Source organism: Mustela lutreola, chromosome 14 (assembly GCF_030435805.1).
Source record: "Mustela lutreola isolate mMusLut2 chromosome 14, mMusLut2.pri, whole genome shotgun sequence".
NCBI lineage: Eukaryota > Metazoa > Chordata > Mammalia > Carnivora > Mustelidae > Mustela > Mustela lutreola.
Genome location: NC_081303.1, coordinates 40013273 through 40301630, shown reverse-complemented (window position 1 = coordinate 40301630; position 288358 = coordinate 40013273). Strand labels below are relative to the sequence as shown.

Genomic DNA, 288358 nt, shown 5'->3' with positions numbered 1-288358 from the left:
TATCTTACTTTTTTCTGGGTGTAAGATCTTTAGAAATTTGCTTACATTTGTCTGACCTCAGTTTCTTTATTTGCAGGGTGCAGATAAGGATGTCTTTTTGGGGGAGTGATATTGTTAAGGATGAAATGAAACCACATGCATATTTGTGGAGCTTATAGAAGTTCCCCTCTCCCTTTCACATGGACTGCCCGTGGATCCTGTCATTCAACTGCTATGCACGAGCATGCACGCTGTGCCAGGAATGCTTCTGGGCACTTAGGACACAACAATAAATGGGATAGACATGCTTCTTGCACTGAGAGATTCATGGCAAAGACAGGAAGTAAACAATCAGAAGCTACATAAAAATGCAGATGGTGCTAAATGCTGGAAGAAAATGAAGCAAAGATAGAGATTTTGGCCACCCCATTTCCTTTGCCTGGAATGCCCAGTCCCCACTTCTACCCCTGCTCAGTCCCCAGTTCTACCGCTGCTGAACTCTTGCTCCTTTTTCAAGCCACCCTTTAAATGATCATCTTTGTGAAATCACAGTTTGCTATCACACTTAATCCTGTAGACTTCCCTAAAGTTGTCCAAATCCGTCTGTGAGGCTGAGGGCAATACTTTATCTTGTTCGTTGTTGCATTTTTCAAACCACTGTCCATCAAGAAAGCTACTCAGATATTCTGAAGAGGAACACTGACACCATCACGCCAAGCAACTACCTTATGTGCCAGTTCCCAAGTGGCAAATCCTCAGAGTGAGCACTGGGGGAGGGACCAGACTGGGCAGGCATCCTGGAACTCTGTAGGGCCAAATGAACAAACTTTCAAACAAATAACAGAATGAAACATCACACTGTGTGTGTTTGTGTTTGTGTGTGTGTGTGTGTGTGTGTGTGTGTGTGTGTGTGTTTGTATGTGTGCGTGTTAGAGGTAGCAACGAAAGGCAGTGGTTAGGAGGGGAAAACCTACATTTTCTAGCAGGCCCAAGAAGGCTTCTTGCAGGCGGTTGTATTTCTAAGAGCCACTGGAATGAAGGCCTTGTCCATCAAAGGCAGGCGGGGGCTGAGTGAGGCTGCTGGGAATCCTGCTCCAGGCCAGCCCTACCGCCGCCCACATCACTCACTGCTTGGACACCATGATGGCAAGTTCATGCTTTTTAATTATTCAGACTCTGAATGCAGCTTCTCCCCGGGATCCTCATCATTTCCCAGAAAGTAGCCACTCTGCGCCTGGAACTAGAGTTTCTGACTTTTTCCCCTGTGCATCGCCACACGAGGTGCAAAGAGGTCGGCAGGAGGAGGGCTGGGTGTGTAGAAGCTGTCACCGGGTTCGCCCCAGCCACAGCGAGTGGGCAGGGAGAGATCTCAGTTTTGTTCTATCTGTTATGAAACCTGAGGCAAAGACTAAATCTGGTTGTGCTGACTTAGCTCCCCTCGTTGGAAAAGCAGCTTGAGGCTCTTGGGTGTGGAAGGGAAGGTCGCCCAGCAGCCATCATCGGTACCTGCCTTTGTCCGCCACAGGAATCTGAACTTAGAGGAAATGCTGGCTGAATCCTGTCCTAGCTCCTTCCATGACAGAATTCCAGCTGTACCATGATAAAAATACGGCTCTGTGAGTGAAAGGAGTGTGGTAGTTTCCTTATGCTCATCAAAACAAAGCCGGGTGATGCTAATTTAGGTTCTGTTTTTATTGCTATAGATGTTCCTGCAGACTCCCACCAAGTCAACCAGTCCTTGATGTTCCCCTTCTGTGGGGAGCTTGTAGGGGAAGGTGAAGCAGCATTTTCCAGGAAGAGAATTTCGATGACTTATCCTGGAGGTGAAGGATATTGAGTCCAGGGTTGGAGGAGAAGAGGCAGAAGCAGCCAAAGAGGAAGAATTCTGAGGTCTTGTTTCTTCCAGACTGGGAAGGGTATTGCAAAGACCCCCTCCCACCCCCGCCCCCCACCAGGCCAAGCACAGTATCAAAGCAAGAGAACTGCCCTCCTTAAGCAGTTCATTCACACAAGTCTGGGAAATGAGCAGGTCAACAGACCAGAGTAACTGAAGACTAGATCAGACGGCCTCCCCCTAAATATCATAACTCTATAAGACCCCCAGTTTCTTTGCACAAATCTGGAAAGGAGACCCCTACCTGTGACTGAGATTGAGTTTCTGGACAACTAGAGAAGGATGAGGTTCAGAACAGATTAAATCTGTTGTAGAGAAATTAAATGAAATGTGATGTTGGGGATCCTTCTAGATTTTAGGGAACAGGATGTATATTGGAATCAGAATATTGGTACAACCACCCACACACTCATCCCAGGAGTAACATAGGTCAGAACTGGGAAGTAAAACCCCAAGTAGGACTCGAGTAGCTTTTTTTTCTCAACTTTCTAAAGGGAAGAAGGGCATGGGTTGGAGGAGAAAGTGGGACAACATTCTGGAATGGGGAGTGTATTAATTTGCTTAGGGCTGCCATAATAAAGCATCATAAACTAGGTCACTTAAACAGAATTTATTTTCAATTCCAGAAGCTAAAAGTCCAAGATGACTGCGTCAGCAGAGTTGGTTTCTTCTGAGACCTCTCTCTCTGGCTTGCAGAAGGCTCACTTCCTCTGTGTCTACATGGTCGCTCCTCTGTGTCTGTGTCCTCATCTCTCACAAAGACATAAATCATAATGAGTTAGGGCCCACCCTCATGACCTCATTTTGCTTTAATTACTTCTTTAAAGGCCTTATCTCCAAATTAATTACATTCTGGAGTCCTGGGGGTTAAGACTTCACCATATGATTTGGGGGCAGGGAAGCCAGCATTCGGCCCATAGCAGGTAGCCATACTCCCTTTCTGCTCAGACCTTAATCCAAATAAGGATTTACCAGTTTATCGAGAGGGAGCCACACCTGCAGGAGGAACTAACTTCTGGAGGAATGAATTCAGGCTGCTGCAGGTATGGTTACTAGAGAGGAAACAGAATAATCCATCTCTATTGAACATGCACTGTTGTTACTTCCAGCGGCCGGCTAGAAGACAAGGTGTCGTCCCACAAGTCAGCTCTGTGTGTCTCCACCCGCCCATTCCTACTAGCCTGGGAGAAACATTCTGATGTTTTAGTTCTCCTTCTCCATCTACCTTAAGGAAATGTTTGTGGGGTGTCTTTGCCAAAGGCTGCAAATGTTTTGCAACATAAAAACACCCAAATCTTTGAATAAGCAAATGATCTTTAAGAAAATACCTTGTTAGACCATTTAGTAGGAAAAGCTGGCCCTAGTAGATAGGGTGGGCTTGCTGGCCCACAGAATAATAATCGCCTCTGCCCAGTGGGCTGACTTGTATGGACTACATCTATGCTTCCTCAGTGGGCGGCTCAGGCTTTCCAGTTTCTCATGATGGGGCGTCTTGGTAGATGAGGAGTGATCGCCAGGAGGCATTCATTCTGATTCCTCCCTCTCGGTGTGGGTAGGCCGTGGCTGCTTTCTCTCATGCCCCCCTTCTCCTGCACCCCATTCCTTGGATTCCCTCCCCTTGCCCTTGGGGCATTCCACCTTGTTAGTTCTCCCCAACCCTGCCTACACCTTTGTGAATAGACACCTTTAATTAATCTATCCTTAACAACTCATTTAAATATGCCATCTGTTCCCCTCAGGACCCTGAACTTTCCTATGTGCTAGGCATTGTTATAAATCTTCTGTTTTGTTTTGTTTTTTAAACACAGCTCTACTAAGATACAATGTATCTATCATACAATTCACTAATTTAAAGTATACAATTTAATTTTTAAAAAAGATTTTATTTATTTACTTGACAGAGAGAGAGAGCACTAGCAGGGGCAGTGGCAGGCAGAGGGAGAGGGAGAAGCAGGCTGCTCGGGGAGCAGGGAGTCTGATCTGGGGCTCCATGCTACGACCCTCAGATTGTAATCCGAATGGAAGGCAGACGCTAAACTGACTGAGCCACCCAAGTGCTGGAATTCGGTTGTTTTTAGAATATTCACAGATATGTGCAAATGTCACCACAGTCAATTTTAGAACATTTTCATCACTTCAAAAAGAAATTCCATTTCCTTTGGCTGCCCCTCAGCCCTAACCACCACTAATGTACTTTCTATAGGTTGCCTCATCCTGGACATTGCGCACAGCCCAATTCGTGTAGCATGCGGTCTTTCACACCTGGCTTCTGTCATGCATAATGTTTACAGGATTCTCCCCCAGGATAGCAGTCATCAGTACTCCATTCCTTTTGGTGGCTGAGTAGTGCTCTGTGCCATGGGAGGGCGGCCTTTCACGTACCCATTCGGCAGGTGACCCCTTCTACCTCCTGGCTTCCCCCAGTAGTGCTGCTGTGACTATTCAGGTAGGAGTTTTCATGTGGACATATGTTTTCCTGTCTCCGGGACTGGAACTGCTGAGTCATAGGGAAACTATATTTAGCCATTTGAGGACCTGCCAGACTGTTTTCCAAAACAGCTGCACCATTTTACATTTCTGCTGTAATGTAATCGGAGGGTTCTGATTTCTTGACATCCTCACCAACACTTGTTATTATCTTAATTTTTTATGCTCGCCAACCTAGCGGGTGGGAAGGGGCCTCTCCTCGTGGTTCTGATTTGCATCTCCTCCATGACTAATGGTGCTGAACAGCTTTCAGTGTGCCTCTTGGCTTGGGTATTTAAGCTCACAGCTACTTCGTGACCTACATGGGTTATTACCTCCGTTTTACAGATGAGAAGAATAAGACACAGAGAGGTGAAGTGGCTTACCTTAGGTTTACAGCTGAGGAGGGTTACTGAGAACACGCACCCTGGGGTTGGCTTCCACGCTCCTAAGTGCTGTTCCACCTGCCTTTGTATAAAACAACGAGAGGATATCGGGAGCAGAGCCAGGAGGCAGAGTGGTCAAAGGACTTTTGTTTTATTTTGTTTTGCTTTGTTAAAGGTTTATTTATTTATTTGACAGAGAGAGAGACAGCAAGAGATGGAACACAAGTGGGGGGAGTGGGAGAGAGAGAAGCAGGCTTCCTGATGAGCAGGGAGCCCAATGTGGGGCTCGATCCCAGGACCCTAGGATCAGGACCTGAGCTGAAGGCAGGGGCTTAATGACACTCAGGTGTCCCAAGAGTGGTCAAAGGACCTTTTTTTTTTAAGAGTTTATTTATTTATTTGACAGTCAGAGATCACAAGTAGGCAGAGAGGCAGGCAGAGAGAGAGAGGGAAGCAGGCTCCCTGCCCAGCAGGGAGCCCGATGCGGGGCTCGATCCCAGGACCCTGGGACCATGACCTGAGCCGAAGGCAGAGGCTTTAACCCATTCAGCCACCCAGGCACTCCTGATGTTTCTTTTGTTGTTGGTTTTAGCCATTCTGATAGGTGTGAAGTGATATCTCAGTGTAGTTTTGTTTGTTTGTTTGTTTGTTTTTGTTTTTTAAAGATTTTATTTATTTATTTGACAGAGTGAGATCACAAGTAGGCAGAGAGGCTGGCAGAGAGAGAGGAGGAAGCAGGCTCCCCACTGAACAGAGAGCCTGATGTGGGGCTCAATCCCAGGACCCTGAGATCATGACCTGAGCCGAAGGCAGAGGCTTTAACCCACTGAACCACCCAGGTGCCTCTCAGTGTAGTTTTGATTTGCATTTTCCTGATGAAAAGTGATCTTTTCATGTGTCTGTTTGCCATCTATATGTCTTCTTTGGAAAAATGTCTGTTCATGTCTTCTGCCTATTGTTTAATTAGACTATTCGTTTTTGGGGTGTTGAGTTTTAAAAGTTCTTTATATATTTTGGATACTAATCCCTTATTGGCTATGTCATTTGCAAATATCTTCTTCCATTCTGTAGGTTGTCTTTCAATTTTGTTGATTGCTTTCTTTACTGTGCAGAAGCTTTTTATTTTGATGTAGGCCCAATAGTTTCTTTTTGCTTTTGTTTCCCTTGCCTCAGGAGACCTATCTAGAAAGAAGTTGCTATGGCTGATGTCAAAGAAGTTACTGCCTGTGCTCTCCTCTAGGAATTTTATGATTTTAGGTCTTAAATTTAGGTCTTTAGTCCATTTTGAGTTTATTTTTATGTATGGTGTAAGATAGTGGTCCAGGTTCATTCTTTTGCATGTAGCTTTCCAGTTTTCCCAGCATCATTTCTACTATTCGATTCTAAATTGTTTCTATTGCTTCATATAAATCTCCTCCATCTCCATGTGTGAATGGTTATTTTGTGGAAAGGGGATCAAGATCTCCCATGCTTGCGTTAAAGCCAGGGTGGAAAGAAAGGAACAGACATAAGATACAGCGCAGAGAGCAAGAACTCAGGAGGGGCAGAACGTTGGTGCCAGAGCGGAACAAGATCATGTTGATCCCTTAATAATTCACAGAAATTTGGAAGAGGGCTCTAGCTTTTGAATCATCCAGACAGTTCAAACAAACCTTATCTGGATATGAAGGGGCTGGGAGACCCCAATTGGGTTTCATCTGTGAAATAGTTTCACAGAAGTGTGGTGGACTTCTCTGACCCTCCTCTCCACTTTAGCCCACTCAGTTCTTAGTCTCTTATCCAAACAAACATGTAGGTGCCAAACCCCTGGCATTCCCCCTTGTCTCTTTCTATTAACACTGTATCCCCTGGCCTTTTCCTCTGACCTTGAAGAGGCCGTAAAATCAGCATTATTCTCCCAAATATTCCTCAAAGATGGGCCTGTTTAGGAGCTTTCTCCCCTCAAACTCATCCCAGGAATCTTCTTCCTTTTACTCTGGGTGCTCCCCCCACACACACAGGCACACACGGACACACGTGTGTGTGCACACACGCACACACACACCCATGCACACACACACACACACACACACACTCCTCCTGGTTCACAGCCATACTGCCCGATGCTTCTCTCTTATATGAGAAAAAAGGTAACAAGAAGAAAGGAACAAGTCTGTGTATCGGGTATATTTTCTGAATTTCCATTCTGCATCCCCAACATCTGTCTGCTAATTTATCAAGAGGGGCGGTGAGAGTTTAGGAATGATGGACAGTCTGAGGGAGCGATGCCAGAAGCATGATGAGCAGAAATGCTGAACAAGATGCTGGCTGGAGGGGAAATCAATCTCCCAGGCCGATTAGTTTGGGTGAGCGCCAAGAGAGGCAGAAACTTGTTCCAGCCACAGTCATCTTTCTTGCTACCTTTTCTTCTAGATCCTAGAATAAAATCAGGTACGCTAACCGGTCTGAGCATACCATGGCAGTGTCTCAACACAGATGACTATTATTAAAAAATGCATGTGATTCATCTCCCCAGGTGGCCTGGAAGATATGTTAGGACACGGGCTGTGACCTTTCTTCTGTTATTCATGGACTAACCAGCACAATGCTGGGCCCCAAAGGTCATCAGCCAACTTGCTCAAGTGAATTGGCTTCGAAGTAGAAATGAAAGGACCTTTCATTTTTTAAAACGGAGACTTTGTCTAATCTGTCAGCCGAGAAATGAAAGCCAGATGAGTCCGGTTTATTATGGTGCATGGAAAATAAGATAGCTAACTACAGACAGGGAAGCCCACAGCGAATTTTAGAAGAGGGGTTTCTGTAAAACATTAGAAATATGATTCTCACACAGACGCGGAGTCAAAGATTTATTCAATTCATTAGTGAGGGAACCAGCAGGATGCCAAGGCCAAATCAAGGGAGAATAGGAGAGATTCTTTTCTATGATCACTGAAAGAAAGAATGTTAGGTAAAACTAGTTAACATCCTAGCAGGGATAAGATCAGACCCTTTGGGGGTTATGTTTGCTATTGGATGGATTTCATCTGCATTTCTACTGAATAAACGTCATCTGCAACTCTGGGTGTTCTCCAGGTAACATCTAAGTTCCCAGAGTCCTGGCTTTCAGCATTAGCAATTAGTAAATCCCAGTTCCTCCCTGGCACAGTGGGTGATACTCAGGTGGGCTTGTGAGACAATGGGTTGGCATGACATCAAAGGGCACACACAGTAATTCGGGTCTTATTTCCAAGTTTTGAATGTTTTTCTCTTTTTTTTCTTTTCTTTCTTTCTTTCTTTCTTTTTTTTTTTTTTTTTTAAGATTTTGTTTATTTATTTGACAGGAAGAAAGAACATAAGCAAGGGAAGTGGCAGGGAGAGACACAGACTCCCCGCTGAGCAGGGAGCCCGACTCGGGGCTCAATCCTAGGACAAGGTGCCCCTTGGATGATTTTTCTTAAGACATGGCTTCACTCTTTTTGAGCCACTATTTGCGGGTAACCAAGTTGCCATGCAGGATGATGTGTAAGACCAGCAGAGGGCTGTCAGAAGTTCTCTCATCCAAACCACACACCCTGCTTGCTTTTCCTCCCTGCTCTACTTCGCCATCTTGAACCTTCCTCCATGTACTTGAGTTGCGGGGCAACAACCACCTGCATGGAATGGACGGATTTACCTTTCTGACTTATTTTAAGCCCTAGATTTACAAGCCAGTATTTCCTAGCATGAACGCAAATCATAGTTGTTAAGCAAGCATTTGTTTTCTTTTTGTGTTGTCCCTCAGAAACCAAAAGCTATTTCTCTGGACCCCACTCAAGTTCAGGTTGGCTGTGCCAAAGCCATCCACGATGGCGGCTGTATTTATGGGCTGGCGATGTCTGACAGGGAGGGAATTGCTTGCTGAATGACTTGGAGCACATCCCTGCCCTACTGAACCAGGGTTAATAAACTCAGCAATAGAGCTTTGGAGGCTTAACTGTCCACCTTTGGGGGTATGGCTGGGGACGAGCCCAGACTCGCCTTGGTGGCACTCTCAAACTGGCAGAGGCGGGGAGAAGATTGGCACTTGTCAATGCTACCTGCTGTTCCAGCTGGGGATAAAAAACAAACAAACAAGCAAACAACATTTCTGTTGTTGAGCCCCATTTGCTACTGGGAGCCCTCCAGCCCCCTCGGAGTCCTCTCTGCTGGTTCCAGGGGACCCCAACGAGCATTTCGGGTGGGTGTGTAGCATAGTCTTCTGACTTTTCACTCGCATCTGCTGTTTATCTCCAGTCCTGCCCCAGCTTGCTGGGCTGGGTTCATTAGAAAGGTCCCACATGCCCGAGCAGTCCTCTGGAGCAACCACAGAACACCATGCATTGTGCCAAAGCCACCAGCACCAGGGCCACAAGTCCCCCGTGCTGTCTTAGACCGTGGATGCCCCTGCTGCACTCACTGAGTCTTCACTCTTTCCTGATTGCAGCCCTCCCTCTCTAGGACTCAGGCACTTACTGCCTGGAGGGAGGACCACCTGCATTTCTCGGCTCCTCTCCCGTGACCCCAGATCTATGCCACTCTACCCTTTGCTCCTTAAGTGAACTCTTTCCTGAAGGCCCACAGGAACAGCCCCTTAGGAGGCCCATGTTGTGATTCTCCAAACGTGCCCCAGGATGCCTGAATGCAAGAGGAACAAAGCTTAGGTCCCAGCTGAGACCCTGCCCCTCCTTCAAAGGGACATACATGGAAAAACAGGACGTTGCCTATCATCTCTGACAGGGAGCTCACGAAGATGGATCTGGCAAAGCAGAGGATCCCAGGAGATGGTTTCCTGGCTCTTCTGAATCAAATCTTCAGACTGAGCTTTTGTTATTCAGGTGAAGAAAGGATGGTATTCAAGAAGAGTAGCAGGACAGTGAGGACTTACTGTACCATCTCAGCTGTATCATTCATGAGCCTGGGCAAGTCACTTCCTCTTCCTGGCCTCACTTACCTTACATATAAAATCAGAGTGGTGCTCTCTCTAGATCAGAGGTCAGCAAACCTCTTCTGTCAAGGGCCAGAGAGTGAATATTTTAGGCTCTGTGGGGTCATATGGTCTGTGTCACAACTACTCAGCTCTACCGTCGTAGCATGGAAGCAGCTATAGAAAATACATTGCTGTGTTTCTGTAAAGCTTGATTTATAAAAATAGGCAGTGGACTGAATTTGGCCCATAAACCATAGTTTGTGATCCCAGGTCTAGATTATCTCCAAAGTCCCATAAAGTCTCAATAATTTCTTTAGGTTAGAAGTGAATTTCTTTGATAGTACACATACAGTACCTTTAAATAGAAAATCCCAAATATTATAACACTGGTAGTTAAGTCATTATTTTAGATGATACACTTCTTCTCTCTTCTCCAGTGATATATTTAGCTTCAGCATCTACGGAGGGCCTAGAATATGCCAGGTGGTACCCATACCACTGGGGAATCTGACAATACTCATGACTAAATCATATACCTCAGGTCATTCACGGTGTAGTGAAAGAGGCATGCAAATAATTACATAATTACAAAAACATTACAATAACTGCTATGATCGTGCCATAATCAATTATTAAGATTTAAGTCCCATTACATCCCCATTTCAAGTGCAAGAGAGCACCAGGGTCAAGGACATTGCGGGGTAACATGTGTAGGCTATACAGAACACTGGGCGAGCCATCGGAAAGTGCATTTCTATGAGGAGTGATGGCTGTGACCCCTCAGCGAAGTTCTGACTCAGACCGGGGCTGGTCCACGGAGCAATGCTGTGACAGAGTGCACTTGAGGATGGAGGGGTGGCCATTTTTTATAAAGTCAGATTTTTGTTCCCATGCAAAGAAGTGAGGAGTAGCTTGTGGAGCAGAACCGGTGAAGAGAGCGTTGGTTCTGGAACGTGGCACAGGACATTCCATGTGAACGGGAAAGGCCAGGGAGAGCCGTGTTGTAACATTCACACGCATGGCCCCAAGCTCCACAAAGCTTTGTATTTCTTGTTAGATTACTTTTTTCAGGAGGATGAGGAGATTGGTAGAGGAGATACTTTACCACCAGCAAGTCCTTGTGCCTAGCTTCTGGTCTTTGACATATTTATTTCTAAAATGTCATCATGTCTTGATATACCCTTTCCATAAAACCTACAGTAAACACGAAGTCCTTTTGACCATATGGCTAGTGGATGGAGAGGATTTTCTCAGTCAAATTTCGAATAGCTACATGGATGCAGTTAATTCAAAACACTCTCAACCCATTTCTAGTTGATTTGGGACATAGTACAGTTTTGCAAGAGTAAATTTTTATTTTTCTTATTTTGTGGAATCACAGAAGCTTGGGATTTTACCAGGCCCCTTCATTTTACAGATGCTATGAAAGGAAAGTTTAGAAAAGAGACATTAAGAACTTACTTAAGGTTACATAGTTCATGGGAGAACGCAAATTAGAACCGAGGTCTTCTGATGCCGAAGTTAGAGCTCTATGAGCCGCAGTAAGGACTACCTTTTACATTGTGGTTCAGTGTGTGTGCAAAAGCACACCTACAATCACAAACTGGTGTTTTCTGCTCTTTACTCTTCTATTGAATTATAGCCGTTTGAAGTGCTGGTCATGGCCCATTCAATTGACTTCACAACCCACTACAGATTCCAGCCCATCTCAGTTTGTGTTAAACACTGCTTTTAAGGGGACAGTGTTACTCATCTGCCTTCATAACCATACACCAAATGGACAGAAATGCTTTCTTACAACAGTGTGAACAAATATTTCCCTTTGAAAGATTACATTTCTGTGCCACTTTTCATGAAAGAATTTGTAGCTATTTATTTGGTTTTCTTGGGCAAAAGAAAAAATTTAAATATGCATTAGGGGAGTTACAGATCTGTCAAATATTTTCAAACCATGTTCAGAACTCACTTTCTCCATGAATTCTTTCTAGTCTCAACTCATCGAGCTCTGAGCCTCTCAATGCTGATATGCATTTTTGCAATATATTCCATTGCTAATCATAAATCTCATCCTTACCCCTTTCCTTCTCGGAAAATAGGGAAAACATTCTTTTTTTTTTTTTTTTTAAGATTTTACTTATTTATTTGACAGATGGAGATCACAAGTAGGCAGAGAAGCAGGCAGAGAGAGAGGATGAAGCAGACTCCCCATGGAGCAGAGAGCCAGATGTGGGGCTCCATCCCAGGACCCTGGGATCATGACCTGAGCCGAAGGCAGAGGCTTTAACCCACTGAGCCACCCAGGCACCCCAGGAAAAAAATTCTTATTGGTACCTGGGGGACTCTTGCCATGATAGTCCCAAATCTAGGAGTGGGGATGGAAGCTCCTATGTATGGTGTAGAATGACATGTTACCCATACAGATCAAAATTCTGTTTATCTGAATGCTAAAAATAGGATTGCAACCAAAATGTCAAAATCAAGCTGCTCCAGAATGGGACCCAGGCTTTTAAAAATATATACATAATTAGATTTCCAGTGCAATTTTAGAAACTCTTCAGCCCTGAACAGCACAGCCCCAGCTGGATTCAGCCTCCTGCTAGCCCTCCACCACAAAACACCCTTCAGAGTCCTTCACTCCCAGCAAGGATACCTTTGAAATTCATTTTGTGTTCTTAGCCACTGGGGCTGCAAGAGGTCATAGCTAGGGGCAAGGAGCAGAAGGAAGAAGCACAAGAAGCAAAAGGTTTTTTTTTAAAAAAATCCTTGTACTGGAGACTCAGGCTACAAATTGAGGAATCACAGCCCGAGACTGAGACCGTGGGTGGACTCACTGAAGATCTTAAAAAATGGCCCTCGGGCCTGATCTGTCTCCTTTCCCTGCTTCAACGGCTCCTTCCTAGCGGGGTTTCCATTTCCTCCTCTTCCAAATGGCAGCAGCAAGATAGAAGGGAGCCAGGAAGGCAGAGGCCAAACGCTCTTCTCAGGGGCTGCCCCAGCCTTGCTCTGACAACTGAGCTGATGGGAAAATGGCTCCTAATTAAATCACTTCATAAAAAAGAGACCGTTTTCCATCTGAATGCTCACCGCAGTTCTCATGTTGGGTAATTTGTTGTTCTAATAAGCCAGAGAGGTTGAATTCCAAGGCTGCAGCGGCTGATAGTCCAGGACCATGTTTTGTCAATGCCTTCACCCTGGGGAGGGTACTGAGCGAGGCAAACTGATAAATGACAGTTCCTTATACGAAAGCTGCTCACTCGAGACCTGGGGGCTGAGATTTGTGTTTCCCAGTCTGTAGGTTCAGGATCATTCGATACCACTAAGGCAGAAAAAAACAAAAACAAAAACAAGGAAATCTCCTTTGCCATTTGGTAACTGAAAAATAAGCAAGAGAAGGAAGGGAGGAAGAGAGAGCTTCCTTTTTGCAGATCTGGTTGTGATGGGGAAGGAGGGTGCTCTTTCCATCCCGTTGGGACAGAAGGGTGGAGTTTCTCCACCTTCATTCAGCTCCATGATTTAGAACAGTTGGAGGGGCAAAGCCGCCCATTTTGAGACTGTGGGCTCTTGAAGGTACACCGAGTGTCTGTTCCAGTTCTAACACTTCCCAGCTAAGTGACCTTGGACAAATTGTGGCAACATGTTTAAGCCTCATTTTTCTCACCTGTCAAAAGACAGTAAGAATACCTACTTCTTGGGGTGCTGGTGAAGAGTAAAGATCTTCTATGTAGAGTGCGTAGTGTCTGGCAATAGAAAACACTCACGAAACAGTAAAGAGAGAGAGAGGAAGAGAGAAAGTATTTTCCACTTTACAGATGAGGAAACAGAGGATTGAAGAGATTAAGTAGCTTGACCAAGGTCATCAAACCAGTGAATGGTAAGGTCAGGAGTCTGTTTGACCCTAAATCCAGCAAAGCAGTTCCATTGTTGGTACAGATGGAAGCAAGTATTTAAATGCATACAATTTTGTGGCCCTTAGCTGGCTAAGTTGGTTAAGTGTCCCACTCTTGATTTCAGCATGGGTCATGGTCTCAGGGCCTTGGAGTTGAGCCCCATTTTAGTCTCCGTGCTCAGTGGGGAGTCTGCTTGAGATCCCATGTGCATTCTTTCTTTCTCAAATATATAAATAAATCTTTAAAGAAAAAAAATGCAGGGGCGCATCTGCCTTTGGCTCAGATCATGATCCCACAGTCCTGGGATCGAGCCCCACTTCGGGCTCTCTGCCCAGCAGGGAGCCTGCTTCTCCAACTCCCTCTGCCTGTCTCTCTGCCTACTTGTGATCTCTGTCTGTCAAATAAATAAAATCTTCCAAAAAAAAAAAAAAAAAAGAATGCATACAATTTTATTGGCCCTGGACTGAGCAGAACCATTTCTGATATACTTATCTAGGGCATTCTAATCACAGAGTATACAGATTATACTAAGGTATATCTTGGCAAAAATGATGTCAATTTCCATTGGTTCTTGGGCCAATCTTGCCCAAGGATTCCATTGCTCAGAATGCCCGAGTCCCTTTCTCTCTAAATTCTGGAGCATTTGGTCTCTTGTGTTTCCTGTAGCCAGCCTCTGCTACTTTAGTATCTAAAAAAGTTTCTTCTCTTATTTCCTGAGACCCAGAAGAAAATTGGTGGTCCTGGCTCCCTGCCTTCTGACCTCCACTTCTCTCTCAAGTTTCCATTTTAGTTTGGTTTCAGTGGAAAATTCCACTGCAGCCTTCTATGGATGAACGCAGCCTTGTTAATTATATTGATTCTACAGAGATCAATTTTTATAACTCTAACAGGGTTAGTCCGATTTCCTGTGACTGTTAGACGATCATGGCCCCATTCCTCTGGGCCAGGGGTCCCTCAGGGAGGCTAACTGATGGAGGCCAGTCATCTGTCATGAATCATTTCTGTCGTGCTGGAAAATAGAAACTTATGGTTTTGATCAATAACATTCCTCAGGGCTCAGCATCTCCTGGCTCCATTCTCTTGTTGGCACTCGGAAGCAGCAACGTTTTCCCCCTTTCTACTGGAACAAATTCCTCCTTGCTACTGTTTCTGTGAGGGCCTCGACTGCAAGAGAATCAGAAACTGTGCCACAGTCTGGGCTCTGTTTATTTATTTATTTATTTATTTTTTTAAAGATTTTATTTATTTATTTGACACAGAGAGATCACAAGTAGATGGAGAGGCAGGCAGAGAGGGAGAGAGGGAAGCAGGCTCCCTGCTGAGCAGAGAGCCCGATGCGGGGCTCGACCCCAGGACCCCGAGATCATGACCTGAGTCGAAGGCAGCGGCTTAACCCAATGGGCCACCCAGGCGCCCCTGGGCTCTGTTTAGTTCTCTTTCTCTCTCACTGTGATTTCCTTGCTCTCTTCTTCCCTTCTCTCTTTCCTTCTTTCCCTCTTACCTTTTCTCTCCCTTCACTTCCCCTGCTCTCCCATTTCTCCCTCCCACCTCTCTCCTCCTAGCCTTCCTCCACCTGTCCCCCCTCCTCCTTTCCTCTCTCTGTACGTTGAATTCTTCTCAATTCAATACGTGTTGATTAGGTACCCAACTGATCAGGCTAGTTAACTGAGTACCCAGAAATGAGCCGGTCTCTATCCTCGAGGAACCAACAGTTCACAACCTAATAGAAACTTCTTGTCTTGCCTTTTTTTCCAATTTATATTGAGGACTGAAAAGTCTAAATATTATTTAGGGTTAGTAAAGAGTCTCTTACAAGAAGCAAAAAACACAGTGAAGATTGTGTGTGGATTAATTGTTCACACTTAGTATGAATTAACTGAATAGAAATGCTTTCCTTCCTCGCAGCTGTTGAGCAACTGCTCTATAAGAATGAAGATGCTGGTTGGAGAAGTAGAAGTAGGGAATTGGGGATCATACAACAAGTTTGGAGGTGGGCAACTTCAGGAAAGCACTTTGAAAAGCGTAAGGATACTGTTCATCAGGATAGAGATTCTTTCCACCTTAGGTTTGCCGGTCGTTTCTGTGACCCATACTTATAATTTAAGCCAGGCTGAATCAGAGAATCTGGAGGGATTCTAAGTTTTATTTCTTCAGCTGTAAAAATCTTGGAGCCTGCTCTGAGCAACAGTAGTGGAACTTGTTTACTGGCTCGCTTCTCCTGCTAGACTGTAAGCTCCACGCGGTTAGGACACTACCTGTCTTGTCCTTAACTGTCATCCTTGCCCAAAATGATGCCTAGTCTACATACAGTAGGTGCTCAATAGATACTAACTGAATGAATGAAAGAATGAATGGAATGATAATAGGATACAAATGCTCTAAGAGTACAAAAGAGGAGAAAACTACATTAAGTTGAAAGATTTGGTCTAGAAAGAGCTTGTGGAGAAGGTTTCAACAAAGAGTGGACTGTTTGCTTGGAGCTCAAGGACAACTGGGGAGGAAAGTAACTTTGCTGAAAACATAGGGCACGTAACCAGCTGGAGCAACAACACGTGGTAAGAATGAGCACTGTCACAATGAACCCTCAGATGTGCACATATGTGGGTAGGTAGGATGATTTTACCCTCTTTCTGACCAGTCTGGGAATTGTCAGGAAAATGGAGGTAGCTTCAGGGCAAGAAGGGATTGCCAGGGTCCCGCCCTGATAGGTCCCATCATGCTCCACAGGACAAAGCCACTCAGCAAAATCTCCACTGGTCACTGGAACTCTCACAGGGGATGACAGGTACTATCTTTCTGAAAGCTTGTCATTCCTTGAACCCAGGAACCCTCCCGAAATTTGTCCTATGGGGTTGTACCTACCCAGAAGGAGGGACAGGAGTAACCATGCAGTTCTTCCAAGAAAGTCTTCCCAACCCAGAAGGGTGTGGGTGTGGGTGGGAATGATTCAGCCCCAAGGCAAGGAGGACACCAAATGTCCTTCCCGGGAGCCCATTTAGCCTGAGAATCCTGGATTGTCAAGGGCAAGTGGCTGCCTAACGATGACCTATTTTTCAGCTCCCTGAGTGATGGCAGGTGTGGGTAAGGCAGCAGTCTTTCATCTTCTGCTGTGTATTGCCATCCCCCCGCCCCCCACACCTAGAGATTATTCCTTCCTTCCTGGTGTCCTTTCTTTTTCTTTGTCTCAGAAATAACGAGATGTCATGAGTCTACCATGCATCACCCTATCAGCAGCAAGTGGTGACTTCTGATTAGTGGGTTACCACGGGAGCAGCAGGAGGAACCACAGCAACACTGGCCGCTCTGCCTGGCAGCCCTGTCGTCCCTCAGAGACCGGCGTTCTGTCTGTGTCAACAAGAATTTGTCTGGGGATTATTCATGTAGCTGGACATAATGAATTCAGCTGTTTGCTAGAGCAGCAAATGGGTTTTTTGCCAGTGATATTGGGATCAAGCTGAGTAATAGGATGTGTCCATACCAGAGTAATGTCCATTTATTAGCTTCTGTGGGAACACACACATTAAGGAAATCACATTTTGCATGGCTCTGTGGCTGAGGGAGCTGCTTGTTAAAAATTTCCACTCAAGCAACCTCGAGCTAAGGATTTGTATTCCAAAGAGCTGGACCTATTTCACCAAACGTATTTACTTGAGAAGTAGAAAAATCCCACAAGCACAATGAGCACAAATGACTCTGCCTTATATAAAAAATCTCTATGGGTAAGTTAACCTTAGTCGAGGGGATAGCTATAGGTCTGCAGAGAGAGCAACCCAGAGCAAATGGCTGACATGCTGTCTTTCAAAATAAGGCCAATTTTTTTTTTTTTTTTTAAACGGTGGCCAAGGGTCGACTTTAATGGCCTGTAAGGTTACACTGGGAGCAAGAGAGCCATCTAGGCCACTGGGAGATGCTGCTGCCTATTGGATTGCAGGGACTGGGTGAAGGTACCTTCAGTCCTGCTCAGACATCTTTCTTTTGCTTCCCTAATGACCCAAATCCTGCCATTTCAGGGTCATTCCTTGACTTGAGCTGTGTCCTCAGACAGTCAAAGATCTCACTAGGCAATGCCATACAATTCTTCTTGGAATCATACAGTGCAAAACTGGTAGGCTTTAGGAGGACCTGGTAGAGAGGAAAGCAATTATAGGCAAGGTAGATCGTAAGTAGTAGTTCCAGAAAGGTAAGAAAAAGTGGATTTGAAGGGAAGTTTTGCCTATTTCAAGGCTTGCAAAAGAAAATTTAGTAAGTAGAGGTTCCAATCTCTGTCATTAGGGAGCTTACAAATCTAGGACACTTTGTAAAGTACATCTCACGCAGCCTAGACATCCAATGTGAAGCCAAAGCGCCAGGCTTCGAAGTGTCTTCATGGTATATTTTTCTCCAGCTGGGAAGGAAGTAGGAGAAATGAAGGGAAGATTCTCAGGTGAGACAAACCCACCCCTTCTTTCCCAAGACAGAGGTCCTGAGGCAGTCCTGGGGGAGGTGATACTGAATGAGTCCCTGTTCCTCCATGAGCCTATCAAGCCATAGCCTGTCTACCACAGGAAGAAGACCCCCTTAACAGCAACTGGGCTTTTATAGCACTCAGTTTTGTGTGATCTCATGAAATATTCAAATTCCCTGGAAGATGATAAGGCAATTCCTTCAGCTCAGAAAACACAGAGGTCTGTTGCCAGGCAAGCACTTCCCTCAGCCCAGCTCCGGTGGCCCTGGTTCCCCTTCTGGCATTTCCCAGATGCTCCTTCAGGGATCAGCTCGCCCTCCTTCACCTTCACAGTTTTCCCTCGTGCCTATTCAACTTCTCATGCCTCTTTTCTCCTCAAGACTAGGTTCTGATTAGCTTAGTAGCTCATCAGCTACCCTCTCCTTTGCTATCCTCAAAGATAAACCCAGAGGCCACCCCCGCTTTTTTTAACCAGTTGCCACCTGGAAGAAACAGCCAGGTTGCAAAGATGTTACAAACATGGGGTAAACACCAAGGCCCCAGAATTTTACTCATGCTTCTGGTCCCTGTCCCATACCACAGTCTCCAGCTTATCCTTCCCGTTACTGCTCAGGCCTGGGCCCTCTTTTCTTTCTAGATCTGGACAATCACACCATATCATTTCATCAGCCGTCTTTTTTTTTGTTTTGTTTTGTTTTTAAGATTTTATTTATTTATTTGAGAGAGAGAGTGAGAGAGAACATGAGACAGGAGAAGGTCAGAGGGAGAAGCCGACTCCCTATGGAGTTGGGACTCGATCCCAGGACTCCAGGACCATGACCTGAGCTGAAGGCAGTCACTTAACCAACTGAGCCACACAGGTGCCCTTCATCAGCCATCTTTAGCTGGACCTTCCAAGTTTCTGTCTCTGGAATCAACTCTTTCTCTGAGCATGAAATCCCCACATCCATCTGCCAGATCAGCAGTCTCACGGCAGTGTTCTCCATCCAGGACCCACTCAGCGTGTCCCAAACAGGATTCATTAAGACTTCCCCCAGAGTCTGCTCTTCTGCCCGAGTTACTTTGAACTGGCTTCAGCAGCCACCTAATCCCTTAAACCCCAAACCTGAGAAACTTCTCAGACAGCTTCTTCTCCTTCTGCTGTGTGCCCCCATATCTACCCACAAAATCTTACACCTTCTTACCATCTCTGTGCCTGACCCCTCCCTTCTTCTCTACTACTGCTCCCCCTTCCCACCCTAGTTAGGCCTTCATCATTTTTCTCTTGCATTGCGCCAACAGTAAGAGTTGCCCTTGATCCGGTATTTTTTTGGCAATGTTACCACTGATGTGATCACGTTACCCTCCTGATTAAAATCCTCACCATACAGGGGTGCCTGGCTGTCTCAGTCAGAAGAGCACGCAACTCTTAATCTCTAGGTTATGAGTTCAAGACCCACGTCGGGTGTAGAGATTACTAAACTAACTAAATAATTAAATAAAGAAAGAAACTTAAAAAATAAAAATAAAATCCTCAGCACACAATCCAAGCTTCTTCGGATGGCCTGTGAGGTAGCTCCCAAAGTTTCTCTGCTTAACACGCCAACTTTATCTCCGCTAAAGACCCCTCCTTGCCTCATCCCAAGTCCCCCTTGCCATGTTCCAGGCCAACCACACTTCTTCATGCTCCTGTGCCTTATTCATGATGTACCCTCTGCCACTCACTGACCCCAGTGTTACTAAGTCATTTTTTTTTTTTTTTTTTTACAAGAGGGCCTCCCTCTCCAGCAGGTACGTCTGAAATTAGGCAGAGCAGTCATTGTGATATAGCTGGCCAAGAACTGAGAACAATTCAACTACTTTCTCCAGCTAAGGTCCATTATGGTGGCTTGAGATCATGAAGGTGGACTGACCCTGGATTTCTAGTATAAATGGAAATACACTTTAACTGAGCTAATATGAAGAGCTTATATAGATAGGGAGGTGGTCTCTGGAGTCAGAATGCTTGAGTTCTAATGCTCACCACTTAACCCTTAACTTCCTCATCTTCAAAGGAGAATAGTAACAACACTTTATCTCAGAAGGTTATTGTCAGAGTAAAGAAATTAATACAAGTAAAAATCTTAGATCTTAGAACAGTGCCTGGCGGAGAGTAGGCACTTGCTGAATCTTAGCTGTTGATGTTGTTATTAGCAGCAGCAGTAGTAGTAATATTTATAGCATTCCGTGGATTTTAGGACCATCACCGTTGGAAAGAGTATGGGAAGCCTGTGTGACTCAGCAGTTGTGTTTGTTTTCCGACTGGTGGCAGAAAACAACTGACAGTTACCACAGTGCCAAGGAAAACACACAATCCATTCCTCCTCACCCCACCCTGCTTTCTGTCTGATGAAGGGAAATCATGGCCTCCTAAACCTGACACTGGGTAAAAGCACTTCTTGCCTCTGCTTGGGCTTAAGCCACCAGAACCTTCCACAGTTCAGCCAGAATCCATGGTACTGCCAATCACTCCATGGCCCTCCATCCCTGTGGGCTACAGTTTCTTTTCTTTCCCAAGTTTTATTTATTTGGTTTGGGGGGGGGGGCAGAGGAGGAAGGGGAAGAGGAAGACAGAACCTCAAGGAGACTCCACACTTAGCGCAGAGCCCCACAAGGGGCCTGATCTTATTACCCTTAGATCACAACTTGAGCCAAAACCAAGAGTTGAATGCTCTACTGACAGGGCCACCCAGGCGCCCCTGGGGGCTACAGTTTCTAAAGCTCCCCCCTCCCCGACACTATCTTGTGTGCTTCTCACAGTGACCCGTCCCCACCCACACACAGACTCTGTCACACGCATCTGGAGAGGCATTTTGTGACCATCTGGACAGACACTCATTAAACAGCTTTTTTAATTGAAAATAATTGCTTTGGTGATTTTGTGTAGATGCAGCTGGAGAGAGAGACCGTGGGCAGAGAGGCTTAACTCAAACCAGTAGCAAGGACCACACCTGGGAATTTGACCTGACTTTATAAGAAAAGCCATCATTTTTAGCTGAATAGAAAGAATTGTAAAAAGTAGAAAAAGGAAGGAAAGGAACTAATGAGACATCTCTGCTCACGGATACTGTGGGCTGCTCGCCGAGTGGTGTGCAGTGGCTACACAGCGACTCTCACACTTCAGTGACAACCAAATGCCTTGAAGATCAGGCAACAGTGACGAGACCCGAGAAGAAATGAACAAAAACCCAACAGCAGCCAAAGAGTACTGCCATCTTTTAACAAATTATTATCGGCTGAGGCAGTCTTTAATGAGATTTTAACAAAAGAAATCTAGCCGCATTCCTCCGGGGCAAAGAGATTTTTATTATGATGTGAATGATGAAGCAGGTAAGCCGCCCTCCCTCGGCGCTTCGAGAAAATATGTGTGAGCCCTGTGTCCTAGCACTCTGAGGGCTCCTGTTCCAGATGAAAAACTCTTGGAGAAAAGGACCCACAGCGCATACTGTTCCACGGGAAGTTTCAGTTTGGTCCCCGGCCTGGTGAGCCAAGCAAGACTTTTTAGGAAATATGCCCTGGGCCTGTGTGTTGTGATTCCAATACTTCGTTGTGGCTTTGGTTAGCCTCAAGGGCATCCTGACATCCTCCAGAGCTTCGTGAGTCAGAAGGCAAAGAGCACTCATTCGGAAGAACAAGCAGGCGGGCTAGAGTCGGACCCTGTGGAAACAAGGGGGTTTCAGAAACCAAGGCGCCGTGAGTCTCGGGGTTCAAGAGAGGAAGGAGAAGAGGCTGCACAGAGTAGGTTAGAAGGAGGGAGGAAACAGGCAGTTCTGGGAAGGCAGCGGGCTCTGCTCAGATGTGCGGGACCACTTGCATGGAGTGAATTTTTCTTTTTACTTGTTAATTTCTTCTTACTTCATGTAGCCACTATATGCAAACTTACAGGCCGTCCGAAATGTCAGGGAGGGGGTCGCAGATCCTGAAGGAGAGTGATGGAATGATGTCTGGACTATGAAACAGCGCCATTCCTTAGGAAAGGGCCATGGGCACCTAGAAGGATGGTGAAGGAAGGGTGAGGAGGTGGTCTCCCTCTCACAAGGGTTCTTTTCTGATCAAATTTAGTCAGGCTCCTGGACCTTCTCCAAGGCCCATCTGTGCACTTCCTGGTAACATTCAGTTTTAGCAAGAACCCCTGACCCTTGTTATCTGATCAGGTTCCTCATCCTCTAGCATCCCCCAGGCGAAGTCCGATCGCTGGGAGCTTTCTTCAGCAGGAAACCTGTAAGGTCATTGGGTCAGAATCCCCCAGCCCCTGATGTTTCTGTTAGTAATTTTCCATCCACCCACTCTGACCCTGATCCTAAATTGCCCACTTGCCTCTGCTGTATTTGGAATTGAGCCTGGTCCTGTATGGAGGTCCCTTTCTCTTTTTGTAACAATCCTGAATAAACTCTGTCTGGACCACTTGAACTGGACCACTGTTCAGCTCTGGTTTTCCTCACGGCCTGACGATGAGTCAGGGGGACTGGTCCCTCAGCAGCTGGGGCCTGATGTAAGACTGTGTCACCTTTTGTGGCAGAATTACAACCAGAATGGCTGTGGACGTTGCTAGTCATACTCCCATTGGGACCAATGGCAGACACTGGCTGTTAAACTATTCAGTGTCGGATATATATGATGAATGAACAAGAAGTACAGTAGCACTTCCCTTAATGGCTCCCACTGTAGGAAAGAAATTTAACAGAATTGAGGATGAACTTTAAAATGACATGGAAGATAAATCTCAGGAACATATGTCTTTGGGATAGATAGCTCATTTTGTTAGGCTACAGCACTCACTATTATTGCTATTAGCTGACATTTATTAAGCATTTACTAAGTGCCAGGTGCTTTTTTAAGTTCTTCCCATATTGTCTGTGATGACGTGTTGGTATGTTTTTAAATTTCCTATCTGTCATGGACAAATGCTTTTGTAAAAATCAATAAAAATTAATTACTAGGAAAGTTAAATTTCAAAAATAAAAGCAAAATTCAAGGTCAGGTGTTTGATTTTTTTTTTTAAACTTTTGGTTTGCTTTTTGTTTTGTTTTGTTTTTCCTGTTAGGGTTAACAGATTTAAAATGACTCTAGGAAATGGCCATAAAGCTTCTAAATGATTTTTCTTAATTGCTCTACTTGTCTCCCCATGGACCAGTAACAAACTTTCACAGCCTGACATTTACGAACCATATACTGAGGAGTTGTATTACTTCATTTAGCCCTCATAAAAATCCTAGGATGCAGTTAATGCCTCCATTCTGCAGATAAAGAAACTGAGGCACAGAGCAGTTATCTTACTAATGAGGCCAAATGAGATCCTTTAGCAGTCCATTAGCTTTGCAACAGAAGCATCTCTATTTTAGGACCATGGAAGTATAGCCCATCTATCTAGTCCTGGTAAAATCATTAGTAGCTTAAGAAAAGCCAGCCCTGATGAGAAAGTATGGAGACCTCTGTTGGGAAAACTATTAAAGAAATGGGTGAAACAGGAGTGTCATCTTTGCTATAGTGAGGTATTTAAGAGTGGGGTTAGGGGTGAGACTGCCTGTGTTGTTTGCTGTGTATTGCCTGCGTTTTTGCTCTGTAAACTTCTTAGTTCCTACCTAAAAGGATGGTTGGGAGGAATAACTATGTTAATATATATAAAGTACTTAGAGAACTATTTAGCACCTAGTATGTGCTCAGTAAATATTAGCTATTATTTTTTGCTTTTGAAAACCAATCTACTGAAAAAACTTTGGGCTCTCTAAATGGCTTCATCTATAACGGCCTGACTTCAGACTGTCAGTCCTCCCTGCCTTAAACTAAACCTCCTGGTAGAACCCGAAAGTGCTATGGTGGTCACTGCCCTGACTCTCTTGCTACTTCTCCATTCCTGGCCAGCCCTCAGCACTGCCCACCTAGGACACCGGGAGAGGCTTCTCCTTGGACCAGCAGGCTCCAGGCTCTCCCGAGGCCCATCATTGTACACATTAATGTCACATTCTTGTCCTCAAACAGCACTCGACCCAGGGCTCAAGTCACTCTTGAATCCCTCACTATTCCCCATCACAAAATCTAAACTAAGTGTCATCCTCTCTCCCTGCTCCCCACTACGCAGCCCCCCTCTTCCCCTGTCTATCTTCCTAATCTTCATTCTACATGTTGCTTCTTGTCCCTTTTTAAACTAAAATGCAATTTCTTGTGCACATCCTGTGCTTTTCTGTCTCCGCCCTTGGCTCCAGCTCTTCATCTCCCTGGGACTCCCTTCCTAAATCCGCATAAATCTTACTTCGACCCGTCCTTCAAGACATGCTTCACTTCCTTCATGAAGTCAAATCTCATCCTCCTGGTTAATGTGTGTTCAATCTCTCTCTGTCTCATCTCTGAACTCCTATAACACTGTATTTATATCTATGTAGGCATTTATATCTTTCTACCTTGCATCATAAATATCTGTGTACTTAATTTATTTCCCTCAGCAGACTGGAGTCTCCTTAAAGGCCCAATATGCACAGGTTGATTTATCTTTGTGTTTTCCATGGGGCCTAGTACAATAGATATTTATCTGGCATATATAGGCCACATAAATGACATTAACTGTCTACTTATTTATCCTTTGTAGGACTTCTATCTACTTATTTATCAAATTAAATTTGACAGTGGTTAAAAAAAAACAAAACCTAGCATACCATAGCAGCACAAAGAGAGTCCCTATGACAACACAGATTCATAAAAGAAGCACATGTACATCAGGAGTGGGTGTCACATGAACAGCTTCACATGTGCGTGTGCACGTGCGTGTGTGCACAGTAGGGTTTTGAAATCATACAGGACTGGTTTCCTACCCTAGCTCTCACCCTTGATAGCTATGGACCTTGGATGACTTATTTTGCATATCTTCTTTTCTTCACTTGCAAAATAGAGATAAACCATACTTTATCATGTTCCTAAGAGCATCATTTATTCATTTCATGAATAAACATTTTACTGAGTCTTCACTATTTGCCAGGTTCTTAGGAGAAAGAAAGTAATATCCATATATTTACCGAGGGCCTGGCACATTAAATATTTGGTATGTTTGGTATGTAGCCTTAGAACAATTAGAGGACTATTAGAGCAGCTACACTCCTGCACATACCTGTGCATATGGCTAGAGAAAGCTATAGGTTCCAACTAAGAATCTTCATTTTTCTGGACAGAGGGTGTACAGTTTCATTCTTTAGCCAGAATTTTTTCTTCCCCTGTTAGTTTGAATATGTTTTTTTCTCTTAGTATCCATACCTACAGAAAAATCAAGAGACATTAGTAATGCCCTTTGTCAAGGGCCTACTATTTGCTATCGTCTTTTTTTTTTTAAGTAGGCGCCACACCCAACTTGGAACGCAACCCGTTATAAGTGAACTCACGATCCTGAGTTGTGACCTGAGACCTCAAGCGGACATCAAGAGTCATGTGTTTAACTAACTAAGCCCCTCTGGTGCCTCTGTTTGCCATCACTCTCCGAATAGCTCTCTAAGGAAGACAGCTGATTTGCATTATATCAGTGAAGAAACAGAGAAGGTAGTAGCTTCCAAGGGGAACACAACCTGTGAATAGTGGAGTCCTCCTCCAAATACCACCCTCTCCACCTGCTCAGGGTTCTGCTGGGGAGGCGTCCTAAATACTAGGCCAGGCTGAGGAACCATGACTGGGACTATCAATTTCCCAGAAGTTCTATCATTACTTCTGGGTTCGGAGTTCTCAGAAATTTTGAAACCAACATTGTTTCAAATTCTGTCTAAAGAGAAAACAACCTTTTCTGTTGGAGGGGAAGTTCATTTGACTCTCCCTACGTTCTCATCTGCTCCTAGAGGAGGACATCCACCACCTGTTCGAGTCTCTTCTTTCTGCTAATTCCTTCCCAGTGAGGGAAAAATGATTAATTCCTGACTTTTCGTGGGGAGCAGGGTTACGGGCTTCAAAAAGAGGAATAGGCGCACTAGGTCATCTGGCGTCGGTTCCACATCTTTCTTCCTTCTGGGTGAGGGAGAGCCCATTGCATTTCCCTTGTCTGCATGGTGAGGAGAACCGGGTTTACCCTGGTCATGATGGTGTGTGTGATCACCAGTGTTCAACCCTGTAGCAGTTTGTTGAGTGAGCGCCCTTCAACCCAAGTCCCTATCCTATCCCTGGGATGGCTCGTCCTGAGGCCCAGATTCCAGCGTGGAGGTGAGAGGCCCCACTCTGACATCAGGTCTCAACAGATTTCTCTTTTCTAAGTTGTACCATAGATCTTCACTCTTGACAAGCCACTAATAAAGTTGGTATTTTTGTTTCCTTTTGCCTAGAGGTTCTTATAAGTATATATTATTTAACGGTCAGAATCCAGAAGGAGAAAAAAGGTCATTTTAGGGCCAGAACACTGGCTCCATTACTAGGTCAGGGGCTTTCTGCATCACTTTCTGCTTCTTTGTTCTCCATCAAAGCTAACCTTATTTTCAAAGATCAGCTAACCTGCAGGACTCCTCAGGGCTTTTAAGCTATGTACACAAATACCGTTTTACAACCTACAGAAGATGGCCTGTCACTGGAAGCTTATTCATTTTACAGTTGACAAGGAGTAAGACATGGTGATATTTGCTTAAGAGTCCAGAATTCAAAACTGAAACTGCTTATTCTAATTTTGTCAGAAATAGCTCATACACGTTAACCAAGTTAATTCTGACAAAAGTCAATCTAGGCATTTTTCCTTACATCTCTATTCACCTTCTTAAATATAAAGTTTTAGCCCCAACCCCACCACCGAAGTCCTGCAACTTGGACAATGTCTTCTTCTGGGCCTCAATTTCCTCATCTGAATAGTGGGTGTTCTAATCCAGACCATTTTCTGATGCCCTTCCTTCTCCCACATTCTACATATAGTTAGTATTTGGGCCTGGGTTGCCTTCAGGGTGTATTGTGGGTTCTGAGAGGTTTGGGGGGAATGAGTGAGTTTAGAGGAAAAATGTAATAAATAAAAAGGGAGAAACTTGCCAGATGCAAAATGGGAGTTTATTCCAGGCATATTAAATTATCATGAAACACATCCATCTACACTTATTAAGAACAGAAAACTCATCTCTGCTTGCCTAAAGCCCTCATTTCCAAAGCATTAACAAATTATTCATTTCCTTCATAAGTTTGTTAGTCCTTGGGGTATTTAACACTAGGAGTTTGACCATATTATCACTTATCCTCATAACACGTGATAAAGATGATACTAAATATTTTACACAAATGAGAGTGGATATGGCTTATGGATCCTCATTAATTTCTTTTGCTTTTAGCATTAATAGCTTAATACTTTACCATAGACCTTTTTTCACCCAAACAGAACAGATATGTCTCAGATTTGCAGTATTTTTCATAGATAGGTACCACTGACCACATAACAAAAAAATTCTTTCATCCAAATATGTGTCAAGGACAATTGAAATGAGAAAGTTTTACTGTCTCAGCTCCTTAAAAAACAAGAGCTGAAATCAGGCCATATCACTATTTAACTGTATTCTCTGTCTTAGTCTTCTAACGTTGCTGTGTAACATACTACCACAAAAATCACTCAAAGCAACGATCCTGTTATTAGCTCCTACTTCTGTAGGTGAGGGTCTGTGTGATCTCTACAGATTTTTCCACACAACAAGGCCCAAAATCAAGGGACCTGGGCAAGAATCTGCTTCTAAGCTCTTTAGGTTGTTGGCAGGATTTGGTTCTCATTGTTGCAAGACTTGGGTCCAATTTCGTTGCTGTCTGTTGGTAAGGAGAAGCTCTTAGTTCCCTAATGTTGTCCACATCCTTGACAGATGGACCTTTCCTTCTTCAAGCCAGCAATGGTATGTCAAATCCTCTTTATGTTCTGAATCTCTGGTATCTTCTTTTGCAGCTAGCTAGAGAAAACTCTTGGCTTCATCTTTTGGGTCAGACCCACCTGGATAACTTTCATATGTCAAGGTCAACTGACTTGGGGATTTTAATTACATCTGCAAAATTCTTTCTTAGCACTACCAAAATTAGTATTTGAATGAATAACCAGGAGGCAAGAATCTTGAGGAGCCCTTTTTAGAATTTTGTCTACCACATATTCTAACACAATTAAGCAAGTTACTTAACCTCCAGAGGCCTGAGGTTTTTTAGAATCCTACTCTGAGAGCTTTTATGACTAGACCTACCAAGGAATTATACTTACTATAACTTTATAGAACCAGCCAATTAAAAACAAAACAAAACAAAACTACAATCAAAAAAACCCTCTCTTGGGGTGCCTGGGTGGCTCAGTGGGTTAAAGCCTCTGCCTTCGGCTCAGGTCATGATCCCAGGGTCCTGGGATCGAGCCCCGCATCGGGCTCTCTGCTCAACGAGTAGCCTGCTTCCCTTCCTCTCTCTCTGCCTGCCTCTCTGCCTGCTTGTGATCTCTGTCTGTCAAAATAAATAAATAAAATCTTTATAAAAAAAAAACCCTCTCTTGTAACTGGGTCTACAAGATAGCTAAACATACACATGAAAAAGAGTCAGATTTGATTATTATTGGTTAGCTCATTGGTATTTCCCCAGCCCTTACAATAGCAGCCGGCACAAAGTAGGTCCTCATTAAATATAGAGTTTGCTGAATGAATGCATATAAAGCACTAATCAGAGCCCTTTAGTTAATTCTTTATCAGATGCTTTACTGCACACAATACATTTGTGCTAAGTTCAGTGAAGAATACAAAGACTCATAAAACTCCATCTTCTATGATTGATATTATGTGCCAACTTAGCCAAGCTTCGGTGCCTAGTTGTTAGTCAAACACCGTTCTAAAAGGTTGCTGAAAGTGAAAGTATTTTTTAGATGTGACGAGCATTTGAATCAAAAAAGACTGAGAAAAGCAGATTACTCTGCATGACATGCGTGGGTCTCATCTAATCAGCTGGAGGCCTTAGGAGAAAAGACAGGAGTCCCCAAAGGAAGAAAAAGTTCTGTTGCCAGGCTGCCTTCAGACTCAACACTACAACATAAAGAGACAGAAAGAGCGAGACTATAATATCAACTCTGCAGAGTTGGCCCTGAAGAACTGAGACTTGCTAGCCCCACAAATTCCGTGAGCCAGTTCTTTAAAATAAATCTCTTTCCATGTATCTATATTTATATATCCGTAACTATATGTATATCTGTATCTACACACACATATCCTATTGCTTCTCTTTCTCTGGAGATCCCTGACTAATAATACCACCTTTAAGAGGTTAGAATGGGAATGGGAAGATTAAACTGTGTACAAAGGGAAACAATGAATAGCAGGTGATTACTCATAAACGGAGAGGAATAAACTGTTTTGGACTTAATGAAGATGCAGATCAAAGGAGGCTTTATGAGCAAAGCGGGGTTTAATCTGGAGCTTAAAGAATAGACGAGCACAGGCAGAAAACAGAAAACATAAGCAGACATTGGGAGGTAGGCAGAGAATGTTATGTTGTGTTTACAGTGGGGAGAACAGCCCAGCTGAAGAGCCCTAAGGGCAAGCTCTCGGCTCTCCATCTTCATTCCCATCTCAGAGCCACTGCACTCGTCCCCTCTGCCCAGAAGGACCTTGCCTCGGGTCTTCATATGCTGGAGCCTCTTGTCCCAGACACTGGCTCAGTTCTAGTTTCTCTGAGAGGCCTTCCCTGACCACCAGCTCAAACAGTGCCTCCTCCAAACCTATCCTATTGCCTTGATTTATTTTCTCCAGAGCACTAAGTAACCAGTAGAATGATTCTATTGTTCTTCCTCCTCAGTTGCTTGTCCCCGCCAAGAGAATGTGGTCTAAGTTCCATTCGGGATTCATTCACTCACGGGACTCATTCACTCTTTGTCTCTGGCCCCTTGAACAGTGAGGAGTACATACCAGGCACTGTCTCTGTAAACACGAACTGAATGAATAAAGGTTGACTTTAAGACTTGTTCTGTCCTTGCTGAGTCACCGAAAGCAGAAAAGAGACCGAGAAAAACAAAGAGGCCATTCAAGAAGTACAGCAGAGATGCCTACAGCTGTCCTGTCCCGTCCCAGAGACTTGCTCGTTGTCTTCTTTCCCTTTCTCTCCAAAGCAGCGGCCTCTCCGGTGCGCTAGTGAGGTACCAGTCTTGCAGGAAAAAGAGCCCCTCACTCAGATTCCCCACCACATCAGTTTCCAACCAAACTCCTCCCCCAAAGACGAACCCTTGGGCTCCTCTCCTCAGATTTCCCTCTTACCAGAGAAACGGCAGGCCGTCTAAGATGAGCTGCTTCCCTGGCCTCGCTTTAGTTGGCTGTCCTTGCTCATCAATGGTGTTTGGTTTTTATTTTTTGTCAATAGAGTTTTATTGGAACATCGCTATGCCCACTCATTACCAGTCGTCACGGCCGCTTTCACGATGCAATAACAGAGTTGAGAAGTTTTGACAGACCGTATCACCTGCAAAGCCTCAAGGGTTTACTGCATTTACAGAAGATTGTGAGAAAAAAAGTTGGCAGAAAACTTTGCAGAACAAGTTGGCAAAACTCAGAAGGTTCATCCACAAAGAAGTTAAAGTTGAGGGGGTTTTTACTGCATTTATTTACCACCAACTCTTCATTTTTCCCTTCCTGCTTTAATAGAAGATGCGTTCTACCTCCATTCAGAGATTTCCTTCTTCATTTGTTCTGCTCACCCCTTCCCCGGTGGCCTTTCCCTGCTTCCCACGTCCTTCACATGGCTGTCCAAGGATCCTCACGGAGCCACATCTTGTGTGGCTTTCTTGCTCTAACCCCATCCCTGGCTCCTCGAGCTCAGATTCCTGAATGTGGCATTCAAGATCGTCCTGGTAAGCAAGGTCAGCTTTCTTCTTCCCTCTGCTTTCTTCTGCCTCCCAGGCTTACACCGATCTCAAGGCGTGGAAGGTATAAGTCATCGCCCGAAGTTTTAATGGAGTGAAGCAGCTGGCCTGCAGCTGTGACCATGAGACAGGTGACCACAGGGAATGTGATGTAAAGGCATCTGGCTGAGCGAGGTCCACCACGCCAGTGCTCTTATGTTCTGGGTATGTGACTGCATTACTGAGAATATAAAGCCTTTTGAATCAGGGACTTGGAATTTCAGAACTGTCAGTTATTCTGTTTCAGCCTGAGCCCCTGTCCCTGCATTAGCATGGGTAACTGGAAGCCAGATAAGTGTTAGAGGGGCACAAGGTGAGAAATTCATTCAACAAACGTTGAACAAATACTTAAGTATGTAATGTATGCTCCAGAGAGTAGCAGAGAATGCCACTTTTGTGTATTGATTATATTGAGCCAGAGAGTTTTTTTTAAAAAAAACCAATAGACACGGAGCACCGGGGTGGCTCAGTTGGTTAAGCAGCTGCCTTCAGCTCAGGTCATGATTCCAGGATCCTGGGATAAAGTCCTACATGGTGTCAGGCTTTCTGCTTAGCGGGGAGCCTGCCTCTCCCTGTCCTCCAGCCTGTGCTCTCTCTTCCTCTCTCTCTCAAATAAATAAAATCTTTAAAACAACAACAACAACAACCGACACAGGAAGAGAGCACTCTGACTTCCCCTTCCCTTTCTGAAAGCAGGAAATCAAGTGTGCATGTGGAAGCTGCGTCCCCTATAGGAGAAGGAAAAGAACATTCTTATCACCAGAGATGGGGAGTTGAAGCCAAGAGAAATCTGTGCAACAGAACTTTTCAAAACCTTATCTTCCTGTACCCTTCCCATATATTTTTGTTACTTTGCCACAATTACTACTCTTAGTTTAATCTAGTACATAAACACTTAGACCTAACTGCTTTTTGGGTCTTCATTTTCCTGTGAAGTCTCATGTATGTAAAAATAATACAAGTTGTATGCCTTTCTCCTCTTCGTCTGTCCTATATCAACTTAATTCTTGGGTCTAGCCAGAGACCCTAAGAGGATATAGGTAACATTCTGCCTCTTCTACCCTATGTTGAGACACTCATAAGAAGGGAGTGAAAACATGTACATGCTATTATATCAGAAGAAGAGCTGCTATAAAGGCTTCTGCCGTATCATCCACAGGGAGGGAACAGAGAGATGATGCCTCTTTCAGAGTGTAAAGAGGACAGGGAAGGCCAGGTGGTGCCAGGACACAGAGGGTGTGAATCTGAAGCAAGGCTAGAAAGGGAAGTAGGTTTTCCAGATTTCAACTGTATTAGCAATATAGTTTGGGTAGTGTTTTAAAACTTCACAGCAGAACACAGTTTTTAGTGCATTAGTTTGGTCGTTCCAAAGGATCATTGCATGCTTTTCTCTTCCTTTGATCTAAGTGTCAACAGAAGTTTGCAAGCAGGGGCGCCTGGGTGGCTCAGTCGGTTAAGCCTCTGCCTTTGCCTCAGGTCATGATGTCAGGGTCCTGGAATCGAGCCCCACATTGGGCTTTCTGCTCAGCGGGGAGCCTGCTCGCCTCCCCACCCCGCCTCTCTGCCTACTTGTGATCTCTCTCTGTGTCAAATAAATAAAAAATAAATAAATAAATAAATAAATAAGTAATCTTCAAAAAACAAAAGGAAGTTCGCAAGCAGCAGCTGAAGAACGAGCTGCAGGGTATTAGGGTATGAGGATGGAGTTTTGACTTTGAGGCTTCCAAGCTGTGCTGAACATGGCAGTCTTGGAAGGCGGTAGCTGCACTTTTGCTAAAGCTGCGAGACAAAGAGAAGGAATCATGGCAGGGCGAACGGAAGGGAAGGGCCCAGAACACACCTCATGCTAGAGAGTTGTAGGACTGATGCCAGAGCCCTTCAGGGGATTTTTAAATAGCAGATCCATCATGATATTTCTGGAAAAGCACATAATTCAACTGAGAGAGCCCAGACACTTATTATAAGGCTAAGTGATTAGCCACATAGACAAGGAGCTAGAGGAAAGGTACGTCCTGTTAGAGGTTGGCTGCATAACTCCCGTGCAGCAAAATGCCTCCTGGTTCATTTGCAGGACTCAGGGCAAAGAGTGAGAACAACAACACACCAGGCATGGCATTCTGGGTCAGACAATTTTGTTGCCAAAGGACAACATCAGGAGTAACTGCCCCGAAGATTAGCGTCTCGGGTGGTAGAGGTATCCTGTACATTCCTAACGTCTGGCTGTACATTTCAAGTTTAAAGTATTGAACCAAAAGAAGTAAGCATTTAACCCATTTTTGATAGCCTTCCCATATTGCTTTTCAGAAGGGCTGACTGTATCGGTTCACCAGGCCACCGGCAGCAGGCAGACTGACCGCAGCCTCAACTGCACTTAGCAGAAGTAAGTTACTGAGTGAATAATTGATGGTCAAGCATATTTAAACATTGGCTTAAAACACACTTCTTTGATTACTGGAGTTCTCTCCTTAGGCTGGCACAAAGCCACTAACAGGTTTTCAAGAGGAGACAAGGGCATTTCCATTTGAATGGGGTGTCTGTTTAATGATTTCTGCCTTTACTTCATCCTCCAGAGGAATCAACACATGAAGTCACTGAGTTGTTTTTTTTTTTTTTCCAAATTCCAATTAGTTAATGTAGAGTGTAATATCAATGTCAGGTGTACAATTTAGTGATCAGTGTTTCCATACAACTCCTGGTGCTCATCCCAACCAGTGCCCTCCTTAATCCCCATCACCTGTTTAACCCATTCCCACCCTCTCCCCCAATCCATCCCCTCTGGTAGCCATCCATTTATTCTGTAGGGTTAAGAGTCTGTTTCTTGGTTCTCCACTCACTTTTTTCCCTATGAGAGTTTGTTTTATTGCTTAAATTCCACATACGAGTGAAATCTTATCCTATTTGGTTTTTCTCAGACAGACTTATTTTGCTTAGCAAAATTCTCTCTAGCTCCATCCATGTCATTACAAATGGCAAGATTTCATTGTTTTTAGGGCTGAGTAATATTCCATTGTGATATATATATATATATATATATATATATATATATAATCAATCGATCTCACATCTTTCTCCATTCATCCGTTGATGGACACTTGGGCTGTTTCCAGAATTTGGCTATTGTACATAATGCCGCTGTAAACTTTGGGGTGCATGTATCCCTTTGAATTAATATTTTCATATTCTTTCATAAATACCTAGTAGTGCAATTACTGGATCATAGGGTAGTTCTATTTTTAACTTTTTGAGGAACTGCCATACCGTTTTCCACAGTGGCTCATTGAGTTCTTTTTATTCTTTATTTCAAAGGACTTTTAACACCTGTTCATCCCATCTCTCTTTTATTCCTGCTAATACCATCAGTACAGTTCAGGTCTTTAAAACTTAAATTCCATGCTACCACAAGTGTCTCCCATGGGTCTCCCGTCTTTCCTATGGTAATAATCATAACCCATCATGGAACAGCTATTATGAGTTAGACTGCTAGGAGTTTTATAGACTTTATCCCCAAGGCAACCCCATAAGGTGGATATGATTAACTCCATTGTACAGACAAGGAAACTGAGACATAGAAAATTAAGATAATCAGCACACTTCAGAACCACTAAGCAGAAGAGCATACATTTTTTTTTTTTTAAAGATTTAGGTATTTACTTGAGATAGCAAGATCAAGAGAGCAAGAGCACGGAGGAAGAGTGAGAGCACAGAGAGAGAGGGAAGCTGACTCCCCGCTGAGCGGAGAGCCCCAAGCAGGGCTCCATCCCAGAACCCCGAGATCATGACCTGAGCCAAAGACAGTTGCTTAGCCAACTAAGCTACCCAGGTGCCCCCCAAAAGCCAAAGCTTTAACCTGAACCTGATTCCAGAACCAATGTCCACATTGGGACACTTTTCTCAGAAGTCTTTTTGTATACATTTCTGTACTTGTTACCGAGTCATTATTTCTGAGTTCCAGACCTACCCTTTTATGCTCTGCTGCGTGGTGCTGGGGCTGGGAATTCTGCAAACCGTATTCTGCTTGGCCCGCTGGCCCTGCGTTGGGCTTCGTCAAACGGGCAGTAGGGGGTTCAGAACCCCAGGCTGGATGAGGGAGGAGCGACTGTCCCCCTCCCACAGCAAGTCCTTACGTGCACCAGCCTCATGGCGCTTCTCCACCCCAGCAGCGGATCCTTCTCACAACAGCAGCTAAATTCATTTGGCAGTTTTCCCAGCACTTAGAGAAACAAGTTTATCATATCCCCCCTCAAAGACTCCAGCATCAGCAAGCAAGCTCCCCTTTTGTGAGGTTTGGGTCCCAGCCCCACAGAAGCCCTCTTCCCAACTCAGAGGCCCAAAGCAGTGTCCCCTTCTCACAGTCCGAGCTTTAGATGCTCAGAGTGGCTCCTCTTCAGCTTCTAAGATTTAATGACCCTGACCTCTGGCATTTGCTCCTTTAGCCCTCGGGCAATGCCGATTCGGGCTGTGGCTAACTCCGTGATACCGCAGAGTTCTCTTTCACTCCTTTAGGTACCTACCTAGCAAACAATTTTACACCTTTTAGCTCGGGAGAGGCTCTGGCCGGGGAGAGCTTACTGTAGGAAGCAAGTGAGCCTGAGTGACCCAAGGAGGAAACATGAGCGTTGGTTCTCCCAGATCGCCTCTTTGGGGCCAAAGCTAGGATCTAGCAGAGGCCAGGAATATCCGCAGCTGACCTCGCAGACCTGTGTGCCCCAGGGAAAGAGCCTTCAGCTGCAGGGAACGGGCATGCCCAAGTCTCCATCACTTGCTAGAGCTGGCTCATGCCCATGACTGGCTGAATGAGGGCATGTAAAGGCCAGCCCTCCTTGCCTCCCTGGAGGATCAGCTGAATCTTCTGGAGCTACCTCATCGTGGGAAGCTTTCTCCCTCCGCTCCATCCTGCTTTCCTCAGTTTCTTCAAGGTATGTCTCTCTAATACTTTGAATAAACATCCTGGAGGCAACTGTCCATCTCAGTTTTTCTATAAGGTATTCCCCATATGCCAACCTAAATTAATGATGCCTGGCTCTAGGGTCTACAGGAGCTCAGGTGGGCACCACCATTGAGCTTGGAGTGGTGGAGTGCAAATACTGAGAAGAAACTATAGCTCGAGGGTCCTCTCTGACCTGCACTGCCATAAACCCAAAGTAAAACAAAAACAGAGTATAGGATTACAATGCATAAGAAACACCCAGTGTGCATGGAGTGTGTGGAGGTTTCACACTCCAGCCCTGAGGGGCTCCTTTTTCGGCTTTAAGAAGTCAAATTGTGGGGGCCCCTGGGTGCCTTGGGCTGGGTAAGCAACTGCCTTCGGCTCAGGTCATGATCCTGGAGCCCTGGGATTGAGTCCCACATTGGGAGTCTGCTTCTCTGTCTGACCTCTCCTCTCTCATTCTCTCTCTCTCAAATAAATAAATAAAATCTTAAAAAAAAAAATAAAAAAAGGAAGAAGTCAAATTGCCTCCCTTCCCTGAGGCCTGCCCAGAACACAAATGCCAAATTGGCCCCCCCAAACGGCACATCTTATTTTTCTTTTCCACTGCTGATATTTCCATAAAAGAGAAAACAATGCATGAAATCGCAATTTATTTTCAATTTACATTATATAGAAAAACATTAACTTCTGGTGAGAAGGAATCATTTTAAATTATTAAAGCCCTAAAAATGCTAATGAACAAAATAGTCATCTCAATAACATTGAGTATTTTGGGAAGTTGCTACTTGAGTTTTTCAAAGCCTTGTTCATGGATTGATTTTCTTAGTCTGCAAATAAATGTAAGTGTTCATAAATGACATTAAAATTATATCCTCTGGTTTTGAAATGCTATCCAATTAGTTTTTAATGAAAGGAAATTTATACAAAGAGGATAAAAAAATTCTCCAATTAATAGTATGAACGATAGTTCAACGATGAATAAAGCCTCCTTGGGACACTTCGACCAAGAGAATGCACATATTAATTTTATTTCATTTTTTATAAGGATTTATTTATTTATTTATTTGAGAGACAGGAGTGGGGCGGGGGGGCGGCAGAGGGAGAGACCCCTCAAGCAGATTCTCCGCTCAGCACAGAACCTGATGCGGGGCTCAATTTCATGACCCATGAGACCATGACCCAAGCCAAAACCAAGAGACACTCAACTGACTGAGCCACTCAGGTGCCCCTAGTTTATTTTAAATATCATTATAAGTTATAACTACATTTTGTTTCAGAGAGATAAAAGCTTATAGCAACTAAGTGTCTGGTTGAAAGAAGTGTGGTTATCTGACCAAATTAAGGATGAGGAATATCTAAAAATATCACTTAAAATGAAGAACTTATTGGGACAAAGTCTCAACTAAATCCCAGATATAATGACAAATTCCATGTGTTAACCCAAGGTACTATGACTAGAGCCTTCCTTAAGGCTTTAAAATAGTGCCAGGAAACAGTCTAATCTGGGGGGCCTGGCTGGCCCAGTCAGTAGAGCATGCGACTTTGGAGCTTGGGATTGTAAGTTTGAGCCCCATGTTGAGTGTAGCGATTACTTAAAAATAAAATCTTAAAAAAAGAATCTAGTCTAGTCTGCATTTTTTTTTTTTTAATAAAATATGGCTCCGTTGGTTAAATATCCGGCTCTTGATTTTGGCTCAGGTCATGATCTCAGGGTGGTGGGATCAAACCCCAACATGGGCTCCACACTGAATGTGGAGCCTACTTAAGATTCTCTCTCTCCCTCGCCCTCTGCCCTCCCACCCCCAACACATACATGTGTGCACACATGTGTCTGCTTACTCTCAAAGAAAATCTGCATTTTATTGGAATGTATTTTATGTGTGCTTATTTATACCAATGCTCTGGAACTTTCCATTTCAAATTTGATTGTAAGTGTCCTCCCAGTCATACTTTCTTGATTTTCTTCTTTTCCATTGTTTTCCATTTTCTCTTCGCGATAACCGCTCACTCCCTTGCCTTTGTGGACCGTACAGACAGGAGGACTATAAAGTGTGGGGGGAGGAAGGAGTCCAGGCAGAGGCACAGTGGCCAGTGGAGTATATTTCCTGCCATTTAGTGTCTTCACCACCTTTGAGAAAGGTGTGGGAAGGCAGCTACTCTTTCAGAGAAGGTTGACTCCATATTAGCACAGTTTCATATTTTAACCCCACGAACCGAAGCTTCATATTTTAACTATAGTTTCATATTTTAGCCCAGTGAAAACTGAATATATATGCATACACAAGATTAATATGATTACTTGTTAATAGGCCCCATGGCAATTTAATTAAAGTAGTATGATTACTTGTTAAAATGCTACATAGCAACTAGGCCTCCTTAGCAACCTGCTAAGAAGTACATGCAAGTAACTTGTTTGAACGGTGTTGATTCCTTGAACTATGCTTAAGGTATATTGCATGTGTCTGTATTTTTACTGCCTCAGTCTACAGTAGATTTGAGGACCTTTTCCAGAATCATATATACAATGGCAGGACGAGGTTGAATTAAACAAACAGTATGCTGGCGTTTGCGGGCTGATAGCACCCAGTCCCCTCTAAATGGCTATATGGGTATAACACATGGGTATAATAATATCTATGTGGTTTTGGGTGTTGAATGATGCAGTACATGCTAGGTGTTCAATAAATGATAACTATTATTATACTCAACTAAAAAATAAGCGTATCACAGCGTATCGCAACCCCCCTTCCCCAGGCCCCAGGAAGGACTATGACCAACAGGAGGGATAAGGTCTCATGGTTACTCTGGTTGTCATTAGTAAGTCTCTTGCCGTGGAATTTGGGGACGAGCACTATAGGGCCAATGAGTATGATGTGAAGCTTTTCTAATATTTTATCCATGTCTCACAGAATACAGCTGCACACATTTGGAAGACAGATTGTCAAAATCCCCTGTGACTACACAGTAGGGTAGTTTTGGTTCATTATTTCCATGGCAAAACATCTTATTTGTAGATCTTTTATTTATATGCATATTTGCTGGAGAGCTGTGGATGTTAGCAGAATGAGGAGGAGAGGGGATTATCAGCACTGATGCACTTTTGTTTGTTCCTCCTGCTGTCATAGTATAAATCGCTAAGGAAGAAAGACAAAGGCGCACTTCCAAGAAGAGTCTCTTAATTTTCAGTTGTGTGGTGTGATAACAACAGGTTGCAGAATATTCAGGTAATTAGAAAAATCTTTGTCCACAGGAAGCATCCCTTTATGATGTATGTTGCAATGACGATTAGCCCCCAAGTATTCGCTCCCCTCTCCTCATCATGGGATTTTTCAAGAATTTCTTTTGTAAAATGTATAGGGTGATTAAGTTCATGAGAAGAACTTTAAAAAATATCAATATTTTAGGGTGCCTGGGTGGCTCAGTGGGTTAAGCCGCTGCCTTCGGCTCAGGTCATGATCTCAGGGTCCTGGGATCGAGTCCCGCATCGGGCTCTCTGCTCAGCAGGGAACCTGCTTCCTCCTCTCTCTCTCTGCCTACTTGTAATCTCTCTCTGTCAAATAAATAAATAAAATCTTTAAAAAAAATCAATATTTTAGAGAAAATCCCCAGAAAAAGAAAACTCATAAAGAGAACTGAGAAGTGGCAAGCCTGCTGAAGCAGCCCATTCCAGTGTTTAGGAACTAGCCCAGTTGCCACCCACAAGGAGTTATTCCCTCTTCCTCTCCTGCCTGCTAGGGAATCATTAGACTTCACGTTTGGTATGCTCATTTATAGATATATTATACCTGGAAAGGGAAGAACGAGATTTAACCTTGAAAAAGCTGCAAGAACTCACTGGTATATACTGGCAGGTGCCAGGGTGCTTGATTAAAGAAGCCAGGAGCGCCTGGGTGACTCAGTTGGTTGAGCAATTGTCTTCAGCTCAGGTCATAGTCCCGGAGTCCCAGGATCAAGTCCCTTATCGGGCTCCCAGCTCCATGGGAAGTCTGCTTCTTCCTCTGACCTTCTCACCTCTCATGTTCTCTCTCACTGTCTCTCTCTCAAATAAATAAATAAAATCTTAAAAAAAAAATAAAGAAGCCAGAAAACAAGACTGGGCAAGCAAGAATTCATTGGCTTGGGGACATTTCTCAGTGGCAGAAAGTTGGTTCTTAGACACCTGGAGAAAGAGGTAGTTCATACATAGAGAAGTTGAAATGTCCGAGTGGCCATGGCAGAAAGTGACAAGAGGGATTTAAAGGCTCAGGAAGGTGAGCATGTTGGCAAATACATATTATTGAAGCCAGAAGACCCACCAGAGAATTATGTTCTAGAGGAGGGCCAAGAAGCCACATCATTTACCAAACTATCAGGAATGTGCTAATGAGACAGGCACCAGACTCACCAAGATGAGTCCTGGCTCTTCTCTGTAGGCCAGGGCTGATGGTGGGCAATGCAGTCATAGGACAGAGCTCATCAGTAGCAGTGGGGCTGATGGGGTTCTGAAACAGCTGAAGCCAGTTGGTGGCCCTTTGCAGCCAGAAGCCAGAGAAAACAATTATGGTAATGACCAGTAAATATGGAGACAAAGCTGAGGAGACTCAAACAACAAAGGAGCTGTGGAGATGATTAAGTGAACAGGGCATCCTTAGAGACAGGGTAAATGGGAAACCAACAAGGATGTTGCTCCATACAATCAGAAGAAGGCAAGAATGGGTGAGCTGAAGGCTGAGGGCAGTTGCCCCAATAAAAAGTTGTGACCCCTTGCTCAATTCCTAAGCCAACTGAGCCTATGTCAATTTTCAGACCCCAAATCTTTTGATAGAAAATGTGAATAGGTCCCCAGGAAAAATATATAGTAAAGATTCTTCTAGTCCATCACCAAAGGGCCTTTAGGCATTTACTCAGAGGAAGGAGAATGCCCAGACATTTTGGGGGATTACTGGAGATAGGAAGTTAACCTGGGAACCTAAAGTGTCTTTGTGGCCCTCCACTGTGGCATAGCCAGACTCATCAACATGCATTCAACATGGAAGGGACACTGAACAACCTAGTAGACAAAATGACTTGGCCAGTTGACCTTAGCCAGCCTCTATTGTCAGGAACCTCAGAACTGGCACAATGGACACATGAACAGAGTGATAATGGTTTAAGATAGAGTTTATGCATGAAGTCAAGAACATGCAGTCCTACTTACCAAAGCCTATCTAACAGCTACTGCTTCTGAATGTCCAACCTGCCAGCAACAGAGAGTGGTATTGAGCTTACAGTATGGCACCATTTTTTGAGAGACCAATTTGCCACTCAGTTTAATATGTACCATACTGGGCCAGTAATTCATTCTTACAGGAAAAGAAATTTATTACAGTTATGAATTTGCCTTTTCTGCCTACAGAGCTTCAGCCAGCACCATTATGACATTCCTTATGGAGTCCCCAATTCACAAGCATGGAATTGCTCAGGTTATCCATGTGACTGGGAGTCAACTACATTATCTGACCAGGGGATTCACAGCAAAAGAGCTGCAGGAGGATGGGGGAGCCATGACTTTGGATCTACTGGTCACTTCGCTTATTGCACCATCCAGAAGTAGCAGGTTTGAGAGAGCACTGAATGACCTGCTAAAGTCAAACTGAGTGCCAGTTTGGAAAAATATTTTAGAAGGATGAAGTATACGTACTATAAGGCATAATATATGTCCTCACTTACACTGAATCAGGTTTCCATATATGGCTTGGGAACCATGAAGTGGAAGTGTGAGTGGCTCCATTTACCACCATTTCTAAAGACCCACTGGGGAGCTTTGTGATTCCTGTCCCCACAGTTCTGGGTTCTGCAGGGTTATAGGTTTTGGTCCTGAAAGAGGAAGCATTCCTGCTAATTTGAACCACAACCTAAAACTGCTACTGGCTACTGTGGACTCCAGTGTTCAGGGATAAGCAAGAGAAAAGAGAGTCACCATCTTGTGAGGGGTTTCAAATGGACACACCAATGGTGAGGCTTTCCCGGCTTGTGTGTTTTTATGACTCAAGTTAATAAATCTTCTTTTAAAAAAAGTTCTTTTACCTTTTTTCTTTTAAAAAGAATCAAGTTTATGTGTACATATTTAAAAAGTGGAACAGTCCTACAAGTTTTGTAATAAAAAGCAGCACCCTTTGAATTCTCTCCCACGATTTCTTCCTTCTAATAGTCATTTATTTCCCCTTGTTTACCTGATTATTTTGGTGTCTCTCTCCACGTCTCCAAATAACATGGTTGTATTGTTGTTACTTACTTAATTTTTCCATTTTAGTCATGATCTATTCCACAATAGATGATTAGGACTTCCATCCCCAACTCTTACCACTCATACGCACATTTTCCATAGTTTTTATACAAAAGTGTTAAATTATACTCTGGTTAGATCAATATTCAGTGTTTACTTGTGATGAATATGTGATTGCTCTTCAGAGTTAAGCATTGTAGTGACTATGATTCCATTTATTTCCCTACAAATTGAAATTAATCATTGCTTTTTTAAAAAAGATTTTTTTTAACTTATTTATTTGACAGAGAGATCACAAGTAGGCAGAGAGCAGGTAGAGATAGAGGGGAAAGCAGGCTCCCTGCTGAGAAGAGAGTCTGATGAGGGGCTCGATCCCAGGACCCTGAGACCATGACCTGAGTCTAAGGCAGAGGCTTTAACCCACTGAGCCACCCTGGAGCCCCTGTTTTTTTTTTTTTTTTTTTTTTTTTTTAATCTTTTTAGTTCTCTATATACCCATCACTAATTCAAGCCCATGTATCTAATTACCCTCTTAGGTGCCTGGGTCGCTCAGTCAGTTGAGCGTCTGACTCTTGGTTTCAGTTCAGGTCATGATATCAGAGTTGTGAGATCAAACCCTGAATCAGGCTCCACACTCAGCATGGAGTCTGCTTAAGATTCTCTCTCTTTCTTGCCCGTCTAGCACGTCTTGCTAATGTGCTCTCATGCGCATGCTCGCTCTCAAAAAAAAAAAAAAAGATACTCTCTTAAGATGCTGAGGCACATTATGTGTTCTATCACATTCATCTTCATGAAGAAGTCTTTCTCTTGGAGCCTTCTGACTTGGCTTATTAGAACTCATCGCCTTCTAAGCATGGGGGTCCAGATGTTCCCCGGCTCTTCCCTTAACATCTTCCTGGGACTCCAAGAATTTCTCTTACATGTTCAAGCTCCTATTTCCTATAACCTGTTGTCTTTCCCTTTTTTGGTTTCTACAGTTAGTGCATTGGAAAACGTTTTCAAATAACTTTTTGAAAAAGGGTGCATAGGAAGTGAGATGTTTCTGAGACCATAGATGTCTGAAATTGTCTTTATTCTATCTTTTCGTTTTACTTTTAACTTGGTTGGATATAGAAGTTTGAAATTAATTTTCCTACAGAATTCTGAAGGCATTGCCTTATTGCCTTCTAGTTTATAGTTTATGGAGCAACTGTTATGTATCAGATTGTGCCATATTTATCCTTGTGATATATTTGATATCTGATCTTCTTGCCATCAGGTATTCTAAAAAGTCATGAACTGTATTTTGGTGTACAGGGCATTCAATTATACTAGGGCATTTGAGTACTCCTTCAATCTGGAAAGTCTTGGCCTTCAAATATGGGAAATTTTCTAGATTTTTAAAATGATTTCTACTCTTCTTCTATTTTTATGCAACTCTGTTTATTTGTATGCTGGAACTTTTGTGTTACCTTATCTTCTTCCCTATTTTCTACGTCTTGGTCATTTTACCCAGTTTTCTGGGAGATGTCTTCAACTGTATCAGCCCTTATATTGAATCTTAAACTTATATTCTTTTTAATTTCAAAAATCTTTTTTTGTATACTCTAAATGTTCCTTTTCATCTTGTTCTTGTTTCACCGTTGAAATATCTTCTTTTATCTCAGGACTAAGTTAAGACTGGGACTAGGGCAGCTCTGGAGATGTTGGTGTCAAGTGCTCTACCCTAAGATGATTGGTTCCAACTCTGGTGGTCTTTTGTTTTCTCAGTTCAAATGACAGAAAGTGGTTGTCTAGGATTGATTGGTCCATCAATTAGACCCAATCATTAAGTATACTACACTTGACTATACCATACTTGACTATACCAAACATAACTCCCAGGTTCTCACTACTGATAGTTGGTAAAACTGTCTTCAGGGGAGATGTATCATAAGCAGGAAGATTTGTTTCTCTGGTGTTTCTTTTCTCTTTCTTTCTTTAAATATTTAATTTATTTATTTGATAGAGAAAGATCACAAGTAGGCAAAGAGGCAGGCAGAGAGAGAGGAGGAAGCAGGCTCCCTGCTGAGCAGAAAGCCTGATGCGGAGCTCCATCCCAGGACCCTGAGACCATGAGCTGAGTCAAAGGCAGAGGCCTAACCCACTGAGCCACCCAGGTGCCCCATTCTCTGGTGTTTCTTCTTGAGATACTTTTTATACTTGAAACACTTAGTATGTGTGGGACTACTGAACTTAAAATCATCTATAGAGGGGGAAATACTCTACATTTAAGATGGTCTTTGTGGGGTAAAGCTTTGTTCTACGTGAAAGTCCCTTGGAGGGGTTGCTTTTTAAAGATGGGTATCTTCAGGCCTCCAAAGGTTCTTATTCATTTGGTATGAGATGGAGCATATTTGTATATTTAACAACTCCTGGATGTTACTGACGTAGTATTAAGAACCACACTTGGAGAAACACCTGAAGAGAAGGCCTTCTTTATGCTTGTTCCAAAAAAAATCTGATTTATTTCAAGAGTCAAGAAAACACATGAATTCATTAAGGCATATATATAAAAAGAAAGACTTAAGTATTTAATACCTTATTGGGGGATACTTTGCTTAAGTCACTAGTTTGGATGGCTACCAGAATAAATTCTTCTTGGCAAGAGTTATGAGGTTGCTGCCAAAAGTTCTTAGTGAAAAATTCAAATTCAGAATTCAGATCAATGAGGGCATCGCACAATATCATAATTATTACATCCACCTCATCACCTACTGTCCTAATCAATTTTCTGGGAAAAAGGTTTCTTATCTCTTAAAGAGAAGTCACATATTTTTTAATTCTCTGTGTCCTCAAATGTATCAATGTTATAGCAATGACACTGGACTTAAAGTTTATGAGCCAAGTGCTCTATACGCTATCATGTAACTCAGAAATGGGATCTGTGGAGGAAATTTTTAAAAAGTTAATCCACGTTGACTTAGCTTTAGAATGAGTTAGGATTCAGTTTCTTCCTTTTCCTAGGTTTTCATAATTGTAATGATACATCACTAGGATTTTTTTCCTGCTATCCAGTCACACCCATTTAGATATATGAAATGACTACCTACTTATGATTTTGCTGTGCCCCACATAGGTACACACAAAAATATTTATAGTACATGGTAGTTTCTGTGTTCTTTAATCATTATTTTGGCTTTAACCTGGTTTAACCTTTGTTATAACAAAGAAAAATAAAGTTAATTTGAACTAATTACCAAATTACATTAATAAAGGATATGTGTGTTAGTAACAATTTCACATAGGTTATGTACAAAATAAAAATAGAGGAAATGATAATCTCATTACAGTGTAAAAGCCTTGGTATTCTTGGTAAAGAACCTCTGGAACTAGAAACAGCAAACTGGTGCTGCTAGAATGTGCTTTCTGTCTGGATGATAACTACACTTTCTGGGTATTTTCTACAAGGCTGAGGATAAGCAAAAGTCTGGATGTCACACAACTATAGCTCAATGTGTATAGAGAAAAACTGAGTTTGGCCTCCAGTTTAAATTCAGCCACTCTCAAGGAGGCATTCTTATTGGTCCAGCTGGGGTAATATGCCTATTCTTTGGACCAATCACTGTGGCTCTTGGAATGCTGTACTCTGGGACTGGCAGTCGTATTAGTCCATGTCCTCTAAGAAGCAGATGCCCAAATGGGATTAAATGTATCAGGATTTTTAAAACCTTTTTAAAAATTTAAATTCAATTAATTAACATTTAATGTATTCCTAGTTTCAGAGGTACAGGCCTGTGACATATCAGTCTTATATAATACATGGTGCTCACCACATCACATGCCCTCTTCAATGTCCATTACCCAGTTACCCCATCCTTCTCACCCCCTCCCCTCCAGCAACCCTCAGTTTGTTTCCTGAGATTAAGAGTCTCTTATGGTTTGTCTTCTTTTCTGGTTCTGTCTTGTTTTACTTTTTCCTCTCTTCCCCTGTGATCCTCTGTTTTGTTTCTTGAATTCCCCGTATCAGTGAGATCATATAATTGTCTTTCTCTGATTGACTTATTTTGCTTAGCACAATACCCTCTAGTTCCATCCATATCGCTGCAAATGGCAAGATTTCATTTTTTTAAAGATTTTATTTATTTATTTATTTGACATACAGAGGCCATAAGCAGGCAGAGAGGCAGGCAGAAGTGGGATGGGGGAGGGGGAAGCAGGCTCCCGGCTGAGCCAGAGAGGCCAATGTGGGGCTTGATCCCAGGATCCTGGGATCATGACCTGAGCCGAAGGCAGAGGCTTTCACCCACTGAGCCACTCAGGTGCCCTCAAGATTTCATTTTTGATGGCTGTTTAATATTCCATTGTGTGTGTTTTTTAAAATATAAATATATATGTATGTATGTATGTATGTATGTATGTATGTATATATATATCTCACACATGTATCAGGATTTTATTCAGGGAAATGCCTGTATGTAAGGGAAGGAGCTATATATGGCTGAGAAACCATTAGACCATGATGCAGCCTGACCCTGAGTGAAGGAGAGAGAGAGAGAGAGAGAGTGAGTTGGGCCCAAGATTGCTGTGCAGTCTGTGGAATGTTCAGTAAACCCCTCGGGTATTTCGCAAGCCAAAGTTGGCTGAAAAAGGAGTCTCTTTTCTCCTTGTCACCCAGGAACAGATCTGCCTTGGTATTTCAGTCATAGTCAGTGGCAAGAAAATCCTGTAGGAATCGTGACCTCCTTGCGAACGTGGAGTTGAATTCAGAAACACAGCTGCTGGGGTCCTTAGTCAGTTGTGCTCCTTGCAATAGGAGGTTGATGAGGATTATTATCATGGATGCACCTCAGTCTTTTCCAGGATCATGTGGTTGGAGTGGGAGATGGGCAGCTCCTTAGAAGAGAGAGAGAGAGAGATGTTCTTATGGACTGATAAAACAACAACATCTAATTCAATAAATATTGTCAAAATTCTTCTAACATGCCTCTACAACCCAACTGTTCCTGTTTATTCCCAAACCTGCTACCATTGCCCATACTTCCATTATCCTGTTCTTGGATTACCAGAGCATCTTCTAATTAGTTTCTGTCTTTCTTCTTAACCCTCTTCAAATAACCCATACTCCACCTTATAATTTTCTGACTAGAACATCACTTTAAACATATCACTTTCTTACTAAAGGCCCTGTGAGATTTCACGAGAGTCTCAAATTCTCAGTCTGGCATTCAGAACCTTCTAATATGACTCTTACTATTCCCTAATATAACTCCAGTATCTTGCAAATATCACCACCCTTCAAGCACATCACTTCCCTTTCCACCCCAGATGTGTCTTAGAATTACAGCATCTCAGAGAAGAAAAATCTCTAGATGATTATCAGTCGGTCTACATTCTAGCTTTTTGACCTCCACAAGACTAGAGGTGAATCTTTGGGGATTAAATCAGAAGTATAAAAGAAGAGAGGGGAAGTGAGAGAGCGAGAAAGAGAGACAAAGTGAGAGATAAAGGGGGAGGGATAGTACAAGGTCTAAGGTCTGGACCTTGTGACAAAACCAGCATGTGGTCCTTAGGATTTTGGAAAGCAGGTGTCTGGGATGAAATGAAGACTACTGGGGATCTGGGGTGTGTGAGGAGGAGGAATGGAGAGCATGGAGTGGGTTTCAGGAAGGAACCCCTTGTAGCAAAAGGAAAACCCACCTAAGAAAACCTCATCATTTCCAACTATCTCAAGGGCCTCCACTAACATAGAGTGAAGAAAGAAAAGAAAAGAAAAAGAAAAGCCAAATAAGTATGAGGGGAAAGGGATGGAAGAAAGGCGGGATGACAGCTTCCCAAATCTTCCATCCATCTAATGTTTTTGTTGACTATGCCTGTTAGCATATTTTTGTTCCAGTAGAGCTTGTATGAAGGGTATGATTACAATCTGGTTTACTGAGGTAAGAAATCCAATTATTTTATATACTAAACCAAGAGGGATTATTTGTAACAATAATGATCTGGGCATCAGGGCTTATTAACAAGCCAAGATCTGTTTCTGTGCAGCTGCCACCCACTGACTTTGGCTCTAACTCTTATGACCATACAGAACAAGCCTGATTCTTTTTCATCTGGCAACCATTCAAATATTTGAAAACAATTATCATGGAGTCCCTGAGTCATTTCTTTTTCAGACTAAACATTATCAGCTTTTTAACCTTTTCTTGTAGAATGTAATTAGAAATATCTTGCTGCTGAATTCACTCCAGATATTTTCTTACTAGGGCAGAGGAAAGTGGGATTATGGCTCTCTTTGTGCTAGATAATAGATATCTAAAATTACAGCTTAATGGGACGCCTGGGTGGCTCAGTTGGTTGAGCAGCTGCCTTCGGCTCAGGTCATGATCCCAGCGTCCTAGGATAAAGTCCCACATCGGGCTCCTTGCTCGGCAGGGAGCCTGCTTCTCCCTCTGCCTCTGCCTGCCATTCTGTCTGCCTGTGCTCGCTCTCTCCCCCTCTCTTTGATAAATAAATAAAATCTTAAAAAAAAATAAATAAAATTACAGCTTAAAATTACCTTAATAATTTTAGTAGGCTCCTATATATGAAAGTCAAACTTACTGTCAATGAAGGCTCCAATCCTTTCCATTTGTGCTGCTCCTGACGTAGGTCTTCTCTCTGCTCTGTTTTCTCTCATTTACTGGAGGACTTTATTGATGACCTCTTATTAATTATGTTTTCACTAATGAGGGATGACCATGGGCTTGGCACTGGGGGTGGGAAAAATGGATTACTACTGATTGCTGTGACCCAGGGAAACTAGAGATGGCAGGATCCTGAGTCAGGACTAAAAATGAGGGAAGCAAAAGGTCTAGGATGCAACATTTAAGGAGACGCTCTCAGGTTTGTACAAGCATGGTGGTACAGGTGGTGTAGCATGCTGGACAGAGTTCTTATCCAGTCTCCTTTCTAGTTTATTGCTTTGGATAATCTGAGAACATAGATCAAATATGTTAGTTCAAGTGTCGGCCGTTTTAACTACAAAACGAAGTTTTAGAGTTAGTACTTTTATAGTCTACATAAACAACCATGCAAATATATACCCTTTTTTAATACACCCAAGGGAAAATGATAGTCATTATGTGGAATATGGTCAGAGCAAGGGAATTTAGAGTATAAGATAGGGATTTTTCCTAGATCTTCCCATGACAGTAAGGAGAGAGAGGAGAAACATACAAATTCAACCTTTGTCTCCAATTTGGACAGTTGGAGGTGTTTATACTCAAGTGTTTCCTTTGGGCTGTGAATCCTTCCTATCACTGTCCAAATTTTTCTTTAAAATTATTGCTTGGATCTAGAATTTCCCATTCTAGAGAAATATAGCTCAGAACATTAAGTGACTTCCCAATGGCCAGCACCAAAAGTAAAACTCTCCACAGGAAATTTGGAGAAAATGAAAGAATTTCAGCTGTGATTATATAACAAACCCTCAGACATAAAAGGAGGTGAAATCAAAAAGGTTCCTGACAGCAGTAAAACCCTTTCCAGAAAACAAAGCAAAGGAAAGCACAAGCAAAGATGGATTGAATGCGTATCTCCTCCCTCAGGTTAGCTTCCCCTGTCCAGCTTGAACCAAATCTATTTGAGGAATTCCCCATTTTAGCTTTATCAGTGAAAAGGGACCAAGAAGATGAATGAAACAGGGTGAGTATTAAGGACTTAGTTAGGCCCTATTCAATGATGAACGGATACTCTAAATTTTCCAATGTATGTCAAGGCAAAATGTCAGGAGAATTCTTACCTCTGATTGGGGGAGAGGGGGTTGGAAGGAATCACAGAGAGGGGAAGGAGCCATTTGAAGGTATATTTTCAGAGAATCATTATACACTTTTAATCTTAAATGTTATTCTTGCTAGTTGTGCAAAATTCCAAGACCATGGAATGATAAAATATAAAGTAGAAGTCTATTCCATGCTTTTGGCTCTCGAGAGGAAACAACTGTTAATAGTTTGATATAGATCCATTCAATACTCCTGTGCCTTAAAAATATATTATTACTTATGTATTAATCTGGGTTCTCCAGATTAATAATATAGTATAATAATATAGTATAACTATATCTATATCTATTCTCTTTATATGTATGGAGAGAGTGAGGGATTATAAGGAACTGGCCCACATGATTATAAATTCCCAGTCCCCAGATTATAGCCTTTTTTTTTTTTTTTATGTCTTACAGCTGGCTATCTGGAGACCCAGGAGAGCTGATAATGAAAGTTCCCATCCAAAAGCTGGCAAGCTGGAGATCCAAGGGGAGCTGATGTTTCAGTTTACATTCAAAGGCAAGAAAAGACAGATGTCCCAGCTTGAGGCTGTCAGGCAAGAAGCGTTCCCTCTCACTCAGCCTTTTTGTTCTATTCAGGTCTCAGACTATTTGGATAAAGCTTTACTCAGTCTACCAATACAGATACGAATCTCATCCAAAAACACCCTTGTAGACACATCCACAATAACGTTAGACCAAATATCTGGCACCCCAAGGCCCCATCAAGTCACATCACACGTTTATCATATATAATAAGTGGGATCATAGAATATAAACTGGCTTGTAATCTATGTGCATTACGGCATTGACATTAAGAACATGGGCTTCTGAGTCAGTGGGTCTAGGTTTGAGTTGTGACCTCGATGAGTCACCAAATGGCTTTGAATTTGCTTCCTTATTTATAATACTGCTCTAATAACATGATATAACTTACAGAGTTGTGAGGAGAATTGAATGAAAGGTGGCAAATAAAATTGTCTACTGGAGAACAAGCCCTAATATACTGTGGATATTGCTGAATGTCAAAATGTGGCTCCACTTTATCTGGTTTGGGTAAATGCATAGTATTCTGTTACAGGGATAAATCCTAAATTATTTAACTGACTCTTATTGGTGGACATTTAGGTTATTTCTAATTTTTTCTGTTATAAACAAAAAAAGATATTCTTACCAACCTATTTATTCAGGAGAGATTCATAAAATTAGAATGGTTGAGTAAAAAATATACTACATATCTTTAATTTTGATTGAGATTGCCACATTGTTCTCCAGAACTGTTGTACCAATCTATCCCTGCCACTCTCCACCCCCACCCCCACATCTGGGGGCACGTCCAGTTGTCCATACCCTTGCCAAACGGAGCACTATCAATCATGTACATCTTTGCTGATCTGATAATTACAAGATGTCTCATTTGTTGTAATTTCCATTGTCTTTATAAATTGAACTTGAACAAATTCATATATTTAATACCATTAGTATTTCTTCTTTGACCTTTCTTAGCTATAACCCCTTTCCTACTAAATGCTAACATATTGTATTCTTATTTTAAGTGCTCTTTAAAATTTTCAACAATATACTAATACCTAAAACTTATATGCTACTAAATATATGTCAGGTGCTGTTCTAAATGGTTTACATGTACTAATTCATTTATTCTTCAAAAGCATCCTATAAAGTTGGTACTATCATTATTCCCATTTTACAGAGGAAAAAACTGTGAGGCACATGCAAGATACATAACTTGCCCAAGATGTTGCTGCCGGTGAGTGGGAAAGTCAGTGGTTAGTAGGAGTTGTTGGAGTCCATGCTATACCTATTTCCTCTACTGCTTTCCAATCCTTTGTCATATATGTTGCAAATCTTTCTTTTCCCAATTTGTATTCATCTTTAAACTTTGTTCACAGTATCTTTCTCCCATGTAGAGGTTTTAAATTTTTATGTAGTTGAATTTCTTTTTTTTATGATTTCTTGTTGATCTTATTCTTCAATATTGATTAGAAATTTCCCCAGCAAAGTAGATCCCTATCTTCCATTTTAAGACAGAAATGTCTTAAACAAACAAACAAAATAAGAGACCAGGGCCAGACAACATCCCAGAGAATCCCAGCAAACATTTAAAGAATGAAGAAGAATTAATACCTATTCTCCTGAAACTCCCAAAAAATAGAAATGGAAGAAAAACTTCCAAACTCATCTTATGAGGCCAGCATTACCTTGATCCCAAGACCAGACAAAGACCCCATAAAAAAAGGAGAATTATAGACCAATATCCCTAATGAACATAGGTGCAGAAATTTTCACCCAAATACTAGCTAATAGGATCCAACAGTACATTAAAAGGATTACTCACCACAAACAAGTGGGAGATTTTTGATGACTGTTTCAATCTCCTTACTGGCTATGAGTCTGTTCAGGTTTTCTATTTCTTCCTGGTTCAGTTTTGGTAGTTTATATGTCTCTAGGAATGCATTTATTTCTTCCAGATTATCAAATTTGCTGGCGTATAGTTGCTCATAGTATGTTCTTGTAATTGTATTTCTTTGGTGTTGGTTGTGATCTTTCCTCTTTCATTCATGATTTTATTAATTTGGATCCTTCTCTTTTCTTTTTGTAAGTCTGGCCAGGAGTTTATTAATCTTATCAATTCTTTCAAAGAACCAGCTCCTGGTTTCATTGATCTGTTCTACCATTCTTTTGGTTTCCATTTCATTGATTTCTGCTCTGATCTTTATTATTTCTCTTCTCCTGCTGGGCTTGGGCTTTATTTGCTGTTCTTTCTCCAGCTCCTTTAAATGTAGGGTTAGGTTGTATATTTGAGACTTTTTTGTTTCTTGAGAAAGGCTTGTATTTTTACATACTTTCCTCTTAGGACTGCCTTTGCTGCATCCCAAAGATTTTGAACAGTTGTGTTTTCATTTTCATTTGTTTCCATGAATTTTTAAAATTCTTCTTTAATTTCCTGGTTGACTCATTCATTCTTTAGTAGGATACTCTTTAGCCTCCATGTATTTGAGTTCTTTCCAATTTTCCTTTTGTGATTGAATTTGAGTTTCGAAGCATTGTGGTCTGAAAATATGCAGGGAATAATCCCAATCTTTTGCTACCGGTTAAGACCTGATTTGTGACCCAGGATGTGATCTATTCTGGAGTGTTCCATGTGTACTAGAGAAGAATGTGTATTCGGTTGCTTTGGGATGGGATGTTCTGAATATATCTGTGAAGTCCATCTAGTCCATTATGTCATTTAAAGCCCTTATTTCCTTCAATAAGCATTTTTTAAAATGTCAATTAATTTTCCTTGTTCTTGGATTTTCCTCTACTTATTCTTTCAATAAGTAGATGGCTTGTAATATCTTTCTGAAACTCTCTGAGTTTCCCTTGGGATCATTATTCACTTAGGTTCTTTCCAAATGTCTAGAGATCCTTGACTCTATTCATATTTTTAAATAAAGGACCAGATTGAATATATACGTCGATAGTGTACCGAAATATTGAGAGTTTATCTTAGGGTATCAACATTAGGAGCCTTACCTCTTCCTAGACAGATGTTAAATTTCTTTAAAGTTTTCTGATTTTATCCTAGATACAAATTCTACCTCTGGGGTTTAATTGGATGAATACTTAGCAATACGGTAATAAACTCAACCAAGTATATTTTGGTTGGGGGAGGAGTCAGAGTGGAGGAGAAAAAAGACAGGGCTTAACATCTGTAAAAGTACACTTTTTCCTATGTAGATTGATCACAATAAAATGCAGTGGACAGGAAGCTGTAGAGGTAGCAAATAACCCTAATAGATATATTTACCATTTTTACATAACCTTTTTAAAAAATGTATTATTTATTTATTTATTTATTTATTTGACAGAGAGAGAGAGAGAGAGAGATCACAAGTAGGCAGAGAGGCAGGCAGAGAGAGAGGGGGAAGCAGGCTCCCATTGAGCAGAGAGTCTGATGCGGGGCTCAATCCCAGGACCCCAGGATTATGACCTGAGCTGAAGTCAGAGGCTTTAACCCACTGAGCCACCCAGGTGCCCCCATAACCTTTTCTACTGAAAGTTAAAAACTATATGTACATGTTTTTTAGGAGAGAAATTGGGTTACTTAGGGAGTTACTAGCAAGTGTTTTTTAAATTAGGTGTTTTGGGGCACCTAATTGGGGCTAACTCAGAAATTGTACTCCTACAAATCATTGCTCTAGAATTAATTGTTGCAGCCCTTCTTTTTGGATCCTCAAAAGATGTCCCATAATTTCTTTAATAAATTGTTCCACCATAAAATAAAAAACACCTATAAACTTTTTTTTTTTTTTAATGTCAGAGCATGACATGTTATATCATGTTAAACTCTGTGGAAATTTCCCCTTTCTTTCATAATGGTATATATATTTAAGCAAAGAGAAAGTCTATATCAGGGAAAAATAATTGGGAAGATGGTAAGTAGAAACACTATGCTAAATAAAAAGTTCTTTGGGTTTCTTAAAGAGTTCTTTTAAGTTTCTCTTTGTCATAACCATCCATGGCTATTTTATCAGATTGTTATGCAGCTGTATATATTAAAGTTTAAAAGTTACCGATATAAAGGATCCATGATACCTAAGCCTGTTACCATTTATTCATTCACATAGCAAAAATTATCTACTTTTATACCAAAAATTGTATTTGGCATTCTTGTATTTGGTATATTTAAACAGTAAAAGTTCTTAATGACCTTTTCTGAATTGGGCCCCCCATTTATAGTTATATAAACTAAGGAGATTTAAATGACTGTTTCCAGTCAAAGATGATTTTCTCATCTAACTCAGATTATTAATTGATTTTTCTTAAGTGTAGTATTGTTTCCTTCCTACATTTGTACATTCTTGAGGCCTTCTATAAGTTGCCTCTTTCTATGTGAGAGGTGGCTGTATTTATTGGTGTGTGACACATTTATGACATTTAAAAGATTTGTGGCATTTATTCTTCTACCCACTTAAGCCTCCATGTTGCAAGAATAAATGAAACAAGATGGGATTGGGAGGGAGACAAACCATAAGTGACTCTTAATCTCACAAAACAAACTGAGGGTTGCCGGGGGGAGGGGGTTGGGGAGAAGGGGGTGGGATTATGGACATTGGGGAGGGTATGTGATTTGGTGAGTGCTGTGAAGTGTGTAAACCTGGTGATTCACAGACCTGGGGATAAAAATATATGTATATAAAAAATATATGTTTATAAAAAATAAAAAATTAAAAAAAAAAAATAAAAGATTTGTGGCATACTTTTTGACCTTTGAATGAAAATTGTTATATAACTGTCACTTGTCATAATGGGAACATCCAGCTGTGAAACAAGGTTTTAAATATAATCAAGTACTCCTACTTAGAACAGAATCATGTATTTCTTTGTTGTGAATAAGAAGGTTTAGCGATTGCAGCTTGTATCCTATTAAGCATGTACTTGTTGGACGTTTTGTGTTAAATTAGTCTCTATGATTGGAAATTCTGTGTACTCTTCCACTCTGACAGGTCAGCGTTGTGCTATGTTATAGTTGTCTCAACAGACCACAGGGTTTGTTCCATGCATTTAGTCAACAGCAATACCTTCACTGATCAATAGGAAATTATAACAGAGATTATACAGGAACATATCATATTTAGAGAGGAAAAGGAAGAGAGTGTAGGTGGACCTTCAGTCTGCATGAAAGTCTTCAAAGATGATAATAATGGCAGGAAAATATAGGGTAACAATTAGTCTATGCTATTTACTCTCTCCTTTCTTTTCTCTGGTCGAGCTTCTGCTCTCTTTAAAGCTTTAGGTGGCATGAAGGAAAAATACCATTTGACCTAAGTGAATAAAAACAATTCTAGAATGTTCCATGTTTCGTTTTTTCTTGCAGCTCTTGCTGTTCTGCCTATAGTGGGGTAGGGGACAAATCTTGAAGAAAATAATTTCTGGAGGAAATGAAAGAGCCAAAAGAATTATCCAGATTTCTGTTTATTTTTATATTTTTCTTCCCATCTCAATCTTATTTACCTCCACACATTTCTTACTGTACCAGGTCATAAGGTAGAGTATCCACACAGGGGAAATTCCTACTGTCCTCCTCCCAACATAGACATTACAATTAATCCCACAAAGTACCTATTAAATGATGTTCTTTGGCAGTCCCTCCCTGCACAGCACCATGACATTTCTGTCGCTTTAAGGCTGTGTGGTCCAATACAGTTAGCACTAACCACCATGCGGCTAGTGGTTGCTGTATTGGACAGCACAAATATAGAAAGTTTTCATTTTCACAGACAATTCTTCTGAACACCTCTTCTCTAAGGGAGCCTAAGGGAAATATGTTGAGATAGAGTACCCTTGTAGTCATCTCTCACTATTTCTCGGTATGGGAATCCTCTCCTGGGAACTATCTCCCCCAACCCTATCATCCATATAGGTCCCATGGGGACTGCTTTATTCTTCCATGATCCTGTCATTGTAGCCACAAAGGATCTTTTTTTTTTTTTTTTTTTTTTTTTTGCACCTGACCCAAGCTGGGTCAATTTTAGCACCTGGCCTCCTGGTTGGTTTGGGGCAAGATACTTTATTTAAATAATGCTAATGACACCCCACCTTTTTTGGAATTTATGGACTTGGGCTCCAGAAAGTTGGCAGAATCTGTGAGCCATAGAGGCTGGAATTTCTCAGGGGTCATATTTTCCACCACAGGTATAAATGAAGCCAACATGCAGAGACGGGTAGAGAAAAGAGGCAGATTCAGGTATGCAAGTCGTGATGATACTGAGGCCCAGCTTTATTTCTATACTTATATCTTTATAATTAACTTTCCATTTTCCTTAAGCTAGTTTAAGTTGACTTGCTCTCATTGGCAAAGTTACCAGAGCAAATAACGAATATTATAACTGTTTCCATGACATTATAATTCATGAAAGAAATACAATATTAATGGTTTTAACTAGATTTTTCATTAAATTCTTATATTCAGCTACATCTCAGATAATTGCAGCTGCTAACAAAACTTAAAGTTTAAAAATGTCTCTCTTGCTCAAAGACTCAAAATCCCTGAGTAACATAATTTAATGCCTACTGAATTTTCCAAAACATATTGTTATATAGGTAATTGTTAAGTTGTCTCCACTTCTATATATGCAACTGTATATTGCTAGACAGTATTTTGTTTTCATTCTTTTAGTGACTTTGGTTTTTTCAATTGAATGGCTTAAGTTAAATTTAAAAAGGTTCCAACTTTAAAATAATTTGTTTCTGAAGAGTGAATTGGGAAATAGGAATACACTTCTCCATCAAGATATTATTGCTGTTAATAGTGGTAGGTAATTTTGGTTGGGACATGAATGGTACTTAACTAATGCGGGTGAAGTTACTTTTCACTTTCCCTTTGAGTTGGCCTCTCCACATAATTCACTCTCAGTACTTTCTTTCCTAATGTTTTAGCCACACCACTGGAATACATAAGCTTTGTTGCCCTCCTAAAAGTCGACTATCATTTTAAATAATATTTCTGTGAAATATTAAGCTGAACCTTAAAATACCAAGAACATATTTATATTTCTGAATCCCAATAAAGGGAATTATTCTGACTTCTTATATTTTTCTTTTCCCATCTAAACCCCTATCTCCACAACACATGGTAGGGAAATTGGGTAGTTGCTTGAACCACATGTTTGGAAACTATTTGGTAAATAATTTATTAATAAAGAAGAATGAAGAATTTAAAATGCAGTTCTTAAATATCCCCTAGTGCATAAAGATATATAAATTAAACATAGTCTAGAGGTATAAGGTCAAAATTAGAAAAAATGTCAATAGGCAGGATGGGTAATTAATAAAATATAAAACATTTAAATTAAAATTGACACCCCCCAAATTAAAAGTATCAAACCCATAGTATACTTTAGAAATAAGAGAATATATGTATAAGAAGATAAATCTCAATTCCAAGTGGCCACTAAGCAAACTTAGCAGCTATATGAAATGTTGGGAATTTAAGGTAAAGCTATGTATTATTGTTTATGACTACTTTCATAGAAAACTTCCAATTAGAAATGTGGAGAACACTGTTTTTTTTTTTTTTTTAAAGATTTATTTATTTATTTATTTGACAGAGAGAAATCACAAGTAGATGGAGAGGCAGGCAGCGAGAGAGAGAGAGGGAAGCAGGCTCCCTGCTGAGCAGAGAGCCCGACGCGGGACTCGATCCCAGGACCCTGAGATCATGACCTGAGCCGAAGGCAGCGGCTTAACCCACTGAGCCACCCACGCGCCCCTGTTTTGTTTTGTTTTTTAAAGGTAATGTTGTCAGGGAGAATTCTGTATTCTAATCTGAGGGAAAATGTCATCAGTACTGAGAAGCTTTCATCTAAATTCCTGGATCTGACAAGTTTGAAACTCAAATTCACTACACATACACAAATTAATTTTCTGAGCAAACTGTGGTGATTTTAACCTGGGTATGGAAGCTCATATAACTTCATCATATAAACAGTAACTTGTGTGTTGGTGATGAAATAACAATTAAGTTTTCCTAGCTTCATATATGAAATTCTTAAAGAGATTGAAAATTAGATTACTCAGAGCCAGCCAGAAACCATGAACTCAGAACTGTCAGTTTCAAGTTCAAAGTCATGCTTTGGACTTCAAGACTTTTTAAAAGACAGTTACCTGGAGAACACATCTTTGGTACTATACATATTTTACCTGTATCTCACAGAAATCTATGGGAAACACACACACAGAGCTTTCATGAAATATAGACATTTAAATATTTTCTGGGTCAAATTCATTTATTCCTTCAATAACAACTCTTGCTTGTAACCAGCTTTTAGCACAGTGCCTGGTTCAATAGATATTCACTGAACTAATGAAAATGATAAAGAATGAATGTCTATTGAGCATAAGCTGTGACTGAGGGAGAGATTATATAAAAGCAATGGAAGACAGTTTCTGCTCTAGATTTACAGTCCAACCTCACTTACATAAGCGCAAAATCTTGTCTTCTTTGTGTCATCCCCAACATAGCTAGGGGACCTAGCATGCACTAGGAGTTAGCATTTTATCTGCATGGTAGAATCATTAACTCCCGTTCCTCAGTGTTGGTGATTATCCGGATCCTCAGAGTTACCAAAGAAGTTGTGAGTTGCATAAATGGTTGAGTGTTTCAGGTACCTCAGGCAAAAATTAAGGGGCCAATTGTTGCTGTGTTCCAAGTTGGCCTGTGACTATTCATGACACCCACAGGTTTAAAAATTTAAAATCTGTCAAAACATGTCTGGTCCCTACTTTTGTATAGCCTCAAATGTGTGTTCATAATGTGTAGATAAATGTCAACTCACATTTCCAAGGGGAAAACTAAGCTCAGGGTGGTGACAAGTTTTGTCAGGAATTTGTGTGAATGCGTGCACACACATTTATGTGTTTACCATAGATATCTAGGAGATGCAGGTAAAATATGTATAGTGCCAAAGATATGCCCCCCCCCCCCTAGAGAGAGAAAGTGAGAGTGAGTGAGGGAGAGCGAGACAGAAACTAAGAGAAACGGAAGCTGCTGTCCTTAGGATGCCTTTCTCCTGTTTGGTTTTTGCCAACTAGCTATCTCTTCACCACACAGAGAGATTTGAGGCGAATACTTGGCTGACTCAGGCAAAGCAAAACAAAACCAAAACAGACCTTCAGATCACTGAAATAAGGAGTCACTGGGTGGGAATCCCTGAACCCCGTCTTCGAGTGAGGAGACCTGTCCATGGTCCTGACCACATCTTTTTCCCTACTCGCCTCGTTCGTCGACTACGGATGCTGCCAGCACCCGAAGAGCGGACGCCTCCGCCGTGGTCCAGGGCCCCGGGAAGCCCCGGGCCGAGCAGGTCAGAGCCGCCCGCACATGCTCAGTGCGCCCGCTCTCAGGCGCCGGTGCCCCGGCTCCCCGGACTGGGCACCTGTTTTGAATCCCGGCGCGAGGCTCTGTGGGGGTGGCGAGGTGGGGGCGGGGCGGCGTCACGTGCTGGCGACAGCGGCGGCGGCCGGGGAAGGTTCCATTTCTTCGGCGGCCAGCAGTCGGGCGCACGGGGAGCCCCTCCTCCTCCCGGCCCCAGCCCGCCCCGCCCGCGGCTCCCCTCCGGGCCGCGCAGCCGGGCGTTTGCGGGGCCGGCCCCGCCCCTCTGGCTGGCGGACTCGGCGCGTCCTCCGCCCGCACGCCCGCTCGCCGCCCCCGCCATCCAGTTGGTGCGGTCCATGGCGAGCACATCATGGCGATTGAAGGTAAGTGGAGGCCGGCCGCGGTGTGGGAGGAGGGAGAACGCCCAGAGAGCCGGGTTCCCAGGCGCCCCGGAGGCCGTGGCGCGGGTGGGGCACTTGCCTGCGGGCGGGGAGCGGGCGGCGGAGGCACAGGGGTCCCGACCGCGTCTCGGTAGACGGGTGGGCGGAGCGGCGCCGCGGCTCCGCCGGCTCGCTCGCTCCCGCCCCGGCGGTACTGTCGGCCTCAGCCCGTGCCCCAGCGCGGGGAGGAGCCGGTCCGCCTGACAGGTGCCGTGCCTGGCGGCGCCGAGTGCAGCTCCGGTGCGGCCCTGCGGAGCCCGCGGGACGGGTCGGGGGACTTGGGGACTGCGGGGCGTTCCCTCTCTTCTGAGCTCCCTTCCCCGCACCCCTGCTCCCGCGGTGCCCCCCCTTGCTACCAAACTGGGAGTCCAGTTTTGCTGTCCCAGTCGTAACCCTTCTTAGTCCCTTCTCTGGAGCTGACGCTGGGTTGCACTCTCCGTCCATACCCTTCTGTTTGCTGTTGTAGGGGGCCAGGAAATTTGGGATGAGGTTAATTTCCTCAAGCGTCCCTGCCCCCCCCCCCCTCAGCACTCAAAACTGCCTTTTCCCCCCCTAAGAAAGAGAAGTGGATACATCTGAAATAATAAACGCACACTTAGAATCCTGCATGTATAGCAGTCCACTAAGTGTTATAGTGTCAACAATACTCATATTTTCAAAAAGTAGCTTAGTTTTTACTGCCCAGCCAGAGAAGGTAGTTGGTTGGCATCAGAGTGTATTTTCCTTTTGTGCCAAAAACATCTATCTGGTCTGAAGTATCTATATTTTGCTTTGTTTTTAAGGAGGATATTGTGAAAATTAACATCACATGTCTAGGATGTTTATGTGAAAGACTGCAGCATCTTCCAGCCCCTGTGAGACTCTTAGCTTAACTCAGTGAAAGTAGTTTGTAATATTTACCTGTACGGGCGCACGTGTGTACAGATTCACATCATCTCGTACCTCTGGTATATCATCATTAGCTTAAATTTTATGTGTCTTCCTCCTAAGTAAAACTTTAAAGAGGACTTCCCATCTTGATGACTGGCTAATCACCAATAGCTTGTATCTCTGGGGATTCCTTTTTGTCAGATGGTTTAGTCTTCAAAATAACTTGAGCTGTGTGCTTATTTTTATTTTGTTACCTTAAGGGATTGATTATCTGTTATATGCAAGACACACATTCAGACACATTTCAGATAACTACTTTAGCTAACCTGGTGGAAAGCACTTGGGAGAAGATCTACTTATAATCTTTGATATTCCTGTTATCCAGAGTGGTACTTTCAAACTCTTCCTTACTGTGCTTTTAACTAGAGGAAACCACATCCACTGATTAATGTTTTGTTCTTTATTTCTACAACTGATTTGTTGTAGTATTTCTTTTTTTTTTTTTTTTTTTTTTTTTAAAGATTTTATTTATTTATTTGTAAGAGAGAGAGAGAGTGAGAGCAAGCACAGGCAGACAGAGTGGAAGGCAGAGTCAGAGGGAGAAGCAGGCTCCCTGCGGAGCAAGGAGCCCGATGTGGGACTCGATCCCAGGACGCTGGGATCATGACCTGAGCCGAAGGCAGTGTTGTAGTATTTCTTAATGATGTGGTAAAGCTAAAAAGTTTATGCAGACAGTGAGGAAGAATTAGCCAGATAGCATCTGGATCTAACCCTGTAACTTTTAATTTCTTGAAATATTTTACATTTTTTTCTCTTTTTCTCAGTCCTCTCCTCCCTCCCTGCCCTGCACAGTTAAATGTGATCATTTATGTCATTATGTCAGCCCGTGGCCCGGCTGATGATATGTGATCATTTGTTTATGTCAACTGATGGCTTTTTGCTCTGCCTACTACTACTTACACGTTTAAAGAACAAGATTTTTGAAATTTTCTTATATTCTAGAGATTCTTCTGTGTTTCAGATATTCACATCAGTAACGCAAGCGTTCGTTAAAGTTTTCATTAATATAAAGAAGTTGAATTTTATGTTTTCTAGTTTGGTAAAGAGACTAAAGTTAATATTAGCATTTCAGATAAAGATATTGGGTCAGGTTAATCTAACTGTGCTGTTTTCACATATCAGAGCCCATTCTTTTTTTTGTTATTATTTATTATTATTTTTTAAAGATTTTTAATTAATTTATTTATTTGACAGAGAGAGATCACAAGTAGGCAGAGAGGCAGGCAGAGAGAGAGAGAGGAGGAAGCAGGCTCCCCGCTGAGCAGAGAGCCCGATGCGGGACTCGATCCCAGGACCCTGAGATCAGAGCCCATTCTTTATACATACCATTCCCTTGCTGTGTTATGAAGTGAAATGAGCTCTGGATGAGGACTTTGTACTAGGCACATCTTAGAATTTTAGGGGCCCAAGGGGGCATCGCATTCAAACTTCTTCCCAGTGAAGTGGCTCATAAAGCATTCAGCCCCTTTTACCTGTTAGTTCAGCAGCCTTATTGAGCACTAGCTGTACTTGGTGTTCTGTGCGATTCTGTGGGGCCATAAAGATGCCTAAGACCATACTCCTTCCCTCAAGGCGCACATGTTCTAGTAGGGGAGACTGATAATTTTAGCCATGCAATTATAATGTAGTGTGAACAACAAAAGATGAATCACCTTTTGTATAAAAACATTCAATGGCATATAAATTCAATGAAAATCTGCCATTCAGTAACTTCTATCTACTTATCCTGGGTCTGCCTTCTGGAGCAATAAATTAGAAGTCCACTCTTCCCTGTATGTATGACATCCCTTCTACCATTTGAAGACTGTGATTGAACATTTTCTGTTGTAGACAAAATATCCAATTCTTCCTCTGGATGGTGTGTAGTTGTATGTTTTAAAGTTTGAAATATGGTAGTGAGCCATTTCATTCCAAATGTATTGTCGAGTAACATAGCCTTTTTGGAACTGCATGTTGGCTCAAGATGAGGTTGAAATCAACTAAAACCATGGGATCTCTTCCAGCTGGACTACTTTAAAATCAGGTGTCTTCAATCCCTTGCATAGCAGATCAATCAGAACAAATCATTTGGATCTGTTAGGCATGTTCTCATTAGCTGTAGCAACATTTTACCCCCTGAGTTTAGATTTTTTAGTAGTAAGGGTTACTTTTATTTCCTCCTCTATGTAAAACCCGTATTTTACATAAAAGTAATCATTCATTTCTTCCTTTAATCAGACAGGTAACTGCTGATCAGGACTTCAGACAAAAATAAAATGGTCGTGTTATCACATTGATCTAACGTAATTCCAGTTAGAGCTGAAGAAGTTAGCCTATCTTAGTTTAAGTTAGGATTTTGAGAAAACATTTTGGAATATTGAGTAGTTTACAGAACCGTATTGTTACCCTAGAGGTCCAATGATAACCAGGTTGAGAATCATTGCTCTACCCAAGCCTGTCAAGACCTATAGTTGACATCCAGTGTATTAACTCTTTTAATGTTGGCCTCCATCAATCAGACATTGTTAACCATTTCTTGTTTTGTTTTGGGTTTTTTTTGAAATTTTCTCCTCCTCTTTTGATTACCTACTTCTTAGTCTTCTTTTCATCTACATTGCCTAATGTTCTTTGTGCTTCCATTCTTAACCCTGTTCTCATCCTCTTTACATACTTTTTATACATACTTTACATACTCTTTACATACATGCTGCTGTAATCGCACACGTTGAGTAATTTTATAATCGTTTGTTTGTAATTTGTCCTCCCTGTCAATTCCTGGAGAGTAATGTTTTATTTTTTTACTCCTTATATTTTGTGCAGTATCTAAATATAGTATGTACCCAACAAATATATTTTGAATTGTTATAATGGAATTCTCTACCTTAGCTACATTGATTGCATCCATTCCCCAGGTATATTTGACCCAAAACCTGCCATTCAGTAACTTCTATCTATCTGCTCACCTCAGTTCTGCTTTCTGGAGCCAATAAATTAAAAATGCAGTATTTTTAAAAAAAAGATTTATTATTTTAGAGAGAGGGAAAGAGTGTGCGCACACATGGGGGGTGGTGGTCAGAGGGAGAGAGAAGATCTCAAGTGGAATCCCTGCCAAGCACAGAGCCTGACTCAGGGGTTCAGTCTCACAACCCTGAGACCATGGCCTGAGCCAAAATCAAGAGTCAGACACTCAACTGACTGAGCCACCCTAGACCCCCAAATGTGCGCTATTAACACTTATAATGAGAACCAACTGTTGTATGGAAGTGTTGAATCGCTGTATTATATACCCAAAACTAATATTACACTGTATGTTAACAAACTGAAATTTAAATAAAAACTGGAAAAAATAAAAGTGCACTATGAATAAAAGTACACAGAATTTTCATAATTTTCAGACAGTAGCTAGATATCTTGCATGTTCCACAGAAATCCAAAATATTTAGTTTGGGACATTCAGAATGTCCCCAACTGAAGTTGTCACCTCTGTACTCCCCACTCCACGCAGATTTAGTGAGTGGTATTTTTAAATAAGCAGGTATCTGAGCTAGAAATCTGGAAATCAGCCCTGTCTTAAACGCACTCCCCCTTGTTGATCAGTAAGGCCTGCCAAGTCTGCATCTCCGTGATGCTTACGGCTTCCACTTAAGTTTTTTCCCTCCCATTAATAGGCTTGTATCAGTTTTCTAAGCTAGTCTTGTTTTGTTAGCACTAGTTTTAGGGTTCCTTCCAACCCATTTTCTGAATTCTTGCTAGTTTTCTTTGTAAAATGCAAAACTAGCATTTAAACCCTCAGGATAGAGATCTTTAAGGATCTGCTCTGTGCTCGTCCTTGGTTCTGTACGCGTCTTTCTGACCCTCCGTAAGAACATCAGAACACTCTTTGTGAAACTTATTTGCTGAAGTAAAAAGAATCCACCTTTATTGTTATTGTGCTGTATATTTGACTATTTAATCTCTCTGAGTAGTATTTTTTAAAAGCTGTAAAAGAAGACTGTATTAGAAGGAATTTGTGTGTGTGTAAACATGTGTATGTACATATTTTTATTCATAAAGGCACTCTGTAGTTTACCACATACTTCCACATATGTATTTTTTAAATCATCAGTACAGTTCTGAGGTGCTCTTGAAGACTTGGAACTCTAAGATCTCCAAGGCAGAATTTGGACTTTTGAAATATTGAATTAAAAGCTCAGTACAAACCTATCCCATTCCTAGTGCTGAGGGAGAACATCACACTCCTTTCCTGCTTTCCCTGTTACTGTTGGAAAGAGATCATTGGGATATAAGGGAGGATTATAGGATGAGAAAGGCCAGCCTGTGCGCAGTCTGTGGCAGAGGGAGGCGATTTACTGAATACTTTTTTTTTTTTTTTGAAGATTTACAGTTCAGTTCAAGCCATAATATCCCCAAAAAGGATATTTTGACTTTCATCAGGAATAAAATTTCTAACACTTTGCAGAGATTTTGCACAAAGTTAGATAAGCAGTATATTTGTTCAGAGACCTCTCTGTAAGTACTTTGGAGGGCTTTATCTACTTACGGGTTGTCTCCTAATTCGCTAAACAAAATTAGGAAAAAGGAGAGATCAGTAGAGAAACATTTGAACTAAGAAACATTTCGGGTTTTGTTGTTTTAGGTAATTTTAGAATGCGACAATGCCTGCCATTGTAGAAAGCAAGAGAACCGCATGTTGACTTATTTCTTTGTTGAGTAATGCTGTTTGCATTATTGCTTTCTTTAAAAGTGATTATAATGTTTGTCCATAGCATATGTGTAGGAGCGTCGTAGAATGTCTTCCTGGATTTGATTTCCGTTTAGCTGACTTCATTCTTTCCCCCCTTCCCCAATCCTGCCTCGTTTATACCTAACAAGAAAGGGCCTATACAGGGAAAACCTTGGATCGAACCAACTGCTATCAGTAAAACATTCGAAACTTTTGAGTAAGGTAATTATGTGTATATTTGGTATGTCTGTGCAGTAAAATCCTAACTGAAACCCAACAATTTGGAACCCTTGATTTACCTTTTTTAAGGAGGAAATAGTGACAATACAGTAAACTTTCATCTGGAATTTATTTAAAAACCAACTTCTAGGATTCATATGTGCATTCAGAACATTTTCTTTCATATTTTAGAGCTGTAGTAGAATTGATATTCACAGTAATATTCTGAATCATCAGGAGAAAGTATTTTAATGAAAAATTATCTTCAGTATTCTGAACTTACTAATGTAATAATGCATATTAATAGCTTTAACAAATTATCTGGTGCAGCAGTCAAAACAAAAGGTGTTCTCATTTAACTAGAAAATTAAATTAAGTAGAATACCTTTTTATGAGCCTATATTTATTCAGAGTTTTAGGGTATTATCTTAACGAGCTTCTAAACAGTCCAAAACATAATTAACTCAAAAACCAAATTAAAAGTTGCTCAGAAGTAGGGAAATGGATTATGTTTATGAACAGTAAGTTTACTTTTATAGGATAAAATTTGCACCTCTTGGAAAAAGTTGTTGCATAAATTCATAGGAATTTATATGGATCAAAAGCTAATACTGTATTTAGCACATGGTTTGAAGATTATAAAGTACTCTAAGATATTGTTATGAAAACAGATATAATTGGTTATTCTGTGAGATGCCAGAGGGTGGCAAGTATGTTTCTCAAAATTCAGGCTATTGTATAGGCATATTATACATAAAATGAGCTTGTAAGAGTAAGTACAGAAAGCACTTACTCAGATTAACTCTAGTAATTACACAGCAACAACTAAAAAGTAAAGGAATTCTGATTTGGAAAATTAACTCCCAGGTGACTGGAGGCCTAAAAGATTATTATTATTATTTTTTTTTTTTTTAAGAAAAATTCTCAGAAGGGGCACCTTGGTGGCTCAGTCAGTTAAGTGTTGGCCTTTCAGCTCAGGTCATGTCTCAGAGTCCTGGGATCAAGCCCCACATTGGGATTCCTGCTCAACAGGGAGTCTACTTCTCCTTCTCCTTCTGCCCCTCTGCTCATGCTCTCTCTCCCTCTCAAATACATTAAAAACAAACAAACAAACAAAAAACAGAAAAAAATCCCAAAAAACCTTAGAAAAAGAAAAATTCAAAAAGAGCACAAATTGAGGACTATAAGAAGATTGACTTTTATTTAGGAATATTTTCATAGGAGAGTGTTTGAAATTAACTGACAAGTAATACTGTAGAAGAGAAGAAAACACACACAATCTTTTCTGTCTCTAGGCGTAAGTCCAAGTTTTCTTTGAATTTCATGTTCTACTTGTGAGGAATGCAAAGGGAATTAACATTTTTTGGGTGCTCGTCATGGGCCAGGTATCATCTATCCATCATCTTAGTCATGGAGAGCAGATGCATGGCGAAGCTTCTTCTCTTGACTACAGCAGACATCTGTTTTGTTAAAGTATCTTTTCCATATCTCTGCCCTACCCCATGTGGACTTAGTTTTAGCATTCCTCTCGACATTGCCTTCCACCCCCATTCCAGCAGCTACTTTTCTTTTCTTTTTTAAATTTTTATTATTTTTTAATTTCTTTTCAGTGTTCCAGAATTCATTGTTTATGCACCATACCCAGTTCTCCATGCAGTATGTGCCCTCCTTAATACCCACTACGAGGCTCACCCAAGCTCCCACCCCCCTCCCCTCCAAAACCCTCAGTTTGTTTCTCAGAGTCCACAGTCTCTCATGGTTCACCTCCCCCTCCGATTTCCCCCAACTCACTTCTCTCCATCTCCCATGTTATTCCTTATGCTCCACAATTAAGTGAAACCATATGATAATTGACTCTGCTTGACTTATTTCACTCAGCATAATCTCTTCCAGTCCTGTTCATGTTGATACAAAAGTTGGGTATTCATCCTTTCTGATGGAAGCATAATACTCCATAGTTAATATGGACATATCTTCCTTATCCATTTGTCTGTTGAAGGACATCTTGGCTCTTTCCACAGTTTGGCAACTGTGGCCATTGCTGCTATGAACATTGGGGTCCAGATGGTCCTTCTTTTAACTACATCTGTATCTTTGGGGTAAATACCCAGTAATGCAATTGCAGGGTCATAGGAATTTAATTCTTAAGGAATTTTAATTTCTTAAGGAATCTCCACATTGTTTTCCAAAGTGGCTGGCTACTTTTAATCCCTGAAACTGGTATACTAAAATGAAAGCCATTTTCCATCTGGGGTTACTATTATTATTACTCAAGTGAATTTAGTTACTTTTCTTTTTTCTTCTAAGTACAAGGTTCACAAAGAAAATACTAGGTGATACTGTCTTTAAAATTGAAGCTTGGGGGCGCCTGGGTGGCTCAGTTGGTTAACCATTTGATTTCAGCTCAGGTTATGATCTCAAGGTCCTGCTCAGCAGGAAGTTTGCTTGTCCCTCTTCCTATATATGTCTGTACCCTTACCCACTGATGCACTTGCTCGCTCGCTCTCAAATAAGTAAATAAAATCCTAAAAAAAATTGAAGACTGGCTCAGTTCAGAAATCATGATCTTTCCATAACACTCTGCTTTCAGTGATTATTCCAGGGCATCTGGGTGGCTCAGTGGGTTAAAGCCTCTGCATTCTGCTGAAGTCATGATCCCAGAGCCCTGGGATCAATCCCCACGTTGGGCTCCCTGCTGAGCTGGGAGACTGCTTCCCTTCCTCTCTCTCTGCCTGACTCTCTGCTTACCTTTGATCTCTGTCAAGTAAATAAATAAAAATCTTTTTAAAAAATTGAGATTATTCCTTGAATGACTTAATTAGGATCAAAACTGAAAGGTATCTAGAGATTAGTGACTTTGGTCTAACTGGGTTAAATTGATTGTGGGAGGAGAGTTGGCAACATTAATAGGAAACATTTACTATTTCATGCCTATTATAGCATAGATGTCTGCTTAAGAATTAACTATAACAGAGTTATAAGTGACACAATTTATTTTTTGAACCACTTTAATGCATATGTTTCAGTGACATCTTTAGATAAGGTAGAATTTAAGGTTTTTTTTAAAAAAAAGATTTATTTATTTTTTTAGAGAGATGGAGTATGAGTCGGGGGGGAGGGGAAGAGAGAGAGACAGACAGACAAGACTGAGGGAAACAGACTCCCCACTGAGCTAGGAGCCTGAAGCAGAGCTTGATCCCACAGCCCTGAGATTATGACCTGAGCCGAAATCATGTGTTGGGCGCTTAACCCACTGAGCCACCCATGTGCCCCAAATTTAAGGTATTTCTAAAGTAGCCTTGTGGTGTTTGAGAAGAAATTAATAGAGCCTGTAAATTGTAGTGACTTCATTTATTGGTCAAAATTTACATGGTAGAAAAAATAAAGTCAATTTTAAAAAGGACTCCTAGTTCCATTTTAAATAAACTGTAAGTCTTTAGGTTTAATTCCATTTTTGTATAACTGGGCATATTTTGATGGGACTGTAACATCACTGCCCATGGCATATGGAAAAGTACATACATTATAAATCCCTATGGCCACTCCCCCTCAATCCCTGCTTAAAAAGAAAGTCCTGTTTCCCAAGTACACTCCTGGTCATGTGCATCTGTACACACTCGTAGCATGTCTGCGTGTGCCCACACACATTTATTTCCTCTTAAACTGTGTACTTAACGCCAATTGTAGAGGATTCTGCTGGTTTACATTATGCTCCTACATGGGTTTGCCTGAGGGAAAAGATGGTAACTGTGACTAAGCTTGTCATTTTCTATTTCTCATTTCCATGTTACTGAGATGATTATTTCAAGAGCAAGGCTGGTATTATCTCTAAGAATAGTTTTGAGAAACTGACTTTTATTTAAATTACCTTAAAGGATTAGAAAACTATTTCATAATTTTTATTTTTTTTCATAAAATGAAGAAAAGTCTATTTTTAAATTCCTTACTATAACAGCCCTAGGGTCCTAATTATTTTTTCTGACAATAAACTAGTGATCCTGAGCAACTTAATGTTTAGTGCCTCAGTTTGTTTATTCTAATGAGCTAGACAACTTTATTTCCAACTTCTGATCGCTTTTTATATTCTGTCATTCTCTTAAGGTCTCCCATGTTTTCATTAGTGTTAATATGTTTGCAGTAAATTTGATGTGTGAAAAATTGTATTTATATAAGTGTTCATTTGAGGATGATTATTCATTTTAGTAGAAGACTTCGCTCTTTCTAAAAAGACTGACTAATTTATTACTTTAAATAATCATTCCCCCAAATTGGTTCAGCTACTGTGGAAACCAGTATGGTGGTTTCTTAAAAAAATTAAAAATAGAACACCATAAGATGCAGCAATCCCCCAGCTGGGCACATAGCTAAAAGACATGAAAAAAATATATTGAAGAGATATCTGTGCTTCCATGTTGATTTCAGTGTTATTCACAACAGTCAAGACACAGCCCAATTGTCCGTCAGTGGAGGAATGGGTAGAAAGGTGGTATATGTATATACAACGGAATATTATTCAGCCCTAAAAAGATGGAAGTCCTGCCATTTGTGACAACATGGATGCTAAGTGAAATAAGTCAGACACGAGTGACAGTATATGGTATCTCTTAAATGTGGAATCTAAAAAAGCTGAACTTGTAAAAACAGAGAGTGGAATGGTGATTACCAGGGTCTGGGGGAGCTGGGGGAATTGGGAAAATGTGAAGGGTGAAAACTTGCAACCCGTAGATAATTAAGTCCTGGCAAGCTAATGCGCAGTACAGTGGTTCTAGACAACGATACTATGTTATAAACTTAGAAGTTGCTAAGAGACTGGATCTTAATTGTGACTACCACACACAAGAAATGATAATTATGTGATGCCATAGAGGTGTTAGCTAAGGCTATGGTGGTAATCGTATCGAGATATATAAATATCAAATCAACATGTATACCTTAAACTTCACAGTGTTCTATGTCAATTCTAACTCAATAAAAATGATCAATAATCATTTTTCTATGCATTTGACTTGCATATTTGTTATATACTTATATCAAACTATCACAATGTGTGCTTTAAATATCTTACAACTTTATATGTTCAGCTATACCTCAATAAAGCTGAAATTTTAAAAAATAATCATTCCCTTGTACATTATACTCTTAAATTCAGTAAGCCATTTTCTGAATTGCCACCATATCTAAGTCAGGATATGCCTACTGTGACTTGCCTTTTGTTTACAAATTTGACTCATTTGGAAACTTTTCAGACTTATTTTTAGAGGTTTTAGAACAAGGCATGAAGTTTGTACAAAGTTCACTGTATCTCTGATTGAAAAATTATTTAAGCCTTTTGACTCCCAAACCTATTCATTAAAACCTATACTTTTAACATATAGAATGCATATTTTTTCCTTAACACTCTTAACTGGTCTCTGAAAGGATTGGGGGGAAAAGAAATATTGATTTCAATGTCCAGTAATAAAGTTTATTTAACTTTCTGTGTTTCTTTTATACTTTTAAAAGGAAGGTTTTTTCCCTAAATTTCATTTTACTGCCTGGCATTTATTTTTTTAAGATTTTATTTATTTATTTATTTGACAGAGAGTGGGCACAAGCAGGCAGAGTGGGAAGCAGAGGGAGAGGGAGAAGCAGGCTCCCCACTGAGCAGGGAGCCCAATGTGGGACTTGATCTCAGGACCCTGGGATCATGACCTGAGCCAACGGCAGACTTTTAACCAACTGAGCCCCCCAGATGTCACTGCCTGGCATTTATTTATCCTTAATATTCCTTTTCATTTCAGTAATGATAGTGATTATTCTTGATTTCCACATGTACATCATCAGAATCTCACTTGGTTAGAATTTTGGTAACAGATGCTAGGAAGAGTAGAGCTCGATCTCTTTTTTTCTAGTTATGTGATTTTTGTGCATACTTGGACAAATTTGACAATTATAAATTGATTCTATAAATTTAAAAATATAGCAATTCCTTGACTTAGCTTTTTATTTATGAAGTTCTTTCATTTGATATAGATAAATTGAATACTTTTAAAAGTGGGAGTTAGCTTTCATGGTCATTTTGTAGTTTTGAGAAAAATCTTATATAATATTTTTATTGTTACTATTAATACTAAGCCTGCAAAAAACCATACACTTATATTTAAGATTAGTAGTGTATGCCAAGACCTAACCAATTTACATTAAATATAGGGAAAGTCCAGATTTAATTACAGGCTTTAAAAAGTACAGTCTTACTAACATGAATTAAGTACATGAGGCAAACTGCGTTATACTACAAGTGTTATCTTCTGGAGAATAGGCCTTAATGACCATATAAGAAATATTTTTATGTGGCCTCTGAAAACATCAGTGATGGCATTAGTGTGTGTTATAGTTATGTTATTGTTAATTTTATGATTCTTCCAAATTTCTTGAAAATAGTTTCTTCTGTAATTTGGTAAATTTCCTCTTTCTGGTTTTTTATTAGATTCTTCTCAGTATTAAAGCTATGTGGTGTGTAGTTGTAGCTCATTCTTGCCCTTCAGCAAGTGATCAGTGGTTGCCCATTGGTAATATTCCAGTTAGTAACGTCTCAGTACATTTACACGGAGGTTTGCTGAATGATGGTTGTTTCATAATCATCGTTTTAGGTTAGGTATTTCTTCTTGCTAAGTCTGTCTTCCTGATAACCAGTGATTAGTTTGTTGTGTTGATAATAATAACAAACCTGGCGTTGTTACAACCAAGTTGGAATACAGATCTAACCTACTTTAGCGATAGAAATACTGTTTTGTATTTTTTTAGCTTGCTTCTCAGATGACCTACTTTTTTTAGTGGATATCATGGCTTTTACCTCTCATGTTACTGCTGTAAGCTATTTCTATTTTTTATAAGTGTTATAAGATACACACTTAACTGTTCATAACTGTTCATAATCTTCTGTAATGAGTTAAGATTAAATTATTTAATATTTCTATTATGCAAAGTTTAAACATAATTCACAGTGTAATTATAATGTCATGCATATATAGAATACAACAGAGTTTCATTTAGTTTGCATTCATATAAAACAGTGGCATTATGTTTCAGAGTGAAGGAAATGCCTATTTGTATAGAGACTATCTTATTTTTATTTACTTTTTTATTTTATGATAGAGTGATTTTAGTCATTGTGGTTAAATTTGTTTTTATCATTCTATTTATAAATTTTTTTTTACAGATTTAGAAGAGTGGATATTCTTTTTTTCTTTTTAAAAGATTTTATAATTTGACAGAGAAAGAGACATTGAGAGAGAGAACACAAGCAGGGGGTGTGGAAGAGGGAGAAGCAGGGTTCCCCCTAAACAGAGAACCCAGTGTGGGGCTCAGTCCCAGGACCCTGGAATCATGACCTGAGCCAAAGGCAGACGCTTAACAACTGAGCCACCCAGGCGCCCCAAGAGTGGGTATTCTTTAGCTACCCAGGGAAAAGATTACATTTCATTTTATACCATATGAGTATATATGTGATAATATATAAATAGGGCCTTTACAGGGTTGACCTTTCCATATTAACTTACCTGTGTATATTAAACCTCAGATACGAAAGTGGCTTTTCTCCTACAGTGGTTCTTTCTAGATGATGTGAAGAGGTCCTTAGGAAATGGTGATATGATATCTGCTCTTGAGAAGATTGCTATTAAAATAACAGGCTTGGCTTGGATGAAGTCTTTATTACAAGACTTTATAAGATCTTAGTTTATGGGTTCAAGGAAATTCTGGACAGCAAGTTATCATATAATTGAATTTAAGGAAGATTAGGAAACTCTTTCTCCCGAGGTCATTGGTAAAAGCTAATTTAAAACAGTTTTTTATAATAGTCAAACTCACATTATTTCCTCTTTTTAACTTCTAACAAATTTTTTTTAACAGGTGGAGAAAGAACCTGTGGAGTACATGAACTTATCTGTATTCGAAAAGGTAAGTCAATGCTCTGCATGGATATTTCGATACAAAACGAATACTTCACAGCATATATTAAGATGGCAGGTAATTTGCACTTAGAATAAAATGTAATAAGTACTAATATTTCTTATTTGTATTATAGACTTAAGTATCCATAAAGTGTGTATTGTTTATTATGTGGTTATTGAGAGTTGTTACTTTATATTTAGTTTTTTTGGGCTGATAAAGCCTGGTTTCTAGCATATTGGTTATTGGACATGGTGAAGAGGCACAGAATAGAGGGTTTGATTTTTGTTCCCTTTCAGAATCTGGAATCTGAGTGCATGCTGATCTCCCATTGACTTCTGTTCTATTACTGTACCCCATCAGAGAGATGTGAGGAGTTGGTTGAAATTCAGATCGGGACCATGTCCAAAGACCACAGCATCCTTTGACACCAACAACTGTCTATGCTTCCTTAGAAGGAGCCACCTGGCAACTGGGTGGTTCAACAAGGTGGCCCCAGGAAAGGTAATTCAGTTATTAGGTGGGAGGCAAGGAATCAGATCTTCTCTAGATTTGCAAGAATCAGGAGATCCTTGGGAGTTCCCACATTCACGAGTAATGAGAAATCCGTTAAATGGTGTGAAGAAAGGAAAAGATGCATCTGGGGAGGTCAGGGGAGGAAATCCTCATAAATTTAGTACTCTTTTCTCTTTTTAAACTTGGGAGACTTTGTTTTTCTTGCATCTCTTTTGAAAACTGACTTGGCCCTCCTGAGTCTGGCCAGCGAGCAGCAATTGTCCCCACTATTTCACCCTAAGGAGGTTTGAGGCGGCATCTGTATTTGTGATACCTGTTCGGTGTGCCAGGGAAATGTCAACATATATTCAGTAAGTCTTCAGCAGGTCTGAAAAGCCTCAGCTGCTTTAGAGTTGAAAAAATTTCTAATCCTTCTAAGGTGAATTTGTGTGACCATTATTAACATGGTCATACTACAGTTTATGTGTCACTACGGGTGACGGCTGTACATTTAAAAATACCCTGCCTCCTTGATTAAAGTGTTGTTTATATACCTTTCCTCTGGCAACATAGAGGAGAAAATTGAGGTCCATTTCCCCAAATCTCAAATTTTTTATTATGATTTTCATGCTATAATCATTGTCAATTGATACTTCTTATCTAATATGGGGGGGGGACAGATGTATACATTGTTTTTTTCCTTGATGTAAACATTTTTAAAACCTTTATAATATATTAATCTGGAATTACTAAAAATGTTTTAAATAATTTTACAGTTATTAGCCTTTCCCACCAAAACTTTTTGAAACACAGAATTTATTTGGTGGGATAGAAGACACTGTACAAATCACTTGGAATCAAAAGTTGTGAAAGCTGTGGGTAGGCGAATGAAAAGACCAGAGCAGAGACCGCTAGAATGGAAGACAGTAAATGCGCAGAGGCTCTTTTGTGGCTATGATGGGAACATAAAGCTACAGCAGAGAAAATAGTATACACAGAGATCGGTGATGATCTGAACACACCTTTTTAGTACGGGTTGTCTTCTTGTTCTGTATTGCTGTTTTAATTCCAGTCCAGGTAGTTCACAGACAATGCCTTGCCCAGATTTCTACTAGTCCAGCTTTTTCACTTCTTTCTGCTTTTCTGTAGAATTTTAAATGTGTGATTAAAAGTTTAAAAAATGATCACACTGTAGCCACCTCGTGGAAAATTTCTGAATCTTTGTGTGTGCTGTCGGCACTTAGTTCAGTGTCCTCTTCTAGGGGATTGATGTTCCATAAGTTTTTAAATATTTCAAATTAATGCTCAGAGCTAAAGCCTTTGCATGCTAAGCTGGACTTCGATAGCCGAGAGCATTGAAGGTTATATGAAGCCAAATAATTGTAATTAGTATCAGGGATTCTGGTAAAATGGCATCTCTGATGACATATCCGGCTTCTTTTTACCTGTTTGGCTGTTCCTTCTCTTTCTCCTTTCCTGGCTTCTCGCTTCTGTCAGAACTCAAATACTGGAATGTATCAGAGTTTGGTGCTAGACTTGCTTCACTTTTCCATCTTTTCCCTCTGTTTGGTTTTATTCAGTTCTCTCTTAAATGCCACACATATTTGTAAATCCAGCTCTGAGCTGTCCTCGAGCTCCCTGTTCTTCTATCCTGTATTTACTTGATCTTTTTATCTGGATGTCTCCTACAAACAACTTGGCATGTCTAAAGAGCAAGTCTTAGTTTTCTCACATGAGCCTGTACCTTCCTCAGTCTTCCCCGTCTCCACTAATAAAAAGCCCAGTCTATCCAGTTGCTCAAGTCGACCTTAAGAATAACTGTTATTTCTCTCCTTCTGTCTTTCCATTTATTTTTTTTTTATTTTTTTATTTTTTTAAAGATTTTATTTATTTATTTGACAGAGAGAAATTACAAGTAGATGGAGAGGCAGGCAGAGAGAGAGAGAGAGGGAAGCAGGCTCCCTGCTGAGCAGAGAACCTGATGCGGGCCTCGATCCCAGGACCCTGAGATCATGACCTGAGCCGAAGGCAGCGGCTTAACCCGCTGAGCCACCCAGGTGCCCTGTCTTTCCATTTAATATACTAACTGGTTCTGTCACTTCTACCTTCAAAATAGATTTTGAAGGCATCGTCTTTCTTCCATCCTGCTGTTATCCTTGTAGCCTGCATTCCTGTCTTCTCTTGCCTACACAACTCCACAACTCTAATCATTTTCTAACTAGTTTCCCTACTTCCACAATTCTCTCCTTTAGTATGTACCAGTGAGCCTTTTTTTTTTTTTTTTTAGATCCAGTGGTCTTTCAAAATATGAATCAGGTTTACATGCATTAAATGTAGATCAGATTTTAAATATAATGTCCACTCCTGTGGATTCCCATTATACCTGGAATAAAATCAAAAAGCCTTACCTGGGGCGCCTGGGTGGCTTAGTGGTTTAAGCCTCTGCCTTCAGCTCAGGTCATGATCTCAGGGTCCTGGGATCGAGCCCCACATCGGGCTCTCTGCTCAGCGGGGAGCCTGCTTCCCCCTCTCTCTCTGCCTGCCTCTCTGCCTACTTTGATCTCTGTCTATCAAGTAAATAAATAAAAATCTTTAAAAAAAAAAAATCCTTACCCTGCTCTACAAAGCCTTACATTGTAGCATCAACTCCAAGTCCAAAACATCACCTAAATATCATCAACTCCTCATCTAAAATCATTTGTATTAGGTGTGGGTGAAACTCTGGGTATGACCCATCATGGGTCAAAATTCCTTTCCTATCTGTAGACCTGTGAAACTAGAAAACAAATTACCTGCTCTCCACATACAGTGATGGAGGAGGCATGGGATAACAGAGACATTTCCACCCGAAAAGGGAGGAAATGGAAGGAAGAAAGGAGTCACTGGTACTTAGCAATTTTAAAACTTGAAACTGGGGAAAAGCTCTAGGTTTCAAGATCTGGGAATCACATTGTCTAGCTCTTGACCCTGAGGTCTGAAGCTCCAACCCTCTGGGTTTAAGATTCTACCATTGGAGTCCTCTTTCCTTTTTCATGGAAGGTAGTGTGTGTTTGCACCAGTTTTCTGCCTCTAGAATTTTGGTAGTCCCTCAGTCTTCTTGTATTTCGTCTTCTTGACCCTTTCGGTTCCGACTGGCAGGGTTTATATATAATATTCTCCGAAACCCCGTGAGTCTTTTCTGTCTGTCATCGGGATTCATTCTGGTAGACAAGGTGCTTCTCCACAGGTCTTTCCTGGGTTATTCCATCCCTTTCTTTGGCTTTTGCTCAGATGAGGGTAGGAGAGACCCAAGAGTGGTAGGTTTAATCCCTTCAGAGAACTCTGTGTCACTGAGTTGTGTTCAGTTTGAGACACTGACAAAAGGTTGTCTAGCTCTACCCTTGGCTCCAGAGCCTGCTTTCTTGACGTTGAATCCCTAATTTTAGCGTAATTCACAATCTGGATATGCTGAGGATTTTCCAAATCATGAAGTCCTCCTGCCTTTTTACTTAAAAGTTTTTCCCTTGATTTATCTGTTTCCTCCCAAGGTTTGCTAAAAACAGCATGAATAAACCCAGCCACCCTTTCAGCAGATTGCTTGGAAATCTCCTTAGCTAAATATCCAAGTTCATGGTAATTTCCATATAACTGTAAGACATGGTTTAGCCAGGCCCCCTGCCACTGGGTCACAAGGATCTCCTTTCTCCAGTTTCCAGTTTCCTGCTCTTCCTTTCTTTCTGACTTCTCACCAGCAGCACTTTTAAGTTTATGTTTCCACAGTGATCCCTTTGCCTGTTTAGGTCTTCTAGATCTAAGACCTGTATAAGGTTTTTTTCCTACCACGTGCCTCATTTTTTTCCCTCAGTCCTGACTAGCAGAATCATTAAGACCTATGTGTCTCCTAAAAGGCAATAAATATTTCTCAAGGCACTTTAGGCTTCTTCTGTCATGCTCCCCAGAATTCTTCAGATTTCTCCCCAGTACCTAATTGCAAAGCCACTTCCCTATGTTAGGTATGTGTTACAGCAGCTCCCCACTTTCAGTTACTAAACTCTGTATTTCGTTTACTACGGCTGTGGTAACAAATGACCACAGCTTTGCTGGTTTAAAACAACACAAGCTTATTCTCTTCTAGTTCTGGAGACCAAAAGTCCAAAGTCAGTTTCACTGGGTTTAAGGTCAAGCTCTTCTTCACGACATTGGAGGGGAGGCTCTGCTTCCTTATCTTTTCCATCTAGAGACCAACTGTGTTCTGTGGCTTGTGGTCCTTCAAAGCCTGTCACTCCACAAACTCTGCTTCTGATGTTCTGTTTTTTCTCCTACTCATTCTGACTGCCTCCCTCCCTCTTCTAAGAACTCTGGGGATTACATCAGGCCTACTAGTAGGATAATCTGCTGTAATCTTGCCATCTCAAGATTCTTTTTTTTTTTTTTTTTAAAGATTTTATTTATTTACTTGTCAGAGATAGAGGGAGAGAGTGCAAGTGAGCACAAGCAGACAGAGAGGCAGGCAGAGGCAGAGGGAGAAGCAGGCTCCCTGCTGAGCAAGGAGCCCGATGTGGGACTCGATCCCAGGATGCTGGGATCATGACCTGAGCCGAAGGCAGCTGCCCAACCAATGAGCCACCCAGGCGTCCCGCCATCTCAAGATTCTTAACACAACAAAATATGCAAAATCCTTTTTGCCATTTCGGATGATACATACTGGCTCTGGGGATTGGGACATTGACGTCTTTGAGAGGCCATTACTGAGCCTGACACACTGTTTGAGCCCTGCCCACTTCATGCTTTTTGTTTTATGCTTACTGTCTTTTACTCACTATGCCTCAGCCACATTGGTTTTATTTTTCTTCATTAAATGTCCAGGCTTGTTTCTGGCCCAAGATTTTATTACAGGCTATTTTCTCTGCCTGTAATACTCTCCCCTAGCAGCTCTTGGAATGACTGACTCCTCTAATCCTTTAGGACTCATTCCAAGTGTTACTTTCTCAATCACACATTTCCTACTGACCATAGATAAAGTAGCTCCTTCTATTCTTTAATCTTAATGCTATCATCCTATCCATTTAGTAACATCTATCTTAATTGGCATTTATCACTTATATTGTTAATTATGTTTTGCAGAAGAACTCTATGCCCCTCCATCATATAAGCTCTAATTGGGTCAGAGCTTTGATGGATTTGTTTACTGCAGTATTGCCAGTGCTGAGAATTACATAGGACATATGGTAGATATTTAATAAATGTTTGAATTAATGAATGAATGATTGAATTGGATTTAGCTGAGTTGATCTTGAATAATTGTATTCACTGTTTACCACATAGGAGGCATTTATAATACTTTCTCTATGCAAATACAATTCTAAATGTAATGATGGTGAAGATTTCTTTTTTCAGTAATGATTTAAACTAGATAATATAAAATTTTCTGCACTAAAACACCTAACAACACTGGAGAAAATATTAGCACATATACCTTTCAATGTATTTTTAAGCCCAGAGAAAAGTTAGGGAATCTCCAGAGTTAAAAATATGGAGGCTCATCAGGGAAGGACAAATCTAAACCATGTTGAGATACCATCCCACTCCCACTAGGATGGCTAAAATAAAAGGGACAATAACCAGTGTTGATGACAATGTGGAGAAACTGGAACCTTACACACTACCGGTGGGGTCATAAAGTGCTGCAGCCACTTTGCAAAACAGCTTGCCATTTCCTCAGCAAGTGAAACATAGCGTTACCGTATGACCCAGAAGTTTTATTCCTAGGTATATAACCAAGAAAATTGAAAACTTATGTTCACACAAAAGCCTGTAATGTAATAGTCATAGAATTATTATTTATAATATCCAAAGTAGAGAAAACCTAAATGCCCATGAAGTGATAGCTGAATAAACAAAATGTGGTCTATCCACACAATGGAGTATTAGTCAACAATAAAAAGGAATGAGGTATTGATACGAGATAAAATTATGGAGAAACTGTGAAAATGTTGCCCTTAGTGAAAGAAGGAAGACCTAAAAGGCCACGTAGTGTATGGTTCTATTTATATGAAATGTCCAGAACCAGCAAATCTGTAGATTAGTGGTTTTCAGGAGCTGGGGGATAGAGGGAACGGAGAGTGACTGCTATGGTACAGAGTTTCTTTTTGGGATGATGAAAATGCTTTGAAATGAGACAGTGGTAATGGTCACACATCTCTGTGAATATACTAAAAACCACTGAATTATACTTTAAAGGATGGAATTTTTGGTGAATGGTATGTCAATAAAACTGTTTTTTTTTTTTTTTTAAACCCGGAAGTGAAAACTTGAGCTGTAGATTCATAGCCGTAGACTTCTCATATGGTGGCCAATGTTCTAACATAAGGTAGATACTGTGTGACTTATTAATCCACCCTTAGAAGGAGGCACATGGTATCACTTCTGCTCTGCTGTATTGGCACAAGCACTGGCAAGCCTGCTTAGGTTCAAAAGGTGGAGGTTCTTAATGGGAGTGGTACAAAGAATTTGTAACCATTAAAAAAAAAGTCAGTGTCCTATATGCTTATGTTAGAAGAGAATGAAATTTATGACACAGGCATTCAGAGTAAGAAGTTAGAACTATCTTCTCATAAGCTCAGAGTAAGTAGAAAGAAGGAGAGACTAAAGATAACAAAAAATTAATCAAATAGAAGCAAAGATACAATAAAGATAAACAATCAAAATGCCACTGCTTTGCAAAGTCTTATGAAATAGTTAGATCTCTAGTGTCACTAATTAAAGACATAATATAGAAGCCACAAGTAAATAATGTTAGCCTTGTAAAAGGGGTATAATTGCACTTGTAAGTGAGCTTTCAAAAAACCTAAAAGCTTTAATAACTTCTTATTTATTTATTTTTTTTGCTTTAATGACTTCTTGATAGTAAATTTGAAGTTGTAGATGAAATGGACAATTTCAGAGAAAAATAGAATTTAAACTGATAGTAAATTTTAATTAATTAATTAATTGCAAGTGGGTTTTTTTTTTTTTTAGGCAACTTGTCATTCAGTCTTCAAAGAAAAAAATGACCCAACCTTATGAAAACTGTCCCAGAGACTAAAAGAAATGGAACATTATCCCAAATTACTTCATAAGACTGGAATATAACCTTGATAGTAATCCAGAGTAATACAGTCTGAGAGAGGGAAATATATGCTGGTCTAACTTAGGAACATGGATATAAGAATTAGCAAAACAAATCCTTCAATGGTTTGAGGAAAACATACAAATGTATGACAAACTGAATAATTACAAGAATGTTGCATTGGAGTCTATTCAAAAGGTGTACTATGTTGATCATGTAAGCATCTCAACAGAAGCATTTGATAAAATTTATCATTCATTTATAATAATAATGGCTCTTTTTAAAAAAAATGTTTTATTTATTTTTTTAAAGATTTTATGTATTTACTTATTTGAGAGAGAGAGAGAGAGTTAGAGAGAGCATGAAGAGGGGAAAAGGTCAGAGGGAGAAGCAGACTCCCTGCAGAGCTAGGAGCCTGATGCAAGACTCGATCCCAGGACTCTGGGATCATGACCTGAGCTGAAGGCAGTCGCTTAACCAACTGAGCCACCCAGGCGCCCTATAATAACAGCTCTTACACTAAGAATACAAAGAAACTTCTTGAACCTAAAAAGGGTATCTGTCAAAAGTAAGTTAGAAACTATTAAATGGTGAAATATTAGAAGCATGAATGTTGCTATTCAGCATCATATTGGACAGTTTAGCCAGTAGTAAGCCATGGCAGAGAAATAGAAAGTTATCAGTTCAAAAATAAATGGATAATGCTAATATTATTTATAGGTGATGTTGATTATCTACATAGAAAATCCAAGAGACTTTATAAACAATAGAACAAGAGAGTTCATTAAATTTGACTAATGCAAGATCACTATATAAAAATAAGGTACATTTTTTTTTTTGCTATAAATAATTCCCAAAAAATAAGGTACATTTTTATATGTAATAGGCAACAAACAATTAGAAAATGCAATAAAAATCTCTTTTAGAGTATTGTGATATCCATAATATACCCAGGAACAAATTGAACAAAAGATGTGTATGACTTTTATGGAGAAAATGAAAAATCTTTATATACAGACATAAAAGAAAACATGTAAATGAAGAGATAAATAATTTTTATGAGTAGAGATATGCAGTATGTTTAAATTGGCAGTACTCCCCTAAATTAATCTATAAATTTAATAGAATTCTAATCTAAATACCAGCAAGAATTTTCAGGGAATGTGCAAGTTATTTCTTAAATGTATATGGCAGAGCAAACAGCAAAAAATAAGATAGCTTTTGGGGCACCTGGGTGGCTCAGTGGGTTAGAGCCTCTGCCTTCCGCTCAGGTCATGATCCCAGAGTCCTGGGATCGGGCCTCGCATCGGGCTCTCCCCTCTGCAGGGAGCCTGCTTCCTCCTCTCTCTCTGCCTGCCTCTCTGCCTTCTTGTGATCTCTGTCTGTCAAATACATAAATAAAATCTTAAAAAAAAAAAGAATAAGATAGCTTTTAAGTAAAGGAATGTAGTAGGGGGGTGGGTATGTATTAATTAAAATATTCATTTAGTTGCTTTATCAGAGATTCAGTGACTGAACAAGAAAGGTTTATTTCTCTCTTAAGGTAGAAGTCTAAGCTGATAGGCAGGATGGAGTTTGCTGATTCCACTTAATGAGTTTCTTCTGTCTTGCTCTGATACGCCTAGGATGTTGTCTTCCTTGGCAACCACGTCCACATTCCAGCTGCCAGAAAGGGAAAGGGAGAAAGCAGCTCTTTTTAAGGCTGTGATCCAGAATTGCAAGCATGTGACTTCTACTTGCATGTCATTGGCCAGAATTTAGTTACATGGTCATATATGGCCAAGGGAAGCAGAGACCAGTTCTGCCAGGTGGCCATTCATACTGAATCCGGGACGTTGAGTCCGTAACTAAACAACAGAAAGAATTGACATTGGGCAGCAGTCATCTCTGCTTCAGGGATTTGCCCTGTTGATATCCAGAGCCTCTTGTAAAGTTACAGTAATTAAAATAGAATGGAATTGGGCCAGATACAGGGAAATAGTCTAATGAGACACGTTAAGGAGAAGAGAAGCAGTCTCTTACACAGGGAAGCTTAGTTTACATCAAAGGCGGCACCACAATTCAGTGGAATAAAGATGGACTACTTAGTAAATGATGCTGAGAAAATTGGTTATCCATGTGAAAAAAAGTAAAAGTAGGTCTGTGTTTCATGCTGTGAACTGAAATACTGTTTGGATTAACTTTAAAACTTTTAAGAGAATATTTAAAATCACTCTGATGTCAGTGTGGGAAATAAGTTTTCGAGTCACAGAAAGCACAGCCTCTGAAGGAAAAGATTGATAAATTTCAGCATTTTTGAATTTAAAACTTTTGTACAAGAAAAGCTACTAGAAGCAGGGTACACAGGACAAGTCACAAAATGGCAAGTGCTGTTTGCGTTGTGTACAGTCAGTGAAAGTTAGGGTCACAGTACATAATGACCCCCGTTATATTCTTTTTTTTTTTTAATATTTTATTTATTTGACAGAGAGAGAGAGATCACAAGCAGGCAGAGAAGTAGGCGGGGAGGGGGGGGAAGCAGCTCCCTGTTGAGCAGAGAGCCCGATGGGGGGCTGGATCCCAGGACCCTGAGATCTTGACCTGAGCCGAAGGCAGAGGCTTTAACTCACTGAGCCACCCAGGCCCGCTCCCCGCCCCCTACCCCCGTGTATTCTTAAAGTCTCCTGACGTGTATGTGCACAGCCCCGTTCAAGGTGCTGGGAGTAGAATAGGCAGAAATGGCCGCCTGCATGGAGCTTACCTTCTGGAGGAGGGAGACTGATGATAAATAAGGAGAGTGTTTGTGAGTAAAACATATACTGTACTAGAAGGTGATAAGTGATATGGAGAAAGATGAATCATGGAAAAGGAAATAGGACTTGCAGCTTACCTCTTCAGCAGTTTAGGGTGGCGAGGGAAGACGTGTTTGAGAAAATGAAAATGAATAGTGATTGGCGTGAAGGGAGTAAGCCAGGCCAATCTACGAGGGAAGAACATTCCAGGCAGAAGGAACGAGTATGAAGACCCTGAGGAGGGAATGATCTTGGCTGGCCTGAAGAACAGAAAGAAGGTCAGTGGGTGGCTGGAGCAGAGTGACTAAGAAAGGAATAAAGGCAGACAAGTAATAGAGGACTAGATTGTAGAGGGTCTTGCGAGGCCTGAAAGTGTTTTGACACTTTGTAAGTGAAATGGAAGCCATTGAAGGGTATTAATATGTCTTAAATTATATTTCTCTTTCATTAAGTATGACAAATATCCAATATATAGAAAAGAGGTTACAGTAGTTAACCCACATGGACTCCCCACCTAAATTCAAAAATTACATTCATTTTCTGTGTTTGCTTCAGTTATGTATACTTTTTGTCTTAACCTAGATTCTAGAATGTTTCAGTTAGTATTTGTTTATGTATAATATAGAAAGATATATAACATATATATTAAAAGGTATATGTAAACATATATAAAAAGTATATATAAGAAATATATGGTGTATAAATAATTATGCATATTTCTCCTTTCTACAAAAGGTTCAGTACTATATATGTTTTGTGTTTGCCTTTTTTTTTCTTTAAACTAATTATGTGCGTCAGAGTGAAATTCAAATTAGAATGTGGGGATCTCTCGGTCTTTTTTTTCTAGCTGCATTGTACTTCATTATGTGACCATACCATAATTCATTCAACTGATTGCTTGAAAATGGAAATAGCTTGTTTAAAATTTTTTGCTATTAAAATAGTGTTACGTGAATAACTTGGTGCATGTGTTACTGCTTATTAGTGGTCTGTTTTTAGGTTTAGATGTAGATTTTAGATTCTAAAAAGTGGGATTTCTGAGTCAAAGAATAATTCTTACTTAATTGTACTACAAATTGCAGAAATCCTATCCTTATGCATTGTATTTGTTGACTTTGAGATACCTGTTTATTACAGATATCAGGAAGGCAGTTTGTTGGTTACCTAAATTTGGAATTCAGAGGCAAGGTCAGGTTAGGAGACATAAATCTAGTGGTATGTAGTATTTACAGCCATGAGATTATTTGAGATTACCCATGATGTGAGCTTAGGTAGAAAACAGAAGATGATTGACCAAGTATAACATTAATAGGAATATAGACTTACATGTAAAAATTAAAGGATATTTATGTTGTACTTGTTGAACATGATTAGTAATTTATCTTAATGTATTATCTTTGGAATTAATTTAAAAAGATAATAGTTTTCTTGCATTCTAGTAGGGATAATTGTTTGATTTTTGGATAATTGTTTGATTTTCTCACTTTCTCACTTAAAAGCATCTTGCAGGAATAAATGAATGTTCTCAGTTAATCTTAACATAGTGGTTCTTTTAGAGATTTTGACATCTGAGTAGGCAAAGTAAGAAGCTATATTCTATATAGGAAGAGAATAGAAGAATAGTATAGTTGAATGCACCTTAAAGTATTCTATTACACAAGGAACTTGTGTTAGTTTGCATTTGATCCACTTTTAAAATCTGGATTCATGCAAAATTATGATGTATGTAATATGTGTCTTAATTATTTATTTTCTTTAAAAGTGAAAGCCCTGATTTTTAAATCAAAGTAATACTTTTCACACAGTTACTAAGCTTTCTCCTAGCCCTTCTGTCCTTCATACTAGTCCCACTCCACAGAGGCAAAAGACTTTCAACCCTTTAGCTGTCTTTTTTTCCTGCTTACCTTGATATTCTAAATAACATTTCTCTATTGTTTCTTGATTTTGAAAATATTTGGACATCTGTTGTTTTTCTGCTATGGTAGGTAAAGAGTTAGTTTTAGTAGATCAGTGTAATGGTTAGGTATGTGGTTCTTGACTCAAGACTCCTGGGTCCTATTACTATCTTTCTACCACTGATTAACTTTGTGACCTTGGGCCAGTTACTGAACCCTTGTGTATGTCCCTGTTCTCATCTATAAAACAGGATAATGGTGTTTTTTTTTTATTTAACATATAATGTATTATTTGCCCCAGGGGTATAGGTCTGTGAATCATCGAGCTTACACATTTCACAGCACTCACCAAAGCACATACCCTCCCCGAGGTCCATCACCCAGCCACCTTATCTCCCCTCCCACCACCCCCCAGCAACCCTCAGTTTGTTTCCTGAGATTAAGAGTCTCTTATGGTTTGTCTCCCTCCCCAGTCCCACCTTGTTTCATTTTTCCCTCCCCTCCCCCGCCTCTCACATTCCTCATACAGGATAACAATATTGACTTGGTCAGAGAGAATGTGTACATTTGTTGACTAAAACTAAATTATAATAAAATTTAATCGTTGTAATCATAACAAAAGTAATACAATATTACTTCATCTTCCTCATTTGTCTACATCGCCCACCTCCCTTTTCTCTAGTATAATTGTATTTCAGTTTTAAATCAGTTTTCAGAATTTACATTTTTATGATCAGTGTTGTTCGCAGTAAAGCCTTGTTATATACCAATTATATTTTCTTCTTTGTACAATTTTCACGTTTCTTCTTAAAATACCCTCTCTCTTGTCCACTTTCAGGCACCCACTTCATTAACCCATTTCTCATTAACCAATTTCAAATCCATAGGGATTTCTCTGTCATTCAGATTTGATTTCTGTTATCACCCTTCCTCCCATGTTGACCTATACCTCTTCTCTGTCATTGGTCATTGAAGTTTTTCTGCTACCCTAGGAGCTAATTAGCCAGTGTATTACTTCGACTGCTCTTAGCTGCTATACCAAGCAAACTCCAAACAAATAATGACTTGAACAGGATAAAGGTTCATTTTTTCACTTGTGTGAAGTCTAAATCAGGTATATCAAATGGCCACTCGGCACTCCTTTGAACTTCTTTGAACCAGGGATCCAGGTTCCTTCTCTCTTGGGGCTGTGGCACCTTCATAGTGTGGTTTCAGAGGTTGCTGGATTCATCTGTGTCGGCGGAGGGTGGAGGAGAGGGACTGGGAAATGAGAATTGTGCCGCAGAGGTTGTTATGGGCTAAGCCTGGAAGCAGTGCACATTCCCTAGGACTCATATCCCATGTCAGTAATTCAGTCATGGGGCTGCATCTGACCTCAGAACAGCCTGGGAGGTAGTAATGAGCCAGCGAAACGGAGAAGTACAGAAAGTACATGCTCTCATTTATCACTTAATCTACCTTAATGTATATTATATGTTCTAGGCTTACATGTTCTGTTCATGTTAATGATAACCATCTGGAAAAATTCCCTGTAGATGTAGTTGTATAACTGCAAGATGTGACTTCAGTGGAAGAATTTCAGGCTAGGTAAAAGAGGCTGATGTGGAAAGATAAGAGTAAAGCTTTTGCTGTATTTTGTTTTGGCCTGGAGGGATTGCGAATCCTCTGATTTTGTGATTCTCTGTTTTCTTTTCCCCTTCGCTACCCAGTTGCCTGAAAGCCTTCTCTCTCTGCATTTTTTTCTCCTCCAGGAAGTATAAGATACAAAGACTGTCCCTTTAAATCATGCTTGCCCCTTTAACTCACATGCACTTCGAAGTTCTTTCCCTGTGCTATAATCTACTCAATTACTTATGTTTTAATGTTTTCAGATTTAGGATGAACTTATCTTTCTGTCAGTAGTTCTAGATCAAGCTTTGTTCTCCTTGCTGTCTTCTGTTTTCTGTCTTCTCAGCAGTTTTTCTGTCTTCCTTGTGCTCACAACAAGACCTTTCAGTGGGGTTGGAGTGGGTGGGAGCACGAGAGATTATGCACTACAGTTTGGTTAAGTTTTGTATTTTTGCTATCAGTTATTTTGAAGTTTCAGTGTTCTTTGTTTTCAGGTTATTCTGAGGACATAGGGGTTTTTTTGTCTTTGTTTTTTTAAATTCTGTTACATTAGTCACCATACAGTACATCATTAGTTTTTGATGTAGTGTTCCATGATTCATTGTTTGCATATAACACCAGTGCTCCATGTGATCTGTGCCCTCCCTAATACCCATCACCAGGCTCACCCATACCTTCACCCCCTTCCCTTCTAAAACTCTCCATTTGTTTCCCCAGAAACAAATGTCTCTCATGGCTCCAAAATAGGTTATTACGTAGATTACTTTTCCCTTCTTTTGCATAGTTTAGGGAGGAGAAATTAGGAGATATGGAGCCAGGTGGCTTCCATTTTCTTTGGATACTCAGAAGTATCTATGGTGTTTTGATGAATAAAAGTGTAAATTTAGTCTGACTTCTAAATACATTCTTTGGTTTCTTTTCATTATTTTCTTCCTCTCTTTTCTTTTCTCCTGTCTCTTTCTCTCTAACACTTTTTGAGACTTTTTGAAGGAAATTCTATATTATTTTTAAAAGTTTAAAATCTTGCCTTAAGGCTTAAAGTTCTTATTTAAATTATTGATCTATCTGGGATTAATTTTTTATGTGGTTGAAATAAGAACCCAGTTTCACTTTTTCTTTATGGATAACCAGTAGTTCCAATACAATTTACTAAATATTCCAAATATTTCTCACTGATTGGCAGTGCTACCTTTGTTATGTGTCAGGTTTCTATTTATGTATGGGTTTATTTCTCTGCTCCTTCTTTTTGTTCCATTAATCAACACTTACCTATTCATTAACTGTACCTCCCTATTCTAATTAATGGAGCTTTTTTGATTCTGACTGTCTATTAGGGCAGATTCTCCTTCTTTTTCTTCTTCAGAGGTGTCATGATTTTTTCTGGGCCTTTGTTTTTCTGTATAAATTTTAGAATTAGTTTGGTTTCTTAAAAAGATCTTTTGAAATTTTAATGGGATTTACGTTGAGTCTTTACATTAGTGTAGAGTTAATATTGCTATAGTACCAAAACTTCTTGTTCTTGAACATGGTGTATCTTTGTACTTGTTTAATGCTTTTCAATAGAATTTAACGATTTTTCTCTATAAAGATATTGCATGTCTTTTATTAGATTTCTATATAAGATATCTTATATATTTTTTGCTATTGTAAATGAAATTCTATAGAGATCCAATTAATTTTTGTATATTGATTTATATCTAGCCATATTGCTGAATTATTTAAATATTTCTATAGATATGCTGGGTTTTCTTTGTAGACAGTCATGTCATCTGCAAATAATGATGTATTTACTCCTTTCCAGTTATACTTTTTATTTCTTTGGCAGCTTCTAGGGAAAAACATAATAGAACTCAAAGGATACACTATAGTCCTCTTCCAAATGCTTGATTAAAGATGTTGTAAAAATTGATAAGTGTTGGTGAGGATATAGGAAAATATAAATTCTTATGTATTGTTGATGGAAATGTAGAATGGTGCAGTCCCTTTACAAAACAGTTTGACAGTTCTTAAAAAAGTTAAAAGTATAGTTACCAAATGACCCAGCAATTGTACTCCTAGGCATATGTATATACAAGAGAATTGAAAACTTACGTTCATATAAAACTTTCATATGAATGTCCATAGCATCATTTTTCATAGGAGCTAAAAAGCAGAAACAATGCACATATCAGTCAGCTGATGATTGGATTTAACAAAATGTGGTATATCTATATAATAGAATATTATCCATCCATAAAAAGGATTGAAATATTTATATAGGCTATAACATGGACAGATCTCAAAAACATTATGCCAAGTGAAAGAAGCCAGACACAAAAGGCCATGTATTGTATGACTTGTTCCATATGAAATGTCCAGACTGGACAAATTCATAGAGACAAGGTAGGTTAGTGCTTGCCAGGGCTGGGAGCTGAAAAGAGCAGGGAGGTACTGCTCACAGATTTGGGGTTTTCTTGAGGAATGGTTAAAATGTTCTGTAATTAGGTAGTGGTAATGTTTGCACAATTCTGTTAATATACAAAATCCAATAATTGTGTACTTTAAAATGGTAAGTTTTATGGTATATGTATTTTATCTCAATTTTAAAAATACAGTGTAATTTTAGTCTTGGAAGCTACTCTTCTTATGCAAAAATTTTTATCATCTGAAATTCTGGTTCTTTGATGTGTATTACTTCAGATATTTTATGTCTTTATGATCCCCTAATTAAAATAATGACATGCCTGTCATAGGTGAATATATATGTTAATATGTGTTAATATGTCCAAGTCCTATTAACCTGGAAGGTGGTGTCTAGTTTTATGATGCAGAACTCTCTGGGTGGTCCCATATGTAGTATTTTCTATATATTGAAGATGTCTTTATGGCATTACTGAATTAAATGTACAAAATCAACATAATATCCTTGTAAAAATTACAGTCTGTTTGGGAAATTATAGGAAAAAGTTATTGTAGTGGCTAGAGAATAGGAGATCAGTGGTAAACCTTTTTTTCCCTTAACCTTTAAAAATGAAAATGCATTTATTGAGTCCATGGAGAAGATGTGTAGATATGTGAATTTATTACCTGCATATTTTTTTTGACTAGATGAAAATCATTTATTTAAACCAGTAAATTATGAGTACCTGGTCATACTTGAAAAATTGTAGCAGAGATAGCTTACTAATCTTTTATCTCGTTTGAACCAGACTGTCTTGAAGCTAAGTGGTCACCTGTCGTTTTTTGTGTCACGCTCATTACTGCTCTAGGTGGCCTTCATGATTTCTTACAAGTACAACCGTAAATAATAATTTAAACTTAATCAATTAGCATCTTAAGGGGAGGAGTCATCACCTATCTTATATGTTCTTTGACAGAAGATTGTGCTTATTAGTGCTAGGTTTACAAATTATGGGCCTGGCTTACAAAGCATCTTGAATCTGTTCAATTCTGATAGTTTCTTATCCTAATACAATCTTAAAGAGAGTGAGAGCCATAAGAAATTAGAATTTGGAGATAGCTAGAATACTTATAGTTTAATAGAGCTAGCTGGCGAAGCTGAGCCTGGTGCTACTTTCCCCAGTTTATGACAATTAAAGGAGGGTTTCTGAATGTGTTACTTTTCTTCCTCTGAGGTGGGTAGCTGCTCTTGCTTTGTGTGCATTGAATGATCATTCACTTGTTTACATCTTTTTTTTTTTTTTTTTTTTTTTGCCTGTGGCCTCAGATTCTCTCTTTCAGCCGGGAAGACAGATTTATTCTCTTTCTTTCTCTTCCTCCTTCAGTTCATCTGTGGGATTTCCCATCTTTTGGTGGTGTTTTTTGCATCTCTTTTTAGGGAGGGGAACATGAGATAAGTATCTGATAATGTAAATGATAATTTTGTATATGTGCTACCGAAGCGAGCACTAAATGATAATTTTGAATATAGAATTTGCATTCTCCCAAACTATGATATATATAAATACAGGGAGTGAACTGTATTTTGCCGTTTGCGGGGCAGGTATAGGGTAGGAATTTTTTGGTTAGTGACCAGACTTGACTTTCAGATCTTTTCTGGCTCTAACGATCTACAGTAGAAAAATAATAAAGTACTTCTTATTTCTGTTATTTGGTGGCACTAGTATTTAGTAGAAAGATGACAGGATTTGAATCAGGAAATTTGGCCTAAGTTTCACAGTTTGCTCCATCTAGGTGGGGCAACTGAGTGAGTCACTAAATTCTTGGAGTCTCAATTTCCTTATATATAAAGTGGAGATAGAATTAATGCTATCTATACTAATCTCACAAGAATTATGAAGACTGATGAAATCAAAGTATATGAAAGCGTTTGTAGCAAGTAAACTAGGATTTTGGGTTTTTTATTTTTATTTTTTTTAGGATTTTGAACATGCAAGAATTATTAGTGAGTTGTAACATGAGTCTTCCAAAGTGTTCCAATAATTCATGTTTGATGTTAATGAATTGATGTTAATTCATATTAATGAATGTTGGCATGTAAGCAGACCTCTATATTCAATTTCTAAGCAAATCCAATAAAATTATTATTTTATTGTTAGATCAACACTCAAATGTGAAATAACTAGAAATCATGTAAAAACCATAAATTCTTCCCTCAAATTTACTTTTGTTGTAATTACATAGTATGTTATAAATAATGTGCTCTTTTTCTAAGTATATAATTTAGTTTGAATTTGTTTTTTTTTAAATGCCTAGAGTTGTAATAGTTCGTCCCATTTATTCTGTGTGAGTTGAACTGAGGAGACCCTGGGCCCTAGGGCCACAATCCAACCCATCCCAAAGATGTCACCGAAGGCCCCTGGTCTAGTCATGAGAAGAATTCAAGGGCAGACACAGCATAGCAAAGGAGAGACACAAGTGGGGAAAGTTTATTAAGGTGAAAGTACATTCTTGAGATGTGAGAATGGTGAACTAGAGAGAGAGAGAGAGAGAGAGAGAGAGAGAACACATGGTGTGTACCCTGGGGTTGGGGTTTCTATCTTTTAGTGACAGTTTTTAATTAAGGCGTGAAATATTCATTACTTGAGGTGGGATTTTCTTAGAAGCAGGGTTTCCTTGCCTTTTCTTCCTTATTTGGTGAGGGGTTTCCTGTCATGGCACCCACCATCTTGGACATGTCTGGTTTGATATGGCTTCTTGTGGAGTGCTGCCTCTCAGACTTTCCTAAGAGCTGGCCATGACTTCCTCTTTGCTAGCTGGCTTCCAGGTATCCTGTTAAACCTAACTTAACTGCCTGCTCTAATAATAACTATTTTCAGTTCTCCTTCTTAGGATAGCTATCTTTCCCTTTGACATATAGCTCAGTGACTTCTAGAAAGTGCTAATAAGAGATAGTCTTGAACTGAGGGGACCAGATTTTTGTAGCTGCTCTGTTAGAATACATTTTAAGTGTTTTTTTTTTTTTTTTTTTGTCTCTGGCTCAAGAATTTTCAATTAGGTTGTGAATTTATAGAGCCTTGCTGGTAACAAAGAATAGGGCGTTTGCTACTATAATTACAATGACACTTTCATTTACAATTTAATAGAAGGTGGAAATCATGGCACTATATTTTCTTTGATTCATTCTCAGCTTCCTTGAACTTCTTAATGAGAGGTTTATGTGTACCCAGAGGGAAAAGAGCCTACCGCATTGACTGCATTGACTCATACTTGGTATTTTTAGTTTTGTATCCAAATTGAGGCTGCTGCACGTTAGTATCAGCATTTAAGTAAGTAAGGCAGACCCTCACTGTTGGAAGCGGGGGTGTCTGAATTTCAGAAGACAAAGGGAGAGAATACATTGTGAAGGTCATAGGAGTACAGGAATCTGGAGTAATCATCATAAAAATGGAGAGCAAAGTCCTGATGAAGACCATGTGAGAGCCAGTCCTGTACCTCACCAAGTCCTACCTTCCTCGAAATACTTCTGTCTACATTTTCTCTCTTCTCCCCTCATATCTTTTTCTAAAGCCCATATTAGTTGGAGTCCTGTGAGTGTAAAACTGAAGTATTTGAAGAATGATATCTGTGGACCAACTTCTGAAAGCCAAAGCCTATTTTAGTTCTTCCTAGCCCATAAGCATGATTCAGCTGTGTTCTATGCTCTTTAATAACTGACACTGGGGAGGGAAAATAAATTCATTTATTTGGTGCCAGAACAGAAGGACCAGAATGTTTTTTGCTGCCCATTCCTTGGTGCAAGGGAAGTGGTCTGTTCATACTTTTGCTCAGAGTAGATGACTCACTGATCTGAAACAGAGATGTCTAGATAGAGTCTCTGTACCTAGGCTTTTTTTTAACCTTTGAGAGAAGAGGATTAGGGATGGATTCCTGATGTCATCCTGACAGAATTGATGTCTTACATGGCGGAGATTGGATATGTACTAATTAATTTAATTTTGGTTTAAGTACTTGTTTTACTTAGTGAATTTCATGCATAAAATTTATGCGTATGTTTTCATGAATAACATAATATGTTATTATGGGGCGCCTGGGTGGCTCAGTGGGTTAAGCCGCTGCTTTCGGCTCAGGTCATGATCTCAGGGTCCTGGGATTGAGTCCCGCATCGGGCTCTCTGCTCAGCAGGGAGCCTGCTTCCCTCTCTCTCTCTCTCTGCCTGCCTCTCTGTCTACTTGTAATCTCTCTCTGTCAAATAAATAAATAAAATCTTAAAAAAAAATATGTTATGGCTGGGTTCTTTTGATCAATAGATTAAATTTTCTTGCTATTTATGCTGGCCTACAACCATTTTCAAGAGGAGGGAAAATATCCGCAGAGGACAGTTTCCATACATGGGCTAAAATACGCTTCATCTTTTCTACCTTTCAATCCCAGAAGATAGATAACCATAGAGGAACTAAAGTAATGTTATCTGGTGATACGGCTTTGGTTTGGAGGTGATTTCCTTAAAGAATCCATTGTTTAGCTCAATTGTTCAGCTTAGTGTAAAATGTGAGTGGGCATCTTTGGTCCACTTAGAATTTATTTCAGTCTAAGGTATGGGGAAAGGCTCTAGCTTTACATTTATCTATAACTGATTAATCAGTTATGCAAATACCAGTTATTGAATAATTCATCCTTTCCTTGCTAATTTGAAGTACCACTGTTATCGTATACTATACTGTACATATGTGGGTCAGTTTCTGTATTTAGATTTTTTTCTTTCACTGATCTGTCTTTTTTGGAACAACTAGAACAGTGCTTTTGTTATTGTGGCTTTTGTTACCTGGTAGAAAAGGGCTTCTTGCATTAATGTTTATTTAAAACTCTTCCTGATTATTCTCCTATGCTTATTTTTCCAGATGAACTTTGGAATCACCTTGTCAAGTTTCCCTCCTATAACTTATGTCCCACTCCCTTCCCCTAAATTAATCCTAATGGGATTGGGTTAATTCTTATATACATCTATCTTACTATATGTTGGCTAATTGAATTTAGATAAATGAAAAACATACATTTATCTTTCTGTTCTCTTGTATCTTCCAGTTCAGTTTTATAGGCATGCACATTTCTTATTAAGTTCTACTTAACTGCATTTTTATATATATATAATTTTGTAAATGGGGCCTTTTATTTCTATCTAGTCATTTTTTGCATATAAAAAAGTTAATGTTGGGGAGGATATGTGCTATGGTGAATGCTGTGAAGTATGTAAACCTGACAATTCAAAGACCTGTACCGCTGGGGATAAAAATACATTATCTGTTTATAAAAAATAAAAAATAATAATTTTTTTAAAAAGTAAATGATTTTTTAAGAGATTTTTTATTTCTTTATTTAACAGAGAGAGAAATCACAAGTAGGCAGAGAGGCAGGCAGAGAGAGAGGGGGAAACAGGCTCCCCGCTGAGCAGGGAGCCCAATGTAGGGCTTGTTCCCAGGACCCTAAGATCATGACCCGAGCCGAAGGCAGAGGCTTAACCACTGAGCCACCCAGGCACCCCAAAAATTAATGATTTGCATTAACTTTTTGTTAATTTTGTAACTGGCCATGACTATGGAAGAATGCATAGTTTGCTTAGGAAAATCAAACAGCATGGTATAGTGTTGATTTAATACTTTTTTGTGTTATAAGACATTGAGGGTCTGCAAGACCCACCTCTGTATTTGAGGATTTCCTAGGACTCATAGACTTAACATGTAGTTGTACTCATGGCTAAGATTTATTACAGCAGTGTAATAAAGATGGTAAGTCAGATCATAAGGAAAGAAAGGACATGGATAGAATTTGGGGGAATCGAAATCGACGTGCAGCCTTCCTTATGAAGGATGTTCTTTGCACAGTAGAGAATGTGGGGCAACATCAGTGTGATGTTTCTTTTTGTCTGTTAAAAACTCCAGTGAATATTCAGAGCTCAAGGTTTTTATATGGGACTGGTCACATAGGCACCTTCCGTCTAGCTAGTAGCAAAATTACAGACTCCCAGAAGGAAAGCAGAGGTTCAGCGTAAAACAGTGTCTACACAAATAGTCTTGGCACAGGGAACCATTCTTACCACTTAATTGTGGATTGGAAGCACTCTGAGAGCCAGGTTCCGAAATGCCAATCAAGGGCCTGCCTTGCAACAGATCTTTCCAAGGATAGTAGTCCTAAACCTGCTATGTTAGCTCTTCTCTATACAAAAAGTACTGAAGAAGGGTATTATTTTGAAGAAAGCCATTTTGAGTTAATTTTTGTATGTGATGTACTATGCAGACCAGAGATCACTTTTTCCATATGGATATCCAGCTGTTTCAGCATCATTTGTTGAAAAGATTTAACTTTCTCCATTGAAAATTCCTTTGTCCCTTTATAAAAAATCAACAGATCATATATTTATTGGCCTGTTTATGTATACTATCTTGCTCTATTGATCTATTTGTCGGTCTTGTTGCTGATACCAAACCATCTTGATTATTGTAGTTTATTATCACCCTTTTTAAAAATGGTTATATAATTAGGGGTGCCTGGGTGGCTCAGTGGGTTAAGCCTCTGCCTTCCACTCAGGTCGTGATCCCAGGGTCCTGGGATCGAGCCCTGCTTCGGGCTCTCTGCTCAGCAGGGAGCCTGCTTCCCCCTCTCTCTCTGCCTGCCTCTGCCTACTTGTGATCTCTCTGTCAAATAAATAAATAACATCTTAAAAAAATGGTTATATAATTAATGTAGACCACAGTAGTTTCAGTTGTACAACTTTATAATTTGATAAATGTATATATTGTGAAGTGATCACTACAGTAAGTACCAGTTGGCCATCCATATGTCTTCTTTGAAGACATAGCTATTCAGATCTGCCCATTTTTAAAAAGTGGGTTGTAATTTGGGGGAGGGCTATTGAGTTGTATGAGTTCTTTTTATATATATATGTGTGTGTGTGTGTGTGTGTATATGTATACATATATATATAGTTTATGAACCATTTATCAAATATATTATTTGCAAATGTTTTGTTCCCATTTGGTAGGTTAACTTTTCATTTTGTTGATGATTTCCTTTGCTATGCAGAAGCTTTTTAGTTCTTACATTTTGTTTTTACCTTTTTTGCCTTTGCTTTTGGTGTCAGATCCAATATATCATTACCAAGACTGTTGTCAAGGAGATTACCATTTATGTTTTCTTCTAGGAGTTTCATGGTTTCAGGTTTTATGTTCAAGTCTTCAATAGATTTTTGAGATGATTTCATGTATGGTGTGAGATTGTGGTCCAGTTTTATTGCATGTAGTTGTCAGATTTTTCCAAGACTATTGAAGAGACTGTTCTTTCCCCCATTATATGTTCTTGCTTCGTTGTCATAAATCAATTGACTGTATACAGATGGGTTTATTTCTGGGCTCTCTGTTCTGTTCCACTCATTCGTGTGTCTTCTTATGCTTGTACCATACTGTTACATTATAGCTTTATAGTATAATTTGAAATCAGGAAGTGTAGTACTTCAAGCTTTATTCTTTCTCAAGATTGCTTTGGCTATTTGGGCTCTTTTGTGATTCCATACAAATTTAAGGATTATTTGTTCTAGCTCTGTGAAAAATGACATTGGAATTTTGATAAGGATTGCATTGCATCTGTAGATTGCTTGAGCAGTGTAGACATTTTAAAATATAATTCTTATATTACATTAGCATTGAGTATCTTTTCATTTAGTTGTGTCTATTATTGATTAGGTAGGATAAGTCTTCCAGTTTTATTCTTCAGTTTAAAATTCTTTTGGTTATTCTAGGTCCTTTGCATTATATTATATTTTTAGTTTGTATAGAAAAGCCTCATGGCTTTTTGAACAGGGTTGTATTTAACTTGTAAATATGGGAAAAATTGATATCTTGATTATATTGAGTTGATCTGTGTGTATATTTAGCTCTTTAATTTTTTCTGATAATTTTATAGTTTCTGGTATGTACATTTTATTGTTATTTTATTGGATTTATCCCAAAGTATACTATAATTTTTAATCCTTCTAAATAGAATTTTTAAAGTTTTTAGTTGTTCATTGGGAATATGTAAGAACAAAGCTGCTTTTTGCATATTGATCTTATATCTTACAACCTTGTTGACTTGTTTATTAGTTGTGGCAGCTTTTTTGTAAATTCTAAAGGAATTTCTATGTAGATGATCGTGTCAGTGAAGAAAAATCATTTTACTTCTTCCTTTCCAATCTAGATGCCTTCTCTTTATTTTTCATGCCTTACTGTAATAAGTGGAACCTCTAGTGTAGTATTGAATAGAAGTAGTAAGAACAGGTCTTTGTGATTATCTGGCTTGGAATGCCAGATGGTTGCATTCATTTCTTTCAACAACTTTGGGAACAGATATCTTCATTTTGTGTTTGGAAGGTTTTGGCCATTATTTCTTCAAATATTTTTTCTGTCCTTTCTCTCTTCTTTGGGGATTCCTGTGATACATATGTTGGCACACTTGATAGTATCCCATAGATCTATCCCATAGAACAGGCCAAGGTTCTGTTGATTTTCATTCTTTTTTTCCTGCTCCTCAAAATGAGTAATTCCAGTTGTTTTGTCTTCATCTTCAAAATTACTGTTTATTTTCTTTTAATAGTTTTAATTTCTTCTTTGACATTCTGTGTGTGTTCAAACATTGTTCTGTCTGTTTTTAGTTCTTCCCCATTGTTTCCCTTAGCTAATTGAGCATATTTAAAACTGTTGATTTATTGTCTTTGACTAGTAATTCTTATCTCTGGGCTTCCTTAGAGGTAATTTCTATCTATCAGAATATTTTTTCCTGTGAATGGACTATATTTTTGTTTTTTATATTTTGTTGAGAACTGCTTATTTTGAATACTGTGGCATGGTAGTGAAATCAAATTCTCCTGCTTTTGAGAGATTGCTGATTATTGCTTGGTGGGGCCTGCGGTTGTCAGTGTAGTGCCTTTCCCACACTATTTTTGAAAAGTCTGTATTCCTTTTTATGTGTGGTCACTGATACTTCTTTTCCATTGTATGTGAAATCTGTAGTCAGCCAGTGACCTTACAGATTTTTCCTTACATGTCTGTACCTGAAATACCAAGCAAAACAAAGATTTGTGTCTCTTCATATCTTCTGGTAACTGTTCTCAGGGAAGTTGCTGTAGCTTGAGGAGGCCAAAACAAAGATAAGCATCTATCCTGGTCCTTCAGGGAATTGCTAAAATAACAAAAATGCATAACCCCAACATTTTGGAGGACTCAGTCCTTCCTGGTAGCTTGAATACCAACCAGGTTCTCTCTCTACTGCCACAGCAGAGCTGACGGTGGAGGATGATCGCTGGTTTTTTTCCCACGTAAAAGTTGTTTGAGTGGAGGAACCAACTGTTGTAGCTTCCTAACTCCATCATTTCCTGTGAGATAACTCTTGATTATATTCTAAAAAAATTTAGGTAACAAGACAAAAACTATATTTACCCACACATTTACAAATTTTCGGTGCTCTGTATTCCTTTTTTGTAGATCTAGGTTTCCATCTGGTATCGTTTTCTTTCTGCTTGAAGGACTTCAACATATCTCATAGCAGGTTTGCTCCGTGACAAATTTTTTCAGCTTTTGTGTGTCTCACTTTTTTGTTTTGTTTTGTTTTTATCCTTTTCAAAGATATTTTTACTAGTAAATTATCCTAGTTCACAGTTTTTTTCCTTCTTTAATACTCTCCAGATGGTGCTCCATTTTTTTCCTAGCTTGTATTGTTTCTGAAGAATAATTTGTTACTGTTAATCGTATCTTTTTTTCTTTGTATGTATTTTTTTCCTGTTTGCTTTAAAGATTTTATCTTTATAACTCGTTTTAAGCAATTTGAGTATCATGTCCTTTTAGTAATTTTCTTTGTGTTTTTTTGTACTCAGTGTTCAATAAGCTTTTTGTTGGTAGTTTTAATTAAATTTGTGAACATTTTGACCATTATTTCTTCATATATTTTCTTTTTTTTTTTTTATTTAAAAAAAAAGATTTTATTTATTTATTTATTTATTTGACAGAGGGAGAGCGCACAAGCAAGGGGAGCAGCAGAGGGAGAGGAGAAGCAGGCTTTCTACTGAGCAGGGGGCCCGATGCGAGGCTTGATCCCAGAACTCTGGGATCATGACCAGAGCAGACACTTAACTGATGGGGCCATATATTTTCTTGATTCCTCTTTCTCCGCCCTCATTTTTCATGGACTCCAGTTATGTATTTGCCCACTTAAAGTCCCACGGTTTATTGATTTTCTCTCTCTCTTTTTTTTTAATCTTTTTTTTTTCTCTGTTTTATTTCAACAACTTTTTATTGATGTTTCTTTTACGTTGACTAACGTTTTCTTTTGCTGTATTTAATCTGCTAATGATCTCTTCTGGTGTATTTTTACCTTGGAATTTGATTTAGGTTTTTTATTATCTTTATTTTTTGAGAGAGAGAGGGGCAGAAGCAGAGGGAGAGGGAGAGAGAGAATCTCAAGAATCTTAGGCAGACTCTGCGCTGAGTGTGGAGCCTGACATAGGGCTTAATCTCACGACCCTGAGATCATGTCTTGAGCTGAGGTCAAGAGTTGGAACTCAACCAACTGAGCCACTCATATGCCCCTGGAATTAGGTTTTTAAAAATGTGTTTCTGTATTTCTTATTCACATATGCAGTCTTCCCTTTAGCTTCTTGAACCCAGGGAATAGATCATAAATATTGTTTGTATTCTTATCTACTAAGTCTGTCATCTTTCTGAGTCAGTTTTGACGGATTTATCTTTCTCCTCTTTTTTTCCCCCTTCTTCACATGCCTGACAATATTTTATTGACTGCCAGACATTGTGAAGTTTCCCTTATTGTGTTTTGGATATGTTTGTTTATTTCCTGAGCTTTGTTCTGAGATAAGTTGTGACTTAGGAAAATATTGTTCATTTTGGTCTTACTCTTAAAGGTATTTAGGTGGAACCCTACCTGCATTTACTGTAAGGTTAATTTTTCCTGTCTTCTGGGCAAGATCCTTCTTAGTACTCTAATCAGTGGCCCCATCAGGTTTGAGATTTTAAATTTTGGTTATCGAGAGTAAGCACTGTTTCTTGTCTTTGTGAGATGGGCCACAATCTTCCCTCTAATTTTCAGTGGGGGAACAGGGGAGGATTCTTTGCCCAACCTCTGAGAGTTTCCTCACGTGGATGTCTTGAGCAGTCCTTAGCTGTATGTATACTCGTAGGTGACTCAGTGTAGGTATCTGGAGTTCTCTCTCTGCTCACCTTTTTACTGTCTGGATTTGAGCCATGCAGACTTCAGGCCCCCCAGCTTCTTTGTACTCCAGAGTTCAGCTCCTCAGCTCAGGGAGAACCCTGGGTCCTGCTTGGGTTCCCTCTCCCTTTGCTGCAGCCTGGAAACTTTGTCCAGGCAGTAAGCTTGGAAAATAATTTTTTTTTTTTTCTTCATCAGTGATCACTCTCCTTTCTTGCCTGTGTCTGGTATCATGGTGCCATTGTTTTATATATTTTGTCTGATGCTTAGTGTTCTAGGGTGGTAGGGTAAATCGTATTCCTGTTACTGTATTTTAACTGGAAATGGAAAAAGGGATAATCAGAATGGGGTCACTTTTGGTATGTAAATAGATGATACAAAAATCTGGAGCAGAGGATTTTAGGGTAGAAACTAGGAATCTGCACTTCAAAGAGAGAAGAATTGAGATTCTGGATTAGAAAACAAGATATGATGATATATAGCTAAGAAGAAAAGGCAGAAATTTAGTATAAGAATTAGAAACTGGACAATGTACATTTATGAATGAAAAGTCAAAAATTTATTAAGGTAGAAAATTAGCTTTATTTTAGATTTAGCTTAGAGGAAGACATTCTCTAGCCATCTGACATTTAACTTTTGAATAGTTGTCTTAGAACATTGTAGTTTGATTTCTGGGATGGGATTATTTAATTTAAATAATTACTAATTTTCCAGAAATGGTGATAAAAATGTAGTCGTTTATCTTTTTTTTCATTTTAAAGCTTAAATATTAATCATGATAAAAGATAACATGTACCTTATGTACTTAAAAGTCAAATGTATTTTATAATATTTAAGCATCTGGGGAAAATTAGTTTAGTATACTAAACTATGTTAACTAGTAGATATATGGTGCCATCTAATGGCTAATATGAAAATCTGTTTAGTAAATAGCGTAATGCTTAGCTGTTTGTTTATATGCTAATTAAATTTAACACTGAAATCTTTGGTGCTTTAAATGTCCAGGGTACAATTTGATTTAAACACTAAGGTATAGTTTCATTTCAATTTATAGTATTTTTATAATTCAACTATATCATGTCTGATTTTCCTCCCATATAAAGGCCTATGTATAAATTTTGCATATTTTTAAATTATGTTCAATATCAATTAAACTTATACATGTAAAACCAATTATAACAAGCAAGTCAGGTTTACAAACCTTCCCATCTGCTCTCTTTTAAAATTCTTGTTCACTCTTCCTGGTCCCACTGTGTCCTCACTAATTAATGCCTTACAGAACCTTACTTCTATTGTAGACAGAATTCACTTTTCCTCCCTCCCTCCCTCTGTTTTTTTTCTGTATTCTTTACAAAATACGTTCAGAACAGGAGAATGATTGATTAGATTGTCAGTCTTTAAGTTGTTCTCAGATTCTTAGATTTCTGTGAAGTCACTCTAGAGGCTGTCATGGAGGTGACTTAGGCTAGAAAAGTTAGAACTTTGAAGTCCTGCACTGAGGAAGACTCCTCAACTCTGTTCAACCCAGTATTTCCTAAATATATTTCATAACAGACCCTTGTTTTCCTTTTTAAAAAAAGAGACACATGTTACAATCATGTTGATCTTTTGCTCTTTACCCTTACTTAGGAATTGTTCTATATTTTCTTTTTAATAATAAAGAGATCTTTCATGTGTGTATATATATACACACAGAGACATATATAAATTTCTTTTTGATTTAACAAAACAAATTTTTTGGGGGGCGCCTGGGTGGCTCAGTTGCTTAAGTGGCTGCCTTCAGCTCGGGTCATGATGCCAGTGTCCTGGGATTGAGCCCCGCATCAGGCTCCCTGCTCCATGAAGAGCCTGCTTCTCCCTCTGCCTCTCCCTCTGCCTGCTGCTCTTCCTGCTTGTGCTCACTCTCTGTCAAATAAATAAATAAAATCTTAAAAAAAATTTTTTTGTTGTTTTTTTCTGGTGGTATAAAAATGCTATTCATTATCAAAAACTTAGAAAATGCAAAGAAATATTTGGAAAGTGTATAAGATGCATAATTGTACCTCCCACAAGTGACAAATATTAATACCTAGAATATTAACATATAGTCTTTTTATATACATATATAAGTAATTTGAACACAATAGGTTTCACATTCTGTTGATTGTTTTTTATCTAGAATTTACACCTATATGATATTACATATGACCATTATTATTGACCATTTGTCATTTTGTTTTATTGTTTATCTGATTTCTAATGATGGCATGGTTTTCTCTTGTATAGGCACATTATTTTTTATGAGCCAGTCTGCTATTTCTGGAATTTTAAATGTATAAATTCTTGTGCTATTACTAATAGTGCTTCAATGAGTATAACACTTCTATTATGTTTGTAATAGTTCTGATTATTTCCTTAGGGGGAAAATCATCTTTTATATATATAAAAGATGTGTGGAAATAGCCTATCTGGGTAAAAGAATATCTTCATTTTTTAAGGTCTTTTTAAAAAAATTTGTAACAGTTTACATTGATAATCAGATACACAACTTTTTTCATCATTTGGTTAAAAAAAACTTTGTGAAATTGGTATATTATTGTATATTGCATTTCTCAGATTACTGTGAGGTTGGATATTATTCGTGTTAAATAATGACTTAGAATTCTTTGGTGAGTGTCTGTTGGAAATTACTCTTATAGTTTTATGAATTTTCTTTATTTAAAAATATTAAGGATATGTTAAGAATGATAACTTTTTAAAAAGTATTTTTATTTATTTTTGTAAAAGAGAGAGAACGAGAATGAGCAGGAGGGAGCATGAATAGGGGGGAGCATCAGAGGGAGCGGGAAGAAGCAGGCTCCCCAATGAGCAGGGAGCCCCATGCAGGACTCAGTCCCAGAGCTGAAGGCAGCCGCATAACTGACTGAGCCACTGAGGTACCCAAGAGGGATAACTTTTCCTGGCCATATATTAATTTTAGCCCTTCTTTGTTGTTTAACTTAGAAATTTTTGTTATCTTTAGATCTAACACGGAATTTTCATATTTATATGTAGAAAACTATTAGTCATTTTATTTAGTTTCTTTATGTTTATAAATTTTACCTAAAATAAAATTCCATTTAACTTAACTTTTTTCAAATAGTAGTACATATTTTTCTGGTTACAAAACAACTATATATTCACTACTAAATATTCGGGTGACAGAGATTAAGAAAAAATTAAAAATCACGTGTAATTTCTATACCTAGAGGTGACAGCACTGTTTATTGAATAACCAGTAAATTCATGTTTTCTGTACTAATTTGAAATTTCTTCTTCATCATATACAAACTTGCCATGTATACTTGATTATACTTTTTATCTAGTCTATTTTGTTACTGTCGTACTATTTAGTTGCAGTTTGGCAATATATTTTAATAACTGGTTCAGCAAAGCCTCTTTATATGTTTTAAACATTTTCTTTCTGTGTCTTACCATGTATTCTTATAAATAAACCCGCTATATCAGGACAGTGGGGTAGCTCAGTTGGTTAAGTGGCCAGTACTTAAATTTGGTCCAGGTCATGATCTCAGCGATCTGGGGCTGAACCTTGCACTGAGTAAAGAGTCTGCTTGTCCTTCTCCCTCTGCTCCTCCCCTGCTCAAGTGTGCACGTGCCCTCTCTCTCAAATAAATAAATTCTTAAAAAGAAAAAAGCTCTTATATTGATAAATACACTTTCACAGTGACCTGAATGACATTTTTAATCCCTAGTAACCACTAATCTGTTTTCTGGCTCTGTAATTTTATAATTTCAACATTTTATATAAGGAGAATTATACAGTATATGATCTTTTTAGACTGAATTTTTCACTTAGCATAATGCCCTTGATATCCACCCAAGTTGTTGCATGTATCAATCATTTGTTCCTTTTTATTGCTGAGAGTGCTCCATGGTAGAGACATACCACGGTGTTTTAACCATTCACTTGTTGAAAGACATTTGTATGCTTTCTAGTTCGGGGTTACCACATATAAAGCTGCTGTGAAAATTCTAGTACAGGTTTTTGTGTGGACATCGTGGTGGTTAATTTTGTGTGTCAGTGTGGCTAGTCTGTGGTGCCCACTTTTGTCAAACATATATATTGCTGTCAGACATATATATTATGTGTTTTAAAAATGTGATTAATGTTTAAGTCATAGTCTTTTAAGCCATGCAAATTACCCTTCATAGTATGGATAGGCGGCACCTAACCCGTGGACGGCCTTAAGAGAAAAGACTGAGACCCAGCCGAGAAGGAAGGAACGGTGCCTGCGGCGTCCTCGGACTCAGGACTACAGTATCAACTCTTCCCTGGGTCTCCAGACTGCTGGCATGTCCGGAAGAGCTCATATTTGTCAGCCCCTATAATCAAAATAAATCTCTCTATAAATATATCCTGTTGGTTCTGTTTCTTTGGAGAACTCTGACTAATACAGACTTTGTTACTGGAGTGGTTCTAGAGGAACAGAGTCTTAAGAATGATTTTTCTGAATTTGTTCTGGGGTTTCTCCAGTTCATTTCCTAATCTGATTTGATTTAAAGCGGTGGACTCTGTTTTCAGTAGTAAAGAGGGGATTGATAGTCCATGCGTGGCATGACGTGGCGACAGTGATGGGCAAAATCTCACCATTGTATAATCAGATACTTTTAAGAGGAAAGGTTCTAGGTGACCATTTATTTTGATACCTTGGAACATTTTTGTCAAACTAATGCATATAATGACATTTGGTAATTGCTCCTGAAATGAGCAAAGAAGGGGATGAATTTGGGGATTGAGCTCCGAATTTAAGTACCACGTAAATTACCACAGAATTCCTATGTCTTCCCAGAAAGAGATCCCTATTTTTTGTAATCAGAGGTTGAGCTTGCTGAAAACCATATCCAAAGTCACATCCCATCAGTAGGTGAATTACAGTGCAAACTGGATTCCCAACTTCATAGAATATTTGTTGAAATGAAGGCACCGATTGGCCGGGAATGGGATTCTGAAAATTAGAATAGGGACATAGGGGAAAATTTTGATGAGGTTATGGCATTGAACTCCCACAGTCTACTGAGTCTTCTTTGTTAGTAAAAGCAGCTGTTGTACTCTCATCTAAGGAGATTAGCGGTGCTTGGCCTGAAGAAACTGCAGTGGCCTCCTCTTGAGGGGGTTACATTTGAGGCACTCCTCATTCTCCTTAGGGCCCACCCCCACCACCCTGCTTTACCTCTAGACTTTTCACTAGACTCAAGTCTCAGCAGGCCCCTAAAGATGAGATACAAAGTGTGACCCATGAGGAGATGCTCTTTAATCCAAAAAAACCCTTTGTGATTTTTCTACTTAATATAGACAAATCTAGGGAATGTGTGTGGGAATGGATAGAAAGGTGTGAGGTAATGGTGGAAGGAACATAAAGCTGAATCATGCTGAATTTTAAATCTTGCTGAAATTTTGATAGAAATTATAGTAAATCTGTCTATCTGCTTGGGAAAATTGTTTTTTACTGTGTTGGATTTTCTAAATCACTAACATACTCTCTCCATTTATTTAGATTTTAAAATCTTTTAGCATCATTTTATATCCAAAATATAAGTCCTATATATATTTCATTAGATTTTTTTATTTGTAAGTAGTTTATATTCTTTGGAATGATTATAAGTGGCATTGTATTTTAAATTTTGGTTTCCATATATCCATTGCTAGGAAATGGAAATATAACTGATTCTTCAGTGTTAGGCTTATATCCTGTGACTTTGTCAGACTCAGCTATAGTTGTAGGTTTGGTTTTGTTTTATTTTCATTTGTTTTGGATTTTCTATGTAGAATAATCTACAAATAGGGACAGTTGTATTTTTTCCTTTCCAATATGTATTGGTAAATTCTATTTGCTTATGTTTTGTGAAAGATTTCTGTGCCTCCATTCATAAGGGTTATTGACCTATAGTTTTCTTTTTTTAACAGACTTTGTCTGGTTTGGTATTAGCGCAATCCTGGTATAAAATAAATTGAGAGGGATGCCTGGGTGGCTCAGTTGGTTAAGCAGCTGCCTTCGGCTCAGGTCATGATCCCAGCATCCTGGGATCGAGTCCCACATCAGGATCCTTGCTCCGCAGGGAGCCTGCTTCTCCCTCTGACTCTGCCTTCCACTCTGCCTGCCTGTACTCGCTCTCGCTCTGACAAATAAATAAATAAATAAATAAATAATCCTAAATAAATAAATAAATAAATAAATAGAGAAATATTTTCTCCTCTTCTGTTTTCTGGAAAAAATTGTGTAGAACTGGTGTTCATTCTTTAAATGTTTAGTGTTCTCCAATGAAACCTTTCTGGACTTGTAGATGTCTTTCTCAAGAGCTGTTTATATTATGAATCCATTTCTTTAGTAGTTGTAAGTCTATTCAAATTATTTATTTTATAATAATGTGTAGTGTGTACTTTTTGAGGAATTGGCCCATTTCACCATGTTGTGAAATTTATAAGGTTGTCTGTAACATGCCTTTTATTGTCCTTTTGATGTCTGCAGGGTGTATAGTAATATCCCTTTTCAGTCCTGATAATGGTAATTTGAGCCTTCTCTATTTTCTTTGGTAATTATAATTTTCTTGGTAATTATACTCTTTTATCCGATTAGAATTACACATTTATTTTACCTACTTGACTCTGAATGTATTTGCGTTTTCACCCCCTAATTTATAATATTTTGTGGGGTTCTTTTTGCGTTTTTACCCCCTAATTTATAATATTTTGTGGGGTTCTTTTTGTCCAATTTTATTATCAGAATCACGCTAGCTTTGAAAAATAAATGAAGACGCTTTTCATCTTGGGTCCTAGAACGTATTAAAAAACTTTTTAAAAAATCTTTTTAAGCTGTTATTTTTATTTAAGGTGGTTTTTGATATTTAAACTGTATATTTTATTCTTATTTCATAGACATTTGGAAAAGTGTGTGTTGATTGGTCTTTAAAATTTTAAATATCTCTGATCACATCCTTGTTCTCCTATATAGAATTCTGGGTTTGGTTTTTTTGTTTGTTTGTTTTTAGTATTTTGTATTTTTAAACAATATATTGGTTCAGGCAATGAGATCTGAGTTAACTAAGGCTTTGTTTGAATCCTGACTGTGCCACTTACAACTCCATGAACTTGGGCCAATTATTCAGTCATCAAGTTTCAGTTTCTTTTTCGCAAGGATAGGGTTGTGAAAGTTGAGTAAAATGCAACCTGTAAAATACTTGGCATAGTGCATGATCAGACTGAACCATGAATTAATGTGAGCTTGATTAGATTTGTTAAGGTTTGTATGTTTTCTTTTAGCCCCCTTTCCCCCTATACACAACAATAACTGAAAAAAAAAGTTCTTAGATTCTTCTATCGCTTTTACCTAATTTAATTAATTGATGCTTTTATCTTAATTGTTTGCTCCTCTTTCTTTAGGGCTTTTTTATACCATCTTTTCAAAACTTCTTTAATTGAATGCTTCATCATTTTCATCCTTTTGTGATTAAAAACAGCACTTAAGACTAGATTATGTTTTCATTCGCCTCCAAAAATGAAGTTTAATTGTTTAGGGTATTTGTGAAATAAAGGAGATGGGATACCATACAAGATCAATGATTCTTCTTTTCACTGAAACTCAAGGAGACTAGAAATTAATGTTTTAAATTTGAGACATCCTAAGATCTCCACTTCAATTCTGAAAGTATGCTGTGCTAGCCAGCAGCTTTGCCATGTTCTTAATTTCAAAGTGAATACTTTTGGGTTGTAATGTATTATCATTCATTTTGTTTGCTGTATATTTTCGGTAGATTCTCTGTGTCAACTTTGTTTTGATGTGTTTTTTTTGCCCTGTATTTCTGGATTTTTTAAAAAAAGATCTTATTTATTTATTTGAGACAGAAAGATAAAGAGAGTGAGAAAGCATGAGCAGGGGGAGAGGAAGAGGAAGAGGGAGAAGCAGACTCCTCTCTGAGTGAGGAGCCCGATGTGGGGTTTGATCCCAGGACCCTGGGTTCATGACCTGAGCTGAAGGCAGAGGCTTTAACCCACTGAGCCACCCAGGTGTTCCCCAAAGGCAGACATTTAATCATCTGAGCCACCCAGGTGCCCCTTGGATTTGGTTTTAATATTAAATTTTTATGTTTATGTTCATAAACCTAGAGATCAACTCTTGCTGTAGTAATTTGACGTAACAATCCATCCCAAATCTCATGTAAAAATAACCATTTATTTTCACAGATGTGACAGTCCTCTGTCTTCTTATCTTTTCTGAAGTTTATATTCTAGTTGGGGAAGAGAGATAGTAAAGAAAGAGCAAAATTAAATTACTTGGTATTTTGAAGATTGATACAGAAAACAGATCGAGGAAGAGGAGAGGAGTGGGTGGTGATGGATTGTGTTTTTAAATAAGAAGGACAAAGTTGCTTTCACGGAGAAGATAACATTTAAACAAGACTAGGAGGAGATGAAAGAGTTCTCTATGTGAATAGCTTGGAAAATGCCATGCAGCCAGAGGGAACACCATGGAAAAGCAAGCTGGCTCGTATTTGAGGAGTATTAAAGCATCCTGTGTGACTGGAGCAGAATGAGCTAGCAGGGAGGTGGTAGGAAGTGAGGTCAGAAGAATAATAGGCAGGTCATGGAGGAAATGGGGAGCCATTCCAAAGTTATGAGGAGAGGACAGTTAATTCTGAGTGTTGAAGGCTCAGTCTGGATCCTGTGTGAGACTAGACAAAGAAGGACAGGATGGGAAGTAGGCAGGCCAGTTAGGAGCTCTTGCAGAACTGAAAAGATTTATCAGGCATCACCATAACTAAAACAAAATATAATATAATAAAACAAAAGATTTATCAAGCATGCCCCAAAGGACTATTCATTATGTTCTGTTTTTATTTGAAACATAATGGACATAAAAAATAGTATTTAAAGTAAACACCTATGTAAAGAAGTAGAATGCTTCTACTTCTAGAAGTAGAAGTCCCAAGTAATCTTCCTGGTTACCACCCTCTCCCTGTCTGCTCTTGGGGTAGTCACTTCCTTTTTTCTTTATGCTTTTACTGCCTAAGTGTTCATCCTTGGAAGAGCTAGTTAATATCTCCTATTTTGAACCTTACAGTGGAACCTTGCAGTATGTACTCTTCAGCCTTTTCTCGACCTCACATTCATGTGGTTCATTTTGTTGCGTGTAACTGGTTCATTCATTTTATGGCTGCATCATATTCTCATGTGTGAATATATGGGTTTTCTTCAGCATATAGTGGCATTACATCCCAGTAAACCCATCATAAGTTGAAAATATTGCAAGTCAAAATGCATTTAGTACACTTAAACTACTGAACGTAGCTCACCTAGCCGACCTTAAATATGCTCAGAACACTTAGATTAGCCTGTAGTTGGGCAGAATCATCTAACACAAAGCCTGTTTCATAGTGAAGTGCTGAGTATCTCACACAACTTACTGAATCCTGTCCTGAAAGTCAGAAACAGCATGGTTGTACAGATACAAAATCGTGGTAAGTGAATCTGTTGTATACTCTTATGCTCGTGTGCCACCCCCCAGCATCACAAGAGAGCATTGTACGATTTATCATGAGACCAGAAAAGATCCAAATTCAGAATTCAGAGTGCATCCTGAATGCCTGTCACCTTCATAGCATCATAAAGTTGAAAAATCATAAGTTGAACCATTGTAGTCAGGGACGTCTGTACCTTGATTCTTCTTTTTTGTTAATGTATTGTTACGCATCATCCCATTTTGTCTGAAAGCTTTCTAGTTGCTCCACTTTACTGTGAATACTTGGTATGGACAGACTTAAATTTTGGTCATTTTGGAATAGTGGTATTGCATCGTGGTTTAATTTGCATTTTACTGGTTAATAACAAAGTCGAAGAACTTTGCATATGTCATTGGCCATTTGTATTTCATCCCTTGTGATAAGTCTGGTCAAGATTTTGTCTATTTTTATTAATTATGTATATATACTTACATATTTATATTTATTATTAATTTGTAGGCATTCTTTGTGTATTTTAGACATAAGCCTTTTCCCCTTCATATGTGTTGCATATCCCATTCTTCAGCTTGCCTTTTCATAATATGATATTTATTGATGACCAGAAATTCTAAATTTGAATGTGGTTATGTTTATCAGTATTTTCTTTTGTAGTTCTTTTTGTATCTTGTTTCATAAGAAATCCTTCTTTATCCTGGGATTGTGAAGACAGATCTTTGTACGTTTTTCTAAAAGACTTATTAGCAAAAGCTTTTTGCATTAAGATCTTTATTCTACCTGGAATTGATTTGTATGTAAGTTCATTTCCCCCTCATATTTGCAGCTCAGTTGTATTGAAAAGATGATTTCTGTCCACTGTGGTGCAGCCATTTTCCTCAGACGTCAGAATCCCTGTGTGCATGTATCTGTGTGTGTGTGTCTGTCTGTCTGTTCTCTAGGTCTGTTGTCTGTCCCTGTACCACTACCACTTCATTTTAGTTTTACGTTCAAATTCTTGGTGTTTGATAAAGCCTCACCAGAGAGGTTTTTTGTTCTGTGCTCACCTTGCAACTTTTCAGTTTCAACTTTTTAGGTATTCTGATACCAAGAAGGTGAGAGTCCTAATTTGACATTCTTTAAACACTCCTGTTATTCTCAAGAGTTTTGACAGTGTAAGTTCTAAAAGTTTGTTCATATATCCTATCCACATTTGAATTTGGCTGCTGTGTACCAGAATCTGAAAGATTGATAGATTGTCTCTATGCCTATTTTGATCTTTTTCCTCATATAGGACCTCTAGCCCCTGGTAAAAGACAGGCTTTTGACTTCTCTAAAAATGAGGACAAGATATTAGACAGTGAGCAGGATCCTGAAAAGTATGAGATTCAAATTAGCCAGGTCAAGTGAAGAGAGAGGGGAGGCAGAGAAGGACAGCTCTATCAAGTATGTGGGGAAACTTGGAGTGAAAGAAGAGCCTGGGACGTGTTGGAAGTATTATAACACTTTGTGTAAGTCAGTAATACTGTCTTAGAAATTACCATTCCTTGGGAGAAGATACATGCAAACAACATAGCTGATAAAAGGTTAGTATCGAAAATACATAAAGAACTTATTAAATCAAACCAAAACAAATAATCCAATGAAAATGAGCAAAGTTGCCTGGGTGGCTCATTCAGTTGAGTATCCAGCTCTTGGTTTTGGCTAGGGTTATGATCTTGTGGGTTGTGGGATTGAGCTCCTCTTCAGTCTACCTGCTCAGAGATGAGTCTCATTGAAGATTCTCTCCTTCTGCCGGTCCCCCACAGTCTCTCTGCCAAATAAATAAAAAAAAATATTTTAAATGAGCAGAAAACATGACAGACCTTTCTCCAAAGAAAACATCCTAATGGCCAACAGGCACATGAAAAGATGTTCAACATCACTCCTCATCAGGGAAGTGCAGATCAAAATGGCAGTGAGATAGTGCCTCACACCTGTCAAAAGGGCTAAAATAAAAACTGCAAGAGATAAGTGTTGGCAAGGATGTGGAAAAAAGGAACCTTCTTGCACTCTTGGTGAGAACTGGTGCAGCCACTGTGGAAGACAGGGTGGAGGTTCCTCAAAAGTTAAAAATAGAGCTAACCTATGATCCAGCAATACCGCTACTGGGTATTTACCCCAAAACTACAAAAACACTAATTCAAAGGAATAAATGTACCCCTATGTTTATTGCAGCATTATTTACAGTAGCCCAAGTGTCCACCAGTAGATGAATGGATAAAGAAGAATGTATAAATATAGAATGTAAAAGAATGTATAAATAAAGAATGTATAAATATAGAATGGAATATTATTCAGCCATAAAAATAATGAAATCTTGTCATTTGAAACAACATGGATGAAACTAGAGAGTAATGCTAGGAGAAATACCCCAGTCAGAGGAAGACAAATACCATAGAATTTTACTCATATGTGTCATTTAAGAAATAAAACAAATGAACAGATGGGGAAAAAAACAGGCAAACCAAGAAACAGACTTTTCACTGTAGAGAACAAACTGGTGGTTACAGGCAGGAAGGTGGGCAGGGGAATGGTTTAAATAGGTGCTGGGGATTAAGGAGTGCCCTTATGATAAGCAGTGGGTGATGTATGAAGTGTTGAGTCACTATATTATACACCTGAAACTAATATAATACTCTATTTTAACCATACTGGAGTCAAAATAAAAAACTTTTTAAAAAAGAAATTTTGATTAAAAGCCTGGGTGGCTCAGTTGGTTAAGCAGCTGCCTTCGGCTCAGGTCATGATCCCAGCGTCCTGGGATCGAGTCCCACATGGGGCTCCTTGCCCCACAGGGAGCCTGCCTCTCCCTCTGACTCTGCCTGCCACTCTGCCTGTGCTCGCTCTCTCTCTGACAAATAAATAAATAAAATATTAAAAAATAAAATAAAATAAAATAAAATAAAAAATAAATTTTAAAAAATGTAATATAAAGGATAATTTTTTTTTTTTAATTACCATTCCTGATTTGTAGGGAGTAATCAGCAGTTTATCTTGGACAGTTAGTAAAAGCTATTTTTAGTTTTTAACAGTGATTTTTCAGGGTCTCTGATTCTCTTTTTTTTTTTTTTTTTAAGATCTTTATTTATTTCAGAGAGAGAGAGACACAGTGAGAGAGGGAATACAAGCAGGGGGAAGGGGAGAGAGAGAAGCAGGCTTCCCGCCAGCAGGGAGCCTGATGCGGGGCTCGATCCCAGGACTCTGGGATCATGACCTGAGCTGAAGGCAGAGGCTTAACGACTGGGCCACCCAGGTGCCCCCAGGGTCTCTGATTCTCTTAACTGTAAAGACTATTTGCCTATAAAACATAGTAAGGAGTTACTACACTATTATATACCGCAGGCCCTTTTATCTCTTGATCTTCCCACTAAAGATCTTGGGGGATAATGTGGCAAAGTTCATTAATAATTAACCTCAGTCATCCATTTAACGAAAAGATGTGACTTGTCCAAAGTAATATTCTAAAAAGTATCAAAGGTAATTAAAATCTAGTTCTCAGAAACCTTCTCCTTCCTTTAGGAATATTTCACTGCTTTGAAACTAAAGGCTAAGTAGAATATAGTCTTTATGTGTTGAGAGGAGCAACAAAGATGGCAAATAATTTTCCAAAGATTTTATAAGGTTTGACTGTCATGCACCTGAATTTGGAGAAGAATAAAGGGAAGAGGCTTAAATAAAAGAGGAAAGAATATGAGGCAGGAGGAGTTGATTCCCTCCTGTTAACCTAATGGTCAGAGTTGTTAATAGAACTGACCTGGCCTTTTGGGCTTTGTTTGCACTAGCAAAGACCTCAGACTTTATTTAGTTTAGACTCCCAGCAGCAGGTGTTCCAAATTGCAAAACGTTTAGTTTTTTAGAATATTCTAGAAAGAATATTCTGTGAAGTGAACCATATTGCATCTGTATCCTATTGTGTTCTATGACATCCAAATCGGTTGCCCCCTAAAATTCAGTAAATATTGCCATATCCTTACAAATACCAGTTTTCTTTATTAATATATTTTCTTTTGTTAATTCAGTTTCATTGACAAAATTTTTTTCTGTTTGTTTTCTACTGCCTTTTGATTTATTCCTTATTTGAAATAGTTTCCAAATCCACTGTGTACTTTTTAAAAACTTTTCTGAGTTATTAGATCCACTTTAGTGTTTTTATACAGTTATAATTATCATCTGTCCCCACTAATTTATTTCTGAGTTTTGAAATTTCTCAAAATTTCTTTTTTAATATCTTCACCACAGTAACCTTAGCCATTTGGGATTTATTTAAAATAGGATCTTCTTAAGCAAATTGTTAATCTCAGTCCTATAAATTTTATATTCCTCTAGTCATTCTTGATAGCCTGTTTCAATTCTTAATCCTCACAGATAAATAGTATTTCTATAATGAACTTTTTAGATTATCATGAAGGTTCACTTTCTTTTTTATAATTGTAGAGTTCTGCATTATATGGTCCAACTCACCTGTGTATACTAAATCTTTCCGTAAACACGTTTTTGCCATTTCTTCTGCAGTATAAAGTAATTTCACTTTTGGCATAAGGCTTTTAATATACGTGTAGTGAATTTAATTGTTCCTCTCTGGACCTTTTTAGTGTTCTCAGTTATATTTTGAAATTGGAGATCATACTGCTTTAATAGAAATCTGATAGCATAATAGAAGGCTTAATTTTCACCTGTTAGAAACATTTGTTCCTGACACATTTTATTGAGCCAGTATTTTCATTAACCTTTATCAGTGTTTGGCCCCAACTGGGGTAGTAACTTGAAATTATCCATATTGATCTTCATTTTGTTTTGATGTATTACTTCATTCATATATTGAGGTCCCTTGTGTATGTTTGTTTGAGTGAATTAGTAGCTGCGCCCAACCTAGTTCGTAGGACCTTCTACAAAATTAATGAACATATTCTCAGTTCCTTCATTCGGGTTAGGCAAAGGTATTAAGTAACACAGTTTTATAGAGTGATTGTCTTTAAGATGATTATGAGTCTCTGAGTTTAGAATGCAATCTTGCATCCTTTTGTATATATTCATTCTGTCAGCCTATCAAAACCATCACAGCTGTTGGTTCTTCTCTGACTTCAAGTCGCTGTGCCAGAAAAAGAGAATATTTAGTTAGGGATTGACTCAAATGACCTCTTTGGCATTAGACCTGGTTACCAAAAAGGCAAATGTAATAACCCAGAAAAGTTGGCACAAAGTGAAAAACCAGGTCTAATGCCAATGCTTGCCTGAGAGAGAGCCTTGGACTTTCAAATCTTTTATCTAGAATCTAGATCCTACCTGTCAGTTTGTTGGTTAAACTGAAATTTCATTTTAGAGAAACTTGTGAGATTTATTTAAGGAAGCTAGACATCACATGTGTTTTCCTTGTCTGCATGAGTCATTCTTTCACAGAAAGAAATTAACAAGTTATCTGACATATTTTGTTGAGACATACAGATTGCTCCTTAGTATCCCGTGTTTTGTAGATAATTGAAAGTATTTTGATAACTTGTGTTAATATTTTCTTATATAACTGTCATGGTTCTTATAAAACAATAGCTTTTGGCATTTAACCCACAGTCTATATCTCACTTGCTTGCATATCGATCTGATTTTTATAGAAGGAAGATTGTTTACTAAAGCATGTGAGTGTACTGCTACCTTTTCAAAATATTCATAAGATCAATAAGTAATTTATTATGTTAGATTGTGATACAGTGCCATGAATTCTGTCACTTGAAATAGAAGCATTACTGGAGCAAGTACAGGGAAAGCTTTTTAACATTAATACAGGACATTATGTGTGTGTTTTTGTATTTACTAGTTTGTATTTGAGACAGCCTGAAAGGTAGGCTCTAAGAAGACCCTTTCTTCCACCATGTTCAGTTGAGGCACCTAGCATGTCAGGCTATCATCATTTCCCCCTTGGATTACTGCAGTTACTTTATAAACTGCCTCTTACTAGTCCTTCATTCCTGTCCTGACTTGTACACCAGAATGATCTCACATTTCCATGCTGGAAATATTTTGAGTCCCCATTGCCTTCAGGATAAAGTTCAGACTCCTTAACAATTTTTACAAGATCCTTCATGATTTTGCCCTTGCTTACTCTCCTGCTTTATTTCTCTCTTAACTACTTTATACCTTTCATTCTGTTCCCTTAGTTGTGTCATTATCTCTTGCCTCTGGGCCTTTTCACTATAAATACTCTTCCTCCCTCGCCCCCCCCCCACTTTGCCCCCTTCCTCTTTGGTGTTCTAGATTCTTCATATTTCAGTTTAAGAGTCACTTATCCCAGGAAGTCTTCTCTATTCTCCCAAGTCAAGATTGGGTGCCCCTTTGTACTTTATTAAGCCTCTAAGTTCAGGAACTACATTTTGTTTTATTCAGGCTTCATTCTTATTGCTTAGCATTAATTGAATAAATTAATATATAGTTAGTCCTTCTCAGACTTTTCCCTGACAGAAGAGAGAACATCTGTCCCTCATGAATACACAAAGTTCCTTGCTAAAAGCATGATGGTTTCTTAAAGTTCTGCATTTATTTTTTAAATTTCAGAAAAATTTATTTTGCTTTATTATCAATTTAATTATATATTTCCCTAAATCTCCAACTAAAATAGACACTACTAAAAGATGTGTTGATGTAGACATTTTATTTTTCAATTTCATCATTCCGTTGCTTATCTTTTCTCTTTCTGGTTGGCAGGGTTTTTTCTTCAGCTATATGATTAATGCTGATTTTGTTACAGGTGATTGGTAAATTTGCAGCACCACCTCTTATTTTTTTGAAATATTTTAAGTTGAGGTTATCATCTACTTAAAGGACTTGAAATTTGCATTTACAGCCCCTGCGGACCAAGACTGGGGCTGCTTCCTACTTGATTCTGCCCCAGTGCTGCCATCCTTGTTCGGTGGCTGTTAATATAACACTGTCTGCAGCCAAAAGTAGAGGAGTGTGTTAGAGCTCTTTCACGAAGCTTTTAGAGTAATTTTCTTTAAAATTTCAAATATCTTTGCTGTCATAATATGTGATGTGATGTGTGTGTGTGTGTGTGTAAGGGTGGAGATCACTTTGAAAATGGAGCACCACATTTTTTATTCAGTGTGCATTGAGAATGCAAGTTAAGGATTAAAGAACCCTTAACTTGCAAATTGCTGCATGGAAGTAGGAGCATCATAGGATGTTGAGCCCTTACCACCACTAATTAAAGTGTGATGGACCTGTTTAGTGGTAATAAAACATTACTGTGGACTTTTGATTGCATACCAATGTATTCAGATATAGTAAATCCGTGCCTTAAACTGTAGAGTGTTTTTGGAAAAGGCTGGTCTTCTCAAACTGGATCAAATTTAGGGTGAAGAAAGATGTTTTTAAGATGATCAAAGGATGAAAAAAAAAAAAGATGATCAAAGGATGTTTTAATCACTCCAGGAAGAGAAGTAGAGAGACTGACCTCAGCAAGATAAGGAACTGGGAAATCCCAACATTCATGCCCCAACAAAAACAATGATTAAACAACTACTGATGAAAATAGCTTAGGACAGCGGCGCCTGGGTGGCTCAGTGGGTTAAGTCTCTGCCTTCGGCTCAGGTCCTGATCTCAGGGTCCTGGGATCAAGCCCTGCATCGGGCTCTCTGCTCAGCAGGGAGTCTGCTTCTCCCCTCTCTCTCTGCCTGCCTCTTTGCCTACTTGTGATCTCTCTCTCTCTCTGTCAAATAAGTAAAATCTTAAAAAAAAATAAATAGCTTAGGACAGTTCTAGAGTACAGTAGAGAAGCAGGAGCCGTCCAGTGGAGCACACAACCTGAGAAAAGCATAGGAAGCATTTTACCAGCACGTAGAAAAGCATAGGAAGCATTTTACCAGCATCACCCCGTCTTCTAGTTCAGCAGAGCTCAACACTAGGAGGGATCTCATCCACTGTGACCTCCCCTCAGAGGGGAAGAGAAGAGCAGGAAGACTTCAGCAGCTTTCACCACTGCTGGTGAGGAACCTGGTAGTCCTTGGCACTGTCATGGACTCCCTTGGTCTTTGCCACTGGGGACCTCCAAAATCTTTGCCAACACTGACCTCAGCTGATGAAGCTGCCTGGAATTTACCCCACTGTGTCCCCTCGGAGTAGTCACTTCTCTGTCTCTCTCCCAGCCCCCAGGAATAGAGTCACCTCTTTGCTCCTACTGGAGTCACCAATGTCTCCTCCTCCCAACACCTCTCTCACTTCCCTGTCCCGGTGCTGGTGTGTTCATGTGCCTTTCCATGTGTATGTGGACACTGGCACTGCGGCTAAACTGCCAGAACCTGCACTGCACCCTGAGCATTGGCATCGCCATGTATGTGCTAGGCACACCCATGTCCTGGACACCAGTCCCACTGCTGTAGTCATGTGTGTCCCAGGGCCAAGAGATACCCTTGACTGCAGCCTTCCCCACAGGGGATAAGGACAGCAATATATGAAATTCTCCAGGGAGAAGGAAAAGGGGAATAACGATGAAGAAAGTCTGTAGGATTTATGAGACACCATCAAGGGAAACAGGATATTCATTATGGGTGTTCCATATGGAGAAGGGTGGCAGCTGGACGTGGTACAGAAAGCTTATTTAAAGAAATAATGACTAAAAATGTTTACATTTGAGTAGGGAAATGGACATCCAGATTCATTAAGCTCAGATGTTCCCAAACAGGATCAACCCAAAGAAGACTACAGGGACACATTATAATCAAAGTGTCAAAAGTCAAGGACAAAGAACATTTTGCATTCAGGAGGAGAAAAGCAACTTGTCAGATAGATGAGCACTCTCTCCCCCCACCACAAGGATGATCATTAGATTTCTCAGCAGAAACTTTGCAGGCCAGGAGAGAGTGCAATGATATATTCAAAGAGCTTAAAGAAAAAAACTGCCAACAAAGAATACAATACCTGAAAAAGTTGTTCTTTAAAACTGAAGACAAGATAATGTTTTTCTTGGATGAACAAACCAAGAGAGTTTGTCATCACAAGATCTACTATAAGGGGAGGTGAACCGTGAGAGACTACAGACTCTGAAAAACAACCTGAGGGTTTTGAAGGGGCGGGGGGTGGGAGGTTGGGGGAACTAGGTGGGGGGATATTGGGGAGGGCACAGATTGCATGGAGCACTGGGTGTGGTGCAAAAACAATAAATACTGTTACGCTGAAAATAAATTTAAAAATTTTTTTTAAAAATTAAAAAAAAAAAAAGAAAAATACTCTAGGGAGTCCCTTGAATTGAAACAAGAATTCACTAAAGTATCAACATAAAAATATATGAAAGCGTAAATGAAAATTTTATTAATGGATACACCATATAAATAGCAAACTCTGACTTTAAGAACACAAATGGAAGTAAAAGTATGTATTGTATGTATTTAACTTCAATTGTATGCCATTGAAGTTAAATTGTTAACTTAAAATAGAGATTCTACTACATGATATTTTATGCTAACTTCAAGCTAACCACAAAAATAAAACGTGTAATAGATATGCAAAAAACAAAGAAAAAAATTAAAGCAAATTACTACAAAAATGATCAGAGAGCAAAGGAAGCCACTAAGAATGGAAGATAGGGACAAAATATCTGTGTGATCAAAAATAATAACAAAATTTCCATAGTAAATCTTTACTTGTCAATAATAATTTTTAAGGTAAATGGATTAGACTCACCAGTCAGAAGACATAGAGTGGCTGAGTGACTAAAAAGGCAAGATTTACAATATGCTATTGACAAGCGATTCACTTTAGATTTAAATGCACACAGAAGGTAAAGAGATGGAAAAATGTGTTTCATGAAATACTAAGCAAAAAAAAAAGCAGGAATGACTATACTTGCATCAGACAAAATAGACTCTAAAACAGCCTCTCAACACAAATTTCATTATATAATGACAAAAGCCTGTTAAACAGAAAGAAATAATCATAAATATACACACACTTGTACATTGATAGTGGGAATGTAAATTGGTACAGACACTATGGAAAAACATGTGAATTTTCTTTACAAAATGAAAACTAAAACCACCTTTGATCCAGCAAACCCAATTCTGGTTATATATCCAAAGGAAACATGCCCAGGATCTCTAAAAGACATCAGCACTTCCATGTTCATGTCAGCCTTATTCATAATAGCCAAGGTGTGGAAACAGCCTAACCATCTATCAGCAGATGAACTGATAGAGGAAATGTGGTATATATATATACCACATGGAATATTACTCAGTCTTAATAAAGAAAAAAAAATCCTGCCATTTCTGACAAATATGGATAAACCTGAAGGACATTATGCTAAGTGAAACATTTCAAACAGAAAGACAAGTACTGTATGATGTCACCTATATGTGAATCTAAAACAGTCAAACTTATAGAAGCAGAGAATGGCGGGGCGCCTGGGTGGCTCAGTGGGTTAAGCCTCTGCCTTTGGCTCAGGTCATGATCTCAGGGTCCTGGGATCGAGCCCTGCATCAGGCTTTCTGCTCATCGGGGAGCCTGCTTCCTCCTCTCTCTCCGCCTGCCACTCTGCCTACTTGTGATCTCTGTCTGTCAAATAAATAAATAAAATCTTAAAAAAAAAAAAAAGCAGAGAATGGAATGGCAGTTGTCAGGGGCTGGTGGGTAGGAGGAAATGGGAAGATGTGGGTATAAAGTTTCAGTTGTACAAGATTAATCAGTTCTGGAGATCTAATGTACAACAATGTGACTAAAATTAATTGTACAAGGGATCTTGACATTGTTAAGAAAATAGATCTTAGGCGTTCTTACAACAAAAAGGAAAAAAGATAACTATGTGAGATGATGGATATATTAATTACCTTGATTATAATTATTTTACAATCCATGTGTATATCAGATCATCAAGATATACGTTACACATACATAATTCTCCATCATTATACATCCATAAAGTTTGAAAAAAATATATAAGAACAAAAAAAATTCTTAAAGGGGAAAACTATTGACATAGCATTAGAATTTAGGAGGAAAGTGATGTCTCTCTAAGAGATTAGAAAGAAACCAATTTGCATTTATCAGAATTTGATGGCTTTGAATTAAAGCCTGAGGTAAGCATATCTGAAGCTTGTTTGACGTCATAAATTGGCTTTACCTAGAAGATTCTTCGGCAGTTGGTGTTGACTTTTCAAAAATCTTATTTATAGGAGCTCAGCAATGAAGAACTTACTGAAAAGGAAGAGTGAAGAATCATTGGCAAAGTTTAGGACAGAAAGAAGTGACCCTCTATTTGCCTGTACCATTTATCACTCAGATAATTCTGGAGGAATTCATACACATTAAATGGAAATTTTGAGACAGTTAACCCTAATTTGTTCAAAAGAATAATTCTGTTTTGTTCTATGCAGATTTGCCAGGAAAATAAGTTTGTCTTAAACTAAGCTTCATTGCAATTGTAATTTGAAGCCTCAATCAAGAGCATACTTGAAGAAAAATAACTTGCAGAGAATGTTTGACAGAGTTTTTATTTAAGTATTTGTTTTAAATATAAGTTTGTTAAGTGCATGTTAAGTATATTATTATCAAGTCCAAGTATGAGGCATATGTTTTAAATATGTTATGCATTTGGTTTCCATACTTAATAAACGTTTGGGATTTTTTCCCCCGGTTTTCTTATAGACTGATTTAGGATTTTTCACTGTTGTGATATTTGAATGAAATTTCTACTTATTATATGGTACTTATAGGAAATACTGTTTCAATCTATTGATGGTTTGACATTTGAAACAAGTTGGATATTATCTGTTTTATCAGCTCTGTCAGGGGACTTTCTCCCAGAGGGCAGTTTTGTTTGTAAGATTTGGGGCACTGTCCCACATCACTGCCATCTGTGCCTTCCTCTCTTATTGTCCCTTGAAGTTACTCAGCAGTGAATTATGAATTATGTCACTTAGGAGTGAATGCTTTTTTCGTTTTTTTTTTTGTTTTTTTTTTTTACTGATTTTTTAAAATGAAATATAAAGTTAATAGTTATGTATCATTATATTCCTTTCTTGATTTATATATGTCATCTTTCCAGTTTTGTGTTATTTACAGCATAATATAAAAATTTCAGGGAAGGTTTTATTTGTGGAAGCAACTGAGCTATTATACAAGGAGATTTAAGCATATCAAATTAATCTTTTATTTTCCTACATTGTTTCTTAGAAATACTGATAAATTCTCTATTAATGTCCAAACCAGATCAACACAAATTGTGGAATTTTCCTATTAAAGTATCAGAAAAAATATTCAGGACTTATTAAATAGTAAGCAAGTATTTCTTTTAAAACGAAAGTCGATTTCTTGTATAGTTCACGTTTTGTTCAAGAGATAGAATTACAACTATTAAATGAATTATTAAAGCCTCCATGACAGGTAGTTAGAGGACTAGTGTTTCATACCAAGTAAGACAGATCAGCAATACAGACGTTATAATACAAACTGTAAGTGGTTCTCTTTTTCTTTTTTAAAGAATTATAAGAAGCATGGGCTCTTTTTAATTTAATTTTGCATTTACAATATAATTAAAAGAATAGTTTGTAAAATTTAATTTACAGATATAAATCTAACATTTGTAATTAATTTATTTTGATATAAAACTTTAGAGAAAAGCACAAATAACTTAATATTGAAAATACAAAAGCTCAATAAATAAATATCTCCCCTTGTATTTATGTTTATTTATATCCTAGTATTTTTCTCATAAAACTTATATAGAAATCGTTTCCTTTGTGACAAAATGGAAAGTAGAATTCTGTAATACATTCAGAGTCAAAATGGATTTGCTCCTGCTTTTATTTTTTAACAGTATCATTTCATCATTTTCTTCCTATGAACAATTTATCTGTAGAAATTAAAATGAATTGTATTACTATTATTGAAACTTGAATTTTGACAAAAAGTGTTTTTTCATCTTTTGTAAATATATATATGTTCATTTCTAAATGTATAGTAAAGATAACTATAAAGCCAGTTAACTATATGTAACATAAGTAAGTAATCATTAATCTTGGATAAGCTAAACTTTTTGTATTTCCTGGTGAGACAGTATGTCTTTTTACTTTGCAGTATAATCTTTACATACTTCATATAGGGGGTCATCTAGCTCACAGAGACCTTATAGGACTACATACAGACAGTGTATATATTCAATAAGCGTTACTAATGAATATCAACCTTATTCTATGGGATACGTTACGTTTTTAACTTTTCAAACATGGCATATAAGGATGTACCGTTCATTTTAGTTTCTAAGCATACTTCTATAATTTTAGCTTATTTAGGAAATTACCTTGAATAAAAAATTATTGTATTTATTGTATTTGTAATTTATATATTTACTTTGAGAAAGCTTGAATTATTGCTATTCTTTAACATATATAAAAGCCAAATCATACAATGTTTTCCCTTAATGTTTATAGTGAGCTCTAGAACCTTGACGACATAGCGTTCCCTTTTATTTTATATTGCAGGTTGGCATACAAGGAAGCAGTATTGCTTGATGTATAAGAACACGGGCTCTGCAGTCAGAATATTTGGGTTCAAATCCAGGTTCTACTGTTTCCTATATTTGTGACCGTAGACAAGTTAATTAGTCTCTGGGCCTCAGTTTACTAAAGATTAAGATCATGTGGAGTACTTACCTATTATAAAGTTGTTTTGACCATTAAGTTTTAAAATAAGAGGGATTACAGCAATGCCTGGCAAATAGGAAGCAATAGGGATTAGTGTTTGACATTTTGGCTCAAGAGTCATTGTGCCTGCCTTCAAATCAAGACTCTATCACTGAATAATAATATTAAGGTCTTGAAAATTCTGCTTAACTCTTGCTGAGCGTCAATTCCCATTATCTGTAAAATTGGGTTATTGTGAAGAATCAGCTGGATAATGCTTGTAACTCCTAAGTGTAATGCTTAAAACAAGCAAAGAGAAAAAAAGAGAACGAGAGAGAAGTGAAACCGAGAAACAGACTCTTAACTATGGAGACTGATGCTTACCGGGGAGGTGGGGGGGCGGTGAGATCAGTGATGGGCATCAAGACAAGGTTGCTGTGATGAGCACTGGGTGCTGGATGGAGATGCTGAAACTCTGTATCGTACACCTGAAACTAATACTACACTGTATGTCAACTAACTAGAATTCAGATGTTTTTTAAAAAGCCCTTAGCAAATAATAAGCATTCTTAAATATTTCGTGTTGCTAATATCGTTATTATTTGGTCTTGGTTTTATTGTTTTCACATGTGAATTTTACGAATTTGGATTATGGGGAAATAATGCATTAGTGTATTCTGAGTTATCGTTAACTCAAATTTGATTCGGCAAATTAAATTCTTCAAGTGTATGATATGAACCTAAACTAATTATCTGTTTGCTGTTAGATTTTGAAGCTCCTCCTTAAAAGGTAATATGCAGTTTGCACTAGCGTTTACTTGGCTTGCAGTGTCTAATCTAGAACTTGGGGGAAGAGAAGGTTTATGTATAGATAATTTAATCATAATCCTAGGAATACCTGTGCAGACTGGCTTTGTAAGCAGGTTCATAATATATATATGTGTGTGTGTGTATAAATATATACACACACACACATATATATATAAGATTTTAGGCATAACTTCTTTTTTAAAAGATTTTTATTTGAGAGAGAGAGAGCAAGCAAGAGAGAGCATGAACAGTGGGGAGGGACAGAAGGAGAGGGAGGAACCTCCCTGCTGAGCAGAGAGCCCGATGTAGGGCTCCATCCCAGGACCCTGAAATCATGACCTGAGCTGAAAGCAGAGGCTTTAACCCACTGAGCCACCCAGGCGTCCCCAGAACTCCTCCTATTCTGAATCAAAAAACAAACTGAGGGTTCCTGGAGGGGTGAGGGGTGAAGGGATGGCATAACTGGGTGATACACAATGAGCACTGGGTATTATATACAGATGATGAATCACTGAACTCTACCTCTGAAATGCATAATACATTATATGTTAATTAGTTGAATTTAAATTAAAAAAAAAAAAAGAACTCCTCCTGCATTGCCACCAATCACTCCCTACTATATTGCAGTTTCCTAAATGTTTTAAGCAATATAGCTCTGCAAACACAAAATCTTTAGGACGGTTTTCAGGTTTCTTTGACATTTTGGATCTTGCTTTTATGTCCAGCCTCAGGTCCTCTGGTATATTCCAGATCTTCCCTGAACACACATTTATTCGTTTATTCATTTACAGATATTTATGTAACATCAACTATGCGGCCTTGTGCTGGGTGCTTTGAGAACATGGAGGCCAATAAGACCCATTAGCGCTTACAGAATGCCATGCACACCACTTTTGTGTCTTTTACCGTCTCTTTCATCTGTCCCTTCACTGCTTGATAGAGTCTTACTAATCTTTCATGCTCTACTCGAGTGTTACCTCCTTTCTGCAGCATTTGGAACTTCATCAGGTAGTGTTTCTTTGTGTTCCAGTAATACTTTCTATTCCTGCCTCTATCATAGCACTTACTGTATTATCCTTGTTTTAGTTGACTCCCCACCACACCACACCCCCAGTTGAATTCTCAAGTGGGAAGGAGGGAGATGAAAAGAGAAGGACAGAAATAAGGCCTGAGACATGAGATAGGAAGAGGCAAGAAGAGGAGAGAAGGAAGACAGGAGGAGCCGTAGGAGTAGTGGTTAAAAGCACAGACCCTGTAGCCAGACACGGTTTTGAATGTTGACTCTTCCACTTACAAACTGGGCACATAATTTAATATCTCCATATCACAATTTATAATTAGGATAATAGTCTAATTGTGAATATTTAAGAAGTTAATATATGTAAACTGCTTAAAACAGTCACTGGTATGTAACATATGGTATATGTATTTGGTGCTATTTTTATTAGTAATAGTTAGCTTTCTTAAGTGAGGTGAGCTATGTTTTCTCTCATTTAGTCTTCTAAGAGATGGGAGATTTTCAGGTTACATATTATCTGTCCCTGTGTGTTCACTTAAATGCATTAGATTTTCAAGTGTGCTTTACAAGAGGGCTAAAGGGGGAGCTCCTATACATATGTGACTACAGTGTAACATTGAATATAAGTTGATTGAGCATTTTGCCTTTTTATACCAGGTCCTGTCCTGCTTCTTACTTCTCTAGCTATGAGAATTGCTGAAGATAATTCTTCTGTTTTCATTTTTGCTTCATCCTTCAGGCTTGATCCATAGCACTGTTTTTGGTAATATAGCTTGGATTTTTAAGTTAAAATACTGTTCTCTTTTCTGACTGTTCTCCAGCCTGAAAAATGAGACAGGGGTAAAGTCTGGGCATAACATCTTGTTTCTAGTAGCGTGATCTTTTCATCAACCTGATATTTAGACTGGATTTCTACCGTTCAGTCTCTCCCCTTTTCCCTTTACAATGTCACTCTGCTCTGTCCTGTACCACAATATTGTTGATCCAGCCTTGAATAGACTATGTAATGTCCTAGAACGCCTACACCTGGGATGGCTGGCTTTCACAAATAATGAAAAGCTAGTAGATAAAAACAGTTATCATTGGGCTGGTTGGTGAGTTCATTTTAAACCAGTGAGTTGTAGATGCTAATTGCTATGGCTCTTCTATTCAAGGAAGAATCTTGGAGGAGATGACATTTTAGCTGCTACTTGAGCAGTGGGAGAAGAAAGAGTAGATTGCAGGTTGTAGAGGATATTTGAGGCTTAGGATTCATTCTCACCTAATACCTGAGTATTAAATATAAGGCATTAGGCATAAAAAATTTAGTTCCTATTTAACTCCAAATGACAGATATAGTGACAAAGCAAATGTTGAAAGATAGATTGCTGAGAATTAGAGAAGTTACAGATTTTTTTGTTGTTGTTCTCACTTTGCAAAGTCTCCATCGATGATTTCATGTATTCTCTTGAGATCAGAGTCTCTTGAAATCAGATTCTCTTGAAAATCTGGTTTATTGTAACAAAGTTCTATTGAGTTTCTGGAATATACAGTGATTTCCTCTCTTTGGACCTTTTTGCACTTGCCGTTGCTTCTGCCTGGGATAGTGTTAATTCTTGATAATTCTTAGATTATAATCATGGAGGCCATAATTTTTCAGAAAAGCCTACTGGATCCTTCAACACTGGCTTAAGTGTTTCTGTGGCTCCTAGTCCCTGTTCTTCCCTACTCACAGCCTGTACCACGCTGTGTTCTAGTGTTTCACCAGCCTGTTCATCGAAGGCAGGACCCATGTATGTGATAATGCCTGGTGTGTGGCTGCTGGTCCAAAATATTTGTTGATTAAATGAATGAGTGGGATATGGTAGAAAGCAGACTCGGTTATTCCAGGCGATGGGAAGAAAATAAACAACAAAGACAAGGTGTATGGTAATGCATATAGCTGATTCGGAGGCAGTGAGTGGAATCATTTGATTAGAGTATAATACTGGAAAGAGAGGCTGGAGCTTTGGATGCCAAGTTAAGAAGTCCAGAGTTTATTAAATAAAATGGGCCATTGAAGCTTTTAGAGATAAGAATAATAATATATGTTCTTAAAATTTGGTTAAATAAGATACCTGTGTGTGGGAAATAATTTTTTCTAATTCTTGTACTAAAATTTTTTAATACTCTTAAGTGGGCTAGGTTTATAATTGTCTATTTTATAAACTCCTGTATTATAAGATTGCTCCAACAGAAATTATACAGAAAGTTTTAGGTTTGAGTAAGTACTTTTGAGTGAATTGAACAGCTCATTAAACTGTGCCATTTGTTTTTCTCATAAACCTATGTAAACTATGACAATTAAAAAGTATAATTCAACTGAGGCAGTAATCTAATGTATGTGTGGGGGTTTCCTTCTTCTTATCTGTAGCTTAAAGAAGAATAAATGCTTACAGCTGTGACTTTTTTTTCTCTAGTATCTCCAGAGGCAGTTGGATTTTTGTCAGCTGTTGGGGTGTTTATTATCTTGATGCTGCTCCTTTTTCTCTATATTAATAAGAAGTTCTGTTTTGAAAATGTTGGCGGGTTTCCAGATCTTGGTTCAGGATACAGTACAAGGAAGAACTCACAGGATAAAATTTGTAAGTATCATCACTGCTTTTCTTGTTTGTTCTTTTTATCTAGACCATTCTGTTATTTTTTTTAAACATATATTGTAAGGTTGGTTTTGACATACTATAAAGTAACATTCGAGCCACTTTTCTGTGAGAGTAAAAAAAAAATCTATTGAGTAAATTATGTTCAATTATCTTTCTGTTATTCATGAATTGCTAATATACCACATAAAGATGAATTGCATGCTATCAGAAAACCACGTTTTTATTTTTCACACATAAGGTATGCTTTTGAGCCTGTAGTATGAGTAGATATGCTTTAAGAAGGAAGTATCTTTCTGCTCTTTACAGCTTTAATCTTACTGTCCAAGTGACTCTCTGGAGAGCTTTCCCCCATATTCCCCTAGAAGGCTTTGAAAAGTATTCACCCTTTTTCTTTACCTCCTATTGAATTCTCAGCTGATGGATAATTTTATTATTTGGAGAAAGTGGTTTGGAGAAAGTAGAGAAAGTGTACAGATAAAGTCTGGTTGTAAAAATTAGTGTTCCTTTCCCTCTGCTGGTACCATAGGCATTATATCACTTTTTGTCACTTAAAACTACAAGAGACTAGAAGACACGAGGGCTGTAATCTTGTTCTTTCTTCCATGAAAATTATTCCGTGGAGTTAATTCTTTCATATTATGATAAAATTTCTTTATTAGCTCTTTCCAAAGATTGGCTTATATAATTTATATAAATATATTATATATTATATATATAAATGATAGCAGAAGCAAGCTGAGAATTATAAAGGCGAGGTGTTACTTTAGAACAGTATTTCAGAGCATTAGCAGAAAAACCTTGCTCTTCTTGTTTATGTTGAAGAGATGTTTTTCTTTTATTTCTGGTAATTAAAAAGTGATAGCATCATTTATAAAAATCTATGGGTTGTTGAATTACATCTGTAACTTCTGCATCAGGGAAGAGTAGTACTTTTGTGATTTTGTTTGAAGTTTAGCATTTCTCATACTTTACTCTTGCTTCTTGATCATTTGTGTAGAGTTGAACTGGTTATAGGTATCTCTTTGGGCAGCCTCCAGGAATCCCCTTGTTCACCTTATCTGGTTTTTCTCTGGTCTAATAACCCCTTTACACTCTTAAAAATTATTGAAGACTCCAAAGAACCTTTGTTTATGTGAGTTATATCTATTGTTAAAGTACCATATTAGAAGTTAAAACTGAGAACATTTAAAAATATTCTTAACAATTACTGGTCTTAAAAAAACTTGTGATGAGCACTGGGTGTTACATTAAGTGATGGATCACTAAAATTTGACTCCTGAGACCAGTAGTACCCTATATGTTAACTAACTAGAATGTAAATAAGAACTTGGAACAAAAAAAAAATCCACAGAAACCCGAATAAGCCTATTACATACATGTTAAAAATAAGTAACAGTTTTTTTAACTTAAACAACTTTGTATTTTTTACTCCCCGCCCCCCCACCAAAAATGGTGAGAAGAGTGCCATTGTTTTATATTTTCTACAAACCCCTTTAATGACTGACAAAGAAGAACCAGCTGTTATTCTCATGTCTGCTTCTGCATTCAATCTGTCATATAGCCTCTGGAAAACTCCAGTGTTCATTTATGAGCAAATGAAAGTAAAAAAGTTAAACATCCCCTCACTGTTACTATAAAAATAGTTTTGACCTTGAAGATCCTTTGGAAAGGTTTTGGGAACCTTCGTACTTTCTCTGAGCCTTTTTTTTTTTTTTTCCACTTATGAAATAAGAAGAATAATATTTACCTCCTAGAGTTACTGTGAGAACAGGTATGATACAACTTGTAAATCACAATGCCTTGCACTGTGCCACTCGGCAGATGTTGACCCCCTGCTCTTTTTTCTATCCTGACCTCTGCATAGATTGCTCATTTTCTCTTTAATAGTTGTCTTAATTTGAAATGATATTGGTAGTTTGTTAGTAATATAGGGTAGTTCCCCTACATAGACTATTAATAAATAAACCAAAGTCCATAATAAAAATCCTTTTTATACTTCTTCTTGCAGGTATAGAATAAAAAACCAATAGTATTTGAGGGGAAAATATTGTTTTGCGGCTGGTATGATAGCTATGGAGAGGGAAAAAATGTCATTACATGTAAGCCAAGTGGTTTGATTTTTTTTTTTTTTTTGGAAGAGTTTTTGCCTCAACGTATTTCTTTCAATGCATAATGCATTTACAGAAAGATTAAAAACCACAATGCAAAATAATAATATCAAGCTCATGAGTAACAACATTTAAGTACATTTTAAATTCAAATTCCTAAGCGGTTGATATTTTGAGAAGAGAAAATTCCATTATTGCATCTGTTAGGAATAAGGAATTAGAAAATGGCATTTTTCAAAACTTTCCAGCAGAATCTGCCTTCAGTGTCTTCTCTGGTGGACACAATCAGTAATGCTGTAGAAGATTTAACCACTGCTGTTGGGGAAGTCAGCTATGCTTTAACTGACTCGGTTGCTGAACAGGTAACAAGTATGATCAATGGCTTTCGCCCAGAAGAAGAAAGCTCTGCAGCAGCAGAAGCAGAAGTAGCAGAGACCCCTCAACAAGCAAGTACCAGGTCACCAGAACTCCCCAAAGACACTAACTGTCAGAAAACAGAGTCCAGTTTAGAGCACAGAGCGAATCGAATCAGTTGCTACAATACTTCAGTTTCACAAAAGCAAGATCACAGAATGAATGAAGAAAGAGGATTCAAACATATTAATGACAAGCGACAGACTCTATCAAAATATCAAGAAAGCAATAATGCTGGTGGTGATTCTTTGTTAAAAGGTCCCCTGAGTGATGGTGGGACATCAGTTATCAAACAGAATGCAAGGGCTGGATCTGATTGTCAAGAACTTGAACATCCTGACAGATGTAAAAAAATTGGATTAGGAATGCCCAATAAGGGTAAGAGTGACTTAAAAGAGGTAAGATATCAAGAAATGAAAGAAGATCATTTAAAGAAAGCTGAAAAACATATTAAAAGTAAAGGATCTAAAGGGAGTGAGTGGTCAGGAAAGGAGTGTTCTCCAGAAGATATTTTGGCAAGCAACAGACATAGGATACAGAAACCCATTAGGAAAGAAGGCATACATCCAGCACCATCAGCTGATTCTGAAGAGAAGTTACACGGAAAAACCAAAGAACAGGAAAGTCCAGCAATGTGCTACAAATTTAAAGGAGACATAAAAACAAAGAAAAATGAAGCCATTTCTGCCCACAAAGGAACAGCAAAGAGTAAAGATGAAAAGTATTCTAAGATAATACCAGGAAAAGGTGAGGTCTCCTAGTGTGGATTTGAGTGATAAACTTTTCTCTTAATTTTTTAAATTAAGAAAACATCCAAATTTCTAAACTTTCCTATACAAACCTATCTAATTTAAGGATTTTCTTGAATCCTCTTACCGGGAGACACTTTTAAGGTCATTTATTTTTTTTCTGACCATCATTTTGAAAGCAATCACGTTCTTTGTACACTAAGTTAAGTATTGGCCCTGGTCCCTGCATTATTTGGCCAGTTTTTCAGTGGCTCTAATTTTTCTTAATGATTGTTTATTCACCAACCAGAAACCCCATAATTTTAAGTAGTGCACATTCTCTAGTTGGAGTGTATTTAGTGTGCTGTAGTTGAATTTAAAATTTTCTATTTTTGTAACTAACCCCTGAGACCTTTATACTGTGTTTCCCTTGGAATCTATCCCAACAAGAATCTGTATCAAGTGTTTTTTATTTTTCCTTTAAAGCAATAGAATTTTATTTTATTCATTTATTTTATTTTATTTTATTTTTAAAGATTTTGTTTATTTAACAGAGAGAGATGACAAGTAGGCACAGAGAGAGAGAGAGAGAGAGAGGAAGCAGGCTCCCCGCCGAGCAGAGAGCCCGATGCGGGACTTGATCCCAGAACTCTGAGATCATGACCCGAGCCGAAGGCAGAGGCTCAACCCACTGAGCCACCCAGGCGCCCCAAAAGATTGTATTTATTTATTTGACAGGGAGATCCCAAGTAGGCAGAGAGTGGGGGGAAGCAGGATTCCTGTTGAGCAGAGAGCCAGATACGGGACTCGATCCCAGGCCCCTGGGACCATGACCTGAGCTGAAGGCAGAAGCTTTAACTAAACCACTGAGCCACCCAGGTACCCCTTATTCATTTATTTTTAAAGATTTTATTTATTCACTTGAGAGAGAGAGGGGGAGCAGGGGGAGGAGCAGAGGGAGAAGGACAAGCAGACTCTGTACTGAGCTCAGAGCCCGATGAGGGGCTCCTTCCTCTGACTCAGACCATGATCTGAATGGAAATCACACAAGTCAGACAGACGCTCAACTGACTGAGCCACCCAGGCGCCCCTAGAGTTTATTTTATTGAATAGCATGCTTCAGGATAGGTATCTATTCATTTAGCCACATATTAAGAATTTTACATCAGTTCTGTATCTATAATGAGTATATGTGAACAATGTATTATTTTTCATGAGTTCTTTATATAGAATTAAGATTCCAGCTAATCATTTACAGTTTTTAACAGCAGGATTTGTGACTGTTTTCAAAACATTGAGCCGGCAGTTAGTTGGTTTGGCTGCAGAATGGCTTTTACTGCTGGTGATTACTTCTGGAAATTCTTTTGGCCTTTTGATCAGATCAGCAACAAATGGAAATGACTAAAGTATACTAGCTTTTACTTAAAAATATGTATATCTGACATTTTTCTATACATTTAGATTCTCATAAAAATAACAAAAATCTGAGTGACAGTAGAAATGAGGAAGACTTTGAGTTCTGCTGTGTGAATACATATATAATGAGGATCTTCTATTTATCAATTATAGGAATGATTTTTAGATGATATCATAGAGGCTGATCCAGGGTGGATCGCCTAATTAAAAACGAAAGCCAGTTTTTGGAAATATGTCCCTTTTGGAGTCTTTTCAGTTATTAAGTTCAGTAGTTTTGGATGGCCTTAGTTTAGTTTTGTTAGCCTTATTAATTGAAGTAGCAAAAATAAAATAAAGTAGAATACATATGTTATTCAGAAAATAACAGAATAGGCAGTAGTCATAAGTGCTACATACATAGCAGTATACAGTTAATTTTGTTTTGATTTGTTTTCATTCAGAAGCATGCTCGTCCCTAAAAAACCCAAGTATTTCAGGCATTATAGATTATAGTCCAGACTAAACGTAAACATATTATGTTCTAGAAATCATTTGAAAATCATTTGACCTGTGGATTACTTCTTCATAGAGCTGAGCTGTAATGCTAATTAGTTAGTAGTAATCTAGGTATTACTAGTACCTGTGTTCTAGGTTCGTTCACAGAGCCTGTAGGGTATAGAAAGAGAAGGAAGAGTTCCCTTCCACAGTTCTGAATGCAGGACTGCCATAGGTAATATTTTGTAATAGGTGAAGTGGGATGGCAGAATTTCTAGTGAGCCCCCTCAGAGCTCTCCTGCTGCCAGAGACCACCACCGTGGTAGCCCACGAAGTGCTAAGCTCTCACCAGGGGGTCAGAGGGCCCCGGTTCTAGTCCAGATCTGCCGTCACCCCAGCGCCAACTAACGGCACTCTCTGCCATGATGGGAAAGTTCCAGGTATTCCTTGTGGTAACCACTAGCCACACGCACATACTAAACACTTGAAATGGAGCCAGCAGCACTGGGGAAACTGGGTTTTAAATTATTTTGTTTTAAATCAGATAGCTGCGTGTGGCTGGTGGCTACATACTGGGTTGTGCAGAATAGGACACTGGTTGTAGTTTTACCTCCTCGTGGCTTTTTCTCACTGATTTAAAAAGGAGGACCTACATAGTGACGTCCAAGTTCCCTTCGTTCTGACTCTAAACATACCATTTCTCTCCCATATTTTTAAATTACTTAGTCTGCGTCTCCCCACCTGAATTTCAGACCTTGATTCCTTTCTTGCAGATGATTTCAAGTGTTTATAAAGAAAAAAAAATCTCGACAGAACTAATAAATTCTACCTGCTGTGGTCTCTTTATCTTTCCAGAGTTGTTTTATTATTCTGAGAAGGCTCATATTAGGCTAAATGAACTTCAACATAGTGAAGTTTCAAAATTTTTACTTAAAAAAAATGTTAACAACTAGTTACTATTATACTAGTTAACTATTATTTTAAGAATCATACAAGTTTTATATGTCCTGAAAAATTTATTTGAAATTTAGTTATACTTACGTAAAATTTTCTTAGTAATTCTCCCTTTCACAGAAAATAAGTGTGTATCCTTCCCCATATTTTTGTATGTGCCTACGGGCATCCGCCACAAGTGTGTGTGTGTATATTGCATGTGGGGGGGGTGTTTAAATGAGAACATAGTATGCCTTCTGTGTCACAACCTTCTCTTTTCCCATAACGTAATGTTGTAGCTGCTGTACCCTGTGAGCACCTGTGAGTTCACCTTCTCATTTGTAGTGACTGCATACTCTGTTGTTGCCTGGATACATCACAGCGTTCTTAACTGAGGCCCAGCAATGGACGTTTAGATTATATTTTATTTTTGTTTTCTGCTATCTAGCACAGTGCAGTGAATTGTCTGAAATACGTATCCTTGCTCACCTGTTTTTAATTATTTTCTTAGGCCGAATTCTTGGAAGGAGTTGGTAAATTCCTAGAAATGAATACAGACTGTGCAGATTTAAAGTTTGATGTGTACTGCCAGATTGCTCTCTAGAAGAAGTGTACCAGTGATAGTTCTACCAGTAGTATATGTCTGCCCATTTCTCTGTTCTCCTAGAACTAAGCATTATCATTTTGAAAATTTGGACCCAGATGATAACTAAAATGTCTCTAGTCACATTCTAGTTTGAATCAGGTCCATATGCATTGGCGATACTTCTAAGTCTCTTTGTGTGCTACTGATCCTTTGAAAATAATTGTGTGAGATAACAAGTTCTGTTATCTCCTTTATCTGTAACTTGGCTGGAAAATCCCTGTGACGAACATTTTTTATAATTAGAATATATAAATTGATCTTTTTCTATTAAAAATATGAAAATCTAAAGCTTTGGGGCTTCTTAAATGAAAAAATTGTTTATTTAAAGTTGAAAATTTGCATTGGGTATGTATCTGTATATTCATGTGTATATGGATATACGTGACATATATCTCTCTGTGTGTATATGTATGTATGTATCAAATTTGTCATACTTTATTGTATTAAAATTTTGATTTGCTCTCCTGTCATTCCAAATAGATAATTCCTACATGGACAAAGATGAGCACGGTTCTTCCTCTGAGAGCGAAGACGAGGCACTGGGTAAATATCACGAGGCCTTGTCCAGAACACACAATTCCAGGCTACCATTGGCAGATTCAAGACAAAAGAACTATGCTTGGGAAACAAGACAAAAGTACAGTCCTCTGTCTGCAGAATATGATGGCTACAGTAGTGAAGCATCAATAGACGAAGGTAACACAGATGACTTATTTTATTTTTTTAGATCACACACTATAGTATTAGATTATTTGTACCCAAAATTCTAGCCATCTGTGGCTGTGTGATAAACAAGAGATAAACAGAGTCACATTTCTATGAATATAATTTAGCAAAATTCAGATCTTTGGACTGAAGCCAAAACCCCAAACCTCTAAAAGTAAAACACCAAAAAATTTACATACCATAGTAATTCTGTTTCTCTTTATACAATGTAAGAGTGAGGTAGAAGATGGTAGTCTGATGTTCTCTCACTTTGGAATCAGTCTCCAAACACCTGGCATAGGAACTGGCAGAGTCTAGGTCTCTTATAGTGTTAAACTTGACTCTGGTGTGTCAGTGTATGCTTTTTCATTCATTGTGGCCCCTAAACAGAAGCCATATACTTTATGTGGCACACAGCAGGAGAAATGGTGATCTGTTCTGTGGAGGAAGAAAGTGTCCAGGTTGGATTGAGAGCTCATACTGTATTACACTTTGCTTTAAGGGTGACTCTAGGAATTTTTAAGGATAACTTTGTCTCTAATTGATCTTTGCTTTATGTACTGACATTGACTTAAAACTTAGCCTATATACAAGATACATGTCCACTCTAACATGTTTTTACATCTTTCTATAAGGGAAATTAATTGCTATTAATTAAGGCATATTTATTTCCATGTTTTCTGTAGGTTGCTCACATGCTTGATAGAATGTATCCTATAATAATTACTCCTAGTAATTATTATCTTTATACTCAGGTATGAAGAAGGAAGCAGTATATCTTAGACAGCAATTTTTTATTACATCGAACACAAACTGTCCTTCATTTTATAGCCATGGTTTGTGTTTAAGGGTCTTATAACTATTGATTATGTAAAGTCTTACCCCAGCTCATAGAGTTGTCAAAGGAGCTAAGTCATCTTTTTGTTTTTTTAATTTGACTTAAGGCTAGCTAATGACTGAGGTATGTACCTCCTTTTTATTTCTACTAGGACACAATTTATAATAAGAAACTAATCAAATACTGAGTAATTACTATATAGGAAACTTATTATGAGGTGGTGGGGAAGAAATAAAAAATATTAGACTCTACACACAAAAATACCTTTCTAATACTAGAGAAAAAAAAACACGTGTTTACAAAGATAACCGAGTGATGTGAAGCAGTAAAGCCAGTCTCCAGCCCATGTCCACCCCTTCCACCGGCATGTTAATAGTAGAGCTGCAAGAGAATGGGCTTTGAACCTGATCCTTGTTTACATTCTGGCTCTGGAACTTAACATACTGACCTAACATATTAGCTACAAGCCTTGGGCAGGATAGTTAATGGTTTTCCGATTTGTTTCATTGTCTCTAAAATGTGGATCATACCTTCCTGATAGGGTTGTCATGAACATTACATGGTATATGTGGTAGTTTTTAGCAAAGTTCTGGCCCCTGTGGGCGAGTGACCAGTAAAAGGTCATTGTGGCTGAGGGTGTGGATACAGTGGTGGTGATGAGCGTGAGCGGCCGTGAACGAGGCCTGCACTTGTCATCTGTGACCCTGGATACTTTCCTTTTTGCAGCTTCAGTTTAGGGTTTTTATTTTTTCCTCCTCACTGCTTTTTCCCCCTCACTCCCTACACTTCTGTGCTGTCTTGATGGCTTCCCCATGGTTCTGTTATCATAGCAAGGCTCTAGTCTGGGAGAAGAGCAGAGAGGAGAGAAGCATAACCTCACTAGTTTTTTTTTTTTCTTGCTCTAAGCTCTAGAACTGGGGCCGATGTCCTGGAGTCACCTTTTCTTTTCATTTTACCTATATATTTGGGACCCATCTCTACTTTGCTACCGTTTCTACTCTCTATTAATTGATAAAGCACCCAGGCTAGAATGACTTTAGGCATTCCGAAATTAGATTTATTTCATAAACATTTGTCGAAAGCTTTCCTGTGCCATATTAGATACTGTGGATGTAAAGATGGATAAAACAAGCTTGTTTCAAAGAATCCACAGGCTAGAGGAGTAAGACCGTAGACAATATGTGTGATACAATATGGTAAGAGGTCTATTAGTTTCATGAACAAAGTGCTGTAGACATTCAGAGAAGGAGGTGACTCTGTTGTTTGGGAGGTGGGGAGATGGGGAAGTGTAATGTAGTCTTCACAGAGTAGGTGAACTGGACTTGAGTAAGAACTGTTTCAACAGCCATGGAATAGAGATTGCATGAAAGCAAATGAGAGTGTATTTTAGTGTCTTTAGCTTAGGATCTGTGTTTGGAGAATAGGAAGGTGATAGGTTTGAACACCATGTTCAGGAGTTTATTATCTTATAGGAAATACAGAGTCCTGTAAGATTTTTAAACTGGACGACATGGAACTTTTAGAAATGTATTTAAGAATATTTAACTATTGTAACGGAAAATGAATTGAGGTACTAGAGGTAAAAAGGACCAGTTAGATAAACAATGATGAGATCTTCATTGGAAGTGAGTTTGGAGACACAGATTTCATAGATTTTAAGATGGTCTCAATATATCTTGAATGATTGAATATGTGCAGTGAGTAAAGAATCAGGATTTTTAATTAGTTCAGAGTATTAGGGAAGTAAGTTTGTGTGGGAGGAGGTAATTCAGTCTCCATCATGCTGAATCAGAAATGTCTGGAACATCCAGATGGAGATGGATTTCCTTATTATTAAAATGCTGTCATTGAGCTTTAGGATGGAGAGATGACCAAGTGATAATGTAGGAAAACAGTAGAATAGGAGAATAGTTTTGTATCATATGTTATTGCTTATTGAAAAGTCAAAGCTGCTTTGAGCTCAAAATCGATTCAGTGAAATGGGGTAAGAAAAGAGAATTTGATTGGAGGGGGAGACTGATTCAGAGTTCATGGTCTTAGGTAAAAGTAATTTCGAGTGATAGTAAATTCTTGACATGCCCCCTCACAAAGATGCAGAAGTACATACAAGATTCTAACCACAGGATTCACCTTCACCTTCCAGCCCAGCAGTGGAAACCCTCCTCACATCTGTTTGGGAAGGGAAGGGATTTGGTGGTCGTTCTCTGTATAGCTAACTCAGCAGAAATACTGCTCACTGCCTGGCTGCTTGCCTAAGAGGACTGCTGAGTATAATTCTCTTGGTAGGATTTGGTTCACTTTTTTGAGGTACATGTAAAGGGATAGATGCAGTAGTTTGTGTTTCTCTTAATTGCTCTGACCTTTTATTGTGCATATTCTGCAAGTTTATAAGGATCAGAGTTAACTGAGGTGTAAGTTGAGATAACTATAAAGGGAACTACAAGGTAGAAAGGAAAATACTTTTAAATGTCCATTTTTTACATGACATACTATTACCTCATTAGTGCTGGTATAAGGAACCATTAGTTTATTTCTCAATACTGAATAATTCTAGTAGAGAAGCTTTGGAATACCCAGTGCTGGAAATACCTGTAAAATTAGAAAGGGTTAGGGAGGGCCTGGATAGGCCTAGGAGAGAACAATATAGAACTTTCTGACAGGGTAGTAAGAACTACCATATTGAGCTCCTATTGCGTACCTGACTGTTAGTTTCTGTCCACACCATACTACTTAATCTTCACTGCAAATCATTGTGGTAGATAAGATTATCCCCATTTTGCACAAGTGAGAAGAGATTTTAGATGAAGTAGGTAATTTTTAACTTAAGGTCACATGGTAAGTTTTAAAAATTCTAGTTGTCAGGTCCACTGCAAACTGAATATGGTTTTAGCTTCTGTTAGGTCATCCCTGCTACTCTAGTATCCAAACAAGGTCTCTTTCATACATGATTAACCTCTTCAGTTGAGCCCTTTAGAACAGTTTATCTATATAAAGCTGAAATACAGATACTCTAGAAAAAGTAAGAAATGTGATGACATATTTGTTATCATGTTTTCTCCTCTAGGTGGCCATATTAATCTTCCATTTTTTTGAATTACAGAAGGAAAGGATATCTATAAGAAATTTTTCCAGGAAAAATAAACATTAAATAATATATCCAATTTCCCTTGTTCACAGTTTTAATTTTATCTTTGCTGTGTTGTTCTTAAAATTAAAGACATTTTCTGATAATCCTATTTTATTTTTAAAAAGGTTTCAGAGTTAAGTAGTAGGCTGTGGCTATCTTGTTCAAGAGTGATAACTAGAACCTCTGAAATTCCATTCATGCATTTCTATGTTAGATAGGAGAAGCCTATTAAAGATGACTTTATAAGTAAAGAACAAATTTAGTGTAAAATTATTAGAATGTCTGTTATTCATGACTTTTCATTTTTAGTTCACCACAGAGATTACCAAGCTATATTTACATATTGTGGCATAGCTATAGAACTAGAACCATATGTTGTGTTTTTAGGGTGAGTTAACTGAAAATGCTTTTTAAAATAATTTCCAGCCCCACTTATTTCTTTGGGGTATGTGGCCCAGACATATATATATACACACCTGTCATTCTCTTCCTTATGGCTGCTTCACAAGGTTCATGCTATTAATTTTGATGTTATATTAAAATTAGGAGCATTAAAACATATTGACTTATACATTTTATTTAAATGTTACTTTTAAAATAATTTAATACTCAACAAATTATGTATACTTTAGGTGCATTTTTAACTGCTTTATAAAGATTATTCTGTGAATTTTCACAATTTCTTTGTGAAGAAGGCAAATACAAAAAAATTCTGTCTGCATTTTCCAGATGCTTTTGTCACAGAAATGTTTCGTGTCTTAGAGCAGTGAAGGTCATATATATTACATGGTTTGTTCAGATTCTTGGTAAACTTTTTCTTTGATTTCAGGTTTTTGTTTATGTACATTTTTTCCTCTGAAGACAGAGAGACAGACTCTGTGTGTGTGTGTGTTTGTGTGTGTGTGTGTGTGTGTGTAGCTTTATATAGGGCCAGTTCGAAGAGAAATTAATATTAAAGACTTCTCCATCTTTGTGTTTTGAAGGTCTTTCTATGTGATGAGATCAGTCGCTTACAGTAGTATAGAATTTTTGTATTGTGCTACTTCTGCCGGCAGAAGTATAAGGTGCTATAAAGTGAGATGTCTTTGTGCAGTTCAGATAAATGTCCAGCCTGCTGTGTGTACAAGTTAGAAAAAGGTGTACATCATGGGTAGATAGCACCTATATAAGAAGAACCTTACAACCTCCAGTTGTAAGGTTTGACAAATCCCCAGGTAACTTTTTGCAGTGCACAAACTGCACAACCATACACAGGGCCCTGAGCACCTGTGTTTATACATTTCTAATATTAAAATGGTAGAATTTCTGTGTTTTCTGTGGTGAATCTATATTGATTGTTCACATTCCTTTTTTTTTTGTCCGAGATATTTGTCTGGTAGTAGGTAGTTAGAATGATAGAAATTAAATGGTAGTCTTTAAAGGTATCTTTGATTGATTACAAAACTGAAACCCAGAGACATGTGATTTTACTAAGATCATAAAATTCATTAATGGCAGAACTGAAGCTGTAAGTGTTTGTAACCAGAGATCAGGTCAATGCTTTTAAAAAAGGATTATTCAGACAAAGAGAAAACCAACAACAACAAAAAAGAGAAACAGATTCATAAATATAAAAAACAAAACTGTTGATTACCAGAAGGGAAGTGGGTAGGGAGATGGATGAAATAGGTGACAAATGTGACTCACAGTTTGAGTTTTGAGAAGCAAAAGGAGAAGAGGCCTAAATGGACGCAAACTTTTATCGGGCCACGGGGATTGACGCCGACAGTTGAATTAAAAAGACAGGGATAGGAGTTACATGTCATGTAGATACTCCTGCTTCATTCATGTTAAATAATTACTGAGCTGTTTCAAAGAGGTGAATACCAACTTAATTTAACAGCCTTTGGTGAAATGAAATTGAGGTTCTGTTTTAATTTTAGAATTCTGAAAAATCCCTCCTGTAAGCAATCTCAATGTGGGGCTCTCATTTTGAGAGCTCTCATTCCTGCCTGTAAGAAAATAAATTACATTAAAATCTCTGATGAATGAGTCAAAAATTACCTACTGAAGCTGAGAGGTATTTTGATGTCTTGGTGTATCTTTTTCCTTTTGTTTGATAAAGATAAATATTTTCTTAGAAAGTTTGGTTATATTTAAGTCTTTGAGGATTTCAGTAATGCTGTCAACTAAAACTAAGATAATTTAAATGGATTCTGAGAATTAGTATGGTAGTTATTTAAGGTCTAGTTAGTTATGAAGTCCTTTGCCTTTTACAGTTTATACTATCTTTTACTCATTGTGCCTTGTTTTAGTAGTTAAGGAAAGAACACTGTAAGGGAATTTGGTCACTGGTAACTTAGGAAATTCTTCTTTGAGTATAAATTTAATTAAGCATCAGCCATCCAGATAAAAAGTATTTACAAAATTTTTTATCTTTTAAAAATTTTTATAATGAATACCTTTTTCAAGATGATAGATTAAAATATTTTTGAAGTTTGAAAATCTGTATTTTGAGTATACTGGTAACAGGTTATTACAGTTCCATGAATAACATCAGCTGTAATAGAATGAATGATTATAGACTAAGCACTATTTTAAGCACTTTTTATAAATTAAGTCTTTTCACCCTCACAATTACCCTAAGACCCAGCTTTTGTTGGTGTCTCTATTTTCCTGAGAGGACACTGAAGCACAGTAAGGGTAAGTAACTTGTCTGGGGTTATATAATAAGGATGCAAGAGAGCCAGGATTCAAGTGTCAGAGCTAACGCACTGCACTTCTCCCCTGAAATACCTTGGATGATGTCCTGTGAGAAGATCTGCCTTTTTATGTAACTTTTATACCTAAACAAATTCTTTATTGCTGTTTTTAAAGTGTAAATAATACATGTTCATTATAGAAAAATAAGAAATTACACATGACAAAAAAGAATAACTACTCATATTTCCATCATGAGAATGCCATTGCTTCTATTTTTTGGTATCCTTTTATGGACATTTTTATTTGCATACGTATTTTTAAAATTAAAATGGGTTTCTTACATAGCGTTATAATCTGCTTTTGTTCCACTCAAAAATATCTTTTCTTGCCAACGTATGTACTTCACAACATCACATACACAAATTATACAATATATTATTACATGGGTATACCATATTATTCAGCAATTTTTAGTTGTGGATATTTAGTTGGTTTCTGATTTTTTTCCTGTGGATAAGGTTGCTCTTAATAATATCTTAAAATAATTTCTTTTCTGCCACGTTCTCTGACATTTTCTGTCTCTGATTCAAGATTCTGACTTGAATCTCAAAGGAGTTCTTTTCATTCTGTGCTTCTGTTCTTTGGGGCTTTTTTATTTGATTTTTTTTTTTATTTATATATTTGACAGAGAGACAGAAAGGGAACATAAGCAGGGGGAGTGGAGAGGGAGAGGGAGAAGCAGGCTTTCCACTGGGCAGGGAGCCTGAGTGGGGCTTATCCCAGGACCCTGGGATCATGACCTGAGCTGAAGGCAGACACTTAACAACTGAGCCACCAGGCTCCCCTGTGCTGCTGTTTTTAATAAGAGGTCAGGATGTGATTTGTGCATGTTTGTGCTTTGTACTCTGTAAATAAGTCAAGGTGCTGTACATTTGTGAGGACGTTATATGGACTCAGGTAACATTAAAAATATTTAACAAGTGGTATGAACTTGTATAAACTGACATATGAATAAAGAGTAAATAAATTGAATATATTTATTTGTTCTCTCACTAAATTAAAGTTCATCTATAATAAAACTAGTTACTGAAGGGTATTAAGTTGTAGCAAAAGCTATGAAATTATTCTAGTGATTTCAAAATTGTTTATTTTTAGAAATCATTGCGTGATCTTTGGTTTGCTGCTAAGACTAACTACATGAATATGCTTTTCTGAACCGTGATTTGACATTGGGAACTATTTCAAACTCATCCCGTTATTTTTCCATTCAATTTGTAGTCATTAGTTGACTTGCAGTGACAATAACTAGAAACTTTCTCAAATAGTAATAATTTTGTTCACAGTACAGAATCCTTTATCAGCGTCTGCTGAACTGACCAGTTAACATGAAAATGTTTTCTAACCTGCCATACTGGCAGGTGTCTTTGTATATTCACTGTCTCTAGTAACATCAAATGCAAAAAAAAGTAATTTATTAGAATTTCATATTAAATAAGTTTAGACTTAATGAGAGAAAGAGAAAGATAGAAAAAAAAAGTGGTGAACTTGGGCTCTGTTGTTGAGCTGCCCGGGCTTGATTCCTGACTATGCTAAAGTTTTCTTTTCTGGTAAATGGACATGATGATAATAAATATAATAACCAAAATAAGGTAATATTTATTTATAACAGTTCTATTCACTGAACAAATGATGGGTAAGATTAGCTGTTATTTTTATTGATAAAATTAATATTACTATGCTGACGTTAGCTGGACATTCAGTGATGAGTTTGTGAAACTCAGCACAGTATTAAAAAGGGGTTACCTGTCCAGGGCATCTTCCCAGTCTCAAATCTTCGAGCTTCCATGGTGTCCTGCCTTTACGGGATTGCTTGTGGTATTGCAGAGCCAGTCCTATAGAGTCTGTGGTTACTAGAAGGAGCAACTGGAGGGGATGTAGATAGGCAGCAGGTAGCTACGGCCTGGGTAGACCTGAGAATTTGTCTGCTGGGCTGCCATTGCCAAGGCTGTCTCCTTCTGTGGGCATATGTAAGGATAGGGATTGAGCACTAGTGGGTGCTAGAGCACCTTTTACCCATGGCTCCGGATGGAGCCAGATAGGAGGTCTTCACTCAACCCTCTTCAATCCTTGCGGTGTGCAGGAGGTGGGACTTGTGGTGGCTCATCGCCCACCTCGAAGAAGTTTCTAAACGAGGAAACTAAAACTATACTGGAACCGTATATCAGCCCTAAGCTGATCACTGACTATGGTTAGGGCTGAATGTCAGTCCTCAGCTGATCAATGATTAATTGGTGAAGTAGGTGATGCCCTATAATTTACCAAAAATTATTTCCTAGAGGAAGGGTGTATGGTGGGGCGGGGGGGTTGGCAATGTATGTGGAGGGGGGCTGGGGGGGATGTGTATGCAATATATGCATGTCTCACATTTACTCTTCTATTGAGAGATGTCCAGCATATATTAAGTGGGGGGAAAAATCAAGGTGCAGAAAATTTTGTGTGCTATATAATTTTTAATCTAAAAATGGGGAAATAGGTTTATATTTGCTTATATTTAAAATCAGTGGAAGGGAAAACAACTTCTAAAAATAGTTATCTAGTTATCTGCGAGGGAAGGATGGAAGGAACTTCTCTGACAAACCTTATTTTACTTAAGTATAAAGAAATTTATATTGGAAACATACTTTCTAAAAACCAGAAGCACAATGAATCAGAGGAGACTATGGATTGTTAACCCTAACCATACAAAGAGAGATTTTTTTTTTTTTTTCAGAAGGGGAAGTTGTGTTGATAGGAAGATGCTGTTACTGTAATCTAAGCAGCACATCATACTTTTCCTAACAGCAGGAACAGCACTGGGGATAGAAGCAGCGAGATTTGAGACATACTTGGGAAGGAGCATCAGTAAGTTTGGGGTTCAGAATGAAAGTACCAGAAAGTGAGAAATCTAGGATAGATTCCTGGGGTTTGGGATGATCAGTGAGGATAGTATGAGAAAGAGTAGGACAGGAATAAAGATTTTGTGGACACGTTCAGACAACTTGGAGATACCCGCTTAACATAGCACATTGATAGTTCACTGGATGAGTCTGATTACTTAGGGGAAAAGTCCAGGCTAGAAATGTGATTTGGGGAATCATTTCTGTATATAGATGGGATTTAAAACCAGGGGCTCTTTCAGTTTTGCTTGTTTATTATATATTCCCCTTCAACCAAATCTGCCTGACCCACCATTCCAGATTATTTGTTAGGATAATATTGTCAAGGTAAATTTCAGGAATGTGGACATGTAGCACTTTCTTTTTTAAATCTTATACTCTTTTTGTTTAGACCTCCCTACTTAAAGCATTTCTCCTTCCTCTGGGAACTCTCAAAGTTCTAGGGCTGGACCCCCAGCAGCTCTGTCTGTATTTCACAACCTTACTCTTGCTGCCATGCTTGGTGGTTGCAGTGTTCTAAAGAAGAAGTGCATAAACTTCTACTTTTGGGTCCTTGGAAGGGTCCTGGTAATGCCTTTTTTTTTTTTTTTTTTTAAAGATTATTTATTTATTTATTTATTTGTCAGTGATAGAGGGAGAGAGAGCGAGCGAGCACAGGCAGACAGAGAGGCAGGCAGAGGCAGAGCCAGAGGGAGAAGCAGGCTCCTGGCCGAGCAAGGAGCCCGATGTGGGACTCGATCCCAGGACACTGGGATCATGACCTGAGCAGAAGGCAGCTGCTCAACCAACTGAGCCACCCAGGCGTCCCCTGCTAATGCCTTTTATGAGGCTTAGTTTTGTAATGATTTCTAGGATCATGTTCTGTATATCTTTGTATTTTCTTGTATATTTATTTTCTTTGGCTTATGGTAGCTCTAGGTGGTTCCTGTTGCTAACTAATAAAGAAGTAAACACTTCTTTATTAGTAGCAGTCTTTGTGTTTTACTGTATGTATCTCTGTAAGGAATTTAGTTAGATTTTTTTAGATCCCTTAGAAAGTGTACCTCAGTTTTTTTCCCCATTTAAGCCATTGCTGGCTTCTATCCTTTTGTGGAAATCTGTTGTTGAAGTGGTCTTTTAGTGAGTCAAGGCCTTAGGATTCTTTTGCTTCAGTTTTAAAACTTACCAGGGTGCTGCTTCTATCAAATGTGATGGACTTATTCTTCTTAGATCTGAAAGTGTTGATATTAAAGATATCTTGCTGTTCAGACATGTTCATTCTAAGGAAGGATAAAAGTATCTTAAAACTTTTCCCCTTCCTTGGAATTTCCTGTAAGTGATTCTCTAACTAATAGTGCATCTTCCTATTGAATATTTATAATTTTTATGTATTATATTTTAAAATAATAGCATTCAGTGCTACACACATTTAGCTGAAAGCTTTTAAAACAGTAAAAATTGTGGGAATTAATTTCATCAGTATAAATTAGTCTACAAAATATTTTCCTAATGTATTACAAAACCTTGTCAAATGAAGATCTGTTTATTCAAATTAGGGCTAAATACAAAGTAAATGCTTTTCCCAAATTAATTAGATTTCTATAAAAAATATATGAGATGCTTTGAACGCAGTTAATTTGAAGTTCATTTACTTCAGAACCTTACATTTCAAATTAACACATTTTAAAATTTATAAGTTTAGTATACTTTAAGGGAGGACACATTCTGTGTGGGTTCTTTTTTTTTTATTTTTTGCATTAAGATAAAATATACTTTTAAAACAGAATAATGCTACAAGCATTTTTGAAGGAATACTCTTTCCTCTGAGGTGAAGCCTTTGAAAAAAGATTCCTCTGGCCATTTCCCATCTTTGAAGTCATAGTGAAGTTCCATTAATAAACAAGAAGGGATTTTTACCAAATGAAACGTGATTTCTCATCTTCTGATCTTTGGTTTAGAATAGAATTTGGATGAGACCTACCCTCTTAATAAAAATTTCTTCACGATCTCCTGTTACAGTCTTACCCCAAAAAAGGGGAAGGGGTGGGGGGCAAAAGGGAACTTTCAGAGGTGGTGGATATGTTTATTACTTTGCTAGCGGTGATGGTTTCATGATGTATACATATGTCCAAACTCACCAAATTGTATCCATTGATGTATGCATGTTTTAATGTATCAGTTACACCACAAAGCTGTTTTAAAAAATTAAGATTAAAATAGTAGAATAGCATTTGTAGTTCCTTTTTATTACTGAGTGGTATTTCATTGAATAGATATACCATATATTCCCTATCCATTCATGCATGGATGAACATTAGCACATTTCCGGTTTTTGACTATTACAAACAGTGCTGCTATGAACGTTCTCGTGCAAGTCTTTTATGGTAAGATCCTTTCATGTACCTTATACTTTAATCTTTATAACATCTCTGTAACTTAGTTATATCATCCCCATTTTACTCTTTTTTTTTAATTTTTAATTTTTTATAAACATATATTTTTATCCCCAGGGGTACAGGTCCGTGAATCACCAGGTCCACACACCCCACAGCACTCACCAAAGCACACACCCCCCCCAATGTCCATAACCCCACCCCCCTTCTCCCAAGCCCCCTCCCCCCAACAACCCTCAGTTTGTTTTGTGAGATTAAGAGTCACTTATGGTTTGTCTCCCTACCAATCCTATCTTGTTTCATTAATTTTTCTCCTACCCACTTAAGCCCCCATGTTGCATCACCACTTCCTCATATCAGGGAGATCATATGATAGTTGTCTTTCTCCGCTTGACTTATTTCACTAAGCATGATACGCTCTAGTTCCATCCATGTTGTCGCAAATGGCAAGATTTCATTTCTTTTGATGGCTGCATAGTATTGCATTGTGTATATATACCACATCTTCTTGATCCATTCATCTGTTGATGGACATCTAGGTTCTTTCCATAGTTTGGCTATTGTGGACATTGCTTCTATAAACATTCAGGTGCACGTGCCCCTTCGGATCACTACGTTTGTATCTTTAGGGTAAATACCCAGTAGTGCAATTGCTGGGTCATAGGGCAGTTCTATTTTCAATATTTTGAGGAACCTCCATGCTGTTTTCCAGAGTGGTTGCACCAGCTTGCATTCCCACCAACAGTGTAGGAGGGTTCCCCTTTCTCCACATCCTCGCCAGCATCTGTCATTTCCTGCCTTGTTGATTTTAGCCATTCTGACTGGTGTGAGGTGATATCTCATTGTGGTTTTGATTTGTACTTCCCTGATGCCGAGTGATATGGAGCACTTTTTCATGTGTCTGTTGGCCATCTGGATGTCTTCTTTGCAGAAATGTCTGTTCATGTCCTCTGCCCATTTCTTGATTGGATTATTTGTTCTTTGGGTGTTGAGTTTGCTAAGTTCTTTATAGATTTTGGACACCAGTCCTTTATCTGATATGTCGTTTGCAAATATCTTCTCCCATTCTGTCAGTTGTCTTTTGATTTTGTTAACTGTTTCCTTTGCTGTGCAAAAGCTTTTGATCTTGATCAAATCCCAGTAGTTCATTTTTGCCCTTGCTTCTCTTGCCTTTGGCGATGTTCCTAGGAAGATGTTGCTGTGGCTGAGGCCGAAGAGGTTGCTGCCTATGTTCTCCTCAAGGATTTTGATGAATTCCTTTCTCACATTGAGGTCCTTCATCCATTTTGAGTCTATTTTTGTGTGTGGTGTAAGGAAATGGTCCAATTTCATTTTTCTGCATGTGGCTGTCCAGTTTTCCCAACACCATTTAGTGAAGAGGCTGTCTTTTTTCCATTGGACATTCTTTCCTGCTTTGTCGAAGATTAGTTGACCATAGAGTTGAGGGTCTATTTCTGGGCTCTCTATTCTGTTCCATTGATCTATGTGTCTGTTTTTGTGCCAGTACCATGCGTCTTGATGATGACAGCTTTGTAATAGAGCTTGAAGTCCGGAATTGTGATGCCACCAACTTTGGCTTTCTTTTTCAATATCCCTTTGGCTATTCGAGGTCTTTTCTGGTTCCATATAAATTTTAGAATTATTTGTTCCATTTCTTTGAAGAAGATGGATGGTACTTTGATAGGAATTGCATTAAATGTATAGATTGCTTTAGGTAGCATAGACATTTTCACAATATTTATTCTTCCAATCCAGGAGCATGGAACATTTTTCCATTTCTTTGTGTCTTCCTCAGTTTCTTTCATGAGTACTTTATAGTTTTCTGAGTATAGATTCTGTGCCTCTTTGGTTAGGTTTATTCCTAGGTATCTTATGGTTTGGGGTGCAATTGTAAATGGGATTGGCTCCTTAATTTCTCTTTCTTCTGTCTTGTTGGTGGTGTAGAGAAATGCAACTGATTTCTGTGCATTGATTTTATATCCTGACACTTTACTGAATTCCTGTACAAGTTCTAGCAGTTTTGGTGTGGAGTCTTTTGGGTTTTCCACATATAGTATCATATCATCTGCGAAGAGTGATAATTTGACTTCTTCTTTGCCGATTTGGATGCCTTTAATTTCCTTTTGTTGTCTGATTGCTGAGGCTAGGACTTCTAGTACTATGTTGAATAGCAGTGGTGATAATGGACATCCCTGCCGTGTTCCTGACCTTAGTGGAAAAGCTTTCAGTTTTTCTCCATTGAGAATGATATTTGCAGTGGGTTTCTCATAGATGGCTTTGACGATATTGAGGTATGTGCCCTCTATCCCTACACTTTGGAAGAGTTTTTATCAGGAAGAGATGCTGTACTTTGTCAAATGCTTTTTCAGCATCTATTGAGAGTATCATATGATTCTGGTTCTTTCTTTTATTGATGTGTTGTATCACATTGACTGATTTGCGGATGTTGAACCAACCTTGCAGCCCTGGAATAAATCCCACTTGGTCGTGGTGAATAATCCTTTTAATGTACTGTTGAATCCTATTGGCTAGTATTTTGGTGAGTATTTTCGCATCTGTGTTCATCAAGGATATTGGTGTATAGCCCTCTTTTTTGATGGGATCCTTTTCTGGTTTTGGGATCAAGGTGATGCTGCCCTCATAAAATGAGTTTGGAAGTTTTCCTTCCATTTCTATTTTGGAACAGTTTCAGGAGAATAGGAATTAGTTCTTCTTTAAATGTTTGGTAGAATTCCCCCTGGAAGCCGTCTGGCCCTGGGCTTTTGTTTGTTTGGAGATTTTTAATGACTGTTTCAATCTCCTTACTGGTTATGGGTCTGTTCAGGCTCTCTATTTCTTTCTGGTTCAGTTGTGGTAGTTTATATGTTTCTAGGAATGCATCCATTTCTTCCAGATTGTCAAATTTGTTGGCGTAGAGTTGCTCATAGTATGTTCTTATAATAGTTTGTATTTCTTTGGTGTTAGTTGTGATCTCTCCTCTTTCATTCTTGATTTTATTTATTTGGGTCCTTTCTCTTTTCTTTTTGATAAGTCTGGCCAGGGGGTTATCAATTTTATTAATTCTTTGAAAGAACCAGCTCCTAGTTTCGTTGATTTTCTCTATTGTTTTTTTGGTTTCTATTTCATTGATTTCTGCTCTGATCTTTATGATTTCTCTTCTCCTGCTGGGCTTAGGGTTTCTTTCTTGTTCTTTCTCCAGCTCCTTTAGGTGTAGGGTTAGGTTGTGTACCTGAGACCTTTCTTGTTTCTTGAGAAAGGCTTGTACCGCTATATATTTTCCTCTCAGGACTGCCTTTGTTGTATCCCACAGATTTTGAACCGTTGTATTTTCATTATCATTTGTTTCCATGATTTTTTTTTCAATTCTTCTTTAATTTCCCGGTTGACCCATTCATTCTTTAGAAGGATGCTGTTTAGTCTCCTTGTATTTGGGTTCTTTCCAAACTTCCTCTTGTGGTTGAGTTCTAGCTTCAGAGCATTGTGGTCTGAAAATATGCAGGGAATGATCCCAATCTTTTGATACCGGCTGAGCTGATTTAGGACCGAGGATGTGATCTATTCTGGAGAATGTTCCATGTGCACTAGAGAAGAATGTGTATTCTTTTGCTTTGGGATGAAATGTTCTGAATATATCTGTGATGTCCATCTGGTCCAGTGTGTCGTTTAAGGCCTTTATTTCCTTGTTGATCTTTTGCTTGGATGATCTGTCCATTTCTATGAGGGGAGTGTTAAAGTCCCCTACTATTATTGTGTTATTGTTGCTGTGTTTCTTTGATTTTGTTATTAATTGGTTTATATAGTTGGCTGCTCCCACATTGGGGGCGTAGATATTTAAAATTGTTAGATCTTCTTGTTGGACAGACCCTTTGAGTATGATATAGTGTCCTTCCTCATCTCTTATTATAGTCTTTGGCTTAAAATCTAATCGATCTGATATAAGGATTGCCACTCCTGCTTTCTTCTGATGTCCATTAGTATGGTAAATTCTTTTCCACCCCCTCACTTTAAATCTGGAGGTGTCTTCGGGCTTAAAATGAGTATCTTGGAGGCAACATATAGATGGGTTTTGTTTTTTTATCCATTCTGATACCCTGTGTCTTTTGATTGGGGCATTTAGCCCATTAACATTCAGGGTAGCTATTTGAGAGATATGAATTTAGTGCCATTGTATTGCCTGTAAGGTGACTGTTACTGTATATGGTCTCTGTTCCTTTCTGATCTACCACCTGTAGGCTCTCTCTTTGCTTAGAGGACCCCTTTCAATATTTCCTGTAGAGCTGGTTTGGTATTTGCAAATTCTTTCCGTTTTTGTTTGTCCTGGAAGCTTTTAATCTCTCCTTCTATTTTCAATGATAGCCTAGCTGGATATAGTATTCTTGGCTGCATGTTTTTCTCGTTTAGTGCTCTGAAAATATCATGCCAGCTCTTTCTGGCCTGCCAGGTCTCTGTGGATAAGTCAGCTGCCAATCTAATATTTTTACCATTGTATGTTACAGACTTCTTTTCTTGGGCTGCTTTCAGGATTTTCTCTTTGTCACTAAGACTTGTAAATTTTACTGTTAGGTGACAGGGTGTGGGCCTATTTTTATTGATTTTGAGGGGCGTTCTCTGAACCTCCTGAATTTTGATGCTCGTTCCCTTTGCCATATTAGGGAAATTCTCCCCAATAATTCTCTCCAGTATACCTTCTACTCCCCTCTCTCTTTCTTCTTCTTCTGGAATCCGAATTATTCTGATGTTGTTTTGTCTTATGGTGTCACTTATCTCTCGAATTCTCCCCTCGTGATCCAGTAGCTGTTTGTCCCTCTTTTGCTCAGCTTCTTTATTCTCTGTCATTTGGTCTTCTCTATCGCTAATTCTTTCTTCTGCCTCATTTATCCTAGCAGTGAGAGCCTTCATTTTTTATTGCACCTCATTAATAGCTTTTCTGATTTCAACTTGGTTAGATTTTAGTTCTTTTATTTCTCCAGAAAGGGCTTTTATATCTCCCGAAAGGGTTTCTCTAATATCTTCCATGCCTTTTTCGAGCCTGACTAGAACCTTGAGAATTGTCATTCTGAACTCTAGATCTGACATATTACCAATGTCTATATTGATTAGGGCCCTAGCCTTCGGCACTGCCTCTTGTTCTTTTTTTTGTGGTGAATTTTTCCGCCTTGTCATTTTGTCCAGATAAGAGTATATGAAGGAGCAAGTAAAATACTAAAAGGGTGGCAACAACCCCAGGAAAATATGCTTTAACCAAATCAGAAGGATCCCAAATCGTGAGAGGGGGAGAAAGGGGAGAAAAAGAGGTTCAAAAAGAAAGAAAGAAAAAAAAAGAAAAAAAGAAAAGAATTTTAAAAAGAAAAAGAATAAAGAAAAGTATAAAAAGAAAAAATATATATATTAGAGAAACTAGTTAAAAAACATTAAAAAAGAAAAGGGTAAAAGTTAAAAAAAATTTAGCAGAAGAAGAGAGAAAAAATGAAAAAGAAAAAAATTAAATTAACTGCAAGACTAAAAAATCACAGGGAGAAAGCCCTGAGTTCCGTGCTTTGCTTTCTCCTCCTCTGGAATTCTGCTACTCTCCTTGGTATTGAAACCGCACTCCTTGGTAGGTGAACTTGGTCTTGGCTGGATTTCTTGTTGATCTTCTGGGGTAGGGGCCTGGTGTAGTGATTCTCAAGTGTCTTTGCCCCAGGTGGAATTGCACCGCCCTTACCAGGGGCTGGGCTGAGTAATCTGCTCGGGTTTGCTTTCAGGAGCTTTTGTTCCCTGAGCACTTTCCGTAGAGTTCTGGAGGACGGGAATACAAATGGCGGCTTCCTGGTCTCCGGCCCGGAGGAGCCGAGAGCCCGGGGCCCCACTCCTCAGTGCGCCCTCAGAGAACAGCGCCCAGTTACTCCCGTCTGCCTGACCTCCGGCTGCGCTCCGAGCTCACCGAGCCAGCGGCTGGTTCAAGGTAACCCCGAGCTGTGATCTTACTGTCAGCTCTGTCTCTGTAGCCGGCTTTCCCGTTCTAGTTCCCACAAGCTCTGCGACACTCAGACACCCCCCATCCTTCTGTGACCCTGCGGGACCTGAGGCCACACTGCCCCCAAGTGGGCTTCGCCCCGGTTTAGCCTCTGGAGGGATGTCCCTCAGCGGAACAGACTTTTAAAAGTCCTGATTTTGTGCTCTGTTGCTCCGCCGCTTGCCGGGAGTCGTGTCCCCCCCCCCCCCCCCGGTCTATCTTCCCGTCGCTTTGGATTCACTTCTCCACCAGTCCTACCTTTCAGAAAGTGGTTGTTTTTCTGTTTCTAGAATTGCTGTTCTTCTTCTTTTCGATCTGCCGATGGATTTGCAGGTGTTTGCAATCTTTAGATAAGCTATCTAACTGATCTCCTGCTAGCTGAAGTAGTCTCAGCCTGCGACTACTCCGCCATCTTGACTCCTCACCCCATTTTACTCTTTTTAAAAGATTTTACTTACTTTTTTATTTTAGAGAGAGAGTGAGCACCCAAATGGGGTAAGAGGAGGAGGGAGACAGACTCTCAAGCAGACTCTGTACTGAACGTGGAGCCAGAGGTGGGGCTCAGTCCCGAGACCTTGAGATCATGATCTGAACCAACATCAAGAGTCAGACGCTTAACCGACTGAGCCACCCAGGAACCCCATCCCCACTTTACTTTGGGCCCAGGATTCAGCCAGGCAGTATGATTCTAGATTCCCTGTTTTTAATCACTATATTTTCTACGTCTATAGTTAATCAATTAATATTTATTTTATATTACTGTGGCCTCATTATATTGATTGATATAGTTAAATGATGATTCTAACTAATTTAGAACCAACATGATATAGTCCTTTTAAACTAGAATTAAGGTAAATATTCTTTTTCATTGGATTTATTAGGATTTGAAATTTTTGTGAAAAGAGTTAAAGTACCTTGCCATATTCATCCTCGTTTGCTTAACACCTGTCAAAGCATAGCACATAGAAAGGTATCCTATGGGGGCACCTGGGTAGCTCAGTGGGTTAAAGCCTCTGCTTTCAGCTCAGGTCATGATCCCAGGGTCCTGGGATTGAGCCCCACATCGGGCTCTCTGCTCAGCAGGGAGCCTGCTTCCTCCTCTCTCTCTGCATGCCTCTCTGCCTACTTGTGATCTCTGTCTGTCAAATGAATGAATAAAATCTTAAAAAAAGAAAGAAAAGAAAGGCATCCTATGAGTGTGTATTGAGTGAACGTAGGCAAATAAAAATTTTAAATTGTTTGTGTTTTTCTGTAGTGTAGCTTTAGTATAATTTTTCTGCCTTTATTGTTTTCATTTGATTTCTGGTTACATATATTGAGAATACCACAGGTGTTTGAAAATACAAACATAGATTGACAAACTTCGGTTAACTATAGCTCAAGAACTGGGAATGCTAGTTACATATTATACAACACATGAACAACAAAGTGCTCACCTTTTTCAGGGTAATGCTGTTTTGTAGGACTACTTAGTGGATGAAGGATCCTCATTGTATCACACTAGAGGCCACATGATCTCAGTGTATCTCATTATTGGTGCCACTCACTTTGTTTGAGTTAAATGGGGCATTGTCCACGAGATTGCTTCATTTTAAAAGATCCTTTTCCACCTCTCATGAGTAAGTAATTTCTTGGTTGTACATTGATAGCGTGTGAATATCCTGTTCACCAACACCTAGTAGTTTTAGAATTCTTCAATGATTCTTGCCTAAATCAATTACTAAGTATTTTTTATTAGCACTCATAGGTTATTTTTATATTTATTGTTATAAGCCATTCCTGTTGTTTTTCATTTGGATGCTCAAATTGTTCCAAATTTGGCTCTTGCTCTTGACTCCTTTGTCTTTTTCTTTGCAAGTTTTTATTTAAATTCTAATTAGTTAACATACAGTGTTATATTAGTTTCAGGTGTGGAAATTAGTGATTCAACACTTCCATACATCACCCGGCACTCATCACAACAAGTGCCCTCCTTAATCCCCATCACCTATTTAACCCATCCCCCTGCCCACCTGCCCTCTGATAACCCTTGGTTCTCTATAGTTGAGAACTGTTTCTTGGTTTTCCTCTCTTTAAAATTTTTTTTTCGTATTTGAGTATAGTTAACACACAATGTTACATTAGTTTCAAGTGTACAACAAAGTAATTCAGCTTCTCTATTAGACCTTATGCTATGCTCATCACAAATGAGGTGCTGTCACCACACAACACTGTTGTTTTGGATTTGCTTTTGTAAGTAGTGCTGCAGCAAACATAGGGGTACACATATCTTTCTAGACTTAAATAGACATTTTTCCAAGGACAACATAGAGATGGCCAACAGACACATTGAAAAGATGTGCTCAACATGACCCATGTATCTTTTCAACATGCCCCCACCAGACCTTGAGCACTTTTTAACTTTAAATATATTTTGGTAGAAGAAATTCTATTTTTCTGTTATATTTTCCTTAACTAGCCCAAGAATCAGTCATGTTTTTAAAGTAGACCTTGATTTTTTTGTGAGGAGTGTTAATTTTTTTAGTGTATGTTTGAAATTTTAATTTGTTTGAACTTCCACAAAAGGTATCATGTCCTATATGTGCTTTTGCTTTTGTTTTGTTTTGTTTTGTTTTTACTATGTTCAATTCAAGATCTAGATTACTTGTTACCAGCAGCTGTCATTGCTTCTGGGCCTTCAGTGGATAGAGTTCATTCTGATACCACAGCTTAGAATCCAACACCACAGAGTTCTCCTTTCCCCATTCTGAGGCTCTCCCCCCAACCCATAGTAGGAACTGTGATTCCCAGCACCGTTCATGCATTTATTCATTTGCTCAGTCCTGCGATACACACAAAACAGCTTAGGCATTGCTACACACATACTACTTCTGACAATAAACCTATTAAATAAAATTCAGTTTTTACATTCTAATTATTCATACAGTAAATCCCACTAAGGGCATATAACTGTGCAAAAGTTACCTGGATTAATTCTTTTTATTTTCTTGATTGTGGTTATTTACCTATTTGGAATAAATGTAATTCAGTTTGTATTTTTTTGTTTCTATGTTATGTTTTACAAAAATAAGTGTGTGTGTTTTGTTATATCCCCTTTGGTGTTATATACAAGGTAGTATGCTATATATAAGTATGTATGTATGTATTATCTGTGTGTGTGTTTTTTCTTTTGTATCTTCCTTTTGCAACTTAATTATCTTGGAAATCACTCCATGTGAGTTCATGGAGATCTTGTTTTGTATTTGCAGGTAAGGTATGCTTTCTTTTTCTTTTTCTTTTTTTTTTAAGATTTATTTATTTATTTTAGAGAGAGAAAGAGAGAGAGTTGGGGGTGGTGAGGGGCAGAGGGAGAGGCAGTGAGAATCCCAAGTGCCACCCAGGTGTCCCAAGATACATTCTTGAAAAGAGGAAGCACCTTTCACTACTTTGTGTAGAATATTAATACTAAATTTCTTTGAAAGACTAGCTTTGCATTTGTTACTTTGTTTTCTTTGTACTTAATAGGATTGAGACTATTAACTCTTAGTTGTTTTTAGCAGATTATTTAACTTTCTTGTGGTCTGCTACATTTGTTAACATTTGGATCCTTTTGCTTTTATACAGCCAAATTTCTTGGTTTGTATTCTGAGCTGAAAGTTATTTGGAGCATTGTTTCAGAGAAATTGCTGACAATGATTTACCGAATTCTTTTCAAGCTCTTGCATGTTAAGTTACTCTTTAGGACCAATTTATTTGAATTCTGATTATAGAATTTTCAGTATATTCAGGCCCTTGAGTTCCCCTTCATGGTAAACTATTTGGAACCAATTATAAGTATTAAAAATTCTCTAAGCCCAGAAACAATGGCATTCTTAGGCAATTTAGGAAATACTAAAATGTTGACAGGCAGGAAGCATTATGAATGGTCAGAGATCCAGTCAACAGATTTTTAATGGGAAATTAATGAGATGTGTTAATTAATTAAAAAATAGTTCCACTTGTCTATTTAAAGTTTATATATATATATATATATATATATATATATATTTTTTTTTTTTTTTCAAAGATTAGTTAGTTAGTTAGTTAGTTGACAGCATGAGAGAAACTACAAGCAGGGGGAGCAGCAGAGGGAGAGAGAGAACCTGACTCCCCACAGAGCAGGGAGCCTCACAGGACCTGAGCCAAAGGTGCCCCAGTGCCCCCATATTTCCCTTTTTAAAACTTTCAGTCCAAAGTTACCTTTGCTTTAGGTGCAACATTAAATGCCTTAGTCTCTTCTCTTCTCATTTTCTTACAATTTCCAGTATTACAGTTTTATACAATGTCAGTTACATGGCTGGGAATCTTCCTTTGTTTATTTTCATATAAATACATAGCCCTGATCAAAAAGGGCCAAATTGAGGCACCTGGGTGGCTCAGTGGGTTAAAGCCTCTGCCTTCGGCTCAGGTCATGATCCCGGGTTCCTGGGATCAAGCCCTGAAGCGGGCTTTCTGCTCGTCGGGGAGTTTGCTTCCTCCTCTCTCTCTGACTGCTTCTGTGCCTACTTGTGATCTCTGTCTGTCAAATAAATAAATAAAAATCTTTAAAAAGGGGGGGGGCAAATTATGCCAAAATGGGTAAATTTGATATCCATACATACACTATAGAAAGAACATTTTTGGGCCACCTGGGTGGCTCAGTCAGTGGAGTGTCCGACTCTTGGTTATAGCTCAGGTTATGATCTTTTGAGTCGTGGATCAAAGCCTGTGTTGGCCTCTGTGCTCAGTGCAGAGTCTGCTTCAGATTCTCTCTCCCTCTCGCTCTCTCTCAAATAAATAAATAAATAAATTCTTCAGAGAAAAATGTTTTCACTTAACTTTTTATGTTGGTACATACAGGATATGATTATATGGTAGCAGACTCTTTTTTTGCTCTTTTACTACAATGAATTGCTAATTTATGCCAGAGTATTTTTTGGAATGCCAACTGTGCTGTGCATGGAGATGGGGGAAAAATAGCTTTTTAAGAGAAAATGAACTTATTTCTGTTGCGTCTGAGAAGCAGCAGGTGGTCATATGTGGCTGGAAGAGCCATTGTAATGAAACAGGAGACTGAAAAGGTAGGTTGATAATAGATCATTTAGGTCTCAGCTGCTGGGCCAAGCCGTTCAGACTTCTGTTTTAGATCTGAAGAGCAATTAGAAGAATTTTTGAAATGGGAGTGTTACATGACCTGACATTTGTTCTAGGAAGAGAACACTGCAAACTCTATGAAGAATGGATTAGACATGTGAGAAATGGGAAGTAGGACGCTAAGGCAACTGTTTAGGCAAAAAATGTTTGCTTGGTTCAGAAACAATAGAAATTTTGTCAAGTAGCTAATTGTAATAATTCCTAGCATGCATTAGGCAATTCTGTGAATGATGTCTGTAGAATGAGTGCTTTTTTTAAAAATTTTTTTTTTTTTTTAAATTTGACAGACAGGGATCACAAGTAGGCAGAGAAGGAGGCAGGGAGAGAGAGAGAGAGAGAGAGAGAGGAAGAAGCAGGCTCCCCGCTGAGCAGAGAGCCCAATGCGGGGCTCGATTCCAGGACCCTGGGATCATGACCTGAGCCGAAGGCAGAGGCTTTAACCCACTGAGCCACCCAGGCACCCCTAGAATGAGTGCTTTAATGTTCAACTTCTGGTACCAGTCTCACTAAAATCTAAAACCATTAACCATTATTCTAACCCTGGTCTTATCATCGGAGCACCTCTTAGGTTTTATGAAAGTAATTCGTATAGATAAGTGTATAACAAATCAGCAGGCTTCTCTTTTGGTTTATTTTCTCATTTTGGTATAGGACATATCTTCCAGTAGCTTCCAGAGAATTGTTACATTGAGGGCAAGCTTCTTGAAGTACTCTACTTATGAAAATATTTTTATGCCGACTTCCTAATTGATTGTTGGTTTGGTGAGGTACAGGATGCTAGTTTGAAAATCATTTTCCCTTAGGATTTTGAAGACATTGCTCTCTTGTCTTCCTACAGTTGCTGTAAGAAACCTGTGCCACTTTGATTCTCAGTCATTTTTAGATGATCTATTTTCTCTGGAAATGTATGGGTATTCTCCTTCTTTTCTGTGTTGTAAAATTTTATAATGATATACTTTGGGCACAACTTTATTGTGAGCTACAGTCTCCGAAATCCTTCAAGTTTTTCATAAGAAGCTTCCCTCATCCTTTTTTTGGTAGGTGTGTGGTATAGACTGCCAGCATACTTGGAGCTAAGGAATAAAACATACCTGAGCATCTCACCATTCACCATATAGATTTCCACTTGTTTCTCTGTTTTCAGTATGATGTCTCTCCTTCTCTTTTTCCTATGCCTGAGCTCCCTGAGGATGCTTGGGTGCTTAGTAAGAAGGATGTGACTTGGGGTCCACAGTGTTGCTAGTTGCTTATTATGCAGGCTTTTCTTGGTGGGTTTTTTTTTTTTTTTTTTTTTTTTTTAGCAGACACACCTCACCCACCATCTTCCATAGTACCTGAGCCTTTCTGGAGCTCTGTGGAGTGAATTGGTTTGTTTCTTACCATATTCTGACTTAGTCACACAGTCAGGAAATGAACACCCTGCGGAAAAACTGAATTCAAATTGATGTTTAATTATTATCATCTGTGTGACAGAATTAACTGTTCTGAGTTCCTCTTTGCAAATGCAAACCATAGCTAATAAAACCTACCTAAAAGAGTTACTCTAACGGCTAGAAATTATGCATATCTTTGGATAGAATCATTCTGAGTAAATGTTAGCTATTAACATACCTGTATATATGAAAGGTCTTTACATATATAAAATTAAATCACATAGTTATGCATTGCTAATTATTTGGAAAAAGAGAGTTTGCAAACTTCGAACTACCTAAAAGCATTGTAACAGATGGCTTTTATTGATATTTTATTAGTCAGATGGACAGAGCATCTCATTTTTTCCATATCAGAATGTTACTCTTAGAATGGTCTTCTGTCCAGAAAGTTAATTCCAGTTACAGCTGTCGGTTGATAGCAGTTAAAATTTAAATTGAGCTCCCAGTGACCATTGCCACTTCACCTCTGACAAACCTTTCAGAAACCACTTCTAAAAATGGTGTCTCTCTTCATACAGAATATTTTAAAACACCATATAAATAATCAGTGCTGTCTTTTAAAAGTATTCGCTCTTTTGCCTGAGAATAACCTGTGTTTGGGTAAAAAGCTCTGTAGTTGTACAGGTAAAAGCAAAGTTTGCTTATTTTAAAGTCATCTAAATATTGACATGTGAGACCCAGAGCCTTATTTGCATGAAGTTTATGTTCTTTAAAATACATCTGATGACATCTTTGTGTTACAAAAGTTGTAGTGACAAGCATTTCCGACATTTAGCCTTGTGAGGCTGATGTGTCTCAAGAACTTGCAGTGAAACCATGAGTAAAGGAATCTGTAGGGTATGATACTAGATGAGAACTGGAACGACTGGAAGCTAGCTGAGACCCAGAGCATATGACAGCTCGAAACCTGTGCTCCATGAACGGGTCCTGTAGGTCCTGGGTAGCAGTTTCCCCAGGAGTCAGACAGAAGGTGTGGGGAATAAAACGAGGAGAACAGAGACCCAGCAGCTCCTTTTCTCTTTCTCTTCTCTTCTCTTCTTCCTCCTTCCTTCCTTTCTTTCGATTAAAATGCTCACTTTGATGGGGAGTCTAAAAAACAAACGAACAAACAAAACAGACTCTTCACTGTAGAGAGCAAACTGACGGGTGCCAGAAGGGAGGGAGGTGAGGCGGTGTGTGAGATAGATGCAGGGGATGAAGAGGAAAACAGGAGAAAAGTGCATGTCACATTTTGTCTCCCACTCCCAAGTTCTGCAAGCAGAAGCATACCTGGCCCCCTTGGGAGCGAGTCACGGAGCTCGGTCCGGAGCAGGCACTGTTTGAAGCGCTTCAGCTAATTCACTTAATCTTGTAACAGGTCAGTCGGCTATGGATTATTATTAACTCTCTTTGACAAAACTGAAGGTATAGAGTCGAGATTGGAGTTTGACCTGGGAGGATAGAATTCGAAAATTCTACAAGCTCGAGATTCTTCACTAACAGAAAGTGACTGAGAGTGTGAATCCTGCCCTAAGGTCAAATCAAGGAGACCATGGGGAAATTCAGTTTCATACAATTTTAAAAATAGGGATTAGAGTGAAAATGAAGCTGCTTTGCATCCTAGTCCACGGAACTGAGAATGTTTAATAAACTGCTTATATATTTAAAGTCAATTGGATTTAGCTTTAGTGTATTTAAAATTAACATACATAGTCTATCATGAAAAATCAGCTGTATTAAGCTATAATTAGTGAAATACAGCATTAGAGTTCTATACAACATATCGTATTCTTACTTTGTGAGTGAAACTGATGGTTCGGAGTTGATAAATTCACCCTTGCTTAACCTGTTGAGAGAAACTGTGCGTGCGTCTGTGTCTACGCCTATATAGATAACCCAGACATTGACAGATTTCTTCATCATGTGAACCTGAACAGAATCACATTAATATCAATGTTCAGATCTTAAAAGTGTCAGCTTTACCTGCTCGTGGAGACTCTAATCTCTTGTATATCCCATTCCTTCCACTATTTCAGGGAGCTCTCAAGGGGGGCCGTTCATCAACTCGCAGATTTGGCCAGGTGCTCCTACCTGTTCTCCCTGCGCCAGTCTGCCTCCCAAGACACCCTCTCAACGCTGCTCCTAAGGACTGGGCGGCCTCTGCCAGTGGGGCGCTAGGTTATGGCTGAGACCTGAAGCTCAGTGTGCTTTTGCAGGCGAGGAAAAATGAATTCTCCTCTGCTTTAGGCTTCATTTGGGGAATCCTGTGCCAGAGTTCTGAGCTCTGCAGTGTTCACAGAGTCCAGAGAGGCTTTATTTCAGGTCATGCGCCGGCATGTAGTCTTCTCAGAGCGGGAGCACATGGCCACCGTAACTTGGCAGGGCGGATGCACTAACCAGCTATCACTGGCCCCTGAAGCTTCTCCTTTCTCTGACTTCACGCCCTGCAGCCTAGAATGGCTCTCCAGGGCAGATGTCTCCTTCCCTTATTGAGAGTGCCAGGAGTGTTTTTGCTCCTTCAAAAATTGTGATTGTCTCATGTGCTTTATTCTCCTATATACCGGACATGCTTTCATGTAGTCTAGCTTGAGATGTTTTCCTGGGAGGCTTCTCACCCTGCATATAAATCACTATGGAAAAGCAAGGGATGTAGGTAGATCTGTGGGGGTGTGTGGAGAGTGGGAATTGAGGAAGCTGGGTGATAAGAGGTGGCATCTAATTTCATCTATGAGCTATACCTGAATCTCAGCTCTAGTCTAACTTTGGCCTCTGTTATATCTATATTACCTTTAAAACTTTACTTGCACATTCATTATTATTATTATTTTTTTGCCCAAGTCTACTTCGTGTAAGTGGCTAGAGCCACCCCCATGTAGGGTCGAACAGGTCTGTACCCAGCAGCCCCATAAGTGGTAAACATGGCTTCTAATCTTACCCTTTTTTTCTAGACTCTTACTTTGGGCATGTCACAGGCTCTCTGTGCTTCCCTTTGCAGTAATGATAGACTTGGGAAGAATGGTCTAAGGCTCATTCCAGATCTCGCATTTTGAGTTTGTATGTTCCTAAGTAGAACTGTTAAAAATTCACTTTATTGCCTTCATAATTTTTAGTATAATAAGTTATGAAAAATAATGTATATATACAGTTTATAATCATTCTTACAGTTCTTTTTTATTGGCTACTTTTCTAAAGCCTATCATTAGCCTCCATGTCAAATTAATACGAAAATACTTTCTCTCTGAATCTTTGTGCTCTTTGAACTATTATGCTCAGTACCACCAATATTCTCCAAAGTAGGTTTATAAATAAAGGAAGAAAACTCTGATCAAATAATTGACTTATCTTTGGAGAGCCTTAAAAATGTTACATGGTGATAACTGTGGGCAGGAACTATGGAAATTTAAAGGGACATATCCTGAGAAGAAGAGAAAAAATTCAGTCCATGGTTCATGCCACTATTATGACTGAACTTTTTTTAGGGCAGCTTTTCATTAGCTATTCATATTATAATACTGAATTTCTGTAAATCCATTTCTTTAGCATTAATTCATAGTTGAATTACTATCAAACTTTTTTCTGCTACTTTCTTACAGAATAGTTATTGGACTGATGTGACTAACAGTGTTATCTATAAGCTCCTAATTAAATTCAAGTCTTAATCAATAAAGACATCTTTGATTTATCCACTCTGTCTTCTGAACTTTTGTTTAAATTTTTCATCTCTACAAGAAAACTGAAAAGATATACTCTGTATACCTGAACTAGATTCTCTGTCTTCATTGGGAGGACTTCCATGCCTTTACCGTATTTCCCAAAGGTCTGCCATTTAATCTTTTTTTCATTATCTCAGATACCATTGAATCCTTTCTCTCTATCCCATTAATTTCATCCTTCATATTACTGCACCTTGACATTAATGGACTGTCATTGTAAAGGATATTATGTTTGGTACGTCTGTGATATTGAATAGGACTAATATGAAATTTTCATAATTGAGTTGAGTTGCCTGAGTGGTGATGTCGTTCATATCTGGAGGGTTTCTTTAACTGACGAGTCAAATCTGAAGCTTCCGAGAGGAAAAATTATCAAAATATATATATTTATTCATATTAGAATTTTAATCCAGATCAGTTATGTGTCACATTTCAAGTAATTGGTAAAAACTTATGTTTTTAGAAGCCTTAAAAGTAGACCTTTGTAGATAAGACCCACTATCTATCTTTTCTTATTTAAAAAAAAAAAAAATCTAATCTCTACTGTAAAGGTAACAGAGACTAGAGTCTGGTATAGTAGATATTCAGGGCTGTATCTCAACACACTTAGCCAATAAACCTCAATTTACATTTGATAAACTCAAGCTTTTCGGACCTAAACCATTTCTAGACATATAACTAGTTATAGAAATTCAGTAGTGGAGATTGTATTTAAAGAATTTAAATGAAACTAACTTTACAGATATTAAAACTGTAATCTGAATGTAAGTGTAAAAACTTCCATTTCACAGTGTAACTTAGATCCTTGGTTTTGTAATTTTATGTACATTCTGGTTGTTGGCAAAACTTCATATAATCGATTGTTATATTGTGAGCTTTGCTATTTGAATCTTGTTGAGTTTGAACTCTTTCACTATTAGGAATTAATTTCCTAAGACTACTGTAGCTGCCTTATTTATTTTTTCAATTATCTCTTTTTTCAATAGCATAAAAATCTATTATACAGTGGCTTTGCATTTTTGGCATTCCATTGCAGCAAGTATCAATTTGTCACATAAAAAGAAAAATTAGATATACTTTATTCATGTTAAAGTCACACCCTAGCTTTTTTAAAGGCAGCCTTGACTTAGATTTGCAAGCCTGAGGATATTGGTTTGAATTATGCATGACTGTCTGGTGTGCAGTTGCATTAGCCTGCTGGATGGATAATGTAAACATGTTCTGAATTTTAAGTACATGACACTGTATGAGTGGCAGGTTAAAAATAGAACTAATAACCAAGTGCATATTTGGAAATTTGATTTTTACAGTGTAAAACTGTACAGGGATAATCTCTGCAAATGGTTGACTGCCAATATAATAACTTGTTTTGTATATTACAAATATAAAAGATGCTATCTAATAAGGTCACTAGGTCAGTGATGTTTTTTCTAATTTGTTGAACTTTTGACAGTAGAAAACAAAACACAGCAATGTGCAAGTGAATAAGGATTGCCTTTCACAGATTATGAGTTGACTGCTCAGGCATGCGGTTTCTTTTTTTAAATAAATAGGCGGCAAGCTTTTTGTTGCTAGTTACAGCACCCTACCATCAGCATGTCCATTTTGAATTCTAAAATTGCAGTGGGTACAACTAAACATTGTAGTTTACAAGTGACATTTGACATTCTAGTCTCATAAAATCCTGTACCTTTCACTCCCATGGAAATTGGTGGGGGGGTGGGGGTGGGAATCAGTCAATTAATTCTAAGGACAATTCATATCCTTGACACCTGTATTTTATATTATATTTCTAAATATACATTTTCCATGAAGCTGTAATAGCTCTTAAATCATGAAAAGAATAGTTCTGGAATTTGATATTCAGTGTTTGGTTTCTGTAGTTTACATGCTTATGTTACGTGTGTGTGTATCTGGATTTGTTTGTGACTATGACTCTTGGCAAATTTGACTCATTTTTCTTTTGCACTGAAATTTTTCTTACTAATTCATAAGAGATTGTGGATATTAAGAAAATTAGCCTTTCGGGGCACCTGGGTGGCTTAGTCGGTTAAGTGCCTGCCTTTGGCTCAGGTCATGATCCCAAGGTCCTAGGATCGAGCCCTAAGTCAGGCCCCCTGCTCAGCCAGGAGTCTGCTGCTCCTTCTCTCTCTGCCTCTCCCCACACCACTCATGCTCTTGTTCTCTCTCTCATAAATAAATAAAATCTAAAAGAAAGAAAGAAAGAAAGAAAATTAGCCTTTCTTTTATGTTAATAAATATTTTTGTAGTTGGTTTTTCCCTATTATTGATAGTGATTTTCCAACCCAGAATTTTAATATTATGTTGATTGAGATTTTTAAGTTTTTTAATTTATGGCTTCTGGATTATGTTATGTTTAGAAAGACCTTTCATATTTTAAGGTTTGCAAAATTTCCTGTTTTCATCTAGTGTTTTTGTGGTTTCATTTTTTTTACATGTAAATCTTTGATCCAGCTGGGATTTATTTTGATGCAAGGACTGAAGTGGTAATTTAGCTTTCTTCTTTCAAATTACCAAATTTCATTTCCAAATTTATCACTTATTTACTGAAAAATGTAATATTTTAACCACCAATTTGACATACTGCTTTTATCAGATGCTGAATTACTTTCTGGATTTATGTCTATTTCTAAACTTTATTCTGTTTCAGTTACTTCCTCTGTTACAGTATCTAATGGTATACTGTAACATTATTTTTTGTGAAATTTTTTGTGGTTATTCCTTTATATTAATTCTTCCAGATGAACTCTAGAATAGTTTTCATGCTAGTTTGACTAGAGTCACATTGAACTTTTATCAAGGATGTTTCTTAATTTCCTTTTAACATTGACTTTAATTAGCAGTGTGAAGTTTTTCAGTGCCCCTCCTTTGCATATCAAAATTTTTTATCTGTCATCTCTACTTTATATTTTAGGGGTCAAATCAGTTTTCTTTGCCTTTGCTACTTTCTCCATTTGGCCTTAGCTGGGATGTTACCAACAATCACTTATCTTTATTTATTGTGCAAGTTCATTCTTTCCATGATTACCTTCCTTCCTTTTTTTTTTTTTTTTCTTGAGCAAGAGCATACTTGCACATGTGATGGGGGGGATGGTGCAGAGGAAAAGGAAGAGAGAGAATCTTAAGCAGGCACCACGGCCAGCACAGCCTGAGGACACAGGGCTTGATGTCTTGACCCCAAGACCATGATCTGAACCAAAATCAAGAATGGGATGCCCAGCTGACTAAGCCACTCCCTACCTTTGATTCTTAAACATTCCTGGGTCTCCCTACATGAACAGTGTCCATCCTTCTAATCTTTGTCTGTGTGGGTTTTTTGTTTTGTTTTGTTTTGTTTTTAGATTTGAGTTAACATCCTAATCTTTTGAGTTATCAGGTATTAACACTCTCTTTGCCTTCCAAGTTCTCCTGGAGACTAGTTAACAATACCTGCATATCTGCAGGTATGCAGACTGGTTCTTCCTTCCAGTTACTTGGGGCTGGCTTTCCACTCTCTCACTCTAGTGAAATTTTTTAAATTTAACTTTGTTATTGTGATAAAATGAACACAGCAGAAAATTTACCGCATAGAAGTAGGACTTCATGTAAGTGGAATCATGGAATCATACAATTTTAGTCTTTTGTGTTGGTTTAGTTCATTTAGCCTAGTGTCTTTAAGATTCTTCCCTGTTGCATCATGTATCAGAATTTCATTCCTCTTGATACTCCACTCTGTGTATGTGTGTCTGTCTGTCTGTCTCTCTCTGTATATAGTACAGAGAGTATATAGGCAAATTATTATCCAGCAGCTTTGCTCATTATTTCTAATAATTTGTCTCTAGCTCTGGCTAGGAACACCTGCACAGTGTTGAATGCTAGTGACTGCTTCTTGTTCTTGGTTTTGTTTTGTTTTGTTTTTTTAAGATTTTATTTGTTTATTTGACAGAGATCACAAGTAAGCAGAGAGGCAGGCAGAGGACGAGGAAGGGAAGCAGGCTCCCTTGCTGAGCAAGAAAGCCTGATGCAGGGCTCTATCCCAGGACCCTGGGATCATGACCTGAGCCGAAGGCAGAGGCTTTAACCCACTGAGCCACCCAGGCGCCCCTCCTCTTATGATGTTTGCTATGAGCATTTGGAAGATATAATTTATTGAGTTAAGGAAATTTTCTTTAGTTCCTAGTTTTTTAAGACTATTTTTTAGTCATCAATTGATGTTTAACAATATCAGTTGCTCTTTCTGATTTTATCAGGTCACATGGTTTTTAAGTTTTGATCTGCTTGTTTTGTAAATTATATTTTTAAAATACCTATGTTAAACCAACCTTGCATTCCTGCTATTGAATCAAAGTTGTCATGCTATGTTTGGCTTATTCTTTTGTTTCCCTTGGGATTTTTACAGTTATGTTCCTGAAGGAGTTTACCGTAAAAGTGTCCCTTCTCATATTGACCTTGTTTGAATCCTAGAATCCAGGTTTTACTAAAATCGTAAAATGAGTTTCACATTTTTTCCTCTTCCTCATTTCTCTAGAAATGTTATATGAAATTGAGAGTATCTGTTCTCTAAATGTTTGGCCTAGCCAATTTGTAAAGTCTATCTGTACTGTAGAATTTTTTGTGGGTAGATTCTTATTCAGTACCCAAATGTTATGCCAGTAATTGGGTTCCCCTATTTCTTCTTGAGTCAGTTTTGGTAAATTATATTTTCCCAGGAATTCTCTATTTTATAAGTTTTCAAGTCATGGTGATGAAGAATCATAATCTTTGCTTAATCTTGTTAGGGTTTGTTTCTCTTTTTTCCTAAGTTTTTTTCAAGAATGCTGGTTTGGGTTTTTATCAATATTCTTTATTGAATATATTTTTAAATCTCATTAGTTCTGTGTTCTTTATTTTATTTGTTTTCTTTAGATTTTTCGTTTCTTCAACATCTTGAGTTATATAGGTTGTTATCTTTTTTGTGTTCTAACATGTGCACTTAAGGATATACATTTCTTTTTATTGTTTTAACTATAACACACATTTTAGTTTATAGTATTTCCATTTCTATTTGTTTTTATAATTTTCCTAATTCCTATTGTGATTTTAAGTTATGCCATGAAGTTTAAAAAATATCCAGACATGGCAAGATCATGGCTACTTTGTCAGCCTGGGAGCACCCTTCCTAGTGACTATAATGAGATACCTCCTGCCAACAGGCAAAGGATATATAGCATGGGTGAAGAATAAACCCCTGTTGTTTTAAGCTGCTAAATAAATAAATATTTTAAAATATCCAAACATATAGAAAATTTCTAGAGGTATTCAGTAAAAAAAAAAAAAAAAAAAAAAAAAAAAACCTCTTCCTGTTCCTGAGTTCTAAGTAATTGTGTTGTGATCAGATAACAGATATTAACTCTTGCCATTTGTTAAAACTTGCTTTTTTTTTTAAGATTTTATTTATTTATCTGTCAGATTGAGAGAAATCACAAGCAGGGGGAGTGGCAGGCAGAGGGAGAGGGAAAAGCAGGCTCCCCGCTGAGCAAGTGACCCGATGTAGGACCCGATCCCTAGATCCTGGGATCATGACCTGAGTGAAGGCAGACACTTAACTGACTGAGCCACCCAGGCGTCCTAAGACTTGCTTTTTTGTAACTAATATATTTATTTAGGAGGAAGGGGAAGATTGTCAGTGTTGAGTGTGCCCATCAAAAGAATATGTATTTTTAAATTCTTAGTTTCAAGTTTCTGTGAATGGCTTTTAGTCAGCTTACTGTGTTCAAATCTGCTGTATCCTTCCTAAATACTTTTCTGCTTCACCTTTTATTCATGAGGAGAGATGTGTTAAGTCTGTCACCTGTGATTGTGGATTTGTCAGTGTTTTTCTCTTGGGATTCTCTCCATTTTTCTTTAATTATTTTAAAATTATATTTCAAGGGACTTACATGTTTACAAATTTATATAATATTATATGTCTGATAAATCATCTCCTCTATCAGTACATAGTGTCAACCCTCTTTATCCCTTTATTTTTATGCCTTTTGAGAAAAATCTCAAAATCTATTTCATTTGGTATAATATACTCACCTACAGAGTTATTTCTGCTGATACTTGTCAAATATGTCTTTTTCTGTGCTTTAATATTCAGCCTTCCTGCATTCATAGTTCTAAGTATATTTCTTAAACTTTAGTGCCCATGTATTTATTGTAGTATTTATTATAGTTATTCATATGTCTGAATTCATTTCTGCCATATTATTTTTCTATTCACTCCCCTTTTTCTATGCTGCTTTGTCTTCCTCTTTTTGCCTTTGTCTGATGGGACTTTTATAGAACTGTAGCAGCTCTTTTCTCCAATCTCCCATTGATTTCACAGGTGCTCAGAATAATTTGAAACAATCTAGCTGAATTCCAGGGGCCAGATGGAATTAGGGTCACCTGCTCCTCCACCATCTTAACTCCTCTTTCTAATGGGGTTTTTAAGAGTGTAATGTAGTGTGCAGAAATTTTTGGTGGTCTTTTTACATTTGTTGGCATCTGTGTCTCTAGAAATAGCATCAGAAAAGGGTATATTTGTAAATGTTCTAAACAACTTTAGGAATTTAGCCGCAATCATAGAAAACACTGTTCACATTAAAATTGAAATTACTGATGAGATCTAGAATAGTATTAGTGTAAAATGCTTGCAGAATTTAATGGTCACTTAGGTTACTTGCTGTAAACATCTTATTTTCAGGAAGGAAAAATGTTTTTATTTTTAACTCTTTTAATTTTTACAACAACTTCTCATGCCCTTTTTACCAAGTCCTTTTGCATTGTGCAATCACCGTGCATTTAGGTATTGAATCACAAACCAGATAGGATCTTGAGAGCTAGTAGTTATGTCTCAAATATCAAAAGGTAAAACCAGAAAGGAGATTCTCTAGTTCCCTGTCATAGTTTGTTGCATTATTAGTTAAAGAAGTATTGCCTTCTTTTATTCCAGTTCCAAAATGGAGCTGTTAAATACTGCAGATTCATAGTAGTTAAAAATGCAGGGATCTTTCTTTTATTGTCATTATTGCATGGATCTTAGTGATCTAACTCATTCTCTTCCTTTTATGAACATAGGCCTAGAGTTTGGGTGCTTAACTTAGCTTCTTCGTAGAAGATCATGGACTCAGACCCAGGTTTTCTCCCTTACTCTTCAGTGTTTTCCTCCTTATCCCTGACATAAAAACTTCACAAATTAGGTTTTCTTCTGAGTGCCAGTAGCATTTTAGTACATTCTGTATGCCTACCGCAAAATTGGTACTAAAATAAATGCATGTTGTTTACCTTCTCCTGGGAGAGGAAAATAGGTAAACTTGGAATTGCTCTGTTTTAGGCAGTTTTCACTTCATTAACTTGGGCAGAAATGAGACACACTGAAATGAGATGGATGCTTTCAATAGAGGCCTATGTGTTATTTCCCCAAACCAGTCTTAGCAGAACGTGGCTTTAGATCTCTTGCACTAATCATGACAGAAACTGATTTAGGTGGATAAGTTTTATCTGTTCAACTGAATTCAACAAGAATAGAGTATGTTTTCCACAGTTCTTAGTGATAAGGAAAACAGGTACTAAAAATTTCCTTTGAGTCCTTGTAAGAATTTCAGGGGCTCCTGGGTAGTTCAGTGGGTTAAAGTCTCTGCCTTTGTTTCAGGTCATGATCCCAGGGTCCTGGGATCGAGCCCCCATCAGGCTCTCTGCTCACCCGGGAGTCTGCTTCTCCCTCTCTCTGCCTGCCTCTCTGCCTACTTGTGATCTCTCTCTCTCTCTCTCTGTCAAATAAATAAAATCTTAAAAAAAAAAAAAAAGAGTTTCAGAGATGTATTATTTTTCCCTCAGCTAATTTTGATTTAAATGAAGTAATCCTATTTCCTTTAACTCTTCTTATGGTTTCTCTTTGGAAACTGTATAATTGTTCAGTAACTATAAAAGATTCTTTCCCTTTCTACAGATGGAGAAATTGAGGCATTATGAGGTTTGACTTGGAACCTCTATGTGGAATTCACTGTATCAGACTGAATGTGTGACTTATATGTAATGCTTGTAAATTCCAGAGCTTTCCCTTAGTAAGTCATATATTCACATATTAGACAAGAAAAACATTGTGTTTGTTTAATCTTTATGATCTTTAAGTCACAAGTCTTTAGATGGAATAATATGTATTACCAGATTGAAGTTTTTTCATCATTAAAGTTAGAATAATTAAACATTCGTTTAAAGGACATATCTATCTACATTTAATAATGTAATTCTTGTGATTTATATTGTTTGAAGAGAATGCAGCTTATGGCTGTGTGTCTACATTTGTTTTAAAAAATAAAATTACATAACTCTGATAGGAAATCTGTCTCACCATTCCTTATATATTTATGCCGCTTTTTAAAATGTAAGTCACAAAAGGAGATGCTGAAAATATTTCTTGTTAGAAGTCATGTTTGATACTCAGTTCTTGATTTTTTAAAAAGTTGTTTAATAAAAGGTTCTAATTTATTAAGAAAAATTAGATTGCTACAATAAGCCAAAAGTACAGATAGAATGAGATGATTTCTGATATAGATTAAATAATTTTTACTGGTGATTTTGCCTGATACTTAAAAAAAAGGCATTGTATTCAATTTTGCAAAAATAGTTTTGGTAATAGCCAGCAGTTCACCCTGGACATTCTATATGTTCTCATGATGACGACTTCTGACATTTTCTGTTATGGGTTGTATGATACAAGTGTCCCTATTATATATTGTCCTTAATATAATTAGGAGTTTCCATTACTGAAGATCTCAAAGCCCAAGTTTATTGTGGGATTTCAGGTTTTACTTTGGACCCTATGAATCGCTGATGGACTGCTCTACTGATCTGTTTTAATGTTTGTACCTTTTCTTTTATAACCTCTTATTTTTTACCCAGTGATTTACCCAGTGATTTGATGTCTACTCACATTTATTTTTTTCTACTCAGGTTTTTTAAATAACTTGCTGGTCAGCTGCTTTGTTTAAATATATATTTGTATTTTTTTTTCTAAAAAGCACGAATACTAGTACAATTAGAAATTCATGGTGTCTAGATGGCTTGATTCCTGCCATGTCAGTTTTCTTGTGTTTGATGAGACACATAAAGCAGTTGTGGGAGAATGCTTGTCACTGGTATCCATGGTAACCCCAAAGATACTTTGGAACTCAGATGGATAGAGTAAGCCACAGTAATAGGTCTCATTATAAGGGCAAAATACATAAAAGGTTCAGGCATATGCTTTTAATTAGTTTCCAAAAATAGCTAGGACTGGAAAGGATGCCATGAAATAATAGAATAATATTTTTCATTGTTAGAAATAATATGGGCAGCATATGAAATTTAATGCTTGTCTTTCTTTTCTCTTACTAAAGTAAGGAAGATGTGCACTCCAAATACTCACAGTAGTGTAGTTTCTCAATCATAATTTGGACAAGGGAGTGCACATTGATAAAAGGGAGGAATAGTTTCATATTGATTCAAATGTTGAATTTGTTTATTGCTCTTAATTCTTATTCCAACAAGACCCACTATGCTTTTCTTTATAGATTCTAATGGGCCTAGGAAACATATTCTTTCTATACAGTGTGTAAGAATGAGTCCCTGCATTTTTATGTTAAAACGCAAATAAGACAGTAGCCAAAATTCTTACTGTTCAGGTATATTAAATTTTCAGTCTTTTTTGAAACATATTAATTTGAATGAGTTAAAACAGGATTCAGGGGAAGTAGACTAGAATAATTATTTTCTTTAAGAGAATTATGATGGATAAAAGATTAATAACTCTTTTAAGACAAAATTCTTTAAAGATTTTCTTTTGAATTGCAATCTGTAAAGAATAATCTTGTATTGCATTGCAATTCAACACATTATTTCTTCCTGTTGCTATAGAAACTAATTCTGGTGCAGCTGTGATTGCTAATCAAAATTCTAACATTATACAACCTTTTTCCCCTTAGTGCTTCATTTTATTTTTAGTTACAAAATAATAAATTTCAGTGGTGAGTTCATAACAATGGTCAAAACATTAATGCAAAGATTTTTAAAAATTTAAGTCCTTTTCTGTGAAAATAAAGAGGTATTCTTATTGTATAGTTTCAATATGAGTAACAAGAAAACAAAGCCTTTTTGCTGAATTACAAAGGTCTATAATTGCTATATTACATCAACATTGTGAAGCACTTAACAGCTTCATAATCCTAAATTGCTACTATTTCAACCATCTATTTTTGAAATGTCTGGTTACTGGTGTGATAAAAATGAAAAAATAAAAAGTCCTAAGAATGCCTGAAGTCTTTTAAAACAAAATGGAATGAAAACTGCCTTATTGTTTTATCCTCAAAGAATTAAGATCACATCCCCAGTTTATGTCATAAGTAAAAGCTACTTAGTTGTTCTCATTCTTGTCTTTATTAGTATATAACCACCACCCCACCCCCACCAAACTGCACTGCTAATAACATCATCCAGTGTAAATCTGTATATTTTACAGGCCAGAACTGAATTACATTTTTTGTCTTTCTAAGAATATTGGTTCTTTTCTATTTCATAAAACAAATATAAAAACGTCTCACCAAATTATTCATAGCAAAAAATCTAATATATAATCTCAACAGGGCTTAAGCTGATTCTAAAATTAAATCTTTGGTATGTGTTATAATATCAATTACAGTATATTATTTGCATATATAGCACTTACAGAATTATATTTTCTGATTCAGTACATCAGATAAGACAAATAAAGCTTATAAAATATATTATTTCAGATTATTGTTTGGTTTAAATTAAAATTCGTGAAAAAGCTAATGGGAAATGTAGCAGATATGATTTAATAAGATTTAATAAGACACTTGTATTAATTTTTTAACTTATACTTTTTACCTTATTTACTGATGTGCATATTTTATGTGTGATTAACAGGAGCATATAAAATTATAAAAGTATATAAATGTGGGAGACTTGAGAAAGTACCAGATATCGAAAATTTGAACGTGGAAATAAAGCTGGCATATTTTATTACATTTCTTGCATCTCTGATGTAGTTTAAACACCATAAACCCCTGGCTATCTATATCCCTCAAAAATAATGGGGAATTCATTCCTTAAGCATGAGAATTCTTTAATTTAAATGGAAACCTTTCTGATTTGTGTTTTATACTTCGCTTAGTGAAATCTTTAATGATAATTTTAGGGTCACAACTAATACTGATTACTAGGTCAATCCAAAATAAAAGCTGTAAATTAAAATGTTCAAATCTAATAAAGAAGGCATGGAGTATATATATATCGCTAAATGACATGAGATGAGCAGTAATCCTATATTTTGTTTTTTGAAAAATCCTTGTTTGGTTACTTTTTATTATTCTCTCTTTTTTATAATATTAGAGTAAGGTGACATGATGTTCTGTACAGTTTAGCAGAGTAGAGTTCCTGCGAAATTTATCTGCAAACAGATTTAGAAGTCCTGTTGCTTTTTCTTAAGAATACTAAAAAAAAATGAAAAATATCTAGGTCTAATCCATTTACCCTTTCTAGGTTCTTACATTAATCACACACTTAAACATCTCAGTTAATTTTCAAAAAGTCCCAATGACATTGGTGCTAATATATCTCATTATCCCTAACTTACAGATGATGAAATAAAGGCAACAGAAATGTAAATAAATTTCCCATAGTCACACATCTAATAAATGGCAAAAGTAGAATTAGAATCTGGCACACTAAACCCACATTCTTAACTATTTTTTTTTTTGGCAGACTAAACCCACATTCTTAGTATTTTGTTTTTTGTTTTTTTCTACATTCTTAAGTATTAAGTATTAAGTTTTGTATAGACCATAGATTATTTGATTGACTCCTTTAGGTAAGTCATAAAAATAGAATCATACAGTATTCTTTTTTCTTTGTTTATTTCATTTAGCATAATGCCTTCAAGATCTGTTCATTTTGTAGTATATACTAGAATTTCATTTGTTTTTATGGCAGAATAATAATTTATTGTACGTATTACCAGATTTTTATCAAAGATTTATTTAGGGGTGCCTGGGTGGCTCAGTGGGTTAAAGCCTCTGCCTTCAGCTCGGGTCATGATCCCAGGGTACTGGGATCGAGCCCCACATCAGGCTTTCTGCTCAGCATCAAGCCTACTTCCCCCCCTCACTCTGTCTGCCTCTCTGCCTACTTGTGATCTCTCTCTCTGTCAAATAAATAAATAAAATCTTTTTTAAAAAAAGATTTTCTTTATTTGAGAGAGTGTACTTGCACACAGGAGAGGAGCAGAAGGAGAGGGGAAGGAGACTCCCTGCTGAGCAGAGAGCCTGATGCAGGACTCAATCCCAGGACATGGGGATCATGACCTGAGCCAAAGGCAGATACTTGACCCACTGAACCACCCAGGTACCCCTGTATTACTAGATTTTTATGGTTTTAAAACAATATATATATATAACACACACATAAATACGTGGTAGACACTATATGTAGCCATATAGTTTGTTACCTTATGGTTTGTTACAGAAAGTCTGTCAGAAAGTCTGTGCATGGTTTAAATATGCCCATTAAAAGGTATAGGTTGTGAGATGAAAAAAATTTTTTAAAGCAAGACTACATATAAAAGTAAGATCCATGTATATGGAAACCTAATTTAAATATAAAGGCATAGATAATTTAAAAGTTAAAGGACAGAAGGGCGCCTGGGTGGCTCAGTCAGTTGAGCATCTTACTTCTAATTCCAGCTCTAGTCATGATCTCACAGTGAGATTTAGCCCCACATTGGGGATTGATTGCTTGAGATTCTCTCTTTCCCTCTGCTCCCCCCCAATAAATAAATAAAATCCTTTTTTGTGTGTGAAAGGATAGGCAAAAATGATATACTATACAAAAACAAATTTAGAGAAAGCTGAGATGTCTATATTTATATTAGACCAGGAAGATTATGGGGCAAGTATTATGGGGATAAAGAAGAACATTTTCATAATAAACAGTCAACTCATCAAGAAGATATAACAATCCTAGGGCATCTAGGAGGCTCAGTCGGTTGAGTGTCTGCCTTTGGCTCGAGTCATGATCCCAGAGTCCAGGATTGAGCCCCACATCAGGCTCCTTGGCCACGAGCTTGCTTCTCCCTCTGCCTGCTGTACCTCCTGTTGTATACTCATGTGGGCGTGTGTTCTCTCTCCCCTTCTCTGAGAGATAAATAAAATCTTAAAAAAAAAATAAATAAGAAGAAGACCTAATAATCCTAAATAACAGATACAACAAAATTGAAGCAAAGGAGGCAGGCATTTATAATTATATTTAGAGATTTTCAGTAATTCTCTCAGTAACAAATAAAAGTAGAAAGAAAATCAGTAAGGAGGCAGAAAGAAGACTTGAGCAGCAGAATCTACCAAATTTTAGCTGACATTGATAGAACATTCCACTCAATGGTAGCAAAATGCACTTTTTTTTTTTTTTAAGATTTTATGTATGTATTTGGTAGAGAGAGTGCAAGTAGGGGAAACTGCAGGCAGAGGGAGAGGGAGAAGTAGGCTCCCCACTAAACAGGGAGCCTGATGTGGGGTTGATCCCAGGATCCTGAGATCATGACCTGAGCTGAAGGCAGATGCTTAACTGACTGACCCACCCAGGTTCCCCACAATTTATACTTTTTTTAAGTGTGCCTAGATATTTTCCAAGAAATGCCATATTAAAACATTTTAAAAACTTATAAATATGGGTCAAATAAGCAATCATAAGGAAAATTAGACAGCATTTTGAGCTGAATGAAAGTGAAATTACCATATATCAATATGATTTAGCTGGCAGTGCTTAGGCAGAAATTTGTAACATTAATTGCTGATAGTAGAAAGGGAAAAAAGTTGAAAATCAGTCATGTCAGTTTTTCCTATAAAAAATTAGGAAATTTAAAGAATACCTAAACATAAGAAAGGAAATAATAAAGTGAGAGTAGAAAACAAATAGGTATATGAACAAACAAAAGAGAAAATCAATGAAGCCAAAAGCTTGTTTTTGAAAAAACTCCATCAAATTTATAAGTCTCTACCCATATTGACCAGGAAAAAAAGGAAAGACAAATAATCAACATCAAGAATGAAATAGGGGGCGCCTGGAAGGCCCAGTCAGTAAGCGTCTGCCTTCGGCTCAGGTCATGATCCCAGGGTCCTAGGATCGAGTCCCACATTGGGCTCCCTGCTCTATGGGAAACCTGCTTCTCCCACTCCCACTCCCCCTGCTTGTGTTCCCTCTCTCACCGTGTCTCTCTCTGTCAAATAAAATCTAAAAAAAAAAAAAAAAAAAAAGAATGAAATAGGTACATTATTGCAGATCCTTCAGATGTTATAAGGACTATAAAGAAATATTATGAACAACTTTATGCCAATAAATTTAACCTAGTTAAAAAGACACAAATAACTAAATCTTCCTGAAGAAGAGAGAGAACTTCAGTTGCCCTATATTTATAGTTTAAAACTCTTGTGAAGAAAACTCTGGGCCCAGCTACCTTCATCAATGAATTCTACTAAACATTTTTAAAAAGAAATGTATTGGAAGGGGAGGTGAACCATGAGAGACTATGGACTCTGAAAAACAATCTGAGGGTTTTGAAGGGGTAGGGGATGGGAGGTTGGGGGAACCAGGTGGTGGGTATTAGAGAGGGCACAGATTACATGGAGCACTGGGTGTAGTGCAAAAACAATGAATACTGTTACGCTAAAAATAAATTTTAAAAATTAAAAAAAAAAGTATTAACAATTCAACACAAACTCTTCCAGATAATAAGAAGAGGAGTTAACATTTCCCAAGTTCTTGTGAGTTCAGAATTACCATGATAGCAAAAACTGGCAAAGGTATTATAAAGAGAAAAACGTCAATGTTACTCATATGCAGAATCTTCTAAAGATACCAACAAGTTAAATCTAGCAGTAAAAAAAAGAATAAGAATAACTTATCATTACCAAGTAGGGTTCGTTTTAGCAATACAGATTTAGTTTAGTATAGGAGGATCAATCATTACATTTCTCCACATAACAAAATAAAGTAGAAGGTCACATAATCCTTCACTACACTTGAGGAGAAATATTTGACCACATAATCCTTCACTACACTTGAGAAATATTTGACAAAATTCAATTTCCATTCATGACAAAGTTCTAGCAAACTTTCTAAATCTCTGATTACAGACTTTAACAAAACATAACAAAAATTTTTAAAATCCCATAAGGCTAACACTTTAGTGGTGAAATTTTGAATGCTTTTAAAAAAAAATCCACTCTATGGCAAAGATTCCCTCTGTTTTATTGGTGTTTTATTCCAGGGTCTAGCTGGTGTAATAAGGCAAGAAAAAAAAATTGCAGAGATTGGAAAAGAAGAAACCAAACTATCTTTGTTTGCAGATGACATGACTATGTAGAAATTTCTAAGAAACCTATGAAGAATTTTTAAGATACCAGATCAATATAAAAATATCTAGTTTCTGTTTACTAGCAAAAGTAATTGGAAAATACATTTTAAGAAATTAGCATTGGTGGTGGTATCATTAAACAAGTCTTAGGAATAAGAATAATAAGCAATCTCTTTACATTGTAAACTACAAAACTTGAGATAATTTAAAGAAGACTTAAATGTATTGGTATATCATGTTCATTGATTAGAAGACTCAATGTTGTTAAGATGTCTGTTCTTCCCAAATTTATCTAAAGATTGAATATGATCCCAGGTAAAATTCCAGGAGTTCTTTCTTTTCTCTCTCTCTCTCTCTCTCTTTTTGTATCCTATGAAAAGCTAAAATATTTATGGGAATGAAATTGGCAAAAAGTCAAAAATGTTGTGGAAAAGAATAGCAAAATAAAAGAAAAACAAGACAAGATGAAGTCAGAGAGAGAGACAAAACTTAAGAGAATCTTAGGAAACAGACTGAAGGTTGCTGGACGTGGGTGTGAGGTTGTTGGGGTAATTGGGTGATGGGCATTAAGGAGGGCATGTGATGTAATGAACACTGGCTTTATATAAGACTGATAAATCACTAACTCTTCCTCTAAAACTAATAATACTCTATGTTAATTAATTGAATTTAAGTTTTAAAAAGTATAAGGCATGTCAGAAGAATTACATGTCAGAATAAAGAATTACAGAGGTTAAAAAAAGGCAAAAACAAAAAGAGGATTTACACTATCTGCTTTCAAGATTTAGTGTAAAACTACAGTGATCAAGAAAGTGTGGTATTGGCACAAGGCTAAACAAGTAGGTTAGTGAAAGAAGGGAGAGTCCATATGTAAAGCAGACCCACACACATGACAATTAATTTCAGCAAGGTGCCCGTTGAATTCAGTGAGGAAAAATAGCTTTCAGTCAGTGGTGCTGGAATAACTGGAAATCCGAAGAGAAAAATCAGTGCCAAGTGTTGCCTCACACCATACACAAAAACTAATCCCACATGGATTGTAAACCTAAGTGTAAAAGCTAAAACTATATAATTATGAGAAGACCTAGAAAATCTTCGTGACTTTGGGGTAGGGAAAGATTTTCTCGATAGGAATCAGAAGGTATGAATCATAAAAGAAAACTGAATTGATTATGACTACCTTAAAGTAAAAACTCTCTTCAAAAGACACTATTTAAAAAATGAAAAGGCAAGCCATAGACAGGAAAAAGATATATTTTATAAAGGGCTATATCTATATTACACAGAGAACCCTGATGAGTCAATTCCAAGAAATGAACAACCTAAAAATGTGCACATTTTTGGACATATATGTCCCTGGAGAAGATTTATGAATGGCAAATAAATGCATGAAGATATGCTCAAATCGTTACTCATTTGGGGAATGGAAACTAAAACCACCATAATATATAGCACTACACAGCCAGAAACATGGTTAAAATTTAAAAGACTAGCAATACCAAATATTGGTGAATGTAGAATAAATGGAACTCTCATATCTTGCAAGTTTGAATGCAAAATTGTAAAGCCTTTTGGAAAATAGTCTGAAAGGATAAATTGTATCCCTACAGTAGAAAACAGTTGCTTCAGATGTTTTGTCCAGTTTTGTAGTTGTTTACAGGAGGAAGACTGACCAAATACCAGTTAATCCCTCGTGCATGAAAACAGAAATTGCTTGATAAGATTTTTAATCATTCACTAAAATTAAATATTTTCTGTAGGTAAAATTGAATGGCATTGAACACAAAAATAAAATGAGAAAAGTATTGATTGAAATTGACATTGTAATTTTGGGGCATGCTTTCCAAAATTCATCTAGGAGTCTTATTTACCAAGACTGTTGCCTTTTTCAATTTGGGAAAGACTTAGACTTAAAATACATAAGGTTAAATTTTAGAAGTTATGGTATTTTCTGAGTATTTGTGTTTTAAGTTGTATTGGAGATGTAAATGTGTTCAGGCCGCAGAGCCAGCCTGCTAGTCTCTGCTCTCAAGTCCTTACGTCCAGCCAGACCATTGGCAACCCAGTCATTGAGATCAACTCTTACTCTAAGCAACGTTGAAAATCAAACAGGCTACTAAGAATTCTGTCCACTGAGAAGATTTTCTTTCCATGTCGTTTTTCAGGGCCTCCTCTGAAAGAATTATAATATCAGAACATTCCACTTCTAATGGTTTTGGCATATCACTAGACATAATGTTTTGATTCTCAGTTAACCTTCAGTAGTCCTACTGTACTCACATGGCAATGCATGCAGATTAAGTAAAATACAGCAGGCATACCTCTACTGCCTGCCTGTGCCTTCAGAGCTTACTGGGTCCTCATCCAGTATCTGTTCGTTTCCCTTGATGACGGAGTGCAGCTTGATACTCCCAACTTTATAGCTAGATGAGCACGTGCTATCTCTTTCCTACGGGGCAGTTTGGATCACGTAGCTACCTGGCGTCCCTTGATCCTCCAGTTAGTTTCTGGTTGGTATTAACAGTAGGCCAGGAGTTGTTTCTCAAAAACCAACAAACCACTTCTCATTTCACTTGAACTGACTATGATCTTTAACAAAACCTAAGAATCAAGAAATGGGAGACCATAAATTGATTTTCCACTCAGAAAATAGGTGTACTGGGTAAGATTATACTGGTAAAAAGCAGCTATATGTGAAATATAGTTTGATTCAGAAATTATTTCAAACCACCAGAAAAATAAGGTGAGAAAGATTAATAAAGAGTTTTAAGGCATGGTACAAAAATAATCTAAATACTATCTTGTAATAAAATGTATTTGGAGATACAAAAAATCATAATTTAAAAATTCTGTTTGGGTCCTCTGCCCATTTTTTAATTGGATTGGTTGTTTTCTTCATGCTGAGTTCTCTTAAGTTCTTTGTATATTTTGGCTATTAACCTCTTACTGGATAGGTCATTAGCAAATATCTTCTCCTGTTCAGTAGGTCGCCTTTTTGTTGACGGTTTCCTTCACTGCACACAAGGTTTTATTTTCGTGTAATCCCATTAGTTTAATTTTGCTTTTTTTTTTTTTTTTTTTTTTGCCTAAAGAGACATAATCTAGAAAAATGTTTCTATGACTGATCTCAAAGAAAGTGCTGCCTATGTTTTCTTCTAGGAGTTTTTTATGGTTTCAAGTCTCACGTTTAGGTTTTGGATTTTCTGTTGTGGTTTTGTTTGTTTGGTTGGTTGGTTTTGTTTTGTTTTGTTTTGTTTTTACCCATTTTGAGTTTATTTTTGTATGGTACAAGGAAGTGGTCCAGTTTCATTCTTTTGCATGTAGGTGTCCAGTTTTCCCAACACCATTTGTCGAGGAGACTGTCTTCTCCCTGTTGTATATTCTTGCCTCTTTTGTTGTAGATTAATCAACAGTGTAAGTGTAGCTTATTTCTGGGCTCTCTGTTCTGTTCCATTTATCTATATGTCTGTTTTTGTGCCAGTACCATACTATAGCTTTGTAGTTTATCTTGAAATCTGGAATTATGCTACCTTTAACTTGGTTCTTCTTTCTCAAGATTGCTTTGGCTATCCAGGGTCTTTTTTGTTTCATACAGCTTTTAGTTTTATTCTAGTTATATGACAAAAATGTTGGTGTATTGATAGGGATCGCATTAAATATGTAGAATGCTGTGGTCGCATAAATACCAATTATATATGAACATTGTACTTAATATACACTGAATGCTATAGCACTTCAAAGAGGTTACTATCTAGTGGGGAATATAGAGAAAATATAAATGGTTGATAAAGATGTGCTCCTCCTTACATACAAGGGAAGTGCAAATTAAAACAAGATACCAACTTTTACCCATCAGATTGGCAGTAAGATTTAAAATCTTGGAAGCAAAAATATCAGCAAAGATATGGCCAAAAAAAAAAAAAAAATCTCGAATCCTCCAATGCAATTCCACCATCAGGGCTTCTTAATACTTTTTTAAGTGTCATCACCTACCACAGGCATTTGAAGACTATTTGGTTTGCTTAGTCTTTAAAGGTCAAGTATAAAGCTTACCATACCATACCATACCATACCATACCATACCATACCATGGATATCTGTTGTTCTGGGTGCCACTCAAAGCTGAAAAGCTTTTTATTTTACCTTGTAGATGGCTCAGAGCTGCATACTCAGATATGGAATGTGCTGCTTTCAGAGTGTAAGAAGGCCAGCCAAACTTCTTGTCTCCTTCTTAGTGGAACATAGACAAAGGGTAGGAAATTCTCTTTGACATTGGGAGGAATATTCTATCATACTCCTGTATTTTCGGGAACTTCATGGAGGAGGCAAGCCCTTGTATTATCATCAGATTGAGTTCTCAGTCCTGTCACACATGTACATTTTACCAAGGCACTTCAATCCCTCAACTCTTCTACTCTCCGGGTCCTAATAGCTTGCTGTCATTCGGAGGAGGATCAAGGGCATGTAGCCTGGAATGTTGAGGCAGCCAGGGTCTCTGCAGAGCAGATTGTGGCATAGAACAAGAATATTTTATTATATTTCCCTGAAGCTGGGAAGTAGCAGTATTGCTTTGGCAGGTGAAAACAACATGTTCCTTTTGTTCTCTCTGGATTGTTACAAAGGAAAAAGCATTTGCTACATAAAAGCTACATATCAAATACCAAGGCTGTTTTAATTTGCTTAATAAGGAGACTCCATCTGGAGTGGCAACTCCAGTTAAAGTCGTCTTCTAATTAGAAGTTTATGATAATCTGCCATCATTTTTCAAGCTTATTAATTTTTGCAGTGACCAAACTAGTAAAGACATTCACTAAACTTGTAATTCTCCAGTCTCTGATGGTAGACTAATCTCTCCTGTTCTCTTGGGATGACTTGTTGCTAGAGAAAGGAAACTAGTGGTTTCTAGCAGTCCCTTCCTACACCATATAGACATTGCTTAGAAAGCTGAAGTGTGGGGCACCTGGGTGGCTCAGTGGGTTAAAGCCTCTGCCTTCGGCTCAGGTCATGATCTCAAGGTCCTGGGATCGAGCCCCGCATCGGGCTCTCTGCCAACAGGGAGCCTGCTTTCTCCTCTCTCTCTCTGCCTATTTGTGATCTCTGTCTGTCAAATAAATAAATAAAAATCTAAAAACAAAAAAAAAAAAACTGAAGTGTGGATTCTGCCAATTGCTAAGAGTATATATTTCTAATTATAAGCCCCTAAACTGGAAAAATAACAGCAAAGTGATTTCCTCAATTTATTCTTAGGTATTTGATATTATCTGGTGCAATTGTATGGGGGATTGTTTTTAAATGTCACTTTTTAGTTTTCCATTCATGTGTGTAGAAATTCAATTGATCTTTTTAGTATTGATAACCATATTCAAGGACCTCACTCAATTTGCTTACCAACACTAATAGATTATCTCTAAAGTATTTGGGGATTTCTATATTTCAGTCATCATCTGAGAGTAATAACAGTTTTGTTTCTTTTTTTTTCCCAGTTCTTTCACATCTTTTTCTCACCTTATTGCAATGGCTAGAACTTTTGATACATCGTTGAATAGAAATGCTGATAAATAGGCATCCTTGTCTCATTCTCAATACCAGATATAAAGCTTTCAACATTTCACCATTAAATATTATGTTTGCTGCAGGACTTTCAAAGATTCTCTTTATGGGTAAAGGAATTTGCCTCATTTGCACAGAGCAGAGATTTTATGAATAATGAATTTGTCAGATTTTTTTTCAAATGCTTTTTAAAAATTGATTACTGTTATCACATTACTTTTTACCTTTATTCTTCTAATGCAGTAAATTAGATAAAGTTTCTAATAGTAAATCCATCTTGCATTTGTACAGTACCTTTATATTCCTAGTGTAAACCTAAGTTGGTTATGATGTAGTTCTCTAAGACTCTGGGTTTCATTTGCTAATATTTTGTGTTGAATTTTTGTAGCTATGTTCACAAGAGGGATTGGCTTATTCTTTTCTTTTTTTTCTTTTTTTAAGATTTTATTTATTTATTTGACAGAGAGAAATCACAAGTAGATGGAGAGGCAGGCAGAGAGAGAGAGGGAAGCAGGCTTCCTGCTGAGCAGAGAGCCCGATGCGGGACTCGATCTCAGGACCCTGAGATCATGACCTGAGCCAAAGGCAGCGGCTCAACCCACTGAGCCACCCAGGCACCCCCGGCTTATTCTTTTCTTGTAAGATATTTTATCAGGCTCTGGTAGCAAGTTTATGCTGGCTTCATAAGACAGTTTTACAAGTGTTCCCTCTTTTTTTTTATTATCTAAAATATTTTGTATGAAATTGGTGATTTTTCTTCCTTAAATGGTAAATTTCCTTGGGCTTTCCTTTGTTAAGAAAGTTTTAAAATAGGAGTTCAATTTCTGTAAAAGATTATATAATTTTCCTGTTTCTTGGCTCTGTTTAGGTTTTATTTCTTTAGGAATTTGTATCATATGATTTTCACATTTTCAAGAGAGATGACAATGTCTTTTTTATGGGGAATTTTTTAAACATCCACAAAATTAACAAAAGTTGTAAAAACAGTACCCAAAAATAGTGCAAAAAATAGTACAAAATCCTTTTTACCCCTCAAGCTTATTTCAGAGTAAGTGGCCCTGCTGACCTGATGCTTCATCACCCCTAAATACTTTAGTGTGTATTTTCTACAAACAAGAATATTCTCTCACATAACCACAATACAACCATCAGAATAAAGACATTAACGTTGGTTCATTATTGCCATCTCATCCTCAGAATACATTCATGGTCAACAGTTGTCCAGATAATGTCCATCATAGCAAAAGGATCTAGTTCAACATCATGTGTTGTCCTGTCTCTTTTAGTCTCTTTTGAGTCTCCTTCAGTCCAGACCAGTTTTTCAGTCATTTCTTTTTGAAGACTACAGGGCAGTTAATTTTTAGAATATGTGCATTTGTCTGATATTTCTCGTGACTAGATTCAGGTCATGCACCTTGAACTGGAGGACCAAGGAGTTGGTGCTTATTCCTCTCATCACATGTTACCAGGTGATGCACACTTTGATTCGTCGTGTTATGTTACTCACTTTGATCTCTTCATTAAGGAAGTATGCACACTTCTTTTTTAAAAGATTTTATTTATTTATTTGACAAAGAGAGCATAAGTAGAGAGGTAGGCAGAGAGCCGGGAGGGAAGCAGGCTCCCTGCTGAGCAGAGTGCCCGATGCAGGGCTCGATCCCACGACCCTGAGATCATGACCTGAGCTGAAGGCAGAGGCTTAACCCACTGAGCCACCCAGGCACCCCAGGAAGTATGCACTCTTGGTAATAAAGTACTTTGTAACTATGTACCTAATCTGTTCCTCAGAGGTCTTTCAGTTTATTCATGTATTTATCTATGTCTAGATGGACTGAAGTTTTCCTTTTTTTCTCAGTATGTTAGAATCACTTACTTCAACTATTTATTTTGTAGCTCAGATTCTGGGGTTTGTTCAGTGCAAACCCCGTCAGGCTGGCCTCTTTGTCTTTTTGGCATGCCCCCCTCATTCTTTGAATACATTCTTATTCTCATCTTCTTTTCCTAGTCGTGAAATTTGCTGTTTCTTCACGGAGTCCTGGTTCCTTTTTGTGAAGAGTAAATTTAGAAGCCAAGATCTGGGTACTAAGGGTGTACACTGCTACTGAGGTGGCATTCTCTTTTTTTTTAAATGGTAGTGCCCTAGGGTTTATTAAACCGTTCCTTAGTATAGGCACTGGGGCTTGCCCATGGTGCTCTCAGTGTACAAAGCCTGGACATTCTGCCAGTTCTACTTGGACAGTGACACCAGAAAATTGACAGTTAAGTGGATGTTGTACATGAACTAATCATCCGTCATCCTCACATGGCCAGTGGTCACTGCCAGACCCAGCACCTTCTTCCTCAGGAATTTGATGGTAGACTTCACTTCATCCACTATGGCCACCATGTTGTCATTGGGTCAGCAAGGAAAGGAACTTGCCAGCCTTATTCAGGCCTGGGCCCAGGATTCATGGGATCTGCTTGATCAGAGATTCTGAAGCCAAAAAGGCATCCTACTTCTTGGCCAGCTCCTAACCACGCTTCTTGAACACGGGGTTTGAACTCACGACCCTGAGATCAATATTTGGACACTTAACCAACTGAGCCACCCAGCAGCCCCTACTGAGGTGTTGCTCTTAAACCCTTTCAGAGGACAGAGCTAGGATAGTTAGGAATGGGTGTGTATGTGTGTATTCATATTACATGCATATTTATGTTATAATTTACTTACTATTTAAAAACTGAGCTCACGCTGATATCCTCAATTCTAATCCGAGACCACAGTTTTAGATTTTCCCGCTTCCATATTTGTAACTTCTTTTTCCAACACAGAGAGAGAAAGAAACCTTGCTCCCATTAAACTTAACATATTTATCATTCAATTAATCGCCTCCTCTTCCTATTTGGGCTCTATTTCTGTCCCCTATAGACTTTCCTACTTGTGGGTGTCCTCATGACCCTAAGAACATGGGTTCTGACACTCCAGAGCAGTTGCCATCCACACTGGATATCCTTACCAAAGCGCTCACTTCCTGCTTGGGGTCAGATACATTCCAGAACTTCCCCTTTTCCCCACACAGTTGCATTCCTCACCCACCTGGGCTCTAAAACCACACTCCAGGTTGCCCCTACATGTGGAGACCTTCCCCATCTGGTTTTCCTGTGTCAGGCAGCTGTTCTCATACACTTCACAGGTGCACCCCCGTGTGGGTTCCCTCTTCAGCCTTCCTGGGCTTCGACAGCCCATATCAGTTCCCCCTCCATGGCTCTGGTCCTTCTCAGGCTTTGACTCCCCTTTCCCTCATTATAGACACACTGCTCACCCTTTTGGGGCTTTGTTGCCCCATGCCAGCTGCCCCACTGTGGGGAACCTTCTTATCCTGACTCTGGCTCTCCGTGCTGGGCATTCCTCACCCAGCTTGGGCTTCAGCCTGCTGTTTAGGGGCGCCCCATGGATGGGTGCCCCCTTTACCCTCTGTGACCTCTGACACCTCATGCTAGGCTGTCCCTATATGGACGTGGGTGCCCTTCTTGTCTCTCTTGGGCTCCCAAATAGTATGCTGGGCTTCTCCCATGGGTAGACGTCCTCACCCCACCCACGCTCTGACATAAGCCACTACCAGAGCGTGCCGCTGCCTCCTTCAGCCCCGCTGATTAGCTTTAGGACTGAAATTTCCAAAAAAGGAAAGAATGAAAGAAAAGCTTGCTATCTTTTTAATGTCTGAAGGGTTTGAAATGATGTCCTCCTTTGTGTTCCTGATATTAATAATTTATACCGTCTCTCTTTCTCTTCCTAACTAGTCTCTTCCAGCAATTTATCACTTTTATTAGTGTTCTCAGTGAATTATATTTTGGTTTACCAAACGCTGTCTTTTGTGTGTATATTTTTTGCTTTATTTCTGCTTTTTATTATTTCATTCTTTCTGCTTTCTTTGAGTTAACTTGTTTTTTGTTTGTTTGTTTTTTTAAGTTTTTAACTTCTCAAAGTGAGTAATTAGGTCCTTGTTTTTTGCCTCACTCCCTTTCCTTCCCCAACACATGCACTCAGGCCTGTAAATTTCCTTCTAAGTATTTGGCTTTAGCCACATTCCACAGGTATTTATACAGATTTTTTTTTAAGATTTTATTTACTTATTTATTGAGAGAGAGTGAGATCACAAGCAGGAAGAAGGGGGAGAGAGAGAGAATCAGATTTCCCACTGAGCAGGGAGCCCGACGTGGAGCTTAATCCCAGGACCCTGAGATCATGACCTGAACCAAAGGCAGATGCTTAACTGATTGAACCACCCAGGTGCTCCCAGATTATTTTTATTATCCTCATTTTCAGTACACTTTCTAATTTCTATTTTGATTTCTTCTTTGACCCATGAATTATTTCGAAGTGTGTTTTGATTTCTGGTTGCTTTATCTAGATTTCTATAGTTTTTTAGTTAGATTTTTATTTCCAATTTCTAGTTTAATTTCACTGTGGTCAGAAAATACCTTCTTTATGCTTCCTGTTTTGTGGACTGTATTAAGCCTTAACTTACTACATGGTATGTGATCAGTTTTGGCAAATTTCTTTTTTTTTTTTTTTTTTTATAATATTTTATTTATTTATTGGACAGAGAGAGAGAGATCACAAGTAGGCAGAGAGGCAGGCAGAGAGAGAGAGGAGGAAGCAGCCTCCCCGCTGAGCAGAGAGCCCGATGTGGGACTCGATCCCAGGACCCTGAGATCATGACCTGAGCGGAAGGCAGCGGCTTAACCCACTGAGCCACCCAGGCGCCAGTTTTGGCAAATTTCTACAGACACTTGAAAACTGAATTCTGCAGATGTAGAATGTTTACCACTTTTTAGAGCTGAGGTTCTCAAACTTAGAAAACCAGTCTCAAATATGTTAAAAATCCCAGGTCACATTCCAGATATGCATGCATCCCAGGTCTTTGTAAGGTTGAAACATACTTTGTCTTCTTTTGTGGGTACTGTGCAATATGCAGATGGTAACATGCTTAAAATATTTCCATGCATGAATCCTTTTATGGATCTGTCATTCCCACAAAATAGGGTATGGAATTAGGTTGTAAAATGAGGGAAAAAGTAATAATATGTTATCCTCACTTTGGCATTTGATAGTTCAACAAGAAATCTCCCCTTAAAGTTGAACGTTTACAGTGTAATTTAACAACTGTAGAATAAATTCTTATTTTATAGAACAGTTGTATTAAACACTTTCCAATATCCATTAAATTTTAGCCAACTTTTAGTTTTACTGTGCATATGATATGAAGTAATTGCCCGTTAGAGAAAGAAGATATTGTTGCAAAAGAGTGAAAAAGGAAAAATCTTTGTTAACTGCATTTTTTAAAAAGATTTTATTTATTTATTTGACAGGCAGAGATCACAAGTAGGCAGAAAGGCAGGCAGAGAGAGAGAGAGAGAGGAGGAACAGGCTCCCCGCCAAGCAGCGAGCCGGATGCGGGGCTTGATCCCAGGACTGGGAGACCATGACCTGAGCCGAAGGCAGAGGCTTAACCCACTGAGCCACCCAGGCGCCCCATAACTGCATTTTATTTTTAATGAAATTCCTATTCTGGATACATTTGCATGTTCTTCACTTTGTAAAGTAAAATGCGTAAGTAACGTGAAATGTGAAACACACGATATTTTTATTTTCAAAACTTGAAGGATTTATATAATACAATTATAGAAGTATATAAATAATAAAGTTTACATGTTATAAACTTATGTATTTATATAATTATAGAGTGTTATATAAATATATAATAAAGATAAGGTATTTATATATTTATGATTATTAATGTATAGTATATATTATAAAATATATGTATATAATTTATTTATCCTGATATGTATATTCCAAAATTCACAGTTATAAAATTGTTTCTCGAGGCACCTGGGTGGCTCAGTGGGTTAAAGCCTCTGCTTTCGGGTCAAGTCGTGATCCCGGAGCTCCACATCAGGCTCTCTGCTTGGCGGGGAGCCTGCTTCCCTTCCTCTCTCTCTGCCTACTTGTGATCTCTGTCTGTCAAATAAGTAAATAAAATCTTTTAAAAAAATAAAAAATAAAATTGTTTCTCTCAAATCCAGAAACACTAGTGAGGTCTGCTCATGGAACCTACTTAGTAGTAAATATCACTAAATGTCTTTTGGGTAACTTACGCCTTGGTTCTGGAGCATGGCTACACAGAGGCTTAACAAGAGCCAGGTGGCTGGAGCTCAGCTGTGTAAATAGATCCAGGTTGGCTGGCAGCTAAACAGGGACCTGATGTAAAAAGCAGACTAAAGGAAGTGACGTATAAGATTATTACCAGACAGAAGTTGGAGTGTGTTGGTTACATGACAAGGATTAATACAGTGAAACCACTTAAAGAAGAAAGAGCCACAGAGAGAGAAGATACTTTAATAGAGATGAAAACTGAAATCAGGGAAGGATAAGGAGGGCAAGGACTTGATTGTGTTGGTTTTTCTAGCCAATGTCCTTTATCTTCCTTCGTCCTGACCCTATTTTCTTTAGATGTATATTCTTTGGGTTTGTTTCTTTGTTTTGGTTTCATGTATATATGTATTTGTATACATAAGCTTTTAAAAGGAAAATGTTTAGTCTTTCTTTTCTTTTTCCAGTTTTGCTGAGATATAATTGATGTATAACATTATATTAGTCCAAGGTATTTTTTTTTATTTTGGTCCAAGGTAATTGCACAACATAACATGTGATAGATACACTTATTGCAAAATGACTGCCCAGTAAGTTTAGTTAACATCGGTAACCTCACATAGCTACACATTCTTTTTTCTTCCAGTAAGAACTTCAGAGATCTTCTATTGCTAACTGTCACCATGCTGTACATTTTTCTAGGACTTACTTGTAACTGGAAAGCACCTCCATCGCCACCTCTAGCAATAACCAATCTGTTCTCTGTATCTATGAGTTCAGATTTTGTAGATTCCACTTATGTTACATACAGTTATTTTTCTCTCACTTCTGACTTATTTCACTTGCCCTCAGCATTCATCTGTGTTGTCACAAATGGCCGGATATTCTTCTTTTGTTGTGGCTGAATAGTCCTGTGTGTGTGTGTGTGTGTGTGTGTGTGTGTTTATCCATTTTTCCACTGATGGACACTTAGGTTGTTTGCATGTTTTGACAATGATAACTAATACTTCAGTGAACACAGGGTGCAGGTATCTTTTTGAGATAGTGATTTCATCTTCAGATAAATACCCAGCAGTAGAATTGCTCAATTGTATGGTAGCTCTATTTTTAATTTTTTGAGGAATCTCTATACCGTTTTTAAACTGGCTTTACTAGTTTACATTCCCACCAACAGTACACAAGGGTTCCATTTTCTCCCCATCCTAGCCAGCATTTGCTATTGTCTTTTTGATATTAAGCATTCTAACAGGTGTGAAATACCTCATTGTGCTTTTGATTTGCATTTCCCTGATGATCAGTGATATTGATCTCCTTTTCATGTACCTGTTAGCCATTTGGATGCCTTGTTTGAAAAAGTGTGTTTAAAAAAAAAGAAAAGATAAGAAAAGAAAAAGTGTGTTTAGTTCCTCAGCCCATTTTTTAATCAGATTGTCATTTTGCGGTTAAGTTGGAGGAGTTATTTATATATTTTGAGTATTAACCCTTATTAGATATATTATTTGTAAATATTTTCTCCCATTCCATAGGTTGTCTATAATTTTTTGATGGCTTTTTATGCAGAAGCTTTTTATTTTGATATAGTCCCACTTGTTTATTTTTACTTTTGTTGCCTTTGCTTCCAACATTATCAAGACCAGTGTGAAGGGGCTTCTTCCCTATGTTTTCACTTAAGATTTATAGTTTCAAGCTTTATGTTCAAGTCTTTTTAATCCATTTTGAGTTGGTTTTTTGTTTAAAATGTAAGATAGTGATTCAGTTTTATTAGTTTGCATGTGACTGTCCGATTTTCTCATCCATTTATTAAAGAGATTATCCTCTCCCAGTTGTGTATTTTTCACTCTTTTGGGATAGATCGATTGGCAATATATGTGTTCATTTCTGGGCTCGCTATTCTGTTGATCCATGCATCTGTTTTTATGCCAATGCCATACCATTTTGACTACCATAGGTTTGTAATATAATTTGAGATCAGGAAGCAAGATATCTCCAGATCTTGTTTTCCTTTTTCAAGATTGCTCTGGCTTTTGGAGTCTTCTGTGGTTCCATACAAAGTTTTGAACTATTTTTTCTATTTTTATGAAAAAAATGCCAGTGGAATTTTGATAGGGTTCACTTTGAATCTGTAGATTGCTCTGAGTAGCATTTAACATTTTAACAATATTATTTCTGCCAATCCATGTTGCGTAAAATATCTTTCCATTTACTTTTGTCTTTTTCAATTTCTTTCATCAATGTTTTACAGTTCTTAGTGTACTATGCAGATAGATCTTTCATCCCTTGGTTAAATTTATTCCTAAGTATTTGTTCTTTTTTGATGCAGTTGTAAATGGAGTTTTAAAAAATTTCTTTCCTGATAGTTTGTCATTAGTATATAGAAATGTAACTGATTTTTTTATATTGATTTGTATCCTACAACTTTACTGAATTCATTTATTAGTCCTAACAGTTTTTTGGTGGAGTCTTTAGGCTCTTTTTTATATATAATATCATGTCATCTGGAAATAGAGACAGTTTTACTTCTTCTTTTCCAACATGGATGCCTTTTATTTCTTTTCTTGTGTAATTGCTCTGGCTCAGATTTCCACGTGGTAAGAGTCAGCATCCTTGTCTTGTTCCTTATCTTAGAGAAGGCACTTTCAGCTTTTCACTGCTGAATATACTGTTAACTGTGGGTTTGTTGTATATGGTCTTTATTATGTTGACTAATCTATTCTTTCTACCCAGTTTCTTGAGCTTTTGTCATGAATGGATGTTGAATTTTGTCAAATGCTTTTTCTACATCTACTTTGATGATCATGTGATTTTTATCCTCTATATTGTTACTGTGTTGTATTGCATCACTTGATTTACAGATGTTGAACCACCCTTGATTCCCTGGAATAGTTTGCGATCGATCATGTTGTATGTTCATGTATTGTTGAATTTGGTTTGTTATTTTGTTAAAAAATTTGAATCTATATTTATTAAGGATATTGGCCAGTACTCTTGTAGTGTCCTCGTCTGGATTTGGTATCAAAGTAATGCTGGCCTAGTAAAATGAGTTAGGAAGTGTTCCCTCATCTTCTATTTTTTGTAAGAGTTTGAGAAGAGTTAGTATTAATTCTTTAAGTTTTGGCAGAGTTCACCAGTAAAGCCATCTGGCCTAGGACATCATTTTTGAGAGGTTATTGATTACTGGTTTAATCTCTTTACTAGTTATTGGTCTGTTCAGATTTTCTATTTCTTCACGATTCAGTCTTGCTAGCTAGTATGTTTCTAGAATTTATCTGTTCTTCTGCATTGTCCAGTTTGTTATATAATTGTTCATAGTAATCTTATATGATCTTTTATATCTGTGGTAATGTCTCCATCTTTGTATCTAATTTTATTCATCTTAGCCCTCTCTCTTTTTTTCTTGATGAGTGGCATCTACTCTCTTCCATGTAGATATGGACATTGAAGCTGACGCCATCCCCAGCTTCACTTTGATGGCTTCTGATGAAGTCAATTGTGATAATCCCATCGCCCCCCCTTCAGAGATGGTTTGAGGAATAGATATATACCCAGTTCTCTCCAGTGTGACCTGTGAGATACTCATATGCTGAGCATTCAGTCTGAGCTCTGAGAAAGATGACCTCTCTTTAAAAAACAAATAAAGTTAAAGGAAAAGATGGTATGCTGATTTCTAAAACCACTACACTGAGAAATTTTTTTTTATTAACATATAATGTATTAGTTGCTTCAGGGGTACAGGTCTGTGAATCACAAGCCCCCAGCAGCCCTCTTTATTTCCTGAGATTGAGTCTCTTATGGTTTATCTCCCTCCCCAGTCCCATCTTGTTTCATTTTTTTCCCCTCCCTACTCCCCACGACTCCCCACCCTACCTCTCAAATTCCTCATATCAGAGAGACCTTGTGATAATTGTCTTTCTCTGATTGACTTATTTCATTTAGCAAAAAACCAGAAACAAAAACAACGAAATCTCACCATTTGCAACAACATGGATAGAACTAGAGGGTATTGTACATTGAGAAATTTTTAATTGACTTCATGTTATAGCAAATGTTAGGTATTACCATTTAATTTATAATTCAATGGCCAATTAAATATACATTTTTAATGAAGGGAGGATATTGGTTAAGTAATTTTAAAAGTGTCAATAGAGAATATATTTGGAAACAGAAAATCCAGCTGTCAGTGTTTTGTTGTAGTTAATGTTTTTTAACCTAGAGGGATTTGTCTGAGGATTCAGAAGTTTGGAGATGGCTACTTAGTGATATTTCAGTTGCCCAGTTACTCTCCATTTTTCTGCTTCCTTATCCTTAGCTTTCATTGTCAGGCTTGTTACTTCACGGTTACAAGATGGCTGCGGCAGCTCCTGGCCAGAGGAAATAGAGAGGACAAAAAGTGCGTGCCACTTGAGTCTGCCTGCTTTTATCAGGAAAACCAAAGGTTCCTGGAACCCCCTCTCTGAAATCTGGGATATTTATTTGGTACTAAGTGCAGTGTATCAATTTAATCTATCTTCCCTTCTCAAATTTAGCTTCAAGTATGTTAATTCAGTAACTTTTTTATTTTTGGTTTATGTTTTATAAACTAAAGTTGGTATGTTAGACTCACGAGGTAAGACATTTAGCTTTCTTTTTCTAAAATTAGGGCTTCTGAGCCAATATGTAAATTTGTGCTAAGTTCATGCAAATTAATATTTTTCATTTGAACCAGGCATTGTGATCATTTTTAAATGAGCTTTGTATTTCTTATGTAAAGTTTTACTGTCTTAGGAAGAACAGAAGACCTATTGAGCATTTGAACTAAACTCCATTATAAGAATTATAATACAAAATACCTTTTTTCGGGGCCCCTTTTAAGAACAGAGAGCCACAGTCCATTAAAAGAAAAAATGCGCAGTGTTTAAATTTAATACCTGATATTGCATTCAGGATTTATCTTCAGAGACTTAGGTACTCTTAAATTGTAAACTCAACTCTATTTTTTTACATCCCCTCCTCCCCCCATCTCCTGTTCACAGACCTATTTATTCCGAACTCCTGAAACAGATCATTGAGGTAAAAATTGAAAGGATAATTTAAGACTGAAAGAAAATGTAGTTTCAGATTCCTTGCTGGAGGTAGAGACGCCTGCTGTAGACAAGGTGGGGCCGTGTACTTTAGGAGGGATGCAGGGTGTCTGGGGCGGGGAATGGCCAGCGGCTGATTGCAAACACCCACTGGAATGCAGCGTTCTGCCTCGGCTTATCCGGCTTATCCGTGAGGATTTAGGCCAGGATTCACAGTGTGCCTCATTTTAGGATTCTGGATCTCGGGTGGATGTGGAGGAATCGTTTCTCACACAGCAGAACGGAATGCTACTTTCAGTCCATCTCAGTAGCTGAAGAAAATAAATGAAGTGTTTTTGTTCATGTACCTCCTGTACTTGTACCCAGTGTGGCTAGAGAGGCCACACATCATAGGGGAGCAGGCAAAACATGCATATGTTTCCAGATTGTTGTGGAAAGAAAGAACTCAGTAAGTAGGCTAGTTGCTAGTATTTCTCGCTCTCCCATCTTTATGGTCTATGACAGCATTTTTCTGCATATGTGACTTTTATTTTTCCCAATCTTATGAGGAGAGGAGTGGGAAACCAGGCTGTTTTATTTCTGCGTCTCTCCGTTAGGGAAGAAGGAAGCTCACGAGTGAATCTACTAGTTACATTGCCACAAATTTCTTAATCCAGTTTTTTTTTAAGTTATTTACAGTAATTGTGGACTGTACTGCATGTTGAGACTAATTGGAAACAGTGACCAGATTCTTAATCATTGTCAGGAAACTGCATTCAGAGAATGAGAAGAACGCCCCCACTGGATGAACTGCAGCCACCACCGTATCAGGACGACAGTGGTTCTCCCCATCTCTCGTGTACGCCCTCAGAAATTGGGGACAGTAAATGTGAATTTTCCCACTGCAGCAACAGTCCAAGATGTTCATATAACAAGTGCCCAAGTGAAGGAAGCACAGGTCATGAACTAGAAAGCTTTCCTAATAAAGGATATGAAGAAGATGTTCCCAGTGACAGCACTGCAGTCCTGAGCCCGGAAGTAAGTAACACAGCACGTAGAGCTTTCTACGTGGATGTTATTGGGGGATGATAATAACCCTGTGCTTCTCCTCTCAGTGAAAGGTTTTATCACTGTCCTGTCCTTGGTGGCTGACAGTACCTTTGTTATCCTTGATCTCGTCTTTATCTGGCAGACTTACCAGGACTGTCCCAATCATTCTCCACGCGCCGCCCTCCGTATTCCCCAAAAGGAGGACGGGTAGCTAAAAATGAGAGCAATTCACAAGCTACTGAAACATACGACCTTCCCCCGGTTTCAGCTTCAAGAGAGGTCTTTTTTATTTTCACATTTTTTACAAAACATTCTGGAATTACTTATCTGTTTCTTTCATCTTGCGGTTCCTATTTATGTGCTTTTTATTTTTAAAATTCTTTTATTTAGGATATTTTTACTTTAGGGAGATTGCTCATTCGTGTTTTATAGTTTTTCAAAAATAATGTTTTCGCATTTTCAATTCATGGGATATGGAAGAGATAAGTAATGCTCAGCTTTACTAATGAAACTTGAATGCATGGCGACATTTGTTCAGAGTTGTTGGTTACATTTTATTTCCTATTTTGAAGCATAAATGTGAAAATGACAACAAAAATTGGTATGTTGAACTTTTGAAGTCTCTCTATGTTCTAAAAAGGATTTGTTTTAATGTCCCTTTTATGATGAAAATGGAAAGGTAATTTAAATGTTTCCACTAGGTAATACATACTTTTACGGTTTTTTTTCCTCTCACATTGCAGGTTTTTACAACTTTTGTCCCAGACAACATTTCATAATCCTGCAGTGTGTCAGTGTTCTTACTGGATGAATTTTCATCCTCCTCTAAAATTAAATAATGAAAGTAAAGCTATGAACAGAATTCCCTTAATTTTAAGTTTTTCTTATACAATTTCTAAAAACACATTTTATCTGTTATTACTTTTCTACTATTTCTTGTATTCTAATATAGTATCTAACTTCGAAGAAAATTTTCATTGGTATTTTAAGTTTAATACAACCAGGAGTCCATGATTTTCTACACAGAATCCTGCCCTGTGCCCTGTGCCTTGTGCCTGAACTTATTTGAGACCCCTGTTCCATAGGCTTGCTTACCCAAGAGACCGCCAACAGGCTGGCAGGGAAGCCTGGGTCATGGAATTACCCACGATAGCTGGCAACGAGTATGCCAGAGATTTTGCTATAAGCTTTACAGTCAGCATATTCCCCATTAGTAACCTCATCTTCAGGAAGTTATTCCCATTTTACAAGTGAAGACCTTGAGACTCAGAGAGGGAAACAGTTTGCCTGCCTACCAGCACCTCCCAGATGATGGAGCTGTCATCCAAACCCAGGTCGGCCTGACTCACACACAGGGCTCTTACCGACCATACCCTCCTGCCCCTCTTGACCTAAATCGTTGTGTGGGAAATTCCTTTGATGCTTTGGTACCTCCCAGTGCACCACCAGGCAATTCGGAGGACTCATGGACCAAATTCAGATTTGTGTGTTTTAATTAGATTATGTGTGTTTTAATCTATTTCACATAGATAGTAAGAAGTGAGAGGAGCAAGATGAGCTAAATGAACACACTCAGGATGCCTGTAGGTACAGGTGACAGGAACACACTGTGTGAGCCTTGATTTAGGGCATGCCCATATGTCCCTGTCGCTCTTCATGCCCCATCAGTGTTCCCTTTATATGGTGCAGCAATAAGGGCAACAGTTGAGTTTTTTGTTGTTGTTGTTGTTGTTTTAGGTAATCTGTACCCCCAGTGCAGGGCGTATACTCACGAGCCCCCAGATCAAGAGCCACATGCTCTACCAGCTAAGCCAGCCAGGCACCCCAAGAGTTGAGATTTGAACGGGGGTGCCAAGGGCCCAAAACTTTGTTTTCTGGAAGAGATTCAGGGACAAGTACTCCTGGTCATCAGTGAAACTTGCCAGTTTAGCCTTTTTATACGCACTTCGATCTAAGGAGCACATGGTTGATACAGCTGCTACTAGCTCAGAGGTGACGTCATCATGGCTTGGGCCTTACGTGCCTTTCTCAAGATAGTACTCATTTGTTCTAAATATTTTTGATTTATTATGTCTCTTTTGGACATATATTCCATGTTATTAACTTAGTTACTATCTGTAGTTACTGTACTGTACTGTAGTTACTCTTCTGAATTTTGCCTCTCAAGTTACTTCCTGATTCATTATTTATAGTTAATACAGCCTTTGCGTTTTTACCCATATTTCAGAAATCGCCAGCTTGCTCTGTTAACACTGATGAGTCTCTTGTATGCTGCTTGCTTTTGTGCCTCTATAGCAGAATTTAATATATTCAAACAAAACAGCAAGTGCACATTATATCAGTATCTAGATGCTTTGATAGCCTCTGTTAGTATAAAGCCCAATCTTGTGTTTTTTCAAGTTTATTTTGCTTCCTACTGTTCCTTTGATAGATATTATTTATCAAATAGAAAATTCTTACTTTTCTTTGGTTTATCCAGAATATAGCTATGTTAGAGCTCATTCACATACATGACTGAACTGAGATAGGACTGAGGATTCCGGAAAGTTCCCTGACGAGGAGGTCACAAATTCTATTGACAACTCATTACTAGCTAGCAATGGTTCAAAACTTTAATTCAGACTCCTTGAAAGGAAGAATTATTTTCTAGCTGCCTGTTACAGAACACAAATAGTAGTTTTTATCTGTAAAGGTCCGCCTTTTAGCCCTCTCTGGAACCTTATGAAATTTCTTACTTCCTTGAAAATCCTAGCTGTTATGATACTATTTTAGAAAGTATTTCTTTGAAAAATCAAAACCATGTAATTAATCATCTTTGATTGCCAATTATGAAGTGGCATACATTAAAACATTTTGCTCTAAGCTGTCAGTTTTTTTGACAGTAAGAATATGTTTACCCTGATTTCATCATATTCCATTTTAAAAATCCTGAATTCTTCTTTAAGAGTTTGTTGCCTCTCCCCAAGTATTGTTCTTCGTTGGTTATCTCTCTTTTCATACATAGTACCACGCAGGTCACCATAGGTAGACATGTCAGATTTTACGTAAAAGACCTGTTTTTGGTTCTCTACAGAACCCACACACGCACCCAAAGTATAGCCAGGCTCATAGTATAATAGTTAGGTATGTGTTAAGCTGCTGTAATAAGAGACCAGTACAGTGGCTAAAAACCACCAAAGATTGTCTTTCATTTAAAGACAGTTCAGGATGAGTAGGTGACGTTGCTCTATAATACCATTCAGGGGCTCAGGGTTCTGATGTCCCTGTTGTTGGTTTTTGTCACTCTGCCGTCCCCTGATGTACTGTGCTAGTCCGCAAGGTCCAGGCACACATCCTAGGTGTGTATCTGCTTGTGGGAAGACTAAGAGAGTGAAGGGCAAGTAATATCTTATGTAAACCTGATCTGGAAGTTTCAGGCATAACTTCTGTCTGTTCCCCCATTGATGAAGGCCGAGTCTCATCAGCATGTCTGCCATAAGGCAAGTTTTCAAATATAGGCTCTTGCCATTCAGTGTTTTTCTGCCTAAAACTTAGGCGGTTCTTCTCAGAAATGGAAAAAGGGAAGACTGGGACTAGTAGTAGTGACGCTACCATAGGCACTAGGGACAAGTTCAGAAACAGAAAATTGTAAAATTGGCCCACGTTTCAAAATTAAAGACATTTAAGATTTATTAAAATACTTGAAGGGGCAAAGTGGTATAGTTAAAAGGTCGGAGACCTGGGTTTGGCACTGTTGGTAACTAGCCGACACTCCTGGAACATTCCAGAGAGTTAGACTGGCAGGAATTTGAGATAGCTCCCAGTAGAATGAGTATAATTTCTTTCAATCTCATAATCAAAATGTATAGTTTCAGCCCTTCTTGAACTTTTGAAGTATGTAGTCAGCAATTTTCAATAGTAATTGACTTTAGGAAGTAATACATAGTTTTAAATTCAGATTAGAAGTCCAAGTGTAAAGAGTATGTGTGTGTGTTATGGAGAAGTGGAGTTTGGCTGTATTTTTGAGGCCTTTGGATTTATCCTTTCATATTTCACATTTTCATTGATTTCCAATCCTTAATATGTTTGTTTACATTCTATTACAGATGTGGGCGTTTTAGAACAAACTGAAAATGGGGCCACATTTTTCGATCACGTTACGCTCGTATTTATGTTCTCTCTCTCACCAGCCTCATATGGAGCTGGCAGTTACGTTGTTTTTAATGTTGGAAATAAAATGTAGTAGTTTCCTACAAAAGGAAGAGAGATACACATTGAAATATATATTTTCAATTCTCATCATAAAGACATAGATCCAACTTTCTTAAAATTGGAGGATACTAAATTCTTTGTCTTTGTTATACTAAGTTTTTGAGTTAAAGCTACCACTTTTACTGTCCTAGTCCTGTAGAGTAGCTTTTGATTGTAGTTGACTGTTAATTACTATTTCTTTCTTTCTGACAGCAAATCAAGACAGTTTCCATATCATCTTCCTAAAGAAATGTCAGGTATTTATTTACATGCTACTTTAAATAATAGAGCTAAAAACTGAAAACATTTAAATTTGCTTTTCTCAGGATATGTCAGCTCAAGGATCTTCTTCACAGCTTCCTAAACCTTTTGATCCTGAGCCAGAAGCTAAATATGGCACACTGGATGTGACTTTTGACTATGACTCCCAAGAACAGAAGCTTCTGGTAACAGTGACAGCTGTCACAGATATCCCAACATATAACAGGACAGGTGGCAACTCATGGCAAGTACACCTTGTTCTTCTACCTATAAAGAAACAGAGAGCAAAAACCAGCATCCAGAGAGGACCATGCCCTGTCTTCACAGAAACATTCAAATTTAATCATGTTGAATCTGAGATGATTGGAAATTATGCTGTTCGGTTTAGACTGTATGGTGTACATCGCATGAAAAAAGAAAAGATTGTGGGGGAAAAGATTTTTTATTTAACAAAATTGAATCTTCAAGGGAAAATGTCATTACCTGTGATATTGGAACCTTCTTACAATCATTCTGTGAGTATCTGATCAAATAGCCTGAATACGATTTATGTCGTGGTATGTAACATCCATAATTTTTAAAATCCATGATCAAGCCAACAACTTTTTCAATTTTTTTTATGTAATAATCATACCTTTACAAAATTTCTAAGCCCCGGATAGGTAGGTATAATTTTTTCTCATTCTATAAAAGTTGCCCTTGAAGATTATATGTGATTCATTTTATGTATTTTATCCTTCACAGAGTCAGGTCCAGAACGAATTACATGTTCATTATTGTTAAATATTTATTAGATGATTGATTATGACATCAAAGTGAACTCCTTGCAGAATTTATTGTTTCCTTTCCAGGTTAAGACTAAGTGATATAGCAAGATCTAGCCCCATATCTTACTTACTATACTGCAGAAATTATTTGCTTTTTTAGACTACGTTCTACTGCCGAGCTCATGACTGATTATCTTTCCAGAGCTCTTATGAAATTATTTTTAAAGGTTCAAAAGAAGACCTGGCCTTGTTATGCTCTGCACCCTTTTTAAAAAAAGATTTTGCAGTATCTCTGGGAGAATACTTAAGTTTGGTCTGTGAGTTGTCCTCCCTTTTCTTTTTTCCTTTTTTTTTTCCCTCCAGGTTCTTATCACCTACAGCTCTCTCTGTCTCTCCATATTTGTAACTAACCTCCCACAAGACATTGCAGAGCACAGGAGAGCTGAACTACTTTAAACTGGGAAGATACACTATGCCACGTAGTTATTTAGATATTGAGAAAAATCTGTGATAGGCTATAAGTATAAATTATGAATTATATTTATATAATTAAATATATTTAATTATATCTATTAAATTAATTATAATTTAATATAATTATGAATTATATTAATTGAATTAAGAGCATTTTTATAATACAGAGATTTTTAAATGGATGTGTGTCTTTAAATAAAAGTGTATTTTAGAGTTTTTTAAGCTTTTAAAGCACAAGTCCAGAATCAGAGCCTCACTGAATTTATACCAGACAACATTTGATCTTATAGGATAGTCATTCACAATAGTTGGTTTTTTTTTTTTTCACTATCCTGTTTTAGCTAGATGATTTTAAAACATATTTAAAACCAAAAGGTGATAATAAATATGGTATATCCCTACTGGTTTATAGGATAATAGTTAGCCTTTATTGATAACTTGTTATACTTTAAATTGCAGACTAACCATTTTGGAGAAATGTCCTTTTTAAAAATATAATATCAGTTTATCAGAGAAGGAAATAAGGAAGTCCAGGCAATATTCCAGAGGGGAAAAAATAATTTTTTTTTAATAAAATTGAATAGTCTGCAGTTCTTAATAGGATTTTAAACTTTCTCATGATTTGGTCTGAGTGATGACTAGTTAATCTGTGGAATACATTCTTTTAGAGAAATACCTGATTTAAATTAGAAGAGAATGACTATATCATCACGAGGTATGTATTTTGTGTTTATTTACTTCAAATCATCTGTTCCCAATTCTATGTTAATTATATTCATTTCACAAAGAAACTGAAGCCATAGAAAATAATATGGTTTTATCTGTGGTCAAACTTAATTATTTCTGTACATAACATGTATTAGCTTATGACCATCAGTTCTGTGTTTCTGACAACTGGGACAGTAAATTTGAGGCATGGTCACCAAAAAACGTGCCGGACAGACAGCTTCTAAGACATAATATTTAAATCTGAATAAAACTATCCATCTTCTGCTCTTGGAGAATTTTTTTCTCTACATTGTCACACTTTTCAAATTTAATGCCTGTATTTAATTGTTCTTCTCTTTTGTCTTCCTTCCTGTTGAAAAAATGAGTTCTTTCTACTAACTAGTTGTGGTTATAACCTTGGATAAATGATCTAGCCTCTTTAGGCATCAGGTTTCTTATTAGTAAAAGGAGGGCATTAAACCAAATGTCCCATCTATCTCTGATACTGCAATTCTACTAATTTATATTGGGAAAGATGTTAGGTAAGAACAGAAACAGGTGGATTTCAGATGAGTTTTATGTGCTAAATGTGTTATGTTTTGTTCAGGCATTGATTATGTTTTCTTACTCTTCCCTATCTTTTCAACCATCTTCCAATGTCTGAGAAAGCCCCAACTACTAGTCCCACGCCCTACCTACAGGTAAACTATAAAGTTCTCTCCCAGTCTGTCTGGTAGCTAGAGCAGGAGCCATGCTCCCTGGGCTCTGCGACTCTGACTCATTTCCAGGAAAACTCAGGGCAGACTGAGCAGAGAAGCAGGTGCTGCGCACCCCTCATGCCGGCGTGAGGCCGATGGTGGAGGAATCTGGTCCTCAGGGTCAGTAGTAATTCCCAAACAGCTCTGCAGGTGCAGAAGCAGTACTGGTGCTAGACAGCGACAGTTGCAGGAGTTGGGCACGTAAGTGTCCAATGGGGGCGGCAGCACGATGTCCTCCCAGGCCAGTCCCGCAGGATGGCTTTCGGTTTTGTTCTTCAGAAGCTTCCCCATAAGCCTGTTCTCTAGTCGTCCCGATTCCTTTAGGACATTGCTATTCCACTGAGACTTAGCTGCCAGTGATTTCAAACAGAACCCTGACTGAAAAATGTTGAAATAGCCATACAGTCTATTGTTTACTTGTTTAAGTGATCTCTTAGGCCATACTCAACAGCTGGAGTGTAGGCAGTTACCCTTCCTACTGTGGTGTATCCCTCTTATAACTGGAATTTTTCTCTTATGCTCAGCGGCGTGCAGATGGCACTTCTCCCCAGGGGAGAACCCCAGTCACTCTCTTCACCTGCGTTTTTGGCTCCGCATTACTACCGTGTGTACCAGTTGTCTGCAGCAGCCTCTCCTCCTTTCCTCAGCCCAGTCATATTTCTCATTCAGCCTCCCAGATTTCTTAACAATAATCTTCACTCTGTCTCTCACAAACATTCACAACCCTTCCTTGCACAGACAGTATTTAGTTAGCATAATGTACGTGGGGCGACTAGCTAGAAAATGGGGGGCTCCAGTCCCACAACTGCAAAGCACTGCATTCAGCTAACATCTTGAAGGAGCTAGAAGTAGATGCTCAGCCAGAGCCTTCAGGTAAGAATGGCCCTGCCCAGCCGAAACTTCGATTTCAGTCTTGAGACACACAGAAAACACAAGGAAACTGAAGTTGTAAGGCTAGAGCTACTTACTAGGTGCTTTTTGACCCTGAGGCATTTCAGGTGTGAGGGTGTGACCAGGAGAAGTCTACAGCGGTTGATGTATCCTCAGAGAAGAGTTGGATTTGGGTTGAAGTAAGATGTTGGGGTTCACAGAAGAAACTAAGGTTCCGGAGGAGTTTATCATACATCAGGAGGACCAGAAGGCATAGTGAAAAAATTCAGAAAAGGAGGAATGTGATGGCAGTTTGTGGTAGTGAAGAAATACAGAGAATAAAAGAATGGCAAGAGACCTGGCCAATGTCATGAGGGATTTGCCTTCATTAAGATTGTTCTAAAATGTCAGTCCCGATTATAATTTGAATCTACTTAAATCTCAGATGTTATTTAAAGTCTAATTTAAATCTCATCTTTATAGAAATTTGTTAGACTGTTTCTAATACAAATTTAAATTAGTTGATCTTATCTGTCTCTGTAGACCAAGTAGCAAGTACTGGTTATTGCTGTGTGAATGTTGGTTAGATGAGTGGGTAAGTGGGTGCGTGTGGTACATGTTATTTCTCAGTTATTGCCTCTGGTGCTTGTTTCTGCGGCTAGTCATACATTTTCTTGTTATTGAATTTGTTCTATGTCATCCTTCTAGATTTTAAGTACTTTGAGAATAGAGTCTGTCTGTTTGACTTAAATGATTTTAGTTATACTTACTTTTCACAGAACCTAGAATATAGGTGTTCAGTGAATACTTGTTAAATTGATTTCATTAACGTATTCAGGTAAACCTGATAGTTCTGAAATTCTTACTAAGACCCATACCCTGGTAAGTATCAATATCCTTAAAATAGCTCTGTTAGGAATCTTTTATGACCTAGAATCCAATAATCATGATCTTAGAGTAACTAAGTAGGAACACATCACAATGTATTGCTTCTAAATAATAATCAACAAAGGACATATATGTTAATATAATTCCCCATTCAAGAGTTTAATGCCACAGTCTTGTAGAGTGATCAGCCTTCCTCATGACTTACTGAAATGAAGATCTTCTTTTAGATACCTGCACTTTCAGTCTTTAATTCCTAAAGTTTCCTGTATCTCAAAAATAGCCTATCTTTTTTTGTTGTTACTAGACTGAATTAATTTACTTTGGTATTTATACTGTGACTTTTATTTTTAAGACAGGTAAATTATTGCTTATACTCTGTAATTGAAATGTGTGTCCCTCTAAGAATCATACTTTAGTCTGTATTATTAGCAAATGTCTTTTAAAACTTGGCTTCTCCTATTTTCATATTCACTACATTCACATCCTACCTTGTCAGAAAGTTACATTTTCTCAATGTAGATTACACTTCTTCATCCTAAAGCAATTTAAAGTAGATACTTCATGATAAACTAATGATCACAGTTAACAGTTACTACGTGAAGGAGAAAGCTGCATGTGTGCAATTCAGGTCCCTAGACGATAACACTTACACGATTCATGGCTCACTTTAGTATAAAACTAAATAGTTACAGACCTATTTAGAGACAGTTATTCAAAGTAGTTGAGCATATATTATCAGTGGAGAGGAATAACTCTAGTCTCACATTAAGAATTGTTACCAGGTAAATCTTTCAGTGAAAGAAGTGAAATTAGAGCCTAAAAGGAAGCTTTTTGTTTAAATCAGATTCTTACTTTATATAAAACTGAAAAGAAGTCAAGTTTAAATCCTATGTCTCAAGAAATTTTGAACATGCAGGAAAATTGAGTGGGAAAAACTGAGATCTCAGTGGTTAAACTATTTGTTCTGTATATTGAATACAGGGAATAAAGAACATCAATTCAACTGGGATTCATTTCATTGAACCATCCAAGACTAAACTATAAACCATTGGACCAATACGTACTTCATTCTTGTTTCATGTTTGTTAGTTGTTTGTTTGTTTTTTTAAATAAGCCAGAAAATTAAAGAATTAGCTTTAGATACATGTATTATATTCCTTTCTCCTGTATTTTATTTTATGCAATTAACTTTTCCAAGATACTGATTTCATTTATTTGTAATACTAATGAGAGAAATTAACAAATGCTTTATGGAAAGATGGTACTATTTGATCAATTTAGAGTGGCATGAGGATTATGACAGATAAATTTAGGTTCAAGATGGCAGCATATTCTATAATTAAGAACATTCTAAAGTGCATTAGCAAGAAGGGGTAATATAATGTACTTTACAGAAACATCATGGAAAGATACTTAACATTCAAGTTATAAATATTGACCACTAATTTTAAAAATAATTCTTTTGGGGTGCCTGGGTGGCTCAGTGGATTAAAGCCTCTGCCTTTGGCTCAGGTCATGATCCCAGGGTCCTGGGATTGAGACCACTTCAGGCTCTCTGCTCAGCAGGGAGCCTTCTTCCTTCTCTCTCTCTCTCTGCCTGCCTCTCTGCCTACTTGTGATCTCTGTCAAATAAATAAATAAATAAATAAACAAACAAACAAACAAATAAATCTTAAAAAAAAAAATTCTTTTGGAGAGTCTAGGTAGTAGACATCCTGAATACATACCTTCTTCATTAATGCCAGCTGGGAGTTCCATGTACTTCCCTTTAAAGTTGCACTTTAGTACATTATGATGAGGAAGTTCCTTTTTTCTGGGTTGTTGAGCACTAAGAGTAGAGTTGTATCCACTGTGCTGCTTGTTTATGTGGTAGGAGGCTGCTAAGTAACAAACAGTAACATTGAATGAGGTCGTTCTTGGGACTTACCACTTACAGACAAAAGAAATAGCCAACAGAAGCAGCCTTTAATTTTTTCTTAGTCGTTTTCTCCCATCGTGTTCCTGTTACATAGCAGGATCCAGAAAAAAATCTCCACTTGACAGTTACATTTTACTTCATTCTATTCAGAGCAAAGAATAATTCTGGTCCCAAAAAAATGATAGTACATGATCAGCCTGAATCAGTTCCTGATGCTGTTTCTATTAGGCATATATGTTTAAGTGATTTCTATCACTAAAAATGAGCATGGTCGTCCTGCACATGCCGTGTGTGCTCACTCATTACTCCTGTTTAAGTGAACTGCATATTTCTAAGTGTTGAGCATGCAGAGATATTCTCGAGAAAAACCTAATTCTCCCTAGTGTACATACATGTTAGCGCCGGGGACAGGACGGGAGTATGTGACCTGACTGCTTCACAAGGTGAGGATGAGTAAATGAGTGAGCTACACGAAAACCTGTAGACTAGAGATATTAGTTGTTAACTTGAAATGAAATGGGTTATCCTTAATTTGAATCATTCTGCCATTACTTACTGTTTTTTAAAGATACACTCATGGTGCCTGGGTGGCTTCCTCAGTTGAGCGCCCGACTCTTGATTTCAGCTCAAGTTGTGATCTCAGGGTCATGAGATCGAGTCCCACCTTGGTCTCCACGCAGTGGGGAGTTTGCTTCTCTCTCTATCCCTCCCATTCACGCTTGCTCACTCTCTCTTTTAAAAAAGGTACTCTTGTCTTAAAAAAAAAAAAAAAAAGTCTTATCATTCCTTTATCTAGTCTTAGATCTACAATTTTTTATATAGGCTATATCTTACCCGTTTACAGTGGTCTTTTCATAGTCTGTCACTTTGGGCAACAATGACCAGAATAGTACTGATCACATTTTTTTCTAGCAGAAAATGCTGATCGAGTTGACAGGAAGTGAAAACTGAATAAGTTTGGTACACACAGTTTTTGAATTATCTCATGTTGTATCATCAAAGTATATAATTTATATAATCAAAATTCTATATTTCCTAATATTTCCTTATTCTATAATTTAAAATAAAGTGGACTATTTAAACTTTAATTGGTTCATTTTTCAAGGAATTAGATCTGGTTCATGGAAAATAGCATGTATTATTATAAGTACATTTTTCATATTAACTTAATTTGGTGGTGGGATATATTTTACTTTGAAATGAAAGCTGGCATTGTCCCTGGCGCTGTATTCACATTATAAAAAATGTTTCTTTATACTAACTCGTTTGTGATTCGTCATAAAAGATTAAAGAATTACCAGATAGTAGAAATCTACAGTTTTAATGTCAGAATTGTTAGGCATTCATGACCAAGTTTCTGTTTGCCTTTGGGTGGGTTGGTGTAGCATTGAGGTTGGGAGCATGGAGGCTGTGCAGTCACATCTTGGTTTCCCACTTCTTCCTGACCTGTGTCCTTGGAGGAATACTCAGCCACTCTAGACCTCATGTATTCATTCATAAACAGGGATAGTAACAGTATAGCTGCCTCAGAAAATGTTTGTGAGAATTAAAGGAGATAATTCATGTAAAGAATTTAAAACATCATCTAGCATATAGGAACTTGACACTGTTAACTAATTTGGTTTGTTTGGTCTTATTCATGTGCGGATAAATTTACTGTTTTAATTCAGTAGCAATCTTCATTAAGTGCCAGTCCATAAGAAAAAATTATTGCAGTGTGTTTTTCAAATTTCAAAATAAGAAGGAACATTAAGCAATCTGGAAAAGAGGAAAGTAAAAGTCCTTTTTTTTTTTTTTTTTTTTTTTTTTAAGAGGGAGCACATGCATAAGCTTGGGGGCAGAGAATCTCAAACAGGCTCCACACTCAGTGCGGAGCCAAGGCAGGGCTCCAGCTCAGGACCCTGAGCTCATGACCGGAGCCAAAATCGAGTAGGACACATCACCAACTGGGCCACCCAGGCGCCCCAAAGTAAAAGTCCTTTAATCCGATGATATAAAAAGTGTTTAACCATACAAATACCTAGTAAAAGAACTCTTTTGGGAACTAAATATAACTCAGCCCTTGAATGTTTTTAAGATACAACTTTTTCTAAATATATTTTGAGTGATTATTTAAAAGTCTGAATTATAAATATTCTTTCCATCAGTGCAGTTTTATTGTTTTCAGTCACGTGGGGGGACTCGTATGTCGTTAGTGAAATGTCGCCAGCAGTTGCTACCGGCTTACTCTGAGTCGGCCTCTAAAGCTGTAATGGCTCGTACACATCAGAGGTTCCTTTCTCATTGAGCTGTGTGTCTGCCGGAGCTCGGCTGGGGCTCTGTTCTGCGCTGGCGTCACTCTGGGATCCAGATGGCTGGAGGAGGTTCTTTCTGAACCGTTGCTGGTTGTCAGAGGATGTAGCAAACAAATCCCTGTTCCTTCAGGTTTCTGCCCCAGATTAACACATGCCACCTCCACTGACATTTCAGTGTCTAAAACAGCGGTCGGCAACCTTTCTGTAAAGTGCTCAAGGGCTCATTTGTTTTAGGCATTACAGGCTGCAAATGGTCTCCCCTGCATGGTCTCTCTCTCTCTCTCTCTCTATTCTTTGAGAACACTTTTTAAAAATAGAAGCGAGGGGCAGTGAATAATAGTGAACAATATTTCAAAAAAATAAAAAATTTTAAAAAAATAGTGAACAATATTTCATACAAAGAATTACTAAGGTGTCAATATTATCTGTAGATTAACATTTATAATTGCATATCAGTAACTTATAAGTCAAGTTCTGCTTTTAAGTATAAAAATTTGCTCTCTTGGGACAAATATTCTCTTTTAAGTCTTATTTAAGTAATAAGTTCGTAAAGTCTTTCCTAAATACTTATCCAGTTATCACAATTCTTTTTTAAAGATTTTGTTTACATGAGAGACAGAATGAGAGAGAAAGCATGAGAAGGGAAGGTCAGAGGGAGAAGCAGACCCCTTGCTGAGCAGGGAACCCGATGTGGGACTCGATCCTGACACTCCAACATCATGACCTGAGCCAAAGGGAGTCGCTCAACCAACTGAACCACCCAAATACCCCAGTTATCACTATTTTTGATTCCAGTTTCTTAATTTATGAAAATACTATTGAACTTGGGGCACCTGGGTGGCTCAGTCGGTTGAGCATTGGAATCTTGATTTCAGCTCAGGTCATGATCTCAGTATTGTGGGATCCAGTCCAATGTGGGGAGTCTGCTTCTGCCCCTCCCTCCTGCTCGCATGGGTGTGCACACGTGCATGCACGCTCTCTCCCCTCTCTCAAATAAATCTTTAAAAATATTATTGAACTCAAAATGCTTAAATATATGACAAGTCTTAGTACATATTAAACAAGTTCACCTAAACCAACAGTATCAGGAGGAAATGCAAGGAATGGTTTGTTTATTCCTAAAGATAGTGTATTAACCACATATGTTTATTTCTTCTTCTTCCTGTAATCTCCAATGATAGTACTTTGGTTAAAGAAATAAATACACACACATTGACGTTTGTACCCACGAGCTCAAAGAGGGCATCAGCAGGGGTGAGAGCTGAGGCTCTGGAAGGCAGTGTGGGTGGAAGGTGGCTGCTGCTTCAGCAGAGCAGAGGAGAGCTAGGGAGGGGCTCACAGAAGGCAGGGACTGCTGTGAGCCACAGAACCAAGCACACTTCTGAGGACATCAGAGGATGGCGTGATTTTGTTGGCTAAAGATGAGTCACTAAGTCTGTAAATTCCCTTCTGGCCTGAAGAACAGAGTCAGGCTTGTGACTGTATCTGGGCAGTAATTATCATAGGTTGCTTCTCTGGAAAAACTCAAGATTTCCAAGCTAAGACCCTACCCTCATAGTGATGTTTAGGAGTTCCCCAAGGAAATTGCCTGGTCCCCATCTAATCACATGAATGCCAATCGAGGAGCAAACTGTGTTTAAATGTATGGAGTTTTTGATCAGCTTTTTAGTGACGCATTTTTAAATAGGAGCAGGCAAGCATAGTTCAGGAGACCCTAAGGGAAAACCTCCAACAGGAAAGAGAAAACCCAGGATAAACAAATATTTTTAAAAAAATTTTTACCCTCCTGGAAGAGTACATATTGCAGAGATGGGAAGAAAAGTAAAAACTAATCCTGATTAGTATTTTCAAGAAGATATGATAACCTGTTATGTACGTTTCAAAAAGACCGAATATTCTAAAAAAAAAAAAAAGAAGAAGAAGAAGAAGAACAATCACTGAAGAAAAGGCCTTTGTAAATTACATAGTTTGGGAATGCTGTTGAGGATGTAACCAAGAGTGTTCACTGTGGCTTACAACCAAGGATTTTGGTAGCAGGCTTAAACCTTACATGTTCATGAGTTCACATTTATGTGTCTAACCTAAACTTATCTTCCTGGGAGAATATTCATAAAATGAATGATTTTGCCTTTAAATCTCTCCCTTCTTTCCAAGTTAATAATATTTCATATTTAAAATCTGATTATCAGGGGTGCCTGGGTGGCTCAGTGGGTAAAGGCCTCTGCCTTCGGCTCAGGCTGTGATCCCAGGGTCCTGGGATTGAGCCCTGCCTAGGGCTCTCTGCTCAACAGGGAGCCTGTTTCCCTTCTTCTCTCTCTGCCTGCCTCTCTGCCTACCTGTGATCTCTGTCTGTCAAATAAATAAATAAAATCTTAAAAAAATAAAAATAAAAAAATAAAATCTGATTATCAGGTCCTGTTTATGACCATTAATTATTTTAAGGAGATTTATAAATATAGACTGTTCTCTGGGCTCAACACTAGATCCCCTGAACCACATCTACCGAATCAGAATCACTAGGAAGCAGCCTCATAATCTTTCTTTAGAATAATTTTCCCAAGAGGTCATTAAATACACTAAAATTTCAAGGCCACTGGTATAGAAAATATTTTCCAAAAAACATTGTGGATACAAGTGAGTTGAGGGATATGCTTTGGGGTGAGTTCAGAAGTTATACTTTTGTCTCTTTTCTGTATTTCATGAGATCGTTTCATCTTTTATTGTCTTTGGTTTCCTTTTCAAATATCTAGCAATTCTTTGGGCATTCAAAAAAAAATAACTCAGGGGAGTAGAATTATGAAGACGTGTCTGTGAAGTTATAGTAAAAATATGAGGAGAAGTTTCCTTTTTGGAAAACTCCACCCCCTCATTTATTAACTGAAAGTACCTAAGAAGAACCAGAGATTATGTTGGGTAAATACTTGCTTCTGTTAAGATGCCATCAGTTTCAAGTGAATACAGACTATTTCAAAATAGCTTGAGTGGTCACAGACCATGCAGAGAGTAGATCTGTCTTCAGGCTTAGCTTGATCCAGTGACTCAAATAGTACCACCAAAGTCCTGGTTTCTCTCTCTTTCTACCCTTTCCACCGCCCTTGCCCAATCCCCTCATACGCTGTTAATATCATAATCATGTTTCACATCATTGCCCTCTTGAAACTTCTTGTGTCTCACTAGGTTACCTGCCCATCCCAGAACCAATCACAGAGGTGGGCTCTACTGTTTAGCTTAAGCCCTAGAGTTGGGCAATGGTCCACCTCCCATATTATATTAGGTAACAAATGGAAAGGAGTGGAACATTCACTGTTAGAAGGAAGTGATGACTGGATACTAGGGAGATAACTAATGTCCAATATAAAGTTTGTTTAAATTTCTTAAAAATAAAATTCACAAGGGGCGCCTGAATGGTTCAGTTGGTTAAGCATCTGACTCTTGATTTCAGCTCAGGTCACAATCTCAGGGTTATGAGCCCTGTGTTGGAAGCCTGATAAAGATTTTCTCTCCCTCTACATCTGCCTTCCCCCTGCCCCAAATAAAATAAAACTTTAGTGATTGGACATACCATGGATGAAATCCTTTTTTAATCAATGTGATAATACCTTAGAATTAGGCATACTTTTCTGTGTACTGTTTTAGGAATCTTGAGTTCTATGTTAAACAGTGATATGCTTAATTGGCTATGAGCTAAATTCTGAAAATTATGATTCTCAATCCTGATTACATTAGTATGACTTGGGGACTTTTAAAAATAAAGGTGAATAGGTTCCCATTTCTTGAATCAAAATATTAAAGGAATAGGGCCAGGTTCTTCATATCTTTGAAAAGCTTTTGAAGCTCTACAGCAGACACTAGTACCTGAATAGTATTATCATTGCCCTATAGAATCTATCTTATGTCCACATCTTACTCTTTCCTGTTAGTTCCCGGGTAGATGTAGGACTAAAATGAGTCCTTGCCAAGTTTTGAAACATCTGATAAGATTTAACAAGAAACTAACCATATCATTAAGAAAACTCTACTGTAAGACTTGTTAATAGCATAAAATGCTTCTCCAAAACTATCTGCTCAAATTGCAACCAACTAAACTATTAAAATTCACATTTAATACAGTTTTATTGAAAATACTTGTAATGAGAATTGTATTCTTATAAGCTATTTTGAAATAAGCCTGAATAGGAAGAAATGGTTATACACACTAGTAAGTGTAAACTTTCATTGCCTTTGGCTTCTTTTAAAACTTTATATTTCAGATCTATTATAAAATATTAAAATTATTGATCCCCTTGATTCATTAGAAGCTTGACATATTTTCAGAACAGAAAAAGATGGAAAATGTCTTAAAGGGGATTAAAGTCATTACGGCCATAAGAAAAATTATTTTATAAAAAAACATTCATTATATGTAACCTTAGAATATTATAGATTAGATTGTCTTTGGATTCAGTTTTATTTAAAGTTTGTCATGGCATGGAAGACATTAGAAGTAAATTTTCAGAAATAGGCAAATTCAACACTTCCTCACTGGACTTTTAGGAACATGAATTTGGGAAAATATGCCATGTGGCCTATTAACAGCCCTCAAGGCCATCTTTTAATGCAGTCCCACCTAGACCATCCTGAAATCACACTGTGAAAAGGAAATAGTATGAAAAAATGGTACACTTCGTGATAAAGTGAAATAAAAAAACACTGCTATTTCTATAGCTCTTAACATTTCATTTCCTAGGAACTGCTTTGAATGCTCTGTGAGGATATGAACAAAAAACAGTAATAACATCGTGTGAAATAACTCAGGTAACTGGAGAATTCACTGTAAAGTTGCATTAAAGACTCTCAGAAAGATCCTTCTATGTTCACATTATAATGAACATATAAATCATACCTTGCTGTTTCATGTGTCACTGAATTATTTGTAACATTCAGCATTAGAATCAGAACCAATCTTCAGATAGTCTGTTTTGTGGCATAAGAGAATTGTTACTACCATTTTAAAGTTTAAGAGAGGAAATTTGAAACATGAAGGTGTTCATAAATTTAAACCAAAATCATTATTTCCTAATGCTGTGGGGCCGGTGTCTCTAAGATTTTAATTTGTATAAAGCAGTTACACAGTACCTGGGACTTAGTGCGCACTCAGTAATTGTCAGTTGTACTAATGTGATCGTAGGTCTCATCAGTCCCTTACTGCTGCCATTGCCACTTCTACTTTACCTTTTACCTGTTTTTTCCATAAGAATAGAGTAGTTTAATTTGGTTTCCTGTTGATGAGAAGCCACAGTTCATTACTTCCACAGTCCATTTTGTCCGTGTTAACATTATACACAGATGATTTTTTTTTAATTCTCCTTTTGACATGGATAGTTGTGCTAATACAGAAGTAGAACTTGTTATAAAATATGAAAGAAAGGTAAATTTTTGAAGTTCTCATTTTACATTAGTACCATATAAACCATGCAAAATAGCTTTCATCGTCTACACCACTTTCTCATCGAGGCAAGATGTATGAAATACTCTATTCTCTTTTTGAGTATTATTACTCTATTAGTATATGTGTTTATGTGTATATATATATATATATATATATATATATATATTCGTATATGTACATATTTACATCTCTTTTTATTGAAAGCCATGTGTTCGTACTGGGATCACCAGTTCCAGTCCACATCCCAGGGTTCATTCTGATCTGTAACTCCCTTCTTTGACCCTGAGAAGCCTGGCTCCCTTCCTCAATGCATAGACCTATTTGATCAGTCCCTTTGTATGTCACTCGGGTTCTACTGCAGACATCTGCTGCTCCATTCTCATACTCTTCTCCCAGACTCCAAATCCTTGTGTCTATTTGCTCCTCCTGGTTAGAAGTCGTCACTGTGCTTGACCTCTGACATCCAGTCTGCCCAACCCCACCCCTGATTCTGGGACACCTGGCTTACTCTACTAGGACTAGGACATCCCATACTGGACCACCTTTCTGTGAAAGTAGCCTCCTCGCCCTATTTAGGATCTAATATCTCAGACTGACTCATGTCTCTGCATGGATGCCCTCATCCTGCTGAGGCTCCGAGAGCCCATTCTGTGTTACCCTTCAGTGCTTCAGCAGGATGTCCTCCTTACCTGTGTGGGGAGGAGCACTCTTACAGCCCAGCCTAGGCCAAACGGCCTCTTCTTTCTGTGCTGGATCTGGTAGCCCCCACCAGGCTGCCCAGGCAGGATCCCTCTCACTGCTTCATATGTTCTGCAGGTACGCAGTCCTCATGTTGTCCAGACTGACATGCCATTCGTCCATGATGAAGCCCTCCTCATCTTGCTTGGATATGAAAGATTTTTGTAAATAAATGATCACTTGACAGTCCCTTAGTAATGGTGATGCTGTTAGCAACTAACTTATATTGGCCAGTAATACATCACATATGGCCATTCTGTATGTCATAAATGATTGAGATATTAATCTTTTCCTAGTGTCTGTAAAATGGCCTCCAGGTATAAAAATCAGAGTATTGCAACTAGGTATAATTTCTGACCTGAGATTAGAGAGAGAGAAACCAGTTGAGTCACGGAACTATCCATGGTACCAAGAATTTCCTGGCCCCTCTCTTGGATTCTTGTTAGCTGGCTTGAATCTTATTCTCTGTTACAGATCTAACTATGCCTGTTACCTCTTGCTGAGATTTTTGTCTTGGGATTTGTTGGGATGTAATTGTCATAACATGTAAGTATAAGACATACATCGTGATGATATGATACACACATACAAATAGTGCAAAATGCTTACCACAGTAAAGTTAATCAGCACTTTTTTTTTTTTTTAACTTCGTGTACTTGCAATCTTGTTGGTGCTATGGTGAGATCATTAAAGCTCTACTCCTCCAGCAGCTTTCAAGTATACCATAAGCTGTAGTCACCACGCTGTACATTAGGTCCCTGAAAAGCATTCATTTTATAACTGAAAGTTTGTATACTCTTGGACCAACATTTCATCATTTCCTACACCCCTCCATCCCTGGCAACCACCATCCTACTGTCCTGTTTCCATGAATTCAATGTTTTTAGGCTCTCTATGTGAGATTACACAAATACATGTGTATATGAGGTATGCCTGTATCCAGTTTTCCCGTAACCACTTATTAAAGAGACTGCCTTTCCTTCATTGAGTATTTATGGCTCCCTCATCAAATATTAGCTAATTATAGATGTTTGGGTCTATTTCTGGGTTTTCAGTTCTGTTCCTCTGGTCTGTTTTTATGCCACTACCATACTGTTTTAATGATTATAGCTTTATAGTATAGCTTGAAATCAGGAAGTGTGAAGGCTTCTGTTTTTCTCAGGATTTCTTTGGCTATTTGGGGTTTTATGATTTTATGGTTCCATATAAATTTTAGGAGTGTTTATGGTTCCATATAAATTTTATGGTTTATAGTTCCATATAAATTTTAGGACTATTTAAAATGCCATTGGAATCTCGATAGGATTGCACTGAATCTATAGATGGCTTTTGGTAGTATCAACATTCTAATAATAACATTCTAATTCAACATTCTAACAGTAACATTCTTCCCTTTCATATTATTCATATACATGTTACTCATATAACATTATTCCCATTCAATACAAGATACGTATCCATTTTTTTGTCTTTGATTTCTTTCATCCATGTCGTGTAGTTTTTAGATTAGAGATCTTTCACCTCCTTGGTTAATTTTATTTATTTATTTTTAAAGATTTTATTCATTTGTTTGACAGAGAAAGACACAGCGAGAGTTGGAGCACAAGCAGGGGGAGTGGGAGAGGGAGAACCAGACTCTTTGATGAGCAGGGAGGCCGATGCGGGATTCAATCCCAGGACCCTGAGATCAAGACCTCAGCTGAAGGCAGATACTTAACCACCTGAGCCACCCAAGCACGCCTATGTATTGTATGTCTGTTATTTCAAAGAAGGATACTTAAAACAGAGATGTCCTGTTAACCGTAAAGAGGCTGAGAATTTGACCTACTTCTAGCTGACAAATTAACCCACCACAGTGTAATGGGTGCTGTCAGTGGAGGACTTGATTATCCTTGACGTGGTGGAAACATTTGCATCAATAGTCTGCATTGCTTCCCCCACCCCAGGTGCACAGGGGCCATGCAGACAGACCCAGACGGCCACCTGCCAGTGAGATCAGAGGGGGAGCCTCCACTCCGCATGTGCATCTGGGAGTCCATTTTCGTTTCATGGTGTTGCTCTGCCCACCTATCCCCTAGCACAGAGCTCAGCAATTTCTTTCTGTAAAGGGCTAAAAAGTAAATATTTTAGGCTTAGCCAGTGACATAGGATCTCTGTCATATTCTTCCTCCTCATCTTTTTTTTTTTTTTAACAATTTTAAAAAATGTGAAGTCTATCCTTAGCTTCCAAACCATAGATAAACAGGCCACAGACCAGATCTGGCCCACAAACTGTCCTTTACCAACTTTTACTGTAAGGCATTGTTGTGCAGTTGTTCAAAGCTGGATCTCCATTGCTTCCAGGTTCCGAGTGATGAGAAGGAGCAAAGGCGGACAGAGAGGAGGCTTGCCCAGTGTCTTAAGGTTCAGGCCTGTGTCTTTTCTGCCTACATTCCATTTTCAGTCACGGGTCCAGACCTGACTCCAAAAGAAGCTGAAAACGTGGAAGACTTGCACCCAGAATGAAGTGGAAAAATAGATTTTTATAGACAATTAGCTGTCCTGTCACAACTAGAAAGAAGAATAGCAAAAAAGGAAGGGAGGGAAGAAGAGAAAGAAAGGAAGAAAGGAGAGAAAGAGAAGAAGGAAGAAAGGAAGGAAGGGAGAAAGAGAAAAGAAAAGGGAAGGAGGGAGGTATCACAGAAGCCAGGACTGGGTCTCAAACAGAGAGTAATTGGCTGTATTGAATGTGACTGCATGGTTAACTAAGATGACGCTCACCTCGGTTAGATTGAACATGAAGGTCTCACTAATTGATCTTCATGAGACTCGTGTTGGTGGAGCAGTGGGAGCATGATGAGTTCAGGAATGAGTGGGAACGGAGTATACGATGCTAATGTAGTCAAACTCTGTAACCACGTCTGACACCGAGTAGGGAAGATAGAAGAGAAAGGGGGAAAGAGAATAGAGTATCTGGAAGAAGGTTTGAAATCTAAAAAAAAAAAAAAAAAAATGTTTTTTTAAATATGAGGGAGATTAAATATGGATGAGAAGAATCCAGTAAAGAGAGATATTTAGGATATGAGAGAAATAGAAAGACACGCAGTATTTTTTTAAGAAAGTTTGAGGACATAGATTCCAGACATGGAGAAATTGGTCTGAAATAGAGATACTCTTTCGTACAACAATGGTGAGAAAGGAGCAGAGGATTTAGGTATAAGAACGTTTGCAGCTCTTTCAGAAGAAAATTAAGGTAGATTATAACAGGGTGTGTGTGTGTGTATTTGTGTGTGTGTATGGCAAAAATAAGGAAGGAGAAAAGAAATGTGGTCAGCTGATTTTAGAACAGAAGATTTATAATCATTGAGAAAATGGGGAAATAAATTTATTAGAGAAACATAACAAGTTTATATATATAACCAGATGCTGGCCCAGACAAGGTTACAGTCCACTCCATTGAGTGATCATCTCCCCAGTACAATGAAGGAGTTGTCAAGGTCATCCAAGGTTAGCATTTTGTTATCTAGTCAAGTGTGTTGAACAGATAGATAAACAAGGAAATTTAAGGCAAGAGAATGATTGAAATGAATCTTGGGCGGTAAAGTTCATGGAGGAGGAAGTGAGGACAGAAAGGGACTGATGAAAATATGATGCCAGGATTCTGGAGGTCCAGTCACAGCGACATTGTGAGTGTAGCTGAGTGATCAGATCACATGGATAACAGCTTGTACTTAATTAAGCACCTGGAATTTTTACTTCCTAGATTTGGTGAAGACCTAACCACAGCCTCCGATGATGCTAAGTCCCAAGAAGTAATGAGACTGGAAGGAAGAAATCAGTAGGGATGAAAAAAAATCAAATACCTTAGTGCCCAGGGGTCATTCCTGTAGAAACTGAATGCACCAGAAGTCAGAGGTTGGGGTGAAAGGGCAGTCTGTGAGCCTGGGGAAAATCTTCAGAAAACGAGCAGGCCTTACTAGACTGTTGCTACTTGAAAACACGCAGAGGGGGAAAGAATGGTGCAGTCAGAGGGGAGGAGCTTTAGATGAGACATGTACACAAGTGCTTCAGGGATTCCAGAACTACTTCAGAATTGTATAAAAATAAATTTGTGTTAAGGCGCCGAGTGGCTCAGTCGGTCGAGTGTGGGACTCTTGGTTCCAGCTCGAGTGTGATCTCGGTCCCAAGCCCTGCATCAGGCTCCGTGCTCAGCAGGGAGTTCGCTTGGGATTCTCTCTCTCCCTCGGCCCCTCCTCCCCCTAAGCTCATGTGTGCTCTCTTTTTCTCTAAAATAAATAAACCTTCAAAAATAAATAAAATTTGTGTCAGTGTTATGGGCAGGCTTGAGGGGACTTTATCCTTTTCCATTATTTTTACCAGCCCCCACTGAAAGCCATCTCAAATAACAGGAACTCTGAGGAAGAGGCTGTGGACCCCACATTTGAGAGGGAAATGCACAGGACACAGCCTGCAGCCACTGTGTTTGCTTTCTTGATGAGCTCTTGGTGCCCCCTACCAACGTCTCCGTCCCCATCTCACCAGTGCTCGTCCAACAATTGCTCTTCATCTTCTCCAGTAGAATTGTTGGGACTTCACTACTCTTACAAATTGTGGAGGAGATGGGGCACCTGGATGGCTCCGTCATTAAGCATCCGTCTTTGGCTCAGGTCATGATCTCAGAGTCCTGGGATTGAGCCACGCATCAGACTCCCTGCACCAGCGGAAGCCTGCTTCTTCTCTCTTCCACTCCTCTCTCACTGTCTCTCTCTCTCTCTCAATCTCTGTCAAGTAAATAAATAAAATCTTCAAAAAAATATTAAAATTTAAAAATTGTGGAGGAAAAGATTACTAGAATAAGGCAGATATAGAGATCCTTGAAAACCAGAATGTAGAATTTAGACTTGGTAGTTAAGAGGTGACAATCGTACTAAGAATCCTGAGTTCAGAGTCCTGAACGTGAATTTGTTTTCTGTAGGATAACTGGATATAGAAGTTTGGGATATTAAATATTTAGCCTGACTTTTCCAATCCTTCAGATAAGCATAATTAGGTAAATAGGTGGATTTGAACCATATTTTATAGAAACACTTTTTGGATTCTGGAAACATTTGCTTCAGATTTCTCTATGCAAGTGAGGCCACCTTGGTGGCTCAGTCAGTTGAGCATCCAACTTTTGGTTTTGACTCAGGTCATGATCTCAGGGTCCTGAGATCGAGCCCAACATGGGACTCTCTGCTCAGTGGAGAGTCTGCTTCATCCTCTCCCTCTGCCCCTCCCCCTCCTCATGTGTGCACATGCACATGCTTTCTCTCCCTCTTTAAAATAAATAAATCTCTTAAAAACAAATTTCTTTTTAAAATGAGAATATAATTTAAGATTCTAAAAATCAGTGCAAATATGTGTTACATACTCAGTTTTAATCCAGTGGACATTATTAACATGTTAACCCACACTATGTACTTTTTCTTCCCTATAGATTCACTAATAAAGCTGCCATATCTCTCTCTATTTGAAATTCCTATAATTCTGTCCTTGCTTAGGAATATTAGAGCTTGGTATTGATATATTGCTTAATTTGGTCCAATCCATGTCTACCCATAACAATTTGACTAAGTTGATGTATTACAGTCAATAATAGTCAGTGCTTTTGTTATGACCTAGTTATCAGGTAGCTTTAATGATCTGTGTAAATTTAGGGTAATCATTCTTAAAGATACCATTAGTGACAGAACTTGAGAAGTTTCTTTAACTTTCCATAACTTTATCTTTCCATTTTCTTGGTCAGTTTAATGAATTAATATTCTGAAATTGCAAGGCACAGTAATTCACAATTTATGTGGACTTTATTATTATTGTACATAAAATGAAACACAAACACTGGGTGCCAACCTAACCCATGACTGCACTGTGGCCCACATTACTGTCAAATTTTGTTTTAATCCAAATGGCCTGTTGTAAATTAGAGCTAGATAATAAGCGCATTCCAATATAATGCTACACATATCTGTTTCACATGTTTGAACTTGGAATAAGATTTTATTTTTTTCAAAGGGTACTGTTAGATTCAATTTCTTTGAGGTTCTTTCTAAAATTATTTCATGCTGATATATGGAGCCCTTAAATAATTTTTCATAACAACTGTATTGAAATATAATTCATATACCAAGAAATTCCCCTTTTAAAGACTTTTCATTTATTTAGGTTGTCTTTAATTTCTTTCAGAAAATGTTTTGCTGCTTTCAGTGTGTAAGTCTTGCACTTCTTTTGTTATATTTATTCCTAAGAATTTTATTCTCGCTGATGCTATTGTGAATGGAATTGTTTCTTAATTTCATTTTCAGATTATTCATTTATATAGTATACTTTATGTGTTTAGAATATTCAGAGATGTGTAACATCATCACTATCTAATTCCAAACCATTCTTAAGAGCTAGAAAAAAACTCTATGTCCATTAAAAATCAGCCCTTTGCAACCACCAATCTGCCTTCTGTCTTTATGGGGTTTTGCCTTTTCTGGACATTTTATATGAATAGAATCATATAATATATGGTCTCTTGTGTCTGGCTTTTCTCACTTTAACGAGATGTTTTCAAAGTTTTTTGAAAACATGTTTGATGTATCCACCCTTCTTACTTTTTTAGGGTTAATAATGTTACTCCATTTTATGAATAGACACCATTTTGTTTATCTGTTCATCATTCGATAGACATCTGAGTTGTTTGCATTCTTGACTATTACGAATAATGGTGCAGTGAACATTTGTGTATAAATTGTTGTATGAACATATGTTTTCATTTCTCTTGAGTATATACCTAGTTCTAGTTGCTTAACATTTTTAAGAAACTGCCAGTTTTTCAAAGTGGCTGCACTGTTCTACTATCCCACCAACAATGTGTAAGAGTTCCAGTTTCTCCAGAATCCTCTCTTTAACACTTCTTACTATGTATGTAGTAAGTGTGTGTGTGTGTATATATACACACATACACATATACATATATACATATATGTTATATATATGTATATATATGTATAGATACATATATTTTATATATGTATTTGTATTTATTTTATATATATATATATATAGAAAGAGAGAGAGAGAGAGAGAGGCCATCCTAGTAGGTGTAAAGCAGTATCTCACTGTGGTTTTGGTTTTTATGTCCTTAGTTACTGATGATGTTGAGCATCTTTTCCTGTGCTTATTAGCCATTTGTACCTCTTCTTTGGAGAAATTTCATTAAAATCCTTTGTCCATTTTTAAATTGGCTTATTTGTCTCTTCATTATTGAGATGGAAGAATTCTTTATATATCCTAAAAAACAAGCCATTTATCAGAAAAATTATTTGAAAATATTTTCTCCCATCCTCTGTGCTGTCCTTTTACTTTCTTGGTGATATCCAGTGAAGCAAAAATGTTTAAATTTCAGGAAGTCCAATTTATTTGTCCTTCTGTTGTATGTGCTTTTAGTGCATAATCCAAGGTCACAAAGATTTACTCCTATGTTTTCTTTAAAGGATTTTATAGTTTTAGGTTTTAAATTTTGGTCTATGATCCATTTTTAGTTCATTATGTTAAATGATGTAAGATAGGAGTTCTAATTAATTCTTTTGCCTGGGAGATATCCAGGTGTCCCAATACCATTTGTTGCAAAGATTACTCTTTTTCCATTTAATTGTGTTGGTGCTCTTCAAAAAAAACTTTACCACAAAAGTAAATTTTTATTTCTGAATTCTCATTTATATTCTGCTGATCTCTATGTCTGTCCTCTGCCAGTACCACACTGTCTTGATTGCTGTAGCTTTGTACTAAGTTTAAAATTAGAAATGTGAATCCTTCCAAGTTTGCTCTTCTTTTTCAAGATTGTTTTAGCTATAAGTCCCTTGTTTCACATGAGTTTTAGAATTGGCATCTCTATTTATGCAAAAAATATCATTGGATTTTTGGTAGGGATTGCACTGAATCTGTTGATTGCTCTGGGAGGTATTAGCATCTTGTAATGTTAATAAACCTTCCAAGGGGTGCCTGCCTGGCTGGCTCAGTCAGTTGAGCATTTGATTCTTGATCTTGGGGTTGTGAGTTCAAGTTCCAGGCTGGGTGTATATGTCAAAAATAAGTGAATGGATAGATGAATGAATGAATGGTGGAGTTCATAATTTAAAAAATAATAATACAAAAATAAACCTTCCAGTATATTAATAGGAAAAGGCTTTTCATTTATTAGGTTGTCTTTAATTTCTTTCAAAAAATGTTTTGTTGCTTTCAGTGTGTAAGTCTTACACTTCTTTTGTTAAATTTATTCCTAAGAATTTTATTCTTTCTGATGCTATTGTGAATGGAATTGTTTCTTAATTTTTTTTTTCAGATTATTCACAGTTGATTTTTGTGTATTGATCATATATCTGCAGCCATGCCTAATGCATTCATTGGTTCTGGTAGGGTTTGTTCTGAATTTTTTGGTGTGTGTTAGGATTTACTATATTCAAGACCGTGCCATCTACGAATAGAGATAATTTTACTTTTTTTTTTTTTTCCAATATGAATGCCTTGACCAAGACTCTCACATTGAACAAATTTTAAACAGGCTTCCTGAGCCCTCTTTTCAGCTAGCCTTCAACTTGACGCTGGTCCTATCTTTGACCAGCCTAGCACAATCCAGTGTTAGCAGAGAATCCTGCTTATTTACTGTGAATCCCCCCACCTTTCATATCTGATCAAGTTTCTCATCCCCACCTTGGTGTAACAACCTTCAGTAGAAATGCTATTAAAAGTCAGTTTAGCAAGAAATTTCCCATCCTTGTGGTCTCTGGAAATTTTCACTCTATTTATTGGCTATAAATCCCCAATTGGCTCTGCTGTATTTGGAATTGAGCCTGAAATTCTTCCCCAGTTGCAGTAGTCTTGACACCTGTTGTGGCAATCTTGAACTTTGGCATACTTCATTTTATTGCACTGCACTTAATTTTGCTTTGCAGATAATGCATTTCTTACAAATGGAAGGTTTGTGGCAGCCCTGCAGCAAGCAAGTCTCTTGGCACCATTTTTACAATAGCATTTGCTCACTTTATGTCTCTGTGTCACATTTTGGCAATTCTCACCATATTTCAAACTTTCTCATTATTATCGTATTTGTTATGGTAATCTGTAACCAGTGACCGTTGATGTTACTACTGTAATTATTTTGGAGTGCTGCAACCCACACCCATATAAGACCACAAACCTAATTGATGAGTTTTGTGTGTGTTCCGACTGCGTCCCCAACCTGCTGTTCCCCCATCTCTCCCTCTCCTCAGCCTTCTCGTTCCCTGCAACACAACAGTATTGAAATTGGGCCAGTTCCTAACCCTACAGTGACCTTTCAGTGTTCAAGTGAAAGAAAGAGTTGCACATCTCTCTCTCTTTTTTTTTTTTTTAATTTAAATTTTAGATAGTTAATGCAATATTGGTTGAATGGCTCTCATTTTAACTCAAAAGCTAGAAAGGAGCAGTGAGGAAGGCATGTCAAAAGCCGGGAGCTTAGGCCTCTTGTGCTAAATAGCCAAGTTGTGAATTCAAAAGAAGAGTTCTTGAAATGGAAAGTGCTGCTCCAGTGAATACAGGAATAGTACGGAAGGGAAGCGGCCCTGTTGCTGACAGGGAGAAGGTTTTAGAGGCCGGGAAAGAAGACCAAAGCATCTACAACATTCCCTTAAGCCAAAGCATCATCTACAGCTAAACCCTAACTCTCCTCAAGTCTGTGGAAGCCAAGAGAGGTAAGGGAACTGCGGAAGCAAAGTCAGAAGCCAGCAGAGATTGATTCGTGAGGTTAAGGAAAGAGATTGCCTCCAGAACAGAGAAGTGCACGGTGAGGCAGCGAGGGCTGATCTAGAAACTGCAGCCACGTGGCCAGATCCAGCCAAGAGAATTCGTGAAGTTAACGCCACTGCACAACAGATTTTTAAGGTCCATGAGACAGCCTCGTCCTAGCCTTGTCATAGCTAGAAAGGAGAAGTCAGTGCCTGACTTCGAAGCTTCCAATAACAGGCTAACTCTCTAGGAGCTAATGCAGCTGAAACCACTGCGCTCGCTCACCATTCTGAAAACCCTGGGGCCCTTCAGAATGATGCTGAGTCTACTCTGCCAGCGCTGGATAAATGGAACAACGAAGCCTGGATGACAGCACATCTGTTTACAGTGCTTTACTGAATATTTTAAGCTCGCTGTTGAGACCCGACTGCTCGGGGGAAAAAGATCGCTTTCCAAAATACTACTGTTCATTCACAGGGCACCGGGTTACTCAAGGGCTCTGATGGAGATGTCCAGTGAGATTGATCTTGCTTTCATCCCTGCAGACACAGCATCCGTTCTGCAGCCCATGGATCAAGGAATAATTTCGACTTCAGGCCTTGTTATTTCAGAAATACATGTCATTAATCTACAGCTGCCACGGAGAATGATTTCTCTGATGGATCAGGGCGGAGTAAATTTAAAACCTGGAAAGGAGTCGTCATTCTAGGTGCCATTAAGAACACTTGTGATTCATGGGACGAGGTCAAAATATCAACATTAAGGGGAGTTTGGAAGAAGTTGATCCTAACCCTCACGGATGACTGTGGAGGAAGTAACTGCAGATGGGAATGGCAAGAGAACTAGACTTAGGAGTAGAGCCAGAAGCTGTGAGTGAGTGGCTGCGATCTCACAATAAACCTTGAAGGGATGGGGAGCGGCTTCTTATGGAGGAGGAAAGAAAGTGGTTTCTTGGAATCTGCTCCTGGTGAAGATGCTGTGAAGATGGTTGAAATGGCAACCAAGGATTGAGAATATGACATAAATGCAGTTGATAAAACAGCAACAGAGTTTCTGAGGATCGCCATCCAATTTTGAAGGCAGTTCTACTGTGGGTGAAATGCTGTCAAACAGCATCACATGCTACAGAGAGATCAGTCATGAAAGGAAGAGTCATAAAGTGATGCCGCCGACTTCATTGCTTCACTATCTTATTTTAAGAAATTGCCAGAGCTGGGACGCCTGGGTGGCTCAGTTGGTTAGGCGGCTGCCTTCGGCTCAGGTCATGATCCCAGCGTCCTGGGATCGAGTCCCACATCGGGCTCTCTGCTCCGCAGGGAGCCTGCTTCTCCCTCTGACTCTGCCTGCCACTCTGTCTGCCTGTGCTCGCTCTCACTCTCTCTCTCTTACAAATAAATAAATAAAATCTTAAAAAAAAAAAAAAAAAAGAAATTGCCAGAGCTGCTCCAGCCTTTGACAGCCACCACCTGGTCACTCAGCAGCCATCAACATCAAGGCGAGACCCTCCACCAGAAAAAGATTGCCACTCTTTGAAAGCTCAGATGATGGTTAGTATACTTTAGCATAAAGTATTATTTTCGTCACATACATTGTTTTCTTAGAAGTAAAGCTATATAGCACACTTGATGGACTACAGTATAGGGTAAATATAACTTTTACATGCATTAGGAAGCCAAAATATTCATTTGACTTACTTTATTGTGATACAGCTTTTTGCAATAGTCTGGAACCGAACCCAAGGTATACTTTTACATACAGGATTCCTTGCTCTATTAACAGGTGTCAGAATAATTTTTATCAGCATTTGTTTCTTTTTCTTACCAATTGTCCTGACTAGATACTCCAATACAATATTGAATTGAAGTGCTGAGAACAGACATGGTTTTTTTTTTTTTTTTAAAGATTTTATTTATTTATTTGACAGAGAGAGAGATCACAAGTAGGCAGAGAGAGGGAGGGAAGCAGGCTCCCCGCTGAGCAGAGAGCCCAATGTGGGCCTTGATCCCCGGACCCTGAGATCATGACCTGAGTCAAAGGCAGAGGCTTAACCTACTGAGCCACCCAGGCACCCGAGAAAGATATTTTTATCTTATTCTTGCTCTTAGGGGGAAGCATTCAATCTTTTGACTACTAGGTCTGTTGTTAGCTATAGATTTTTCATATATGCCCTTTATCAAATGAGAAAGTTCCCTGTATTCCTAGTTTGTTGAGTGTTTTTATCATGAAAGCGTGTTGGGGTTTTCAGATGCTTGTTCTACATTTATTGAGATGATCATGTGGCTTTGTCCTTTATATTATGACATTTTACATTGGCTGATTTTGATATGTTAAGCCAACTTTATATTCCTAGAATAAATTTCACCTAATGAAGATGTACAATCCTTTTTATATAATGCCAGATTTGGTCTTCTTGTATTTTATTGAGGACTTTTGTAATATCATAAGAGATCTAGACCTGTGGTTTTCTTGTGATGTCTGTTCCTGGCTCTGGTATTACTGGTCTCAAGGAATGAACTGGGGAGTGTTACCTCTTCTTCTATTATCTGATAGACATTTTCAGCCCTTCAAGCCCTTCACAGTGTGTTAGTTTACGAAGGCTCCCTACACCAAAATATCACAAACATGGTGCCATGAAACTACAGAACTTTATTCTCTCAGAGTTCTGGAGGCTGTTCTGGAAGTTCAAGTCCAGGATGTTGGCAGGGTTGGTTCCTTCTGAGGACTCTGAGGGAGAATTTGTTCCATGCTCCTTACCTGGTTTCTGGTGATGGCCACCCTCCTTAGCATTCCTGGGCCTGAAATAAGTGCTTTGGTCCAGTCTCCTCCTCTGTCTTCACAAGGTGTTCTCTCTGTGTGGCTTTGTGTCTCTGTTTCTTTTCTTAGAAGGACACCAGATATTGGATTATGGATCCACCTTACTGCAGTATGACCTCATCTTAACTTACATCTTAGTAAATCTTCAGAGACCCTGTTTCCAGATAAGTTTACATTTATAAGTAATAGTCATTAAGGTTTGCCCATTCTATAGGGGCCACATTCAGTCGGCTGCAGATAAAATTTACCAGTGAAGGGATCTAGGCCTGGGCTTTCCTTGGAAGGAAGTTACTTTACTTTAACAAGCCTTTACCTTTTTTAGGTGTATTCATATTTTCTACTTCTTCTTCAGTCCATGTTAGTAGTTTATGTCTGTCTAGGAATTTTTCCATTTTGTTTAGATCACCTAACTTGTTTAGTTGTAGGTAATACTCTCTTAAAATCTTTTTTACTTCTAAAATTCATTAGTGATGACCCCTCTTTTATACCTTTTTTTAGTACTTTGAGTGCTCTTTTTCCTTGGTCATTCTAGGTAGGGGCTTGTCAATTTTGTTGATCTCTTCAAAGAATAACTTTTTGATTTTGTTGATTTTCTCTATTATTTTTTCTAGTCTTTCTATGCCCATCTTTATGATTCCCTTCCTTTTCCTTGCTTTGAGTTTAGTTCCCTCATTTCTAGTTTCTTAAGGTAGAAAGTTATATTATTTATTCTTCTCGTACCCACTTAAGCCCCCATGTTGCATCACCACTTCCTCATATCAGGGAGATCATATGATAGTTGTCTTTCTCCGCTTGACTTATTTCGCTAAGCATGATACGCTCTAGTTCCATCCATGTTGTCGCAAATGGCAAGATTTCATTTCTTTTGATGGCTGCATAGTATTCCGTTGTGTATATATACCACATCTTCTTGATCCATTCATCTGTTGATGGACATCTAGGTTCTTTCCATAGTTTGGCTATTGTGGACATTGCTGCTATAAACATTCGAGTACACGTGCCCCTTTGGATCACTACGTTTGTATCTTTAGGGTAAATACCCAATAGTGCAATTGCTGGGTCATAGGGCAGTTCTATTTTCAACATTTTGAGGAACCTCCATGCTGTTTTCCAGAGTGGTTGCACCAGCTTGCATTCCCACCAACAGTGTAGGAGGGTTCCCCTTTCTCCGCATCCTCGCCAGCATCTGTCATTTCCTGACTTGTTGATTTTAGCCATTCTGACTGGTGTGAGGTGATATCTCATTGTGGTTTTGATTTGTATTTCCTTGATGCCTGATATGGAGCACTTTTTCATGTGTCTGTTGGCCATCTGGATGTCTTCTTTGCAGAAATGTCTGTTCATGTCCTCTGCCCATTTCTTGATTGGATTATTTGTTCTTTGGGTGACACCCAAAGTTATATTATTGATTTCAGGTATTTCTCCTTTTTAAATATAGACATTTACTGATATAAATTTCCCTCTACAGTAGCTTTCACTTCATCCCATATGAGTCAGTATGGTGCATTTTTGTATTTATGTAAATTTTTCTCATTTCTCTTGTGATTTCATCTTTGGCCTATTGATTATTTAGGATTATGTTGTTTAAATTGTATGTATTGGTGAATTCAAATTTTGTTTATATTAATGATTTCTGATTTGATTCCTTCATGGTTCAGGAATATAATTTATATGATTTCAGGGCTTTTTGAAAATTTATTGAGACTTGGTTTTAGTCTAAAAACTATTCGATCCATAAAGAATTGTTCCACGTGCACTTGAAAAGAATGTTCATTCTGTTGGTTAGATTGTCCCATAGATATCTTTTGGATGTTGTTGCTTTATATTGTTCAAATCTTACAATTCATTTTTTATTTTCCTGTCTAGTTCTATTCAGTATTGAAAATGAGGTGTTGAAGTCTCCAACTACTATTATTGAATTGTCTGTTTTTGTTCTTAATCCTAATCAGGTTTTGCTTCGTATATTTGGGGTTGTGTTATTGGATGTATACATGATTTATATCTTCTTGATAGATTGACTCTTTTATTACTATAAAATGTTTTTTGTCTCTAGTATTAATTTTTGTCTTACAGTCTCTTTGTCTGACATTGGTAGAACCACACCAGCTCCCTTTTGGTTTCTGTTTGCATGGTAGGTCTTTTTTAGTCATTTTACTTTCTTTCTTTTTTTTTTTTTTTTTTTTTTTTTTGAGATTTTATTTATTTGACAGAGATCACAAGTAGGCAGAGAGGCAGGCAAAGAGAGAGGAAGGGAAGCAGGCTCCCCGCTGAGCAGAGAGCCCAGTATGGTGCTCAATCCCAGGACCCTGGGATCACGACCTGAGCCAAAGGCAGGGGCTTTAACCCACTGAGCCACCCAGACACCCCAGTCATTTTACTTTCATTCTGTTTGGATCTTTGGATCTAACATGTGACTCTGTAGACAGCATATAATTGGGTCTTGTTTTTTTAAATCATTTTGTTAACCCCTCCCTTTTGATTGGTCTCTTTAGTCTATATCAGTATAATTGCTGATTAATAAAACAGCCATTTTACTATTTATTTTCTATATATCATGCCTTTTTTGTTTTTCTATTTCTCTATTTTTAGTTTCTTTTATGTTAAATAGTTATTTTCTAATATACTGTTTAATTGCTTTGTTTCTTTGACTCTCTTTTTTAAGTTCTTAGTGGCTTACCTGGTGATAAAAATTAACATTTTAACTTTAAATAATATATAAAGGTATAATTTATATGACAATAATAGCATAAAGGAGGGAGGAAGGGAATGGAACTATTTATTAAGGTTTTTATATACTATTGAAATTAAGTTGATATTAATCTGAACCAGATTATACTTATTCTTTATTTCATGTCTTTTAAATAAGATAGTGAAGAAAAGAGTTAATGAGTTATATTACTATTACTACTGTAACAAATTGCTACAAACTTAAAACAACAAAAATTTATTATCCTACAGTTCCAGAGGTCAGAATTCCAAAATTTATAGGAAGGGCTGTTTTTTTTCTGGAAATACCAAAGAAAGATCTTCCTGTCTTCATTCACTCATTCATTCATTCATTCATTTTTCTAGCTTTTACAGGCCATCTGCATTTCTTCATGGGATTCCTCCTCCATTTTCAAAGCCGGCAACATAGTGTCTTCACATTTCTTCCTCTTTCTTGACCTCCTCCTCTCCTACCTCCCTCTAAGGACCTTGTGATTATTTTGGGCCTATTCAGATAATCCAGGATAATGTCCTTATGTTACGTAACCCCATCTAAAGTCACCTTTGTAATATAAGGTAAATATTCATAGGTTCTGGAGATTAGAATATGGACCTCTTTGTTAGAGGCATTATTCACCCTACCACCACTTTACAAACTAAAATACTTTTATACTCTCTTCTCTTTTATACTCTCTTCTCTTCTATATATATATTTACCTATGTAGTTACCTTGGCTAATTCTCTTTGTTTCTTCGTGTGGTTTGAGTTGTTGTTTTTTAGGTGTGTGCATGAGTTTTTGTGGGGGGAGGGGGGAGGCAAAGAAAGAGGGAGGGCCACTGAGGTCTGTTCAGTTAGATTAGTTGTCAGCTAATGATTGGACCAAGATTTCCTTAAATGCCTTGTGTAAATCTCCCAGCCATTGTCAAGATTTTCTTAAATGCCTTTATAATATCTCCTAGCATTTGTGTATTTGGCATGCCTTCAGTGCTCCAGCAGCAAATTTACAATTGTGCCTTATCTGTCACTTCATGCATGCACCGAGCCTCAGGGTCAGTTCGAGGTGAGGTTAGGCCTTCCCGGGTCTTTCCTGGGCATGTGCATAGCCTTACATATGTGCACGGACTTTTGATTCCTGGGAGTGTTTGAAGCTTATCATGGCCTCCTATGAACTTCTCATTCCCAAGACTTTTGTTCCAGTGTTTTCATCAGCCTCTTGTTAGCCCTAGTACTAGTACTAGGTACTAGTACTGCTTTCTCAGCTGACTGTGATTTTAAGCAGTTGCTTAAAATTGTTTCCACAAATTTCCTTTGGATACAGTGGTACTGAACACATTTATCAAGCTTTGAGTAAGGTCAAATCAAAACAAAGCTTGAGAATGGAGCTTTTCAGGGACTTGTCAGACAAGTCGAGTAATACTAGTTCTCTGGGATTCAGGCTTTGGGGAAGCTCCAAACCTTTTCTTATTCCTCCACTGTCTGTTCAGTTGCTGTTTTTCACAGCTAACACAGGGTTGTGAGACTGTCGGTTTTCAAGGCCACCATGGAACTGGGAAGTGGAAGACTGGGAAGAGGGTAAATTCAAAATGCCACAAAGCTTCTTCTTACTGGTATTCAGCCATTTCTCTTGCACAAACAGTCCTTGGTATTGCGAGCTTTTGGTTAACTAGGAGTTCTGAAAAAGTTGTTTTTGACAATTTTTACCAGTATTCTTTTTGCTTTTATAAAGGAACAGATTGTCAGATGTCCTTACTTCACCATTCTGCCTTTACCTGTATTCAAGAAGAGTTGCATCACCATTAAAACCAATTTTATAGAAGTCTGGTTTATTAGTGTCTGATGTCTTTTCCTCTGGTATGGAGATTGGTGACACAGAGTGTGGTAAGCTGCCTTAAAATGGTCATCCAATTAAGTAAGACCTAAGAACATTACAGAGGAGAGTTTTAAGGCCAAAGTTCAAAGACTCAAAAGTAAGTAACACATTGAGTGGACAATGTGGTTGACCTAACTGAATGTAGAAAATTTCTTATCTGTCTGCTTTCTCCCCATCCTTTGCACCCCTCACTTCCCACTCCATATATCCATGGCAGAGTGCATAGATCATGGCGTACAGAAAACATTAACATGAGGAAGAGCTAACGAAGATGCTGTTGCATTATAGAAATAAAGTTGTCATAGTGATCTATTTTCAAAGCACTTATATGTTAGCTCATGTAATCTTATTACTGGCTAGAATATGAAAGGGAGTCTCTCTTTTATAATGAAGAAAAATGAGAATCTCAATAGGTAAGTTACCAAACATCTTGAAGCTAACAGCAGGTAACATTGCTCTTAGCTCTTTTGATTTCTTGTCAAGTACTCTTTGCACTACTAGGTGATAAGCCTCTATTAGAGGAGCTTTTGTGTAAGGATGAGCCAATTATGAGATGATTTCTGCAGGAAAAATCACCAGGATGTGACTGGTTGGATATGTGAGATTAAAAGAAAGAAGATGCCCAGGGTTTCTGGCATAGAGTCGTGTAAATTTAGTACTTTGGTACTAGTCAGAAGACGAATGCTATCTAGTATGAGGAAATGAAGATCAAGCTGCTGTTCATTCAGTGAAAGAATCGGGGAAATAATTATTGAAGATTTAAATTAGGACAAAATGTATATATTTTGCTAATTTTCCACAAGGCGTCAGCAGCACTTAAAACAATAGCAATTATAATGGTTATTTGGAATGGGATCTCTAAATTTGTTAAAGATTACCCAGTTAGGAGAGTATATTATTATATTTATTTGTTCCCACCATGAGATTGTTTGTACTTCAGTATCTTGACAGACTTCATATATTATTTAGAGCTATATTTAATATTTTACCATCTGCATTATTATATAGTCTTCTAGCTTACCTTAGGGTTACTTAACTATTATAAAGTATAAGTTTTGATTTCCACAAGTCTCAAAGTATGTTGGAGAAACCAAGTCAGCAGGGGGCAGCACCGTCTTACAGTGTTTAAAATTTGGTCATTTGAATGGACCATTCACAAACAGAAGGATAGAAAGATAGTGTTCTATGTGGTTTTCAGGATTTTCAAGCATTCACACCCTTTATTTCAAATGAAATATTATTTATAACCCAATATATAAAGCAGATAATAATGATACTTTACTAACAGAAATCTTATTTTATAACGTATACTTACGATATCAAACACTAAAAATCATGAAGCTGTTTTAATAAGCAAAAATTTTAGACAAAAATTTTAAGGTAGTACTAGTTCCGTCTTCCTTTTACAGATAAGGACATTGAGTCTCAAGCAAATTGTAAAACATGTCCACAGTCACACAGATGGGAGATTGTCGGGGAGGGAGAAGCCCAACCGTCCTATTCCAGAGCACCCATACCTACAGTTACACAACTGCTGATGATACATTTTAGTCTTCCCTCTGCTCTGAACCCACTTTAGTTCTTTTTTTCAGATTACACCATGTAGAGAAGAGGTCCATTCACATAGATAAGGAGTTGGAAATGATTTCTCCCTTTCTAAAGAGCCGACTCTGCAATCTCGGATACTTCTCAGTTAAACAGAAATGGTCAGTCCAAAATACAGTGTTGAGTGAAACCTGCAGTCCAGATACAAGGCTGGTTCTCTTGTATGTTACCAAGCAGGAGAACTACTAAGGAAGTAGACAGTTATTTCATGTCTTTTAGGTAAACTAAAGCTTGGAGATGCTGAAGTCTGTATCCAGAAGTCATAGTCCCTTAACTGATGGACCCTGATTGCCTCTAAAGTTTCCTTCCCTTACCAGCTCATTGTACTGCCTCTTTATGTTAATACTCCTTTATGTGCCTGTGATGTTATTTTTTCCCTTGGGGGGCAGGGAGGGACCGAGGGAGAGGAAGAGAGAATCTTAAGCAGGCTCCACTCCCCTCGGGGAGCCCACCGCAGGGCTCGATCTCAGAACCCTGAGATCGTGACCTGAGCCAAAATCCACAGTTGGACGTTCAACTGACTGAGCCACCCAGGCGCTCCTGTTTTCATTTTTAAATAGATAAAACTATATTTTAAAAGTGAAATTCAAGAAATTCCACTAACCACAGTTGGAAAACCAGGAGCCTGTGGTTAATAGAATACAATCCCAAACTTGGAAGACATTTAGAAACAATTTAGAGCTGTTATTTTCTAATTATCGTTCTATTTAGTCTTCCAGTAGTTAAGAAATATATCTATTTCTATTAAAAACATAGATTTGAATCCTCTCATTTAAAACAAAGTAAAAGGAACATTCAGCACATTTGGGGTACACTAATTCACACAGGAATAACTACAGTTCTAACACTCTGTAAGTTTAGTGACCAGTTTTTAAAAGCTCACACCTCCCCCCAGATATATACGTGAGGGTATTTCTGCAGTACAGCCTTTACTACCTTAGCAACCGAATATGTGTTGCCAGGGACTCAAACATCTCAGAGGAAGAAAGCTTTTGCCTGGTACACCTGGGTGGCTCGGTTGGTTAAGCATCTAACTTGTGATTTCGGCTCAGGTCAGGACCTCAGAGTTGTGAGACTGAGTCTAGCACTGGGCTGTGTGCTCAGAAGGGAGTCTGCTCCTCTCTCTTCTTCCCTCCCTCTTCTCCTGCCCCTCCCTCCCGCCCCTACTTGCGTGCTTCCTCTCTCTCTCTCTCTCTCTCTGAAATAAATAATAAAATCTTAAAAAAAAAAAAAAAAAAAAGCTGTTGCAATTTTCAGCCGTGTGATACACCCTAAGAAGACAGGGAAGTCAGCTACATTCATTGTGAAGCAAAAGTCATAGTTCTTAATATATGACTGATCTGTTAGGGTACAAAAATCTTATGTGATTACTGCCACTATAACATGTTTCCATGTTATTATCAATTATTATAAATCAGATTTTTTTAAAGTCTCATGTTTTGCTTCAAGGTGAAAAACTGCAAATTTTTGCTAAAGTTGTAAAATGTACACAAAGACAGCCCATGAGTCGGCTCTCAAGGAGAGGCTTGGCTATCAATAGTGCAACAAAATAAATCCTGCCATCAGCCCAGGCACTCAGGCCTGCCACGTGTTTGGCCTTTGGTTATTTTTCTAAGACACAGGCCTAAGCCTGTTACTCCCCACTTCAAAATGCCTCTCCCGCTTCCCACTGCTTAGAGGCAGGTCTGGTTTTTCTGGCCACCACGTTTCATGTCTTTCACAATTTATTCTTTCATTCAACAGTATTTATTAAATGCCTGCTGAGTGATATTTGGGGACATACAAAGATGAATAAAACAAAAGTTCTGCCCTCAGAGGACTTACAGTCTGGCAGGAGAGACAGACAAAGCAAAGGTTACAGTGCAGTATTACAAGTCTCTGATAGAAATGGTGCTCAGTGAGTGAATTTGGCCTCAGCCCTCCTTTCTAGCTACATTTTTACTTCTTTCCCAACATACGCCAGCCATACCAGATCAACTGACATTTACCAAACCTGTTCTCTGTATTCCGGCCTTAGCTCACACTCCGTCTGACATGCCATTCCTCATGCCTGTTGAAATCCCTTCAGGGCCAACTTCAAATGTCTCTTCTCAGGAATATAGTTTCTGATTTCCCCGAGTTAATCGTATCCACCTATATTCTCCCATAAAGCCTCTCAAGGCATTTTTTATAGTCTGCCTTGAAATCAGTTAATCTCTTTCCTAGTACAGTGCCTTGAATAGAACAAGCAGTCAATAAACATTTATACTGCCATTCCTTTAAGAAGAGAAAACAGTATACGCTGTATATAATTATTTTTGCAACTAGCCTAAAGTCCGCTCACAAATAAATCAGGATTGTGAGATGAATATGAGTGATTCTGAAAATCATTAAACAAACTGAGAATAAAAATATTAGGTCTGATGGTGTTATGGGCACTGTTGGTTTTCTGCCAATATGCTGTCTCTATTACTTCTTACTTCTTTCCTTAAATGATGTCCTGTTTTGTTTAGGTAGCCAAACCTAGACGATACAGAATTCCTACAGAAAAAAATAATCCCCCCTGAAGATTAACTCACATGTAAAAAAAATATAAACAATAAGAAATGATCCAACATGAATGATAGTCTGTAGACCCCAGAGGTAGGTATATTGGCATCTCTAGGACCTAAACTAATAGAACACTGTGAAAGAGAGTATAAAATAAATGCACTTTAAATGAGTAAAGAGCTAAAAGAAGTAATAGAAACCACAAGGAAAGAATAAGACAATATGGGAAAAGGAGGCAGATTTAAATAATGACCATATGGAACTTCCAGAATGAAAAATAGAGTCATTAAAAATAGAATCAATGAAAAATATGAGTAAGAGGGTAAGGAAAATGGAGGGTAGAATGAAAATGTGAAATATATTTTCTTAAAAGAACTGCAGAATGAGAGACCACAGAAAATGAGAGGCAGTGTTTGAAATACTTGGATCATCAGATTGAGAAAACACATGGCCTAGACAGGATTATCAAAATGAATGCGAATGCACACCTATAAAAGCTACAGTAAGAGGACAAAACCCCAAGACAAAATGATGGATGTAACCACAGAGAAAATGAAAGGGAACAATAGTTCAGCAATTGTTGAAGGCTTCTCAACAGTGCTGAAGACCAGAAGGCCCTGGTATAGTAACCTTAAGGTGCCAAGGTAAATGAACTACCAGCTTAGAATATAATTGCCACCTAACTTATCTCTTAGGGGAGAGGCCAAACTCCAGATATTTTCAGGCAAAGGCCAAGAGAGTTTGCCACTCATAGATCATTGCTGGGATAATCACTAAAGGATATATGTTGAATGTTGAATTCAAGGGAAGAAATAAGACGGAAGAACTGATGGTGAGCCAAGAGATTGTTAAACACTTAGAAAATTGAGATAAGCAGGAAGATACAAGTAAGGATATGGCAGATTTGAGTAATACTTAACAAGTCTGATTTATATACGAGACCTCTACTTAATAAATGTAAGCATATGTAGAACCGTTACAAATGTCAACCATATGCCAGGCCACAAAGGAAGTCTCCACAAATATCAAAGAGTCAATATCATATAAACTTCTTTGACCACATTGCAATGAAATTAGAAATTCATTCAACATAGATCTATCACATATGTCCTTTGCCAGATACTGTTCTAGTGATTGGATGTACATTAGTGAAAAACAGAAATAAATTTTGACCTGCATGGAACTTAATTAATTGTGGGAGAGCAGGAAGGAGAGAGACAACAAGCATAATAAATAAATATAAGTATACAGTATACGAGATGGTTATGAGTATTATGGGGGAAAAAAAGAAACAGGATGAGCAGAATCAAGAACGCTAGTGGGAAAGGATAAGTGTAATTTTTTAAAAAGTTTTTATTGAAATTCCAGTTAGAAACATACAGTGTAATAATATTTCAGGTGTACAGTACAGTGATGCAACACCCAGTGCTCATGATAGCAAGTGCCCCTCTGAACCCCCATCACCTGCCCATCCCCCCACCCATCTCCCTTCTGGTATCCATCACTTTGTTCTCTGTAGTTAAGAGTCTATTTCTTTATTTGCCTCTCTCTCTCTTTTTCCCTTTTACTCATTTGTTTTGTATCTAACATTCCACACATGAGTGAAATCACATATTTGTCTTTCTCTGAATGACTTACTTCACATAGTGTAATACTCTCTACCTCTGTCCACGTCACTGCAAATAGCAACATGTCATTCTTTTTTATGGCTAAGTAATATTCCATTTTACACACGCACGGGCATGCACACATGTACATTTACATGACATCTTTATCCATTCATCAATCAATGGACACTTGGGCTGTTTCCATAACTTGGCTATTGTAGATAATGCTGTTATAAACATAGGGATGCATATATCCTTTTGAATTAGAATTCCTGTATTTGTTTGTTAAATACATAGTAGTGCAAATGCTGGATCATAGGGTAGTTCTATTTTTTAACTTTTTGAGGCACTTCCATACTGTTTTCCAAAGTGGCTGCACCTGTTTGCATTCCCACCAACAGTGCAAGAGGGTTCTCCTTTCTCCACATCCTCGCCAACACTTGTTATTTCTTGTGTTGTTGATTTTAGCCATTCTGACAGGTGTGAGATGATATCTCATTGTAGTTTTGATTTGCAGTTCCCTGATGATGAGCATCTTTTCATGTATCTGTTGGCCATCTATATGTCCTCTTTGGAATAATGTCTGTTCATGTCTTCTGCATACTTTTAATTGAAGTTTTTTATTTGGGATTTTTGGTGTTGGTTTTTGTAAGTTTTTTTAATATGTTTTGGATACTAACCCTTTGTCATATACATCATTTACAAATATCTTCTCCCATTCCACAGGTTGCCTTTTTTAGTTTTGTTGATTTTTCCTTTGCTGTGCAGAAGCTTTTATTTTAATGAAGCCCTAGTAATTTATTTTTTATTTTGTTTCCCTTGCCTCGGGAGACCTGTCTAGAAAGCAGTTGCTGCCTGTGTTCTCTTCTAGGATTTTGATGGCTTCACATTTAGATCTTTCATCCATTTTTTTTTCTTTCATCCATTTTGAACTTATTTTTTTTATGGTGTTAGAAAATAGTCCAGTTTCATTCTTGCATGTTGCTGTCCAGTTTCCCGACACGATTTGCTGAAGGAGACATTCTTTTTCCCATTGGATATTCTTTTCTGTTTTATCATAGATTAATTGACCATATATAATTGTGGGTTCGTTTCTGGGTTTTCTATACTGTTCTGTTGATCTATGTGTCTGTTTTTGTGCTGGTACCATACTGTTTTGATTACTATAGCTTTGTAATATCACTTGAAGTCTGGAAATGTTATGCATCCAGCTTTTTCTTTTCTTCAAGGTTGCTTTGGCTATTCTGGGTTTTTTGTGGGTCCATACAAATTTTAAGATTGTTGGTTCTAGTTCTGTGAAAATTGCTTTTGGTATTTTGATAAGAATTGGGTTAAATAAGACAGTAAACAACATGTGTTGGAGAGGATGTGGAGAAAGGGGAACCCTCTTACAGTGTTGATAGGAATGCAAGTTGGTGGCAGCCACTTTGGAGAACAGTGTGGAGATTCCTTAAGAAATTAAAAATAGAACTTCCCTGTGACCCTGCAATTGCACTATTGGGTATTTACCCCAAAGATATAGATGTAGTGAAAAGAAGGGCCATCTGTACCTCAATGTTCATAGCAGCAATGGCCACAGTCACCAAACTAGAAAGAACCAAGCAAGATGCCCTTCAATGGATGAATAGATAAGGAAGATGTGGTCCATATACACTATGGAGTATTATGCCTCCATCAGAAAGGATGAATACCCAACTTTTGTGTCAACATGGATGGGACTGGAAGAGATTATGCTGAGTGAAATAAGTCAAGCAGAGAGAGTCAATTATCATATGGTTTTGCTTATTTGTGGAGCATAAGGAATGACACAGAGGACATGGGGAGATGGAGAGGAGAAGGAACTTGGGGGAAATTGGAGGGGGAGAAGAATCATGAGACACTGTGGACTCTGAAAAACAATCTGAGGGTTTTGGAGGGGAGGGGATGGGAGGTTGGGTAAGCCTGGTGGTATTATGGAGGGCACATATTGCATGGAGCACTGGGTGTGATGCATAAACAATGAATTCTGGAACACTGAAAAGGAATTAAAAAAACAAATAAAAATGTTTTAAAAATAAATTTTTTAAAAAGAATTGGGTTAAATATGTACGTTGCTTTTGGTAGTATAGACATTTTAACAATATTTGTTACTCCAATCCATGAGCATATCTTTCCATTTCTCTGTGTCATCTTCAATTTCTTTCATCAGTGTTTTATAGTTTTCAGAGTACAGAATACACCTTTTGTTAGGTTTATTCCTAGGTATCTTACTGTTTTTGGAGCAATAATAAATGGGATTGAGTCCTTAATTTCTTTTTCTGCTGCCTCATTATTGGGGTATAGAAATGTAATAGATTTCTATACATTGGTTTTGTATCCTGCAACTTTACTGAATTTGTTTACCAGTTCTAGCAGTTTTTTGGTGAAGTCTTTCAGGTTTTCAATATATGGTATCAAGTCATCTGCAAGTAGTGAGTTTTATTTCTTCCTTACTGATTAAAATGCCTTTTATTTCTTTATGTTGTCTGATTGCAATGGGTAGGACTTCCAGTATCTATGTTGAATAAAAGTGGTGAGAATGGACATCCTATCCTTTTTCTGACCACACGGGAAAAGCTCTCTTTCCCCACTGAGGGTTATATTAGATGTGGGTTTTTCATAGGTGGCCTTTATTATATTGAGGTACCTCCCTGAAAAGCTCCTTTGTTGAGGGTTTTTATCATGAATGGATGTTGTATTTTGTCAAGTGCTTTTTCTGAGTATATTGAAATGATCATCTGGTTCTTATCCTTTCTTTTATTTATTTGATGTATCATGTTGATTCATTTGCAAATATTGAACCACTCTTGCAGGAATAAATCCCACTTGATCATGGTGAATACATTTTTTTAATGTATTGTTGGATTCAGTTTACTAATATTTTCTTTTTTTAATTATTTTTATTAACATATAATGTATTATTTGCCCCAGAGGTACAGGTCTGTGAATCAGCAGGCTTACACATTTCACACACTCACCATAGCACATACCCTCCCCGATGTCCCTAACCCAGCCACCCTAGCCCTACTCCCTACCCGCCACCAACCCTCAGTTTGTTTTGTGAGATTAAGAGTCTCTTATGGCTTGTCTCCCTCCCGATCCCATCTTTCTTGAGAATTTTTGCTTCTGTGTTCATCAGGGATATTGGCCTGTCATTCTCTTTTTTAGTAGTGTCTTTATCTGCTTTTGCACCAGGGTGATGCTGTCCTTACAGAATTAATTTGGAAGTTTTCCTTCCTTTTCTGTTGTTTTAGAATAGTTTGAGAAAAATCGGTATTAACTCTTCTTTAAATGTTTGGTAGAATTTGCCTGCGAGGCCATCTGGTCCTGGACATTTGTTTAGTGGAGTTTTTGATTACTGATTCATTCCTTTGCTCGTTATCAGTCTCTTCAAGTTTTCTATTTCTTCCTATTTCAGTTCTGGTAGTTTATATGTTTCTAGGAATTTATCTGTTTCTTCTAGGCTGTCAAATTTGTTGGCATATAGTTTTTCATAATATTCTCATAATTGTATTTCTGTGGTGTTAGATGTTATTTCTCTTCTGTTGTTTGTGATTTTATTTATTTGGGTCCTTTTCTTTTCTTCTTGATAAGTCTGGCTAGAGATTTATCAATTTTACTCATTTTTTTTCAAAGAACCAGCTCCTGGTTTCAAAGACCTGTTCTATTGTGTTTTTTTTCTTTTTTCTCTCTTTTGTTTCTTTTTTTTTTTTTTTTTTTTTTTTTTTTCCTTAGCACAAGTAGGCAGAGCAGCAGCAGGGAGAGGGAGAAGCAGACTCCTTACTGAGCAGGGAGCCCAATGCGAGGCTTGATCCCAAGACCTTGGGATCATGACCTGAACTGAAGGCAGCTGCTTAACTGACTGAGCCACCCAGGAAGCCCTATTGTTTCTTTATCATTTATATCTGCTCTAGTCTTTATTATTTCCTTCCTTCTCAATCAAGAGTTAGGCACTTAACTGACTGAGTCAGTCAGGTGCCCCTTGTGGAAATTTTAAAATCATAAGGAAAATAACTCTAGGAAAACAAACTTGGAAACTTTTTGGAATGAGCAATTTTCTTGAAAAATGAAAATTCCTAAGAAGAGATTTAGGGATCATAGAAAACATGAAAAGACTTAATATCATTAAGAAATTCAATCAGTAGTCATAAAGATTCTCATTTAAAAAAAAAAAAAGAAAAAAAAGATGGTTGAATTTCAGAGGCAAGTTTTACCCAACTCTACCCAACTCCAATGCACAAATAACTCTCCCAGAATAATGCCTATTTGATGAAAAACATATATGTGTATGTATATATGTATATGATTACATATGTATATGTGCATAAGTATATATATTTTTGTTGAATTCAACTTAACAATGTCTAATTTGAGATTTCTGCATATATGTTTATAAGTGAGATTGGCTTATAATTTTCTTATGTTCTTCTTGTCTAGTTGGTGTCAAAATTATACAAGTCTCAAAGAGAAGCTGAGTACTTTTCCTTTGTACTCTTTGAAGTAGAGTATATGGCATAGGAGTTACTAGAGAGCATGAGAAAAATCTATGAACTTCATAAGCCAGTCTTACAAACGTATATACAAGAATCTCAAATTAAATATGTTCTTATTGAACACAGCAAGAAAAATAACGTGCATTTATGTGCATTCATGTATATACCTAGATATAGGAACATCTTAATCGAAGCAGTTTTGTGTGACCATTTCTACATGATATTGTAGTGCAATATTGATAATATAAAATATTTTGTTTCTATTTGTTTTACAATTAATATTTCCTCATATATTAAGCTTATCAGTGAGGTAAGTTTTCAGTGTTAATATCAAAAAATCTTTGTGAAAGAGAAAGCAAGAGTTTACTACTCTCTCCTTCACTCTCCATTACCCAACGTGGATGGCAGAGCTGTGCTCCTGGAGTAGACTAACCATCCCTTCCACTGAGCTGTCTTTTCCTCCTCCCTGGCTCTTGCGAGGCTGATAGCTGCAGAGCCAACCTGGCAAAGACCATGAGGGAAGTAGTCACAGCACAAGAGCAGCCCCAGGAGCAGCCCCTCAGTAACGTCCTCACAGAGGGCCACACGACGTAGCATCCATACCTTCCCCCTTGTAGCCACAGTTTGCAGATTTTGCTTGGGAGACCAAGCTGCCCCTGTGCTTCTGACGAGGTGACTTTATCCCAGAGCCCCGGAATTAAATCTCATGGGTCCTAACACATAAGTTCTGGAGTTTTGCTTGAAGAGGTCAGCATGCTGTCTCCCTCTTTCCTACGGCTCAGGACTGCTAAAAACGATCTGGCAACTAGGAAGGAAGAGTCTACCTGAAAATAAAGCCAAATTTGGGAAACACACCTGCAAAATGGACAAAGAAAACTCATATCTAGAGACCTGGGTTAAGATGTGGGTCGGTGAGTCCCTGAGGCTCCTCTTGAATCGCTGTTGGTTACAGAAGCCAGTGCACTCCCTTGAGCTGCTTAAGCTAGTGAAAGCCGGAGGTTCTGCCACAGGCAACGGAAAGGATCCCGCTTCCAACACTACTTGAAATTTAAGTTCTCCACCCATCCCCAGCTCCCTTATTAGTTATCCTTTGGGGTCACTCAGTAGCTCTACCCCTACTCAGACACAGAATGCTTCTCCTTCACCCTGGACTAGGGTTGGAGTGGGGCACGATTTGGAGCAGTTATGCTGTTCTTGCTTTCTCTTCCCTGAAATGGCCTCTGGTTATCCCTTCCTTCCCTAGCTGGTAGCAATTGAGACCTTGGGGCTGGGAAGGGGCCCCGAGGAAAGGAGGCGATGACACCATGTGGCAGTTCCAACACCGCAGCAGTGACCTCCCTCTTGTCACACTGCAGCACCCACTGCGTCCTCGTCGTCCTGTTTCCAGGAAAGTGTAAAAAGCATTTCATGTGTAAATTACATCAAAAACCAGAGAATATCTTCCAGCCACAGTGAAAATAAATTCAACAAACTATTCAAATTTATAGTAATTATCATTGCACAGCTCAGCAGTTTCACCTTAAAAATACTGACTCTAAGTGGTTACAAGTAAGGTAGAATCAATTTAGTATTAATAAAAAGCCCAGTACATTTCCTTAATAGGAATTATGTCATATTTTTAATCTTACAGGTTTTTTCCTCTCTATTTGCAAGTTCCCACCACCAAATTTTAACCTATTAATACAATTAAGGACATGGAGTGGGTGTCATAAACACAAAGTCTGCTTATGGTAAACATTATATAGAGTTTACTCATTTCTCTGAAAAATTCAATAGACTTCTTTCTACTTTCACAGAATTGCTTATAATCCTCCATCCTAGCGCAGAGGACTCAGGAGGGAGGAGAGGAAATATTAAAAAGATAAAAGAAAAAAAAGACTGTGTTAGATGGAAAGAAGATACACTTTTCCTTTGGGAAGCCTGTGGGACTATTCCTTTAAGTAGACCTAATTATGATTGGGATTTGTTTGACTTTGGGTTAATCACCTGCAGTTACTGCAACCTAGGTGAGCCCCAGTTACAAATTAATGATGGGTTCTGCAGAGAGAGGAGACATTCCCGAGTATACACCAAATGGATCAGCATGCCCTGAGGAACAGTCAGAGGAAAGACGCCACTGGGGTATCTAGGATCTGTATTTAATTTGCCTTTCCTGCCATTAATCTATTTATATAGTTATTCCACACTGTTTCTGTTGTGCTCTCCTAGCTCCTTGGAATGCCACACCCATGCCAGCCTCGCAGGGACTGTGGGAAGGACAAGAGCCAGGCACTTTTTCTAAGGGGCCAGAGAAATTCACAATGAATTCCTTTAGACAATAGTGTTTCCGTGTTGCGTGTTTTTTGTGTTTTGTTTTCCTCTTAAACACTACTATATTTCATCAGGGCTTCCTGAAATAGAATGTGATCATCAAGGATCGTATCACTCTTGCTTTTTTGTTGGGCTCAGAGACAAGGACATTTCTTGCAGCAGTGAAGTGAGGACAGAAGTTGGCTGTTTTCCCTCAGAAGCAAGAAAGGTCTTTCTCAGGACTTTCTTGGTACATCACTTTGTGGCTCAAAATAGGCAATATGACCTCTGTGTTAGTAAGAAAATATTAGATTCCTGTGTTATTATCTGATAGTAGGTTAATGTGAAAAATACTATATTATGAAAAATGTATTCCACAATATCCTAACAGATGCTGCTAGTATAATAGCCTAATGTAGCAAATGCACCAAATGTGCCTGAGCATGTTTTTGACACTATTTTCATAAGTGATGATATATCCTAATTGAAACTTACTAAAATTATGTTTTCTCCTCCAACTGTCATGAAAACATACCAAACTATGTGTTTTGTGTACCCATGATTTAGGAATATAAGATGTATATTCCCTTTGGCTTTCTCCTCTGTGATTTAGAATTAGATCTGAAAATATGAGATTTTGTCTCTCTGAATACTAGTCCAGGGGGTTAATTCTGTTCCCAGGTATACATTAATTATCCTTAATCACTTAAAAAGCCAACTGTAAATGCAAAGATTTGTAGAAAACATTTTTAGACTTTTTTTAAATTTGAAAAATCTACATCTAAAATGTTTTAAATCTAAAAATGCATTATAGAAGATAGTGTTATCTTTTTTTTTTTAACTTGTGGAGATAATTCCCTTAGGAATCTCCAGAGAAAGTTCTAAATATTTCTTTTTATCACCATACATTAATTTGTGCGTATATTGTATCCTAGTATTAGGTAATCCCTTCAGTAAGCCTTTTATCTTTTGAGATCCAACACACATTAGAAAAGTATGGAAAACAGGGGCACCTGGGTGGCTGTTTGTTAAGCATCTGTCTCATGTCATAATCCTGGGGTCCTGGGATCGAGTCTCACATCAGGCTCCCAGCTCAGCAGGCTGTCTGCTTCTCCCTCTCCCTAGGTCACTTCCTCTGCTTGTGCCTTCTCTCTCTCTCTCAAATAAATAAATAAAATATTAAAAAAAAAAAAAAAGTATGAAAAACAAAAAAAGTACAACCCATGTAACCACAATCCAGGTCAAGAAATAAAACGTTACCAATACCCCCAGACACCCCCATCATGCCCTTCCCAATCACTGAACCTTCTCTCCCCACCCCTAGAGTTAACCACAATTTTGACTTTTACATCAATCCCTTTCTTGCTTGATTTACAGTTTTACCACCTATTCATGCGTTTGAAATACTGTGATTTAGTTCTCTCTGGTCTTTGGGTTTTAGCTTGGGGTTTTTCTGTGGTTGCTTTTTTTGAAATTGACATAAATGGAGTTAATACAGCCGAGTGTCATTTTAGGTTCAACATTTTTCGCTCAAGTCATGTCCGTAAATGTAGTTCTAATTAGTTTTCATTGCTCTGGAGTGTGTATAGTATCAATGCTGTATTACATGAACTCACCCAAATTTATTTATCCATTCTGCTCTTTGGGGCTCTTGGGAGCAAAGCTGCTATGGACATTCTTTTGCATGTCTTTTGATAAACATCGCACATATTTCTGATATGGTATATACTGGTCATAAGGTATGTGTGGTTTTTTTAACATTTTTAAAAACCATATTGCTTTACCATCAGAGGGCCCATAAACATTCCCATTGCTCTGTGTCCTAGCCACATGATTGTTTCAGCCTGTCTGTTGTGTAAGGATACCTACATACCTGCATTTCCATTTCTCTCATTACTAATAAAGTTGAACGACATTTCATATATTTATTGGCTATTCTGTAAAGTTGCTGGTTCAAGTGTCTGGGACTTTTTATATTGTGTTGTCTTTTTTCTTGTTTGATTTCTAAGTGTTCTTTACATATTCTGGATTTGAGCTGATTGCAGTATATGTGTCGTAGACCTCTCTCACACCCAGTTGTTTGCCTTTTCACCATCCTAAAGATTCTGCTGAATCTCAGAAATTCTTAATTTTAATGTTTTCAGATTCACCAAGCTTTTCTTTTCTTTTCTTTTTTTTAAGATTTTATTTACTTATTTGACAGACAGAGACCACAAGTACAGAGAGGCAGGCAGAGAGAGAAGGGGAAGCAGTTTCCCCGCTGAAGAGAGAGCTGGACGTGGGGCTTGATCCCAGGATGCTGGGATCATGACCTGAGCCGAAGGCAGAGGCTTTAATGCAGTGAGTCACCCAGGTGCCCCATCAAGGTTTCCTTTATGATTAATACTTTTCTGTCCCTTTTAGGAAGTCTTTCCCTACCCTAAGATCATGAATATAATCCCCAGTGTTAACCTATGAATTTATCATTTTGCTTTTTATATTTAAATTCAGAATTGACTTTTGGTATGTTTTGAGGTAAGGGGTTGATTTTCATTTATTTCTGGATGGAGAACCAATTGTCTTCGCATTATTCATTAAAAAGATGATCCTTTCCCCACTGCTTTATGCTTCCACCCTTGTTGTAAATTGAGTGTCTGTTACACCTAGGTTAATTTGTGGGCTTTCTATTCTGTTAGTGTATTTTACATTGTTTCTGTCACATTGTCTTAAATAATGTAACTTTGTGATAAATTTTGATGCTCAGTAGAACAGGGCATTCTATTGTGGTTTTTTTTTATTTCATTTTATTTTATTGTGGTAAGAACATTGAACATGATATCTATTCTTTAACAAATGTCTAAGTGTAAAATACAATATTATTAATTACAGGCACACACGGTACAGCAGATCTCTAGAACTTGTTCATCTTCTATAACTGTAACCATGTACTCCTTGAACAGCAATTCCCTGTTTCCCCTACCCCCACCCTTTGGCAGCCAACATTCTGCTCTCTGCGTCTGCAAGTGTGGCTATTTTAGAGATCTCATTTAAGTGGAATCATGCAGTATTTGTCTGTGCCTGGCTTATTTCACTCAGCATCACGTCCTCCAGGTTCAACCATGTTGTCACATATGGCAGGATTTCCTTCTTTTTTAAGGCTGAATAGTACTGCGTTGTATGTATAGACCACGAGCACTTTGGGATTAGCCTGTCAGGCTCCACAGAGAAACCCTTTGAGATTTCGACTGTTACTGCATTTAATCCTTAGGCCAGTTTGGCGAGAATGTTACAAAATTGGGCTTTCTGATACATTACCATAGTACATCTGTGTAGCACTTCTCAGTTTACCTGTATTCATAGTTTTCTATGTAAAGACCTCAGGTATCATTTGTACATTTATTCCTAGATATTTGATATCTTATGCTCTAATAAATGCTAATTTATATTTTTTTTTCAATTTTTATTTTAAGTTGGCTCCACACCCAGCAAGGGGCTTGAACTCATGACTCTGAGACCTGGAGTCGTACACTCTATCAACTAAGCCAGCCAGACACCCCTAAGTGCTGTTTTTGAATAAATTTTATTTTCAGATTTATTGCTGATATATAGCAATGTATGGACTTAAAAGTTTTACTTTTGTATGTAACTGTAATTCATCTGAGGACTTTTTTAGATTTCTTTTGTACCTAATTACGTAACCTACACATAAGTACAGTTTTATCTCCTTCCCTTCCAAATCATTATATATTTTATTGCATTGCATTGCATTTAGTAAGGCAAGGACTTTGACTAGCTGGAATTGCCACTGCAGTATTGATTAGAAGTAGTCAAGTTGGCACTGTTTGTCACATCCCCAATTTCAAAGGGGAAACATTCAAAAGAATTTCTTTTAAGTATGAAGTTACACATTGCTAGATATGGTTTGCCAATCATTTAATTTAGGTTTTTAAATCAAAGCTCATGAATAAGAAAATTCTGTAATTTTTTTAATAATGTCGTCAGGCTTTGGCTAGATTCTTAAAGTGCACTGGAGAGTGTTTCCTCTTTCCCTACTATCTGGAAGAGTGTTCGTAAAACTAACAGTATTCATTAGAATTCACGAGTGAAGGGGTGCCTGGGTGGCTCAGGGGGTTAGAATTCACCAGTGAAGCCCTCTAGCTGAAGTTTTTGGGTTTTATATTTTGTTTGTTTTGGAAAGATTTTTAATTATGAATTAAATCTCTTCAGTAACCCTGTTCAGATATTCCATTTCTTCTTGTGTGCATCTTCGCTCGTTGCAGTTTTCTAGGAATCTGTCCATTTCATCAGAATTTCAAATGTGTTGGAAGAAAGTTGTTTTTACTATCCTTTTATGTTTTTGTGGTCTATAGCATACGTGGTGATGTCTCCTTTTTCATTCCTGATATTTGTTACTCATGTCTTCTCTTCTCAAATTGGACTCTCTAACATTTATTTATTTTTATTACTCTTTTCAGATAGTTTGTTTTCATTATCATTTATTTACCATGAGTATTTCCAAATATATAGGCATTGTTTTCTTTATTAGAAGCTAATTTTGATTTCTAGCTGATTAAAAGACCTATTCTGAATGACTTCTGCCATTTGAAAATCTTTGCTATTTGCTTTATTTTTGTGAATAGTTTTATGAAAATACCACTATGTGTTTGAGAAGATGTGTATTTCATAGTTGTTGGGTATGGTGCTCTACATATTACCATTAGGTCAGTTTTGCTTATTGTGATATTCGAATCTTCTACATATTTACTGTATTTATTTGTCTGGTCTGTTAGAGAAAGAAAGGAGGCTAAAGTCATCCCCCCCATTAGTCAACTAATTGTTGTAGATTTGCCTATTTCTCTTTCTGGTTCTGGCAATTTCTGCTTTCTATATTTTGAGCCCATGTTACTAAAAACATGGAAATTCGGGGGTATTTTATCTTCCTGGTAAATTGAAAGTTCAAACTGAGTTTACCTCTTTGTCTCTAGTAATGATTATTGCCTTAAAGCTAAACTTGACTGGTATTATTGTAGCTACACTTTTCTTTTGGTTATTATTTGCATGATAAATTATATCCCACCCTTTCCAACTTTCTGTTTCTCAGTGTTCTACACACTGACTTTTAAATAACAGATAGTTTTGTTTATTTAATCAGAGTTTACCAATCTTCATCATTAAAAACACAGTGAAGACATTTACACTTATTGTAATTGAGTCTGAGTCCATGTCAGTCTTTAAAGGTTATTAAGGTTATTAAGTCTTTAAACAACAATTTTGCACATTTCAAAAATAGCTCATTAACACCTATGAGTTTAAGAAATTTATCCTCTCTGATTTGTATACAAATGTGTAGGGATTTGTGAAATCTTCTCATATCCTATTATTTCTTTGACTGCTGTATAATGAAAAGAGATCCAGGGACTAAAATACACTAAGAACAACATATCTAATTTAGCACTTTGGGAATTTTGCCTGCAGCTCTTGTCTTTATTGTGATTTACCTAATTCCAATAACACAGAATTAACAATGTATCTCTTAATATATCACTTTTACAAAATACTATAAAGACTTCATTCTTGATTGCAGGGCTGTGATTCCCAAATGAGTGTGTCAGAAATGTCCTGTAGTGAAAGTACATCCTCATGTCAGTCTCTTGAACATGGCTCCGTTCCAGAAATTCTCATTGGCCTGCTTTATAATGCCACCACTGGAAGACTATCAGCTGAAGTGATAAAAGGCAGCCACTTCAAAAATTTGGCAGCAAACAGACCACCCAGTGAGTGAAAAAAAAATTTTTTTAATGCTTATGTTTTCTGCACTTATGGGACTCTCAGTGTTAGGGGCCTCAATCCTATCATTTAGTCTGAACCGATCAAAATGAAATGGTATAATCATCAGCTAATCTGTTTCATGTTTTCTATTTCCAGTCATTTGGGAAGTAGAAAAATTTGAAATTCAAAGTATTAATTGTAAGGTGACAAGATTTTTAATTTTTCATGATATCTGCCGAATAAATTATCCCTATCATAGCCGTTATCTTCCAATGGTAGAAAAAGTTAGAGGATTTTTTAAAGTTAGTCCTATTCTACAGATATGGTCAGGAATATGTAGAGCTATTGGTATCAACAGAAGAATGATGTGGTGTTTTCAGTCTGCATGCAGTACTATGAACTAATGCAGTAATTCTCTTTTCTCCAATAAGAATTTAAGAAGAAACTGTTTCTTCACATTTTTTTCTCCTTTAATATTATAAATTAGTACTGCCAGCAGAGTCTCTTCTTAAATGGCTTGGCTTTGCCTTTACCAGGACAAACAAAATAAGAAATAGTTTGATATTTCCCCTAGGTGCGAAGAGAGGAAAGCAAGATGGCGTACCTGTGCCCTGATCTATATGCCTGTCACTCCTCCCTCCTTAACCCTCTTCCTGCTCCTGAGGATGGAGGCAATTATGGGATTGCAGAGAGAGTGTTCCTCAGTAAACCTCCAAAACCGTTTGTCAATCTCTGTGGAAATAAGTCGGGAACATAACAGCTTCTTTATACTTCTCTGAAATTAAGGCTGTTAGTGCCCTAAGCTCAAAATTTGAAAGGAAATCTTGAATGGTAATGGCCACCTTAAGTTTGCTCAAAGATTTCTCACAGAATCTTTTACTCTGAGTCTCAAATAATTATTGGAGTGGAAACTTTTTCCTCCCTTGAATTAAGTTAATTCATTTACCTCCAGATGTCCTCCACATTGTCTTTTTAATTCAAGTGAAAAGTCACAAAAATATAGCTAAGTATATAATGGAAACCTAAGTAATAATGGAAACCTTATGAAATGTATCTTACAGGTATTATGAAATGTATTATGAAATGTATCTATTCCTGAATTAAAAATCAGAAGGCCAAAATTATGTGTATTTTTCTACCCTTGGATGAGTAACCTAACTCCCCTGAGTCTGTTTCCTCGTATGTAAAGTTGAGGTTGTGTCTGTCACAGGGTAACTGTGAGACTCCAGTCAGGCGAAGGTGCATCAAAGAAGGATGGAATTATTATTGTCCCCTTTCTCCTTTCAGAAGGAAGAATTCAGAGGGAGGAAAGAAGCAATTACTAGAATAAACAGCTTTGGAAATGGGACCTTGGTTCTCTTTATTGATACATACTTAGAATGCAAACTCAAATGGCCTGGGAAGTTACTTACATGAGCAGACTTGGCGGGTGAAAGATACAGAGCGTGAGGCAGTGACAAAGGCAGGGGCGCACACCCTGCCTCAAGACACTCCGATTCGAAACTTCTGAACGCTGTAACGGATCAACAAAATATCATGTGGGGTCACATCCCACCAGCAGCTCTCAGCTTGCCATTCCTGCTTTAGCTAACAGTTTAATTTTTGAACAAATATTTAACTTGAGATGCTAAAAGCCAGCAGAATGGAATGATACACTTGCCTTTCTGTCCTTGCTCAGAACCACTCTGACAGAAACAGAGAAACCAGAACTAAAATGAAGAGAGGGGGTGGAGGCAGGGGGGATGATAAACGGGTTGAGAGATTAGCATTCGCAGCTTAGAGTAGGTGTTTTCAGGTTAAAGAGCAAGTTGGAGAGATTACCATTATTTTAGAATCAGATCTTCAGTATCAGGGTAGTTAATGGTGTTCCCTGGGAGGCAGCTAGTAGGTAAATATAAGTTAACATTAAAATTAATTGTATGAAGAGGAGTATTTATAAAGTAAAATAGAATACAGTTTTATCAGTCTGTCTTATACTGTATATGTTATACAAGATTGTGACCCTTCATATATGCCTAATTCTAGGCTTTGAACTGTGTTATCAACTGAAAAATCCAAAGAAACCATGGGAACTTTCAAGAGCAAAAATTTTGATAGTCCTATTTTATTTTGTTTAACTTAATTTTTTATATTACATTGAAAGCAATAGAAGCATTTGAAATATTTAATATTGCATGGAGAGACTTCAAAACTTAGCATAATTGTAGTTTGATAATGACTTTTATTCAGTCTTTTATATAGTCTAATAATTTGCATGATTCTATGTTCAATGTGCTTTAGACCAAGAGGCTATCATTATAAAGATGTTCCCCCTTTAAAGAAGTGTAATTTTTGTTTAAGATTACACAATGACCTTAAAAATTCGCATTCCATGAAATTTACCCAACAACCCTTTTGTTCAACCCCTCTACCTGAATTAAAATGCTAAAGTTTTGTGTTCTTCCAACTCCAGTGAACAGTGTTTCCTCTTTAATTCTAACCTTTGACCCTCTTTCACCCAACAATTGACATCTGGTCATTATTTCTTTTACTGCTTTCCACCCCCTGTTGTCAGATGGACTGTTCTGTTGTCTAAAACACTTGATAGGTGGACAGGTTTATATAATCCGAGGTGAGTTCCTGTAGAGGCTAATTGGATGTTGTCTTTTCATGCAAAAACAAAATACCCTAAAACTTGCCAGCAGTGAAGCTGTCCACCATGTTGGTTTCCAAAAAAAATGCACATTTATTATCTGTGGTACTTTAAATAAAACTAACTTAGAATTTATCTCTGATTATGGATGATGGTATTCAGAGTATGTAAAAATAAGCAAAACTTTTTAAATTAAAGGTTTTATTTTTCATGTACTATATTTTGATTCATACAATAGATATTTCATAAGAAATATTGCGATTTTCATTAAAATTAATTGAAATTTTAATATGAAGTACACATGATGGATCACCGTGCTGAAGATCATTTGCATGAGTCTAAAGAACCTGAAAACACAGATGTTTGAAGAGAGGGTTTATCTCCAAAATAATCAGGCAATGAACTATTATGTTTCACTTTGTACACTAAACATTACATCAATTTTTTTTGTAATTCATGAAAACAGTTAAGAATACCATACTTTAAATTTCACATTAAATTCTGCCAAAAAAGAATCCTGTAGTATTTATTTTAACAATCCAAAAAGCACATTAAATGTATTCTTGCATGAAACCCGGAGAAAGTTTTACTTGATTTGCTAAACTTTGAGCCCTTAATGCATTTGGCTTCATTTTGGCCCTTTCAGATGTTTTTAAAATATATTTAAAAACCACATCCATGCAGAGATTTTTTTGACATTTCATCCTAAGCTGTTTTGATGTCATCTTTGCATTCTTGTCTTCTTTTCCTCTTTACCATTTGCCTTCATTTCTATTTGTTTGTTTATTCTTTTTCTCTGAAAACACAGTGGAATGCTTTACAGTGTTGTGGCTAATTGAGCTTGCTAAGTGTTTATTAATGCTATGGTGTCCTGCTTAGTGAAGCTAATTGGGAATGGGGTTGGGCAGGGGTGGTAGTGGGAGGTCAAGGATTGGGGGTGGGAGGGTGTGGAGGAAGGATTATGAGGTATACCTTTAAATTCTAACTATGACATAGAAATAGTGAGGTTGAGATGTTGTGACCCACAAAAGATTTGCATTCTCTGTCCTTGTCACATTTTATAAGCATCTACATCAAAATGGAATTCACTGAATTTCCATTAAACATGGTATACACCATATCCTTATAAAGACTCAGTGTTCTCAGCAGATGTCACAGGAAAGGTGTTTTGAGTTTGTTTAAAATGATATCTGTGGTATGTTGTTCTTTTTTTCCTGTAGATACGTATGTCAAATTAACTCTCCTGAATTCCATGGGTCAAGAGATGTCCAAATGCAAGACTTCCATCCGCAGAGGGCAGCCTAATCCAGTATACAAGGAAACTTTTGTTTTTCAAGTGGCCCTATTTCAACTTTCTGATGTGACACTCATACTGTCTGTGTATAACAAACGCAGCATGAAAAGGAAAGAGATGATAGGCTGGATTTCTTTAGGTCTCAACAGCTCTGGAGAAGAGGAGCTCAATCACTGGACTGAAATGAAAGAGTCGAAAGGACAGCAAGTGTGTAGATGGCATGCGTTACTAGAGTCATGATGAATAGGATAACTGAGCAATTACAATCCGAGGCAGCATTATCTCTGATTGCAGCATTGCTATTTTTACCTAGTCACCATTAGAAGAGCTATTCTCTGAAGCGTCATCCTCACCATTCTACCCGAATGCTTTAAGGTCTGTGGAAAGAGCATCTAACACTGACATCAATGAAGAAACGATGTGTCTCTGGTAGAGCTTCTTGGGGAAATGAGACACTTGCATCATCATTGTTAACAGTCCTCCAGAGCTTTAAGAACGGGCTTTTGGTTTAAAGTTAAGTTTACTTTAGCAAAAGAGTCAGTAATTTCATGGAAAAAAAAATAATAAAAACTGTGATTTTTTTTTTCTTTAAATCAGAATTTTTAGTTGCAACACTTTTAGGATTACCCTAAATATTAACCAGGAAACACATATTTTGACTGGCTCATCCCTAGTGTTGGAAATGTTTCTTAATCTGAAAAAGTACATGTCCAGCTCAATCATGAGGCACATCTAATGGTAAAGGGTTTCAATTACACAGAAAATTGTTTTATTTCAGATATTTTCCCTTTGTGCACTTAGTTTCATTGTGCCTCAGTTCTTCTCAATGGCACTCAATTTCAAGTGCAAGCAAGTGTTCATTTTCATAAAGTAATTTTTTTAATATTTATTTAAAAAAAAAATCTCATTTCTTCATTTGCCTCTGCTTTCGCCTGATCCAAAGAGACCCAGTCACTGGACTGGTCCCTTGCAAGTCTTTTAGACAGGTTGTACTGTAGAACCACGTAACTTTCTGTTGAAAGCACTTCCTGTATTCTTGTATTCCAATGTAGGAAGCTAATAGAGCAGGACTTTACTTTAAAATTTCTTTCAACAATTGACTCTTTAAAATTGTAGTAGTGTGAAAATACATTTTTTACAAACTAAAAAAATATAATAGATAAGCTGTTGAAAATTGAAAACAGCTCAAGTTAAAGAAAATGTTAATTATCTGCTCTGAGAATGGAGTGACCAACACTGCATAAAGCAGGTAGTGTTCTGATAAGAAACTGTTCTCTCTAAATCTTCTTCAGTCTTACTTCAATTTGTACTTGTGATCTAAAGACTCTCCAGTTCTCAGTTTGAATCAAAACATCACGTTAAAAACAGTTCTGAGATTCCTTATGAAATTTCTAGTGACCTGTGACTAGATTTTATGAAACTTACAGATCCGTTCTTCAACGTGACGTCATCCTGTGCCTTTCATGTAAGTTACATTTGCTCATACAGCTTGAAAGTTGTATTTGCAAAATTAGGCCTTCGATTTTTATAAATGTAAAGATTCCTCAGAACAGTGTCACAAGATCTTTATTTCCTCTGAAGTATGTAAAAGTTGTATAATGTGCTAATTTTTTTAAATGGCAAGGCATTTTCATTTGTTGTTTTTATATTTAGGAACTCTTATTAATCAGGAATATTATAAGCTGTTTTCTTTTTAATTTTGCTTCTTACCCAGTATATAATTTTTTGCATAATACTTTATTAAATAGAATGTTTTGTATATATGAAAAATACTTTCTTTCTTCGCTTTTTAATTTCTAATTAAACTAGACAAAAACATACTATTTACCAGTTACTAAAAAGCAGCATACCATTATTCCTAGTCCCAACTAAGCACTATATATTATTGTAAGCAAGGACTTGTTATTACCATGATAACAAAACCATGCATAGACATTATTACTTCAGCTTGGCTCTACTGAAAGGCCTTAAAAGAAATCCAAAAAGACCGTGAACTAAAATTTTTTCGTTTAAAAAATGGCAGCTCTATGCACTCATATACACAAATTATAAGATAACCTACAGATGCTATATTGGGTGGCATGAGGTTTAAGAATGTGTGTTACAGAGTTACATGAAAGAGAAAAACCCATTCTTTGATTGTTACACTCATGAGCTTTTTCCAAGGTTTTTTTTATAAATTAGTTAAGTTATAAAGCTAGAATGTGCATCAAATAGTGAAATATCTCATATACATTATTTTCAGCGACAGTATGGAAAGAGATTTGAAGGTGGGTTGTAGACCTTCGTGAGAAATTGGATTTAAGCATTTGAGGCAACAAGGGTCTTTACTGGCTTTGAAACAACTGACTGCATTGCTAGGAACTGGGATCTTCCTAATGGAAAGAGTTAGTCTTATTCGTAGCTGTAACAAAGACTAATCAATAGTCACATCATGAGACCAATGTAGTGCTTTCTCCTTCGGTGATGAAAGGACCTAACTCGCTGTTATTTGATAAATCTGGCTTTCTTCAGACTTTGCCCAGAACTGTGTGTGCTTTGGTACATCACTATGAGGTTATCTGGTATAGATATCAAATCCAATATGGTTTAAAAATTAATCAAAATATTTAAAGGTTTTCAAGAAGGACCCTACCTCCACCCCAGCTGCCAAGTTCTCAAAGATTAAGAATTTATGTGTATGCATATCTGTATACACACACATGCCTACGCACGCACACACACACGTAAAGGTGAAGGTGCCCTGGCTTTTTCAGATAACTAATTAGAGAACCATTTATCAAGTTTATGAATTATTTTTCTCCTGTATATATTTACTAAAAATTATATTTGGTTTTGGGTGCTATTTGCTACCATTCTCCTCCACACACAGAAAAATATGTATCTTTTTATCTTGTGGATTGACACAACTTAGAGTAATTACTCCCCCAAATTTGTCTATTCTTTTAGAAGAAATTAAATAGGTCTCAAGAGACCCACTTCACTCTACTGAATCTAATGTACAAGACAGTACTACTGCTCTTTTGTGTGCTTAAATTTGCATGAAAGCATAAAGGCAAAATCCTATATCTCAGCAATTTGCAGCAAATAGGGGCCCACTGGTGGGCAGCAGGTGCTGTCTCAGAAACTTGAGAAAGACAACCCACTTTCTTGTTCTTCTCTTAAAGTCCCCTAAGTTTTATAATAAAATAAGATAGTCTGAATATGGCAATTGACTGGCATTCATGGGAGCTCCTGAGCCTGGAATTACAGGCTTTATCTGTCTCCCAAATGAGCTGCAAAATGTAGTTGTTTATTACTGCCCGGGAAACAAAGTGTATTTCAAATCAGAAAAGAATTTGTTTAGTAAAATATCATCTTACCTTTCAGAGGCTTTCTTCTATACTCTCGTGTCTTCTGTACTATCCACATTTTGTGTGAAATCCATTTATTTGTCTTCTTACTGTGCATTCTGTGTATTCTCTGTAATGTATTTAGTGACAAAAATAATCAGTCAAACTACAATTTTAAAAAGGAAAAACCAGTAAGAAAATATTGAAGCTACCTCGATTAGTACACACATGTTTAAGTGTAGGGCCTGGTAGGGTGGTTTCATCCAGCCTCGTGCAAATCAATGCCCAGGGCTACATGTTAAATCATTTTCTTGATATACCGTCATTATTTTCATTTACTTAGCAAGTGAATCAGAAGCACAATCCATGATTGCAAGGTAAGACAGCATCCGAAGGATAAGAGGTCATAGAATTGAGGGTGTTAAGACAAACAGCTCTTCAAGTGAACTGAGAGGCTATTTGAAGATTCAGATGAAGTAAGAAAAGTAATCACCAACAAATTTTTTTCCTGACATAAAAAGAAATAACACAAATCCACTGGCCTAAAATTGCCATTTGCCTACATGGACTAGATGGCTGATTCGTAGATTTTTCTCATCAATGGTCATTACATTATTTCACACTGATTGTTACCATCCAGAAGTTTTACTTCTTGTGTTTCTCCATTCACCACCCCCCAGTTCACCCTGCACTCCAGCCTGCACTGGAGGTAGCGATCATTATCCCCACCGGCGGAACTCAACGTTGAGCAGAAAGTTAAATACACAATGAAACAGTTTTTAAATTAACTTCTAAAACATCATCTGTGCCCACAAAAAAATGTATAATAGTAATGATGGTAACTGCTATAATTTATTAAGGTCTACCATAATAATTTATTATTTTGATTCTCACAATAACGCTGTGAAGCAAATAATCTTTACAAATTTTATGATGAAGAAACTACCACATAGGGGTTAAGCAGACTTGTCTTAAGGTCATCCAGTAAGTAAATAGTAGAGCTAAGATTAGAACCTAGGTATAAATTACTCTAACGCCTATACTACGCACATTGCAATTGAACCCGTCTGTACCAGTTGCAAGAAAAACAGGACAACATTGTTACTTACCAGTAATTCCACCCACCTTAATGGGATGGCAGAACTAGACAAGAGAAAGAAAAATCAGATCTTGGGAAAGAGAAACAAGACAAAGAAGAAAATGAGATCAGAGATCTCCCTTCCTCCCTGCCCCAGGACACAAGTGGTACTTCTGTGTAATACTCTGTAGATGACTTTTGATTTCCAGAGACTTGGAGACTAATTTACTCTACAAATGTAGCCTATACTTACATTCTGAAAATATGCTAAACAATATATTCTGCTCCCTGTCTACTACTTCTGGGAATCCAAGGTATTTTAAGTGTATCTGATCACCTTTCTATGAAGGACGTATCTTGTATCCTTTAGCAGGTATCTTGCCCCTTTCAGTGGTGAGAGAAATGACCCTGTCTTCCTCTGTGCTCTTCTTGTAATTTATGTTTCTTACATATCTTTTATTAAGGCTTAACTGGATTACATGGATTTCTTTCTTCCTTAATAGCAGTAAATGCCTTGTCTTGCTATCTTTATGTACCCCTTGCTCATAGTAGGCATATAATAAGTACCGAATCAAACTAAATTTCTTATAGAAGAAGTCAATAATACTGTTATATAGGTCTTAATTTTATGACTCTTATGTAATGCATGGATTTATTTACTCCTTTACTTTGTATATTTATAAGGACACCTACTATGTGTCATGTATTGTTCCAAGTGCTACAGATGCAGAGGTAGTGTATGAGAGAGACAAAGTCTTTCTGCTCTCATGGAGCTTGCATTCTAAGGTGGGGAGACAGCCAAAGAAAGATAGGCATTTAGTAGAGTAAAACTTGGGATCAGAATAATCTTCTGGAGAAGGTTACCCTTGAGTTGGATCTTAAAGAACAGACACAAGGAATATATTTTCAAAATTTGAAGCAAATGTAGTATGTCCCAAACTATGGTGTTGAAGAATTATTTCGAGAACTTAATTTGTATTCCAAAGCCCCGCCTCCAGAGATGTTTGTTTCATTTGGTCTGGAGTGGAGTCCACAAATCTACATTTTATTAAGCTTTCCAGGAGATTCTGTGTGAGATACCCCGGTATAGAATATTGAGCTCAATACTGATAGCATTGTTTCAGTGTCCATAGATTAAATTTATAAGAGTGATAAATAAGAGTGAGATTATGACTGGCATTAGTGCTATTGATCTTTTATTTGTGCTTTCTTAAAAAGGAAAATGTTTAAAAAAAAACATTAAAAGTGATATTTAATTATGAGTTCCTCTATATTCTCATCCAACATAACGTTTTCAGTGTTCCCTGGTATAATAAATACTGTTATGTTGGTCTTATGATTCCTGAAAAGTGCTTTGGTTTATGGCTCACATAGCCCCCCTGTAAGCTGTCCTTACAGTGATAAATAGGAGTCAGAGAGAGAGTCTGAGGAGCTATTCGCTGAGTGTCTGTCTGTCTGTCTGTATTCTTGGTGGAGTTGGGCTGCCTTGTAGGTAAGTTTGTAGTGACAGCTGCAGATGGTGGCATTTTCCATTCCTGTTGTAGTACGTTTGTTGCCTTTGGGCTTCATGGTCTGTGGCTTCTCTGTCTTCACTCTCATCACATGAACTTCATTCTTGGCTTCCTCACTAGCCACACATTCCTATCCCTTCTTCTCTGATCTCTATTTCCTTGGTTCTTTCTGCTCTAAGGATCTTTTATTTCAAAGAGCAAATTAATATAGCAGGCTCAGGCCTTCCTCTTTCTCTAAGAATAAATATTCTGTGTGGAGTTCATCGGGGTTTCCTTCTCCCCTCATTTAAAACGTAGACCTACCTCCTCTTGTGGAATACTTCACATGGATAGATTTTACATTTGGAAACATCTTTCTCCCCCGACAAAGATCTGTGATTAACCCACTGAAAAGGGCGGTTATTTGAATACTGGGAGTGCTCTGGTGTGAAACTGGCTGTTTTGGAACAACTGCTGCTATATCGTTGTATTTGCTCTGGTTATAACCCGAGACCTGGTTGATGCAAGTTTAACGTGAAAGTGTGGGATGGACTGGAATTATGAGTCCCATATCAAAAAGGAGTCTTGCTTGCTCTTTTTTGTCCCTATGTAGACAGATGCGTGTCTCTTTACAACCCTTTCTTCTCTCTTCCTCCCTGCCCTTTTGCCCATTCGCATCCATGCGCACTCACACCAAATACCGCAGTTCATCAAAGCCGAATGAGATCTACTGAAAAGTGAGACCCTGACTTTTTTTTCCCCCCTTCATCACATGGACCAGACAGTGGGAGGACCAGTCGGGTTTTCCCCACCACTAGAGGGAGCAAAGCATGGCGCTCCTTCCTCACTGGAGGTCTTGGTCACTCTGGTGATCAGCGCTGTGCTTCCCTCCGCTACTGGGAATGTCGTGGGGGTCGGGAGCGGAGAAGGAAACGAGTATGAATCTAACGCAAGTTTGGCATACTTGTATTATAGAATCTCCACCCTTAGCACATAAAAATTCCTAAATAACTGCAAACAAAGTCACTGCTGTGGCAGTCGTTTTGCAAGATATTTGGTATTATTTCCATGTCAGTTTGTCAGTCTGTATCTTCCATTGCCCTACTAGTATACTTTCCATCTTCACCTTTTTCTTTATTATTCTAATTAGTATTTGATGCTTGAGCTTGTCTCTTAAATATTCAAGGCTGCCTTAAAAAGAACACCCTTACTACCTTTCTGTTTATACCTTTAACATGTGATCTCCCACCTGACAAATTGTTTTTAAAAATGAATACCCAATAGATGAACTATAATACTCCATTATACACCAAAACAATAATTTTCTGAAGTTTGTTTCTATATTCAGATATTGCTAGAATGCTTATTTCCATAAATCTAAGGAGATAATATTATTTTTTCTTGAAATTTTTATTTAAATTCTAGCTAGTTAACATCCAGTGCAGTTAATATTAAATGCAACTATTTTGCTTAATGAGAAAGTAGGAATTTCCCCATATCTCTGAGACTGATTGTCTTGCCTCACATCTGGCTGAAGGGGGATGGTTGTGAGCCTCTTACCAGCCCTTCATCTGTCAGTTTCTGAGTGTACTCAGCTCCTCCGCACATATTGTTTCCAGTAACAACCGAACCTTTTCAACCCTGAGGGTAGGTCCTCCACAATGATCCTTTTCCTAACTTTCACTAAGGCGGATGGGAGGACTTACATGAGCACCAATAGGAAGAAAGAACCCCGAAAGCCTAACGGAACAGTATCTTAGAGCCCTGGCATGGGACTTTAACCCAAATACCTACAGGTGATTCTAGTCATAACAGAGTAGAAACCAACTTCCCAGAAGTGAGATTTTAGGACGTTACGTCCTATCCTAAATTCCCTCCTTTTGGGTATCTTCTCTCTCTTTCTTTCTTTCTTTCTTTCTTTCTTTCTTTCTTTCCTTCCTTCTAATTTTGTGAGGAAGTCTTAAAAAGCAATGGTTTTAAAAATGTCAAATGTTGACCTAACTGGGCAGGATTTCAGAAAAGGGAAACTGAAGTAAAGACCATAGAGTCATAGGAAGGCTTGTGTTGGGAGGGAGGGGCAGATGGCATTTGTTTTTCTTTGGGGGGTCCTTCTGGACAAATACTGAGAACATTTACAACATTCTGTGATTATGTCACATTTGTTTTGTGAGGGGAAACCAGAGTAGCTTTTGCCTATTAATCAGCTCATTTAGTACTTAAGTATATTTAAACAATTATTTGAAGCACAGCTAGAATATAATGGTGACACTTCTAACAGTATTTTGCAATTATAAATATTACTTTAAATTTACTTGAGAAAGTTTCCAATAGTAGCTTGCATTACAAAATTAATTTATAATGTTTCTGCATAATTTTAATTAGATGATTTCTGGTTTTGTGGTGAAAATATAGTGGCAACAATTTTGAGGAATCTTTAAAACTGTAGTAGAGAGGACAGCCAGACTTTTGCTGGGTTTTTATTAGAATTTTGAAACAAGAAAGTGTTATCAATGTTCCTTTTCAGTTCAGTTAGTCTTGAGGAAGAACCAATTGTATGAGCTTTAAGGTTCTTGATAAATGTTAAGATCTATTTTTTTTCTAAAACTCATGATGCTCACCACTGCTCAATATTCTTACATTGTGTTTTATTTCTCAAAATAATGTAATTTTTATGGAAAACTCAATTAGTGGAATCTTATGTTGAATATCCCCTTACTTTGCTTCTTTCCTTTCTTCCTATTTTCTTCTTTCTTTTCTTTCCTTTTTCTTTCTTTCTTTCTTTTTTTTTGGAGGCAAAAAGACTTCCTTAATAGTATAGTTTCTACAGAGCTTTCTTACTTATTTTTCTAATAATGGATATAACAGTGTGATGAAGTTTAAATGCTCTGTGAGCAAAACTCTATTAAACAACCTGAAGAAAATGCACTGCTGATTAACATTTCCCTTGGTCTTCAATTGTCTCCAACATATTTTCTAGTGACTCTACACCATTAATGGATCTTATTAATATATATAAATGTCTTTATGTTTATCAACAGTGTTGTACTATCGTCACATATTCATTTGTGTTTGGGGTCAAAAATATAAACAGATGCGTGTGTGAAACGACCTATTTTATAGAATGAGCATATATCTAATCATTTTCATGTAATTGAAAATGTGCTATATGTGGCATTTTATTCTCCTATCTACTTTTCTACTATCTATACACCGATTGTCTCGGTGCATTTTTCCTTTTGTATAATTGTATTACATAAAAAATCGCTGACCTCTCTGTAAACAATATAAGAACTGTTAAAATTATTAATCCAAGGAGATTTTAATGGCAGTTTGATTTTCCAGAGAATAAATTTTTGTGTGGGTTAAAAGTTTTCTTTTCTTCACCTTTCTGTCAAAAATCTCCTCACGCTTTAGCATTCACTTGAATGGGTAAGCCTCCATCTTCTCAGATGAGGATACACAAAAATCAGCCCAAATTCTTATCCTTGACAAGTGTAGATGTGTTCCTTGCCCAATATAATGTCGATTGCATAAGCAAATATTGGATTGAGACATGGAAATGTTGTTAAGATATCAGGTTTAAAAGGATTGCGTTTCAGCATGCTGTAAAATATTGCTATCACAATGTTTGGGTTATTTTATTTTCTTTAATTCTAAGTCAAATGTGACCTCCAAAGAAAACAGACTACAGCAAATTTAAACATTTTAAAATCATCGCCTTTAAAGTTCACAAATAAGTCAAGAAGGAAACTAGCTTCACAGTGATTTCAGTATCTCGAGCTGAAACAAGCCTAGCTTACTGGGAATGTGTCCTAATTCATATCGGTATCGTCATTCTACTTAACAAAATCATTCTGTATTTGGCAATAGCAGTTTGTTGATTTCCAATCCTTCCTTATTAGGCATTTATAATATTATTTCCCAAAGACCTTGAGTTTAGATATATTTTTCATATTTTATTTCCCTGTCCATTTTATGTCCAACAACAAAAATTTTTAAAAAACAGACTTTACAAGTACTGTTTTCCATATTGAAAAGAATTTCAACTTTTGGTGCTCTAAAATTGACAGAAATTAAAGTTGCTACTATACTATCTAATCTCTGATTGTCTTCGAATCTTCAGTTCCATAAGCTAACCAGAAGCCTTCTTTAGTTAACTTTTTTAAAGAGTAAAACACCAATGCTTGATTTCTCTGGCTTAATTCTTTTCATTAAAATTAAATTTCAGTAGGGCTACCTCTACTGAAACACAAAATGTGAAACAATTTTGCTTAAACTAAATGGGTTCATAATTTAATCTCCAACTAAGTTTAAGGAAATTGTATCCCTTCCCAGTATTTGCGGCTGAATTCATCCCTCCCCTGACTCCCCCAAAAAGGTTAAGTTTCCACTATTAAGACATTTAAGGTTAAAGAAGCAAAAATAATAGACTTCCTTATTCATTTACTCCAAAAATAAGTGATTGTCTGTCACAGAATTGCAATTGATATAAAGTGAAATTTCCAGCAGAAAATACACACACCTGCATTCTAACTAGAAAATCATTAATTTATGTTTTTATTGTTGTGGATGTATTTAGAATACCATATTCTATATATATATATACATAATATATACTCGATTGTTTTCATTGCAAATTGATTGTAACCTTTGATCTCCAGTATGCAAAATATTTAAATCAGGGTTTTTTTCCGTAGATTTTCAAAATATTCCATAATGTTTCCCATTTGAAAATAAAGTAATTCTCGATTTAAAAATTAAAGTTCTCAGGAAATATATGAAAAATTGTTTAATTAGTACTTTTCAATCAATTACAAAAATAATGCACTAAATGTTTCTATGTAATTAAATGCTAAATAAACGGGGACAAATGATGTAAGAATCTCATACACTTATATTCATTAGAGGTGGAAAATGAAGGCATATACTAAGTTGACATAAGGAAAACATATCTACGGGAAAATTTTCCAAGCCATCCTTTCACTCTGTGATAGAAACTGCCCACTCTTTACCAAAATCCATGTTTTCCTTTCTTGTGTCCTCTATGTTTCTTGGCCTCCCTTCGGAATGCCCATATGACTGAGTTCTAGCCAGTGGAATACGAGCAGACATGACGCACACCAATTTTGAAGAGGCTTTTTAAGAAATAAATGTGCCTTTTCCATGCCTCCTTTCACTTCCCACTGGCTGGATACAGAGGAAAATGAAAGCCAAGGACACGGCAGAGCCACCCGTTGGAAAGATTCTGGGTCACTGAGTCACTTCACAGAAAAGAGACAACCAGCTGTGTTTGCCTTACGATGCTAACATAAACGAGAAGAAAAACTGTATTGTATTTGAGCCATTACCCATTTTAGAGTCTACTTGTTACTACAAACAATTGAAGCCAAAACAAATATTGGGATCTTGCAGGGATCTTGTGAGAACGAGTGTTCATGGTCCATGACATTGGCTTTAGCAGTCAAGCAGCCTGCAGTGAGGGAATGGCTACTGCAGGCTGACGACCATAACCCATGTCACGCAGGGGCAAAACATTTGATAAGACAGTTGCCTGTTACACATGAAAGGCGGTTGGTATGACTGCGAACCCATAGTTCAGGGGAAATGAAAGAGGCAGAGTAATGGTGTATGCGAGATGTTTTCTGCTGAAAAATACTACAAAGATACAAGTAACCTCAGGCAGGAAATAAATGGTTTTCCTGAAGAGATTGAAGGGACTAGAGAGAGCCCAGAGGTCAAGTGCCTAAAGGGCTTGAAAAATCTCCTGCTTCTGAACCCCATATATGAACCCCCTTAATGGGGATCTTCGGTAATAAAGGCCCATCAAGACAGCACAGCTGAACAAAGGGACTCACCACATGGCAAATATCAGAATTTATTTAAAGTGTTGCCTCTTGAGGGGCGCATGGGTGGCTCAGTGGGTTAAGCCTCTGCCTTCGGCTCAGGTCATGATCTCAGGGTCTTGGGATGGAGCCCAGCATCGTGCTCTCTGCTCAGCAGGGAGCCTGCCTCACCCTCTCTCTGCCTACTTCTGATCTCTCTCTCTCTCTCTCTCTGTCAAATAAAGAAATAAAATCCTTTTAAAAACAAATAAATAAAGTGTTGCCTCTTGGGATACCTGGGTGGCACAGTTGGTTAAGTGGCCAACTCTTGGTTTTGGCTCAGGCCATGATCTTGGGTCGTGGGATTGAGCCCTGCATCAGGCTCTGCACTCAGCACAGAGTCTGCTTTAAATTCTGTCTCCCTTTCCCTCCCACTCACCTTCTTTCTCCAAAATGAATAAAATCTTTAAAAATAAAGTGTTGCCTCTTACTTCTGAGCAACCTCAGGGAAACTTGCATGCTCATGAAGCAAGCTATAACCTCCGGGAAGGAAACAGTTTTCAATGCCTGTTTCGGATGAAGCCGTCGCAGGTAAAGCTTCCCAGAGATCAGAGCAGTAGGCCATGGAGAATAATGGATACGGGAGCTTCTCTTCAAGAATAGATCCAGAGTAAATCCAAACTCTGCTGGGACACCTGGGGGGCTCAGTCAGTTAAGCGTCTGACTCTCCATTTCGGCTCAGGTCATGATCTCAGAGTTGTGAGATCAAGGCCCATGTTGGGCTCTGCACTGGGCATGGAGCCTGCTTGTGATTCTCTCTCTCTCCCTCTGACTCCCCTCTCTCCATCTTTCTGGTAAGTGTTTTCCCCACTGTGAATCCCTGACTGCTGTTATGTTTTTCATTCTTCCCCTTTTCTCATGCTTTCCCCTTATTGATTGTACTTAGCCACTTCCTGCTCTACGTTGTATATTTGGTGGAGGTTGGGAAGTAGGTAACTTGTCTTTAAGTTACAGGTCACTGAACATGATGGAAAGGAGAGAGCATCACCAGAGAAATGGGACTTGGAAAACATTGCAATGACCAGATGCGACTTGAGGTTGTGTTCCTTAAGGGAAATACAAGCTATTTAACAAAATCTGTTCTCCTCTTCCTGGACATATGCTAGACCACATTTCCCAGCCTTTCCTGCAGATATCTGTAGCTATGTGACCAACTAGAACATGAGTGGAAGAGAGACGCTTCACTTTAGGCCAAGTGCCTCCTTCAGGGTTTCTTTCCCCACCCATTAGCTGGTGACAGATGATGACAAGCATCCAAGGGGATGGTGGAACCACAATACAAACGGACCCACATCCTGGAATCACTGCTTGGACATCACCTTCCCACCAGCCCACAGTTTCTTCTGTAGAAGAAGTGTCATGTGGGCAAGAAACAAACCGTGTACTTGAGCTATTACGGATTTCAGGTCTATTTTGTGCTTGTAGCACCAGCCATAGCACCAATAGGTAAGTTCATGGTTCCAAGCTGGCATCTGAGACAAACATGGTGGCTCTATAGCCAAAAGGACAAAACTGCCACATAGCATGAGGAAGAACAAGGTCTGACACCTGATTTGGGGGAGACCAAAACCGAAGAATGAGGTAGGTCCCAGGAACATGATCTGCTACTACTTCCCAAAGAAGTTATTTTTAGGAGCAGCTCTAAGGTTATTAGAGTAATTCAAAATACTTGTCTCCCCAACTTGACCAAACTAAGAGAAACGAGTTTAACTCTGAGCTAAGAGACAAGGTAATGGGTTGAAATTCAGAGAAGCAACTAAAACCTAGGCATCAAACCTAAAGATGGAAGTGAAACAGTAAGAACGTTAGCAAAATCCAGAGCAAGGGGAGGAGGAAATCACTCAGCAGAATTAAGGCAAGACACCAGGAGCACTGTGAGAAGCAAGGTGACAGCCAGATTGTTTCAAAATAAATAACCTTGAATCTGGTCCAGAGATTTTGGACTTAACTCCCTAAATTAGTGAGTTTAAGAAGGGTTTGTTTACTTATCTTACAACAAATGAAGTCTATCTCTTCCACTCACATTCCAAGGGTCAATTGGGAAGCTATTTCATTTAAACCCATGTGTTTTAAAAATGTTAAATAACTAGATATGAAGTATAATACCAGCAGCCTTACGTTAGGTGGGTAGAGAATTTTTTTTTCAAGTGAGATTTGTGAGGGGCACCTGGCTGGTTCAGTTGTGACTTTTGATCTCAGGGTTGTGAGTTCAAACCCCACGTTGGGTTGTAGATTACTTTTAAAAAATAAAATCTTTAAAAAATGAGATTTGTGACACTAGAAAGAATTTCTGGAATGTGATGACTGATTAAGCTGGAGGGAGGGGGGTACAGTTCATGTGAGAGGATGGAATGGAATAGAATGGTTCCAAAGAGCAGGTCGGTGAGGCATGGGGCCCCCATAAAGGAGTCCAGGGAAGAAGCTAGGTTGTTATCAAAACTCAAATGACATTTTGCGGACAACGTCCATGATTTGGAAGCAAAACGTTAGAATTTAGGAGAGAGGTAAAGACTAGAATGGGTTTGGGACTTCAAGACACGGGAATGACTGTCGCAGGACCTGAGAGGTAACACCACCTCTCACTAGACTGTGCGTGTGAGTTCTCAGATGGTTCAATGGATTGACCTGTGTCATGCCCACCTACATGCACAGTATCTAGCCCATAACGGACAGTAATGAATCTGTTTCCAACTGAGTCTGAGACTTTGGGAAATTCAGGCAAGGGGGTGTTTTTGGTGTTTTGCTTTTTGCTTTTTTGGTAGATATTTATTTTAATTGCATAGAGTCACCCAAGAAAAGTTATGTTTAATGTGCATTATTTACAAAGGCAAGAAAAATAAATATATTTTTTAAATATTTTCATAGCACCTGACATGCTAAGAGTTCTTGTTCAACCATGAAATTCGACTTATGTAACTCCATAGCCTCTGTGACTTCTGGTTCATTAATTGATAAAAACTTTATTCCTGACAGATAATTTTTTAAATTTTTTAAAATGACTTTTATTTTTATTTATTTGAGAGAGAGAGTGAGCATGAGAGGAGAGAGGTCAGCGGGAGAAGCAGACTCCCTGCCGAGCAGGGGGTCCGATGTGGGACTCGATCCCAGGACTCCAGGATCACGGCCCGAGCCGGAGGCAGTCGCTTAACCAACTGAGCCACCCAGATGCCCTGACAGATAATTTTAAATAGGAAGACAATATTAACCTAATACTAAATTTGTTCTAATATCTTTTTTTTAAGTAGGCCCCATGCCCAATGTGAGGCTTGAACTCATAACTCTGAGGTCAAGAGTAGCATGCCATACCAACTAAGCCAGCCGGTCAGCCAGGTGCCCCTAAACTTATTAATTTTAATTTTAATTTTTTAATTAAAGATTTTTAAATTTACTAATTTTAAATAAACTTTATCTTAGAACAAGTTTAGGTTTACAGGAAAAATGAGATAATTCCAGAGTTTCTATCCACCCTGCATCCAGTTTCCTCTGTTATTAACATTTTATTATTATATTAGTTATTATATTAGTCAGGCACATTTGTTACAATTAACAAACCAATGTTGATATGTTATTAACTAAATCCATCATTTAATCAGATTTCCTTACTTTTTACTTCATGTCCTTTTTCTGTTTCAGGATAACACATTACACTTAGTCAGCCTGTCTCCTTAGTCTCCTCTTAACTGACAGGTTCTCACTTCCTTGTTTCTGATGACCTTGACAGCTGTGTGGAGAATTTAGTGGGTATTTGGTGAGGTATTTTATAGAATGTCCCTCTATTGGAATCTGATGTTTCTTTCTCTCTCTCTCTCTTTTTTTTTTAAAAGATTTTCTATATATATTTGACAGAGATCACAAATAGGCAGAGAGGCAGGCAGAGAGAGAGGGGGAAGCAGGCTCCCCGCTGAGCAGAGAGCCCGATGCGGGGCTTGATCCCAGCACCCTGGGATCATGACCTGAGCCAAAGGCAGAGGCCTTAACCCACTGAGCAATCCAGGCACCCCTGATGTTTCTCTCTTGATTGAACTAAGGTTATGGCTTTTAGTGTGGAAAATCACAGAGAGAACGTGTCATATCAGGGGTCCATGCTACCAACGTCACTGTTGACCTTGATCTTTGATCACCTGGCTGAGCTGGTGGTTGTCAAATTTCTCCTCCGTAAAGTTACTTCTTTTTCCTTTTGTATTCTCTACCCTTTGGAAGGAAATCTCTGTGTGCCCACACTTACGGAATTACGCTCTTTCTTTTTTTGTTTTTAAGATTTTATTTATTTATTTGTCAGAGAGACGGAGAGGGGGCATAAGCAGGGAGAGTGGCCGAGGGAGAGGGAGAAGCAGGCTCCATCCTTGAGCAAGGAGCCTGATGCAGGATGCGATCCCAGGACTCTGGCAGATGATCAACTGGCAGAGCCACCCAGGCATCCCTATGCTCTACTTTCTGCAGGGCAGAGCACAGAAGATTTGTCTTCTCTCTCATTTATTTATTTAATTCTTTATTTAATATTAATAGGGACTATTGATTTTAAAAATCTGATTATCACAGATTTTTTAAAGATGTATTTATTTATTTATTTACTTTAGAGAAAGAACATGAACGGGGGGAGGCAAAGGGAGAGGGAGAAGCAGACGCCCCAACTGAACATGGAGTCCAACCCCTGGCAAGATCTCACAACCCTGAGATCCTGACCTAAACAGAAATCAAGATTTGGCCACTTAGGGAGCCACCCAGGTGCTCTTCACAGATATTTTATGCTTTGGGTGAATACTACTTTATTTATTTCATTGTTCATATTATTCCTGCTTTGACAATTAGGAACACTCTCATTTGACTCCTGTGTCCTTTGGCCATATCTCTGTCATTGTGGGTCATTTATTATCTCTATCATTTATTTGCTTTCTTTTCTTTCTTCTAGAAGTTTTATAGTTTTGTGTTTTTTATGGATTTATGTCTATAATCCATTTTGAGAGGAAAAATGGAAAGATAAGGTCTATGTCAATGTTTATTTTTTGCATGTGGGTGTCCAGTTATTCCACTGCCATTTGTTGAAAAGACTATCCTTTCTCCTTTGAATTGCCTTTGCTTCTTTGACAAAGATGAGTTGACTATAGTATATGTGCCTGTTTTTTATATTATTTTATTTTATTTTATTTTATTTTATTTTATTTTATTTTATTTTATTTTATTTTGAAAGAGAGAGAGAGAGCAAGCGTGTGAGGGGCGGAGGGAGAGCAAGGGAGAGAGAATCTTACACAGGCTCCGCTCTCTGGGCAGAGCTTGATGCGGGGCTCAATCTCACAACCCTAATACCACAACTTGAGCCAAAATCAAGAGTTGGTGCTTAACTGACTGAGATAACCAGGTGCCCCTTTTTTGTTGCAATTTTGGTTGGGATCAACTGGGAAAGAATTGACATCTTAATAATAACGAGTCTTCAACCCAGGAAACAAAATATCTCTTCATTTATTTAGACCTCTAGATGATCGCTTCTCCGCCTTTTGGCTAAGATCAAGTGTAGACCTCTAGATGGTTTCTTCATCTGAGTTTTATAGCTTTCTATATATAGATCCTGGATATACTTTTCTAGGTTTAAACCTAATATTTCGTTCCTCTTAGTGTTATAATAAATGATAATAATATTTTTATTAACATATAATATATTATTTGCCCCAGAGGTACATGTCTTTGATTCAACAGTCTTACATAATTCACAGCATTCACCATAGCACATACCCTCCCCAATGTCCATCACCCAACCACCCTATCCCTCCCCCCACAACCCCCAGCAACCCTCAGTTTTATTCCTGAGATTAAGAGTCTCTGGGCACATGGGTGGCTCAGTGGGTTAAGCCTCTGCCTTCGGCTCAGGTCATGATCTCAGGGTCCTGGGATCCAGCCCCATATCAGTCTCCCTGATCAGCAGGGAGCCTGCTTCCCCCACTTTCTCTCTGCCTGCCTCTCTGCCTACTTGTGATCTCTCTCTGTCAAATAAATAAATAAATAATTTTTTAAAAGAGTCTCTTATGATTTGTCTTCCTTCCCACTCCCATCTTGTTTCTTTTTTTAGCTCCCTACCCTACATGACCCCTGCCCTGCCTCTCAAATTCCTGATATCAGAGAGATTATGTGATAATTGTCCTTCTCTGATTGACTTATTTGCTTAAAATGATACCCTCTAGTTCCCTCCACTTTGATGCAAAAAGCAAGATTTCGGGTTTTTGATGGCTGCATAGTATTCCACTGTATGTATATGTGTGTGTGTGTGTGTGTATACATACACATACCTTATCTTCTTTATCCAATCATCTATTCATGGAATTCTGGTTCTATCCATAGTTTGGCTATTGTGGACATTGCTGCTATACATTCAGGTGCATGTGTCCCGTTGGATCATTACATTTGTATCTTTAGCATAAATATCCAGAATTTCAATTGTCAGGTCATAGGGTAGCCTATTTTCAGCTTTTTTGAGAAATGTCCATACTGTTTTCCAGAGTGGCTGCATCAGCTTGCATTCCCACCAACAGGGTAGGAGGGTTCCCCTTTCTCTGCATCCTTGCCAACATCTGTCATTTCCTGACTTGTTAATTTTAGCCATTCTGACTGGTGTGAGGTGGTATCACACTGTGGTTTTGATTTTTATTTCCCTGATGCTGTGGGATGTTCGGCACTTTTTCATGTGTCTGTTGGCCATTTGGATGTCGTCTTTGCAGAAATGTCTGTTCATGTCTCTTGCCCATCCCTTGATTGGATTGTTTGTTTTTTGGGTGTTGAGTTTGATAAGTTCTTTATAGATTTTGAATACTAGCCCTTTAATTGATATGTCATTTGCAAATATCTTCTCCAATTCTGTTGGTTGTCTTTTGGTTTTGTTGACTGTTTCCTTTGCTATGTAAAAGCATTTGGTCTTGATGAAATCCCAATAGTTCATTTTTGCCCTTGCTTACCTTGCCTTTGGCAATGCTTCTAGGAAGAAATTGCTGAAGCTGAGGTCGAAGAGTTGCTGTCTGTGTTCTCTTCAAGGATTTTGATGGATTCCTGTCTCAAATGCAGGTCTTTCATCCTTTTAGAGTCTATTTTTGTGTGTAAGGAAATGGTCCAGCTTCATTCTTCTATTTGTGGCTGTCCAATTTTCTCAACACCATTTGTTGAAGAGACTGTCTTTTTTCCACTGGACATTGTTTCCTGCTTTGTCAAAGATTAGTTGGCCATAGAGTTGAGAGTCCATTTATGGGCTCTCTATTCTGTTCCATTGATCTATGTGTCTGTTTTTGTACCAGTAGCATACTTTCCGGATGAGTACAGTTTTGTAATAGAGCTTGAAGTCTGGAATTGTGATGCCATCAACCTTGGTTTCCTTTTTCAACATTCCTCTGGTTACTTGGGCTCTTTTCCAGTTCCATATAAATTTTAAGATTGTTTCATTTCTTTGAAAAAAAATTAATGGTATTTTGATATGGATTGCATTAAATGTGTAGATTGCTTTAGGTAGCATAGACATTTTCACAATATTTGTTCTTCCAATCCATGAGCGTGGGATGTTTTTCCACTTCTTTGTGTCTTCCTCAATTTCTTTCATGAGTACTTCATAGTTTTCTGATTATGGATTCTTTGCCTCTTTGGTTAGGTTTATTCCTAGGTATCTTATGGTTTGGGGGTGCAATTGTAAATGGAATCTACTCCTCAATTTCTCTTTCTTCTGTCTTGCTCTTGGTGTATAGAAATGTTACTGATTTCTTTGCATTGATTTTATATCCTGATGCTTTACTGAATTTCTGTGTGAGTTCTAGCAGTTTTGTAGTGGAGTCTTTTGGGTTTTCCACATAAAGTGTCATGTCATCTGCAAAGTTTGACTTCTTTGCCAATTTGGATGCCTTTTATTTCTATTTGTTGTCTGATTGCTGAGGCTAGGATTCCTGGTACTATGGTGAATAGCAGTGGTTATAGTGGACAGCCCTGCTGAGTTCCTGACCTTAAAGGAAAGTCCCTCCGTTTTTCCCCATTGAGAATGATAGTCATTCTGGGTTTTTCATAGATGGCATTGATGATATTGGGGTATGTATCCTCCATCCCTATAGGATGTAGAGTTTTTTTTTTTTTTAATATTTTATTTATTTATTTACAGACAGAGATCACAAGTAGGCAGAGAGGCAGGCAGAGAGAGAGGAGGGATGCAGGCTCCCCACTGAGCAGAGAGCCCAATATGGGGCTCGATCCCAGGACCCTGGGATCATGACCCGAGCCGAAGGCAGAGGCTTTAACCCACTGAGCCACCCAGGCGCCCCACGATGTAGAGTTTTGATTACGAAGGGATGTTATACTTTGTCAAATGTTTTTTCAGCATCTATTGAGAGTATCATATGGTTCTTGTTCTTTCTTTTCTAATGTATTATATCATACTGATTGATTTACGGTTGTTGAACCAACCCTGCAGCCCAGGAATAAATCCCACTTGGTCATGGTGAATAATCCTTTTAATGTATTACTGGATCCTATTGGCTAGTATTTTGGTGAGAATTTTTGCATCTGTGTTCACCAAGGATATTGGTCTGTGATTCTCCTTTTCGATAGGGTCTTTTTCTGGTTTGGGGATCAAGGTATAGTGGCCTCATAAAATGAGTTTGGAAGTTTTCCTTCCATTTCTATTTTTATAGAACAGTTTCAGGAGGATAGGTATTAATTCTTCTTTAAATGTTTGGTAGAATTCTCCTGGGATGCTGTCTGGCCCTCATCTCTTGTTTATTGGAAGATTTTTGATGACTGCTTCAATCTTTTATTGGCTATGGATCTGTTCAGGTTTTCTATCTCTTCCTGGTTCAGTTTTGGTAGTTTATATGTCTCTGGGAATGCATCCATTTCCTTTAGATTGTCAAATTTGCTGGTGTATAGTTGCTCATAATGTGTTCTTATAATTGTTTGTATTTCTTTGGTATTGGTTGTGATCTCTCCTCTTTCATTCATGATTTTATTAATTTGAGTCCTTTCTCTTTCTTTTTGATAAGTCTGCTCAGGGATTTATTAATCATAATAATTCTTTCAAAGAACCAGCTCCTACCTTCATTGATCTGTTCTACTATTCTTTTGGTTTCTATTTTATTGACTTCTGTTCTCATCTTTATAATTTCTCTTCTCCTGCTGCGTTTAGGTTTTCTTTGCTCTTCTTCCTCCAGCTCCTTTAGGTGTAGGGTTAGGTTGTGTATTTGAGAGCTTTCTTGTTTCTTGAGAAGGGCTTGTATTGTTATATACTTTCCTCTTAGGAAAGCCTTTGCTGTGTCTCAAAGATTTTGAACAGTTGTGTTTTCATTTTTTTCATGAATTTTTAAATTGTTCTTTAATTTCCTGGTTGACCCATTCATTCTTTAGTAGCATGCTCTTTAGCCTCCATGTATTTGAATTCTTTCGAACTCCCCTCTTATGGTAGAGTTCTAGTTTCAAAGCACTGTGGTCTGAAAATATGCAGGGAATGATCCAAATCTTTTGGGACCAGTCAAGACCTGATTTGTGACCCAGGATGGTATCATTTTTTGTTTTTTTTTTTTAAGATTTTATTTATTTATTTGACAGACAGAGATCACAAGCATGCAGAGAGGCAGGCAGAGAGAGAAAGAGAGGGAAGCAGGCTTCCTGCTGAGCAGAGAGCCCGATGCAGGGCTCGATCCCAGGATCCTGAGATCATGACCTGAGCTGAAAGCAGAGGCTTTAACCCACTGAGCCACCCAGGAGCCCCCAGGATGGTATCTATTCTGGAGAATGTTCCATGTGCACTAGAGAAGAATGTGTATTTTGTTGCTTTGAGATAGAATGTTCTGAATATATTTGCGATGTCTATCTGGTCCAGTGTGTCATTTAAAGCCTTTATTTCCTTGTTGATCTTTTGCTTCATTATCTATCCATTTCAGTAAGGGGGTGTTAAAGTCCCCTACTATTATTGTATTATTGTTGATGTGTTTCTTTGATTTTGTTATTAATTGGTTTATATAACTGGTTGATCCCATGTTAGGGGCATAAATATTTAAAATTGTTAGATCTTCTGGTTGGACAGACCCTTTAAGTATGATATAGTGTCCTTCCTCATCTCTTATTATAGTCTTTGACTGAAAATCTAATTTATCTGATATAAAAATTGCCACCCCAGCTTTCTTTTGATGTCTATTAGCATGGTAAATTGTTTTCCACCCTCTCACTTTAAATCTGGAGGTGTCTTTGGATCTAAAACGAGTTTCTTGCAGACAGCATATCGATGTGTCTTGTTTTTTTAAGCATTCTGATATACTATGTCTTTTGATTGGGGCATTTAGCCCATTTGCATTCAGGGTAACTGTTGGAGGTCACAGCACGGTTGGAGTCGAGGACCAAACCAGGCCCTGACTTGTGTCTCCCTTTAAGTCCAAATACCTTAATAAAGGATTACGGACAGGAAAGGTTGAGTAGCACTGAGAAAGGGTCTGTGCTATGTGTCGTGCGCTTGCCTACGTGACTTCCCTCCCACACGCTCTCCCTACAGAAAGGAACAATGTGGTCAGGGTCTTAAATTCTTAGTTGGTCCTTGTTGTTCCTGTACTTCCCATAAACCACTCCCTGGTTGATTGTCTTGCATCAATAGTAGCTAATGGCATTAGCCGTGACTACGTGACATCACGAGATTTGTTTTAGTTAATGTAAACTTGTTATAGGAACTTGCGGTCATCTGACTAGATACTGATGTATTACTCTTTCTATTGTGGTCTGCCTTATAAATGATTATAAGATGTGGAATAAAATCAGTACTGTTGGACATCATCCTCAGTGCTCCTCCTGCCCCTATCTCTTTGTCTCTTAATTTCTTTTTACCAACCTCTTACCCTCTCGTTTCTGGTTGATTTGTCGTGCCGGCCGCAACAGGTAACTATTGAAAGATGAATTTAGTGCCATTGTATTGCCTGTAAGGTGACTGCTACTGTATATTGGCTCTGTTCCTTTCTGGTCTGTTACTTTTCAGCTCTCTCTTGGCTTAGAGGACCCCTTTCACTATTTCCCATAGGGCTGGTTTGGTGTGGTATTTACAAATTCTTTCAGTTTTTGTTTGTCCTGGAAGCTTTTTATCCCTCCTTCTATTTTCAGTGACAATGTAGCTGGATATAATATTCTTGACTGCATATTTTTCTCATTTAGTCCTCTGAATATATCATGTCGGTTCTTTCTGGCCTGTCAGGTCTCTGTGGATAGGTCTGCTCCCTATCTAATATTTCTACTGTTGTATGTTACAGACCTCTTGTGCAGAGCTGCTTTCAGGATTTTCTCTTTGTCACTGGGACTTGTAAGTTTTATTATTAGATGACGGGTTATAGACCTGTTTTTATGGAATTTAAGGGGGGATTCTCTGTTCCTCCTGGATTTTGATGCTTATTCCCCTCCCCAAATTTTGGGAACTTCTCTATTATTTGCTCCAATATACCTTCTGCCCCTCTCTCTCTTTCTTCTTCTTCTGGGATCCCAATTATTCTAATATTGTTTCATGTTATGGTATCACTTATCTCTCAAATTCTCCACTCATGGTCCAGTAGTTGTTTATCTCTCTTTTTCTCTGCTTCTTTATTCTTTATTATCCATCATTTGGTCTTCTATATCACTAATTCTCTCTTCTGCCACATTTATCCTAGCAGTAAGAGCCTCCATTTTTTATTGCACCTCATTAATAGCTTGTTTGAGTTCAACTTAGTTCTTTTATTTCTCCAGACAGGGATTTTATTTCTCCAGAAAGAGATTCTTTCTTCCATGCTTTTTTTGAGCCCAGCTAGCACATTGATCATCATCATTCTGAACTCTGGTTATGACATCTTTCTAACGTCTATATTGATTAGGTCCCTAGCCATCAGTACTGCCTCTGTTCTTTCTTTTTTAGGTGAGTTTTTCTGCCTTGTCATTTTATCCAGATAAGAATAGATGAATGAGAGAACAAAATACTAAAATTAGGGTAGCTACAACCCCAGAAAAATATACACTAACCAAATCGGAAGAGACCTGAAAGCAGGAGGAGAAGAGAGGAGGAAAAAAATTATATATATACATACACACACACACACACACACATATGACTGGTGAGTGATTAGTAGAATAGGGCCACACACTTGATTTTTGGGTGTATTTCAATCTGTTAGAAGAAACTCCCTCCCCAAATTTTAAAGAAAGAAAACAATATATATATATATATATATATATATATATATATATATATATGTAAACACAATGAAGATATGGAATATGACTGTAAAGATGAAAATTTTAAAGGATTCTAAAAATGGAATTGATAAGAAGTTGGTTGAAAAAAGAAAAAGAAAGGAAAGAATGTGATCAGACTGGAGACTACAACAATGCCATGTCTTAGATTTAGGGTATATTTTGATCTGTTAGAGGAAACTATATCTCAAAATTTTAAAAGAAAGAATAACCTATATGAATACAAAAAATAGGATTGAATACGATGAAGGAATAGAATATGACTATAACAATGAAAATTTAAAAATATTTTTAAAAAGGTATTGATAAGATAAAATAGTTTAAAAACATTAAAATAGAGAAGAGAAAAATTTTTTAAATAGAATAAAAAAAAATAAAATTTTAAAAATTTAACTTAGAAAAACTAAAGAATCATGGGGGAAAAGCCATAAATTCTATGTGCTGTGTTTCCCTAGCTCTGAAGTTTTGCAGTTCTCATTGATCAGTGAACCTGGTCGTGGCTGGACGTTCTTGCTGATCTTCTGCAGGAGGGGCCCATTGCAGTGATTCTCAAAAGTCTTTGCTGGAGGCGGAACCAGGGATCAAGCTAAGTAAATCTGCTCAGGTTTGCTCTCAGAAGCTTTTGTTTCCTGAGCATTTTCCATAGAGCTCTGGAGGATGGGAATGAAGATGTCAGCCTCCCAGTCTCCAGCCTGGAAGAGCCAAGAGCTCAGGGCCCCACTCATCAGTGCACCCTCAGAGAAAAGCAGTCAATCTCTCCTGTCTCCCTGGTCTCCAGCCATGCTCTGTGCTCACCTGGCCTGTGACCAATCGTTTCTATCTCAGGCTCACAGATCCATGTGGAGTCACCAAACCCAGCAGATTCCTGCCATGCTCCCATGATGCTCCCTACCAGGGTGGAAGGTGAGTCTCCCCGGATCTGCCACTTGTGGGGTCACTGCTTGAAGAGCAGTGCCCCAACTGTGCCTCTGATCATGGTTTAAGGTAACCCCGAGCTGAGAGTCCCTCCATGGCTCCGTCTCTATAGCTGGCTTCCCTGCTCTGATACCTGGCAACTCTGCCACACTCAGACACCCCTGGTCTTTCTGTGACCCCATGGGTCCTGAGACCACACTGTCCCAATGAGGGCTCCACCCCTGGCTAACTCTGGAGTGATGTCCCTCAGTGGAACAGACTTCTAAACATTCTGATTTTGTGCTCTGCTGTTCGATCCTTTGTGGGGACCCAAGCCCTTCCCCTAGTCTATCTTCCCATATATCGCCTTGGATTCTCTACTCCGCACATCCTACCTTCCAGAACGTGGTCCTTTTTCTGTTCCTAGAATTGCTGCCTTTCTTCTCTTCTATCTCCTGTTGAGTTCTATCTCCTCTTAATTTTTATTTTGAATCACAAAATGACTATCTGGATTCAATTTTAATTATTTACAGATGTTTTGAATGCTTTGATAACTGTCTAGCTGAACTTCTGGGACCCGAGGATATTTAGGTCTTCCAACTCCTCTGCCATCTTGCTCCTCCCCCTGTCCCATAATAGTACTTTTTTTAAATTTTCAAATTTTAGTTGTTCATTACTGGTTTGTCAGAAAACAATTTACTTTTATATTAATATTGTGTCCTAAGACCTTATTGTACTCACTAATCTTGAGAGTTCTTTAGTTGTTAATTCTTTGGCATTTTCTACATATACAATTACATCATCTGCAAAGAAAGACTGTTTTATTTCTTTCTTCCCAAAGTGTATATTTTATTTCTTTTACTTATTGGACTAAGTAGAACTTCCAGCACAACACTTAGTAGGAATGGTGACTGAGAACATCATTGCCTCATCCTAATCTTAGGGGGACAGGGCCAGTATCTAGTCTCTCACCATTGTGTTACTTATAGGTCTTTGTTGATGATCTTTTATCAAGTTGAGGAATGTTTCCTTTGTTCTTAGTTTGCCAAGAGTCTTTATCATGAATAGGTTAAATTTGGTCAAATGCTTTTTCTGCTTCAATAGATAATGATTATATGGGTTTTTTTTTTTCTTAGCCTGTTGAAATAGTAAATTACATTGATTGGTTTTCTAATGTTGATCCAGCCTTTCATACCTGGAACAAATCTCAATTGGTCATGGTGTATAATTCTTGTAATATATTGTTATATTCAATTTGCTATTATTTTGTTGAGAATTTTTAATCTACTGTGAAAAATATTTGTTTATAGTTTCCTTCTTTATAATATCTTTACCAGGTTTTGGTATAGTGGTAATGCTGGTCTCATAAATGTTTGGTAAAATTTATCTGTGAAACCGTCTTGGCCTGGCACTTTTTCTTTTTGAAGGTTATTAATTACTAATTCCATATTTTAATAGATTAAGGCCTATTTAGATTATCTCTTTCTTTATATGTGAGTTTTGGTACTTTGTGTCTCTCAAAGAATTTTTCCATTTCATCTAAGTTATCCAATTTGTGAGTACAGAGCTGTTAATAATATTCCATTATTATCTGCTTCACGTGTGTGGGAACTGGAGCGGTATGCCTTTTTTCATTTCTGTTGTTAGTAATTTGCGTCTCCCCATCCCCACCCCACTCCTTTCCTCACTCTTTCCCTCCTTCTCTCTCTTCCTCTCTCCTCTAACCTTTTCTTTATTTCTCTTCCTCTCCCTCTTTGGTTCCTATGCTAGCCTAACTAGAGGTCTGTCAATTTTACTGAGATTTTTCTGGGACTGTCTGTTGCTTTTTGATTCTCTGTATTCATTTCCTCTTTTCAAGTCCATTGATTTCAGTTCAATTTTTATTATTTCTTTTACTCTTCTTGCTTTAGGTTTAAATTGGTCTTCTTTCTCTAGAATGCTCAGGTGGACATTTAAATGCTTAGTTTTAGATCTTCCTTATTTTCTAGTATATGCATTTAAATCTGTAAGTTTCCCTTTAAGCACTGCTTTTGTGTATCCCACAAATTTTTATAAGTTGTATTTTTCATTTTCATTTAGCTTAAAATTTTCTTTTCTCTTGAGATGCTTCTTTGACCCAGGTGTTATTCAGCAACATGTTCAAATTCCAAATGAGAAGAGTAACTGATTTTCAGTTTGTTCAGATTTATCTTTTTTTTAAGAATATGAGGGACAACATCCAAGCACTACATGATGGAGCCAGAAGCAGAAGGTCTCAGAAAGATTTTTAATTACCTGCACTTATTTTCTCACCTGGAGATATGACTCACTTAGCACAGCTACAGGTTTTAAGTGATGTGACCCGGGTTATCTAGCACTTACTGAATGTTTATGTTGTTTTATTTCTCTATCTATCTTTTCATGCTTAATGAAAGGAAATTTGTGAGCTTCAGCATGTAACTTCATATGCTTGAAAGACATTTTAAATCAGCAGTCTTCTTTATTCTACATAATACTAATACACTCAACAAATCCTATTTTCCAGCCTTTCTATTATTTAGATCCTTTTGAACTATCTTAACAGCCTCTTAATCTGTGAAATCTGAGCCTCTACTAAGTTATCTGCTGAAGGTCACAATATGATCAGGGCTTACTTTATGACTCTACATTTTATACCACTTATCTTAATTTTTATTTTGAATCACAAAATGACTATGTGAATTCAACTTTAATTATTTACAGGCTTTTAGGCAAAAGTTGTGTTTCAAGAAAACAAACGTTTTAAGAATTGTTTTTAACCACAGGGCAGTATTTTGCTATAGTTGCTCTCAAACTATGCAATACACACATTCACCGCAGTGTACATTCACATTTTGTGAACTGGAAGTTGCCTTGTAGTACGAACCATACATGCATGTAGATATCCAGAGAATTTGAAAGCACCAAAAATTTGTTAAACATAAGTGGAGATATGTTTTAAATGAGTCAGAAACCATACCCTAAAATATTTATTAATGATGGATACTAGCTTTACAAATGATAGGATTTTAGACTAAATGTGTGAGTATGAGAGAGAAAATATGTGTGCACGTGTGTGTAAAGTCTTCTTTGTGGAAATCTTCACACTTTACAGAGGGCTTTAACCCTTTATAGTCTGAATCTATACTGTAGATTTTGTGATATATTCTCTTTTTCTTTTTTAAGATTTTATTTATGTATTTGAGAGAGAGGTACCAAAAGAGATAGTGAGAGAGACCACAAGTAGGGAGAAGAGGGAGAAGAAGGCAAAGCAGGGAGCCTGATGTGGGATTCAATCCCAGAACCCTGGGATCATAACCTGAGCTGAAGGCAGACACTTAGCCCACTGAGCCACTCAGGTCCCCCAGTTTTTTCTTGTTATTTGATAAAAGTAAAATATCACAACTGTTTTTACTTGGGCTTTGATTTATTTAACAAATAATTATTTTTTTTAAAGATTTATTTGTTTAGTCTAGAGAGAGAAAGAATACAAGCAGGATGGGCAGGGGAAGGGAGAGAGAATCTAAAGCAGTCTCCACACCGACTGAGGAGCCTGACGCAGGGCCCCACACAGCCGGATCTCATGACCCGAGCCAAAAACAAGAGTCAGAGGCTTAACCGAGTGCCTCCCAGGAACCCCAACAAATAATTGTTAACATCTACCATGAGTTTAAGACTGTATTCGTTTCAGGGATATCAATATAAATAAAGGGGCACCCAGGTGGCTCAGTCAGTTGAGCATCCAACTCTTGATTTCAGCTCAGGTCATAATCTCAGAGTCCTGGGGTCTAGCCCCATGCTGGCCTCCGGGCTAAGCACAGTCTGCTTGAGATTCTCTCTTTCTCCTTCTGCCCCTCCCCCCACTTGCTCATGCGCTCTCTCTCTCATGAATAAATAAAATCTTTAAGATAAATAAATAAACATTATATAAATATGTTTATTTATATATATATATTTATACAAATAATATGTGGATCTTTCCCAAATGAAGCATGTATTCTGAGAGAGGGAAACAGACCTAAAACAAGACAAGGCAAATAGTTGTTAAAGATGCAATGAAAGAAGTTGATAAATGGTGCCAAGGGCTCACAAATGCGATGGTTTGGCTCTTCTTTGGGGTGAGGGCACATCAGAAAGGATTCAACAAGGATTCAACAATCCAATCTAGAAAAGGAAGTACACATTTTCTAGGAAATTTAGATGTAGAAGTAGCCAGTTGAACACACACAGCAAATTTAAGACATACGCAAAGTAAACAGAATAGAAAAGTAAAATTCTACGTACTGCTCACCCAGATTTACTAGTTAACAATATTTTGTCATTCTTACATCCTCTCTATCTTCACATGTTCCCTGCTGCCACTTCATTTTTATTTTTTAATTTTTTTAATATATATATATTTTAAAGATTTTATTTATTTATTTATTTGACAGAGAGAGTGAGATCACAAGGAGACAGAGAGAGAGGAAGTAGCAGGCTCTCTGCTAAGCAGAGAGCCCATTTTGGGGGCTCGATCCCAGGACCTTGAGATCATGATCTGAGCCAAAGGCAGAGACTTAACCCACTGAGCCACCCAGGTGCCCTATTTTTCTTTTAAATATATATTTAAAGGTTTTTATTTATTTATTTATTTGACAGAGAAAGAGAGTACATCAGGGAGAGCAGCAGGTGGAGGGAGAGGGAGAAGCTGGCTCCCCGCTGAGCAAGGAGCCTAACTCAGAACTTGATTCCAGGACCCTGGGATCATGACCTGAGCCGAAGGCAGACGCTTCACTGAGTGAGCCACCCAGATGCCCCGTCTTTTAGTTTCTAAGGTAAATTTTACACACGCTGAAATACACAAATGTTAGCTGTATGATTTTGACCAATGGAGGCACCCTTGTAACCCACACCTCTATCACAACATAGACCATTTCCACCCACCAAGAATGTTGTCCTGTATCACTTCTTAGTCGCACTCCAGAGCAACCACTGCTCAATATATTCATCTTAGATCAATTTTGCCTTTTCTAGAATTTCAAATAAATGGAATCATACAGTACATACTCTGCATGTCCAGCTCCTTTTGTTCAGCATAAGATCTTTGAGATTCATCTGTGTTGTTGCATGTCTCAGGGCTTCATTCCTTTTTATGGCTGGATAATATTGCATAGTATGGATATACCACAATTTGTGTATCCATTCTCCTCATTCTGTTTCCCTGCTGCTGCATAACAAAGCACAGCAAACCAAGTGGTTTCAAAAACTGCATGAATTTGCTTAGGAGTCTGCTTTCTCTGGATGGATAGGAGGGGCAGCTGCTTCCTGTTCTACATGGCCTCAGGTGGAGTGACTCAAAGGCTGGAGGTCACTTGATAGCTGGAGGCCAAGGCTCATCCCCATGCCTGGGGCTTGGTGCTATCAACCTGGTAGCTGGGTTTGAAACAAGCATTGCAAGAGAGCAAAGCAGAGGTATATGACATTTTTATGAGCTGGCCTCAGCTGTCACGGAGCATCACTTTCTTCCTACTCTTGGCCATCAGTCATAAAATTCTATTTAGGTTCCTTCTTTTCCTTTAGATGTAGCCCAGGCTTGCAGCTGAGAGGTCTTACCAAACTATCTCCTGCCCATCCAAGTTTATGGATCCAGTGGCCCCTTTTGATTTTGTACCATCTTTCTTCCTTTCAGTCCAGATGGTGTCATTTTTTTTTAAACTTTGTGGGCTCTTTATGTATTCATTTCCAATCTACTCCATTAGAGAAAAGTCACACTACAAATCTCTTTAAGAAAAGCCCTTTGCTAAAAAAAAAAATTAAAAAAAAAAAAAAAAAAGCCCTTTTCTATTTAGGAGTATCTTTGGGGCTACTAGGAGACAGCACCCAATGGTCGTGAGAAGGCTTTTATCTATTTGAAAAGATTTATAGAGGCACCTCTGTGGCTCAGTCAGCTAAATGTCTGCCTTCAGCTCAGGCCACGATCCCAGGGTCCTGGGATCAAGTCCCACATGGTGGGGGAGGGTCCCTGCTCAGCAGGGGGCCTGCTTCTCCCTCTGCCTGTGCTCCCCGGCTTATGCTCACTCTCTCTCTCTCTCTGACAAATAAATAAATAAAATGTTTCTTTTAAAGAAAAGACTTATAAAACACCATCTTAAGTATGTCTAAGGTCTTTTTCTTTAGGATTTTATTTATTTACTTATTTGAGAGAGTAAAAATGTGAGTGGGGCAGGGGCAGAGGGAGAGACTCCCCAGCAGACTCCCCACTGAGCACAGAGCCCAACATGGGTTGATCTCACCACCTTGGAGATCGTGACTTGAGCTGAAATCAAGAGACAGACATTTAACTGACTCAACTACCCAGGCGCCCAGTATGCCTGAGGTCTTGAAGACTGCCCTTATGTCCTGCCCTTGGCTTCATATTTAGACCACACTTTTTTGCAACACCATTAATTTGCACAGAAGCTATTTCTTAATTTGAGCATCATTCACCATCTGGAGAGGCTGAAAATGAGAAACAGTTTAATTTTCGTACGCAGCAATTCCTAGCTCCCTTACAAATTCACTGTTCTTTCTCTTATTTCTTTTCTAATGCTTAGCCAGTGAAAAGTCATCTGGCTACCAGTACTCAGACTGCAAATCTCCTTAACTGGGTTATTGACTGCATTAGGTACATTTCCCTGTTTCTGTCTTGCGGCAGGTGACGTCACCACCGTGGAATAAAGGTCTTTCTCTTCCCACCCCACCCCCGCTTCCAAGACCAAGCTCCTCAGTTTCTTTTCAGCTCCTGCTGATAGAAGGGGGCGGCGGGGGTGGGGGGTGATCCTTGTGTCCCTGCAAATGCTCTCCTTGAGGCTTTTCCGGGTTCAGCCCGCTTCCCAGTCCCCAAACCAGCGCCACACATTTTAGGTTTTGTTTCAGCAGCTCTCTCCCCACAGGTGACAAAATCTGCTCCAGATCTCTATCGCTGAGTAACAAACCACCCCACCCTTAGTGGCTTAAAAGAACAACAATCATTTATTTTGTTCATGAATTTGCTATTCGGGCACAGCTTCGAAGATACAC

The 288358-nt window shown here is 38.1% G+C and overlaps 1 protein-coding gene across 4 annotated transcripts; it reads left to right on the top strand.

Moving 5' to 3' along the window:
- Positions 1-59903: 59903 nt before the first annotated feature.
- SYT14 (synaptotagmin 14) lies at positions 59904-266897 on the top strand. Of its 4 annotated transcripts, XM_059146287.1 has the most exons (9): positions 59904-60023; positions 73822-73869; positions 128720-128884; positions 136102-136317; positions 197450-197721; positions 202290-202739; positions 252327-252516; positions 255066-255122; positions 256364-266897. In XM_059146287.1, the coding sequence occupies exons 1-9, from the start codon at positions 60011-60013 to the stop codon at positions 256675-256677; spliced, it is 1725 nt and encodes a 574-aa protein (XP_059002270.1). In that variant the 5' UTR covers positions 59904-60010; the 3' UTR covers positions 256678-266897. The 4 variants fall into 4 exon arrangements, with proteins under 4 accessions (XP_059002270.1, XP_059002271.1, XP_059002272.1 ...); XM_059146288.1 differs by lacking the exon at positions 255066-255122; XM_059146289.1 differs by lacking the exons at positions 128720-128884; positions 136102-136317.
- Positions 266898-288358: the final 21461 nt, after the last annotated feature.

Bases quoted from the DNA above. Each gene is read 5' to 3' on its own strand.
- SYT14 (XM_059146286.1), top strand. From the start codon at position 131,235: ATGGCATTTTTCAAAACTTTCCAGCAGAATCTGCCTTCAGTGTCTTCT. The intron at 132,172-136,101 runs GTGAGGTCTCCT...CATTCCAAATAG, and splicing joins TAAGATAATACCAGGAAAAG to ATAATTCCTACATGGACAAA. The intron at 197,722-202,289 runs GTAAGTAACACA...TGCTTTTCTCAG, and splicing joins CTGCAGTCCTGAGCCCGGAA to GATATGTCAGCTCAAGGATC.